The 288,358-nt window shown below is 37.6% G+C and overlaps 6 protein-coding genes across 15 annotated transcripts in view; 3 read left to right on the top strand and 3 right to left on the bottom strand.

Annotated features, from left to right (window-relative positions):
* Positions 1-28,611, bottom strand: part of STOX1 (storkhead box 1) — a 39,780-nt gene extending 11,169 nt beyond the window's left edge. Inside the window, exon 1 of the mRNA XM_081074242.1 lies at positions 28,199-28,611. Coding sequence (XP_080930368.1) covers positions 28,199-28,508 — 310 coding nt within the window. The 5' untranslated portion in view covers positions 28,509-28,611. The remainder of the gene's footprint in view (positions 1-28,198) is intronic.
* A 30,389-nt stretch (positions 28,612-59,000) lies between these two features.
* CCAR1 (cell division cycle and apoptosis regulator 1) lies at positions 59,001-107,762 on the bottom strand. 3 transcript variants are annotated; one of them, XM_081074239.1, is made up of 25 exons: positions 107,536-107,762; positions 106,364-106,488; positions 96,117-96,289; positions 95,609-95,653; positions 93,359-93,391; positions 90,275-90,468; positions 89,287-89,401; positions 88,982-89,174; positions 85,496-85,625; positions 85,100-85,261; positions 82,283-82,508; positions 81,563-81,676; positions 80,853-81,019; positions 79,917-80,127; positions 79,019-79,102; positions 77,095-77,280; positions 71,102-71,293; positions 68,400-68,639; positions 67,900-68,011; positions 65,018-65,100; positions 64,171-64,317; positions 63,318-63,438; positions 63,038-63,223; positions 62,145-62,350; positions 59,001-61,449 (listed from the first exon to the last, which is right to left on the bottom strand). In XM_081074239.1, exons 2-25 carry the CDS (start codon positions 106,434-106,436, stop codon positions 61,390-61,392), a joined length of 3,453 nt encoding a protein of 1,150 aa, XP_080930365.1. In that variant the 5' UTR covers positions 106,437-106,488; positions 107,536-107,762; the 3' UTR covers positions 59,001-61,389. The 3 variants fall into 3 exon arrangements, with proteins under 3 accessions (XP_080930365.1, XP_080930366.1, XP_080930367.1); XM_081074240.1 differs by having other exon boundaries at positions 107,564-107,762; XM_081074241.1 differs by having other exon boundaries at positions 107,079-107,756.
* An 11,041-nt stretch (positions 107,763-118,803) lies between these two features.
* On the bottom strand, positions 118,804-224,526 carry TET1 (tet methylcytosine dioxygenase 1). 7 transcript variants are annotated; one of them, XM_081075389.1, is made up of 12 exons: positions 222,523-224,526; positions 196,090-196,143; positions 163,273-165,601; positions 159,056-159,146; positions 158,427-158,520; positions 148,100-148,311; positions 143,869-144,019; positions 143,442-143,528; positions 139,852-139,941; positions 137,978-138,115; positions 132,491-132,839; positions 118,804-128,062 (listed from the first exon to the last, which is right to left on the bottom strand). In XM_081075389.1, exons 1-12 carry the CDS (start codon positions 224,401-224,403, stop codon positions 127,050-127,052), a joined length of 6,489 nt encoding a protein of 2,162 aa, XP_080931515.1. In that variant the 5' UTR covers positions 224,404-224,526; the 3' UTR covers positions 118,804-127,049. The 7 variants fall into 7 exon arrangements, with proteins under 7 accessions (XP_080931515.1, XP_080931516.1, XP_080931518.1 ...); XM_081075390.1 differs by having other exon boundaries at positions 132,518-132,839; XM_081075392.1 differs by lacking the exon at positions 222,523-224,526 and adding an exon at positions 196,373-196,675.
* On the top strand, positions 192,937-193,353 carry LOC308508523 (large ribosomal subunit protein eL31-like; the record flags this gene model as incomplete). Its single annotated transcript, XM_081075396.1, has 1 exon — positions 192,937-193,353. The coding sequence occupies exon 1, from the start codon at positions 192,976-192,978 to the stop codon at positions 193,351-193,353; it is 378 nt and encodes a 125-aa protein (XP_080931522.1). The 5' UTR covers positions 192,937-192,975.
* A 20,322-nt stretch (positions 224,527-244,848) lies between the features above and the next one.
* On the top strand, positions 244,849-274,597 carry SLC25A16 (solute carrier family 25 member 16). 2 transcript variants are annotated; one of them, XM_081074195.1, is made up of 9 exons: positions 244,849-245,302; positions 248,846-248,938; positions 253,474-253,607; positions 254,514-254,577; positions 264,120-264,241; positions 264,479-264,545; positions 268,503-268,665; positions 271,640-271,708; positions 272,947-274,597. In XM_081074195.1, exons 1-9 carry the CDS (start codon positions 245,179-245,181, stop codon positions 273,101-273,103), a joined length of 993 nt encoding a protein of 330 aa, XP_080930321.1. In that variant the 5' UTR covers positions 244,849-245,178; the 3' UTR covers positions 273,104-274,597. The 2 variants fall into 2 exon arrangements, with proteins under 2 accessions (XP_080930321.1, XP_080930322.1); XM_081074196.1 differs by lacking the exon at positions 272,947-274,597 and adding an exon at positions 272,238-272,563 and having other exon boundaries at positions 245,082-245,302.
* A 7,888-nt stretch (positions 274,598-282,485) lies between these two features.
* The window catches only part of DNA2 (DNA replication helicase/nuclease 2), a gene marked incomplete at both ends in the record, with an annotated part of 37,494 nt that continues 31,621 nt past the window's right edge, over positions 282,486-288,358 (top strand). The window contains 5 exons of the mRNA XM_081075427.1: positions 282,486-282,520; positions 283,551-283,750; positions 284,269-284,416; positions 285,839-286,018; positions 287,038-287,221. Coding sequence (XP_080931553.1) covers positions 282,486-282,520; positions 283,551-283,750; positions 284,269-284,416; positions 285,839-286,018; positions 287,038-287,221 — 747 coding nt within the window. The remainder of the gene's footprint in view (positions 282,521-283,550; positions 283,751-284,268; positions 284,417-285,838; positions 286,019-287,037; positions 287,222-288,358) is intronic.

Below are 288,358 nucleotides of genomic sequence, written 5' to 3'. Positions count from 1 at the left end.
TGGTGAGAGATGGTGCTTTGAAACTGTCCAAGTGGGACATTAATTGACCTAAAACTCAAAATCCTCATAGAAACTCCTTGAGCTAAGTTAGGTAAAAAGCCTCTCTCCTTATTTTCATTCCCTCTTTGGCTTTCTTTTTTCCCTCTGCATCTGAGATTTAATATTTCTTCTCTTTCATCTCCCTCTTCAACTAGACAAAACAGAATTAAAGAACAATTTTTTTATGTAGTGAAAAAGCAGTTTATTAGAAGAAAAAGTACACTTCAAAGAGCTAAAAGTGGGCCCGAGCAGAAAACAGTGGCTCAAAGCCATTATTAGAACAGAAAACACACTCCATAGGGTTTGGAGCGCCCCCCCACCCCCACCCCAGCAAAGTCAAGGCTCTCAAAAAGGCCTAAAGAACAATTTCTAATATATGTATGCTTCTTTAACAATTCTCTGTGCTTATTTAAAATAAATGACTTCAAACTTTTATATACCTTTCTTCTTCATCTGTCAAAATGTTGTGACTTTTGTCCTCATATGTGATCTTAAATTGATTACCAGCCCCCACTTCCTGTGGACTATTAGTCCTTAATTCAAAGAAGATGGAGGAAAGGTCTCCTCAACCAGAAAGAAAAGGGCTAGAGTATTGGAGTAGAGGGCAAAACCTAAGAAGTCCTTCTTGCTCAACCACACGATACACATTGGAGCCTCACCTCATCCCTACCTAAACCAAGTCTCTTTGACCTTGGAGATGGGGAGAAAGGGGAATACTTTAAAAGTAGAGTTGAGTGAATAGGCTGTCAGCGCGCGTCTGGTGCCCCGGCTGCGCCCCCTGCCGGTAGCCTCCCATTTCTGTGCAAATGAAACAAGGAAGCTGTTCCTGGGGTCCAATATTGGGGTCTCCACTGTGCTTTTGGGCTAGACCTGAAGAAGCCCATTTTCTACTTCAATCCTTACGCTCGTTTCCTATTTTCATAGGGAAACAGTCAAATAGATTTTTCATGGGGTGCATGGGATGTTCCTGTACATTTATTTCTCTGCAACCTCCTGTATAATTATTGCAAACTAAAAGTTAAAAAATAGGTTTCTCAAAAAGCACTACTTTCAGTTGACAAGCACAAACGTATGAAAAACTTTTGACAAGCAGAAATGTAAGAAGTTTTTTTTCTTACATTTTTAAAATTGGAAACAACTTTTTAAAAAGAATCCTAACACTGCTGGTCAAATCCAAAGACACTCTTAGAAACTGTATTCATCATTCCTACCATGGTGTGGGAAATGTGTATTTTATTATTTAAATTTTATTTATTTTAAGTTATAGTTGACATACAGTATATTAGTTTCAGGTTTACAACATAGGGATTCAACATCTATATACCTTATGAAGTGATCACCTCAAAGGGATGTGTATTTTAAAAGAGTAAACAAATCTACTACCAATTAGGAAGACAAATTACCTTTTTTTCCTCCTTAAAATTAATACAACTATATGTCAGCTGCCTTTTAGAGAACATGTTATATTGCATTTAACCTCTGCTTTGGGACTCCCTTCTAGACAAAGCCTAGAAGTTTCTCAGTACATTTCCTTCACAGCCGTTGCTAAGCTACATCTCCAGGTGCATAAATCATCAAGAGTTTTTTATTCAAGTAAGCAGAGTGAACCCTGCCTGACATGGAAACATCTGTGATGGATGCAGGAATCACTTTTTCAAGCTATAACCACAGTTGGTTACTTCTGCATTTCTTGGGGTTTTGGAATATAATAACTAAATTACAAAACTTAACTTTCTGTGTAGAAGATCCCACTTACAGCTTTCACAATAAGACAAGGCCCGCCCTTTGGCTTTATCCTCAACTACTGTGGGTAATTGAAGAGAACCATTAAGTCCAGGCCTGCTGTGGACCCCTGACCCCTGAGAAGGAGCAAGGATCAGAAGACTAGGAGAGGCTGTGGGGCAGAGTAAACAAATCACAACAATGCTCTCTTTGTTTACATAGTCTTGTACTCTTGGGTGCTGCAGAAATGGGAAAAGTGTTTATGCTGAAAGACTGGTTTCACAAAACATGGCAACAAAGCAGAATCATATAGATTTGTGCCTGCTACATTTAATGCCACCTTTTCTGCAAAGGACATTTTTGTTAATTTATTGATTCTCTTCTGTACTTCCAAAGGATTTAGTTGGTATATAAAAATTTTTTAAATGTCCAAGTTAGGATAAGGCAAGTTATGAGTTTTAAAACAATTATTTTTTTTTAGAAGTCTATGGGGGGGGGGGGAATAGTGCACAGCAGATTCAATGTATGTAGCATGTAGATGCCCAATCAGCAAATGAAAATATAGAACTCTTAACTATCAAAACTGATGACATCCAGAGAAATCCAGGGCAGGCCCAGGCCTCTTATAGCTTGGGATCCTCAAACTGTGACTAGAATCACCCTCCTGTGATGGACATAAATTCATATACCCCTAGGCAACCCATCCCTGCCCCCTGGTGCCTAATGACAGTGGCCTAGAGAGCCCCTGCCAATAGGAGCAGAACCCTGGAAAAGCGTGGTTGCTCCTGGAGTTGGTGACAATCACTCGACAATAATCCAATGCAATCAAAGACATGATCAGAGATCTGAAGAAAGGGGGGCGGTTTCTTTATGTCAAGACACAAAGGCGTCCTCCACAGGCCCCGAGAAAAGAATACCCTATCCTGGCTATTTCCTAACAGCAAAGAAAAGTGGCTGAAAGAGCCATTTCCGGGCCAGTTCATGAGGTGTGAATACACATGCTTAAATATAAAACAGCAAGAGGTACATTCATGATAAATATGGACACAGCAAGACTGTCTTTCACCAGACCCAGAGAGGGCAGCTGGAGTGGCAAACCCTCCCCAAGCTGTGGTACTGGAGAAATCTTCAACCAGGGACACTGGACTCCCATCTTCCAGTTACAAATCAACAACTGGAAGCTTTAGTAAAGCAAACTTAAACTTTTCCTTCTCATAAATGGGAGCGCTGGTACCAGCAGAGTGGCTTGTCCAGCAAGGCTCTTTTCCCCAGGGTTGGTGGGTCCAGGGGGCACAAGCCAATAGAAATGTGACAGTGATCAGTCCCAGCACGGTGTGAGGTCTGATACAGGGGAAACAATACTGGGCTTCAAACAATATCTTTACTCCAGGTCATGAAGGTGATTATCAATTAGTTGAAGGCGAAGTTTGGAATCATGACCACTTTAGAGGAAACTGCCAGATACAAAGAAGACATGGGACCTCGGGCCTCCAAGTGAGAAAGGCAGAAGCAAAATCAAGTTACAGTCTGCCTTGGCCCAATCCTGGTTTTGCATTGTCCACTGAAAAAACCCTTCAAGTAAAAGCATCTTTATCAAAATTGAGTGTGTTTATTTTGATATCTGAATGCTCTAGTTAAATTTCAGGGACAAAATTAAAGTTTTATGTAAGAACTTTCCCTTTAGGGGAAAAAATTACTATTACCACGTAACATTTAACTTATATTTTAAGGCATCTAAACAATTCTAAGAGGGCCTCTTCATGGAATCTATTTAACTTATATTTTAAGGCATCTAAACAATTCTAAGAGGGCCTCTTCATGGAATCTATTTAACTTATATTTTAAGGCATCTAAACAATTCTAAGAGGGCCTCTTCATGGAATCTAAATATAGACATTTTAATTTTATTTTTTTATTGGGGAATATTGGGGAACAGTGTTTTTCTCCAGGGACGATCAGTTCCAAGTCGTTGTCCTTCAATCTAGTGGAGGGTGCAGCTCAGCTCCAGGTCCAGCCGCCGTTTTCAGTCTTATTTGCAGGGGGCTCAGCCCACCATCCCATGCGGGAATTGAACCGGCAAGCTTGTTGTTAAGAGCTCATGCTCTAACCAACTGGCCATCAGGCTGCCCTAAATATACACATTTTAATTTGGAGCGCTTGCATTTGATTTAAGGTCCATAAGAGACTGTGCTACCAAATATGCAAAACAAAAGAAAGAGTTCTTTGGAAATTTGGAAAGCATTCACATCAGAACTTTTTTGTATCATACTAAAACGTGAACTTGCCATAAAACTAAATTCCAGGCAAAACTAATCCTAACATTACTTATTTCATATTCAACACAAATTTTCTTTAAGTATAAAAATGTTTAGTCCCCATACAAGTGTGTTTATGAACTGTGTGCTTGGCAGTCTGCCAGAAATTCATGCATTATTGACCTTCAAACGGTTAAACTGAGCCGCTCAAACTCCACTAATTACCCAGACACATGAAATCCGAGACCATCTTTTTGGGCGCCTGTATTGAATCACACTGTGGGAAAGATATCTTCTACGTGCATTAGAGATGACAATAGAGCATGAATAAAACAGCCTGCAGATACACTCAAGTGTAATAAAAAAGGATGTTTTGTTCTAAGAAATCTAAGAAGCTTCCCTGATTTTAAACTGTCCTTTTATCCAATACAGAATTTCCAAATTTCTTTAACATTAAAATTAATCCTGACCTTGTAAAAATGAAAGTATTTTGTAACAACGTGCATCCCATCATAGATAAGATGCTATACAAAAATTTCTATGGCTTTAAATAATTAAATCAATTGTGTTGTAACTTTAAATAGGTTCAGAAAATCAAACAAAATGGGAACAAAAAGAAGAAAGGTTTCAGGCCAGTAGAACCAAGCCCCTCTCCGAGTCTCCCTTTTATTTTCGTAAAATAAAAGAATGCAAACGCTTTCCTCCACATTTAGAAACAAAAAGAGTACCAAAACTCAGAAAATGGGTAGTCGGTTTATCTACCATAGAAGCTGAAATTCTTTCTCAAGCGCGGTGATGTTGATTTTGGACTCCTAGACAAATGGTTTCCCTTCTGGGAAATGCCCTCTGTTGAAAAGCTAAAGGCTTCCCTCAGAAAGCTGGGCTATTCACAGGCAGCAGTCTTCAGAGCTATCTTTTTTAATAACCACATTTCAACCTGTCAGGATTAGTAAATCAGCAGCCACTTTCAAGTGATACATCCATTAATAGCAACTATCAGTTGAGTTGCAGAGGCCTTGGACCATTTATGATGGAGACCCCACGATTTGGTTGTCAGGACAGCACATGAATATGGTAAAAAGACACAGAAGCGGCCCTACTTCAGGGAGCTCTTTGAACCGCTAGCGTCTTTACCCAGGACCACCCCCCTCACTTTGGGTAGAGATACAGGAATGCCTGACTCAGGAGAAGGAGGTGAATGACTCAAACCAGCTGATTTCCAAAAACACTAAGCCTCATTCCCCCTCAGCCCCAAAGCCCAGTCAGGCCTTGTGGTGCTCTATCCTAACCTCTCTGCCCTTCAAGGCTTCCGCTTTGGACGTCTTAATGACTTCACCCAAGTGTGTTGGTTTTCTAAGGCTGTCAAAATAAATTACCATAAACTCAGTGGCTTAAAACAACACAAATTTATTATCTCAAGTCCAGTGGGCTCCACTGGTTCCTCAGCTCTGAGGAAGACTCTCCTTCCATGCTCGTTCAGATTTGGGGCAGAATTCAATTCTTTGTGGTCATAAGGACTAAGGACTGACGTCCCTATTCCCCTGATGATTGCCAGAGGGGAGCCTCTTCTCAGCAACTTAAAGCCACCTGCATTTCTCCTCATGTTGCCCCCTTCGTCTTCAAAGATGGCATCATATTATCTTCACACTCAGATTAACTCTTCCATCCACGGCTTCACTTCTGCTTTTAGCCAGAGAAAGTTCTCTGATTTTAATGGCTCATGTGATTAGATTGGGCCTATCCAGATAACCGGGGCTAACCTCTCGAGTTTATAACCTAATCACATCTGCAAAGTCCTCTTGCCATGTAAGGTAACATATTCACAGGTTCCGGGGATTCAGATGTGGACATCTTGGGAGGGCCATTCTGCCCACCACAGCAGGTGTGAGGGTTGGGGACAACAAGGACAGCTGAGGAGAGAGGCACAAATTGTGCATTGCAGCAGTCCCGGTATCTACCTAAAAATGGCTGTTCAGGAGAACGTCCTTTCTCTGACGCCAGTCAAAGCTGGGACTGATGTAAGATGAACCTTCTTCCCAAGATTCTGGAGGCTGCACAGGCAACGGCAGCTCATCTCTGCTCAGAGTCATGGTGATGAATATAAAATACCACTATACAAAACGGGGCAGGCGGGGGGAGCTTTAGCACCAAGGTTGTGGTTTGAATAATAGCTGAAGTCCCCTGTGAAGAAGAAGCTGTCCTTTATACACACGTCATCTTCACATCACAAATAGCTAATTACACTGGGGGTCACGTGATTTGATAGGGCTTCCATTCCAGGATCTGCTATGTGGTTCTGAGTAAGTCACCTCTCTGGGTTTCCTTGTCTATAAATGTGGGGCTGGGCTAGACCAGCGTTTCCCAAAAGGTGTTCTGTGGAAAACTGATTCCATGAAATGCTCTGCAGGAAAAGGGTCCCAAGGCCGAATGCTTGAGAAATGCCGTTTGGAGTCACACCAGCATTGTTAAAGGCTCTCTGAAAACCAGAATGGACAACCAGTGTATTTAGCCCAGGTCTTCCCAGTCATATCCGGCAATCACCCCTTTTCTCCAATACCTATTATTATCCTTCGGCTGTGCCTTTTCTCCACTCGAACTGGCCTCTCCCTGAATACTGTGTACGTTCTCATCTTGGCAACTTTGTCCCTATTTCCTCCACCTAAAGCACTCTTTCCCAAACCTCAGTGTTCCAAAATCCTGTCCTAAAGCCTGGCTCACATGCTGACTGGCTCTCCCATGAACTGTTGTTGTCTGGTCACATCAGAGGGAGAGATACTCTCCTTCCTACATGGACCAGTTCAGAAACATTTAGCGAGTGGCTACCATGGCATAGCATTAGGCACTCATAAAACACTGATAGTATAATAGCACAGTCCTTTATTCATTTCTTATCCAGCAAATATTTACTGAGTACCCACTATATACCAGCTACTGGGGATACAATACTGAACAGGACACAGTCCTTGCCCTCGAGGGACTCCAATTCTAGTGGAAGAGCAGTGGCTGGAGGCAATCATAACCCAACACGAGGGCTGTAATTGGTAGGATTAGGACCGCCTTCCTGGGTCCCCCTCCTGAGTACCATTCTCCTAAGTCTGTGGATGCCTGGGCAGGACCGTCATAAGGAAGAAGACCCAGACTTGTCCCTATGGGGCTTTGGGGTACCTATGGCAGCGTGGGATAGTACGGGGAGTCCTGGAATTGGTCAGGCAGACCTGGACTCAAGTCCTCCACTTCCACTTACGGTGTGTCCTCTTTGAGTAGTCATTAGTGGCCATAACTTTCAATATAATTCACAGTATCTGACTCAAAGATTATTGTGGGAAAACATCCAAAGCACCTGAAATAAGATTTGATACACATCATTTCTATCAATATTAGCACTCTTTAACTTTTCTTCCCAGATTAGGAATATTAAACTATTTTTTAATTTTAATTTTTCAATTACAGTTAACGTTCAATATTATATTAGTTTTAGATGTACAGAGTAGTGATTAAACATTTATAGGGATATTGAACTTGGTCATCCCTCATTCCATGTCATTATTAGTACTTCGAGTTTTGCTCCTAGGGCACTGGTTCTGTGCATGGACGGATTTCTTAGCCAATCCTGATTTTTCCCGACTCCCATAGCCTAACTGACCAGACACCAGTCCTGGCCATGACCTGGAGAAAAACTGGGAAAAATCAATTTATGTTGGTAAAGCTGACTGCTAGCCCTGCTTTGTTCGACTTGGTAATATTTTACTGTGACCTTTTGTGGCAGGTATTACAGGTAGGCTCACTCAACACACATTCCCAGTCACCTTTTTCCTTGCCTTCCTCTAGTGTGGAGGCAGGAAAGCATGAGACTCAGTTTCCCGGCCTCACTTTAAGCTAGTGGACATGTGCCATTCTCGTGGTCAATGAGATAAAGGCAGCTGGCTGCCACTGCCAGGGGAAGAGACCTCTTAAGGAAAGGACCCTTCCTTCATCTTCTACCGTTTCATTCTTGACTCCTTTCTCCAGCTGGATCTTGTAGAGGATGTAGCCACCTTGTGAACATGAGGTGACCAGTATGATGTCAAAAAAAACACCCAATAAAGGAGACAAAGCAGAGAGAGCCAAGGTATCTGGCCCCGGGCTGATGACCTCCAAACTTCTTGTTATGAGACAAATCTACCCCTGGTTTGCTCATGCAGCATCTGGCACGGAGTATGTCTTCAATTCCTGTTTGTTGAAAGATGAAGGAAAGAGGCTTGGATGGGATGACTGAATTGTCCTGGCTTAGAAAAAAAATACAAACAAACAAAACAACAAAACCCACCTCCAACCAAAGTACTTAGTCAAAGACGTTTGACATTTATTTCCTCCTCATAGTTTCTGCTATGGGCAAAATGCTTGTCTCGGTGAGGGCTTGATTAAAAAGCTTCTGAATTTTATGCCAGCCGATGCTTTTATTTCAGCACCTTAACTGCTGAGAAGCTAGCATGCCACACTGATGGGTATTTACAGAAAAGGTGTCAGGGCCCCTGCTGCTTTACCCATATCATGTCAAGTCTGGGACGTGCCATGAGAAGAATGTATTGCTAATGTTTAAGTCTGGGGAAATCTGTACTAAAAGGTTTACAATAAGTACTCTCCTCTTGATGAGGATTTCCTTATTGAATGTAGAAATCACAGAGGGGAAGATAAGAACAGTCACAGCTGTACAGCCCACTCTCAAAATGGGTATCTACAGTTACAGCCCTGAGAACGGGATGCCTTTCAATCTCCCCTGAAAAGAAGTCTTGTGAAACGGAGCCAAAAGTCACCATCACCGGTAACATCAATGTAAGATTAACTCAGGATTTGAAGAGGCAAATAATGAAGAATCCCACTTGTATTTCAGGGGTGGGGATCCCTGCCATTTGTTGAAGTGGCTTTTGGTCCTGAAAGAGCCTGGATCCACCCAGGCCCCAGATCTCTGTGGTTGGGGCTGTATGATGGAGGACTGAGCCCAGCAGGGGCCTCCTGCTCAAAAGAGCACTGGGTTCTGCGGTGACGGTAGCTGGGAGAGGGCTCTCCTTTATTACATCCTGAGATCAACACAATAAACGCTGCCTTTTACTCCGGACTACACACATACACACAAACATACTTTACCAAAAGCATCACAAAAATTGCAGCCTCGCCTGTTCCTCTCCTACCGATGGAGGTGGGGATGGGTGACGAAGAATGAACAGGATCTTCCCCAGACTCCATACCCACAGGCGGCCCATCAGCAGGGCCGCTCCCAGTCAGCAACCCTCACTCCCAGCCCTGAACTGCTCTTGCCCCAATCTGGAAAGCATCACTGAGTTTCTGCATCAATGGTCCCTTTCACTTCTCCCAGACTGTCTGCTATGCTCCAGCTGCTTTCAAGTTGATTACAGACTCGCTAGACTCCCAAAATATTAACTTTTAAAAGATAAAAGCCACTCCGGGAATACAATTCACATAAATATAGTTTTACTTAGAAGCACTTCTAGGCTGTTAGAAACTTTAAAGACAAAAACTTTTCAATTTTAAGATTGTGAATTCTCTTAGCACAGAAGGCTTCGTATTACATCTGGGCAGATGTGACTACCTCAGTAGGACTTGAGCATATTTTCACAAGGTCGATGCCTTAGAAATGAAATGTAAAATTCACCACCCTGAGGAATCTTAAGAGAGGCTGGCATAGATCTTGTTTAGTATCAGTGGCTCCAATCTCTACCTGTGAGGGTCATCTGATCACTGCTTTTAGGAACCAACTACCTACTTCACACTAAGCCATATATTACTACACCTCTGACCGGAGGCAGCCAGATGTTTTCTCAGATTCTCTCTACATTCTGGTAGAAAGGGTGTGGATTTGTGCCATGATGTTGTGTGTCCAAGCAGAAACCAGTAGGGTCCATCTGCAGAGGTCATCTGACCTCCTTTTGCCTTCCACACAGATTTGGCTCCCCAACCCCACTCAAAACAAACACACACACTCTCTTCCTCACTCTCTTGGGTTTCAGCCCAGAGAAGGGGTTCCAACATATCTTTTAAATCCACTCGCTTCCTGGCTTACTGCTTCTCTAGCCCCCTCTTTTTCCTTTTGGAGTCGTAAGACTGCCATTCTCCATTTTCTCATGAAATATCCCCTCTCCCAAGTGCTGCACAGACAGTACTCCCTGCTACCAATACGCGGAAGGTTTTCAACTCCTGCTCACTTCACCTATCTTCTTGTCCAAGCCACCTCTTTCCCTTCCCACTGCCACTTCAGATGTTAGCCTGGCAGCCCAATGCACGGTGTCTCAATTCAGATGGAGGAAAGCTAAGCCAATTCTTGTGGAACCACCTCAAGCAACACAGACTGCTGGGTCATGGGAATTATGCATCCGTCCTGCTTCTGACATGGCCCAATGGAGAGAACTGTTAGCAAGAGAAGCAGAATCTTGAAGAGCTGGGGTTTTCTGATAAATGTTGCTGAAATCTTGGGATCCTCAGCTAAGTTAATTTACAACTATACAGTGCAAAAAATAATATAAATGTAGCTACTTTAAAATGGAGTCAAAGCTGCCATCCCTGAGGAACTGCCTGGCACGTCTTATACCTCAAACCTTCGGAATGTCCAAACAGGGCAAAATAACCTTTGCACTGGCTTTAAAGCAACCTTGTGTCCCAAAGAATTGTTTGTAAAGAGAACAGGAAAGCAGATATTTCGAATACCTGATAATGACCAAGAACTGAAAATTTAAAAGTGTTTAGAATTAACATCACTATGTTAGCTTATTCTGCACCCACAGAAACGCCTTCCTTCGATTAATGTAGTAATTGTTCCCCTTCCCTTTCTCACAAATACCCTTTGTCCTTGTCTCTAAATTGGCACAAAATTTGGGCTTCTGCCTGAATCAGTGCTTCCCAAATGGCTATTCTGTTTTTAATCTCCAATAAATGCTGCTGCCTCCCATTTTGGCCTTTTATTTTTAACAACAGTGAGAAACCTCGAAAGAGATGGACCTAACTGAAGGTGTGTGTATATTTCAAGGGAAAATGAGGCTCCAAGACCTTGGAGACAGCTCTAGGTCATCAAACTTGGAGCCACCGGGGTTACTTTGGCTCCCGCAGAGATGTATTTATATTCTAAAACGTTAGAGGAAGGACCCCGGGTCCTTTCCATCCTGTCTCCAAGCAACAAAGGTTTTACTCCTTCCTTCTGAAAGAGAAGGATTAGACTCTTTCTCCTGTCTATTAGCAAAGAAAATTCATTTTTCTCCATCCCTCACCTATGAAGTATCTGACCACCCATGATGGAGACTTTTTCCATCTGGCTTTCATCACATCGCCCCAGGGGTACGCACGGAGCAAGAAAGGGATACTGATGCAGTTATAATTATTTACATAATTTTTATTATTTTGTAAATAACTAATCTGTCTCTGACCTACAATACCCCGTGTGCATTCTGAATAAAATTAATACAGGTGAATATTAAAAGCCCAACAGTTATGGCAGCAAGGATGATGGGATCCTGTTTGTCACATCCTTTGCTGAAGGAGACAGATGAGAGCTCTGAGGCTGGTTAGCAGGATTTGAAGAATATCCACAGGAACCGCAGCAGATCTATTGGAAGGATGGGGAAGTTTGATAACCAGGTATCAGGAGACAGACTTGGAAAATGCAGCCCGAATGACACTTCTGGATTTTGCTCTCTCCTTTAGTTGGACCCATACATTCTTAAGGTGGGCTTTCGGTGGGACAAGAGAAGCTTATGTTGCTCTCTCCTTCAGGTAAGAAGAGAGTAAATGAGTTCCCACAACCAGAGCCAAGTCTAGGAGGATCGCAAAGCCAAGCTTAATGCCGCAGGGCAGTGTCTGGATGACTATTTTGGAGATACTTCTCGGCTCCCCTCTGATCCTTAGTTCCCTTTTCCACCCTGCTGCTCTTCCTGTTTCAGGAGACACTACACTAGTCCCTTCACACAGGTGGAAAGGGGAGTGGGTGGGAGATTTTGAATGATTGCTCTGCTGGATACTAGAGAGTGGACCTGGGATAGATGGAGATCCTGAGGAAGGTAGAGTGAGACCTGTGAGCAAACAGACAGCCCTGGAGCCTTCTCAGAGGCCAAACGGTGGGCAAAAAGGAGAGGGATGGTCCAAAATGCCACCCAGCTGCCTGCATTTTGCCTCTTCACTCCCCAAGGGAAGGAAACAGCTTCTCCCTTCAGCTGTGATTTTTATCCCGATAAATGCTTATTTTAACGGCTGAGTTGGTGCAAAACTTTGCAGTGGGGAAAAAAAGAGCTTAAAAATGGCTCTGTATTGTTTTCAGTGCTATTGCGTCAGAACGTATGGCAGAAATTGATTTGGATGTTATATATTTATATGCTTGTCACAAGTGCTGGAGAGGGTTGTCCTAATCAGGAAAAGGCGCAAAGAAAAGTGTTCACAGGACTCCCTTGCTTTTTGCCACCTGTGGGTGAAGTGAATGCCTCTTAATCCTGAGGTTCTGGCAATGAGGAGAAAACTGTTGGCTTCTTACCACCAAACTGGAGGCCTGAAACCTTACTTGACTCTAGGTGTGCGAGACAGCACAAGTCCCTGTGTGGGATTCCTGCTAGGATGTCTGCCTTAGGAAAGGCAGTATGCCGAGACAGCATTTTCAGGGAGGCAGTTTCCAGATTGAGGTACAATTTAGGAGTTTTTGACATGGTTACTAGATACATACCTTTTGGAAAAGCACGTTTTTTAATGAGCTCTTGTGGGAATCAGATGTGACCATGTGTGGAATGGGTCAACTCAACTCGATGACAGGTACAAATTAATTTGGAAAGGAGCTTTAAAAAAAAAAATCCTTGCAAAAAAGGAAGGCCCTGCTAGCCAGGCAACAGTTTACGTTTGCATGAGAAAGGGGCAGCCATCCCCATCTGCAGCCCCAAGCAGTGAAAAGCTGCTGGCTTTTGGGGGACATGAGAGGGAGTCCTAGATTCACAAGGCTTCCCTCAACTGCCTGGCTCACCCATATCTGTTGTGGTTTTCAGCTCTGCTCAGCTGAAAACAGGTGTGGTAGCCCAGCTCTGTGGGCAGAATTCAGACTCTGAGACTGTTGAAAGACACCCCTCTGTTAGGGTCGTGAGCTGTGGAAACAAATCAAGAATGCTGGTGAATCTGTGTGGATCACAAAGAGAAGCCCACGGAAAGGGGTTTTCTCCGATGAGGCCACCGCCGAGCCTGACTTCCTAGCAGGACTCCTAGGAAAGCTGCAAACCAGAAGGTCATATCACAAAAAGTGTGTCACCTCCACTCACTCAAGTTGACTGAATCAGATAGGGCTTTGGGCCCTCTCTTGGGGAGCTCTCGTTGCTGTTGGTTTTTTGTGTTTGGCCTTTCTGAGTCACAATTGGGCAATCTGTGCCTTTTCTGGTTCTAGCAGAGGTTATTCAACAATCAGCCTGCTCTGGTACGCACACCTTGATTTTCACTGCAGCTGTCACCAGGGAGGGCTGATCCTCTTCCTCCGCTTTTCTGTGGGTCATGGTCAGAACCGTAAGGGCAGGGGCAGTATAGGTCTATCTCAAAAAATTATTCAGAATTCTGCCCTGACCATTCTCCTGAACATAATGTATCTTTCTCTGTCCCCTAACAATAATCCCAGATTGGCTTGCCTGAAAAGGGGTTTAGGAGGTTTCAATTTAAGTCTGTTTGAATTGTGTGGAAATGTTCTGTAAAGAGGCTTTTTGTCTTTCTTATACCCAGCCCTTCTGGAAGAAAGATCTGGGTAAGAGGAGAGAGGATGAGGTTAAAAACAAAGCAAAACTGTTAACATTATAGTAATAAGACACACTGATTTTGTTACAGTGGAAGGAAAGCAAAAAGCAAGGCCCCAGAGAAGGGAAAACTTTAGACCTGGGGAGACTGGGGGAGGGAGAGGGGAATTAATGATTCCCCCCACCCCGAATCTGCTCCTGGAGCCTTTCTCCCAAAGGCAGAACTAACCCTCCTATGCTGCTCCTGGACCTGCCTTCCTGGCTGCGGTTAGCACTTGGAATAGAAACTGACTGGGGTACTGATGCAGTTATAATTATTTACGTAATTTTTATGAGCGAGCTGTGCTGCTTGACAGCTGACCACAGACAGGAGGGGACGGCCCGCTCCTGTATTCTCCATGCAGAACACCTCCAGGTGTGGTCTACACTTCAGGAACAGATGAACTGGTATCATGAGCAAAGCAGGACTGCTTAAAACTGCCTGTCTGCAAGCAGGCCCTCTGAAACCAAGAACTGAACTGACCTGAATTATTTGGGCTGAAGGGGAAGCCCCAAAACTTATTAACTAGTGGGAGATGGGTGGTCATATTAGGGATTCTGCACACTTGTGCTGCCTAACTGATGTACAGTCCCACTTGGGGGGCCCTCTAACAATTATAAACTTTGTTCCCGGTGGGAGGGCACCATGTGTGGCTTTGGGGGCTGTGTGTATGAAAGGCAGGTATTAACTTATCTCTGGCGAAAACACTAACTTACACCTAGAGGTATTATCAGAAACTTTCAAGTGTTTAAGGAAACAACCCAGGTAGACCTAGTAGCCCTCTGACATGAGGAGTCTAGCTCTAGAGCCCATGCTCTTGACCACTAATGTTTATTGGGCAATATGCCCTGAGATCCCTCTTCCCGCTTCTGAAATATCAGCCCTAACCAGCAGCACCGGAGGCCCCTGAACAGCTCAGGTGAAGGCCGGGTGAAAGAAGGCCTTGCAGGGGCGGCCGGTCAGCTCCGTTGGTTACAGCGCAGTGCTCTTAACAAGGTTGCTCTTGGTTGCCAGTTCGATCCCCACATGGGCCACTGTGAGCTGCGCCCTCCACAACTAGATTGAAACAACTACTTGACTTGGATCTGATGGGTCCTGGAAAAACACACTTAAATAAATCAAATGTTTAAAAAAAAAGACAAGAAAGGACTTGCAGACCACCTGGGCTTAGGTGGAAGGAAGTCAGCCAGTGAAGCTGGGTTTGGCCTGACCTGGCAGAGGTCTGGCCGGAATTAGCACCTTTCAGTTATAGTCAATTATCAGAGACTAGAGGCAGGTTCCTTGCCTCTGTCCTGACAGAGCTAAGAGAAGAAACATGACATGCATGACATGTTTTCCAGTGCAGGAAATACCCCTCAGCCTATCCCCCTGGGGTTGGGGATCCAGCACCCCTCACTGCCCTGTCTGGCCTAGCATAGCTCTTGGTCAACAACTAAAGGAAAGGCCATGATCAATTCCAGGCAGGGTGCAGGCAGGCAGAACATAAACCTTGAAAATACTCTAATCCCCAAGCCTACCCCCAACCCTATAAAACAAACTCCCCAACAACCCAAGCCACCACAATAAACATGTATCTGCTGATGCTCTTAAAACTTAAACCAGGGTCATCTTTTGTTGCCTTTCAAAATATTTTTCCCCTCAGTGGATATGCATTTTCTAATTCTTCCCAAGGGATTTGTTCCTTTTTGATCCTCTGTGTCCCTATGCCTCTTGAGAATTTAAATGGATCTTCTGGGGGTTCCCTTTTCTCTGCTTCTTCACACACCTGCATTGCTTACTCCTTGGTATCTGGAAGGCATTTGGTTTCCCAGAAGAGTTTCAAAGACTCCAGAAGTCAAAGGTCAAAATTTACATTTGTAACACACTGTCAGAAACAAAGAAGATTTAATAGATGTATTGTGTGCCTACATCAGAAGACTCAATACTGTTAAGATGTGAAGTCTCCTGAAAAATCCTAGCAGGATTTTTTCTTTGTAGAAATTGACAAACTGATTCTAACCTTATATGGAAAAGCAAAGGACACATAACGGCCAAAACAAAAAGAAACAAAGTTAGAAGTCTTACAATACCTGACTTCAAGATTTACTATATAGCTACAGTAATTAAGACACCGTAGTATTGGTGAAAGGATAGGTATATAGATCAAAGGACCAGAATAGAATCCAGAAATAGACCAACACATATGTAGTCAATTGATATTCGACAAAGGGCCAAGATTATTCAATGAAGAAAGCACAGTCTTTTCAACAAATGATTCCCATAACTCACACCATATACAAAAATTTACATGAAATCCATCATAGAAATATAAACCTAAAAGTATAAAAATTTTTGAAGAAAACAGGATAAAAATCTTTGTGATCTTGGTAAGGCAAAGAATTCTTACAACACAACAAACACACAAACAATAAAGAAAAAAACTGATAAATTTGAATTTACCAAAATTAAAAACTTCTCTTCTTTGCAAGGCACTGGTAATAATAATAATGACAAGCTATAGACTGGGAGAAAACATTTGTGAAACACATGTCTGATAAAGGACTTGTACCTAAAATATATTAAGAACTCCTACAATTCAGTAAGAGAAAAAACATTTTTAAAAAATGGGCAAAAGATTTCAACACATATTTCACCAAAGAAGTTACAAGTAGTAAATAAGCACATGAAAAGATGCTCAACTGACTAGGAATTAGGGAAACGCAAATTAAAACCACAATGAAATACCACTATCTACCTATCAGAACAGCCAAAAATAATCAAATAAAATACAATACACTATCAAATGCTTAACTGGAATACTCATACACTGCTGGTGGGAATGTGAAATGGTCTAGTTACTTTGGAAAACAGACCTCTCATCCCACACCTAGGTATTTACCCAAGATAAATAAAAACATATCCACACCAAGACCTGTTAATAAATGTTTATTGCAGCTTTATTCATAATCCCTAAAATCAGTAAGCAACCTAAATGTCCATGAACTGGGTGAATGAATGAACATATTGTGGAACGTCTTCATCATGAGCTACCATTCAGCAAGAAAAAGGAATGAATTACTTATACACACACTGATGAATCTCAAAAGCATTATCTAAAGTGAAAGACATGAGACACAGAAGGTGACATACTATATGATTAATTTACGACATTCCAGAAAAGGCAAAACTATAGGGACAGAAATCAGATCAATGGTAGCCAGAGGTCGGGGGTGGAAGGATGGGATTGATTACAAAGGGTGACTAGGGAATTTTGGGGGGGTGATGGAAATATTCTATACCTTAATCATGCTGCTGGTAGTGAGACAACTGTTTACATTTGTCAAAATTCAAACCGGTATATCTAAAAAGGATAAAATTTTCTGCATGAAAATGAAAAAGAAGCCAAATATTTCATTTTAAAAATATAATTTTTAAGTAATTGTATTTATGTAAGAATAATCAGCATGGAAAACTCTGTGTGGCCAGACCCTTCCATCAAATGAATACAGTTACAAGTGATGGTTTCAGATTTGGGGGGACAACACCTGTTTTGATTTAAAAAGAATTTTACAAGGGACTTCCTAATCCTTAATTAACTGCTAAAGAAATGGTACAGAGCCTTGCATCAACAAGAAGGGGATCCATTTGCACATTTTTTCCCCAACAGATAAAAATTTTTGAAGTCAATTATCATGTAATAACCTTAATATTGCAAATGATCTCAGGTAAGCAATTTCTGTTTCTTCATCTGTAGTTAGTTGGTCTAAAGAGTTCTCTGCATTGTGAAAGCTTAACACAGTGTAGCTGAACCCCCAGGGGGCCTCTGAAAGCTCTCAGATCTATGAAACCTAAGAACTGAAAGAAAGTTGAACTCTACCCCTTCCTGACACCTCCATTGAGTGTGCATGTACCCCTGCGTGTGTTAGAGCAGGGCAAACATGGTAACTGTCATTTAGAAGAGGAGGACAGCAGGATCACAGTCCTGGGAAAAGTCTGCCCCAGATCACTTGATTAATACTCTTCAAACAGACCAGACTCTGCTGTTCTCCATCCTGCAACACTCTTACCTCCCTGAGGAAGGAGCACTTGGGCAGTTTTGACTTTGTGTCTGTCCAACCCACCATCAGAGCTGCTCTGAGACAGTGACCTGCTGTAAGACAGGCCTCTGGACCTGCTCTACGAGCTGATCAGCTCCTTCCACAAGATGCCTCATAGGAACCCATAGTTTCCGAGAATGCCTCAAGCATCTCCTCCCAGAAGGACTTAGGCAAAAGGGGTTTCCAGGGTAGAATAAGCTTAGAACACTAGATTCTTCTCCTGCCTCCTGGATGTAGACAATCAGCGTACCAAGATCTCCCAGAACTCTTCGCAGTATAGAAACCTGTTTAAACTCAGTTAGGAAACTCTCTTTCATGTAATACCTATTTTTATGCCACGGAGCTGTTTCTGCACACACTTAGATCAATGCTATTAACTTCCTTGCATTTGTACTTTCCCTGTTTTTAATGACCTTTTTAGAAATCTTTGTTTCCAAAAAAATGAAAAAGATACATGAAATATGCAAACACTTAACGTAAAAATGGGGGAGAATATATCTACACATATTGCTTGTAGATGTGTAAACTATCTCTGGAAGGATTAGGGAACTGGTCACTGAAGCTGTTTCAGGGGAGAAGGGAAATGAGTGGCTGGGGGTAGGGAAAAGAGACATTTTACTGTGAACATGTTACCTAAGCAACTCATTAAATTAAAATAATAGGTACTAAAAAAAAGTAGTACTTTATCCCCACCAGGAATCAAACACAATTTATTTTAGAACTAAACAGGGCAGAATGAACAAAAAAAGTTGTATCCTAAACTTTCCCGACAGACATCTTCTTCCCAGGCTCCACGTTATCAATTTTAAGAGTCCCATCAAGTGGCCTTCATGACATTCACAAAGGATGGACTAATTGTGCATTTGGTTGAGGACTCAAGTTTCAAAATAACAACCTTTCCATTCTTTGTGCTTTAGAACAATTCTCATACTGCCAGCTCATCACTGGTCAATTAAATTTTTCTTCTGAAAACAACTTAGAGCAAGAGGATCATTTACTTTACACATATTCAAAACCAGAACTCATCCATTTCTCCAGTGTCCCATGGAGGGGGAAAAACTGGTCTGACCACACAGATGTAAGAAAAAGTATGTTTCCTATTTTGGCTTCTTTGTTTTAATGACCAGAGAAAAACCCTTGTTGTTTTCATCTTGATTTCAATGTAATAGTGCCACTATCCTTTTCTTCCTCTGAATCTTCTGCTGCTCCCTATGACTCTGTGTCACTTACTCGTCCATCTGACCCCCTAGCTCCTTGCTGTCAGTGCGTGAGCTTTTTGCCCCTCTGTACTGACCAGTGCAGGGGCAGGCACACAGGAAGTGCTCAGTGCACACCTAGCAAACGACTGTGTGAGCAAGAGAGGCCCAACACGGTGTGGTTGCACCAACACACCGTGATACTTCAGATGCTTCTCAAAGAGAGAACAGCATTAGAGAATCAAGAGGTCTGGGCAAGACTAAAGGGAAGGTCCAACTCTCCTGTTCGTGGAAAATATCTTAAGCAACTCCAGTGCGAGCTTTTGTCTGTCTTTCCCTGGGCCTCATGACAGGTGACTAAGGAGCTGACCCAGCCACAGAATAGTGCCAAGCCAGAAGTTGGGAAGCCTCAGCCAGTCAACAGAGCCAAAGTGAGCAGTAAACTATTCACCGCTGAAGACCCAGAGGTCCAGAGAAGTAAGCTGACTGACTTGAACGTTCCCAGCAACTTAGCAGCAGGGTTAGTACCACATTCAGGCACTGGAATCCCAGTTCAGGGCTCTAACAGGACCAGGCACGCTTTGGGATCTGGGCTAAGGCACTGGATAACAAAGGGCTGTGGACCTGCCCAGCACTAAGGAGTCTGGGATATAACAGAAGGACAGGACAAAAGGACAGAGAGAGATATTGAATACACCGTTTCCCCGAAAATAAGACCTAGCTGGACCATCAGCTCTAATGCGTCTTTTGGGGCAAAAATTAATATAAGACCCAGTCTTATATAAGACCAGGTATTTATTATATTATACTATATTATATTACATTACATTATATTATACCCCGTCTTATATAAGACAGGGTCTTATAGCAAAATAAGATGGGGTATTACATTAATTTTTGCTCCAAAAGACGCATTAGAGCTGATTGTCTGGCTAGGTCTTATTTTCAGGGAAACGCGGTAAACATATGCCAGGCTAACAACAGTTAACACAAGTCCCAGTGGAGATGGACTGTCTAAAGCACAAGGTCCAGAGACACACTTTCTATTCCCTCCATGCTTGAGATGCCATGCATTTGTTACTATCCTGACTTGGACTCTGGACAAGGCACGGGCTGAGTGTTCTCAGATCCCTTATCTTCACAACAACCTGTAGAGTAGCTATGCTCCTTTGCACCATGAAGACAACAGAGCTGAGAGGGGTTAAGTAACTAGCTCAAGGTCACATAGCTCATAAGTGGCAGGACAGGAATTTGAACCTGAGTTTTCTCCACTAACCAGAGTGGTTCTGGGTGATCTGGAAACTTTAAACTACAGCTTTTAGTGACTCTTCAAGTCTCAGTTTTGCTGTCTGCAACTGAAAACAATTTTGTGTTGGTGTTCTTCAGTAGTAATGCAAGTGAGCTTCCCAAGGATATTTAAAAGGCTCAGTGCATGGTACAATTAGAGAAGGAAAACGACGGTGTTTAAAAATAAACAGCCTGGAGCTGACCAACAAACTTGCTGGGCACTGACCTCTCAGTCAGGAGCAGAGGGAAGAATAAAAGTGTCTAAAACTCAAGGATGACTCAGTAATTTGCTTTACCTTGAAGAGCATCAGGCATGTAAGGAAGTATACCAGTGATGGGAGACTCTACTAATGGCGAGCATGGGGGAAACCAAAGAACACCCATCTGAGGCACCCAACAGGGGACAGCATGCAAACATAGCCTATGTGAGAACCCAGCTTGTTCAGAGGACAGCACCCAGCACCCAAGTCTGGCCGAAGGAGAGAGTGGTAGTCAGTCTTACATGTCAGCCTGGATAAGCTACAGTGTTTTTCAATAAAACACTAACCCAGGCATTGCTATGAAGCTATTTTATAGACATGGTTGAAGTCTATAATCACTAGACTTTAAGTAAGGGAGATTACCCTACATAATCTAGGTTTCAATCAATTGAAAGGCCTTCCGAACAGAACTGAAGAAATCCCACATATGCATAGCAGCTTTGGCTTGTGCCTGAGATTTCCAGCCTGCCCTTCATGATAGCAGATTTCATACTTGCCTTGCCAGCCCCCTCCATTACGCACGCAGAGCCAATTCCTTGTAATGTCTCATCCTGTGTATTTCTCTGATTGAACCCTGACTGATACAGAAAGGAAGGTACCTTTCAGGAGGTGAGGAAAAAGAGGAGGCTTAAGCTGGGGTTGGATTCGAGAGCTCTGAAGTACATGTTAAAGGCCCTGGACTTTTCCTGAAAAGCTAAAGGGAGCAGCAAAAGGGGTCTGAGCAGACAAAGAGCAGAATTATATATGTTGAGTCTGTCCGCCTGCAGGTATGGAGGAGAATGAACCGAGTGTACAGGGCCACACAGGAGGCAGCACCACAAAAGGGGAGGATGCTGGAGCCACAATTCCCTCAGGAAATAGTGAGATCTTGGGTGGACAAAGGTCTAGCAGCGGAAATGGAGAGAAAGAGACGGGTTTGAGAAACCCTGAGAAGTTAAGACTTGTGGAACTTGGTGACCTACTGGCTTGGGGCATGAGGGAGAGGGCAATGGAATCCAAGCTGATTTTCAGGTTAATGGCTCTTTCCATTCCACTGGACCTCAACACTACATGGCAGCAACCAGGTGTCGTCTCTGACCCACAGTTGTTATGTCAAAGTATGGAGCCAGGGACACTCATCAACTACCCAGATGCCACATATAGATCATCCAGCTTGATAACAACAATGTGTCTATAAGACACCCTGTTGTGAGCCCTTCGGCTCTTTCAGACTGAACCCTTCATCTGCCCCTGCACAGAATAAGGTAAAAGGCAACAGCTGGCAGAACAAAGCCAGAAAAACATAGCTGGAAAGATCCTGGGTGGGAAGGAGAGAGGTTAGAGCAGGGGCATGGTCGAGCAGCTGTTTCTGCCATTTTCTGGGCCTTGAAGTAGACCAAAGGCCTGGTGGCAATCTGATAGCCTCTTGGGGAGTGTGAGCACCAGGGCACTGGCTGGTGAAAAATACCAGGGCCTTTACGGGAACCTTGGGAGGACTGGTGGTGAACAGAGACGAAGGCAAGAAATCCAAGCAACACCAGCCACAACACAGCCTTCATTCTGTTTCCTGTCTACAAAATGGGCAGAATTATTCCAGCTCACCCCCTAACAGAACAAAAGGGATAATCAAGCTAGAAAAGGCAGAGGAGATACCAAGATCTGTCTGGGAGAAGGAAGAGATGGAAGAGGCATTTGTTTAGGGTGACTGTCTAAATGCCCTTGTCATGACCATTAGTTTCCCTTTGGCTGGACATTTCTCATCAATAGAATGGCATTTTAGAAAAGGAGAAAAGATAGGAATTCAAAACACTCATTCATGGGGTTTTGCTTCCAGTAATGGTGAACCAGATCCTATTAGACCAAACCTCTTGCAAATTAACAACTATAACTGGACAAAATATAAAAACCTTTACCTGAAGGTACTGAAAAGCAACCAAAAAGGAAAGAAAAAAAACAGGTAGAAACGGGAGGGGAGGTCCTCATAGAAGGAAATGGCATTAGACAAATTTCCCATTTTTTTACAGCTCTTCACCTAAAGACAGGATCTATAGGAGCCAGGCCAAGAGGCTAAAACTTTGGTAGAAACCCACAGTCTTACTGACTTAAAGAATCTATGGATACAATTTGGAGTGGTTACAAGCTTTGAGGAAGAACCAAAATTGGAAGACTCAGAACATGTAATTTCAAGTCTTGGTAGAAAGTACAATAAGACATCATGGTATTGGTGAAAGGACAGATTCAAGATCAATGGAAATAGACCCTCACATATAGTCAAATGATTTTCAACAAACTTGCAAATGAGAAAGACTCGTCTTTTCAACACATTGTGTTTGAACAATTGGATACCCACATGAAAAAAAAAGAACCTCAACCTATGCCTCATACCATTCACAAAAATTAACTCAAAATGGATCATAGACCTAAATGTAAAACTATAAAACTTCTAGAAAACACAGGAGAAAATCACTGGGTTAGGCACGATTTTTTTTTTTATAGAGTGAGCAAAAAGTATAATCAATAAAGGAGAAAAATTGATAAATTAGACTTAATCATAATTGAAAACTTCTCTCAAAAAGATGCCACTAAAAAACTGAATAGGTAAGCCACAGGCTAGACTGTAGTCACAAAGCATATCTCTAATAAATAACTGATATATAGGATATGTAAAGAACTACAACTCAACAATAAAACAAATAAGTGATAATAAAGAGACAATCCAATTTTTTTTTAAAAAGTGAAAGATTTGGACAGACACTTCACAATGCAAACTGATAAGCACATGAAAAAGTGTTCAGGGGACCAGCCCGATGGCTCAGGCAGTTGGAGTTCTGTGCTCCTAACTCCGAAGGCTGCCGGTTCGATTCCCATATGGACCAGTGGGCTCTCAACCACAAGGTTGTCCGTTGGACTCCTGACTCCTTGAGTCCCTCAAGGGATGTTGGGCTGCACCCCCTGCAACTAAGATTGAACACAGCACCTTGAGCTGAGCTGCCACTGAGATCCCGGAGGGCTCAGTTGGTTGGAGCGCGTCCTCTCAACCACAAAGTTGCCGGTTCAACTCCCACCAAAGGATGGTGGGCTGTGCCGCCTGCAACTAACAACGGCAACTGGACCTGGAACTGAACTGCACCCTCCACAACTAAGATTGAAAGGACAACAACTTGACTTGGAAAAAAAGTCCTGGAAGAACACACTGTTCCCCAATAAAGTCCTGTTCCCCTTCCCCAATAAAATATTTTTTTAAAAAAGTGTTCAATATCATTAGTCATTAGTGGAATGCAAATTAAAACTACAAGATAGTACTATTAATAGATACCACCAGAATAAATACAATTAGAAAGACTGACAACATCCAATGTTGGCGAAGATGCGTAGCAACCAGAACTGTCTCACTTTGTTGGTAGGAATGTAAAATGGCACAATCACTTTGAGAAAAGTTTCCATAAAACTAAACATAAGCAACTCAAGTGAGTCAACAATTCCTCTCCTAGATAATGACCCAAGAGAAAAAGAAGCATAAAAAAAAGCCCTGTACATAAATATTCTTAGAAGCTTTATTCATAAAAGTCATAAACTGGAAACATCCCAGGTGTCTAAGGGAAAATGGGTAAACTGTAGTATATTCATAAAATGGAATTCTACTCAGCAATAAAAAGGAACAAACTTGTAAGACAAGAGAGATGAAACTCAGGAACATTGGGCTGAGTGAAAGAATCCTCACACACAGGAGTACATACTAATGATTCCATTTACATTAAGTTCTTGAACAGCCAAAATTAATTTATGGTTAAAAAAATGAGAAGAATGGTTACTTCTGAAGGTGGGGGGCAGAGCTCACGGGGAAGGGGCAAGAAGGGACGTTCTGGGGTAACGGTAAATCCTGTTGGGAATTTGGGTTACACGCATTTATATATGTGAAAAATACACTAAATGCTACACTTATGACTTGTGTGTTTCACTAAATGTAAATTTCACCTTCAAAACTCCATTGGCTACTAAAACCTACAAGATGCCCTACTGCCCTTCAGGGCAGGACCTCAGAAACAAGGCAGAATAGGACTTGGAATACTCCCGCCCCTCACCATCTCTACCCACTCTCCTATGTCATTCCCTAAATCACAGGGTAAGTCAGAACAACATTTCAGATGTTTGCCCAAGTCAGTAGGCAGCGGTACCCTAGATTCTGAATTCAGTCATTTATACCTAGCATGAATGAGTGACTGGCCTCTACTCTTCTGTGGCACTTCTATGGCATCGCAATTTTGCCTTGATATCTCTTTGGGCTGAGATGTTTCGGGGAGCAGGTAAGAGGGACGTGAGGAGAGGTGGGAAGATGTTCGCATTACCTCCCCTTCACCAGCCTGGCCTGCCTGATCCGCAGTACCCACTCCTCAAAGCACACACCAGGGAACACTTGCCCAACTAAATCAGAGGCAGAAACTACAGTGCACCCCCACCCCCTCATGTCACCATGGGAGAAGACTGTGAACCAGCAGTTTCCAGAACATAGCCTCCCACCCGGTTATCCCTCTCGAACTGAATGTGGAGGAAACAAGAGGACTCCATTTTCTCCTTGAGCACATGCAACTCTGAATGATGTATTAAAACACAAACACACCTAGAACAGTACCTGGCATATGATTGAGTTAACGAAGCAAAGATTTAAAAAGAACTACAGACATCTTAAGCAATGAGAAAAGATGGAAGGCTATGTTGGGAGTGAAAGAGTAGGGACACTTCAGCTATAACTTTCAGAAGAAGGGAACAATTTGTTTGGCCAAGTGGCCTTCCCTCCCTTACCCCAGGAAGCCATCATTAATCTTTCACCTTCCCAGTAGGTGTGATTCCAGAGTAACAGCTGATTCTCCCAAACAAATACTGGTGTTCTCCACCCCTACCACCTGCAGTGGCTCAGCTAGGTAAACAGAGGTCTCCCTCTAGCTTCCAGAGCTCACCCCTTTCATCTGTTAATGTCATTTACTAATTTAAAAAAAAAATACTCAGGACTGGAGCACAAAAGAAGAGTTAACTCACTGGTTATCATGCTAAAGATCATACGTCCCTCTTTATAGGGAAATGCTCTCAGCATGGAAATTGCTTTCCTCACCAGGGGGAAGCTAAGGTAGGGAGAGTGAAGAGGGAAAGAAAAGGGCACAAAGCATGGAGAAAACAAACTCCTGCTTGCTGGCCTTAAGTTCAGGTCAGCACCTGGGGCTCAGGTCTGCCTGGCCAGGGCACTTCATCCCCACGTCTCATGAGGCCCCATGAGCCCCAGGTCCAGAAGCATCATCCCTCTTTCCCTCCCAGCATTCTGTCCAAGCTGGCTGGCAATATTCCCTATGCTCAAATACCTTTGGTAAGTGAGCCTCAAAAAAAAAAAAAAAATACACACAAAAAAACAAAAACAGCAAAGAAACCACATTGGTCTGATCAAATCAATCCTCTGTGTCTTTTTCTAGCATTTTCATCATTCCCATAAAGTAACTGCAAGAATGCAGAACGGAGCGAGGACCTGCGACAGTGCACAGCTGCTCTTGCCTTTCCTCCCTGGATGCCCATTTTAGCTTCTGGAAACCAATGCTGCCAGATTCCGGAAAGCAAGCAGACTGAAACTTCCAATTCCTTTGGGGGAAAGAAGCTCCTCCCGCTTTTACCACCTTCTGGGACTCTGAGGTGGCCCAAGAGCTGCCTTGATGCCTCTGTCACTTGACCTGACCCAAGGACTCCAAGTTAGACCAGTAATTAGCCCCCCTCCTCATGTGCACGCACTGACTGGCATCAAATAAGATCTCTCCCCATTTTGCTCCTCAAAATAGCCTAATAAATGGTTTTGTACAAATTCCACCTAAATGTAAAAATTCTCATCAGGGCTCTGTTAAAAAACGCGAAATCATTTCTGCCAAGAGACCCAAGTTAAGGGTGATGACCTAGCATAAAGATCTGCACACGCCACAGAATACAGCGTCCACTGCATCCTCAGTTGTGCAATGAGGCAGAGTGCATTACCTAGTGGGTGGAGAAGTGGAGCATCTGGTGACGTGTTCACCATCTTTCAGATGGCAGCAAACAGGGCCAACCCCGGAACCAGCATTCACCACTGCTAGCTGGACCCCAGGTAGTGGCATCATGGCTCCCGCCGACTTAGCACAAGCCCTCTCTATTTCACCCTCAGACCTAGACCCCAGCTCCATCCACCCTGTCTGCAATATACTATATGCTCACCCTTTGAAAGGGGGTGGGGGAACCAGAGAATGCAACTGCTAATTCAAACCAGAGAAACCCAGGACACAGAACTGAAAAGAGTTTTTCATCCAGCCTGTCTGAAAGACCCCTTCCCCTGTGAGAATTTTGGCTTCCAGAGCCAAAAACCTATTTTCTTCACTCACTCCAGCAAGTAAAAGGAGATGAAAAGTGTTTATGTGGCTTTGCAAATGAGCTTTTTTTTCTCTCTCTAAAGGGAAGAAAATGGAGGGGGCGGGGTTCCAGACAGAATGGGAATGCACGGAGGTGAGAAGCCAAGGTTTAACCTCACTGGCCTGGGGTGTGGAGACATCATCTCCGAGCAGATGACACACAACATCAAGCTCCTCTTGCTCCCCTGCTCCCTTCCCCTTAGGACTAAAACAAATGTTTTTGTATTTGCTGTTCGGAGGAGGAAGAGGAGAAGGGGTGGGGGGAGGGACTTATGGACTGAGACAGAGAGGGCAGGAGTCAAAATTCAGAGCTGGAACAACTGGTGACTTGTCAACAGCACACCGTCAAATCGTCACCACACTACACAAATGCAGGCAGAACCAGGCTGTTACAGGGAGCTGATAGCCCCTGAGTTTAGTGGCCGGTGCCAGAGACCTCTCACTCAGCGGTGCTGTGATTTCGGTTCTCCAATGAGAAGCTGTTTGACGCAAGCAAAAAGCTGCTGTCTATCTTCAAACAAACGGGCTCTCTGAAAACGTTGGGAAGGAGGAATTCTATTTAGTTGATGGGATGTGTCCAGAGCGCCCGCCATTTGTCATTTCTTTTTCCCCAACAGTTAACGACCCCAAACCTTCCGCTAGGCCCCGATCCAAGACCACCACACCACCCAGAACAGCGGGACATGAAAACCAAAGACTTTTGTTTGCTTCAAGTCTGTAAAACAAAAGAAAACAAAACAAAACAAAAAAAACAACAGCCAGTTCAGGATCGGTAGACTCTGGCCAACCCCTGGTGCACCCCCTCCTAAGCGCTCCCATGGGGCAGACACAGAGGTCTCCCGGCTGCAGCGCGGGCTCCCTCTGCACCTTTCTCACCCAAGCACCACTTTTCTAATTAGAAAGTTCCTTCGGCCAGGAACCTATGCGCTGCCCAGGATAAAGAGTGGAGGAATGGGAGTATCCTGGAGTTGGCCCAGGGCAGCGGCTAGGCCGGGGCGTCCGTGCGCCAGCAGGAGGGAATGTCGGGTGGACAGCTCTCCTCGAGCCACACGGCCCGCCCTCCCAACCCCTCATCCCCTCAATCCTCCCAGTTCCCGCTCCCTCAGAGTTGAGCCGAGGATTGCACGCGCCCCGATGACCAGGGCTCGATCCCCGCAGCTCGCGCGGGACGCGCTCCCCTCCGGGCCCCGCACTCACCCACCGCCCTGATGCGGAAGCCGCGGGGCGGGCGGAGCGCCCGGCGACACCAGGCGTCGCGCAGCACCTGCAGGCTGGCGGGAGGTGCGTGCACCAGCAGCACCCCGCGCCGCAGCCATCCCTGGAAGGCCAGCCGCGAGGCGGCGCGCGCCAGCCGCGAGTTCCAGAAGCAGCGCGCGTTGGCGCGGCGGAAGGCGCGGAACACCGCGCGCCCGCCGGGCTCCTCCGCGCCTCTCGCCGCTCCTGGCGCCTCCAGCCTGCTTAGCACCAGCGCCAGGGAGCCCGGCGCCAGCTGCACGGGTCGGGCCATGCCGTGCCGGCGGCCGGGACCCGCAGCCACGCAGCACGGGCGGCCGGGGCGCCGCACGCCCGACGGGAGGGATCGGCTTACTGCGCGCCGCGCCGGCTGCCCGGGGAACAGGGCTTCAGGGGGCGGGGTCGGCTGTGGTCGGCGGGGCAGGGGGTGGGGCGGGAAGCGCGGCCTGGGGCGGCCGCTGCTCTCGCCCGCGAGGCGCCCACTAGGGGTTTCCTCGCGCTGAGTTACAGGTTACCCTCCACACCCCAGCCCCGGCCGTGCCCTCTCCGCCCCGCCCCGGGCGACTCCCTTCATTTCTCAGCTCCCTGGCAGCCCGGATCTCCCCTGGCCCCCATGGGCCCGCACGGGGGCGTTTCCAAGTCCTAGGAGTGTCCCCGCAGCCCCCGAAGAGCCGAGCCGCCGGCCGCGGCGCCAGCGGCACGGCCCGGGGTCCCCAAAGCCGGGAGGACCAGGGTGGCCGCCGTCCCAGGGAGAGAGGCCACTGGGGACCGCCGAAGGGTATCATGGACGTCTCTTGGGCCGGGAGTCCCGGAGTTGAGTCTGGGTCTGCTCCTAATCTGTTTACGAAATTTACTTCCCGTCTCTCTGAGCCTAAATTTACCGTCTGTAAAATGAGGAGCTGTGACGCTATTCCAAGGATCTTTCATGCAAGGCTTTCTGAGGTCCTAGGATCTGGTCCCGCCCCTGAGACACTTCAGTGGTAAGAGACATAAAGTTTTCATTCCAGAGCTGCCAAACTTATCGGGAAGGCGCCCCGATGAAACCCCTAGGATGCAGCCCTCGGTTGGATCTGTGAATCTGAAAAGACTGAGACACCAGCTTGCCACAGGAGTGAAGGGCGAGGTGCTCGTGATGTGACACATCGCTGTGGCCAGTGCTCAGCACTGAGGAACAGACAGTTCAGATACTGCGGGACAGAGAGGACAGACCCCGGTTGGGATGTTGCCGCCGAGGACTTCTCAAGGAGGGAGGAATGTCGGAAAGGAGAAGGGCCTTACTACCACTACTAGAAACTGGTGGTGTAAGAGGGAACTTGCCAAGGTGCTTGGCAAGACCTGGGGGTCATTCTGGACTTCGCACTCCCTCACCTCACCCATCATCAATAACAACTACAATGATCTGAGATAATCTCTACCTTGCCCCTAGTAAGACGCTAACACAATAAATGATAGCCGATGCTATTAAATAACAATAGCTAACATCTATTGAGCACTGTATACCCGCAGCACTAATTCCACAACCCTGCATTAACTACTGTTAGCATCTACATTTTTTAAGATGAGGACACTAGCTAGGTTGAATAAAGAGTGTTTTCCCAGTTACAGAGATAGTAAGAAATGGAGTCACACAACCGCCAAGTCAGGGTTCCCTACGACAAGTCTGACACCATTTTCAGTTCAAATAAGTGTGCAAGCTGGAGACAACCCTCTCACATCTGAATTATGACACTGAGATGGATGAATGGATAAATACAGCAGAAAGCCCAAATGAATTAAACTCCTCTGTCTGTATAATCTCCACAGGGAGGCAAAGTTCCCCTTCTGAGTTCTGTCATGGCACTCATCTTGTGGGATCAAGAATGCCTTTGGTGGGGTGGCCAGTTTCTCAGTTGGTTAGAGCGTGGTGCTAATAACACCAAGGTTGCCGGTGCGATCCCCGCATGGGCCACTGTGAGCTGTGCCCTCCTTAAAAACAAACAAACAAACAAACAAACAAACAATGCCTTTACTGTGTTCCCCATAGATCTAGCAGCCCTCAGTGTCCTTTCCACGATCATAAGGATGATGATTCCTGTTTACTCTCAGCTCACTCTGTGCCTAGTACTGTACTAAGGGTTTTACATGTGTGGTCTACTTTTATCCTCAAAATTAACCCCCTGAAAGAGGTGATATTATTAAGGTAAATTATTATTATCTCCCACAAGAAAGGCAAAAGCTTAGAGAGTTGAGGCAGCTTGTCCATCAGGGCAAAGTCAATAGGTGGCAAGGTAGAGATCCCAATGCCAACTTGCCCACATACCTGGCTAGAGGGGGAGGCCTGGAGATCATCACCCTGATTCACTGCACCTGTGTCGTGTGAAAAGTCCTGAGCTTGATTCTGTCTCCCAAGAATTTGAACTGGAAATACACAGACAATCAGGCCGTTATTATCAGGGCTTGTAGCTACAATAATGGCGCAATGTAGACCCAGCTATGAAGTTTTATGGCCTGAAATTATGAAATAGAACTGTCTTAAACTGTGGAAACATTCGTTCAGATGTGCAAAATTTCCCTTATCGGTGCCGGCCCAGTGGCTCAGGCAGTTAGAGCTCCGTGCTCCTAACTCTGAAGGCTGCCGGTTCGATTCCCACATGGGCCAGTGGGCTCTCAACCACAAGGTTGCCAGTTCAATTCCTTGAGCCCCGCAGGGGATGGTGGGCTCTGGACCCTGCAACTAAGATTGAACATGGCACCTTGAGCTGAGCTGCCGCTGAGCTCCCAGATGGCTCAGTTGGTTGGAGCACATCCTCTCAACCACAAGGTTGCCAGTTCGACTCCTGCAAGGGATGGTGGGCTGCGCCCCCTGCAACTAGCAATGGCAACTGGACCTGGAGCTGAGCTGCGCCCTCCACAACTAAGACTGAAAGTACAACAACTTGACCTGGAAAAAAAGTCCTGGAAGTACACACTGTTCCCCAATAAAGTCCTGTACCCATACCCCAATGAAAAAAATCTTAAAAAAAAAAAAATTTCCCTTATTTTACTTAAGCGAGTCCAGTTAACAAAGAAGGAGGAAAGAATGTAAGGAGAAAACTTTAAACTGTACAGCCAAATATGTATCCTCTTGTTTTCCGAAAGGATCAGCTACCCCTCCCCACGTTTTTCCAAACACCTACAAAATTGAATGTGTCTTAAAAGTTAAATGGAAAACTGTAGGCCTCCCACCTGAATGACCTGTGTTACATGGCAAAACTAGACAAACAGAACTTCTCAAGTGTCTTCCATTTTTGTGGTCTCTGCAGACCAGACACAGAAACATTTTAGAAGACAGATTTGGTACCATTCTGCACTTAAAGAGGCACAGAGTAGTCAAACTAAAAACTAAACTAAAATATCTCAAGATAGAGGGATTTTTAAAAATTTTACATTTCAGTGGACTCTATGCCTGAGAAAAGACAAAGTAATTCTAACACTATAAACAAATCCAAATGGTGTGCTGTGCTGTCATTAAAAAGATTGACAGAACTTTAAGTACTGATAGAAAACAATATCCTAGATATATTTTTAATTAAAAAGAAAAGTAAATAGAATAATAAGCCTAGTAGGCTACATCAATTACTTGTGTTAAAAAAAAAAAAATAAGGGCACATATAGTCTCATGTGTAGCTGGGAAATCTCTAGAAGGGTACCTTAAAAGCTAGTGATAACAATAGTTACTTCTAGAGAGAGGAACGGGGAGACAGGGTAAAGGAGAAGCTTATTTTCCACTGTGTATTAATTACCATATGAAAATACTTGCTCAGAAATACTTTGAGAAATGTATATCAGGACAATAAGAGATTACTTCTGGGGGTGGCCAGTTAGCTCAGCTGGTTAGAGCGTGGTACTGGGAGCACCAAGGTTGCCAGGACTGAATCCCTGCATGGGCCACTGTGAGCTGCGCCCTTCCTAAAGAGAGAGAGAGAGAGAGAGAGAGAGAGAGAGAGAGAGAGAGAGAGAGAGAGAGAGAGAGAGAGAGAGAGAGAGAGATCATCTCTGGTCCTTTTGACAAATAGAAGTTTTTCTTTCTTTGTTTTTTAAGGAGGGCCCCACTCACTTGGCCTACGTGGGGATCAATTTGGGTGTTATTAGTAGCACCATGCTCTAAACAACTGAGCAACTGGCCACCCCGACAAATAGAAATTTTAACAACTGTCCAATTTATTTCCTCTGGAGTAAATAATTGCTAACAATTTACTTCACTTTTCTCCTTTCCTATTTCCAGATGATCCTTCTCTTGCCCACCTTACCAGGCCTGACATTCCTGCCCTGATAAATCCCACCTTAGGAAAGACCAAGTCTCCAAAGTCACATTGCCTAAATAAATTTATTAGATTTATTTAGCTCATCCAATTGTTGGGTTAAAAAATATAGTGTCCTTTCATGGGACAGGACACGGATCTGTAAAGGGCTTTTGGGCTTCAGGACCACTGAGGAAGATTAAGATGGCTTGTCTTAGAGAGGAGGGAATGGAAAGCTAGTGCCTTTAATTGAAGAGAGGGAGCGGCACTACTGGGAAATACCTTTCCCAAGAGTAGCCCATATGGAAAGATACTTGTCGATACTTGTGGAGACTAGAACCCAAGGGGTCAGCCTTTAGAATGATAGTGAAAATGTCTCTGAGCCAATATAGGTAGGACCATCACGGGTTCCTCTCTGAGCCAACAAAGAGCTTGGAGCTCAGTAGTAAATGGAGGGGGGGAGCAGCCCTTGACAGCAGTACTGTGTGGCAGCAGGTGCCAATGTAACTATAATGAGCACCCCAGGAAAAGACTTTCCCCCATCTTCTGCATACCATGTAAACCCCTAAGTTTTTATGACAGCTTCAAGGAGTAGATTCCCCAAAATGTGGCCAAGATTCAATCTTTGGCCAACTCTTACAAATGGAAGTTGGAGTTTGATTTTATTTAGAAAATCAGTTTTAGAAAACTGGAACTGAAAGGGAACTAATTTATAGTTGCTACATTATAATTGCTATAAAAGGTACACTGGATCATTTGATGTTCACATATGCCTGGTGTCTGTCCTAAGTAGAGCATTCAATGCTCCTCACACACTGACTCCAGCCTGTCTTTCTAGCCTCATCTCCATTTCCATCCTTGCTCTCCTCCATCCACACCAAATATCTTGTGCTCCCGCAACCCCAAAGTATACCTTCCCAAGCAGATGCTCCCACATCTTTGCTCACACTGTTCCCTCTGCCTAGAAAGAATTTTTTTCCCCTTTCTACCAGGTAGCATCCTACAAAGCCCAACTCATCACACCCATGACATGTCCAGGAAGATTTCATCTGTTCTTGGAGTACTTGTTAACCCTTTTGTAACACATGTGTTAAGGGCTATAATAGTTAGTTACCTGTCTCATCAAGTAACTTGAGATTCCTTGAGGGCCATGCTCCTGTCTGATTCATCTCTGTGACCCAGCATATAGCCCAGTGTCTGGGCCAGGGATTCATTCCACCTAAATTAAATCTAATTTAACTTGTGCTTGATCCAGGATAACCACTCTCTTGCTGCTTTCTCACTAGCCTGGTGTCACTAGACATAAAAACATTTCTGGTTTGAGGGTGAATCACAGGAAGACCTGGTTGTTCAAATGCCTAGGGCAAAGCCCCAAGGAACAGGCAGGCACACCCAGGGATCACTCATCCAGACATCTGCATTTCAGTGACTTACCTGGAGTTTGTGTACAACACACATGTTATACGGAGGGTGATGTTTGGCTTAACCACCTCAAAAATTTTTCCACATCAAAATTCATCAGGATGGGGCCGGCCCGGTGGCTCAGGTAGTTAGAGCTCCACGCTCCTAACTCCGAAGGCTGCCATTCGATTCCCACATGGGCCAGTGGGCTCTCAACCAACAAGGTTGCCAGTTCAATTCTTCGAGTCCCACAAGGGATGGTGGGCTCTGGCCCCTGCAACTAAGATTGAACATGGCACCTTGAGCTGAGCTGCCACTGAGCTCCTGGATGGCTCAGTTGGTTGGAGTACATCCCCTCAACCACAAGGTTGCCGGTTCCACTCCCACAAGAGATGGTGGGCTGCGCCCCCTGCAACTAACAACTGGCAACTGGACCTGGAGCTGAGCTGCGCCCTCCACAACTGACCGAAAGGACACCTTGAAGCTGAACGGCACCCTCCACAACTAAGATTGAAAGGACAACAACTTGACTTGGAAAAAAGGCCTGGAAATACACACTGTTCCCTAATAAAGTCCTGTTCCCCTTCCCCAATAAAATAAAATTTTAAAAAATTCATCAGGATGAAGTTTCTGCTCCTTAACTCAGAAAATCAAGCCTTCACACTTAAGGCTGATTTAGAAAGTATTTCCTATCTGGATTCTCTTTATTACGACCATTTTTACTTCCACAGCACCTTTCTTCCCTTTACCAGGGGGAAAAAACCTCTGGAGACTGTTTCTATTTCTCAAAGAAAAACGTGAGGTTTTGCTAAGTGACTGTTTTGACTCAAAGGGTAGAAAAAAGGAGGTGGAGGCAAAAAAAGGACATTTAATGCTGTTCTTTTTTAAACAGAACTATTACCTTCTTTATTTTAGCTGCTTAATTTAGATAAGACTCTGGACCACAGTAGCTTTCTCTGTAAAATGGGAGTAAAAATACATAGGCAACCTGAAGGATCTCTTAGGGTCCCTTCCAGCTTCATGATTCTACAACTCCACTTTCACACCCAAAGATAGAGACCTAATTACTTTAAATAATCACTGAGTCCAATGAAATACTAAGAGATACAAAATCAGGGTCTGAGGGCTAGATATTCCCAAAGCTGATTCTGATTTGCCTTGAAACAATTCACGTCTTTTGCCTTCCGATAGCAAGAGGCCAATAAAGAAAGAAATTTTGGAGAGGAAAAAGTTCTTAATTTGGAACAGGAAAAGGCTAAAAAATACTAGGAACCCCATGATTCTGATATGAGACCTGTTTAAAAAAAAAATTATTCTGACATTCATTAAAATGGTAAAAAAAAAAAAAAAAAAAAAAGATTTTATTTAAGACTATTGCGAAGTCTAGATAGCAGACAGTTGTAAAGCAAAGACAGCAAAAGAAGCTGGGGTTTTTGCCAAAGAGGAGAGTGAGGGAGTCGGTGGATAGAAAATTACTAATAGGAGACTTCAGGGGTCGGGAAATTCTTGCTAAACTGACCGAAAAGGAATGTTGCTAATGGCACATCATAGGTGGGGGGTGAAGAACTTGATCAGATATCAAGGATGGGGGTTTGCACTAACCTGACTTGGCAGGACTCTTGCTAAGGTGGGGCTGGCAGAAGACAGGCTGAGTCCAGAACAGGGCTCCGGGGAGCCTGTCCACAGCTTGGTCAAGAATAATCTTTGTCTGGAGCCGGTACACACTTCTGATCCCTCTGCCCTTCCTCATTTCATTAAAGAAACGAATACCAATAAAACATTTAAAACATCCCATAATCCCATTTTCACCTGGGGAATAGAGACCTGGAATAATTAGGATTATGTTAACAGAAATTATTTGTAAGTGATGGGTTACAAGCAATTTTTATTTTTATTTTTAGATTTTCCATACTTTCCAAAAATTCTACAATGAAAAAGGCCCCACTAACTTCTGGTTTAAAAGAAGTTAAGGCAGCTGGCTCTCTTCACTGGGACCGTCTTGGCTTTCCAGAAAGCCCATAATCTTTCTAACCAAAATGAAGAGACTCCATTACTCCACCTTTCCATTAAACTCAGGGTCAGAGGGCAGATCTCAAAGCTGGAAAAAAAACTACTTCCAGATAGAAAGCTGGGGCACTAACTTGTCAAGAAGGCGTGCAACTAAGTGCCCTGGAGCCAGAGCAAGTCAGCAAAATTCTTATTATTTGAAACATGGAAAATCAAATTAACTCTTTCCTGATCCTCCCCCACCCCCCAAAAAAAGAATTAAGTATGTGCAATGAACATTGGAGCACAAAAAAAAAAAAAAAAAAAAAAAAAAAAAGAATTAAGTATGGAGGTCTGAGGCAAGATGCCAAAACCAGTTTCCAGATTTTTAAAGAGAAACCTCTTCAATTTTATTATGGCAGAGTGTATAAAGTTGGGCCTCATATCCCATTATTTACATGCAAATCCGATAAGAAATGAGTTGGCCCTATTCCAGGTACCCAGATCTCAAAGGAACTCTGTTTCCAGTGAGGCCCCTGCCTTCCAGCTACAAGTCTCTCTCCTCTGCTTTCTTATGGAGGGAGGAAAAGATGCCCAGGAATCTCCCTCACACTGAAATTCTCCCGGATTAGGAAACAAACTGCTGCTTTCCCTTTCTCACAATCTACTGTAACCAGTTGTTTAAGCTTCTTTACAGCAGGAATCCAGGATTACCTCTTCTTCATCAAAATATGTGCTCTAGAATGCCCCACCCCCAGCAACGCTCAAAACCAAGAAAATGGCTCCCTGAACAAGATGGTAAAGAACAAAAGTGTGATAGAAGAGGATTTGGCATTTAAACTGGTACCAGCCAACCCTGGTTTAGGACTAAAGAGATGTAGTTCACCTGGTTTAGGACTAAAGAGATGTAGTTCACTCAGCATTTTACCAAATAAAATATGAGACTTTATAGAAGTAACTGTAATACAACAATAGTAAATACTTATTGAGCCTGCTAAAGTCCAGGTACTGCTTTGGGTTATAATAAAGAGGAAGACACAAAGATAAAGGAAGTGTCACGCAGGGGACCCTGCTCGCTGCGCCATTTGTCGTGCGGGATGGCCGGTGGGGTCTCTGCTCCCGCTCCCCGCCCAAGAACGCAGGACACAGTAAGGCCAAAAAGGAACACCCACGGAGCCATAAGTAGGGGAGTAAAACCAATATATTCTCGCTGGCGGCTGGGCTGGAGACACAGGAAGCAGGATCTACATAATCTGCCTAACAGCAGTCCGCGCTTGCCAGCCACCATCTTCTTGCTAGCCCCCATTCCTTTCCTGCTAGCGTAGCCACAGCCGTTATATTAGTGGCCAATGGCCTACGGGTTACAGCTGACGGCCAACTAGCCACAGCTGCTGGCATCTGATCACAGTTGATGGCCATTTACTACCCGAGCCAGCACCTTTCTAAGTGAGGCCGAGAGCCTGGAAACTGTTTTTTGGGGTTTTGTCCCCACACTCCACCCCTACAGGGTCTCGCCTCACAATCTACGCGACAAGCGTCTTCCGCGAGGGGCCCTGTGCAAGGAGCCTGGAGGTGAATGCACTATCCTGAACACAGCCAGGCTCTCTGGGCACAGCCAGGGTTTCTCAGGGCACCACCACAGTACTTCTGGGCACAGCCAGACATCCTGGGCTTCTTAGGGTACCACCTGTCTCCCCGGGCACAGCCAGGTTTTCTCAGGGGACCACCACAGTACTTCTGGTCACAGCCAGACTTCCTGGGCTTCTTAGGGTACCACCTGTCTCCCCGGGCACAGCCAGAGTTTCTCAGGGCACTGCCACTCTCTCTGGACACAGCCAGACTTCCTGGACTCAGCCAGGGCCTCAGGGCACTGCCACTCTCTCTGGGCACAGCCAGACTTCCTGGACACAGCCAGGGCCTCTCAGGGCACTGCCACTCTCTGGACACAGCCAGACTTCCTGGACACAGCCAGGGCCTCAGGGCACTGCCACTCTTTCTGGACACAGCCAGATTTCCTGGACACAGCCAGGGCTCTCAGGGCACTGCCACTCTCTCTCTGTGCCTCTCGGGGTACCATGCTGGAACAACAGCGGCTCACATCAAGGTGCTTACATATTATCAATGGCGGCCAGTCAAGACACAAAAGCAAACATCAACCAGTCCCACTACATGATGGTATGTTCCCAAACAGTCAAGCGTCCATTAAATTAGGGATAGAAGGCAATTCCCCATAGTCCACAGTCATTCGCCAGGGCTGTCCTGGGGGTGAGGGATGACCTTGACCTCACCGTCATGTCCCACGGAGGACTCAGAAAGCGTTTCCTCCTGGGACAAGTCCCGCATCCAGGCTGCGTCAGCAAGCAGTTCCCAGCCCACAGGGCGGCAACAACCTTCGCTTTCTCCGCTTTCTCCGGCCTCTGCTGGTTGGGGAACCGTCCACATCTTTCCACCCCTCCATGGGAATCGAGCTCTCCGGCAGCTGCTCCTCCTGGTCTTCCTCAGACTGAGCTTTCTTACGCACAAACTGCTCCACTGCCCTTCGGAAAGCTTTGGCCAGCACCGCATCCTGCCGACTACGCCAAGTGTCACGCAGGGGACCCTGCTCGCTGCGCCATTTGTCGTGCGGGATGGCCGGTGGGGTCTCTGCTCCCGCTCCCCGCCCAAGAACGCAGGACACAGTAAGGCCAAAAAGGAACACCCACGGAGCCATAAGTAGGGGAGTAAAACCAATATATTCTCGCTGGCGGCTGGGCTGGAGACACAGGAAGCAGGATCTACATAATCTGCCTAACAGCAGTCCGCGCTTGCCAGCCACCATCTTCTTGCTAGCCCCCATTCCTTTCCTGCTAGCGTAGCCACAGCCGTTATATTAGTGGCCAATGGCCTACGGGTTACAGCTGACGGCCAACTAGCCACAGCTGCTGGCATCTGATCACAGTTGATGGCCATTTACTACCCGAGCCAGCACCTTTCTATGTGAGGCCGAGAGCCTGGAAACTGTTTTTTGGGGTTTTGTCCCCACAGGAAGTTTTTCCATTAGTTCAAATAGCTTACAAGCTAGTGTTTTTCAAAGCATCAAAGCCTTCATAACAAATTCATGACAAGTAAAACAAAGCGGGGCAGGAGAGAACATAATTTAAAAGGGACTGAGAAGCATGTCAGCCAATGCAATAGAAAGTGTGGACCTCATTGGGATCCTAATTTGAACAAAGCAAATGTAAAATAATTCATTAGTAATTTGAACACTGACTGGATATTTGATATAAAGAACAAAAGAAAAAATGAAGGAATATATGAAATATGACTTATGAAGAAATGAATATGCTCCTAAAATACTTTCACTTTTTAAAAAATATGTTAGTGCGTTGGATAAGTTGTTTGGTGATCTGTTTTTTTTTTTTTGCTCTTGAGTAAAAATGATTACTAACCCTTGTCATCACCTCTTTCAATAAGGTACATCTGGGTAGCAGAGTGCTTATAAAATATACTCAGCAATAAGACACAAAAACATTAACATTTTAAAATAACATTTTGAAGGAGAAAAATGTCTGTTTTTCAATAAATTCTGGCATCATACTCTCCTCACACACCAAAAACAAACAAACAACTCAAGAAAGGAAAATAGCAGCACTGGAAAAACAGAAAGAAGTAGTATGAGCCTTCAAATAGAATTAGGAGGCTACAAATTTTGGTGGCTACCAGAGTTGTGACATTGTTTCTCATATTAGGACAAAGATCTACGTTGAGAATATTAAGATTTATTTCCTTTAAGTAAACTAATTTCCATTTCACATATATGCTTATAACACTGCTTGGGTTGACTTCTGCTCCTTTAACGGAATCAAGAAATCTAATATTATAGCTTAAGAAAACTTTGTTCCATCTGTTCCTCTTCCTCCCATACTGTCAAAGCATACCTGATAAAGAAACTGAGGCCCACAGAAGTTAAGTAAGCCCAGAGTCCCACTGCTAGTTAGTGGTTGGGCAAGGAGTGGAAGTTCATCTCCAACTGTTTGTCTAAAGCAGTAAACGGCAAACTATGGGTAGTAGGCCAAACCTGACCCACTGCCTGTTTTAGTAAGGCCTGCAAGCTAAGAATGATCTTTACATTTTTAAATGGTTGGAAAAAAATCAAAAGAAGAAGAATATTTCTTGACATGTGAAAATTATATGAAATTCAAATTGCGGTGTCCGTAAAGTTTTATTGGAACTTTAAGTTTTATTGGAACCAGCACGCTCATTCATGGATGTATTCTCTATGGCTGCCATTGTCAGCAGAGTTGCGTGGTTGCAACAGAGACTGTATGGTCTGCAAAGCCTAACTTATTTCCTCTCTGACCCTTTACAGAAAAAGTTTGCAGAATCCTGGTCTAGAGCCCTATCAGTGTCAAGACTGCTTTATAGAACGGGGGCAAACACACGGAAAGCATTGTTAGTGCACAAATGGTAGGCCTTCTGCGCCTCCTGGTCCAACCCAGTTGCTTTATATGTTGGATGGTGCTGGAAGAGGAGAGAACTGGTAGCTGCCCTCTGTATTCTCCAGCCAAGGTGCTGAGCTGAGGTGGGGTAATTTAGCTTCTGTTCTCACTGCCCATTCAATCATGAGCCTCTCAGCTAAGCCTGTCAACAGGGAGACCAATTAGTGCCAATTTTGATGTGAAAAGCGCTTCCTTAGGCAGGACTGAAATCACCACCTCATTTCACACAAACAATTTAAGGGCACAAGGTTAACCATGGTTAGATTCAAACCAGGGCTTAAAAAGTGAAAGGTATCCCTCTTACCAATCCCTAGAGCGCTCCAGACTCCTTAGGAAAAAAGTGTCAAAGAACTCACCTCATTTACCAGAAGGGGACCTAACACTTCAGGGGTACACAGCCAACAGGCCCTGCAAATTAAATATCCTCTACAAGATTGCCCTCAGATTTCCCACAGATGTTTATGGCAAAACGTTATTAGAGCCATATGCAATAAATCAGTTTCCTTGGAATTCAATTGGAGAGTGCCAGTCAGCAGGCCCTCCACTTCAGAATTCTGAATATTTTAGGAAATCAGAGACCCATCTCCAAGGGTCAGTGAGTCCTCAAAACACATTTCTTACAAGTGAAAATATTCTTTTACAAGAGGTGAAAGATGCATTTACAGGCAACCTTATTTTTTACTAGAGTGCCTAAAAATTTGCTGTAAATAAAGTTTTTTGGTGTATATTGGAAAATTTAAGATGAGCAAAGTTTACTACTTAAACGCTTTGGTGGATCATTTCATAATGAATAAAACTCTCTTTTTTGACAGCACATAATTTGTTTTTCAAAAGAATCCCATATTTATTATAATTGAAGTGCCATTCACATAATATAAATTGCTTATTTATTTATTTATTTATTTATTTATTTATTCATTCATTTACTTACTTACTTACTTACTTATTTATTTATTTGGATTTTACTATTCCAGGAAAGCCTAATCTCAGTTTCTTTAAGGCTTTATCTTACCTTAAGATTTAAAAAAAACTTTTATTGGGGAATATTGGAAAATAATGTGTTTCTCCAGGGCCCATCAGCTCCAAGTCATTGTCCCTCAATCTAGTTGTGGAGGGCGCAGCTCCAAGTCTAGTTGCTGTTTTCAATATTTAGTTGCGGGGGGCACAGCCCACCATCCCATGCAGGAATTGAACCAGCAACCTTGTTGTTAAGAGCTCACATTCCAACCAACTGAGCCAATTAGCTGCCCTGCTTATTCTAAATAAATCAAAATTGTTCATTCTAAAGTGGACAATTCAAAGGCATTCTGTACAATCACAATGTAGTGATGTTTTTATGTCAATGTAGTCTTTCGCCTAAAATTTCATTTATGTTTTGAATATTGAGAGCGCACATCCACCCACAGTGTCCCTGTTCTTCAAATGAATTTGAAAAACTGTTTTTTAAACCAATACATTGTCCTTCTTGGACATTCAAATTGCCAAATGATGATGAGAGGTAAATCACACTGGTGGACAAGAGGAAAAGAGAATTCTTTTATACCGATCATGATAACTCAGAAAGCAAGATTTACCGGGTTTTTCAGGGCATAGACTTTTCTTTGGGGGCATGGAATATCTCTCAACCTTCCTCCAAACCACACACTTAAAAAAATTGTTTTTGAAAAAATGATACATCTCATGATTAAAAATGTAAACATACAAAAAGAAAAAAATTCACTTGAAATTTTTCCACCGCCCAGAAATGAGTTTTTAGCCAGTAAACAAATAAACACCCTCCCTACTCACCTGGTCTGGCCCCCAATGAATTCTTTCTTTACCCGAAGATAAAGAAAATATTGAAAGGAAGACATATTGATGACATTCAGGACATCAAGGGTAATATGACGACAGCTCTGATGGTCATTCCAGAAAAAGAGTTCCAAAACTGCTTTGCAGGGTGGACTAGGTGCTGGTGATGGTGCATAGCTTCCCAAGGGGAGTGCTTTGAAGGTGACCATAGTGATATTCAACAATGAGGTATGTAGCACTTTTCCTAGAATGTTTGCAAACTTAATTGTCAGACCTTGTATATTAATGGAAATAAAAAACTCAATGGATGACCCAGCAATCCCAATCCTAGGTATATACCCAAGATAAATCAAAATATGTTCACAGAAAAACTTGTTACATGAATGTTCATAGCAGTATTTTTCATTATAGCCAAAAAGTAGAAACAATCTAAATGTCCCTCAACTGATGAATGGATAAACAAAATAATGTTTATCTATCTATACACTGAAATATTATTCAGCCATAAAAAGAAATGAAGTACTAATGTATGCTACAACATGGATGGACCTTGATAACATTATTCTAAGTGTTAAAGAAATCATACATGAAAGGCTACACATATGATTCCAATTTACATGAAATGTTCACAAATAGGCATATCCATGGAGACAGAATGTAGATTAGTGGTTGCCAGGAGAAGGGGGGAGAGAAGAATGGGAAATGACTAACTGCTAATGGGTAGAGTTTTCTTTTTAGAGTGATGAAAACGTTTTGGAATTTGATAGTGATGATGGTTGCACAACCTTGAGTATACGAAAATCTACTGAATCTACATTTTAAAAGAATTACTATTATGTTATGTGAATTTTCTTTCAATTTAAAAAATTGCAAACAAACAACAAAAAAAATCCTCCTCACATTTTGGAGTGCCAAGCAATGAAGTCCTGCAATGCCCTGCTTGAAATGACTCATGGGTTGCCAGGGTTGCCAGTTGGACAGGGATCTGGTAACCCTGGGGACTCCCCAACAACCTCACCCTGTGAGAGAAGCATCAATGGCTACCTTGGCTTAAAGTGCAAGATGGGACCCAACATGCTTTCTCTTCCCCCCAGTTTTTATGGAAAAAAAAAAAAGAACTTCGTATCACACTGTGCCAATGTCATATTCCTGGTTTTGATATTATACTATAACAATGTAAGATGTAACTACTGGGAGAAATCAGGGAAGGGGTATAATGGAACCTTTCTATACTATTTTTGCAACTTCCCGTAAATCTGTAATTATTCCCAAATACAAAGTTTTTGAAAAAGTATTAGACTCAATTTTACTTTAGGTAAAGTAAAAATGAATTATTGAACTTCAGATTTTTCTTACCACTGGAGTTATTTTTTTAAATTTATTTTTCAATTATAGTTGACACACAATATTATATTAGTTTCAAAAATATGGAATGCTTCATAAATTTACGTGTCAACCATGTACAGGAGCCAGGCTAATCTTCTCTGTATCGTTCCAATTTTTGGTATACATGCTGCCAAAGCAAGCATTAGAGTTATTTGCAAAAGAATTATCTAGACTGAGTTAAAAGACTATAAGACACATAGATGCTAGTACGTTTCAACTTTAGAGCAATATCTAATATTCACTTATTATGAAAGACAGGAAATTAGGACAATTTTAGTTTTCATTATATTATTTCTACATTACTAAGGGTTTTTAAAATTGACATTGTAAATCAAATTTTTACAGTTGTATTGGCTGGTATTTTTTTTTAAGGTGGTTCATAAGTGTGTTATTCTTTAAGTTCACCTATGCTTGAGAATATCCATAATTTTGTCTTTATTATTTTTTTTAAATTTTTATTGGGAAATATTGGGGAACAATGTGTTTTTCCGGGACCCATTAGCTCCAAGTCAAGTCGCTGTTTTTTCAATCTAGTAGTGGAGGGCTCAGCTCACTGGCCCATGTGGAAATCAAACCAGAGACCTTGGTGTTATGAGCACTGCCTGCTCTCTAACCAACTGAGCCACTGGGCTGCCCCTTTGTCTTTATTCTTAAAGGATAACTTGGCCAGATACAAAATTCTCTGGGGTTGCTTTCTCTTTATCAGCAATTTCATATGGAAAATAAAATGGAAAAGATGCGTTAGGTTGAACCATGAAAAAAAAAAAAACCCCTTTTTTGTAGATCAATTGGACATTACAATTTCATATGGTTCAACTTAACATGCTATCTTTCATTTTATTGTGTGTAATTTCCTCAAGCCTGTTGGGTCTCTGGTTTTCACTTTGTTACTCCATTTTTAAATGATTTTAAGGTGACTTTTTCTGTACAGTTTTAATATTTGACTTCTATTCCTTTCATGAGCTCTGCCAGTTTACTTTTTCTTGTTTTGTTTCTACTTTTATGAAATTCTGTAATTCTTCAACCTTTTAAAAAAGGAACATTCTTTAAAAATATGAGAAAAGTATTTGTCTGAGCCCACTGTTTGGGGGCAATTTCTTTTGTGAATTCATGTTTTTTTATCTACCTTTTGTTTATGCTCCTTTGAGGAGCGGACTGTTTTGTTTTATACTTAGGTCCTGTGTTCCTGGGGGAAACTCCCCTTGTATTATCTCAAATGCTCTTTCACCAGATCTGTTACTTCCTTAGCTTTCTCTAGGAAGACATCTCCCTCAGTGGATGAAAATAAATGGATGGAATGGCTTGGTTTATCCCTAGCTCTACCTCCCAGACAGAAACTGGTTCTCTGCAAAAAGTCTGTGCCTCTCTAGGATTGGTCCTTAATGTTGTACCGGATTGCTCTAACCAAGAATATATCCTTAAAGATGCCGGCACTTGTGGGAAAAATAAATACTGTTCAAGGTCTAGGAGGGAAAGTGTCTGCTCTGAACGTGCACCCACACTTCACGGCAGTTATGGCTGTTCTTTCACTGGAGGTGGGAGTTTCCCCTCTAGTTCATTATTTTTGTATGTGTCATGGGTTTGAATAGAGGATAATGTGCAAAAATAACTTTATTTCACCATTTTTAACTCAATATGCCATCCCCAACCTAAATGTTTGGCACAGCTCCTTGCCAGGCATCCAGAATGAAGATACCTGCCCTCTTAGCTCTCATTCATCCACTCTTCACTCTCAAACATTTTAAATACGTTTGATTCCTTTTCATTATGGTTGAGAACATCTTCATTCTTAAACCCCTAAGCTCAACATTTGCAAAGGAAAAGGATTTTTATGTATGCAAGTGCCTAACTCAAATTGCCTAACTGCAATGTAGTTGTCCCCGAAAGAAGTCTGTGATAGGAAGCGTGTCAGACCCCGAGGACCCACTGTGAGCGAGGAGAGGATTGCTGGTGACTGCTGAAGCAGCATGTCAGTTTCTGATCAATTCAGTACAGCTACATCATTCTTAAACTACATCTATCATAAACAGTTTTCCCAAAAATAGTATAGCTTCTCAAAGAAAAATTTTTAGTAAATTACCTTGAATGTCAGTTCATTATGAAAATAACCGGAGACATTTTGTTTTTGGTTCGTTATCTATTATGAGAACTAAGAAAAGCAATCCAAATGTTTCACTTCTTTATGAAACTGGGGAGGGACTTCAGCTAGTATTACAGGGTTTGGCAGGTAAACATTTCCTGTAAGCATATGTGTGATGTGAGGTCAATCCCCAGTTCTGGTTCATTGCCTCATTGTTCTCAACTGCAAAGTGGGAGAACGAGGAAAAGCCTTATCACATGACGTTAAAAGGTGATTGAATGAAGCATGATTTAGGGTAATTAGCCTAGAAGAGGGGTGAGATAATACTGATAAATGAGAGTATACAATATGCTGTGAAACCTAGATTTTACAAATTAAGAATTTCTTACAGCCATCTTGTAAACTTTGTCTATCTTGTTTACACAGAATTCCAGAGTTATATTGTATTTTCTTATCCTAACCATATTTGTTCTTATTTATATTTCCTCTATCATTCTCTCACTTAAAATTTGGATGTAAAACCATTCTCATCTGAGTGTTGTTTTGAAGGTATTTAGAGAGGGATGAGAATCTTTGTCGTGATCTGAAATAATGTGGTTATCTATGGGATTACATCATTTCAGGATAATACACATTTGTTCAAAGGAATTTAAATTAAAAGCTAATATTGTATAGTCAGTCCTTTTACAAATAGGAAGAATTTTCAGCTGGACAAGATGGCACTTAAGTAGTTACTGCTAGGAACAGTAAAAGACAGGAATGGTTCTGACCCTGCCGCTTAGACTTCGACTGCTATTTTAAGAAGTTTAATGAGCACTGTTAATATAAGTACCATTAAACCATGGCTGGCCTGAATCAGCATTTTTTTTTCTTTTTCGTGTAGAATAAATCTGGAGATTGGATTCTTAAATTTTTTTTTATTGCAGTAAAATTCGTTTTAGTGTGCTAGGTCAATCAATCCTTTCCTGTTTGCACTGACTAAACCCCATGCATCATACCTTCATTAGGTTCCTATCTCTTATACTTACACCATGACCTGTCAACCTTCTACTTTTTCTGGTGGTCATTTTGGATATAGGGTTATTACGAATAACTGGCAATTCTTTCAAAACTCCTAACAGAAGTGTATGTGTGGACTTCATAATCTTGGGCAATGGAATCAAATGAAGTGATGCCTTTCCCAGAAACCTTTTGTCCTGTTCAAGCAGATGAAGGTTGGTTCCCAGGAAGCAGAAACTGGGCTGCTGTTTCTTAAAGGAGACTGTTTATAACATACCTTCAATCATTTAAAACAAGAGGACTGCTGAAGCAATGTTAAAGCTTGTGCACCACAGCCTTTATCTCGGCTTCAGGCTTGGGTTTCATATGGTAACCTGCAGACTGCTGGAGGTCCCAGGCCACCAAGAGTTAAACGTGACCAAGACTTAAAACAGAAACAAATTAACTGTGGAGCTACAGAATTCGCTTTAGCATGGTCCAATTCTCACTTTATTCCAAATTCTAGTTTTTGTGGCAATGGCCGGTTGGCTGGTTTTTTTCTGAAAACAGTAGCTCAGATGTTAAACATTTCATCTCCTAGAAACATTTCCAACAGCCAGGTGAATGCCTCCTGAGTTTGCAAAACTGGTAAAAAGCCTGGGATAAAGAACAGATGGCTTAGGAAAATGGCACACGTGTAGCCCAAGGCTAGCATACTTGTATGCCTTAAGAAAAGCTGGGTCAAGTAGGTTTTAATTAAATATTTATGTTATAGTTAGAAACAGCTAGCAGTCTTTGTGTGGCTAGGGACTGGCTTTCAACAGGTCTATCTATCTAAGAAAGAAAATGAATGGATATTAAATATTTATGCTTTATATGTTAGAAGTCGATTCTGCTCTCTCCTTGCCTGAAGGAAAATAAAAAGGTTAGCGATAACCAGTGAGCTGTATTTGGAAATAAAATCTTATTAAAAAACTGGGAGGTCAGATTCAACTAAGAAGTAAATCTGAGGTTTTATTGAGGCCAGATGATGTGAACCGTTTGCCATTTATCTGGGGACACAAAGGAATAACTTTTGATTTTTGGTTGCATTTATTCACCCTTAGAATGGGGAAAATAGCATGACCAATCAATTTCTTTTGCTGAAGCATAGACTGCTAACCACTATGTCAGTTTTCCAAACTCTTATCTGATCCTTGCAAAGGAGATTTGTCATAGCAAACGAATCCCAAAACTGAATTTGTTTTTGGTTTATCTGGAATCTGAACAGTTTAGAATGATCATGAACCAGAGCATGCAAATTTCTCATATTTTGTTTCTTTAGATGGGAGAAAGTTTTTCAAGTTTGAACTCTAAGATCAGTGTTGTAATAACCTCTATGGAATAGCTTTCTGAAGATCACACTGACAGTGCTTTATGAAGTTTCATCTGCCTGAACTGCTAAAACAACAGTACATCATTTATTGTTGACCACAGGCGTATGTAACTGTCGTGCAGGGTCTCAGCTCCCACTCCCCGCCCAAGAACGCAGGACACGGTAAGGCCAAACAGGAACACCCATGGAGCCATAAGTAGGGGAGTCAAACCAATATATTCTCGCTGGCGGCTGGGCTGGAGACACAGGAAGCAGGATCTACATAATCTGCCTAACAGCAGTCCATGCTTGCCAGCCACCATCTTCTTGCTAGCCCCCATTCCCTCTCTGCTAGCGTAGCCACAGCCGTTATATTAGTGGCCAATGGCCTACGGGTTACAGCTGACGGCCAACTAGCCACAGCTGCTGGCATCTGATCACAGTTGATGGCCATTTACTACCCGAGCCAGCACCTTTCTATGTGAGGCCGAGAGCCTGGAAACTGTTTTTTGGGGTTTTGTCCACACACTCCACCCCTACAGGGTCTCGCCTCACAACCTACGCAACAAGCGTCTTCTGCGAGGGGCCCTGTGCAAGGAGCCTGGAGGTGAATGCACTATCCTGAACACAGCCAGGCTCTCTGAGCACAGCCAGGGTTTCTCAGGGCACCACCACAGTACTTCTGGGCACAGCCAGACATCCTGGGCTTCTTAGGGTACCACTGGTCTCCCCGGGCACAGCCAGGGTTTCTCAGGGGACCACCACAGTACTTCTGGGCACAGCCAGACATCCTGGGCTTCTTAGGGTACCACCTGTCTCCCCGGGCACAGCCAGGTTTTCTCAGGGGACCACCACAGTACTTCTGGTCACAGCCAGACTTCCTGGGCTTCTTAGGGTACCACCTGTCTCCCCGGGCACAGCCAGAGTTTCTCAGGGCACTGCCACTCTCTCTGGACACAGCCAGACTTCCTGGACACAGCCAGGGCCTCAGGGCACTGCCACTCTCTCTGGGCACAGCCAGACTTCCTGGACACAGCCAGGGCCTCTCAGGACACTGCCACTCTCTGGACACAGCCAGACTTCCTGGACACAGCCAGGGCTCTCAGGGCACTGCCACTCTCTCTCTGGGCTTCTCGGGGTACTGTGCTGGAACAACAGCGGCTCACATCAAGGTGCTTACATATTATCAATGGCGGCCAGTCAAGACACAAAAGCAAACATCAAACCAGTCCCACTACATGGTGGTATGTTCCCAAACAGTCAAGCGTCCATTAAATTAGGGATAGAAGGCAATTCCTCATAGTCCATAGTCATTCGCCAGGGCTGTCCTGTGGGTGAGGGATGACCTTGACCTCACCCTCATCTCCCACGGAGGACTCAGCAAGCGTTTCCTCCTGGGACAAGTCCTGCATCCGGGCAGCCTCAGCAAGCAGTTCCCAGCCCACAGGGCGGCAACAACCTTCGCTTTCTCCGGCCTCTGCTGGTTGGGGAACCATCCACATCTTCCCACCCCTCCACGGGAATGGAGCTCTCCGGCAGCTGCTCCTCCTGGTCTTCCTCAGACTGAGCTTTCATAGGCACAAACTGCTCCACTGCCCTTCGGAAAGCTTTGGCCAGCACCGTATCCTGCCGACTACGCCATGTGTCACGCAGGGAACCCTGCTCGCTGCGCCATTTGTCGTGCAGGGTCTCAGCTCCCACTCCCCGCCCAAGAACGCAGGACACGGTAAGGCCAAACAGGAACACCCATGGAGCCATAAGTAGGGGAGTCAAACCAATATATTCTCGCTGGCGGCTGGGCTGGAGACACAGGAAGCAGGATCTACATAATCTGCCTAACAGCAGTCCATGCTTGCCAGCCACCATCTTCTTGCTAGCCCCCATTCCCTCTCTGCTAGCGTAGCCACAGCCGTTATATTAGTGGCCAATGGCCTACGGGTTACAGCTGACGGCCAACTAGCCACAGCTGCTGGCATCTGATCACAGTTGATGGCCATTTACTACCCGAGCCAGCACCTTTCTATGTGAGGCCGAGAGCCTGGAAACTGTTTTTTGGGGTTTTGTCCACACAGTAACCAAAGCTGAAATTTGTACCTGATTTAGTAGCTCAGAGAATTTTTAGGGCAAAGGCCATGAAAATGCAAATAAATGCTAAATTAAAGTGTTTGGGAAAAGTTCAATTCTGAAATTAAATTAATCCCCAAATTTGAGAACCTAAAACAAACTTCATACAAAGAGGTGCTCTCTTAACCACACGTTAATGATAATAAAATTGCAGTAGTGCAATAAAGGAGAACAATTAAAGTGAGTATATGGCATTCTCTGATGTTTAATGCAGGGTACATGGGGTTCTAAAACTGGTGAATTGGAAAACCATCTGCTCTCAAGACACTGTAAAACAATTCCAAGATCCAAATATCTAAAAGCTGATTGAGATATCTAGACCTAGATTTCAAAATATTTTTAAAGTTTAAATACCCTAGTAAGGAATACGTGTTTTAAAATATCCACTTAGAAAATGAGGAGGGAGGGAATCCAGTAAGAGACAAGCCAAAAACTAGTTACCACAGCGATGCCACAAGATTTTTGTTACTGTTACAAAGAAGGTCTCCTGACACATTCATGCCCTTTACATGAACAAAATCTCTCTTTTTTAAATTATTAGTTTCAGGTGTACGAAGCAATGTAATCGTTAGACATTTATACCCCTCACAGAGCGACAACCTCCCTCCCCCATCTACTACTCCTCTGAGTATATAGCTGTTACAGTTCCACTGACTCTACTCCCTATGCTGTACTCCACTTCTTGTGACTACATATATATTAAATTATAGTTGACATTCAGTATTATTCAGCTTCGGCTTCAGGTGTATGCTGCAGTGATCAGGCATCTACACCATCAATGAAGTGTTCTCCTTAATAAGACCCTGCTACCCTACAAAATCTTTACATTATTGATTCTATTCCCCAAACTGTCTTTTGTATCCCCGTGGCAATCTTGTGGTTATCGACTGTGCTTTCTAATCCCCTTACCTTCTCCTTCACCGCCCCCCCCCAATCTAGCAACCCTGTTTTTCCTCTATATCTCTATATCTCTGAGACTGTTTCTGATTAACCTGTTCATTTACCCTAGTCTTAGGTTCCATATATAAGTGAGATCATGTAGTATTTGTCTTTCTCCATCTAACTTATTTCACTCAGCACAATGTTCTCTACGTACGTCCATGTCATTCCAAATGATAAGATTTCATTCTTCTTTATGGCTGAGTGTAATGCAGTCTCAGCTCCCGCTCCCGGCAGGGGAATGCAGGATATGGTGAGGCTGAAAAGGAACAACAACAGAGCCACAGATGGGGGTTTATACCACTATGTTCTTGCTGGCAGCCAGGCGAGACACAGGAAGTAGAATCCACACGATCCACACCATCCACAATCCGTGTTTGCTAACTGCAATCCGCAATCTGCACTATTGGCACTTGCTAGTTAGTCACCACAGTTACATACAAAACAATAATGGCTAATGGCCAACTGGTTACAGCTGATGGCCAACTAATAACCGAGCCAGCACCTTTCCACGTGAGGCGGGGAGCCTGGAAACTGCTCTCCTGGCCCTGTCCCTACACCGAATAATATTCTATTGTATAAATGTACCACAGTTTCTTAATCCAGTCATCTATCGAAGGGCATTTCTGTTGTTTCCATGTCTTGGCTATTGTGTATAGTGCTGCAATAAACATAGGGGTGCATAAAGTTTTTCGAATTAGTGTTTTGGATTTCTCTGGATAGATACCTAACAGTGGAATCGCTGGGTCATCCAGTTTTTTGAGATACCTCTATACTGATTTCCAGAGTGGCTGCACCAATCTGCAATCCCATCAGCAGTGCACGAGGGATCCCTTTTCTCCACTTCCTTGCCAGCACTTGTTTGTTGATTTATTGATGATAGCCATTCTGACTGGAGTGAGGTGATATCTCATTTTGGTTCTTATTTGCATTTCTCTAATGATTAGTGAGGTTGAACAGTTTTCATATGTCTGCCATCTGTATGTCCTCTTTAGAAAAATGTCTCTTCATGTAGTCTGCCCATTTTTAAACTGGGTTGTTTTTTTGGTGTTGTTTTTTATAAATTTTGGAAATTAACCCCTTATCAGATGTATCATTGACAAATATCTTCTCCCATTCAGTAAGATGCCTTTTGTTTTTATTGATGGTTTTCTTTGCTGTGAAAAATCTTTTTAGTTTGACGTAATCCCATATGTTTATTTTTTTTCTTATTTCCCTTGCCCAACGGGATATATCAATAAAAATATTACTCTGGGTAATGTCTGTAAACTTTATTCCTATATTTTCTTCTAGGAGTTTTATGGTTTCAGATCTTACATTTAAGTCTTTAATCCATTTTGAATTTATTCTTGTATATGGTTGTGGGGACAGAATCCCAGAGAGCAGTTTGGTTTGGGTAGTAGATGGCCATCAGCTGTAACCAGCTAGCCATTGGCCACTGATATAGCTGCCGTGGCTGTACTAGCAGGGGTGGATTGTAGTTAGCAAGGGGTTGGTTGGTTGGTTGGCAGAGAAGCAGATGGTAGATTGCAGCTAGCAAGTGCAGTTAGCAAGTGGATTACATTGCGCATCGTGTGGAGCCTGCTTCCTGTGTCTTCAACCCAGCTGCCAGCAAGACTATAGTGGTGTGAACCCCCATCCATGGCTCTGTTGGTGTTCCTTTTTGGCCTCACCGTATCCTGCATTCTTGTGTAGGGAGTGGGACCAGAGACCCTGCATTACAATGGTATAAGAATGGGGTCCAGCTTCATTTTTTTGCATGTGTCTGTCCAGGTTTCCCAGCACCATTTATTGAATAGACTGTCTTTACCCCAATGTAAATTCTTGTTTCCATTGTCGTAGATTACATGACCATATAGGCATGGATTTATTTCTGGGCTCTCTATTCTGTTCCATTGATCTGTGTGTCTGTATTTATGCCAGTACCATGCTGTTTTGATTACTATAGACTTGTAGTATGATTTGATGTGAAGTATTGTGATACCTCCCACTTTGTTCTTATTTCTCAAGATTGCCGTGGCTACCTGGGGTTTTTATGGTTCCATATAAATAAAACAAAATGTCTTAACACACAGATTCACAACAGCTTAGGATCTCCTATGGAAAACACAAGGACTCTTTAAAAGCATTGGTTTTGCCAGCTGGTCTTGTTTCCCTATAAGCAAGAGTACAGGGAGAGCAACGCTGAACACCTGGGAAAGCCAGCTTGTGGGCGATCACAAATAGCATGTACCTCTGGGCTTCAGTTTCCTAAAGTGATCTTTATTTGCAAACTTCTGGAGGACCCAGGCAACCAAGAGCTAACCATGACGAAGTTCTAAAACAGAAAAATTAACTGTGGAGCTGAAGGCTTACTTAGCTTTCAAATGGTGGGGTTCTGATTTTATTCCCAATCCAGATCTGGGTTTTATTTCACTCAATTTGAAATTAGGCTAGCTCACACTAACATTCTGAATATATTATAATGCTTAGATATTTTTGACTAATAAATATCTGAAAAACCAGCTGAGGTTAAACCTACATTTCAGCCCTGCCTAGCTATAAGTATCAGGTATCCCTAAACTGTACATTTAGGCTCACCAGGTTTCTGAGCCAATTCAAACTCCTGACGTTTCAAAAAGTGTTCATCACACTAATGACCAGGATGTATTCCTTTCATTGTCCTAAATGTGGTATGAACCCAAATGTCACCACCCTCACTGGGCTCCAGTCTTCAATCAAAATCGGTGTAGATGAGCCTCTATCTTGGTTCCTGGTCTCTGCCTAAGTTGTTTGCAGCACTTGGGGCGCCAGCTCTGAATCCTGCCTCTACCTTTGGGGTCCTGACAGTCTACCAAATCCTCTCTTTAGGGGCTGGCCCTACTACTGGCCGAGGTTTAATTTGAACAGATCAACTTCCCCGGAATTAAGACCATAATCTGCCTGATTTTCAGTAATACTGACACAACCTAGAGGACTACCTACCATCTCCTCACCCCGTTTACTCCCTCCACCTACCAGATTTGACCTTTGGACAGTGAAATCAACCTGTACATGGGAGTCTGGACTAGTAGCTCCCCCTGGGGAGGGCCTGGGGGAGCAACACAGTGTGACCCCCTCCATGTCATCAGTCCCACTAATTACCAACATACTCTAGTTCCTTACTTAATGGAGTAATTTTAGAAACTTAAAACTAAGCCCAATTAAGTCTCTCTCACCATTGCCTTGCCCATTCAAAACAATTTCTCTATGAGGGCCTAACTAGTCACGGAAGCTCCCTTTTTGCCTCAAGGAGAGAACACAGCCTCTTTGGTTAAGGCCTCAAAGGATGAAATCACTGCCATTTAAGATTCAGGGCACATGACTAACCCCTGGCTGGAGACACAGTCAGAACCTGGAATTAAAATGATAGCCTCTGCTCACAACTCACATCTTTAAGGCACCCTCCCTTATTGCTTTTGTTATCTGCCTAATCCTTGCCTTGTTATTTTCTTGACCTCTCTATTGGCAAAAAGGCTTTGTTGCTTATTGTTTACCTCTCCCCCTGCTGACCATCTTAATTCTTTCCTCAGCCCAGCAATCTACTCTACTGCTCTTGCCCAAGCCAGCTGACAGGCCCCCTCACCACCAAGGCACTTAACCGCCTTCACAATCTGTTATCCTACTTGTCACCCACCCAACAGACAGTAGAGACCCACAAACACTCCCCATTAGTTATATTCTGTTCAAAATTTGATACCTCACAAAGGAACGACATAGCTGTGGCCGCTTGAGGGTGAGAAGTGAAAACAAAACAAAAAAACTATAAAGCACAAATTACTCAGTAGCATCTCCAAGACAACTGCTGCTTTTTTTTTTTTTTTTTAAATCACATGTTACGTAGAGACTTACCTGCTCTGTGTGTATACCGCAGTTCAGAGGTTCTCTAAGCATGTTAACCAAGAACAGCAGCAGCAGTACCTGAACCTTGTTAGAAGTGGAAATTTGGGGACTCTATTCCAAATCTTCTCAGTCAGAAATTCTGGGGATGGGGCCCAGCAATGGTTTCACAAACCTCCCAGATGATTCTGATGCATGCTAGTTTAAGAAGCACTGCCTTAGTTAGGTATAACGACCAGATTCAGATTCCATCATTAATGGGGCTGAAATAAGGAGCTGACTCATGACTTAAGTAGTACCCTATCTGACTATCTGACATAATATGCCCTCTTTACACGTAAGAAAAACTAAGTATATAATTTATGGTTAAAAGTACTTTGGCACCTAATCTTCATTTGTGTACAAACCTGAGGCTTGTTTTCAAACTAGTGAACACCAAAAGCAGGTCATATTACCCACAAAGTGAACGATAAGTAGGCAATAATAATCAGGTTGTCTTAGACAGTCCTGGTTTACACCTGGTGTCTTGATATATTCTTGGCACCTTTCTCTTCTCACAAAAGGTTCCCAGTATAGGCAATAAATTATGGTCTAAATACTATCGCCCAATTAATAAAAAAGGCAGTGAAATGTGTTAATAGATTCCTGAAAATTTTTCCAAGCTTCATTTAACAGAAATAACTATATTCTTAGATATTAATTTTTTTAAAAGATTTTATTGGGGAAGGGAACAGGACTTAATTGGGGAACAGTGTGTACTTCCAGGACTTTTTCCAAGTCAAGTTGTTGTCCTTTCAGTCTTACTTGTGGAGGGCGCGGCTCAGCTCCAGGTCCAGTCGCCATTGCTAGCTGCAGGGGGCGGAGCCCACCATCCCTTGCGGGACTCCAGGAGTTGAATCAGCAACCTTGTGGTTGAGAGCCCACTGGCCCATGTGGGAATCGAAACGGCAGCCTTCGGAGTTAGGAGCACGGAGCTCTAACCACCTGAACCACCTGGACGGCCCCTTAAATATTAATTTTAATTAACTTCAAAACAATCTGAATACAAAATTATAGTGGAACAAATTTTTTTCCTGGAACCCATAGATATGGCAATTGTACTGCAGTCAAACCAGGAAATGCGTTGCCCACTACTTGTCCCGTACAGGAGCCTTTAATGGTTCCTCTGCTCACCTCAGCCCTCTGCCTAAAATCAGAACACGCTTTTGGTACCTACTTTGACTTCACATCACTAGGGGCAAATCTACTTGGCTTCTGACGTGTAGCCACCTCAGGTTATCTCCGATCCATAGATTCAACCCACCTCAAGAGTTAATTAACCTGTGGGCTTGCAAACTGTCTGATGAGATAGAGTATTCTGGGCCACACTGAAGGAAGCTCGGAAGGTGTGTTCCTTCTACACTATGTATTAGGTGGGTGCAAAAGTTGGTTTAAAAGGTTAAAAATAAAGGCTAACACTGCCCTAACTTTTGCACCAACCTAATATATGACTGTCAAGAGTGCTATGAAAGCCCGTTAGTATAACATCAAACCCTAAAAAAAACCCCCAAATCTACGGTCTCCACTGTAGTATTTTTGCTTAATTCTAGTCAGTATTTAAAGATCTAAGTAGCTAAGGGAATTCAGGTTCTGAGTAGCCTCTCGAGTCAGTTATAACCTGGATCAGAAAAAAAACCCAACAAAGATTGCCCTGGACCCAGCCACCTACTGAAGATACCATTCCTTTCCTGTGGAATTGTCAACAATCCTATGGAGGTACCTAGAGTAGCCTTATTGTTTGCTATATACAAGTAACCTTACCTATTTCCACCAAGTCCTTTAATGCCTTGTGGGCATGGATATCCATGGGCAGACTCCCTAATACATTTATGTTTTGTCCGTGTTTTAATAAGCCAACTCATCCATGTTTAGTATATTCCAAATTCCTTTCTTTAGCAGAAAATTGTTTCTACACTTTTTTTGCTTTCTACATAATTACTCTTCTTACCAGAAAGAAACGACCATACCTGTATTAAGGCACAACACAATTATGTTGTCACTGCTTGTTCCCTTCATCTCAGAGAGGACTGACCTACAGGTCTAAGGCACTTGAGATTTTCCCTCAGCTGAAGGATAGGGAAGGTGCTTGAGAGCTGAAATTCTTGGGATGGTCATGGTCTTTGACCCTGTGTCCAAGTTCAGATGACTCCACTGGTGCTGAAAATGGACATTAAGATTTGTCAAAAATGTGAAAGCATCTTCAAGTGTCATTCCTCCTTTTTTCATCTTTGGCAAGTCTCCAAAGCTCTGGCCACTCTTACGGTTTAGAGAGAGAATGGTTCAGGGGTATGCAACTGACTGAGTGTCCTCTGCCTTGCACTTGTCGGGGGAGTTCTATGGTAACATATGCAGTGTTACTATGAGCTCTCAGGGTGCCGAGAAGGCAGGCGAAAAGGGCATCAGCTAATCTGTCCCACCTACTCCACACCATCCATTTCAGGGTATTTATGTTTGTTTTTCACTCAGTGTTTTCCAAAAAATTACTATTGACAACTGAATTATTTGGATTTCGCTCTACTAAAACACATAAAAGGTGAGGTGGAAAAGAATGCTTGGTTAGCTCTTCTTAGCTTTGCCACTGTGATTTTGGAATTCCTTGGGACACGTTTGGTTCAAATTGTTAATATACATTAAGGTTAATTGTATAAAATATTCTAAAAACCTACAAAATGGTGTCACCCAAAATGAGATGTTATTAAATAGCAAAATCACCTCAGATTTTAAGTCTATTAAGTGATTTGATGTCAGTAAGTGGTTAATTCTGACTCTATGCTGAACATCGATCATTTCTAGATTATTTATGGAATGTATTCCAAATATTCTGAAATATCCTGTAACATTCATTCTTTGGATTGTATTTGAAATTTTTACTTAATAGTTTTGCCTTGCTATTTTCAGAGGATTAAGCCTAATCTTTGCTGCTCCAAAATATGCTGGGGTTATTTCTGGTAACCCAACCAGTTCCTTTGTCCTTTGTGATGATTCATTATCAGTTTCACACAAAAATAGGAGCAGGAAGTCCTCTCTTCTGTTAGGACAATGAATACCAAGGAACCAGCACTCTTGCCACTTCAGAGGATGCCTTGAATATTATAATGGAACTAAGATTCTTCTTTTCTGCATCAGTAAAACCATCCATTCAGGGCCTGCCCAGTGGCTCAGGTAGTTGGAGCACCGTGCTCCTAACACCAAGGTCGCAGGTGCGATTCCAACATGGGCCAGTGAGCTGCGCCCTCTACAGCTAAGATTGTGAACAACAGTTGCTGCCGAGAGCAGCGGGAGGTTGGCATGGGATGCTGTGTGTGGCTGTGTGCTGCATGGGCTACCGTGTGCTACCAGGAGAGGCCAGCAACCATCATGAGCTGCCAAGAGTCCACCAGAGATGATGGACAGCGACCAACGACCTCAGCCTGGGGTTGCGCAAGGCTCAGAATACCAGCATGAGCCAGGCAGCTGTGTCCTACACAACTAGACTGAGAAACAACAGCTTGAACTGGAGTGTGTGTGTGGGGAAAGGCGGAAGAAGGGGAAAAAACCCCATCCATTCATTCAAGCTACAAGACTTTATGAATTAAGGTTTTAGGATTGTGGGCACTTCAAATCATCTAAAGGAGTACCACAAACTTAAAGATGGAGAAGAATCCTATAGGCTCTGAGTAAACTGATTCATAGCCAATATTAGTCATCTCTAATTCCAAGTAGTATCAGCTTGCGATTAGGGGATCAGACCCGGTAAAACAACCAAAAAGCATGTGTTGGATATTCCTGAAAATTTTGAGAAGAGTGAAAAGTACACATAAATAAAATCTAAATGTCACTATAATTCTCTTAGAAGGATTTTTTGTGTCGTTACATTTTTGAAGAGTAATTTTCTAGGACTTAGGCAAAATTCAGAAATACTAAATTCTTAAAATTTCAATTGTCTTATACGTGACCGAACCAAGTATTCGTAATGCAAAAACAAGCGTCCAGAACATAAAAAGGATGGAAAAATAAAATTAAATATTACCATAGACCAGGGGTGTCCAAACTTTTTTCAACATTTTTCACCAAGGGCCATATGCGGTAAAATACACAAACAGCCAGGCCACTCACTCGAGGTGAAGTACGTATCGCCTCACCTTGTTTATTTAAGTAAACTAAATATATTTTTGAAATTTGCTGTGGGCCAATTAACAATGGATTGCGAACCGCAGTTGGCCCACGGGCCGCAGTTTTGACACCCCTGCCATAGACCTTTGTTATCCGATTAAATTTTTTGACTTGGTTAATGTCAGATGAGAATAAAAGAATAGACTGCATTTTACTTCTGAATATTCAAAACAGTTTAGAAAAACAAAAATAGGTCTTCTTTACCTCATTTTCTAAAACCAATTTTTCTATATGTAACTGCTTTTTTTCCTAGATTAATCATTTCACTTTCCACTTCCAATAAAATTATTTTGCAAGAAATTTACCTCTAAGAAATAATACAATGGAAAGATTTATGCTTTTCCTCCATTCTCCCAATATTATTCTAATTTAAGTATTTCTGGGAAAAATAAGTCTGACAGGTGGATATTATGATTTTTTTCTCATTTAAAAACATCCCTTATTAAAGAGCTACATTCTTTACCGTCTTTTTTTAGTTTAAAGTTCATTTCCAAGATTTTCCTTTGAGGAAAAACTTTCCAACTACCCTCAAAGATGGAGAAACCTTCATACAATAATTTTATAAGTATGGATCAATCAGTAATCTGACTTTAGAGAAGTTCAACAAACTATAAGACCAGAAACAGCAACTTAAGTCAAAAATTGGTTTGAAAGAGTTTCAGGTATTTTCATCTATTTTTTCAAAAAGAGCCATGTGGATTCCATTTAGCGTAAGAAAGATGGAACATGGCACTTACATTCTCACATTAACCTATTTGGAACACTTAGCCATTACTCTGGCAAAATAAAATAAGGCAAGGCAAAATGGAATAAAATAAACCCTAATAGAGAACCCACATACAGAGGGTGCCAAAAAAAATGTATACACATTTTAAGGAAAAAACTGTATTAAAATTGTTATTATACTGATAACAAAAGACGTAAGTCACATTTGACTCCTGCAATTACAAGAGGTGCTCAAAGTGGTTACCATCAACGTAATTTTAATATTTTTTTCCTTTCTTAAAATGTGTGTACATTTTTTTGATACCCCAGTATTTCTATGTCAGTGAAACAGTCCAGGAAAAGGTTATTTAAATAAATACAAAAACCTAATCATCTGGTAAAGATGGATTCAGTTTTCACCAGTGTTATACTACTTTAAATCAGTTTCTCAACCTGGGTACTATAGACATTTTGGGCTGCATGTAATTTTTTGCTGTGGAGGGCTTGCCTATGCAATATAGGAGGTTTAGCAACTTCCTTGGCCTCTACCAACTAGATGCCAATAGCACTGACCCAGCTGTGACAAGTAGAAATGGCTCCAGACATTGCTAAATGTCCAGGAAGGGAGGGGTGGGCAAGGGTGTGTTGTGTGTGTGTGTGTGTGTGTGTGTGTGTGGTGGGCAAGGGTGTGTGTGTGTGTGTGTGTCAAATTCACCACCCACTGAGAACAACTGTGTATCAGTGTATCAAATTTTCTACCTTTTTCACTCAACAGCTAATCAACTCTTACGTATTCACTAAAATTCTGAAGGAAGTATACAGACTAATAAAAAATACTATTTTTAATGAAAGAAGGCTTAACTTAAGGCATCAGACTGACATCTACTGGCTTAGTACTAAACTGTACACTTGACATACACTGCAAAAAACCCCTCAAAATTAAAAGTAATTAGGTACTATTCTGAGAAAGCGGAACAATTCATTGAAAACATTAACATCAGAACTATTAGTTCAATGTAAAATCTAACATATGTAATAACAATGGTAATTATCTACTGTTTCCTTAGTTTCTGATGTAGTGTCTTTTGGATGAACAAACTTTTTAATGAATGAGTTTAGAGACTGATAATTAGAGGGGATTTTTTTTTTATGACAAGTAAAAAAAGTGTCTGGGTCAAAAACCTTGCAAAGCTTTAGCAGCATGCTATTTTATGATTTATACTGAAAATTTAAGACTAAACAAATTTTTAAAAACCCTAATAATGCTATTGCCATAAATAAAATTACTACAATTTTCTAGGTATTTTAATAAAAGACATGGTAATTAAATACTACTGTCAATTAAATTGATGAACTTTATTGGGGTTAAAACTATAACAAAGTTCATCCTAAAATATTTTGCAATGCAAAATTATTTCTCTCAAGGAGTGTTTAATAATTTGAATGCCAGGAATTACAAGCAATTTTGAAAAGCAGACTCTCACATTCATAAAACTTTATACATCATTTGAACTAACAGATATTTATACTACTTAAATCAAACATGCATCACTTTCAAACATTCTTGTATCATGATTTTTTTATATTACATTATTTAACACCATTCTTCCTCACTACATGTGTTATCATACACTTGCGCCATTCTCCTTGGATTTCTGATCTTTATCCTCATTCTTCACATTATCCTATAAAATAATAAAGAAAAAGTAATTTTATTAGATTCTCTAAAATGTTACTTGAAAAACTAATAAACATTAGTAAACAGCTACTTCAGGTAGCCCATTTTACCAACTATGCCAGAATGGAAAAAATCTTTCTCAATTCTATGCAGGATGGCTTCTATTACGGTATTTGAGAAAGCCATCTGAGTCCTAAAAATTAGAGGTAAATTAGGCAAATAGTATATTCCTTGCACTGCAGATTTTGTTACGTCTTATTCTCTAAGTGAGAAAAGATTGTGGAATATCTCTCAATTATTGAAGTTAGTTTACATGGCACTGAGTTACTAGATAATTTTTTTTTTTAGTAAGAATACTAATAAATTAATTTTGAAAGTGCCAAAGAGTTTCTCAACTCTGCCCAACAATAAATGGATTTTAAAAAGAAGTGAATGTTTTTCAAACTCACTCTCTGGTTCTAAGGAATAAAAATAAAATTTGCTTTAGGAAGTCTGCACACATAACCCATGTTGACATCCCAATTAAGTTCTAAAGAAATACAATCTTTCGGGGATTGCTTCTGAATAATCTGGTGGAGGGCAGAATGCTACAATTATTTGCTTCTAGAAAAAGCTTAACTAAGAGCTTAATAACATTATAATTGCCAGAGATTTAAAAATTGAAATAAACTATGAAAACATCAAAAGTACAGAACTGCTAACCTTCTTGAGAACAGTGTGGATTTCATCCATTACTGTGGATAAGTTTCTGATTGTTTTATTCAGTTGGTTTTCAAATTGCAAATTCATGTTTTCAGAAACCTTCAAGTTTTCTTGTAACTGGCTAAGGTCCTTTTTAACTTCTCTGAGTTCACCAGAGAGGCTTTTGTTGGAATTCTCCAAGTTTAATATGGTTTTTTCATCTTCATCTGTTAAAAAAAAAAATCCAAAAATTTACCCCTGAACACCTTAAAATTTCCAATTTAATTTTGAGGTTAAAAATATTTAAGCTAGGAAAATAAAATGCAGATATAATTCCTTAAAATGGCCACAAGTGTCAAATTTCAGTAGTTATAAAGCACATTTGCAACACTCATTTCATTTAAAATAAGCTTTATCTAAGTATTACTTCTAAATCCAGGTTCCATTATTCGATGATTGTATTGACTCGAGAAAATAGCAGAAACTGGTGAAAACCAAGAGGATTAAGAGGATGCAAGAGAACAACAAACAAACCTGAGAATGCACACGAAGATCTGACATTCTTACAAAGCCAAGCAATTTCTAATCTTCAACAGAAATGATCAAAAGTAAAGTTACATTATGAGGCCCAGACTAAAAGACATAGTAGGATATGCATATATGTGCAGTCATGTATAAGTGTGTACACATATATAGATCCCAATAGGGTGCTAAAAGTACTGACATATCCAAATATATGGTGATGGAAGGAGAACTGACTCTGGGTGGTGAACACACAATGGGATTTATAGACGATGTAATACAGAATTGTACACCTGAAATCTATGTAAATTTACTAACAATTGTCACCCCAATAAAATTAATTTAAAAAAAAAAAAAAAAAAAGTACTGACATATCCAATTCTGTTCCTTACCTGTTTTTTCTTCTAGTAACTGTAGCTTCTGTTCTACTTCAGCTCTTACTTTTTCACTCTTTTCCAATTTTTGTAAGAGGCTTCCTACATCTACCATTGCACCATTATACACAATAAGGCCAACATTTTCTTCCATATCCTTTGATTCCTGTTTTACTGTTGGTGTTGGAAGTAACAACCTGTTTCCTATAACATAAAAGATACCATATTTTATTAAGCTATTTTTTTCTTTAATCACTGAGTTATATAATGGCACAATCTTAAAATAATATACTCAAACCTAGCATATCTTCCTGCAATGCTTCAGACTCTTCATGGTTTTCTTCATCCTTTGAGGTGTCTGTTAACTTTCGGTAAAAGCAAGATTCACGAAGTACTACTTTATTAAGAAGCTTCTTTACCTGTTATACAAGTAAACAAATTAAAAATATGAAAATAAGTTTTTGACTCTCCTTGAACAACAACTGTGTTCTAATTTTCACTTATGATGAACATCAATGGCATCTGTTTTTTTCTGGTATTCACTCCCACTCAATTACAGCACTTATTCTTTGAAATATCTTCTCTACAAACCTAAAGTCCAAAGTATCATTTGAAAAAACTTTTGTTAAAAAAAATTTAACACTGATAGAAACACTAATAAATATATTGAAGTATATGTACAAAGACAATTACAGCATAGTTTGTAATTGTAAAAAATGAAAACCTCTCAGTAACTGGGACTAGCAGCTAAGACAATTATGGTACATCTATACCATGGAATACTATGCAGTCATAAGAAGAATGAAGTGGCTCTCTATTTTCACGGTAGAATGCTCATGATTGATTGTTAAATTTAAAACGTTGTCTATTGATATGTGCAGAATGATTTTATATGTTGTTTATAAAACTGGAAATATAATGAGTTGCTTATAAAAAGATGCTAGAGAAAGGGAACTAGAGGGAGAGGGTACTTTTAATCTGACTTTTTACATTTCAGAACTGCTTGACTACTACTATTATATTTAATACATATATACTGTACTAGACAGTACATATATACTGTATTGCTTTCACATTTCAAAAAGTCAGATTAAAAAGATAAAAGTTACTTTAAAATGTTTTTCATTTTAAATATTCACAAGATAGATTACCTGAGCCCGAGAAAGGTGTAGTCCAAGAGTGTAAAGTATTTCTTCCAAATCCTTTTCAAGAAGGTAACCACAATGGCTTTGATCAAAATAAACAAATGCCATTAACAGATCCCTGTTAATTGTGATCATCTGAGTCTTTTCTTTTTCCTAAAGAAAACGTAGAAGATATAGTATACAATATTTACCCTTGAAACGCGACAAACTGAGACTCTATCCATAAAGTAGCAAAAATCTGAAAAGATCTTTGTCTCATTTTAGCTCAAATAAGTTGATCTGGTTTATGTGTATGGAAGATAGGAATAAGACATACTGGTTATCTGACATAACCGCAAATATCGAAATACAACTGATTGAATTTTGCTCTGAGTGAATATATAGATATACAAGGACCAATAAACTTCACGACTATGTTATATTTAATATTAAGTCTGGATTATGTAAGAAATGGAAATTATCGGGGCGGCCGAACGGCTCAGTTGGTTCAAATGAGAGCTCTGAACAACAGGGTTGCGGGTTCGATTCCCACATGGGCCAGTGATCTGCACCCTCCACAACTAGACTGAAGACAATGAGCTGCCACTGAGCTTCTGGAGGGTTGGCTGGATGGCCCAGTTGGTTAGAGAGCGAACTTTCAACAAGGTTTCCAGTTCAATTACCACATAGGATGGTGGGCTGTGCCCCCTGCAACTAAAGGTTGAAAACGGCGACGACTTGGAGCTGAGCTGTGCCCTCCACAACTAGACTGAAGGACAACAACTTGGAGCTGATGGGCCCTGGAGAAACACACTGTTCCCCAATAAAAAAAGGAAATTATCACATTATAAAGAACACAGTATTTAATAAATACCTTATCTTTAGAGGGCCTCTCCTTGCAGTACCTGTTGATATCTCTTTTGTCATCTCGTTTGTTTACTTCTTCCTCATCCCGATCTATAAAATAAATACAATAGCAACAAAAAAACTCCTTAATACAGATTTTCAACTACCAAAAAATACTTTTCTATTACTGATCAGTTTTCAAAAGACACATTAGCAAAGAAATATCATATGAATACATATGAATAAAAATAGTTTGGATTTGATAAGAAAATTATAAAGAATGAGAAGAGGAAGAAATTTATAGAATACAGAAAAAAACTGACTTTACTGAATTAAAGGACTTAATCTGGAAGACAGTTCAAAAAAACGAATGAAATTTGTACATAAAATGGAAAATTACAACTTAAATTTAAACAAGACACAACAAAGTATATTTTCTAAAAGCTAAAAGGAAAAACGGCCAACATTATAAAATTGAGTACAGATAATTGCAAAATAACATTACATATAAGAAATGTTAAGATAATTGAGAAGGCCTAATAGTGTTAATATCCAGATGTCCCAGATGCGCTAGCACTAACGTTTCCCGTGATAAAAAATGAGAACTTAGATAAATTATTCTTAAAAAAAAAAAAATACTAGTAAAGTTAAGGTAAATCCGTAACTGTGGAAAATGACTTGAGAGATCCATACTATAGTAAGTTGTCTTAATCAAATTCAAATATCAAAAAGAACACTTGAGTAATTTATGTCATGACATTAATTTTATTTTCTAGATTAGAATACTATATTTTGCTATTAATTTTTTTGAAAATGTAATACAACTTGTGCAAAACTCGAAATACACGGAAAGCAACTGGCAAAAAGTAAACTTCTTTCTCTTACCTATCCCTAGGCTACCCAGTTTTTCAAGTCCCCTCAGCTATCATCCTCAAGTCAACCACCATTAGCAGCATGTTACAGGAGTAATATTAACGAATTAATCTGTTAAGGGTTGAATTAGATCCCCTAACATTCCTATGATGAAGTCCTTCCCCACCCTCCAGCATCACAGAATGTTACCTTATTTAGAGAAATGGTTTATACAGAGGTAAACAAGTTAAAAGGAAGGAGTTCATTAGAATGAGTTCTAATCCAATGACTGGAATCCCCGTACAAAGGGGCAATTTGGACACAGACATGCACAGATAGAAGATGATGTGAAGATACAGAGTGAATATGGCCATCTACAAGCCAAGGAGAGCTTCCTGGAACAGATATGTTCCTCAGAGTCCTCAGAAGGAACGAATCCCACCAGTCAACTCCTTGAGCTTAGACTTTTAGTCTCCGGAACTGAGAAACAATCAATTTCTATTGTTTAAGCCACCCAGTCTGAGGTACTTTTTACAGTAGCCCTGGTAAACTAATACGTCATCCTTTCATGAATTATATGCAAATATTAAAGAGTGTTTTCCAGTTAGTTAATGTGTTTGTTGAAAATTTAAGAGAGAAATTTTGGTTCTACAGCCTTCTTGGCTCTCTCAACTGGATCTCCATGAAAAAGCCCAGAGTAACAAATGGTTCATTGGTAAAATACATTATGAAGTATACTAAACACAAGAAGTTAAACGGTCCTTGAGATACTACAAAGCATATATACTCATAAATATTTCATACTATATTCTTGGACATCCACAACATACATAAGCAGCTAAGAAATTCTGTGCTAAAACATGCAGAACTTTGCTTAACCCAGGCTTCCCAAATTTATTTGGTTCTAGTACACTTTATTAAGCTTAATACCTGTTAGTATCTTGGGACACTCTGGGAAAGACTGCTTGCTTTAGGTAAGAAGCTGTACTTGAACAATGTAAAGAAAACTTTAAAGAGAATATATATGCTAAAACATGCATGAACCCTGATAACATGCTAAATGAACAGACAGTCACAAAAGACCAAATATGGTATGATTCCATTTACATGAAATATCCAGAATATCTACAGAGACAGAAAGCTACTCGTTGCCTAGGACTGAAGAAGTTGTGGGGAAATGGGAGTGAATGATAATGAGTATGGGGGGGTTTCTTTTTGAGATAATGAAGATGTTCTAAAATTGATTATGATGATGGTTGTACAACTCTGAATATTAAAAACCACTGAGTTGTGTACTTTTACATGGGTGTAATTGTATAGCATGTGAATTATATCTCAAACTTTTTTTAAAATAAAGGAAACAGGAAAATATTCTAAAGCTGGATTGTGGTGATTGTTTCACAATTCTACAGTTACTAAGAATTATTAAATTGTATAGTTAAAATGGGTGAGTTTTGTGGTATGTATTGGCAACCTCAGTAAACTATTTTAAAAAACCCAGAAATCTGACAAGTACCCAGTGAAATTTTACAGGTACTTTATGGCTGGCGTCTACGACTTGTTAGGTCATGTATTGTAGGGTAATTTGGGTATCATTCCTGTTAGTAAAAGTTTGTTATTTAAAATTTGGGTGTTAGGTATAGGGGTGTTTATTATTGGTCTTAACTCTACCTATATGTTATATGCACGCATTTGCATATGTGATAGTCTTCATAATTTAAAAAAATGCTAAAATCAGGTTTCTAAGAATATATTCTACAAAACAACAGAATCTATTATACCTTTTATTATAACACAGTTTAAGCACCATGTTCAGGAAAATTTCTTTCCTCAAGTTGAACAAGTATTAGATATACAACATATGATTAATTAAAAATAAACGTGTCTTAATTCTCTCACCTAAAAATAAAACAATATAAACAGACTTTCACTAGAAAAAAATTTACTGTTTCAATTCTAAAAAATATAAAATACCAAAATTATAGATTTCAGTGATACAAAGTCACTAAACAAAAAAATGTATTTTTTATTCTAAGAAGAAATAAATTTGAATCATACCATCTTCTTCATCTTCAGCTTCTTCTGCTTCCATTGGATCATATTCATCCTGATTATTATCTTCTTCAGTTTCATCATCATCTTTAGAATCATCTTTTCTTTTATCATCTTTCTGTAATTTAAAATGCCTCAAAATTAAGATCTCACCAAACATTAAATGACAAAACCCAAAAAACATTAAATCCACTAGAAATAGAATGACATTATACATTTCTTATGACAATAATATACTTGAAGAATAAACTGCCATTCACAATATATGTAAATCAAAACATCATGCTGTGTGGCTGAAGCTAAAAAAGAAAATACATGACCATAAAACTAGTTATAGATATTTATATAGGCTTAATTCACAGTCTTAAATTTCTAATACACTAAAACCTTTGAGTTTGGCCTTTATGTTTCATTACTCTGATGGAATTCATCATAATTTGTTACATTGTAGAAGGCTAATTGAAAACATTTAAATCAGGTTTCTCGTCATGGAAATAAATACAGACCTTCCTTTCATCTCTATCTTCTTTTTTATCTTTATCATCGCCTGATTTTCTCCGTTTAGGTTTTGGCTCATCAATTTCATCATCTCTTTCTTCTTTTTTGTCTTTTCTCTCATCTTTTTTACTTTTCTTTTCCTTTTCTTTTTTGTCCTCTTTCTCAGGAAGAGATAATAATGATTTGTATATTCTGACACCAAAATCTCTTTGAAGCATTTCATTGAAAAGTTCTGCAAACAATGAAACCTATAAAAAGATACCAATAGTAATGCAGACAACTTTAATAGAAATATTGAAATAAATCCAGCAGTCAGTAATTTATCAAATAACTTGCAATACCTAACAATTAATGTGCACTAACAAAAGACTTATAGTAATTGATGTCAATAATGTTGAGAAGCTTCAAATATCCTCACTCTTCTGAAGATGTAAACTGTTTAATATACATGTGCTCAAATATTATAAAAAATAAAAACTGTACTACAGAAAATTTGAAAATGAGTAGAAAAAAAGGATTTCTACTTCCTTACACAATCTTCATGGTAAATGTACTTTATTAATTTACTTTCCAAGTTTTTATGAAATGCCTACTATGTACCAGGGACTGTTCTAGGCATTAGGCATACAGCAATGAAAAAAGCAGATAAAAATCCTGACTCTCATGAATCGGGATTTCCCAACTAACAATATAGTGGGGAAAAGTTCGGTATAACCAAATCAACATCAAATTATAAGAAAACAAACAGGATGAGAGTAATGAGAGTATAATCAGAGAAGGCCTCCTTGAGCAGATGACATTTGAAAAGTGACCAACACATGGCGGTGTGGGGGGGGGAATGCCATATATAGATACTAGAACATGCCAGGGGCAGGGGAAACCAATTAAAAATTCTGAGTAGGAAGCAAGCATTTATTACCATGCAAGGATCCATAAATAATAACTTTTAACATACTCATGAACCTAAAATCATATACTAAATATTGTATGTTAATATTTCTAAGGTTAATTGCTTTCAACATGTAATCTTTAGCAATCTGTTCAGTATATTTGGTAAAACACTTTAATCAGACTATTTTCCTGATCATAAAGGATAATACAACGTACTCAAATTATAAGTGATCTTGTAATCTATTTTTAATCCATGCTCAGTCTTTACACATTTTAAATAAAATCTATTATTAGTAAAATGCAATTAAAGATGTTAGAAATTCCACTTTCTCTTAACCATTAATGTAAACTAACAAAACCTCCATTTGTGTAAGCAAATAGCAAGAGGCATATCTTTTCTTTAGAGTTTTTTATTACCTAGAGATAAAAAGCAATAATTAAAATGCATTATATTGGAAGCAGCCTAGGACATTAACTAGAAGAACAGAATTAATTCTGCCTATCTTTTCATCTATAAATATTGAAAAACAGACATACATCTAGCGTTAATATTAAATCAAAGACTTAATTTTAATGATATATGATTTTTCTTCATTACAGAGTAATTTCTTTTAAATTCATGAATCAAAATGACTTCTGCATTCTAATGATAAGTTAAAAGGAAACTAAGGGGATATGTTAGGTGGGGAGGGAAAAAAAAGGACCATTTTGTTAGCAAAGGGCTGTTTTCAAATTGTTTTGTTTCCACCAGAGTAGCATTAATTTGAGATCCTCTTACAGAATCTGTTAGATGTACAGCATATACTTTATAAGCAGTAAGTAATACCGAAGACTATTTCTTTTCATTTACTTATTTCTTGAATGACTACTACATGGTAGACACACTAAGAGTTAAATTATGGCAACTCCTAATAAACATAAAATCGTGTTGTAAACAATGTTTAAGGATACTGGCTTACTGGAATTATTAAATATCAACATATATGCATGCATTTCTTCTTTTCTAACTGCCAGTAATCCTATGTGTATAAATGCCTCTAAGTACTTTACTTCATTTTCATCTTATCATTTGGTGGACAATGACCTCTTGGGTCAAGCATAACTTATTTTTCCAATATAATTTATAAACTAAAACAACATGAGATATGTTGATAAAATACAGTAAGTGAACACAATTATAATTTTGTACAGGCTATTAAAAAATTAGTCTTTTGGTATATTTTACATTGTTTTGTTTAAAGAATGAAGCAATCATTTATTTAGGGATAAAAATCTTCAATTGTTTTGAAAAAAATGACACAAGTTATATGTTATAAAGCTCCTCCAAAGTGATGGTACAAAGAAACAGATGCATGTTGGAAAGATAAACATCAATTATTATATCTTACACCTCAATCACAAGTTAAATTTTCAATCCCATTAATTGAAGTAAGCTTTTCCTCATTTCCAAAAAGGCAATTAAATATTACGTATCATATATCTCCTGATATCCTGATAAAAGAACATACCACTAACTATGAAGTAGTCTTAGGAAAAAATATAACTGAACGTGAACCTGATTAAGACTTTAGATCCAATTATCATTTTACAGGAAATAACAAGGCTAAAGTAACATTTAAACTATACTATAGGAACGCAATCAGTAAAGGTGAGTCTCTTGGAAAAATCATCTAAGTGTTTTTCCCAAAAAAACAAGTTGCAAGGAAAAAAACAAAACACAAAAAACAGAAACACTGACAAGGCAAAGAAATTTAAGACACATGTTACCCAATCAAAATGTGGCCCTTATTTGGATGCCAATTCAAACTTAAGACATTACCTCAAATGAATGTTCTTTATTATCTTCTAATCTGTAGTCCAAAAGTACACTCAAAGACATGATGCTACAATCAAACTTGCCACTTTTTGCAGCCCAATTTGGATGTACGATAATGGCAGGTTCATCAGGCAAAATATATCTTCTTTCCCGACGCTGGCGTTCCATTTCCTCTTGGCGTTTTCTTTCTTCTTCCTACATATTTGAAATTTTAAGTAAAGGTTAACTCTATGTACAAAACATATATACACCTGACCCTTGAATAATATTGGTTTGAACTACACAGGTCCACTTAAAAGCAGATTTTTTTCAATAAATATCTGTAATGTTTTTGATCTGTGGCTGGGATGTGGAGGGCTGTGTGCATTGATCTAAGCTATTTTATATAGGAGACACAAGCACCCACGGATTTTGGTATCCTCAGTCCTGGAACCAATCCCCCTCAGACACCGAGGGTACTTAAATTTTGGGGAAGTCAAAAGTTGTAAACAGATTTTCTATTGAGCAGGGTTAGGTACCCCTAGGCCCAGAGTTGTTCAAGGGTCAACTGTAACCAATTGTATACCATGTAAAGAAAAAATTCCCATGACCCCTTGTGGTTATTATACCAACCATAAGGGCTGATAAGAGAGTAGAGTCAAATTACTAAAGTGGCTATCTGTGTTTATGGCTCCTAATTCTTTCTTTGGATTTCTCAGCATACGAAACTGGAAGAAGAAAGAAGAAGAAGAGGAAGAGGAGGAAGAGGCAGAGAAAGAGGAGGAGGAGAAAGAAGAAGGAGGAAGAGGAAGAAGAAGACTCTTATAATTATATGTTATATAACTATCAGGGAATTCTGGAAAAACAGTGGTGGAAGCATAGTTTTTGGATATTCCTGAATCCCCACATTAAAGAGACAGAATAACCTAGACAACAAAACTAAAATCCATGTACATTCACAACAAAACAAGGTGACAAGGTATCTCTGTAAACCCCAATATAAAAGTGGATGGGGAAAAGCCACGAGAACCAAAAGATCTATGTATTTACTGGTGTCTCTGTGTGGGGAAAGCAGAAGGAAGCAATGGGGTGGTCTGATGGGTCTAAGAAAAGGAAAACCACAAAATATTCAACGGGTAAGAAAAACAACAGTCAATAAGCATTCACTGGAAAGGGCAGCAGGTCAATTTAAGAACAGTAGCTGAAACTGAACAAAGTTTTACCTCCAACAACAGTGAGTGAGTACAAGGGGTCCGTATTAAGATCTGAAAGGGCCTAGAACATTCTAGCCCTAGGGACTTGCAAAGCTGATTTGCCAGGGCATCCTTTCAGCCCAGGGCACCACACTGAGAAGAAACTTCTGAGAGTAGAATCAATAGTGAGCAGGACAGGGATAACAGAGACATGGGAGAGAAGGTCCAGATACAAGTGACAGAGGCAGTAGAGATAGAAATCTCAGAAAGCAAGCCACCGTATTTTTTGACAAGACAAGAAAACAGAACCTAGAGCTCTGTGAAGTTAGACAAGCTGTCTGAAGCAACCTCCTTCCAATAACATTTTAGGCAAATTAAATTCACGTAAAAATAAGGAATAGAAAAAGTATTGAGGTCAAATGCCATACAAAGTTACTACTTAAAAAAAATGAGAACAAGGGGAAGTACATCCCTATAAGCAATGGAAGTGGGTTACAACGACATGGCCACAAAACAGATAAAAATTTTACTATTTTAAAGTGTGCTAAAAGACATTAAGAAACATGAAAGAACAATATAAGTAAAAAAAATGAGGCGATAACATTCAGGAAACAATTAGAAAAAATGACAGTTTCTAATGACATTTTTACAAATAAATTTTTTATGAAATTTAAGAATAAAACTGGAAGGAATACAAAAACAAACTCAGGAGGTAAGGTCTCAAGAAAACAGAAATGGCAAAAATTTAAAAATCAAACAAACAGGATTCAAGAAAAAGTGACTAGTATTGAAAAAGCAAAAAGGTTCAATCTAAGATAACAAGATTCCTTATAAAAAACAAAAGCGAGAACAGAATACAAAAAACTATTGTGCTCGCTTTGGCAACACATATACTAAAAAAACCTATTATTTAAAAACTTGCTTGTTCATAGCAATATTGTTTACAACAGCTGAGAGGTAAAAACAATCCAAGTGTCCATCACCAGGTTTGAGTGGATAAACAAAATGTGGTATATACATACCATGGAACATGACTGAGCCTTAAAAAGAAATAAAGTTCTGATACATGCTACAACATGTCTGGCCTTGAAAACATTGTGCTAAGTGAGAGAAGCCAGACCCCAAAGGACAAATATTGTTTGAGTCCACTTACATGAGGTATCTAATACAGGCAAATTCAGAGATGGAAAATAGAATAGAGGTTACCAGTGATGGGGAGAGGAGTTTGGTGAGTTATTGTTTAATAGGTAGAGTTACTATTTGGGATAACAATAAAGTTCTGGAAATGCAGAGTAGTGATGGTTGCACAACACAGTGAATGTACTCAATGCCACTGAACTATACACTAAAGATGGTATAATGGTAATTTTTATTTATGTATATTTTACCACAAAAAGAGAAGTTTAAGAAACTTTCCTGAAAAAAATCTGAAATTTTGTACTGAAAGAATACACCATGTATCTGAAGATATTAACCCAGAAAGACCAATATCAAAACACATTTCTAATAAAATTAGGAATCTGTCCATCCAGGCAAAATAGCAAGTGATTGCATCAGAAAGCAAATTGCATTATTACTTTTTGACAGCAAAACTTTGTAGAGGGCAAAGAGAGTAACATTTAAGACATTCAAGGAAAATAAATGTGAACCAAAGATTTTATATTCAGCAAAACGGACTCAAGCATAAAGGGTATATAGTGAAAATGTCATTAGCATACAAGAACTTAAATACTGCTACTATGAACTCTGAAGGCTCTACTAAAAATGAGCTTCAGAGACAGTGACAAAAGGACTAGTGGTGAGCATTATATATTTACCTGTAGAACCAAGAGGAAATGAGGATTATATGAGAATTCAGTATGCAATGCTACATGCTGGAATGATGTATTTATTGTACAACATGAAAACAATCGGGAGAAAATAGGAATAGGAAATGCAAAAATATTTTTAAACGGATTTCAGCAGTAATATTGATGGTGGTATTATTAGTATTGTGTGTCTGCAAATATATTGCCACCCACTGGCAAAGAAAAGCACAATTTGTGCTTCAATAAACATAAGAAATGCAAAGAACTGAAACCCATTCAAATGACTAAATCCATAAATTCATAATGATATTTAAGAACAAACACACAAATGTAACTATATGAAGATCTTAAGGAACCTATTCATTATCTTGAAAACTGGATAAACAAAAAGAAAATAACGCTTGCTTCAGCAGCACCTGTACTAAAATTAGAATGATACAGAAGATAAGCAGGGCCCCTATCCAAGGATGATGTAAATTTGTAAAGTGTTCTGTATAAAAAAAAAAGAAAAAGGGAAAAGAATCAAATACCGATTCCACCTTCAACAGCAGGCCCTTTGTGTCCATGGCTTTTTGCATCCATGGATTTGTATCCCCAGACTCAACCAACTGTGGATCAAAAATATTCGAGAGGGAAAAAAAAAATCCCAGAAACTTTCAAAAGGAAAAATTTTAATTTGGCATGTGCCAAGCACTAAGCTAAATTCACTAGAATAAAGTGATGTGTGGGCATACCATGCTGTCACCTATTTGCAAACATAGGTTATATAAATACTACGCCATTTTATATAAGGGACTTAAGCACCCGTGGATTTTGGAATCCATAGGGATCCTGGAACCAATCTCCCACGGATACTGACAGACGACTGTACATGAATTAATACATTGTACCACAGGGTAACCAAAAAGCAGATGAGGGAAATATGTGAAAACAAAATGATAAGAACTATAATAACATCACCATTTTTCAACCCAAATGAATGAATGGATCTAGGATTTGAGCACCAATGGCTGCTAACATCAAAAACTGAAAATCACTCTTTGCCTTCTTTCTAATCTTCCTGTCCTGAACAATTTGGTTCTGAAGCAGGTGACTATACAAGGGACAGAGGCTGGCAGGGAGGGAGAGCTACAACGGCCCAGGGCAGATAAGCTGTCCAGTTCCCAGGTTATAAAACCCAAATGAAGCCAGAAGAGCATCCATACAAACACTGTAGGGGGTCAGACCAAAGGAGTGTAAAGCATATGTAAATGGGGAAGGGAGTGCACTGGACAATTGAGCAAGTAAGCAAATGTATTAAGTATAAAGGAAGCTACATTTCTCATTCTTGAAGAAAGCAGATATATGGAAAGGGAGAAAACGAGAATGAACTCTGTGATGCTCAAGTATTACTTGGAGCTATTAGTATAAACTCATGACTATCAACATACGTAAGATACTGTAATAAATATAGATGTAAATATCTATCTATATTCCATAGCTCTGTTCACTGAGAGGGGGTGGAAGAAGCACAACAATAACAATGAATACACTTTGGCTCCTACCTACCAGTCATTCTTCCCTAAAAGGCATAGGGCTTCCTGGGGGGAAAGGGCTGATTCCAGAGCAAGGGCAGGGAGAATACACGGCGAGATGGAAACACTGTACTGCGCTGCACAGTAAGAAGTTCTCAGATATTGATAAACATATGTCAGAGGCCAACTTGAAAGGGCTCCCACTGGCCAACTGAGCAATTTCACTATCAAAATAAATACTTGTAACTTACTGAATAAAATAAGTAATCATGAGTCCATGCATCTCTTAAGAACAAGGTATTTCTCCTACATGATCACAAAACCATTATCACATCCAAGAAATTTAACTGCTTCATTATCTAATAGCACACCCTTATCCATAATCAAATTTCTCTAATTATCCTAAAAAATCCTATTTTATGGTCCCCCCCCCCATACACTAAGTTTAACTCAGTGTATTCAGTTGTCATGTCTCCCTGATCTCCTTTAAGTCATTTTTCTTGTCTTTCATCACATGGACATTTTATAAAAAGTTCAGACAAACTGCTTTGTAGAATTTTTCACATTCTAAATTTATCTGACTGTTTCTCACAATTAGATTAAAAAGTGAACATTTTTGGCATGAATACCATATAAGTAATGATCTATATTTCATGATGCATCACATTAGGAAACATACAATGTTTGTTTGTTCATTTACTGGTGTTATGCTTCTGATATCCCTATATTTCAAATTCAGAAAACAAATGACAGATTTATACATTGAGGAGTTATTTTATTGGGCATTAAGACTGACACATAAAACAGTGTCTGAGTCTTAAGAATTCAGATGCAATCAAACACAGCTTTAGAAGCAACAAAATTCTGGGACAAGCACTTCACTAGAACTCAATGCCTGAATTTAAAGGCTCTGTCTATCCACCAAATTTTCTCATTTTCTATATCTAAAACATATGAATAATTTGTCATTCATTTTTAAAAGGGAGGATTAAAATTACATGACTTAGAAGTAACTCAAATGTCTCTGGAGAATGAACAAACAAAACAAACCATGATACATTCATACTATGGGATATTATTTAGCAACAAAAAGGAACACATTAGTGACATACACAACAAAATGGGGAGGGGGGAGAAAGGGGGAAAGGAAAAAAACATCAGTGTTAACAAAAAAAAAGGTTATGATCCCATTTACATGATATACCGAAAAAGGCAAAACTATGGGAAAACAGATCAGTAACTCTCAGAGGTTGGGTGGTGGGGGTAAAGAAAATGCTTAGAGTGGCACAAGGGATTTTTTAGGAGGTGACAGACCTGTTTTACACCTTGACTGTCGTGGGGGTTACATGACTAAACGCATTTGTCAAAACTTGCAGAACTGTTCATTAAAGATTCGATTTTACTATTATATAAATTATACCTTAATGAAAGTATACACACATACTTCGAGATCTCCCTATAAACCAATATTAAATAACACATTTAAATGATTTAGTATATACCTCTTTATCATCTTCAGATTTCCTATCATCCTCCTCTTCATCTTCTTTTTCAGATTTCTCTAATTCCTTTTGTTCTTCTTTTTGCTCTTCCAATTTAAGCTGTTTTGTCAATCGGGCTATTAACTGCGATTTTAACCCTTTGGAACTAAGGGCTCGACTTTCTAATTCTTTTCGGAGATCATTTACCTAAATATACAGAGCATAACACAGGAAAAGAAAATGAGATATTAAAATAGGGAACAAATTGTAATTATCTTTTGTCTGATTTTTAAAAATTTTGGTGAAAAGGATATTTATATAACTCATAAAATGTTTCTAAAAATGTAAACTATGAGAACATTTTTTCAAAATAATTTACGTATTTTCAGATGTAAATATAGAGGGTGCCAAAAAAACACATACACATTTAAAGAAAGAAAAAACTGTACTAAAATTACGCTGATGGTAACTACTTTGAGCATCTCTTGTAATTGCATAAGTCAAAAGAGACTTGTATTCATCTTTGGTTATAAATATATATTGAGTATTACAATTTAATACACTTTTCCTTTCTTGAAATGTGTATACTCTTTTTTGGCTCCCTCTGTAGTTAATACTCTGTGACCCAGTAGTTCTAATCTCTGGGAATTTACCCTAAAGAAATGTCCTAAACAGGAAGAAAAAAGTCCTTTACACATTCCTTGACTAGTCCCTCCAAAAAAGTAAAAAAATCTAAATATCCAATAAAAGAGTAATATCTACAAAAAACAAACAAAAAAAGCAACAACAGTACATCAACTACATGGAATAGTATAGAACATTTAAAAATAATTACATGGATACCACTAGTATTAACTGAAAAGGATGAGACAGAAACTTTTATACAACATAATTAGAACTAACCAATTACAAGCTTGTACCCAGAAAAAATAATGGAAGAAAATAAATCGAAATTTTAAGAGTGGTTGTGTTTCAATGATGGGCTTAAGTAATTTTTTCTTCTGTTTTAATGTATGTATCAATTTTTAAAATAAGCACACATTACATTTATAATCATAAGAAATGCAGGTTTTAAAATAAGAAACGTAATAGCAAAACCATTCATTTGACAAAAAGTCCTGGGATGCAGACTTAATCTATTTGCCCAAAGTTTTTGAATCTATAGGACTCTATGAAACCTGATGCTGACAACGTGAAGTAGTGCAAGAATAACAAACATTCTTCTGATATCTATTCTCTACTTATTAAAAAAGCAATGTTGATTAAAAAGCTACAGTTTCATAAAAAAGAAGAAAAACCGTTTTTTTTTCCTGAGAACAAAAATTAATCAAAAGGTCAGCTTTTATGTGTTAAATAACAAGCTGCAAAAACAAAGAATGATCAACCTCTGATATTCTGAACATTGCAGAATGTAGATATATATGTTCCAAGGATCTACATTCACATTACAGGCCCAGAGATGCAAAACTGCAGAAAGATAATAGGTCCAGAGACCTTGGGAGCCAAAAAATCCCAGTACAGGTTAACCAAAGATTTTTTTTTAAAGGCTCTTAAATTATATCCTTTCCAGCTCAGATATGTATCAATCCACCATTTACTTTTAAATTTACTTTTTTCCCTATGTTTCTTCCATTCTTAAACTGAAGTTACTGAAATGCAGAAATTCTGCCTTCTTGGTCAGTTTCCAAATTAGAAAACAATGTTGCTCACAGCACAGGCAATTATAAATTGCATTCAACTGACATTGGCTGAAGTGATTTATCGAAAGTTGCCTTTTACTTAATTTTTATGCACACAAACATAAATACAATACAGAATACATAAAATCAGTAAACTTCATTTTTAATGGCTTTTAACTGAGAAAAACAAAAACAAAGAAATACTGTCCCCATTCTCTATTCCTTTTCAGAGAGATCAAATTAAATACTATCGCTTTCAAAGTTACCTTCATTGTCTTTGGATCAAGTTTAGACCAATGGGTAGGAGTGGAAATTTCTTTCGCTTCACCATCATCCTTCTCTTCTTCATCCTGATATACAAAGTTAAGAACATAATTACCATTCTGAAACCTTAAAGTAAAGGTAATTTATTTTTAAAAGTCTGTTGCTGATCTGTGCAAGGTCACAAATGTTTCAGATTGTCTTCTCCTAAAGTTATTATTTAGGCAAGTCCACGTACATACATTCTACCACTTTTAATTGATCACAAAGACATTCACCAGCCAATCAAAGCCAGATCTGTGAAACACAAAAGGGTGATAAATGACAACACAGAGGATCTCAGGGATGCACAAACACTGCCGGTCTCCACTAACCACACAGTGTGTGATCTTGCCCCGATTTTCAAGCCACCCAAAGGTAAGACTGATTTATTCAGACCTTTCAAATGTACCACAGACGATGCCACATAGCCTGAAATTTCAAATCTCTCAGACTTGTGGTTGTCCAATTTCAAATATCCATGACTAGAACTGATGACCGTGAAAGAGAAAATTTTTTAAATTTTAGAAAATGGCAAAATGTTTAAAATGGCTTAATACTGAATCTTGCTCAACAACTGGTCCCAGATTCCAGCAACTAGACCTATGATAAAAACAAAATTCTGTGCAATTTAAGCACAACTTATTTTCTTTTGAGGTCTCAGCACTCTTACAATTAGAACAGACAGATTTTTTTTCAAGAGAAAAGAACATACAACTATACTGCTGAAAGCTGGATTACCAGTCGCTGTTACCAGTTATGTTCCTCCATGTGTGTTTGTTATGTAGTGTGTGGTGTGCATTTGTGCCTGTGTTCCTGTGCCTGTGAGAAGCGGAAATAGAAAAAGGGATTAGCGTTCAGTGCCTGTTCTCCATCAGCCTCCTTGCGTTCACCCTGAAGCTTCTCGACCAGCTGCTGCTTGTATCCTCGGGAGAGGGTTTCCCACTCTGAGCGGGTGGGAAGGCAATGCCAAACATCCGGGAAAAATAAAACCACTGTCTCCACATGAGCTGGAACTGTACGCCCCTTGTGGGTCTCCTCAGGGCGATGGTAGCGAATCTCTGCAAAACGGTACCTGTTGCAAGGGAAGAAGCATGTTGGAAAAAAAATTCTAAAATACATTTAAAAGACCCTAGTTCACTTGTAGCACATCAAGTAAAGAAATTTTGCTGCAAGAACTTGAGGTTGGTCTAAAGAAAAAAAAATTATAGAAGCCATAGTTCCTCTTTTGGTACATCTGTATATTTACAGTTAAAAGAATATGTTCCCCAAGGCATTTTCAAGTTTGTTTACAGAGCTACCCATATTTTAGAGAATACCTGAAGAAGCTGGATAGCTGTTCAGATTTCATGTGCTAAAAAAAAAAATTCTCAATTAAGTCACAAGAAATATACTAATACACAGGACGAATAAGCCTCAAGAGAAAATATGGCTCAACAAAAATAATCAGCAACTACGTCATTTTATAACAAAGGAATTATAATGAAATGAAGTTCTCTCTTGACGATCTTCTCCAGCTATGCGTGAAATGAAAAATATTTTCAACATACATCCAACTTCCGAAGTACAGCATAACAAAACACTTAAATTTCCAGTATGTTTTCATTAGTTCTTAATCCTTTTTCCTCCCAAACATTTTTGGCACCAAATAAACTTTTGCTACAAATGGGGATTTTTTTTCCTTTGAGATTTACCTGCATGATCAACGTTGCTAAAATAAGGGGGGGAGGCTGACAGACAAGATCATCTACATAAACTATTAGAAAAACATTTCTAATCAAGAAATGAATTAGTACTTACCATTGTGTGCATACACTTAGATCAATGCCTGTCAGAGCCTTACAACAACGAATAGCAGTCTTAATCAACACAGAAGGGTCTTTTTCTGGGTCTGGTCCATCCAACGAAGGAGACCAGTGGCCTCCAATGGCCATGGCTTCATCCTTGCCTTTCATGCCCACTAAAAACTAATTCAAAACAAAGAATCATTTACATATATTATGCAACTTTTCAAATTACAAATAAAATACTTGAAAAGGAAAGGTACAAACCTTTCCAATATCATTTTTACTACCTCTGGTATCTGTCAGTCAAGGAAGAGTTCAGTTCATCATGTTCCACACTGCATTTCAGCAATGGAATAGGATTTACACATCATAACTCATCCTTCTAAAATATTTTTTCAGATAAAGAGCTCTTCTAAAGAAACAAGCTATAATTTACACTTTAACAACATCCAAAGATACACTAAATCCATTATCACTAAGATTTTTCTATACTACAAATATAAAACAAAATGACAGTTGAACTAGTGACATACGAGTTAGACGTAGCCATTATCTGCAATGAGAAAAACATCTACATCATTAAGTTCTGAGTGCCTTAATACTAAAATTAGTTATTAAACTAATGAAAAAGATTAAAAGGGTAGTGTTTTTTATTTTATATATACAGTTGGAACCAAGCAAAGCAAACACACACCTAAAGTTAAAGTAAATGTTTCATTTTACCTTAACAAGTCTAGCAGGATGTTGAAATCCATCTCGAAGTTCTTGTGGGTCTTCAGCAAGAGCACATGACTTATGATACAAATCTTCCATACCAGGGCTAGCCATCAGCATTACCTATTATAGTCAAATAATTCAATCCTGTCAAAAGTCTAATGTAAAAAAATGAGAAGCACTACTAATTATCCTTACATATTAGATATCTGAAATTTTTATAAAAATGGAAAATAAAATGCGATAGCAGAAATGGTTTTAAGAGACCTTATAATTATATAGTTTTAACTTTAACGTTTCAAGAGATGGTTTTTGATCAATGTTTTAAAATAGCAGAAAACTACTGACCATAGCAGTACACTGAATGTCACCCTGCAGACTAATTTAGTACAAGGTTACCCTGTACCCTGATATAGTACAGTCACCCACCATTATGTTTTATCTGGCCCTATCCCAAGTCAAAGAACATTCCTAAAAGCTCATTACATCAACTTCATCTTCACATTTTTACAAGTTTTAAAATGTTAAAACAATAACTATAATGTTACAGTTTAAGAGGTAAGGCAAAGAGAGATTAAATTACTTAAATAAAACAAAATCAGGCAGACAAGAAGAAAACAGGTATTCAGATCTTAAACCTAATAACCACTTTCTGAAGATTAACTCCACAAATACTCTTAATATGAATAACTGCTCACAAATTGTAGCTGTGTATCACAGAATACAAACCTTTGCACTGTATAAGTGGTCAGCATCCGGTGGATCAAGAATGGCCATATTTTTTTCTAAGGACTCTACTTCTCTGTGCATTACATAGAAATTGCAGTAATTTCCCAGCTGAAATGGTCTTGACAAAGGGAAAGCATCCACCCATGTAAACTGAGCATCAAAAAAGTCACTAGGTATGTATAAATTCTGATAACGGCGCCTTAGTTCCATCATGTCACAACTAGGACTGAAAAACAGACAAAAATAGTGAATAAATAGCCCTAATAACAAAGATTACGCAAACATTCACTTAATTCTGAAGTTAAACATGTAACCTGACATGATTAAAAGCAGCTGCAAATGGACAATTATCAATGATGTTCATAGAGGCATATGCAAATCTCATTTTCAAATTGTTTACTTACAGCTCTGAATAAATAACTGGTTATCTAAATGTTACATTTCTTTACTTTTTGTGTGTAGCTTAAAATTCATTACAGAAGACCCTTTCAAATAACTTCAAATTCAGCTGCAGAAAAGATCTGAACAAAAGCAGTTCTTCCTCAGTTGAAACTGTGTACTCTTGAGAAAATTATGGTTCGTATAGAATGGATACAAAGAAGGGATAAGAGTGGTACCAAATTAGCATGAATGCTCCTCAATCAGCTTTATACATTGTAGAAAAAACTACAACCTTTATTCTATAGTAAGACGCTACCTAGGTCAAGAATATTCACATTCAAAATTAAATACAAAAATTCACATGAAAGCAAAATCCAAATGTTTTTTGGATTATCCACACCACCATACCTCTCTATGTTAATGATTAAGATCCATACCTGATTGTTTATTATGTAAAGAGAGGATAAGTTTCTTGCCTTTTAAATCTGGCATATTGATTTTTTTAAAGGATGATTTCCTTTTTCCTAAGAAGCAAAGCTTTTAAAGGAGAGACACTCAAAGGTAAATCAATCTGGTAAAAAGCCAAGAGATTTCCGTTAAAAGCATAATGAAAAGTGGAAAACACCAACAATTTGGAGTATGACAATATAACATTGTCCTTTTTAAAGATAACTAAAAACAAGGGTATAAAATGTGAACTAAAACATTTATTATAGGGATGTCTTTTCATTTGAAACCTAAAAAGAAATATGGAATGACAAACTCATCAGTTATGAATACTGATATAATTATACTTTATTTGGATAAAATCCTGCTATAAAAGTAATGAAAATGTGAAAAAGAGGTATTTGAGTTTTGTTTCTGTTGTTCAAAGAAGTGCTGAAAACAAAAAGCTGTGCAATAGTTTCCTAGTTTTCCATCGCCAGAATTTTTGAAGTTGCATCTTACCCCATAGGAGTAAAATCTATAAAAACAAGGTAAGAAATACAAGTAAATCATTTCTTGGCATGTAGTCTCTTATCATATTACTGTAAGAAAATCTTTATTTCTACAACCATGAGAAAAGGTATGGAAACTTTAAAATCATTTTTATTTGTAATGGGTTCGTTTGATGTTCTGGGAATTTACTTCAAAGGGGTGAAGTGAAACTGTGAAGGTCTAACTTGAAAGGAGATAGAGTGCTGTTCAATTTATATCCTAGGCATCACTCTTCCCAGAGTAACATTCTAGACTGGGAACAGATGAGTTTAAAAGCAGAGTTGCTAATTTTAATATCTTTGTGGCTGAAGAAGTGGTTTTGGTTCCAAAACGATTTTTTTCAAAAAATATGTGACTAGATGTTTTTAAGTACACAAACAGGGATAACAAGAAAACTAGTATAAACTAAGAGTAGTTGCTGATTTGACCACAAGCCAAGAGTAAATAAACACCAACTATGTAACAATTTAGCAAGCCACCAACTAAGATTTTTTTGGCATTCAAATACACTGGTTTGCTCAATCTAGAACTGAATATATAATTTTAATTTTTGATAGGCCAGGCCAGTATTATGAATATTAATTATCACACATTGTAGAAATGTAGCAATACCCTCAGGACACTGAAATGTATAGCTATTTGTTCCTATGCGAAATAGCTTTAAATGCTGCTTTAAATGATTCAATTTTCTTATTTTACTGTCAATTTGTTTTTTCCATGTGTTAATTTATCTATCTTACACACAATTGCCAGTTCCAGGGCCTTTAGATGATTCTTCCTTTCCCTTAGAGCAAATCAGTCATTTACCAATTTGCCTATTTATGAATTACAAATTTGCAGTTATTACTGAGTATCTACAAATGCCACACACTGTTGCTTTAGATACATGAACTCAATCTCACAATAATTCTGCTGGTTGATATAACTTCCATTTTGCAGGTGAAGCTCAGAAATTCTTGCTAACTTGCCCATTACTTCCGATTCTAAAAGCTGAAAAATGGATTTATGTACATACACATACACACACACGTGTGTATGTATATGTCTGTGAGTGTACTTGAAGGTCTATGTTTCTTACACTACATTGCCACAGCTAACCTGAAATACTTGATCCACCGTTGCATTACTTCATCATATACAATGGACTATGCATGAACTTGTTATTGATAAATCTGGATCTTAAATGATTCTATCTTTGAGGAATAACTTCATCACATAGGGGCTGCCTTTTTCAATAGCTGATATAGTTAATGAATATATTATGAAAATAATGTAACATTTGCAAAGAACTAAATTGCTACTTCAAATTGCATTTCTGATCTTATATAAACTAAGAGTACTAAATGTCAGGAAATGAAAGTTCCAAGAAAAATATCTGTGTATGTAACACATTCTACCAAACTATACAAAATTATAAAACTAGCTATTGAATAAAACAAAGTGGGGAAAATAACTTACCAATCTAAAGAAAACTTAGAAAACTGAACTGTATAACGTGGAACAACACGGCGAACTCTCCGAGGTGATCGTTCTCTCTCTCTTCGAGGAGATCTCTCCCGGGAACGTTTTCTCTGAGGAGATCTTTCTCTGGATCTACGTCTTTCTCTCTCTCTTTCACGACTTAAAGAAAAATTTTCTAAAATTACTAATATTTCTGGCATTATCCAAGAGTTCGTTCATGAAATAATAGGTAATATAAAGAAGACTCCACAGTATACATTTTAAAGTAATTTTTTAAATTGTGGTAAAATGCACATAACAAACTTAACTATTTTAACCATTTTTAAGTGGCATTAAGTGCATTCATATTGTGCAACCATCACCACCATCAAAAGTATACTTTTAAAAACATACCTTCGGTCATCTTTTCTGTTAGGCACTTGATCCCCTCTGTCATTCCTTCCTGAAAATCTGGATGGTGGATCTAACCTTCGTGCTGGTTGTGGCTGTGAAACTATACGGACAGGAGGCTGCAATAAACCAGCTTTAAAAGATACAGAAAAAAATATTTTAACTTATTTAAAGAAAGCTCAAAAGCATTACCGGATTAAATTTTATAGATAGAAAACGTTGGCTAATATTTTACGAATGATAGAGACCATTTTGTGTCCCACAAATGTTAGAGACCATTTTGTGTCCCACAAATGTTAGAGACCATTCTGTACATTTGCGTATGGTTTTACAACCTTTAAAAATGCAAAAACCATTTTTGGTTCAGGGACCATACAAAACGAAGCTATGTCAAATATATGGTGATGGAAAAAGAACTGACTCATAATGTGACATAGAGATGATATATAACTTTAGTAACAACTGTCACCTCGATAAACTTTAATTAAAAAAAAAAGACAAGCCATGGACCAAATCCAAAGGATGTGGTAAGATAAACCGTAAATTACAGACATTAAACCAAAGATTGCTATACAAGACTGTTGACAGAAGAAATGTCCAAAAACAAAATCTCAACAGAGAAAATGCTCCAAAAAAATCGAAGTTTTGCGGCTTACTTTATACATTAGAATCAAAGGAGAAGACATAACGAGAGTTAATGAAATCCACTGGTGGCAGGTTAAGGGGGTGGGAGAAAACAAAGGGGGGAGAATCTCTGGGATTGCATAAAAAGTAAAATGGAGAGACAAGTACTTCTTTTACAATGGTGGGTACAGGATAGTTAATAATTAACATTTACAGGATATAGAGATAGTATTCAAGGGATAAGATAACAAGGGGTTCTGTGGTCTTAAGCTCTGGTGGGAGGTTGTACCCTGAGGGTTCTGGAAAAAGGAGATTACTCCTACATTCCAGGAGTCTGTTATCTTGGAGACAAAAAGACAACTGGACAGGCTTACTTAAGATAAAGATTGACCTTTGTCAAGAAAACTACAAGCCCAGGAAGTGACTACTTACCATGACCCGCTTTTAGTTAGGAATTTTTACGTTCAGACCATTTGATGTGGTTACTTTTGGTCTCTCAGTTTGTAAGGCCCACCACGGAGTCCTCCCCTGAGCTTATTAGGTTTAGTATGTGGCTCCTTTTTCGTCCACAAGATATTCACAGGGTGCCAAAGTATCATCCAGAGATTACTTACACACAGAAAAAGAACCTCTTATATAGAAATACAGTAGAAAGACTTATGGCCACCACTTTGACCAAGTAATCAAATTTAGCATCAGTAATAGTGGAAGAATCCGACAACATGTCCTTCCTAGTATGATTCAATATGAATTACAAAATATCACCTGTAATGTATTCTTGCTAAAAGCCTAGACTTAATCTAGAGTTTATAGGTTATATGGCAGATGGAGGAACAAGGTAAAAACCATCACAAGGAATCATGACAAATCCAGAATACGACATTCCAAAAGAATTGACAAGTGTAACTAGCCCAATTTCTTCAAATAATCAAGGTAATAAGAAAATGGGTAGCTACTCTAGAATTAAAAAAGACTGAAGAAACATAAGCAAAAACAATGCATGAAAGTTGGCTTTCTGTTTAGGAAACAAAAAACAACCTTAAAAGACATTTGGGAGCTAAATGGAGAGATTTAAATATAAATAGGCTATATTTAAATAATTTTTCTTAGATGTGATAATAGATTGTGGTAATACAGGAAAACAGCCACTTTTAGGAAAGACACGATTAAGTATATAGGGGTGAAAAGTCATAATGTCTGGTCATTACTTCAAAAGTTGAAGCCAATAGTGTGTATATTTGTTAATATATGCAGGCAAAACACATTGGTAAAATATTAACTGTTCAAGGTTGTAATTATACAAGAGATCGTTATGCTGTCCTTTCAATGTTTTTATATACTTGACAATTTTCATGAAAAGAATTTGGGAATTACAACTTACGAATATTTCTTATGTTAAAGTAATCCTATACCAGCTAAAGAATAATGGCCTGGTGGTATTGCTGAAGGAATCCCAGATGCCAATGCCGATTTCCCTCCCCTTCTGCCAAATGAACCTTACCACACCCCCAACTCCACTGATCTCTCATTCTACCACACCTCTCTTGTATTTTTTCTGCCCTACTCTCATTGTTCCTGTCCATCATCTACCAAGCTCATGGGACACATCACCACCAGAAGAAAAACTGCTTCCTTGAGCCCTCCCCAGAGGGCTCATCTCTCTTCTTGAGACAGTGGAAGGGGGAAAAATGGTATTCAAGTCCCTATTCACAACTGGAAAACAAAACTTCTTAGGAAAAAGATGAGAAAGAACAAACACCAAAAGGTCAGATATGTGGAAGAACCAACTAGCCTGGAAACACTCTGCCATCACCTGGTATGGTTAAGTTACACAAACCTTCACTCTGCAATTCCACCAGAAGATGGAAAATTGCACCAGAAGATGCCCCTGAGAAACCTGTACACACTGCCCTAGACACATACACAAGAACATTCACAGCAGCATTTTCAGAAACCAAAAACTAGAAACGATCCAAATGTTTACCAAAGAACAGAGGAACTGTACAATAGCCATACAATGGAATATTATGCAATAATGAAAATGAAGAAACTAGGGCCACATGGAATATAAATAGTATGAAAACCTTTAAAACATAATGTTGAACAAAAGAAGTCTTACACAAAGGATTATATAAATGAAATCACACATTATGTAAATTTCAAAAAAAAAAAAAGCAAAGCTAAATTACATTATGAGGATACATATTTAGAGAGCAAAACTTTTTAAAAATAAGAACTGTCTAGCAATATTGTAGATTTTTCCCCAGTAGTGATTACACAGGTGTTCATTAATAATTTGTTATACTGTGTAATCTGTTTTATCACTTTGCTCTGTGTCATAATTTATAATAAAAGAGAAAGTGCCACAATTACATTTTTAAAAAATACCAATTAAGTAGGCTCCAGTTTTAACATTGTTTCAGTAAGAAAACGTCCAGCTTCAAATAATTTGCAAAGGAAAATTTAAATCAAAGCTTATCTATGTGATGCACTATGATTCAATGAGTAATTTAAAGTGTTACCACCAGGCTCTACATATATAGAAAATGTTATATGTATAAGACGTAGGTCTTAAAAACATTTTCTTCTATTACAGGTAAGACACCAGTAGGGGGACAGGCGATTAGTAGTTTTGATGTTTAATTTCACAAAGAACATGTCTTTAAATAAAAGCAATAAAATAAAAATATTTCCAATTAGCTATAGAAGTAGAAGTGGTCTACACAAAATATTTAACCTTCCTTTTAAGTATGCTGGAAGTCCCTGCCTTTTTTATAATTAAAAGCATACTCTCACTATTTTAACAACTAAACAGTTACGTATTAGTCTGAAATATAACAAGCAAAGATATATTGCACGTCATACCTTTCTGCTGTGGCTGCTGCAATAAAGGCTGTGGCTGAGTCTGCAACAGTGGTGTAATAGAAGCTGCTGAAATCTGTGCCTGCAGCAGGGACTGGGGCTGAGGCTGAGCTTGAACACCAAATGTTGTCTGTGGTGCAATTGGCTGAAGTACAGCAGGAGGAGTCTTCAGTAAAGGTTGGGTTTGGGACTGATTCTTAACAAAAATAAAAAAAATAAAATAAAATTTAAAACAAAGAAAGAAAAATCTTTGTAAACTGGAGGACTCAGTTACAAAGTTTCTATACCTAACTCAGTATTTGATATACCTGATTTGGTAGCGTTTGAATTCTTTGTGCATTCCATTTAAAAGGCATATTGGGATTATATGTAGCTTCAACCAATACTCTGTCACCCACTTGGGGGGTTTTCCCTTTGACAGCACTGGAAAAAAAATTAAGTTAAATATAAACAAAATCAAGAGATTCTTCCAAAAAACATTTACATACTTGGTATTTTAAAGTAAACTATAGCTGATTTGGAAGCCTAAAGAACTCTTTTAAAAAGTAGATCTACCATTTAGACTTATTTTATTTTAGAACTGTTTCATCCTCTCTATATAAACACAGGGTTTGAAGTGGAAGAAATAATTTTCCACCCCATTTTCCTCCTAATATTGTGTCCCTTCCTCTAAAATACTTTCTAACTGTTATAAACCAAGAATAAGATTTACTTTGGCTTGGGAAAATGAGAGAAATGTAGATAAAATGGAAAATAGGAGACCTACTTCCAGAAAAATCTTAATCCAGTCATTAAATTTAATTTCCCAAATAAAGTACTTCTAAAGAAGTTCATTAGAAATGTATTTGAAATATCTAAGGACATTCCTATTTCCTGCAACCACAACACTAACAGAATACTATTTTGAATATGTTAATTGATCAATTACTCAATTATATTTATTAATATCTAAATTAAAAATTTTTTATATGGAAATTAGATGTCAAACAGAAGATTAAATTTTAAAAGCCATGTGACTATTTCAATCCCTAATCTCATTGTATTTCTGTCCATGAAAAGTTAGAAATAACTCACTCCTATAAAACATTAATACAGAATTCACAATAGCCAGTTTGTACAATAATCAAATATCTTCAGTCATATTCTCCCTCGAAAAAGGTCACAGAAACACAAATATAACAAGCTGAATGATTAAAATAAAATTATAGCTAAACCACAGTCCTATGCCACAAATAATCAGGTGCCTTATCAATATACTTAAATATAAGGCATCTGCCAACACCTAATGAAGCTTACCTAAGTTGAAAGAATACATCTTCATCCACAAATCCAAAAGTATCGTGTAGCTTTGTAACAACCCCTGTAAAAACACGCTGTTTCTGAGGTTGGGTTTGCTGCTGACTAGACCTTGGTGTTGGATATGATACAGTTATCTGTGCTGCAGGCTGAGGAGTAGACAGGCTAAGGCTTGTAGGCAGGGCAACAGCTGGCTATAAAACAAAATCAACCTCAAATTAAGGTAATGTTTTGAAATAGTCTAGAAATGAAAAATAACTACGTAAACTCAAAATGCTAAAAACAATTTATTTGAAGTTAGAAAATACACATACAAACCTTGAAGATAAGAATCAAGTCTAAAAAAGTAATGCTATTTTTTATCTATTTCATCAAGTCCCCTCATGTGAATGTTTTCACAAGTTGTTCCCAGAAAAAGATACTATAGTGCAATGAGCGACAACACGGGCGTATTTTAGCTCCCTCTTAGAAATTCAAACTCCATAGTGGCACAATAAAGACTCAGAACTAAAAGAAACAGAACAGAATAGTGGCTGCCAGAGGAGGAAAGTAGTGGTTGTGGGGAATGGGTGAAGGTGGTCAAAAAGCAAACACTTCCAGTTTTAAGGTAAGTTCTGGGGATGTTAATATACAGCATGATGACTACAGTGAATACTGTATCATATATTTGAAAGTTGCTAAGGGAGATGTTAAGTTCTTATCAGAAGAAAAAATCTGTTAATTATGTGAGGTGATGTATGTTAAATAAACTTACTATGGTAATAATCATTTTATAACATACATATATCAAATCCTTATGTTGTACCCTTAAACTAATGAAATGTTATATGTCAATTATGTCTCAATAAAATTGGGAAAAAATAAAAATGCTAACACTTTTATTGGTCTTTTCTGGTACACTCAAGCATGGATAACAACATATTATTTGACTAAAACTCTGTATATAAACAGAAATAAAATCATTTAAAAGAAATAAATAATAATCTGATTCTTTAAGTCAAAACCATGAAATTTGTTTTACACCTGCCAAATAAAGCAAGTCTTCAAGTTCTGTAATTGAAAAAAAAAAGAAAAGTCCTATATATAGTAAAGAAACTCAGCATTTCTTAAACTATGAGGTGTGATAAAACAATATGGTGAATGTCTAAATTAAAAAAAATTTATTGCAGTGAAAGACACGTTGTCATTAATCCCCCTCAAAATAATCCCCCTCGCTTCAAACACACTTATCCCATCGTTCTTGCCACTTTCTGAAGTAGTTCTGGAGTCCTCTTTCGTAAGTGTCTTTAGTTGTGCTATCATGGCTGCCTCCATGTCCTAATTATTCTGACTTTGGGAAAGAGCCATTAGTCGCACGGTGCCAGATCCGGTGAATAAGTGAATGAGGACACACTGTAATATTTTTATTTGACAGAAATTGCTGTGTAGCAGAAGCGATGTGTGACACGGAGCATTGTCATGATGGAGGATGACTTACGACACACTTTAGAAGACACCTTTTCTCAACTGTAGCTCACATTTGACTGCCTGCACCCAACAAGTTGAAACTTGTCACACACTGCAACTAAGGTTCCACACACATCGCTTCCCATACTGAAGATCCCTGCCTTAGATGGCACTTGGCAGCAGCATTCTCGGTATTTTGTGATCACAATGGAAAGGCTCCATGTCACACATCGCTTCTGGTATACGGCAGTTTCTGTCAAATAAAAACATCACAGTGTGTCCTCATGCACCTTATTCACCAGATCTGGCACTGTGCGACCTCTGGCTCTTCCCCCAAGTAAAAATGACCATGAGGGGTAAATGTTTTAAATAAATTCAGGACATCAAGGCAGCCAGGACAGGGAAACTAAAGACGCTCATGAAAGGGGACTTCCAGAACTGCTTCAGAAAAACAGCAAGAATGATGGGATAAGTGTGTTCAAAGCAAGGGGGAATATTTTGAGGGGGATTAATGGCAATGTGTCTTTTACTGTAATAAAATTTTTTATTTAAACATTCACAGTATTTTTCGATCATACCTCATACAACCACAGAATTATTTTCTTATGAAATTTCTCTAACGTAACACACTGATGACTTATGGTTAAACTTTGGGAAATGCTATTATAAGAAAAGATAAACTTTTACATCTTCCTGCTTAATTTAGAAATTCTACTTTTGGAGATTGAAAATATGAGACAGTTGCTAGTCAAATTTTAGTTTTTTAATAAAAATAGAAGGTGAGAATGATTTCTCATTTGAAATGTACTTTAATTTTAAAAATAACCAACAGCTTTAAGACTAAAACAGTATGGAAGATTATACAGTAGAAAGCTTCTCTCTTACTCCTGTTCCTCTGCTACCCATGGGGCAATCACTGTCATCAGTTATTATTAAGAGATTCTGTTTTCTTTTTAACAGTTGCATAGTATTTCACTCTAAGTACATACTACGAGGAGCAATGGTGAGCCATGACCCATGAGCCAAAATCAGGCCACAGTTTATATTTGTGCAGCACATAAGCCAAGGATGATTTTTACACTTTTAAAGGATTGTAACATATATGTATATACACATATATATATATTGTGTGTATATATATACATATATACACACAATATATATGTGTATATATGTGCATGAATATTTATATACATGTACAATAAAGACTATAAGTGGTCCACAAAGCTGAAAAGTAGACTGTATCAAAAATTCAAAACCTTTTTAATGTTGCTAAAAAATTAATGTGATGATATAACACAACAACTTCATCTACTAAGGTCATGCTAAAAAATATGTATCGTGTACAAGAAATTTCCTAAAAGTACTAGTACAAAGAAAATGTAAAAGCCAAAATCAGTATTGCGTTTAAAATAAAACCTCGTATTTATTCAAACTAGATCACAGCTGGATCTACAATCAAACCTAAAGAGAAAAAAAAACAAAATGCTTTCAATCTATATTTAACATTATATTGCTAAATGATTATGTGAATCCAACAAATATGCATCTTTAAACCCTAAAAGAAAAACTAAAATAGAAATAAAACTTTGGTCTACTTTTCATTAAGATATCCAAAAGAGATAATGTCAAACTAACCTGTGTTAAAAGGGTCTGCTGAGGTTGCTGTAACTGAAAATAAAAAAAAAATAATAAAAATAAAAACAGGAAAGAAAAAAGGATCAATCAGAATTGTTTCATAGATGCTTTCTTTCTATAAGGAAAAATTCCTATTAAATGGGTACTTTATTTCTAATTAAGAAATGTGTGGGACCAGCCTGGTGGCTCAGGTGGTGGGAGCACCGTGCTCCAAACGCAGAGGTCACCAGTTCGATTCCCACATGGGCCAGTAGCTGCGCCCTCTACAGTTAAGAGTATAAACAACAGCTCTCCCTAGAGCAGAGCTGCCAGTGGGCTGCTGTGTGCTGCCGTGGGCTACCGTGTGCCACCATGAGCGGCCAGTGACCAGCGTGAATGGCCATCAGCCAGTGTGAGTGGCCGGCAGCCACCGTGAGCAGCTGGCAGCTGGCGAGAGCTGCCGTGAGCGGCCTACCGACGACTAGCGACTGACCGCCTCAGCCGAGGGAGTGCAAGTCTCATAATACCAGCATGGGCCAGAGAGCTGTGTCCTACACAACTAGACTGAGAAACAACGGCTTGAATTGGAGTGGGGCGAGGGAAGAAGGGGGAAAAATATGTGAAAAGCAACAGATCATTCATTAGATTTAAGGTTTCCTACAACTATTTCTAACAACTACAGACCTGATTTATAACTAACACATTCAATAATAAAGAAATTGATCTTTTTTCGTTATTTCACAGGAAAAAAAATCCACACAAAAAACCCTTAAGTGCTTAGAGGGTAAGATTTCTAGTTCTGCCATGTGTTAATTACCATGCTACAAAAATGATTCAGAATCAATATGTTACTTATATAAAAAATATCACTGGTTAAGATGAGAGAGGGGCTGGGGGAAAGCATGAAAAGGGTGAAGGGATCAAGAAGCACAGATTAGTTAGAAAATAGTCATGGGGATGTATAGTACAACATAGGGATAGTCTAATTTAACAAGGCATGGGGATGATAAAGGACCACACACTGACATAGCTTTTCTAACAATAGGAGGGTATAGCGCTCTTCAGGGAAAATGCAATGCTTCTGAATGAAGCCCCAAAGGACTTTAGTCAAGGATGAAACTGTGACATGGATCTAGGATGAGTGTTTATGGGTTGAGAAGCCTCTCGTGTTTCTCCATAGCGTCTTCAGATCCAAGTTTTAGGTCCCACTCTCTTGTTATTCCCTTTTCATCTCCTGACTGCTTTACTTACCTGAAGCTTCTTAAATGCACTGAGAAGGAATGAAGACTACCTCTAAACCCTGGAATAGCCTAGAATGGGCTAGAACCTATCTAGATTTCAGCAGGGAAAACTCTTTCCCTTGACAGGCTTCTCCTTGAGTTTTTTTCTTACCTCTTCCTACTATCACCAATGTTAAGACCTTGAGGAACATGATTATGAGCCCAGGGAAAAGGGGTCAAAGAAACTTACTTTTAGTCTAAGCCAGGAGTTTCCAAATTGTTCAAATGTGCCTTGGGAGCAGGGGTGAGAACTACAAAGGGAGACTTCCTCCCATTTTCAACAGCTCTATTTTAGTATGTTGCCATATACAATTTCATCAGGACAAAAGGGAGAGGTGGCTTTGCTTTAAAAAGATAAAGGCTGAAAACCAGTAGTCTATCTAGGGTTTAGGTTTCTTTTTATTTCCTTTTTTTTTTTTTTAACTTTTATTTATTTAGGTGTGTTTTTCCAGGATCCATCAGCTCCAAGTCAAGTGTTTTTTCAATCTAGTTGTGGAGGGCGCAGCTCACAGTGGCCCACGTGGAGACTGAACCAGGAACCTTGTTAAGAGTGTCAAACTCTAACAAACTGAGCTAACCAGCTGCCCCAGGTCTAGGTTTCAAATTGGAAAAAGAAGCTTTTCATTTTCACACGTGGTCTAGTACAGCACAGTAGGGCTAAAGGTTCCAATATTCCTATCTGGAACCTTTAGCCCTATTGTGCTGTACTGCGTCAAAGACTCAGAAACAGAGCAATTCTTTCCAGATTATCTCCTACATGCTTTTTTAGAAACATGTGACAAACACTGGCTGCTAGTAGATTTTGGTTTTCTGGACCTGTCTCCTCTATCTTCCTCTCCTTTGGAGACTTTTCCTTTTTACCAAACTCATTGGTAAAAGAATTCAAAATCACATGTTAAGGTAGCTGACAGGAAATAAAATCTATATAAATTGAATTTGAAACAAATGGCTCTTTTATAATCAGTTTTTAACATGGAAGATATAAACTAACCTGTTGTTGCACACTGTACAAGGCCTGCTGAGGTTGTGAATATTGCTAGAAAAAGAATTTTTTTCAAAGAAAAATATGGATATTAGTAGTTTTATTTATTCTCAAAAAGCAATACACATACAAATACATAACTAGAATCAAACTAGAAAGAAATTTTATGGAACAGCTCAATGTCATCTAAAAATAAACAAAATGGTTATTATTTATAATCTGGGACCCATTAATAACTGAATTTTGTTCAAATAACTAAATTATAAGAACTGCTCAATTTAAGAATTTTGACAATGCAACTATACTTCACTATATGCCCTGCATATTATATAATTTTATCACCAGAAAAAAAACTATAAGCATGATAAAAACCCACAATTATTTCTTCTTTAAAAAGTGAAAATTATTCATTCTTTTGAAAGTGAAAGGGCCCACTCTGGCTACTTATATTCGATAGTTTCCTATGTCACATATCAAAACCTACTAAAAATTCACCTGTTGAAAATTAAAAACTCACCTGTTGCAATGCAGCTGCTGCAGCTGCGGCTTGTTGCTGCAATGCTGCAGTTTGAGTTAACTGATAGTTTGCTGGGGTTTGTGTGGTAAGGCCGGCTGCTGCCAGGGCAGTTTGCTGTGTATAAATGGTAGGAGATGCTCCAAGGAGTGATGGCTGCTGAACACCCAATGCAGCTAAAATGAGATTTAAAGGGGGAGAGAAAGATTTCAAGATTATTTGGATCTTTTCCAAGAATATTTCGTAAGTGCTTAGTGATGCACTATGGTCTGCCAGGGTATAGCGAATACCTAGCGAAAATTTTCAGTAATACTTGTCGAATTTAACCAATTCATGACTCATGCCAGATCCTTTACATAAGACACCATTAATCTACAAAAGTGAGCTACACAATTAAGCTAATCAACTGTAACTAATCCATGAGCCTAGGGTACCCTCAAAACTATTTTTAGGAAGTAGAGCAGAAAATAAATTATCTTATTTTAGTATAAAATTTACTGTTTTAGGTTCAAGCAGATAAGTCATATATTAAGGACAATATTGCTGGAAGTGATCCACCCTTAAAACTTTCTACTGAAATTTTCATGTACTTCTACTTTGCATTAGAAAACTGTAAAACTAGGAAAACAGGGCCGGCCCGGAAAACAGACCGGTTAGGTGGCTCCATGCACCTAACTCCGAAGGCTGCCGGTTCGATTCCCACATGGGCCAGTGGGCTATCAACCACAGGGTTGCCAGTTCAACTCCTTGAGTCCCACAAGGCATGGCGGGCAGCGCCCCCTGCAACTAAGATTGAACACGGCACCTTGAGCTGAGCTTCCTCCCTGATGGCTCAGTTGGTTGGAGCGCATCCTCTCAACCACAAGGTTGCCGGTTCGACTCCCTTAAGGGATGGTGGGCTGTGCCCCCTGCAACTAGAAAATGGCAACTGGACCTGAAGCTGAGCTGTGCCCTCCACAACTAAGACTGAAAGGACAACAACTTGACTTGAAAAAAAGGCCTGGAAGTACACACTGTTCCCCAATAAAGTCCTGTCCCCCTTCCCCAATAAAATGAAAAAACAAACAAAAAAAACTAGGATACAGACAAAAGCAACACTTTAAAAGCACAGAAAGTTTTTAATTCTAGTGCACTTCTGTACTGAGCAATGAGATAAAATTAACCACAGTGACTTAAAATGACCATCTGCATAAGCCAAATAATTGGGGAGGGATTCAGAATGACAGGTTTAGGTACTTGATGTTTAACATATGCTTAGGGCTCAAAGCTGGAGAGAACACAAGAAAGATTTTACTCGGTGTTTTTATGTAATTCCCTTAAATAAATGCAAAAAAGCAATCAATTAAAAATTGGGGTCTAGGGAACAGCTGGTTATCTCAGTTGGTTAGAGTACAATGCTCATAACACCAGGGTTGCCAGTTAGATCCCCACATGGTGTGAGCTACGCCCTCAACAACTAGATTGGAACAACTACTTAACTTGGAGCTGATGGATCCTAGAAAAACACACTTAAAATAAAATAAAAATTTTTTAAAAAGAACGAAAATTGCGGTCTAACGCTGCGCAAGCAAAACTGTATCTCCTGGAACAATGATTAGCTCCCCAGGTCATTAAGATTTGAAAAGTCTAAGGTTTAAAAAGTTCAAAAAACAGTAAATTAAGCACATATTTTTACTGAAGGATCTCTCAGAACCTTTAACATGCCGCTATGCATTATGTATCTCAAAGAGGTTGCCATAAAAATCAGTATTTGCTCATGGAACACTTCCTTTTCCAAAGCACCTTGCTTATATACAAGTATAACTTGAAAAGAATGCTGCTCTAGGGGTGGCCGGATGGTTCAGTTGGCTGAAGTGCAAGCTCTCAAGAATAAGGTTGCCGGTTCAATTCCTGTATGGGATGGCGGGCTGCGCCCCCTACAACCAAAGATTGAAAACGGCGACTGGACTTGGAGCTGAGCCGCACCCTCCACAACTAGACTGAAGGAGTTGATGGGCCCTGGAGAAACACTCAGTTCCCCAATATTCCCCAACAAAAAATTAAAAAAAAAAAAAAAAAAAAAAAAAGCTGGTGGGGGGAGCATGTGCACACAACATCTGATGTGGATTTCAATAGTTCGCAATCCCACCCATTAAACGCAGCTTAAGAACAGGAAAAAAAAGAAAAACAAAGCTGCTCTATAGGTATTAGTTAATAACCACATAGAAAGAACAATATTACGCTTTATAGAAACAGAACAGAGAGCATTAATGAACTAACTAAACCACCTTGTCTAAAATATCCCAGAAAATCTTTAGAAATGTGAGGCTCAACATCAATCATACATTAATTTTACTTAAAAATAAAACAAACCAATAATAATGTAAGGCAAAAACAAATCCCAGAAATCATGTTCAGGATTCTTGTAAATTACAAAGAATTCCCTGCAAAAACACTGATCGTTAAATATTTAAAAAGGAGGAAAAAGAAAAAATGGGAGGCGAAACTAAGGTGGGAAAAAACCTTCTAAATGTCTTAAATACATAATGCTAAATCCTTACCACATTAATTTCTTCTCTTTTGTTTTTAAGGTAAGTCAGATGTCACAGATGGGCAGAAAGGAGAAATCAGGACTAAGTAAAAGAATTTAAATAGAAGTGGGGAATATCTTAACACCAATATAAGTTCAAAATGAGGTTAAGTGTAATGAGAATAGAGAAAAAGGTACTGAAATCTAGGGCGTAGATTCTAACCAGTGAGTCCTGTTAACCTTCTGAAATGGTTTGCAAAATTGCAGACCAGAAAGTCCAAACTTGCATCAGATTTTCAAAAGGATTACAGACCCAAAAGAGGTTAAGAACCACTGTTCTAGGATAACAGAAGCAAAATTCTCATGTCAACACAAGACAGAGAAAGACCCTAGGAAAATTAGTATTTTAAATTCTAAGATCGGCATGTTCTGCATTTGAAAAAAGTGACATCTGTGATTCAGATATACTCAATCTCCTTCACCCACCTGAGTTCTGACCTCAGATCTGCTGTGTTTCATTCTTCTGGTACCAATTTCTAGAACTTTGGAAAATACTGATAGTTGCCACAGCAGAAGGGCTCAGAGCCAGTAGCTCAGAAAGTCTATTTCTTCTCTTAATTGGGGCGACATTAGTAAGTAAAATTACATAGGTTTCAAGTGCACATTTCTATAATATATCACCTATATATCACAATGTGTACTCACCACCCAGAGTCAGTTCTCCTTTCATCACCATATATTTGACCTACTTTACCCTCTTCTACCATCCCCCCACATACCTCCCCACCCGCTAGTTTTTCTGTATTTTGGTCCCTGGTAGTATACAGCAGCCCAGCATTAAGTAGGTGGGATGATAGCCAATACCCACATTTTCTGTTGTTGACAGCCAATGTGATGAATTAGAAACTATAAAACAGAGTAACTGACAATGAAGGATTCAATTGATAGGGGAAATTTATGGGAAGGAAATTTACATTCTAGCCATTGCTTCCCAAAACTAGTTAATTTAAATTTGTGAAATCACTGTGCATGTGGTTGTGGCTTTTGTATGTATGTAATACACCTCTTTCAAAAACCATTTACATTTGAGATTTTAATCTCAATAAAGTATTTTTCACTAATATTTATTAATGCTCCCTTTCGTGGATATCTGAGAAGCTATCCTTGAATATGTGTTTATAGCATTCTACACTCTTCTTGAATTATTATAATAAAATTCTGCAAGATAATTCTGTAACTTGCAAAGTACAGTTATTAACCTCTGATTTAATCTTTCTCTCTACATAAGCAATCAAACAGTGGTCAGATAATCGGAGATCTTTTCCAATTATCCACACTGGAACAGTCTATTCATTCAATCTGATTCATTTATCTTTTCATTTATCTGATCTCATGATCCATACGAAACATACGCTCATCTATGTATCAGTACTTCCACAAATAAACCTTTGAAATGAGCCCTAAATGACCACAAGCTACCAAGTAAACAACCAAATTTAAGGGCTAAGTTTTCTTAAACCTTCGAGGACAAATATAAAATACATTATTTTCTAAAATGCAAAATTAATTTCATATGACTGAAACATTCATATTATACTAGTAATTATGCACGAAATACCAGTCAACACACCATTCAAATACAAAAGAGGTCAAATATATGGTGATGGAAGGAGAACTGACTCCGGGTGGTGAACACACAATGGGACTTATAGATAATATAATACAGAATTGTACACCTGAAATCTATGTAATTTTACTAACAACTGTCACCCCAATAAATTAAAAAAAATACAAAAGAACTTGTCCCTTGTCTGTTGTCCCTTGATTTTATCAAACTATTACATTTAAAAATCCCATTAACTAATTCCTCGGAGTTCTATCTTTACGAAGATGAGTCATCCTTCTGAAATAATGAATAAAATTCAAAACCTCAAATTACCTCAGAAAATTCATTTTTTTCACCTGTAGTAAAATTATTTAAAATCAAGTAAGTCTTCCAAATGTCATCTTCTACTCAATATTCTTCCTAGGAAGTGATCGTTAAAAAGTTAGATTTCTCACAAATACAAAAACTTTGATGCCTTCATGAACACATAACTTCCTTACAATAAGACAACTCATTGGTCAATCCATTGCCCTGGCTTTTGAGATTCTATTCTAAGTCCATAATGTACTCAATTAATGGAAATATTCATTACCTCTTAAGAATAAGAAACTAAGAGGTCAAAGGTATAAACTTCCAGTTATAAAATAAATAAGTCATGAAGATGTTTAAAAAAAGAAATTAAAGCACAAAATATTTTAAATATAATATATTCCAAGTGTTGTAATCTTCTATAACTGCATTGTTTGACACACCAGCCACCAGCCTTATGTGGCTATTTCAATTTAAATTATGGACAATTAAATAAAATTAGAAATTCAGTTCTTCAGTCACAGTAACTACATTTTAAGTGCTCAATAGCCAATGTGGCTAGCTACCATATTAGACAATGAAGATATAGAATATATCTATCATTACAGGAAGTTCTTAGTGAACAGTGCTTCTATAAGGAGGAGGCAAAGTGTTAACTAAATCAGTTATATTGGGTTCTTAAAGTCTCTATAAAGATTAAAGACAATAGTTCTTCCATACTCTTGAAGTTGCACTGAAATGGTAACTAATGATTCTAGCCATAGTCTCTTCTAGCTACTATTCAAATAATTGTTGGTCAACCCTCCCAGGAAGTTGAAGATGCCATCCGTAATGTCATATGATGTCTTAATTATCTTTAACTGCCTCTGATATTTACCTAGTTTTTGACCCCATTTCTTTCAAGGAGTCTCGTAGCACCCAAAGTTATTATTCACACTTTCAATGTTATTTCCAATACGTTTTCATCTATAACACATCAAAATTATTTCCCAGATCATAATAAGCATAGTGCAAGAGAAACTACAACTTACATAAACATGAGTGTACCCTCAATTCAGGATAGAGAGATGGGGGCACTCACTGGTTTGTAGGTTGGTATGTTAATACGGCTCTCTCTGGATTAGAGCACACGTAAGACACACTCAGAGATGAGGAAGAAATGTATTAACAATGAGTCTCATTAAATTTTATGTGCATTATTTTACTCTTAAAAAATGTTCGAAACAATTTGCTATTACATAGCAGTACTACTGTTTAAACAGCATTAGACCCACACCAGTAGCAATCTTCCTTTTCAACCAAATGAGTTGGAAACACCCAACTCTATGAAGGGATAACTAATGTAAAAGTAAAGTATACATGGTACATTGGCTATTATTTCTTTGAAAAGACCATAAATCTTGGAATTCAAGAATTTGAACTGTTGACTCAAGAGATTGGAGTTTTAAAAGATGACCATCAGTCCAGAACAAAGAGATATCAAAAATAGTCATATTCAGAGATACAGAGGAAAAACTAATGGTTGCTAGATGGGAGAAGGGCTGGGGAATAGGGGAGAAGGTGAAGGGATCAGGAAGTACAAACTGGTAGTCACAAAATAGTTACAGGGATGTGAAATACAGCATGGGGAATATAATCAATAATATTGTACAGATTATGTAGGCCTCAGACGGGTATTGGGCGTATCAGAGGGATCACTTCATAGTCTATATAGATGCCTGACCACTGCACTGTGGTCAGGTGTACTTTATTTGAAGTACACCTGAAGCTGAAGTAGAATAATATTGAATGCCAACTATAATTATATATGGGTGTGTGTGTGTGTGTGTTTGCGTGTATATATATATACACACACACACACACACATATATACATATATACATGATCATGGGATGTAAAATATAGAACATAGTCAATGGTACTGTAACAGTGTAGACTGCGGGAGGTTATCACTTTGTGAGGGGTGTAAATGTCTAACCATTATGTTATTTTGTACACCTGAAACTAATATAATAAGTACAATAAAATAAATGGAGTCCTATTTAAAACACTTGTACTGGCAACAGCTTCAGTCTCCTGTATTAAAAGAACCACATTACCACTAGTTTTAACTCCTGAACTAGTTCATTTTTCTCTATAGCTAGAATGCAGTCATCTTACAAATGGTCAAAAGAAATGGGTGAGAAAATAGGTCTGAATCTGCTAAATCCATAGCAACACTTCAATATTGTTGCAATTACATGCCTATACACATGCGAATATTTTGAGTCAAGTATATAGAAGGTATCCCTAGTCAATATAATTAAGTCTAAAGGCTACTCAATGATTTAATCAGTGATTCACTGGGTATCTCTTTCAATGTCTCTACAAAACAGGAAACTTAAACTTTCAAACCTAAAAGCTCTGGTCCCAAGAATACATACCACAGCACTTCAGCTAGGAGATAGAAATATAGGACAAATATTAAGAACAAGTATTTCAGGGTGAGAAATAGAGCTGGAAAGACCATCCCATCTCAGTCTTTGAAGATATTTTTGCAAATGGATAAGAGAATAGAGCAATGGAAGATACAATGAACCACGTTTCTGAGGTCCTAACATTGACTCGCCTGTGACCTTCTGTAAGACCTAAACAAATTTCTTCATCTTTCCTCATCTGTAGAGAAAGGAGTTGAGACAGAATCTATAGCTCAGACCCCATTCAGCTTTGAAAAATTCTGTGATTTAGATAGAAATTATGCTTTAAGAATATCACAACTGATAAAATACGTCGGAGCTGAGGGAGAAATAAGTAGCATATCCAGTAAGTAAGAGAGGAAAGCAAATAAAAGCAGTTAGAACTAAATAAAGAATAGAGAGCATCACCGCCAAGTGAAAGATGGAGAAAGGAGCTTCTTGACTTAAGAGAAGGATCTTCTAGTAAGCACTATGGATGAGGATACAAAGGTTTGGGAAAGGTATGGAAGGGCCTGAAAGTTAGGAGAGCTAAGCAAGAGAAAACTGCTACTGATGCAGTTACCCAAATGTGAAGTGCACCGGGTCTAAATGTAAAATGGAGAAGTATATTTAAGGCATTTTCAAAGGGGGCAAAAGCAAGGTTTGATATGATTGAATATGGCGGGTACAGAAAAAGAAAATTAAAGATGACAGATGATGACACATAGGAATAACTCTCATTAACTGAATTGGCTCAGTATTAAAATGAATCAGAAACAATTCAAATACTCATCTTCAATTTTACAACAGATTTCAGCAATAAACAGCTAGTATGTGTGTGCGCCTTTACTTAAGTTTTTAATTATTTAAATATGTCATCTGTGTGAATGCACTGAAATTTTCACATCACCGTTAACTGAGAATTTTATAGTACAAATGCAAAATAATCTTGCTAGAAAATGGAACAGAAAAGCCATTAATTGAGCAAAACCATGTTATGTGATATACAAAAAGGAAACAGTGATCATTTTTATATTACTTTCAAAAGAAAATGAGTCAGAAATATCGGCACAAAGATCAAAATATTTCATTGGGGTTGAATTACTGTTAACCTTTTTCTGTTATATGATTATTTGATTTATGACAGTGGCTTCTGATACTAATATATCTAACATATTTCAATGGGTGCATTTTTTTTTAATAAAGTTAACCTGGCACTTACACATTTCCCTAATTAAGTCCTTTTAACATCCTTTGTTGAAATATTTTCTCAAATTGTATTGAAGCTGCCAGGAAAAAAACTTAAGGTGTTTATACTTTGAAATGTTCCCTTAAGAATGAGGTGTAAATAAAACATTTTAATTGCCTCAGAATTGAAACAAATTTTAACTTTGACAGAAATTTGCTTGGCCCTGAGAATCAACTCTAATAAGATAATAATTAGTCATAAATGCTTTAAAATGAAGGCAAGAAAATATCAAGCTTTCAGGAAGTAGCCTAAAATATAGCACCTAGAAATTAAATATTATAATAAAAGCAATGAGTAATGTCACCAGAGAGAGCCATTTAGAACCTACATCAGGGTTTTTATAAGAAAGCTAAGTGTACATGCTAACAAAACACTTGCCTACTTACTGAAGTTATGATGTGTCAAAAAAAATTTTATATTTTGAAAAACTCTGGTTAACTACATAGTTCCAAGAAAATCCACAAGTAACTTCCTACAGCACAAATACAACAAGCCATTTACACAAATCCTGTTATTTACATTTAGACTCTACTGCCAAGTATAAAAAGTGAGACCTATATTTACTACTGATTTTGACAAGTTTTATAAACCTTTGATGGCTCTTTGCTCAGTCTTAAAAATAATGAGTATAACATACATTTAAGTAATTATAATACAAATGTTAAGAGCTAGACAATAGAACTCCACCATGACAGTTATGTACTGGAACAATACAGATGAATTTACAAGTAAAACTATATGTAGAAAAAGCAAGGTAAAACATGCTCAGTTTACCAAAATACCAGTACTTGCTTCTGGACAGAGAATAGTTGCTAATTTTATTTCATCAAAACTAAGTCAATACCAGATTTCCCATTATTTAACACAAAGGAGAGATATTTGGATCTGAATTAAATATAATGTATAACTATTATTTCATATTATTTTTTGTTGCCTGCAGAAATAACTGTGAATCATTTAATCCCCCCAAATCAAGAGTAATTAAAATAAAAACCCTACAGTATCCAATTCTTTAAAGAGAAAGGTCATCTATATAACTAGGTAAGTCACATCCATCAAATGTTAGAACACCCAAGTTAGAAGATCACAGTATCTCTGCAACTAACCTCAAATTACAAAATAAATATTTCAAGTAAAACACAGCAAAGAACTAGCATTAGATAAGTCATAAGTAAAAATACAAAATAACAGAGTAAGCAGCAACTTTTCTGGATACTCAATTTCAAATTTTCATTCTGTAGAATCCCTGGGAAACTTGTAAGTCAAAAAATAGCAAAATATTCTTCCTAAGACCAATGGGAAGAAATTTATTAAAACAAACATTTTTCAGTGACTTTTTTTGTTGACTTTATTTTGAAAATGTAAATCTTCATTTGCTCCTTTTATCTTTTTCTTTTACTGATAAGTTCTTTAGAGTTGGTTTTTCTACTTTAAATTTAAACAACTGAAAACCAGTCATGTATAATTTTTCAAAGTATGAATTTTTAATACATTTATTTTTAAATACAGTTGAGCCTTGAACATGGGTTTAAAGTATGTAGGCAACCTTACATGCAGATTTTTTTCAACAAATATGTACAGTACTGTAAATGTTTTCTCTTATGATTTTCTAAATATTTCTTCTCTCCAGCTTACTTTATTGTAAAACTGCAATATATAATACATATACCATACAAAATGTGTTAATCAACTGTTACCAGTAAGGCTTCCACAGTAGGCTATTAGTAGTGAAGTTCAAGTTTTGGAGGAGTCAAAATTAGTACAGGGATTTTCCACTGGTGGGGAAGGGGCTCCATACCCCTAACCCACCCCATTGTTCAAGGATCGACTGTAACTTCTGAATACTGACACCTTCATATGCCAAATGAAGTAATCTCTATTTAATGAATGAGTGGCTGCTAACTTCTAACAATTAAATCATTAAAAGTTAAACAATTTCATGTTTGAAAAACTATAAAACCGTCGAAAGCTGCTGTGTAAAAGTGACTTTTTGCTAATTGAACCATGAATTTTTAAAACGAGCTTCACAGACAAAAGCAGGATACATCACTTACAAACATTTTACAGTATTATTCACAGCCCAACTCACAGGGTTATAACATGCCCCCGCCCCTTACAGTGCAATGTGTTCAGCAGTCTGACCTGGCTGAGATACCGCAGTGGCTGTAAACTGAGTAGCCCATGGCGGATTCTTCTGTCCTCCAAACTGAGCCATGATCAAAGGGGGGGAAAAAAGCCTTCGCTTGTTTGTCTTCTACAGCGGCGATCTATTAAGAAAGGATCCACATTATAAGTTCAACCAAACTATAAATACCACAAAAGAAATATCTAATTTGTCAAGGGCATGTTCACAGATCTAAGTATAAATAACATGGGGCATATGGATGTCCTGATGTGCAGCCAAAAAATGTACATCAGGTAATTCATCAAAAGTATCCAACTTCAATATATGACATGAGGGGTAGACTTAACAAAAAAAACGCACTTCTTTCTGCGACTACAAACTGTCACATTTAAACACAAGCCCATCTGCTGTTAGATACCCAATTCTTAACAGTAAGAAGAACACAGCTTTCAGTTCAAAGGAAATACAGCCTGCGTGTTTCTTTTGGCAATGAGTTGGGGACTGAAACGTGATGAGCCCAATCACAGAACTTAGGAGACACTGAATAAAGGTATTTAAGAATATCATTTAAATAACGAACATCTCCATACTATCTCAAGCAGGGAAGACACGGGGGCTTTCTTTTCTCTCCCCTCCCTCGACGGGAAAGGCAGTTGAAATAACGGATGCCCTGCCCTGTAGAGAAGCATAGCGAAGACCCCTCCCCCAAAACAAGCCCGAAAAGGCGAGGACCTTAGCCCGCGGACCCCCTCCTTTCCCCGCGACTCGGAGGGGCCAGAGCTCTGCCATCCGTCTTCCTCCAGCCCCAGGTCCTCACGGGCCGCAGACCAGTGAAGGCGGAATCCTCCGTCCCACGAGACTGAGCGAAGGGCCAAGGGGAGGATACTTAGAACCCTGGAACCCTTAACCCCCGGGACGGACGGAGGAAGCCTCCATCTCCCGAAACCCACGCCGCCGCGAGCCTTCCCGGGCCGGAGGCCAGGGGACTAAACCCACAGCGGCCGGGGAGCAAGGGGAGGCGGACAGCAACCCAGCCGGGGCCGCCAGCCGAGGCGGAGGGGCGCAGGGCCCAACCGAGGGGCCGCTGGAAAAAAGCCAGCGGTGGGGGAGGGGCCGGTCGCGCGGGGCCTGCTCCGACCCGCACAAAAGGGACCGCGTCCCTCCCGCCCCAGTCCCACGAGAACCCCACCGTCGCCGGCCTACGGACGCCGTGCTACCAAAACGGTCGCTCCTGGCCCTTATGCGGATCCGACAGGACGTTAACAACCCCAGCTCCGCTGCCGCCGCTCCAACCACGAGGACCAGACCTTCACCTGAATCGGGTCGCAACTACCACTGAAGCCATTTCAAACCCGTCAGCCTTAGGCGCATGCGCCAATTTCCCCTCTTCCTCCACGCCTCTCCCCTCCCAATCCCTCCGAGGAGCGGCGCGGACGGGTAAACGTTCTACGTGCGCGCTCCCCAGCGTGCCTTCAGGACGCCCAGCCCTTTCACTACGCGGCTAGAACTAGAGCGCGCCTAAGAAGGGTTACCTTGGCTTCGCATAACAATGAGCCGGGCTGTATCCCTGCGCAAGCTCTGCGGGAAAGGTCCGCCGAAGGGAGGGGAGGAAAGAATCGGCGGTCACGTGACCCAATGAGCCCGGCCGCCATTTTGTGGTTTTTCTCTCTCACTTTTTTCCTACTGCAAGCACTTGGAAAAATGGATATACCAGTTATCTTCCCAACGTTGTTTTAAAGATTGAAATTATCAAATATATGGTGATGGAAGGAGAACTGACTCTGGGTGGTGAACACACAATGGGATTTATAGACGATGTAATACAGAATTGTACACCTGAAATCTATGTAAATTTACTAACAATTGTCACCCCAATAAATTTAATAAAAAAAAATTGAAATTAAATTCACTTATCAAGTGAATAATTAACTTTTAAATAATTTATATTGTACAGTTGAGTGGCTTTTAGTATATTCATCAGGTCATACAATCTGTATCATGTCCACTCCTAAAAGAAACCTGTATCTGTTATGGTGTCACTCCTTTATCCATACCCCTTCCAATCTCTGGCAACCACTAATCGGCTTTCTATGTCTAAGGATTTGCCTGTCCTAGACATTTCACAGTAATAGTATCATATATGACCTCTTGTGTCTTGCTTCTATAACTTACCATATCATTTTCAAGATTTATGTCGTAGTAAGTATCAGTACTTCATCCCATGTATCGGTACTTCATTCCATCCTATAGCTAAAACAATTCCTTTAAATGGGAACTACCACCTTTTAACCATTTGTCATTTATTCATTGATCATTTGGGTTGTCTGTAATTTGGGTCTATTATGAATAATGATACTATGAACAGTCAAATACAAATTTTTATTTCAACTCTTCAATTCTCCTAGGTGTTTACATAGAAGTGCAGTTCTGGGTCACGTGGTCATTCTCAACTTTTTGAGGAACTCCCAACCTGTTTTCACAGTGTTTACACCAGTTTACATTTTGACAAGCAATGTACCACATCCTCCTCAACTCTTGTTATTTTCCTTTTAAAGAATTATATTTAGCCTAGCGGGTATCACGTGGTTTTGATTTGTATTTCCCTAATGACTAATAATGTTGAAACTCTTTTTGGCTGTTTGTATATCTTCCTTGGAGAAATGTCTACTCAAGTTCTTTGATTCCTCCTCTTCTTCTTTTTTGGCAATTTTTTTTTGGTAAAATATAACATAAAATTGATCGTTTTAACCATTTTTGAAGTATACAATTCTGTGACATTAACTACATTCACAGTGTTGTGCAACCATCACCTTTGCCCAATTTTAAATTTGGTTGTCTTTTTGTTGTTGAGTTCTGAGAGTTCTAGATCTGCATAATAGATTCTTATCAGAGATATGATTTGCAAATATTTTCTCTCATTCTGTGGTTTGTCTTTTAACTTTCTTAAATGTCTTTTTTTTAATTACAGTTGATATTCAATATTATTTTATATTAGTTTCTGGTGTACAGCATAGTGGTTAGACATTTATATAATTTACGAAGTGATACCCTCCACCTGGAACTATACATAGTTATAACAGTATTATTGACTATATTCCCTATGTTGTACTTCTTAAGTGTCTTTTCATGCACAAAACTTGCTGACTTTTCTCGAAGTTAAACTTATCTTTTCTCATCTGTTGCTTCTTCTTTTAGTGTCATACCTAAGAACCTACTGCCAAATCCAAGGTCATAAAAATCACGATACTTGATATTAAATTATAGTATAAGGCTATAGTAATAAAAACAGCATGGTACTGGCATAAAAATAAACACATAGATCAATGGAACAGAATAGAGAGCCCAGAAATAAACCCATGCATATATGGTCATTTAATCTAGGACCATGGAAGCAAGAATTTACATTGGGGTAAAGACAGCCTAGTCAATAAATGGTGCTGGGAAAACTGGACAGACAGATGCAAAAAAATGAAGCTGGACCTCCTCCCTACATCACATACAAGAATAAATTAAAAATGGATTAAATACTTAAATGTAAGATCTGAAACCATAAAAATATAGGAAACAAGAAAATATAGGAAGAAAGTTTACAAACATTACCCAGAGTAATATTTTTCCTGATATATCCCTTTGGGCAAGGGAAGTAAGAGAAAAAATAAACATATGGGATTATGTCAAACTAAAAAGATTTTTCACAGCTAAGGAAACTATCAATAAAACAAAAAGGGAGCCTACTGAATAGGAGATTATAGTTGCCAATGATATATCTGATAAGGGGTTAATATCCAAAATTTATTAAAAAACTCATTCAACTCAACACCAAAAAACACAAATAATCCAATTAAAAAATGGGCAGAGGACATGAAGAGACATTTTTCAAAAGAGGACATACAGATGACAAACAGACATGAGAAAATGCTCAACATCACTAATCATTAGAGAAATGCAAATAAAAACCACAATGAGATACCATGTCACTCCAGTCATAAGGGCTATCATCAATAAATTAATAAAAAACAAGTCCTGGCAAGGATGTGGAGAAAAGGGAATCCTCGTGCACTGTTGGTGGGGTTGCATATTGGTGCAGCCACTATGGAAAACAGTATGGAGGTATCTCAAAAAATTGAAAATGGAACTACCTTATGACCCAAGCAATTCCACTCTTGGGTATCTATCCAGGGAATTCCAAAATGCTAATTTGAAAAAAATCTGTGCACTTGTATGTTTATTGCAGCACTATTCACAGTAGCCAAGACATGGAAACAACTGAAATCCCCATCGGTAGACTACTGGATTAAGAAACTGTGGTACAAGCGTACCACAGTTTATACAATGGAGTATTACACAGTTTATACAATGGAGTATTACACAGTTTATACAATGGAGTATTACACAGTTTATACAATGGAGTATTACACAGTTTATACAATGGAGTATTACACTGCCAAAAAGAAGAAAAAAAATCTTTCCATTTGCAATGATATGCATGGACCCAGAGAACATTATGCTGAGTGAACTAAGTCAGACGGAGAAAGACAAATACCATATGATCTCACTTATATGCGGAATTTAAAGAAAAGAATAAGTGAATGAACTAATCAGAAACAGTTTTGGAGACAAAGAGGAAAAACTGAGGGTTGCTAGATGGGCGGGGAAGTTGGGATAAGGGGGAAGGTGAGGGGATTAGAAAACAGTCGGTAACCACAAGATGGCCATGGGGTTTTGAAAATTAATTTGGGGAACGTAATCAATAATGTTGTAAAGATTTTGTAGGGTATCTGATGGACATGTGTCCCATTTGGAAGACCACCTCAGGGATAATGTAGATGCCTGATCACTGCATTGTACACCTGAAGCTGAACAATAATGAATGCCAACTATAATTTTATATGTATATGTGTGCATGTATATACTTACAAGAAGCAGAGTACAGCATTAGGAATAGAGACAGTAGAAATGTAATGGCTCGGTGTGATGTCAGAGGGATAGTGGATGAGGGAAGGGGGGTCCACACAGTGTGAGGGATATAAATGATAAACGTCTAAGTATTACTTTGTCTTGTGCACCTGAAACTAATAAAAAACACAAAAACAAACAAACAAACAAACAAAAAACACTGAGGGTTGCTAGATGGAAGCAGGGTGAGGATGAGAGAGAAGGTGAGGGGATTGAAAGTATAATCGATAATGACAAGATTGCCACGGGGATACAAGTCAATTTGGGAAATATAATCAATAATGTTGTAAAGATTTTGTAGGGTATCTGATGGACACTTGAAGCGGAAGACCGCTTCAGGGATGGTGTAGATGCCTGAACACTGCACTGTAGAACTGAAACTGAAGCGGAATAATAATGATTGTCAACTATAATTTTACATATATATATTTTACATATATATGTATATATATATATACATATATATATATATATATATATATGTATGTATCCACAAGAAATGGAGTACAGCATAAGGAATAGAGAGTGGAAATGTAACGGCTATATGTGATGTCAGAGGGGTAGTAGTTTGGGGGAGGGGGATTATCACTTTGTGAGGGGTATAAACGATAAATGTAACTATTACTTGTTTTGTACACGTGAAATTAATTTAAAAATGCTTTCACATGATTTAAAGAAATTGAAGTTCATAAAGATTAACACCTATGTTTTCTTCTGAGAATTTTATAATTTTGCTTTATATTTAGGTCATTGATTCATTTTAAATTAATTTTTGTATGTGGTGTGAGTAGAGTCCAATTCATTCTTTTGCATGTGGATATCCGGTTGTCACAGAAACATTTGTTAAAAAGTCTATGTTTTTCTCCATTGAGTGATCTCAGCATCTTTGTCAAAAATCAGTTGGCCGTATATGAATGGGTTTATTTCTGAACTCTAAATTCTATTTTATTGATGTCTATCCTTATGCCAGTACCACACTCTATAATTTCTGTCATCTTGTAGAAAGTTTTGAGAAGTGTGAGCCTTCTAACTTTGTTCTTCTTTTTCAAGATTGTTTTTGTTTTTCAGGGTCTCTTGCAATTCCATATGAATTTTAGTATTACATTGTCCAGTTCTGCAAAAATGTCCATTGGGATTTTAATAGGGATTGTATTGAATCTGGAAGGAGATTATGTAAATAATCATTTTACAAAATGGCTGTGATTAGAAGGAGAGAGAAATGGTGGTGCTGAAAGTTGTGTGTTGAAGGGCAGTTTTTTGTTTGTTTTATGATGCCAGAAACTAGAATATACTTAAATACTCATAGGGATGCTTAGTATTGAGATTGAAGTTACAGGAGAAAGAAGAAATAATTTTTTCCTGAAGATGTGAAGCCCCTCAGAAGGCTAGATGGGACAGAAACCACTAGAGAGATTAGCCTTTGATTGGAGGAAGGACATTTCCTTCATTGTAATGGGAAGCAGAACAGGTACATGCAGAGGTAGATTTATAAACTATACGGAGGAAAAGGAGAGAATTTTCTTTTTTTTTCTTTCTTTCTTTTTCTTTCTTTCTTTCTCTTTTTTTTAAAGGTGGGCGCAGCTCACAGTTGCCCATGAGGTGATCAAATTGGCACCACGCTCTCACCAATTGAGAGAACCGGCCACCCCAAAAAGGAGAGGATTTTCAGTCTGTGGATTCTACTTTTTTTGTGAGGAAAAATGCAGTCAACATTTGTGAACAAATAGGGTTCAAAGGTATACACAGACTGATTGGATTAGAGAAACAGTATTGCAGGTCTGTAGATACTGATAATTGGGACTATGTGACTATGAGGGTTGGGATTCTGCCAGCATGCCAGGTGACCTCTAAATAATCCAACCTCAGTAGATAGAAAGTCTTCTTGGCCATATGCCATGTGATTGTGGTTTCTTCACCTATGAACATATGGATTCAATAAGTTATATCTAGGTGAGCAAGGTCTGGGCTGTTTCATTTTCATGAAATAATTTATCTGGAATAACCAAGGAAAGAGAAGAAAAACATAACGTTTTCCTCAGACTTTATACTCTGTACTGCATCATGAAAATTTTGGCATGCTCACTATTTTGTGTTACTCTGTAAAAGAAGAGAGACTTGCACCACTTGGTTGTCCAAATAAGAAAGGAAAGTTGCATATCATTCTCAGTCCTGGGCATACAAGAGGGAGGCATCACAGTGTGGAGAGGTAGCGACCAAATCAACTCCCAGAGTAGCTCCTTTCCTCTGCATTACTTGAGATGAGGCAGGGATGGGTAGAGGGAAGTAGAGGTTAAGAGCATGAACTGTAAAGCTAGACTGCCTAGGTTCAAATCCCAACTCCTCTTTTTAATAGCTGTGCTAGTGCTGGGCATGCTGCTTAACTTCTCTGTGCCTATTTCCTGATTGAGGATTACATGACTATTAAACAAGTAGAGGTTTATAGGGAAGCACTTAGAATGGTGTTGACATAGAGTGAGCTATTATAATCTTTATTCCACCTCTGCTCAGATACATGAAACAGGTCAAGGAAAGCAACCTCATCACTGAAGGGCTGGGAAACTAGTATGGACAACATCTCGTTATTATTCAAGGTTACCTTTAGTAGAAAAATAAAAAGTCTTATTTTGGTTGACTCTCAAAAGTATCATGCTAAATGAAATAAGCTAGCCATTCTATTTTCATAATATTATGAGAAAGGCAAAAAAACTAAATGAAAGAAAATCAGATTAGTCATTGCCACGGGCAACCATGTGGGGAGGCAATTGACTAAATAGGGTACCAGGGAACTTTTGTTGAATGATGTACATATGCTGTCATCTGAGCCATCCTATACAGTAGGCATTAACCACATGTGGCTATTGAGCTCCTGAAACGTGACTAATGTAACCAAGAAATTAATTTTAGTTAGTCAAAATTTAAACTTAAAAACTAATAATTGATTCAGTTTTGGAAAACTTTTAAGTATGTTTGGAATAACTTGGGTATGTGTATCTACTTTTGCAAGTCTAAATTTGATGAAACAGATGAAGTACTTCATATGGAAATTTAACATCTGAATTGAGATGCACTGTAAATATAAAATACACACCAAGTTTCAAAGACTTAGTACAAAAAAAGAAAAAATATCAATTCATTTCATATTAAAATAATACTATTTTGGGGGCCGGTCTGGTGGCTCAGGCGGTTGGAACTCCATGCTCCTAACTCCGAAGGCTGCAGGTTCGATTCCCACATGGACCAGTGGGCTCTCAACCACAAGGTTGCCAGTTCAATTCCTCGAACACGGCACCTTGAGTTGAGCTGCCGCTGAGCTCCCAGATGGCTCAGTTGGTTGGAGCGCTTCCTCTCAACCATAAGGTTGCCAGTTCAATTCCTCGACTCCCACAAGGGATTGTGGACTATGCCCCCTGCAACTAGAAAACAGCAACTAACTAGAAAACGGCAACTGGACCTGGAGCTGAGCTGTGCCCTCCACAACTAAGACTGAAAGGACAGCAACTTGAAGCTGAATGGCACCCTCCACAACTAAAATTGAAAGGACAACAACTTGACTTGGAAAAAAATGCCTGGAAGTACACACTGTTCCCCAATAAAGTCCTGTTTCCCTTCCCCAATAAAATCTTAAAATAATAATAATAATAATAATAATAATAATAATAATACTATTTTGGATATATTGAGGTAAATAAAATATACTATTAAAATTAATTTCACCTGTTTCTTTTTTACTTTTTTAAATGCAGCTATACTACAAATCTTAAATTACAAATGTAACTCTCATTAGATTTCTATCAGACGGTGCTATTCTACATCTTCATTGTCATGGTGGTTATATGACTATATACGTTTGTCAAAACTCATAGACTCATTTAAAGGATAAATTTTAATGTATGTAAATTATGCCCCCAGAAACATAACTTTAAAAAAATGTTTTAAAGACAGTAAAGGTCTTCATTACAAAATGCTTCTGCATAATGTCTGTTTCTTAAAGTTCTGAACTTTTCAATCACAGCCTTATAAAATAGTCTAGTAATAAATTTGGTATCTGGCAAGGAAAGGGGGTTTTCACTGATCTTTGGTCAAATATTTTTCCTTAAACAGAGGGTTGAATAGAAAAGTCGTAGCAAGAGAATGATTGAAATCACGAAATAAGCCAGATAGAGAGGGAAAGTTTGCATAGGAAGAAAGGAGAAGGATCACTGGAGATACCAATGAGGTAGAAAAAGTATGGAAACAGCTGACAGGACAAACAGGACACATAGGAATTGAGGTCATGATGTGTTTGTTTTGCCTTTCTTTTTTTGTTAAGAGCCCTCTGGCCCATGTGGGAATCAAACTGGCAGCCTTCGGAGTTAGGAGCATGGAGCTCCAACCGCCTGAGCCACCAGGCCGGCCCAAGGTCATGATGTGTTTGAATTAATGATTTTAAAGTGATGATATGCTCCATTCTGTGACTATGGGAGTAGGAGGCTCTGTGGAAGTGGAGAAAGGTGAGGTAACCAGATAAGATCAAGGAATTGAGATGTGAATTTGTGGGATGAGGTGCTTACTTGTTCAATAAACAGCAAGAATTAGGGTAGGGAAGAATGACATGTGCCGAGGGCAAAGTCATCAGTGAATGAGGGGAGAGTTTAGGAAGGTGATAAAGGAAGGGAGGCATGGTAGAGCGAGCTGTTGTGAATTCTAAAGGGAGAACTTGGGAACAAGGAGAACATTCCCCACCTTCACCCCCATCCAGAGGTTGGTGCAGTGTGAGAGATAAGCTCCCCCACTTGTGAGGTTCCGAAGTATAAAACGTCAAATCACTATATTGCATACCTGAAACCAATATAGCTAACGTAATATTGTGTACTAACTATACTTTTTTTTTTGTACTAACTATACTTAAACAAAAAAATAAAAAATAAGAATTCTATATTTATGCAGTTGTATATGTACTGATCAGGACTCTAGATTTAAAAAAGAAAAATAAATGTTTACAATGTTTGCATATACATATTTCTGGGAGGATACACAAGAAACAGCTAACTAAGGTGGCCTCTGGGAAGAGAAACTGTGAGGCCTGGCCTGACAGACCAATTGGTTACTTACCCAATTGCCTTTCTATTCCCCTTCTTCCTTTGCTGACAGAACCCACGTTTTGTTCAGATGTGACTTTAGGAGAAGCCAATCTTTTTAGCCCCAGGAGGTAAATATTGATTGGTGTAAGCGAATTATGGTAATTAATTTTCCTTTCTAATGTTTGGTTTAGGCATGGTTATGTGAAAAAATCGTGTCTAATGAAGTGTAAGAAGTATATTGGGGACTTCTTGTTTTTGTCCCTGATTTGAAAGAGACTGAAGGAGAAACTGCTCTTAGGACTTTTAGGTAAGTAAATTTGGGAAAGATCATGATTCTTTGAGTTGTGGCAGCCATCTTGAGATCATGAGGGAAACCTGACAAAATTGAAGAGAAACAGAACTGGAACTCAAATATCATTGAATTGCTGAATTTATTAACCCAGAATCATTTACCTCTGGATCTTTTGTTACATCAGCAAGTGTATTCTTTAAGCTATTTTAGTTGTAGCCAAGAGTATCCTGAGTATAAACACTGGGCAACAGAGGTAGAAAAGTCATTATTTTTTTTTCCCTCTAATGCCTTTGTACTTTTTGAATTTTGTACAATGATATGTCTTAATTATTATTATTTTTTAAAAAAATTAAGGTTCATTCCCTTTAATTACTTGGCCGTAAAAAAGAATGAAATTTTACCATTTGCAACAACATGGATGGATGGACAACATGGACCTGGAGGATTTTATACTAAAGGAAATAAGACAGAAAAAGATAAATACCATGTGGTTTAAGTTATATGTGGAATTTAAAGAACAAACTAAATAAACAAACAAAACAGAAACAGATTCATAGATACAGAGAACAAACTGATGATTGCCAGATGGGAGGGAAGTTGGGGGCCTGGGTGAAAAAGGTGAAGGAATAAAGAAACACAAATTGGTAGTTACAAAGTAGCCATGGGGATGTAAAGTGCAGCATAGGGAACATAGTCAACAATATTGTAGTAACAATGAATGGTGCTAGATGGGTACAAAACTATTGAGGTGGGAGGAATCACTTTGTAAAAAAATAATTATATATATATATATATACACATACATATATAAGTATATATATATATATATACACATACATATATAAGTATATATATACATATATATATACATACATATATAAGTATATATATACATATATATATAAAGTTAAGGTTCATTCCCTTTAACCTAGCATTTTAGTGTTTATCATAGTAAAAAATTGGAAACAATCAAAATGTTCAATAATAAGGAGTGATAACATTATAGGACATTAATATACTTGAACACTGTATTGAAAATGATGTGATACTTGAGCGGATACAGGAACTACGGGAAGGAGCAAGACATATGAGGATATGAAGGTAGAAGCAAGCAGCAGGTAAAAGGCTTTGAGCCAGAGAAGAGTTTGGCCTGTTCAAGGAGCTACAGAAGCTCAGAATGGCTGGAGCCTGGTAAATGAGAGCAGGTAGGTTGAGAGGAGCAAGGTCACCCAGTACTTTACAGACTAAGGAGTTTGGTTTCATGCTAAGTACAGCCACTGGAGTGTTTTAAGCAGGGGAATGTCATATTCTGAGATCTGTTTTTTAAACATGATTCAGGTTGTTGTCTAAAGAGCGTTAAGATAAAGGATCTAGAAACCATGTCACTGGAAGTACATTGAAGGAACTGTGTATTTGGCCTGGAGATTACAAAAACAAGATAGTTTCTTATGAAATGGATATTTAGTTAGGATATTGACTGAGCTATTTAACAGAGCAAAATGATAGAAAATACTTATTTTTTTCTCATGTAACAGACCAAGTGGATAGGTGGGTCATCCGGGGACCCGAGTTCCTTCTATTTTCCTTCTATTTTTGCTTCTGCCATGCCCTGGCATGTTGCCCAGGTGTCCATGGTCAGCCTAACTTACATGTCTCCCTTATAACCAGTCAGGAAGGAGGTGGAACATGCAGTATCTAGTTGCCCACTTAAACCCGGGGAGTTGCTGGGGCAGGGGGATATAGTTGTTCTTGTTACTAGAAGGAAGAAAATTACAGGATCATACAATAGGAGAGATTTCAAATTAGATGGATTTAAAGTAACTTATTAGTCTGTGATATTTGCTGTCATTTCACTAAAAGTTTACTGTCAATATACTTTTTCCCTTCAGGTTTTAATGACTACTTTAAGACGTCAACTTTAAAATACTGTGAGCGTAATGTGTTCAGGATTAAGATGATTAAAATAATGCTAAACCCAAGGGAGGGCATGAGTCAGTCTAGACTCAAGTTGACGAATGGCTCTGCCCCATTACTAGGGGTGTGAACATTACTTCAAGCTTCAGAATTGAGCTGTAAAATGGGATTGATAAGAGTCCTTACTTAATATTATTTTGTAGAGGAAATAAAAATTAGACTACCAGGTGCAAAATAGAAGTATAAAATTTATTTAAAACCACCCACAAAGTTCTGTGTAACCAGGAATGATACAATTTGCAATAGTTTTTTTCTTTTAAAAACTCATGACAAAGATTTAAAATATAATTTCAATTACAGTATTCATTTAGCCTTATTCAGTTAGAACAATTAAAAAGAAACTTTATGCTCTAAATAAATGAGACACAAGGAAAATATAATAGACAATTTCCACAACTATCTTTACATGTATGTTTCAATACTAGTACATTTCAATGCATTTTGCTACATAAACATGAAATCATGTACAACTGCTGTGCACCAAAATTTAGCTTAATTCGATCTTTCAAGTAACATGCAATTTCAACTCACGAGTCTTCAAGTACTGCTAGTAAGTGTTCCCTTGTACATAGAGCACTACCTTGATCCTGAATTGAAATGATAATTATCTTTTTCCCTTCTACATGGTGAAGTGCTTTTTCTTTAAACTGTTTTCCCCATGTTAAGAACCAAGAAAGGATACTTGTGGAGTTTTAAAATCTTTTCCTTACTAACATTTCACTGTATGGGATTTCTAATACAGTAGGACGACAGTAAGTAAAAGTCCCCCAAAGCAAAAAATTTAAGGTACAAAATAAATACATGCCAAAGAGAGAAAAAAGTCAACTAGAGACAGGAATATTAACTTGTGAAATTGATCTTTCTCCATGGGGAATTCAGTACTACTCTAGTTCACCATGGGGAAGGATTTGTGAATATTTTACTCCCACTAGTGATAAACACTCGGTCTTCTCCTGGGAACCAAGTTATTGATATGCACAAGAATCTACTGGTAAGTGACCATATAAAATGAAAAAAACTAGAAATTAATGCTTTTCTTTCTGTTAAGTAGTTTTACAAGTTTCTCTTTAGGGAACACTTCATTTCTTAGTAAACCAAAGATGACCATCCACCCATATGTCGTCACAATGCAAAAGCTGCCTTTTTTTTTTTTTTTACTATAAAACCATTTCTGGAAAAATATTTCTCTTAAAGCACCTATCACAATGTTATCTCATAAAAATTAAAAAAAAAGTATGACCATACATAGCGATAAAAAATATTTCTTTTAAGAGCTGTCTCTGTAAAATCCTATGTTGTCAGCCATTTTGTAATATCACAAACAGGCGTTAGTGGGGATAGGCAGTTACTGAACTGAGTCACCAAAAGTGAAATTTGACAATTTGGGGCAGTTTGACCTGCGTTTTTCATTAGTAACCCATAATGTACTGATGGACTAGCCCAAATATCTTACCTCTTTATATTTATAAAGAGCTTACTAAAAATTTTACAAATATACGTCTCATTTTTCTTAACTCTCCTGGTAAAGGTATATTCAACCTCTGACCCAGAGGTTGTATGTGGTTGGAAACAAAGTAGAAAACAAAATAAAACAAATACAAATAAGTGGGAGACAATACTGTCTCTTAGAGATGCTGATAATTTTACATTTTTACCATGACTTCCTGGGAATTAAAAGTCAGTTTACCCAGCACATTCCAAGAGACCTGCATTTCTTTTTTTTTACCTGCATTTCAATATAACAAATACATTTAACTTTATGAATTGCTGACTTTAGTCTTCAAGAGTATTTTAAACACAATTACTATTTAGGAGGTTTCCTTGTTTTAGTAGTACAGGGTCATTCTTTATTAAAAAGTGTTTTTACAGGGAAAATAAAACTTCATTAATCTAAACCCCAATGCAGAAGTTTTGGGAATTTGGGGAGACCTCAAGTATGCATAAGAGCTGGCTAAATCAATAGTGGAAACAAAATACTTCAGAAGCAGGTTTTGCATACAAGAAGTAGGTTTTATATTATTCTTAGATCAGGGCTGACAGTTTCTAATCACTAAACTCTCTAAGTTATAGTTTATGATGCAGAAATGCATATAGCAGTCTGCAGATGTTTTAATCACAGATGGGTTGACTTGCTGTGAGACTTGAAACAAGCCCTATGGTATTCTTGCCAATCTGCAGTTTCCTCATCAATAAGATGGGAATATTCTATCCAATCCTCACTGTTGGAGAGAAAAAAAAAAGTAGCAGTTAGGCAGTTCGATAACGTAAAACATTATGAAGTACACAGGTTAATTATAATTTGCCTTATCATGTTTCTTTTTTTTCTTTCAGATAAAACTGGTATTGAGTGGGAAGAAGAAACATTAAAAGTATTTCTTGGTGTTGAGGGGAAGAGTGAACCTGCAGTTCGCTGATAGGAACAGTTCTCCCTCATTTCTGTCCCTTGCGCTTCTCCCCATTGCGCTTGAAAAAGCTTCTGATGACTTACTTATCCCATCATTAAGAACTCTTTCCATTACTTACAGTTCACTTTCTAACCTTTCTCACTCAAATTATAGATAGTTCCTATTACTGCCAACAACCAACTTCCAAAGGGGTAAATGTACAGTTGACGATAGATACCATCCACAAAATTGGACTGGGAAGTAAGGAGAAAAAGGTGCAAAAAAAAAAAATCCAAAAAAAAATCCCTGTCTTTTCTATAGATCAGACCCATTACTATGAAAGTCAGTGAGTGGTCAATTTATAATTAGTGTGTGCATTACACAGAACTAGCAAAGTCATATAGAAGTAGTGATAGAATACTTCTTATATGACTTTTTGTAAAATACTGAAACACTAATAAATGAGTCAAGAGTCAAACATTGTTGGGATTGGGAAAGACAGCACTCGACACTAACCTGTGGCCTTATGATCACATCCATTTCTAAAAACTGAATTTGCCTCTAAATGAAAAGGGCTGAATAAAAGCTCGATTGCTTTCGGTATTATTCCAAAAAGGATTTGAGAAATACAATTTTGAAAGACAAATGACCAAGATCATTGTTACCCTTAAAATGAACCATGTGTTTTTGTGTAGGAAACCTGAGGAATGGAGAATAGAGACGGGAAGCAATAGCGTTTTTAAAAAAAAATCAGAGGAAAGGATAAAAACTGTAAAAAGAATGAAGGTACACTTAGTGACATTGTACCTTTAGTAAAAGGAGAAAAGAAAAATAATAACAAGCAGAGTTTCTGGTTTTATACATAGCCAAATAGAGAAGAAACCAAATTACTTTCCAGTATTGTTTCTCCAAAAATGCAAATGTTTCTGACAGCTGCAAGATTTTATTCTGATGAACAAGACAAGAATACTCTTCATAATAGCAGCTAATGACAAAATTTCTATTTTTAGGAAAACAGGGTTTATATTGTTAACCAAGGGTTTTCTAAGTTGCACTTAAACATGGATGGGTTAAATCGGCTAATATGTTTAACATCTAATAATAACATTCCTACCTTAGACTAAAGCTTTGTTGTAATTTGGAGGACATCTATGGCTAAATGAACCAGAAGAAAACTTGTGACCCAGGCAGGATCATGGATATAAGTTAGGATGGGAAAGGAGTACAGACAACAAACATTAGACTTTTAAAGATAGAAATATTAAAAATTGTATACTACCAAAAGAGAAATACATTGTGGGACCCTTAAAGGAAAATTAGGAGTGGCAAAATAAAAATAAAAAACCTTTGAATTACTTGAACAAGTAAAATAAATGCCTTTTAAAGCAAACAATAGTATTTGATTGGGTGCCCATAAGAAATGGATAGAAAAAAATTCATCCAAATACTGGAATGTAGAGAATTAAAGTTTGTAGAGGTCAATGTGGACAAAAGAGTGGTGTCCTGGATACAAGCCAGTTTCACCATCTTCAATATTAACAGAGGAACTTGGTCTCTATTTTATAACTAAGAGGGGAAAAAAGGCCAATGAATCTAAGAAAACACAAATTGAACTTCTGATAAAGGACATACTGATTCTTTCTGAATTGCATTCCAAAGTCATGTATGGCATCAATTCCTAAACCTGTTAGAAAAAAACTCAACATGGAGCATAATTTGATTTGCATGAATCCACGCTTTCAGGAATCAGGGCACTGATTATATCACTTGGTAAAGTGTGCTATACTACTGATGTCAAAGTTACAAGTTCAATACACTTAAGGGCAAGTTTAGTAGCTGTGCACAATGAAACAGTATTCTAATACATGTCGACAGCCTCATCAAAATAAACTATGCTGGGACTTGTGAGGTCAACTAGGCAAGACATGTGAATAGACTGTACAACCATGGGTAGGTAGTATATACAATAGAAATATACTTTCCCCAATCATTTCACTCAACTTCTTTCTTTGAACCTCAGAAAAAAACCCAAAGCCACTTTATTTTTGACTTGTACCAAAATAAGATTATTTCGCAGTGATAAAATACCTCTTGGGTGATCACGTTTGTTTTCCTACAGTTCTAACCACAAAGTTCCCTTCACTTGACTCTTTAAATTCTAATTACAAAAATAATTACACACTGACATTAAAATCTGCTCTTTGAGCCCCAGTGATTGAACCATATGACTTCTAGGGTGTCTTTCAGTAATGGGGGAGGCCACTACCATATTACCTTATTTCACAATTCTTGTCATAAATTTCTACAAAAGATTAAAACTCACATTTGTACTAAATCTAGCCCGAAAAAAAGATCTCCATGCATTAAAAAGTTGTGAAATAGAAGGTAGCTATGTATTAAAGGTCACACACAGCTATGGATTTACATGGCACATTTGAAGGAATGCTGTGCCCATTATCCGTGGAAATTGTCATGCAATGTCAAAATTTATCCCAGATAAAAGATCTCAATATAATTTGTTTTTCAAAGGCTAAACTTAAATGGTTTGGGGTTATTTTCATACATGCTATTATGAAATAAATGATAATCAGAAGTCCATGGAAGTAATGACATTAGAAAGTAGGTTACTCCACATGAATTAAGTCAGTATCTCATTTACACAAGGGTATGCATTCAATTAAGCATGTATTAGGGTTATGTCTTAAGTAAATTGCTTATGAATCTAATCTAGTTAAAATTCTATATTTAACAAATGAAATTATTTCATCCACATGCAGACTGCATAAAGATGTTGGTAGGTTATTTAAGATGAAAACATTTTGCTAATATGTTGCAAAAATTTAGCTACAGCTACATTTTCAGCTAGGTTCACTTTCCAATAGTAATATATTTCAGTTAGGTTGATGACATATTTGGTATTTTGTGGATGAGTTGGAAAGACGCAGGTGAAAAATGGTTTGGGAGCCATTAGAAATGGGATTTTGAAGAGCAGCGTGATATTTTGTAGGCTTCTACAATAGGCAGGAGTTATTCTCTAATCATAGTTAAGTTTGTAACATATCATGAATAGGTTGGCCTAACTTAAGAGTTATGTATCAATGAATTCAATTACACCATGAACAAAGGCAAAAGAGTGAAAACCCAATTTCAGGGCTACAAAGGAGGTGATCATTACAGGAAAACATAATAGAGGTGTAGAAATAATGTTAGATGACCAGTTTTCTGAGTGACAATGTCATTTCAAACAATTTATTTCCTTGCTTCATGAGAAAGAGCATTCTAACAGCAGTGTAGCCAGAATACAATCACAGTGCTGCAGAACATTAAATAAGCATGAGCTTTGAAAAAATTACAGGGCAGACCATGGGATGGTAAATTGTTAAACTTATGAAATAGAGTCCAACAAAGCAAGAATCATGTGGTACCCCCCATGGGGTTATCAGTTGAGCAGGCCATTCATGGCGTTGATTTTAATAATTGAACGGAAACATTTTAGTTGACACTGGATATTTTCATGTACTTGTTTTGGTAAACCGCAACTAACTTTTATGCATCCCAATATTCCCCTCAGTCAACCTTGGTGCTTCAAGTTTAGATTGTTAAGAAACTTTTTTAAAGGTAGTGACACTGATTTTAATTGCTGAAGACACAGTAGATTGTTTTGAAGGAAATTTGCTATTTCTTCAAAAACTATGTGTAAGAGTACTTTCTAGGATTTTAATTCTTCAAGTTTACTATGTCATAGTTGGCGATTCAAAGAAAAACAAATGCTAATACTTAAATTTTGCAGACATTCAATAGGTGTTGAATGGAAGAATGGATAGATGGGTGGATGGATAAAGGGTCTTAAAGCTTTATCCATTCAATCTGGTGAGGAAATTATTTGTAGTGGGAGCTGAGGCCTAAAATCTAAAACAAAATATCACAAGGTTGTATTCCTGATAGTCTAATACTAGTAAATATCTTATTTAAGCAGCTGAAATGATAAACAATCACTTATTTATATACTTATATGTATAAGAAACCTTAGGCTCACAAAAATATACATGTTTTAAAACAAATCTAAGGCACACAAAATACTAAAACAAGTCAATGAATTCTCCTATTTTACATATTCAAAAGCAGAAATCTACTTGTACAAGATGATGGTCTATCAACGGACATTGTTATTTACAGTCCCTTCATATTCCTTTACTTGGATTAGTCAAAAGCTTGAAACTGATACTTTGCACCATATATTATTTCAATATAAGTTATATAATGAGTTTTTCTTTAGAGCTTGCTGGAACTGTTTGCTTTTGCACCAAAATTTTGAGAAGTAGCGGTTGTGGGCTTCCTATGGCATTTCCAAGGGAGAAGCACCACTAGGTTTTCTACACTCCCAAGGAATCTGATACTTTGAATGTTATAGCACCTCTGCATTTTAACAGAATCAAGTATTTCATTGAAATTTCTTCTTGTTCTAAACGTTTGGTTTGGGCAATCCCTTCTATTTTGCTTTGTTTTGTTTTTTTTTTTTGTTTTTTGTTGAGAGCCCACTGGCCCATGTGGGAATCGAACCCGCAGCCTTCAGAGTTAGGAGCACGGAGCTCTAACCGCCTGCGCCACCGGGCCGGCCCCCCTTCTATTTTGCTATGAATCAAAAAAGTAACAGGAAAAAATAACGAGAGGACAAAATAAATAGAATCCCTATTTTCCCATTACTTAGAACATAGGAAATTACCAGAGATGAATTATTATTTTCACAAAACAACTAGCCTTCCACTACTTTGGATTAGCTCTTAATGGACAGAATCTTACTCATAACACTATTCCTACTATTTGTTTGGGAGGTTGTGGGGATGTGATGATGATAGGGAATTTGTTTTCAAAACACTTTTACAGGAATTTTATTCTAATTCTGTACCGGAACGACTTTCAGAATAAGGCAACTGGGGATGGGTAGGGTTTTTACTACTTAATTTTTGAGTTTTATCACCTTAAAACTTTAAAAGCATTTGACTCTTCTGAATCCTATTATGTCCCATCTTCTTTTGGAAACACCTTTCATGGAGTATACTGAGAAAGCTAGGGTGAATGTAAATTGTTGCCACTGTTGCTCAATAAATCAGAAGAGACCACTCTTACTTAGTTCCAAAGAAAAGGTTAATCAATATTGATGATATGCTTCCAAATTCCAATTTTAGAGATAACTAACATTTTTTGCATGAGCTATTTTATATAAGTAGCTAATATTTGAATGAGAAAGGACACATTAAGAAAAACAAACCATACACATGATTAGAATACATATTGCAGTTAACAAGATGGAACTCTACACAGCAAGAATAAATGATTTCTCTTGTATGCAAATATGCACAAACAATAGACAATAGGAATCTTCTACTATACTATTTCAAGTTACTTTTAAAAATAGAAAGTGCTTTTAAAATATATATTTACAATCTATGGACAACCTCCAACCATTACTAACAATAATGAATTATGTTATACCGGAGAGATATTTTAAGAGAGAAAACATTTCATTGGTTTGTTTCAAAGGAATATGTCAAATTTCTAGCAATGATTGGAAGATGTTGGAACAATGGCACCATGAAATAATAATTCAGCTTATTTTTAACTGTGTCAATGGGGGTAAGCACCAGGAGCTGTGTAGAGTTAACACTGTGTATCTTGATTTTTACATCGTAGCACATGACCTGTTAAAATCCTCTAAAAATGACTCTTGTTTCATAGTAAACAGACTTAATTTAAAGCACCAAACTGAGTGATTCTATCAAGGTTAACACCTAACCAAAACATTTCTTTATATATTTAAAACTATAAAACTTTTATTTTTGCTTAAAATGTGCACCTTCTACCAATTGTCAAAATATAGTCACAGTTAAGAAATAACCCACCCTATTTTTTCATTTTGAACCTCAGCCTTCAAATGGGTGAGATGAAAATATAGTAAACGACAACATGACTTTCTTTTAACAGCACCTTGAAAAAATACACTACACTAGCAAAGGCATTAAGAAGGGGAGAAAAGCTTTCAGACCCAATGATTATAGGGCCCTGCGACATGGGTGAGAGCATAAGGGGACACGGTGACAACATTGTCATGGGTTAATGTTAATGCTTTATGAGAAGGAATTTGGTTCAATTCATTAACTTCAGGGGACAGTTCAGTACCCTCATTAGCTGCCTGATCTTTCTGCTCTGAGGCCTTGGTTTTCTTATTCTTAGCTTCTTTAGCCTCAAACTTAATCTTGTTTAGTTCAAAACCATGTTGGGGCTTATTCAGGTTTTTGTGCTGGTAGAAGACAAGAGAGAGGCGTGTAGGATGATTCCGGTTTGGGTGTTCGACAGGAGTCGTAGCATGAAGCTCTCGCCGGGCACACTCAATCAAAACGGAGCCATGAGCGGGCGCTATCGCCACCCCACCGATATTGGCATCCAAGAAGATGTGCTCACTGTCTGACCAATATTCATCAATGTGGGGCAATTTCTCCTCAGCAGAAGACAGGGGGTCGTCTGACAGAGGATCATCTGACAGCGGCTCATCTGCTTCAGAATGCTGCTCATCTTCTTCCATCAGACAGGAAGCAAGGTCAGGAGGAGAGGTGATGAATGGGGCCTGCTGGGTTGGCTGATTGGAAGTTAGCTGCTCAGATGGACAAGTGGGAGTCTCAGGATAAATGAGGGAATCTGACAAGGGAGTAGACAAGGTGGGAAGACGACCCACGTCACCAGGCGGTGCGATTCCAGTGCATTCCCCAGCGGCAGCATTAGCACCGCTGTGTCTTGCAGAAGGCATTGTGCAGTGGGGATTGCTACTTCTTTCTGAAAACCCGTACAAAACTGATGCATCATTCTTAAAAGGAGATGTTGTGGTCGAAGCAGTCTTAGGGGACCAGGAAAAGCCTGGAGATAAGTTTCCCTCTTTCACTGGGTGAGGAATGGATGGGGTCAGTGAGTAGGTTTTAGTGTTGTCCGAACCTTTGAAGATAAAACTGGGTTCAGATTCACTTTTTATTTCAGGTTGCAAGGTTTCAGTTTTATTCCCTAAACAGAAAAAAGGACACCAGATGTGAAGATAAGTACAAACTGCTTTTGGTAGTTGTTGTCTTTAAAAACTAGCTTTGAAGAAAAGTACAAAGAATAATATAACAAAACATTGATGAGGGCAACGCTAGCCAGTTTTGTTCTATTTAAGTCAAACACACATGCGTACATTAATAATTGGATGTAGTTCAGTAAGCTTTTTCATCCAATGATTTTTCCTTAAAGAATTCTTCCCTTTCAAAACAATCATAAATAAGTGCACAGATTTAGCCAAAAAGATGTCCACTGTCCAAAACAGTAAGATATTAGAAATGACTTAATTGGCTATGAAGTAAATATTAAACCATACAGGGGAATATAATGCAGGTGATATTATGATGACAAAGAGTAAGCAATATTTAACTACACAAAGAGATGTTTAGATAGATTTTATGTACAACATGATCTCCGCTTTGAAAAAACGTAAAAATAAGTAATAATTTATAAATTATTTCTGGATAATGAAAGCATTATAACTGGCAAAATTATTAGGCAAAAGGAAGTCACATAAAAAAATGTTAGTTGGAAAAAAGCTTTCTGTAACCTCAAAAACACATGCATTTAAGATTGTTTCTTTCTGAATAAGGTAGATCATGAACACACTGGCCAGGTTGGGTTAACTGTTCTGACACATCCACAAAAACAGCACATCAAGTGGAAATTTTTTGAGTATATTTTCCCTGTTTTGAAGTTCTAAAAAAATTTTGGAAGTGCAAAAGCAGTGAATTTAAGACCAAGAAACAGAAAAGGTAACGTGGCCATATTATAAAATAACAATATAATTGTAAACATTCAATTCAGAAGATCTGCAATTTTTCCCTCAGATACTACAACCTGGAGACATGACAGTTTTCATTTTTAAAGGATACTTCTATATCGGACCCAAGGAGTAGTATATCAAGAAACCCATGCCACTATCTGTGGCTGCATCTGTTATTATAGAGGTTAAGTTGTTAACAAATATAAAACATGAGAAGGAAAGATTAAAATAGTGATGAGTTTTTCATTGAGTTGAATAAAACTATACAATAAAAAATTCTTATGGGTAAGATTACAAAAGGATTAGAGGTTATGGGCCAAATATTATCCATATGGCTACTACAAGTGCATATATTATTTTTGAAATAGCATATAAAGATGCTGTCTATCAGGGAATGAATTTTAAAACAAACCTAAATTAAATATATGTTCAATGGGGCTACAAGTAAAAAGAATGATAATTTCTCTGCCTTCCGTCTTCATTTTCTCTTTAATGAATCTTCCCCAGCATTACATAAATGCCTGCACTGTAGTTTCCCTTATCTTAAAATAACAAATAATCAGTCTCTCCTACAAATATGAAAATCAAGAAAGTTAAGTATTACTCTCTAATTCTAAATTTAAATACCACTATAAATTCATGGTGTGTGTTTTTCTTTAGGCTCCTTGGAGAAATGGCTGATTTTAGATATGGGGCAGGATTATATAAGATGAGCCTGGAACATCTTGTCAGAACAGAAGCTAAGGAAGCCATCAAAGACAATCAGGGTCATGAGAAAAAAATTCAGATGCCATCTCGATGGGTTTCTACTGACTAAAGATGAGACAATTTGAGGACTGTTTTTAAAAAGCATTTTCAAATTTAGTTGAAAAACACCTACTTAATATGCACTGAAAAATAAACTGTGTTAAAAAACTATGAGATCAAAATGACACTAAATTTAAAAAAAATTGACCAGACTAGAAGATGCTTGGGAACTAACTTTATTCTGAAAACTGGTGAATCAAGGCAAATAGCTAAGCATTCATTCTGATTTCCCAACATGAACCATACCTCAGAATCAACAAGTTATTGATAAGGACAGCATTTCATTTTAAAAGAATATCAACTAACAAATGGAAAAGGAAAAATCACTTTCTTCTAATGAAAAAAGAATAAAGAGTAGGATCATAAATGATTCTAAAACCATTAGGTAAAAAGCTGATAGGAAACATCATCAGTGAATCAGGTTGACAACACCTGACACCTGTGTCAGTCTCAACTTCACAGAAATAGAAGTGTACAAATCACAGACAGTGTTCTTGCCATAATAAGTTTTTTTTTTTTTCATTTGAAGCTGAATTAGTCAGGACAATGGTTTCTGCTATAAGGAAAAAAGAAAAGAAAAACAAAAAAGAAAAAGAAGAAAAATTTAAGTTTCAAATCAAAAAAAGGAATAGGACACATATCAACTAAACACAATGTGTTACTTTGTTTGGATAGTTATTTAAACTAACCAAACAAACATAAAAAACAAAAAAAATCAATTAGGAGACATGAAGCAATTTGAACATTGATTGGTATTAAGGCATTATTTGATTTTTTGGTTTAGTTTTAGGTACTGTGGTTATAAAAAAATATCATTTAGTGACACATTCTGATAAATCAATGGATATGATTTTTGCAATTTATTTAAAAAATCTAAGGAGGGGGAGTCCTGGGTAAGGGTATAGATGAAATAAGAATGGCTATATATTGACGTTTTTAAAAATTGGGAGCATAGGAGGGATGTGGGATTCATTATATAATCCACTCACTTTGTACATTTTTAAAATTTCCATTTGAGAACCTCAACCCTATAACCTTCATTGCATTCAATTCATCCCCTTTATAGCAGCCTTCAAATCTAATGGTGAAATCTCAATCTGCATCTCACCTGACACAGACCAGCCTCTGACATAGTTGATCATTCCCTCCTTGAAACACCACACTCTGATGGTTTCACTTCTACCTCCCCAGACATACCAAGTCACTCTTGTTAGTCTATCCTCATCTCCGAAGCCTCTACAAATTGAGACTTCTCAGGACTTCTCCTTGATCAAATTTCTTTTCTATCTTCAGTTTTTCTGTGATTTTATTCATTCTCATGGCTTAGATACTATCTCTATGCAGTTGACCACCTAAATTATATCTCCAGCCTGAACCTCTGTCTTCTCTGAACTACACTCTTATTCAACTGCTTACCTAACATCTAGACTTGAATGTCGGACAGGTATCTTGAACTTGACATGTCGAAAATTGAGCTTCCCATCTCCCTCTACATCTTTCCAAATCTGTTCTTGTCTCCCCATTCCTCATGATATGTTGGTAAATTTCTCCATCTTCCAGTTTCTTCAGGTCAATAATGTCAGGGTGAACCATGACACTTCTTTTTGTCCACACTCCAGCTTTAATCTATCTGAAGTCCTGTTGACTCTACCTTCAAAACACATCCAGCATCAGACATTTCTGATGTTCCCCTCATTAACCACTCTGGTCCAAGTTTCATCATCTCTCTCCTGAGTGTTTAGGATACCCTCTACATGATCACACTACTTTTCTATTCTCTGCCAGAGTTCACTCTAGTTCTAATCCAATAACCAGAATGTCAGGTTTGAGTCACATCATACCCCTACTCTATTCTGAAATCTCCAGTAACTTACTCATTCACAGTAAAGGCCAAAGTCTTTACAGCACTTTACAAAGCTTGAGATTTCTCAAACCCACTCTTAACTTGCTGATCTCAATTCCTACTATTCTCCCCATTTCAAACTTCACTTCAGCTACACTGGCCCCCTTGCTTACATCAAGTATTCAGGTAAATTCCTGCCTCCTGACTTTTGCACTTCTCATTTTCTCTGCTTGGAATGCTTTCTCCAAATAAAAATACTGCTGATTCTTATTTCCTTTAGAACTTTTCTCAAATGTATCCTTCTCACAACCCTATTTAACAGAATTCTTTTACAGGACTATCTTCCCTCTTTTTTTTTTTTTTTATAGTTTTATTTTATTTTATTTTATTTTTACATCCCTCACACCGTGAATCTTCCCTCTTTTTCACAGCTGTATTTCCAATACTTAGAACACTTTACAGTGGTGTTCAGTAATATTTGTTGACGAGATTACTTAAATTGATGGTAAAGGCGATTAAGGAAGACTTCAAGGAAGTGCTGTCATTTCAGGAGGAGTAGGGCTTCAAAACTGAGGGGGAACAATAAATAAGAACATGTTTGTTTTTAAAGCATAGGTAGAAAAAAATACTAAAAAATACAGATGGGTCACTTTTTTGTTGACTTTTGATTTGGGTAAGTATGTAGAAATATGTTCAGTGTCATGGTTTGACAACTAAGCAAGCTAAATTAAAAACAAATGAGCTATAAAAAAAATGAAGAATACATACAAAAGAAAAACAAAAGACAAACAGATGAGCTTTAAGAACAATTAGCTAACCTAATTAATTGCTATCTAACCAAAAATTTTTCTTTTCATAATGTTTCGTTCCTAAGACAGTAGTAAACAGAAAAGAAAGGAAGAATAAGGTACAAAGGTAACCTCAAACTTCCAACAATGAAAATTGAGCGCAGTACATTAGCTGGGTCCATAGGCCTCACCTAAAGGCAGTAGCAATGAAGCCTTACTGTTGTTTGTCGTCGAGTTATTCTTCCGCTTGATTCGAGGAATGAATTTCTTCTCCACAGCCCTGATCTTATGAGCGAGAACCTCTGTCATCATCGCTGCTCTCTTCTTCCCAGAACGAGGAACTGGCTGAGTAAAACATGTTCTTTTCTTGCGGCGGGGTGTGAGGACTTCAATGGCTCCAGATCTGACCTTGGCTTCTATTCCTTCCCTTGAGCCAAACTCATCTGTGTCTGAAAGTTTATAAAGCGGTAGCACATGCAGCTGCTCATCTTGTGGAATAACACCCAACAAGCGGTTATCTTCTCGTGTTAAAGTACAGACCTGATAGGAAAAAAGCATGAAATGAACACATTCATCATAACTATTACTATCTTCTTATTGTTGCCATAGTGAAAGGGATCTGTATTCCCATTTTATTTTCAATTGGTTATTGCTGGTACATTAACTTTGGACAAATGTCTTATATATCAAGCCACCCAACACTATTTAATTCTAGTAACTTATCAATTCTAAGCAGACCAGTGTAATTCTGAGTTGATTTTTAAGTAAATGATATTGTACATGTTTATGTATTTTATAATACGTGTGTTTTAAATATTAAGCTTTCTTTATGTTACACTCCACCTTATTTAACTAACGGTTGCTGAATTGCTTACTGCCTTCATATTAAATATGAACTGTTAAGAAGATATTACTTTAGCCTATTTCTTAATATTTACATAATGTCACATTCCTCGAGTGGAAGGTTAAATTATGATGCATTTTCTAAATTGCTATGTTTTCTTCTAGGATTTTTTGACTTCTATCTATAAGTGGAATTTATCTATACATATTTTTTCTGCCCTTCTTGTAAGGATGATTTCCTTTTCTAGAAGGACTTATATTCTAATAGCTAAAAAAATTAACTAAAATATTTACCTTGGTAAATTCTTCTTTTCTTTTTCTTTTTTTAACATTTATTTTAAGTATGTATTTCCAGGACCCATCAGCTCCACATCAAGTAGTTGTTTCAATCTAGTTGTGGAGGGCGCAGCTCACAGTGGCCCATGTGGGGATCGAACCAGCAATCTTGTTGTTAAGAGCACCACGCTCTAACCAACTGAGCTAACTGGCTGCCCTTACCTTGATAAATTCTATCTTGCTGCTCCATTTTGCTTGTATACTAGGTAGGAACATATCAATAAGTTTGCCTATCATTCTTTGAATGTGAAATGGGACATCTTAAGAAAATTCTATCTTGATGAGGGTATTTATATAAACACAAAATGCTACTTTGAGGGGACATGTGTACTCATATGGTCACTGCAGCATTATTTACAATAGCCAAGATGTGGGGGCAGCCTGGGTATCTGTCCTTGGATGAATGGATAAAGTGGAGGTGGTACATGTATACAATGGAATATTGCTCAGCTAGGGAAGGCAATAGGTCCTTGCCATTTGTGACAGCATGGATGGACCTGGAGGGAATTGTGCTGTGTGGAGGATGTGAGACAGAGAAAGACAGATGCAATGTGATTTTGCTTGTATGTGGAACCTAAAGAACAAAGTAAACAAAGCAGAAACAAACTTATAAAAAAAGAAAAAGAAAATAAAAAAGAAATGTAATAGGAAAAGAGCAGAAAAAAGAAAAATGACACGGTGAAGCAGAGAAACTAATGAGCTAAATAAGTATAAAATAAGGACCAGGCAAGTGAATGGAAGGAACCCGGCAACTATCGCCTATTCCCAGGCAGGTATCCTATAAGCATGGCTGGCTTCAGTTAGGGGAGCAACAGACTTGCAAAGCATTCTGCACTCAGGAGTCCTGGTGTTTAATGGATTCTCTGTGGCGGCTGTCTTGAAGTTATTAGTAATTTTATATTTGGACATGTGCTTTGTAAGTGAAGTTTCAGGACAACTGATCGTCAGCCACGGGCTAAGAGCCCCAGCATAGATGCTATCCTTCCTCTTGCCTTCCACCATATCCATCCCACTCCAGAATGCGCTCTTGGCTGGCAGCTCTCCCACTCTTGGGCACAGGCATGATAAGAATTAGGGCACAAGAACCACAGGGACCGTGTCACAGGGCTGGCCCGAGGCCTCAGTGAGGCACTATGCTCACCCTGATTGTATCCCCATGCTTGAGAAATATGACATTAAATGAGAAATAAAAAAACTCCATGACAATTTAAGAGAGACTGCAGTAGAAAATGACTTTTCCTCCCTTTCGAACATCAAGTCCCACAGTTTTATTTTATACAGGGCCCTGAAAATTATGTATCTTGTCCTCGGTACCTGAGTACTTTATTGCCGCAGAACTACTTTCCCTTGTACCCACAAACCTCTTCTCCTCTGCCTAAAACTTGCAATATCAAACTAAAAAGTCCAGGAAAACCTGAGAATTTAAAAAAGTTTAGTGAAGAGAAATGGGAGGCGAGTTCTTTTAGAATCAGGTATTACTCTATGTCCCATATCTGAAAAGTGGGGAAAGCAACTGCTTGTAAAATAGCTGTCAGGTTTTTTATTTTTAACACGCCATCTTGCTCACTTTAGTTTCCTCACACATACAGTGTGTGTAAGACTGAGAGCTGTGATGTCCTCTGCCAAACCTTATTCAAATTCCAATTCTGCCACTTGCTAAGTGGGTGACCTTGGTCAACTTACCTAACCTTTCATAGTGAATTTCACTCTTCTATAAAATGATTATAATAATGAATTTGCAGTGTTGTTCCGATGGAATGGTTTATCATGAAACAGACACAGAGTATAATGCTTAGCATGGAGTACAGACATACCTTTATAAAAAAAACAACATATATAATTTAAAGAGTATTTTATATTTTTAATATTTCAATGAATATGGTAAACTCATTTGTGTCAAATACGAAGAACCCATAATTTTAGTTGAAATGATCAAAAGTTATTATAGTGTTTCAAAGACACTATAATAACTGAATCTCGATGGGCCCATCAACTCTCATTATGTACAATATTTGAAATGGCAAAGAGTGTTTTTCAGTGGCAAGCCTAAAGTTGATTTAAAGGCTTTGGTACCCCTGAGCCCCGAGCAATGTTTAGTCTTTTGCATGCCCTCATTTTCTTTTTCTTAGATATTGAGAATTTTCTTGATTGCTTTGATATGTGAGAGTGTAGCTGTATAATAGAATGACTGTAGTGACTAATGTGTATGATAATCCACAATTAGCAAAAGCATGAATCCGGGTTTATCTTTTTCATTTCTATTATGCAGTAAACAGTATTTGTTAAATTACAATAGTTTAAAATATAATAAAATTAAATTCCAAATAAGTCATAATTTTTTTTTAAGTGTGTTTTTCCAGGACCCGTCAGCTCGAAGTCAAGTACAGTAGTTGTTTCAATCTAGTGGTGGAGGGTGCAGCTCAAAGTGGCCTATGTGGGTATCGAATCGGCAACTTTGGTATTGTAAGCACCTCACTCTAACCCACGGAGCTACCCAGCAGGCTCAAGTCATAATTTCTTAAGAAAAACAAATTACGGGCGCTGGTTAGCTTAGTTGATTGAGCGTGGTGATCTTAATAACAAGATTGCCGATTTAATCTCAGCATGGGCCACTGTGAGCTGTGGCCTCCACAACTAGATTGAAACAGCTACTTGACTTGGAGCTGGTGGTTCCTGGAAAAACACTCTTAAATACATTTAAATAGTTTTAAAAAAAAAAGAAGAAAAAAAAATTGTCTTGAATATAACCTGTTTCAGCCCTTTTCCCTACTTTACTTTTATACATTGTAGAGAAGTGAAAATATACAGAACTATATACAGAAAATTCCTGACCGTTGACAGCTAATGTTAATACTTTTCTACATAAACTAATATTTTAATAATAATTAATTTTCAAATGTCATTAAAGACCCATTAAAAATATATCCAATGGTTTCATTATTATTCAATAAAAACATTTTCCTAGAACTAAGAGCTCTTTCTAAGACAGCAGAGGTGTTTTAAGACTCGAAATAAATGAAATTGCCCGATTTGATTTTCAAGGTTGATAGAACTGGATGGATACAGATGGTAAAGTAAGGTAAACTAAAATTTTTTAAAAGTCACACTATTTTCTCAATATCTATGATCTCATTTACCTGCAAGGCTTAAAATACAGAACTCTCTTGAGTGCAATTTGTTGAAAATTTAAAAATAATTGTTAAAAATTTGAATATTCTACCAGTAAATGTTCAATCACTTTATTTGTCCATAGGGAGATGAAGAAGGGGACAAAAGCTAGACATGAGGAACCTAATTAGAAAGACCGAGGAAACAGACAGGGTGGAAGATTTGATAGTAGAATTTCAAGAGTTCAGGTTTTTGAAGATGGGGAAATCTGGAATTATGCCACCTTCTAGATAAGAGCCTTCTTACAAGAGTAATGAGAGCAACAGTGAAGAAAAGCACTGAATAACATGACAGAAGTCCAAGAAGAGGAACAAAATTTAGTTTGACTCTGAGCCCAATCCAGCCTGATCATAGATATTCTATTACTGTAACAAGGCAATTCAGGTAAAACGTACTAGGAAGCAATGATGGTGAACCACTTTCTGGCTAAAATTCATCTGGACAGATTTATAAAATTTCAATATCTAGAAATAGCATTGGTTTCAAAGACTACAGTCATAATCAGTGGAGAGGACTGATATGCAAAAAAGTGATTTCAGCTCCTTCAGCTATTACTGACAGGCTTTACTGACAGTGATGAGTCAGGCTGTGCACTTCCAATCACACCGTAAGAACCTGTAGCTGTCTCTTATACAGGACCAATCAAAGAAACAGGTGTAGTGCAAAACAGAGGTGATCACTATTAATCTGTTTTACTAGGTAAAAGGAAAATAATTACTTGAAAAAAAGCTCAAACGAACTCTTTTCCCTTACAAAAGGGTTGTTGCATGATTTTCCCCAGGTCTGCTACCTAATTAATTAAGTATCTCTTGATTGACTTCACACTAAGGTCATGTGATTCTTTTCATGTCTATAAACATAGTATGCACACCTAAATGCAAATATTTCTGACAGTTTTGGAATATTAATGTAACTTTATACACACTGCAACTAAAAAGTAGTATGCATGAAACTGATGATAAATTTGGCACAGTTCCCTCACAAAAACTACGTATGAAATACAAATGGGAAAAAAGAAACATTCAGTTCCTCAACTTTCTACCAACCAGTTTGATAACATAGACTCGTTGCTTTGAATAATCAGGTACTCTTATCTGTCAGCAAACATACCACAATGAAGTATCTAATTGAAGACTTTCAACAAAATAATTTAAGGCTAGTTCTGTACCTTTTTGGAAGGATGTAGATAATCAGTTAAATTAATGCTATCGATATATACACCAGGTGGAACAAACAAAAAACAGGATGTTAAGACAATCATATTTAAGGACTTCAACCTAAGAATATATAGCAATGGAGCTTTTAGAATCAAAAGCCACCCAGGTACATACCACAGTGCTTCCATTATTCATGTTGTGAATGTCTCTGTGGGGGTGGGCACAGAAGTCTAGGCAAGCAGTGACCCCAGAGAAAGGACGACCTTCTTTGCTGCCAAGCCGACATTCTCGGGCAACGTGTTCATATTCCACCTAAAAATAATGTATGACACGCCATTTAAGAGACAGAATCACATCCAGCAAAGACTAAAACTCATTTCCCGACAAAGTTCTTAAATCAATTACATTTTATAATTTCTGAGATTTCTGAGACTACAGTGTATGACTGCATTGACTGTGTAGTTTAGCATCATTATGGTAGAGTTTGAGAATCCATGGGTAAAATGAAAATCACCGACTGCAGGTAGGGTGAGGACCCTAATACCTGCTGGTGGTGGATAAACACGGAGAGTAGCCTATGTCATTGCACCAGGAAGAAAGACTAATCATTAATCATGTATGTGGACTTTTTAGTATGTATAAAAAGTAGATACACATACATATTCACAAACAAGTAATAAAGTGAATTTATGAAAATTTTACATAAAAAGCTAAATTTAACAGAGAGCATGTTATTCATAATACAATTAAAGATTTAAAAAATATGGACCTCTGGTTATGTTTAAAATTAAAAAAATATTTACACTTACTTTCTACTTTTTCTGATATGTGATTTGCAAATATTCTCTCCCATTCTGTGGTTCTCTCTTATTTTAATTTGTGCCCCCCCAGCTTAATTTAGCTACTACTGACATATAATATATGTAAGATTAAGGTATACAATGTGATGATTAGATATATGAATGTATTGCAAAATGATTACCACAATAATGTTAGTTAACATCTCAATCCCTTCACATAATTACAATTATTTTGTGTGTAGTGATACCATTTAAGATCGCTTACAAACTTTTAAGTATATAATACAGTATTATTAATTCACGTGTGCAATAGATCCCCAAATTTTATTTATCTTATAGCTGGGAGTTTGTACACAGGGACCAACATCCGCCCTCCATTTATTTTCTTGATGATATCCTTTTGAAGCACAAAATGTTTAGATTTTGATGACCTAGTTTTTCTTAAATTCACTTTTAGATTTGTCTATTGCTAGTGTATAGAAATAGTGATTTTTGCATATTGGTCTTATATCCAGAAACCTTGCTAAACTCTTTAGTTCTAATAGTGTGTGTGTGTGTGTGTGTGTGTGTGTGTGTATGTGTGTGTGTGTGTGTCTGTCTGTCTCAGTATTTTCTACATACAGGATCATACCATTGGCAAGTAGAGATGCTTTTATCTCTTCTTTTTTAGTATGGATTTCATTTACTTGTCTAATTACCCTGACTAGAATCTCTAGTATGTTTAATAGAAGTGGCAAGAGTAGACATTGTTATTTTGTTCTAGATATTAGGCAAAAAGCTTTTAGTCTTTTATAATTAATTATGATGTTAGTGCTGAGGTTTTCATAGATATCCTTTGTTAGGCTGAAGCAATTCCCTTCTGTTATTAGTTTGTTGAGTGTTTTTATGATGAAAGTTAGTTGGATTACTCACTGCCTTTTCTGCACCTATAGAGGTATGTGCTTTTCTCCGTTGTTCTATTAATATGGTATATTACATTGATTAATTTTCATGTGTTGAACAAATCACCTATTCCTGCTTTTATAAGTTTTATTTCCAGAAATAATCATAATTCTTTCAGTCTGGAGTTTTAATTAAAGTACCACAATAACAAGATTTCTAAAAAGTACTAGATAATTTTCAAGTTGTCCAATAAAAATAAATATACATCAAAGTACCAATTAGAAAGGTTTTCTATTAACAATTGATTTTGTTTATACAGAAATTTCAACCATGTTTAAGAGTACCATATAAGGTTCTAAAACATACCTGGTTCTGGTAAGCAACTGGAGCATACTGCTTATAAACTGGAGCTAATTGTGTAGCCAAATTCTGTAAATTATCTTCCAGATTTTTTTCCTATAGGAAAAGACAGTCCATAAAAGTTGCTTCCCAATGACATGTAAGATGAGTTTAAGGTGTGACAATGGATCATAAATCACTGCTGATGTGTGCTTGACAGACAATTCATACTTACCCTGATAAAAGAGGCACCATAGCAAACGACAGATTGTTTTTTCAAATTTATACCATTAGTGACTGTTATGCTTTAATTCAGACTTTTGAAATTAAAATTCTATGTTATAAGCAAATTAGAAATCTAAATGGTGTTAGAGGTAATTTGTAAAACTGCCCATGTTGCTAAAAACGAGAACTATATTTTATATTTGTTCAATGGTACTGGGCACTGGAATTAAATCAAAATAACGTTGCTGCCGGTAAAGGGAGATGTGGAAGCAAAGAATTCTGACACAGTGCAACAACTTTCTATAACTGGGATGGGAGAGTGATACACTTAAGGCACATGCCATGTATCAGATCCTGTGCTAAGAGCTTCAAGTGTTATAAGTGGGCAAATGGTTGTCTAAAACCAGTTTTCTACACCATAAAGGCTACAAATTGAGGAAGATTCAGTAGGACTGTGAGGAAGGTAAACACCATTATCAAGACTCTGAAGTACCACCGAGTAGAAACACATAAGACTTTTTCAAAAGAAAAGTGTGATGAGAAGAGTCTCTATTAAAAATGTCACTGATGACAGAATGAGGTATGAAGCACAGAAGGAAGACTTTGGAAACAATAGTTGAAAGATGACTATGATAGTTTTTCAGAAAGGATTATAATCCTAAAGCAAGCCAGAGACTTGTAAAAATGATCAGTCACATCTAAGGAAGACAATTGAAGGGGGGAACTGCGAACGAGGATGAAGGAGGAACTAAAGAAGGTTTAAGACTTCTGCCTCATTTGAAATTTGGTGGATGCCAAGAACACAGAAAGAAGACTTTCATATGGATCAGTTCACCTCTGGTATGTATCAGATTATTATAAAAGCCAAAGTCACACAGCAATGCGGACATGGGAAGTTAATTCATGAGTGCTTTGAAACAAGCCTCAATCTTGGCAACTTGTAAAGCATCAGTGATAACCCTTTTGGTTTCCTACTGATTTATGTTGGTGTGTTTATTGAAAAAGAAATTCATGCACATAAGGTTTATATCTAGATTACTCTGCTCCATTTATCTGTCTACTTAGTTATCTTTTACTTAATGTAACTTAACCTAGGCAGAAAGGTCAGGATTCTACTTTAAAAACAACCTGGCTATACTCTGACATTAATTATTCCATTTATTTGGGGAAAACTTTAGAATTATGATTTAATATCTATGGAAAATATGTTGATTATGTGTTCTAAACTTAAAATACTGTGGGGTATGGGTTAATTGTGTTTTACTGGTAGTAGAGTATTATGAACCATCCACTGTCGCAAGTCGGGCTGCATAATTTGTCATCTTACAAAAAAACCTCATTTATTGGGTGGAAATGTTGAAACAAGTGGGCAAAGAGAAACAAATCAGATAAAGCTTGTATTGCTGACTGCTGGTATCATTTTACAAATAGAAGACTCGTTCATATTTTAAAAATCCTGACTTTCTAATTGTTTCATTAGAATAAATGTGTGTGTGTCACATAAAAAGTTTTCTTCTTATCAGATCATTACTGGTTGGGGCTCAAACCAGTATCTTTCTACTCTACCCTATACCTGATCTCTAGGACCATCAAATCCACATGCATGGCCACAATTACCACAGATCACCACCACCCCTTAAGCTTCAGATTTTTATTATTGAACTGACATCCCACTTGGAATACCCTTGGGGAATCTCGAACGCATTGTGTCCAAAATGAATTTACTATCAACTCTCCTCTACAAACCTGGTACTATTTTAGCATACCCTTTGTCAAGAAAAAGCACCACCGTCTATTTTTAAAAATATTTCTAGACCAACCACTGCTCACTATTTCCTGTCACAACCATAATCCAAGCAACTATTATCCCTTCCCTGGACGATTCTCATAGCTAGCTTATTTTGCTAAACCCACTCTTGCCCAACTCCCATCCATATTCAAAGCAGGCAGAGAGAGTTCTGTAAAAGAGAAGTGTAATTATATCACTCTCCTCCTTAAAACCTTTCAATGATCTTCCAAAATCTTGGGATGGCTTACAAGGATGTTGCATGCACCTCACTTTCCCTTGCCTGCTGTGCTTCATAGGGGCCTTCTGTCAGTTCCTGGAATGAGCAAAGCTTCTTCCTGTATTATAAGCACTATATATATGTTATTCATTATCAATAATAACCATTAAGAAAACTGATCTCACATTCATTAATTGTATAATAGTATTACTATTATAGAATAAAAATTTAACAGTCACGTCAATATTACTAATATATTTACATACTAACAGACAATTCATCACATAATATTTGGAAAGAAAACTTAACCAGTTAATTTTAAAGGAGAACTGACATCACATTATCAAATGTTCTGATCTTTGAACAAGGTATCTTTCCATTATCAGGTATTTTATATACCCCTTACTGAATTTTTATACTTTTCCCCTTAAAGGTCTAATGCCTTCTTGTTAGACTTCTACAGTACTGTAAATGATAGTTCTCCCTCTCTCTTTTGCTCTCTCTCTCTCCTTTTCCTTGTTTTATTGCAGTAGAATGGAACTCTAGAAAATGCTAAATCATTTTAATTACCTCTTAAAGGGATCACTTATTAAAATCCTGAGCATTTTTGAAAAATGTTATATTCATTGTATTACAGATATAGTTGGATTAATTCCTTCTGTTTCGTTTTCTGTTTTCTATTTTTCCTATGTCCAAATGATTATGTATACTCCCTTTGCTGATTTATAGATGGATTGTTTTCTTTTTAAAGATTTTCCCACAATTAGTTCAACCCTATAAATTCTATTTCTACTCATCTAAAAAATTTTCAAACATGCACTTTTTCAAATATGTTTTTCTGACATCTAGAGCAGTGTTTTTCAAGCTGTGGGTCATGACTCATTAGTGGGCCATGAAGTCAGTTTAGTAGGTCACAACTAGCATTTTAAAAAAAAGTATAATTTTATAAAAAATATTACACTGCATCATACTAACTCTTAACAGTAACTATATTACATATTAACTTTTAATTGTTAAAATATTCTCTTTGTTGCATATAATACGGCTAAGTCTCCTTTCCCGAATGTTTTAATTATTTACTTGTATGTACCTTATGTATAGTGTTTTGTAATATAAAATGTTTTTTATACTTTTGGTCACAGCTCAAAGTTTGAAAAACACTGATCTTAGATTTAATAAGTATCTAAATCCACCCCACTCCAAACAAAGTAGAAAACATTACCATACTTAGTTCTTATAGGTGCCCCACCCCTCTCCCATTGCCTACCCACCCCTGAGTTGTTAAGAATATGGAATTATACTTATAGGTTGATATTTTTAATTTAAAAGTGTAAGTACTCAACTTATTTAAACTTAACAGTAAGGTTGACTAATTTCTTTGCTCACCATGGCCTCGTGTCCCGGACAGATTGCTTCCGGTTTCATATATCTTCTTTCTGGATTACGTCCTTTAGTAATTCTTTCATAGTAGCTCTGTGGGTAGTAAACTTTCTGAGTCTTTGAAATGTTGGCAAATGGTTTTATTTATTTTTCCTACTTTGGTTGGGTATAAAATTCTAGATTCTTTTAATAATGATTCTCTCTGGGGTTAGGGGAGAAGGAACAGGGAGCCAAGGACAATTGGAATTTGGGTTGACAGCTGAAGGCTTTACCTAATTAGAATTTTAAACTATTTACATATACATATTTACTGTTTTGTCATTACTTTTTAATATTTAGGGTTTTTATTTGTTTTCTTTTACTATTTAAAAACAGTTTAAAGGAATGTACTTATATCATCATTGTTGAATTCAAAAGTAAAAAGGACACTTACATGTAAGGGAGAGCTTGGATCAATTCTAAATCTTCTAGGGCTTGGGCTTCTACCAAATTTGCAGCCATTGAAATACATACTCCATGAACAGCCAAAAGAGAATGAAGCTCCGCAAGTCTCTGGATCAATTCCTTGACATGTACAGGTACGACTGTAAGATGGTAATTGCAAGGGAATAAACTGATAAACCAGGACAATACCTCAGACAAAAAATTTCAGGTTCATGTAACTTTAGGACTGTAGATGGCTAATGAACTGATTTAACACATCTCTTATTAATTATTTTATCTGTTATGTTAACAAAACAAAGCTAACTATATTTTTAACTAAAATGTTTGTTCAAGATTGTAAATCCAAATAAATGGTCAAACACTATACAGATCTAAAATATCCACACCCTTGTTAGACTGGGGGATATCTGAGGAGCGGCTTGCATTTTACATCCTAGATCTATTCCCTATCAGAAATGAAAACTAGAGCATCTCATAACCTCCTTGGACTTTAGCTCCACCATAAGTAAAATGACATTGATATAATCCTTTGAGGACTGATAAAGGATAATCTATACTGCATATGAAATCACTGTCAATTTTAAAGAAAGCCTTTATGAATGTCACGAGATAAAAAACTGAGCAGAAAGCCAATTTCAGCAACTTGGTAATTTTATCATTTGGGGGCATTTCTAAAGCTCTAAACTGGACTCTATCATAAGGATGACAATGATTAGAAAACACATCCAAAGATATGAAACCAAAGAAGTAACATACACTCTTTGGATCCTATTTGCATGATGCTTGAAACTACGAATATTATATATGTAGTCCCTCCGTAATGACTTAAAAATACAAACAATATGGAAACTAGTCTTAGATGGTGATGAGCATTCAATAGAGTATAGATACTAAATTATTTTGTTGTACACCTGAAATTTGTATATTATTAGCCAGTATTACCTCAATAAAAATAACAAAAATAAAAAACAGTAAAAAGCCATATTTCAAAAATAACACTAAATGAAAAGAATATAGAAATTTACAGATCAAAACTATTAGGATTTTTTTGGGAAACTGAGGAGAAAGCCAGATATGGAAGATAACATTGAATACAAAAAAGAATACATAAAGGATCATTCAAGATTTCACAAAAGAAAGGAAAGAAGTAGTTCAAATATTCTAACTCCCTTTAAATCTTGCAAAGATGGAAGATAATGCTTTAAAGGGGCAAAATATTATAATAACTTGATAAGGAAGTGGCATACAAATGGGATCAAAGAAGTTAAACTTAAATTGCAGAGGAAATCGAAGTTGCCAAACAAAATAGAAAAATCAGTAACTTGCTTATGTCACTGAAATAATACACGGGAAAGAGAGAAAAATGGAGTTTAACTATTGACAGTTATTTAAAAATTGAAAACATCGGAAATGTGAAAGATTGTGAGAGCTACAAGAGCTTCCGCAGAATATCCTAAACAGTCAATGTCACTGATAATGGGACAAATTGATTTAAATAGGTCCTAATATTACGAACTGAGTATAGTATTCCTGCCAATAATTCCTAAACATAATTGAATCAGGAAGAAATAATTGGACAAACCAAAACTGAGCTACAGTCTACAAAATTAGCCCATTCCCCTGAAGAATGTCAATGCCCTGAAAGACGACGAAGGACTGAAAGAAAAGGATAGGAGACCAAAAGATAAAACAACTTAATCGAACAATCTTGGATGGGGAAAATTACTATACAGGATATTATTAGGAAATAGATGATATTTGAATCTGAACTGTAGATTAGATAATCTACATTTTTATCAAGCATTTTTTTTTTTTTTTTAGGAGGACACAGCTCACAGAGGCCCATTCTGGGATCGAACAGGCAACCTTGGTGTTATTAGCACAATGCTCTAACCAACTGAGCTAACCGGCCATCCCAATCTAGCATTTTTATCAGTTCAATTTCCTGATTTTGATCATTGTACTGGGGTTATGTAAGAGAATATCTTCATTCTTAGGAAATACCCTCTAAAGTATTATTTAGGGGAAAAAGGTATAAAGTGAACTGGTTCACAAATAATCCAGAAAGAAAAAAGAAAAAAATCAATAATATGTTTGTATGTGTGGCTTTGCGTATAAGTGCAAAGTTAACATACTTAATTGTGGAATCCAGGTAGGGATATATAAGAGTTCAATGAAGTATTCCTATATCTTTTCAGTAAATATAAACCTTTTTTAAAAAAACAGGCTAGACCTACATTGGGTGAAATAGAATAAAACTTATGTTATTCGATTCTTGGGAAGATTAATTAAGACAATATATGTGTATACTTTAGAGCAGTGCCTTCATACAAAACATTATTGTTGTGCATTCACATAATAAAATAATTAGCAAACATTAAAAATTATATACTTGTAGCACTGGAAAGATAAGAAAAATACAACAAAATGATATAAGCATAAAGGAACGCTCTGGAAGTTACACAAATTAACCTTGTGTGTGAATGAGAGAGGGGACAATATATATTTTTGTTATGCTTTGTATAATGACATTTCTTTAAAAAAAAAAAAAGAGACCCTTCAAATATATGGTGATGGAAGGAGAACTGACTCTCAGTGGTGAACACACAATGTGATATATAGATGATGTATTACAGAATTGTACACTGAATCCTATGTAACTTTACTAACAATTGTCACCCCAATCAACTTTACTTTAAAAAAAAACAAGAGCGAGACCTATCTACATGAGGAAAGCTACATAAAACACACTTGAAGGATACACAAGTAAACTTGTACACATGGAAAGAAAAACCATGTTATGGGATAGGAAGATTCAATATCATAAAGATGTCAGTTTATTATAAATTAATGCAATCCCATGGAAATATCATTAGGTTTATCTTAAAGCTACACAATTGATTATGAAGTTTATTTGGAAGCACAAAGAAAAAAAGAATGACAAAGCCTTGAAAAAGAACAAGATTGGCAAGCTAGTCCCATCGAATATGAAAATGTATTATAAAACTTCTGTAATTTAAAAAAATGTGGTACTAACTACCTGAAAAGCCAGGACAATGATACAGAATTCAATTACAAGAGAGGAGTCCATTACATATAAAATATTTGTGTACAGTTAAGTAGCATTTCAAATCAAGGAAAAAAGAAGTACTCTTTAGAAAGTAGTGTGGGATAAATGGGGATAAACGGAAAAAAGGACAGAAAGGGAACTCCTCTTCCCACTACTGACCGACATAAATTTTAAATACATCAGAGATTTATATATATATATATTTTTTTTTTTTTTTAATTTTATTTTTTATTTATTTATTTATTTATTTTTTTGGTTGTTGAGAGCCCACTGGCCCATGTGGGAATCGAACCGGCAGCCTTCGGAGTTAGGAGCATGGAGCTCTAACCGCCTGCGCCACCGGGCCGGCCCGAGATTTATATTTTTAAATATTCATGATTTCAACAAGTACTATAAGAAAACGTAGGTGAATTATTCTTCAACTTGTGAAAAAAATAAGGTCCTAAAATACCACTCAAAATTGAAATACAAATAAGGGAAAAATAGTTTCAAAAAAGAAAACTTTTGCAAAAGATGACATAGGAAAAGTAAAAAGACAAATGTTAAACTGGCAAAACCATTCAGAAATTATATCACAATGGGTTTATTTTCCCAATATGTAAAAGTTATTTCTACTACAATGAACAATTCTTTAGAAATATGGGGTGGAATAATTAACAGATGATTGACCAAAAACAAACAAAAAGAATGGCAAATAGCTTTTATCCATATGAAAAAATATTCACAACATGAAAAATGCAAATCAAAAGTAAACTGACAACTATTTATCACCTATTAAATGGGCAAAAATGTAAGTTTTTGGCAAAACTGTACGAAAAGAGATAGTCGCTTACATTGCTAGAGGAAATGTAAAATGGTAATTCGCTGTAGAAGAGCCTTTCTTTCCTTTATGGAAATTCCCTCTGCTCCAGGCTCTTGGGGTGAGTGGTATCAGGTATCAAAGAAAGAAGCAATAAAAGAATATACTAACAGAGAATGGTCATAACTCACTATGAAACCAAGTCTCTCTAAAAAAAGAAATGTTCATATATTTTTTTAGTTGCAGAATATCTAAAATCCTGTTCTTCCATATATGTATTTGCTAATTAACAATTTAACCTTATATAGTAACAGTCTGAATGTCAAAACAGTACAAAACAGATTTGATTACTTTTCATTGAGAGTGCATCTGCGGTCTGTGGGATGACCATTGTATGACTTTAGATTTTCGGTAAGCTCCATGTACAATTTGTCTGCCATCGGAAGAGGGATGCCGTCCCATACCATGATGAGCACCACCATCACAGCTGTTGGACAGTGGTGGCCTGTACGCTGCCGAACCAAACAAAGAACTTTTTCTTCATCACTGCTTCTTCTTAAAACCTGCAAACGCAGAATGCATTCATTTACAGAACACAAGAACTGTAAAGTCAAATACAATGCATGTTGCTTTTAAAAGCTCTATATTACTGCATTTTGTTATGTTTGTTAAATTACTATTTCTCAAAGGGTTGAGGCCTAAAAGACCTTCAGTTGTCAAACTAGCTTCCCTCCTATACAACTCATCACAGAGCATCCCAGGTAATACTTGACTAACAAACAGGTAGAACAGAAATCTGTGCTATGTGGTTGTTATTTGTGAAAGTAGACCAAAGCAGTCTGTGTTTATTTTACTGCTGATAACAATTCTGCAAAAAAGACAACAGAGGATCCTGTGGAAAAGAACCTAACTACCTGCTCTACTCGCCTATAAATGTCATAACAGGACAAATCCAGCTAGATGAAAATAACCAATATTGAAAATAAACTTGAGCAACGAAATTTAGCATCTGAGGAAAGTTATGGATCTTTTCCTTGAGTGAATGCTTTTATTAAAAAGATTAATCAATATATAAAGCAACGTTCCTGCAATTCCTGTGATTTTTCTCCACGCCATCACCAGGATTTATGATACCCATTATATCATAAGATTAAAGTGGTCGAGCTGACATGGTGAATGCAAAACACAACAATTAATTTTGAATATTTATCCATTTAGCTTACACTACATCACTCCCGTGGGGTGCTACAAAGACTTCAAAAGTATTTAAAATACTGCCCAATGTTCCTACTGTTAATCAAAAAAAAATTACATAAAAATGTTGACACAATATGAAATCATCCAACTGTGTTTAAAATCCCCTCCTTATACTACAAATTTACAGAGCAGAGACTGACCACATTAATCAGTACATATCAGTAACTGATAAAACTACCCACCCCTGCTACCAAAATGGAGCAACCAATAGCATAATATTCCATTTTTGTTGTCGTAATAATATTATATAAACTTGAGATGAAACTTCTTAAGATGTTAGTTACCCAATATCACTTTCTTCTGTCACTCCAGATGGTTAACAATCATTGCTACCAAGGCATCCCTTGAGTAGAGTTGGTTTTAGGACCTTCCCCCTAAACACAATTATTTACATTAAAATTTTTTTCTATATTTATATGTCCTTTTACAGCCAAATAAGAATACATTTGCTTTCAAATAAGCTTAAATACAAAATGAGATATATTGTATAAAAAATATTATACCAGATATTTTTCACGTTGTCAAACCAACAAAATATTGATCCACTGTTTGTATGAAAAATGCTATTTATCCATGGTATTTGTGCTTTTTCCAGATTTTTCCAAATTTTCTTCAGCGAACAATAGGAAATTAAGCATGATGAGTCTCTAAATTCAGATTTAGGTTCAACAAATTTCTTAAGTATTGTTATGATATGGACATTTATGTCTACTCAAAATTCATATATTAAAACCTAAACCCCTATGTGATGTTACTAGGAGGTAGAACCTTTGGGAGGTGATTAGGTCATAGGTGGGAAGCACTGATGAGTGGGATTAGTGTTCTTATAATAAAAGAGATTCAACAGAACTCCGCAGCTGCTTCAACCATGTGAAGACAAGACAAGAAGAAAGAGAGCCCTCACCAGACCATGCTGCCACCCTCATCTCAGACTCCTAAACCTCACAACTGTGAGAAACACTTTTCTGTTGTTTTTAAGCCACCCAGTCTAGTGGTTTTTCATAGCAGTCTTAACCAAGTAAGACAAGTATTAAAACTGTGCAAGACACTGAAAAACTGTAAATGAATTATTGAAAGAAATTAAAGGAGACCTAAATACATGGAGAGAGACATCATGTTCATACAGTAGTCATCATTGTAACGTCAATTTTCCCTAAATTGCTTTCCAGATTTCATGTAATCCTAATCAAATGCTATTAGTTTATTTTGAGTGAAAATTGGCAAACTTGTTTATATGAAAATGCAAAAGACGAAAGAGCCAAGAAAAGGAACAAAGATGAAGAAAATGATTAACAAGATATCAACATCTATTGTAAAGCTATTGTAAGTAAGATAGTTTATTATCGGTGTGGTGTTAGACAAAGAGATTAATGGACTAGAGAATTCAGGAGATCCATATAAATATGATCACCTGACACAATCAAGATGACACTGAAGTACAATGCAAAAAGTAGTCCTTTCCATATGGTACTGTATATATCCATATGGGGGGGAATCAATCTTGACCCCTACTGTACATGAGTAACTTGAGTTATACTGTAGATCTAAAAGTGAAAGGTAAAGGGGCCGGCCTGGTGGCTCAGGTGGTTGTAGCTCCGTGCTCCTAACTCTGAAGGCTGCTGGTTTGATTCCCACATGGGCCAGTGGGCTCTCAACCACAAGGTTCAACTCCTCAAGTTCCGCAAGGGATGGTGGGCTCAGGCCCCTACAACTGAGATTGAACACGGCACCTTGAGCTGAGCTGCCTCCAGGATGGCTCAGTTGGTTGGAGCGCATCCTCTCAACCACAAGGTTGCCAGTTCGATTTCCTCGACTCCCGCAAGGGATGGTGGGCAGTGCCCCCTGCAACTAAGATTGAACACGGCACCTTGAGCTGAGCTGCCGCTGAGCTCCCTAATGGCTCAGTTGGCTGGAGTGTGTCCTCTCAACCACAAGGTTGCCGGTTCGACTCCCGCAAGGGATGGTGGGCTGTGCACCCTGCAATTAGAAAACGGCAACTGGACCTGGAGCTGAGCTGCAGCCTCCACAACTAAGACTGAAAGGACAACAACTTGAAGCTGAATGGCACCCTCCACAAGTAAGATTGAAAGGACAACAACTTAACTTGGAAAAAAGGCCTGGAAGTACACACTGTTCTCCAAAGTCCTGTTCCCCTTCCCCAATAAAATCTTAAAAAAAAAAAAAAAAAAAAAGGAACATTATTAAAGAAAAAAAATGAACTTAAGCCCTTGTGGGCAATAATAACTGGATGCATGGGGGGTGTTCTGGAATGGTGGTAATGATTTATTTCTTGATCTGGGTGGTGGTTACATGGGTGTGTTCACTTTGTAAAACTTCACTGGGATGGGTTGTACATTTATGACATGTGTACTTTGTGTATATTATAGTTGAAGAAAGTTTCCTTCAAAAATGAACTCTATAAGCAAGTAAGCTAACATAAAAGTAGTTCTAATGGTATGTTAGTAGACAATAGACTTAAGTGAAGAAAAATATATTTTACAACCAAAAAAGGCAGTGAAAAATATGTCAGTTTAACATCAACTTCTTGGCCGATGCCTAATTATCATCACTGAAGCATAAAACGGTTTTCTCACATTAGCAAGATACCACAGGTACCGAATACATAAGCCAGAACTCGAGCTACTCCCTTTATTACGTGACATGGTAATATACAAAGAGGATCTGATATGGGCACAGAGATAAGTAGCACCATGGTACAGCCCAAAGACAACTGAGGAAGACAATTGGCAGAACCTTGGAACAGAGGGACCAAAAAAAGGAGTCTCTGAAGATTATATTATTGTATAAATCCAGGCAAGATGGTTTCAATACTTTTGGATACTTCGGCTTGGTTTATACCTCATCCCAAAATCTCTGGTAAACATCAGACCAGTGTATGCAATAAAATATTCACTTGTATATATTCTTTGCCACACCTGTTCTACTGTAATAAACAATCCTACAGAGGCGACTCACCAACTGGTGTCTGGTATGAATTGCTCTGACACAGGAGCCGACTGGGCAGCCTGTTTGAATTCTTCTCTCTACTCCTGCCATCACCCCCAAGACTCACTGGGGAGAGGAGAGGAGTAGTATAGGGAGTTAATAGAGCCTAGTGTATCCAAGAAACTACATCACCCTTTCCACCAAAATCTACTGAATACAACATAAATAGTCCTCGGCAAGATTTAAAGTGACAGTAGATAGAAGAGTATAAAACATCCGCAAAAGGCGAACAATTAATGACTACCTGGCAAAGAAACATTTCAAGAACAGAATAAAACAGTGTTAAGGTGAGAATGGTTCAGAAAGGTTTGCTGCCCAGTTAGAATTTGCTGTCAGGTGTGTGACCATGAAAAAGAAGCAACAAACCTCTCCTTCAAGTGAAGGAGGTAAGTGCAGCACAATAAAAATAGAAAAGAATTCAACCACTATTAACAAACATAAGTCTGCACACAGAGATGAATAAAATGTACATATAAAAATCATACAATGTTTGATTTGAGTTAGTTTAATTTAATATTAAATATGGGACAAATGTACACTATGCAACATGAAACATAAATTTGGAGCAATGCAATCCACTAGTTGAATGTTTATCAGATTCCTTAGTTTAAAATAATTGATGTTCATTTCCTCTCCTTTTATTTCATTCCTGCATATAGCATCCATATGTAAGACTCATTGCCTTAGTGCTGTGCAAAATAATCTGCTTGTAAAGTCCTAAAAACTATGTAGATTATTGAGAGACCGAATTCTTTCTATTTTTCATTTAACTTCTATCAAAAGTTCAAGTTTGGGGTGGACAACTTCAGCAGACTATTAGTTCTAATACTCAAAAGTTACGCATGCCTCAGAAGAGCTAATAATGAATGCCACAGCCATACTATTTTAAGATACAAATTCAAATTCAAAATATTCAATACTCTAAAATTGTCTTATTTAAGCCCCACATGCATTAACTCAACAAAAATTTGTGTTGAGTGTTGACTACGAGCTGGGCATTGCTCCAGGCCCTAACCATGAACAATAGGAGTATTTTAGATAAGATAATCTGGCAAGTTTGCAAAAAGTTTGATTACCGTCATGATTTTTCTAACATACATAAACATTTATGAGACCTATTTCTTTCTCACAGATATACAGACTCAATTCTTGGTTTTGCTATCAAGATTAATACTTTTGAATTGTCCGAGGTAGATGTCAAAATTTTCAGTAAGTTGCTTAGCAACCATGCTTTATTTCATTCTTTATCTCTGGATTGTTTTGTATTTGTGAAATGTGCCAGATATTTATCAGTATATATGAAAATGTTCTATTTATTCTCAAATAAATATTGCCAAGAGGAAAATAGGAAAGCAGTTTTCCTACAGCTGCTTCATGGAAAATGCTAAATACTCTTCTGTGTGTCTAAGAACGCTTCAAGAAGAGTTAAACCAATAAGAGTACTTTAACAGAAAGATGCTACCAAAATCTTTAAGCTAGACTTCATACTTATTTTCATAAATAAATATATACCAAAATTCTATCAGCGTAACTATTATCAGTGTAATTATTATTATTACATTAGAGAAGGTTTGAAAGGCAGGAAGGAAGAATCATCCAAAATCCCACCAATTTAACCCAGCTACCCTGCTCTTTTGGAGCACTTCCTCTAGGGAAAGCCAGCTGCCACGTCCTTTTGGCTTTTGTTACTTCATAGGCAAATAAGTAAATAATTCAGAAATAATTAACAGATATAGATTAATGAACCTATGTTAACTATCAGTGCCAAATACTGGGAACCAATCCCTGCCATTTATTTTAGCAAATGTGAAGGGGCTGTGTGGGGTGAATATACAAAAGAACAAAGTAAAATGATACTGTTGAGAAATACTTAAGTGGGGGCAAAGCATGAAAACTATTAACACAAAAGTCAGGATGGGAAGTTCTTGGGGCTTCTGGGAATCTAAGAATGATCTATTTTTGACCTGGGTAGTTGTTTCATGAATGGTCATTTTATAATTATAGGTAAACTGTACATTTATGTTTCATGAACCTACTGATATATTCTACAGTGAAAAATGTTAATGCTTAATAACATTATTTTGTGAATGAAGATTCACAAATTAAAGGATTTCACCTTTAGAGAAAATAGAGCTAAGGTGGAGAGATTAGATGTGTTATTAACAGATGTTAGATATATTGGATAGAGCTAAGATAGACATATTTTTACTAAGCCAATGTAGTGTCCTAAACATGTTATTTTTAGTGAAGAAGAGATACATGGTAGCCAGTCTCCAAAATGTCCCGAATGATCACCACCACCTAGTATTAGTGCCCTTGCATATTGCCCCCCTACACTGAATAGGGTTCACTTGCATAGCAACTTCCAAGGCCAATGTCACAAAAGACATTGTGGCTTCCTCCATGTTATTTTTTAATTGACTCACTCTGGGGGAAACCAAGCTGCCATGACATGAGAAAGCACTTTAAGAAGTCTTAGTATAAGGAAGCGAGGCCTCTAGCAAACAACCATCAAGGAACTAAAGGCTCCTGCAAATGACAGGAGAAGTAGGCCCTCCAGCCCCACCCCACACTCCCCAGCAGTTTTCAGACTCATGAGACACCCTCTTCCAGAAGCACCCTGCTAAGCTATACTCAGATTACTGACCCACTAAAACTCTATGAGATAATAAATGTTTGTTAACAGAAGTAACTAAATTTGGGGGCAATTTGTTAAGCAACGACAGATAACTGATACAGATTTTATCAATTAATTCCTTAGAATTCTCTTTATAAAACAAAAATCAGACAAATAATACATTCCTAATTAAAATACATCAAAGCCTTCATGTTGTTCATGGACTAAAAACCCAAACTCCTCACTATGGCCTACGAAACCATTCATGCTCTGGTTTCTACCTACCTTTTTACCCTCACCTGGGTTCCATTCTCTACCTCCTCAATTTCACTGGATTTCTCTTAGATTATTAAAGAATGTACTCTCTTCCTTGACCTTTGCACTTGTTTTCTTTGCTTAGGAATGCTCTTCCCTGCATTCTTGGGGGGTAATTCTTTGCATACTCAGCTCCTTTTTGTCACTCAGATCTCAGCTTAAGTGTTCCCTCCCCAGATAGGCCTTCCCTGATGATCCATCCACAATGAGAAGACCCTGGAAGGTTCCCACTAAAGAAGAACAAGATAAGGAGGCCATATTTAAAGCAATACAAAATTGGAGTTAGTCTGGTAGACTAACTGTATTAAATGAAAAAAATTAAAAGTATAAAATTTGAAAAGGAGAATAGATTACATGATTGTACATCTCGGATACACAATAGAAATAAATTGTTAAACAAGAAATATGTAAAGTCTATGGAAACAAAACTTTAAAATACCCCTGAAGGACAAAAGAAGGCATTAACAAACAGAAAGGCATAATATGGAGGATAGGGAGACTAAACATCATAAAGATGTAAATTTTCCAAATTTTCTGTGTTATATGATTCCAAAAAAACATACCAGTAGCACTTTATTCTTGAGGTTAGATAAGGCGATTATAAGCTCAAATGGAAAAGTAAGCAAGGCAATAGTCAACAAACTTCTGAAAAATTAAAAGAATCAGCTCTATCAGATGCTGAAACATCTTATAAAACCTAAATAATTAGAGCAATTTAATGCTAATGCAGGACAGACATAACATTGATGTAACAGAACAGAAAAATCTTCTAATACAAACAAATGCAAATCAGTACGGAAAAGATAGACAAGATAGCTGAGTAGTCATCTAGAAAAATATAAGTTGTTACTAACATTCTATACACAAAAAAATGGATAAAATAGTTAAATGTAGAAAAAAATAAAATCATTAAAATACAACAAAAAGAAAATGGGAGAATTATTTAAAAGCTAGAAGTCGTAAAGTCGTAATTAAGATACAATATACTGAAGCCATAAAAGAAAAGATGAAAAAAGTTTTTCATCTTTTAGTATATGTGCTGCCGAAGCGAGCACGTTTTTCATCTTTTAAATTGAAAACATTTTTAAAATTTCATTTTAAAACTATGAATGTTAATGATAAATTGAGGAAATACATTTGTAACTTTGATCACAAACGGTCAATTTTTTAAAGAAGTTCATGTAAAATCAATAGAAAACTAATAATACAATAGAAAAATGGGCAGTCTTGTATGACTTCCAACTTTAAAGTATTTTCAATCAACTACGTTACTGTTTAAAAAAAAGTGAATAAAATAAAATAAAAATGAAGATCACCCTAGCTAGTTTTTGGATATTTCTTCATCGAAACTCTTACATATGGAGATTGATTTATATGAGTGAGTGTTTTGTGGCAATTGAGAAAAGTATTTATCTTCCACAGCTGAGCTGATACAGTGAAAATCAATGCATAGCAGTATAAGAAGTCGATCCATGAAGTGAGAAAATAATAGTTCACAACCACCAACCCCCACTCTCACCCCAACCATTCACATGATAGAAATTTTAGGTAACGTTTTAGACTTCTAGGGGCGCATTTTGGGAAATTGTATTTAGTTCTTGAGAGGCAAAGTGATTCTGGCAAACATTTGTGTTACTAGAGGATAAAAGTGAATTTTATTCAGTAAGCCTAGTTTCAAAATTTGTTTGTGATGGGGCTGTGACTCTGGGCCAGTTTCTACCAGTATACAAAATGAAATGAGAGGCAGAACTTAATTCATGTTTGTATCCCCTGTATCTAATTGAGGGTCTAGCTGTAGAAAGTATTTATTAATAATAAATTCCTGCATTTACTTCATTCTCAAATTGCGTTTTTTTTTTCCTTCCAAAATTCACCCACATAGTAACAAATTGAAGGCAAGTATCTTAACTGGGACTTGATTCAAAAACTGCAAAATAACAAATTTTAAACAAATAAAAAAAATTATCTCATGTTAAAGAAATCCAGATTTCAGAAGGCCTGGAGTTGGTGTTGCAGCTGCACTGGTATCATCAGAGATTCAGGTTCCTACCTGTCTTCTCACCATCCTAGTACAAATCTTCCACTATGGAGTCAATTTGTGGTTCTAGATGGCTGTTGGAGCTCCAGCCATTAACTCCATGTTCTATAAATGTTGAGTAAAAGGAGACAGACACACAAGAGTACATAATTGATTCTAGTTATATGGAGTTAATAAAAAAAGACCTCTATGGTGATGAATGTCAAAATAGTGGTTATCTTTATGTGAAGTTACTGACTGGGAGGGGCTGCAAGGGAGCCTTCTGGAGTGCTAGAATGATTTATATCATTATCCTGGTAGTGTTATAGATATGAAGAATTCCTTGATATGTACACTTAAGATCTGTGCACTTTACCAAATGTAAGATAACTAACTAAAGTAAATCCCAGTTCTTTAAACGTATCTGAATTTTCACAAGACTAAGCGCTCCAAACCGACTGAAGAAACAAAGTATTCTAAAGCATTTGTGTTCAGTGTCCAGATCGCATGCTTCTCATTGCTGTCACCGTTCAAAGGTTGAAAAGTAACCAAGACACAGTCTACTACAGTCGTTAAGGGTGTGGCAATTGTCTGACTTTAGGAATGCCTGGGTTCAAACCCTATCTCCATTTTGCATTTAATGTTTTTCTCTGAAAGGGGTATAAAAATGATGGCTTTTGCTTTTTCCAAAATCATTATAATAGAGTCCCTCTACGAGGATTTATGAGGCAACATATCATGTTCTTAACATAGTGCCTGATATGTAATAAAAGGTAGTAGTTATTTTTATTATTTTATCATTATTAAAATCATCATTATTAACAAATGACAGCACAGAGATCTCAAATGATTCTATGGTCAAAACTGGTTAATATCCCTGTGAATGTGAATATCCTTCTGAAAACTTGCATTTGGTCATGTACCTGTTTTTCAGTTGAGAATTTACTAAAGAAGTTGAAATCAGTTCTTACTTCTTATAGTTCTGCATTTTCACAAAACTTAAAGTAGTCACAGGAACAATTTTGGAATATGTTGTAAAATATTTAGTTTGCTTTCAATATTGTATGAGCCTCATTAAGGTAACTCTATGAATATTGAATTGAAAGGAATTTCAACATATAGTAACTGATTAAAATAAGATATAAAGCAGTATGTATAGGTTAGTTGCATTTATTTATGTTGTCTAATTATAAATGCATTCACTGCTGTGTAAAAGTACATAAGAAACGGTTCAAAGCAGTGACTTTGGGGAGACGAAAAACATCATTGGGTAATAAGTGGGAAGGGCTATCCCCTTTTGTTCATTTAATATAAAAAGCCCAAGCTAAGACAGATAGCTTCCTCATTATTTCCCTGAGAATAATGGGAGTGGGTATTTTCCTAGTCCACATTTTCATAGGGAAAAAAAATTATTTTATATGTGGAACAAATCCACTTTGAGAAATGTATAAATACAAAACACTTACCCACTTGGCGATTGGACATCCTTGAGAGCTTTTGCCTTCTTTCCCCGTATACACTACTATTTCTATCCGTACTGCGTTTCCTTTTTGCCCATACCTGAGTAAAAAACACAGTGAAGAGAAAATAATTGCAACATACACTTTTAACATCTTAATGTGCATAAGATACATATTTACAGAAGTACAAAAATCAATCACTCCTCATAATCTACTTTTGTTAAAAATTTACTTTTATGTAGCAGATATTTTGTTATTCAGGTGTTTACTTATCCTTAAAGATCACTCTTTTTAAAAATGGCCTGGCTCCAAGACAGACAAAAAGAATGTGAATGCAGTGTTGATAGAGGTAATCTGAACTACTATTATTATACAATAATATAAAAAGAAATGTTTCTGAATTTAACAAAGACAGCCTTGCTTTGTGAGTGTCTTGTTGAGTGCCCATGGCTCATGTGATGAGTGACTCAGCAGGAAAGCCAGGAAATTATTCTTTTCCTGGGCCCTAAGATATATCCAACTCATCCTCCTGAACGCTTTCCATTCACCTCATGTTTGTCCCCAGAGATAATTTAGCTGCATTGAGTCTGGTCCACAGTCATGAATGATTTTAACAGGGAAGCATATTTCCTCACCTATTCTCCATGATTTCCCTGACGGCAGCAACACTTGGTCCTGCCCCAAGGTGTGTGTAATATGGGCCTTTGTCTTTTTGTATAACTCGATCTGTGGAAGGAATAAGATTATTAGACCCAAAGTTTTACAGAATGGCATAGGGGCAAGGAGGAGCTATGTTTACTAATTCTTTTTCTTCCTGTTTTCCTTCCTTCTTTCCTTCCTTTTCAATTCAGAACAATGAATTTTGACAAAGTTTTGATAAGCTTTAATAATTGAAAGTCTAGGGCAATAGTCCCTGGAATTTAACATGTTCTTTTCTAGCTTTTCCTAACTAATTCATTCTCCTTCTAAGAGGAAGAAAAACATTTTATGATGTGGGTTATATTTATTTTTCTATCTTCTGCCTTAAAAAATTCAAAAATCTATAATAATTGAGGTGCAAAATTTAACAATTATCCAAGAGCAACACATTTTAAAACATGGCCTCAGAATCCTATTAAAATGAGCCTAATTGCACTAAGAATTTATGCAAATGTACACAAAAATGTTCCTAGTTACAATTATTTGTAAGATCAGAAAAAAGAGAAACATTCTAAGTAATAGTTTAAATGGATCAGGAGATATTTGTTTATATAGAGTAATACTATATTAAAAGCTATTAAAACAATATTTATAAACATTGAAAAAAATCTAAGACTTTGTTAATGTTAAAAAAGCAAATTGCAAAAATATTATTATTATTATTAATTTTTATTTTTTTATTTTTTTTGAGGGCAAAGCTCACAGTGGCCCATGCAGGGATCGAACAGACAACCTTTGGGGCTACCAGCACCATGCTCTAACCAGGTGAGCTAACTGGCCACATATATTAAAACAAAATATTATGTTTAAAACACCTAAATTTTGTAAAATTTGAACAAAAATTAAAATCAGTAATGTCAATTCATATAGAAAAACTGTAAGAGGTTTTCTCTTTAGAGAATGGGACTTAAGAAGATGTTTGCATCACATTTCTGTACCATTTGAATTTTTCTGAGTGTGAATTACATGTTTCTTAGAATAGAAAAGAGTATTTTTAACCTAAGTCTCTTAGAATCATGTCTCACTATAAACATGACAGAATGCATTTCTGGCCAAGGTATACGTCCACCAAAATGTCATTATTGAACCATTTTCATTGGATATCAAATATAATCTGGATTACTTCCGTGGCTTCTTAAGCATGCTCCATTGAATAGATTTTAACTTATTATTTGTAATCTAAAACAAAGCTTCTTAACCAGGGGTGATTTTTCCAGAGGGGACATTTAGCAATATTTTCGGTTGTGACAACTGGGCAGATGTGTGTGTGTATGTGTGTGTGGGGGAACATGTGTACATGCGCTCGTGCATTTCTGTGTGTATTACTGGTATCTAGTGGATAGAGGCCAGGGATACCACTGAACAGCCTATAATGCATAAGACAGGCCCCTTACAACAAAGAATTATTCCATCTAAACTACCAATAGAAGTAAATTTGCAGAACCTTGCTATAGATGTCAGTTACTCTTATTTTGCTAGAACAGTATACCTCTATGGAAATCCTTTATGCTTAATATTATGGCCCCAACTTGGGATGATTTCTGAGTGAGTCTGTTTCATGTTTCTCTTCTTTAAGTTTCCATTTCTACACAATGGGCACAATAACCTCACATGTAATGATTATAGGAAAACACATTAAGTGATAGTATATAAAACAGTTCCAGGTCCACAGCAGATAATAAACTTTGAATTCCTGGCTATCTCAACTCCTATATGCTGTGACTAGTTACTATGTGTAAGTTGCAAAATTAAATTATCCAAGGAAATGTATAAGGAAATGGTTTTGAAACTAGACAATCATTCTATTGAAATTATGCATGCGGTACAATTAGCCTAGCTGAGGTATAGATATTTGAATGGCATTTTAAATTACAGATCTTTCTTCCATTCGTAGTGATATTCAGAAAAAAACAAAAAAACTGTCCCTTTCTTACTTCAGATTTTTGAAGCAACAGAGGATGGAGGTTACAAACATAGGCTCTGGAGTTGGCACTGCATGTCTCTGAATTCCAGCTTAGTCATTTACTAGCTGTGAACTTCTCTATGACTCAGGTTCCTCATTGGTAAAGTGGGGATAATAAGCCTATCCTTTGTAAGGTTGTTGTGAATATAATAAGTCAAGGGCGTGGCACAGCATCAGACTTGCAATAAAAGACCTGGAATAGGAGCCATTATCGTTATTTCACTCTTCTATCCTTGGTCCAAGAAAAACTCTCATTCTCCCAATTCAACCCCATTCAGACATCATTGTCACCCTTTCCAGATTATGAATTCCTTGTCATGTGCCTGGCACAGGATAGGCTGTCAAAATTGTAGGTTGAATGATATGCAGAGAAATGGAAGAATTCATTTCAGATATCAAATGTACTTTGGATAATCAAGAACTAAAAGTTATTGCTATACTTTATATTTTTTTCTACTGTGGTTAAAAACAAAATGAGAATGATATTCTTTATCCTTCCAAACAATCCTTTAACTATCGATTCTGGAATGTACTAGTGAACCATCTGATTCTAATAAAAAGATTGCCATTATTCAAGGCAAATCTTGAGTCTTTGTTATTTGGGGCAACATTTTAAGTAAAACTTTAATAATTATACTTACTTGGGTTCAAAATAGGGTATATTTTACAAATTCTGTTTTATCATAAGTTGTATAAAAATTGAAATAATGGGGCTTCAAGTAGCTGAACAAACTTTAATGACACAATCCATTTACTCTCCCTATCTTACAGCTTTATTTGAGTAAACAAGTTTCTTCTTCTATTTGAGCACTGACATGAAATTTGACCATAGACAGTGACTAATCAGTAACAGGACTCAAATTAAGCTTTCATATGTTTCAAATATTGAGCAAATTTCTCATAGGGCCTCCCTGAGAACCTTTACTCCAACAAGATTTTTTTCTCAGGGTTTTTAAGACACGATATAACTTCTAATTGTTAGTTTCTAATACTCTGTTTCAGTAACTCCTAAGGCACAAAATATACAAATGCATTAGTTAGAAAATGGTGCATGACTAGGCTATTTACACAAATGTATTTGTTGTTGTTACTGTTTTTGGAAATAGGAAATCACAATTTATTGAACAATTTAATATTTTAAAACAACAAAAGGTTTGCAAATTCATCAAATGGCCAAGATTATGTAATTTTTCCATACATAGGTATACCCTTCATATCGCAGAGCATAAAAGCACTATGTACTGGGGGTAAGCCTGGGCAGTGAGAGCTCCATGCTCCTAACTCCGAAGGCTGCCGGTTCGATTCCCACATGGGCCAGTGGGCTCTCAACCACAAGGTTGCGGGTTCCAATCCTCGAATCCCGCAAGGGATGATGGGCTCCGCCCCTGCAACTAAGATTGAACATGGCACCTTGAGAAGCAATGCCTCCAGATGGCTCAGTTGGTTGGAACGCGGGATCTCAACCACAAGGTTGCTAGTTCAATTCCTTGAGTCCTGCAAGGGATGGTGGGTTGCACCCCCTGCACTAGCAAAGGCAACTGGACGAGCTGAGCTGCACCCTCTACAAAGGACAACAACTTGACTTGGAAAAAAGTCCTGGAAGTACACACTGTTCCCCCAATAAAGTCCTGTTCCCCTTCCCCAATAAAAAAAAAAAAAAAAAAAAAAAAAAAGCCACTAGGTACTGAAAAAAAAATAAACCAGTTCCAGTTCTTAACCGGGATAGCAATTATACAGATACTTTTTATGGCTATTTGTTAAGTTGTACATATATTTTCTGGATGCATGTTATATCTCACACAAAAATACATTTTTGAAGCAAAAAGCTTACAAGTTGAAATTCTTTTGAACACAATAAGAATAAACTGAAATAAAGTATTAAGGGAATTCATTCTTATGGAAGCACAATAAGCAACCTGAGAGACACTTAGCTTTGAGAAAAATCAGCAAACTTTCCACTTGAGAAAATTTCAAATTATGAGTTGAATTTCCAATTTACCTGAGCACAATCAATAAAGGTCCCACAAAAAAATGGGTATAGAATTATTTAATCCATCTTAGCTAGAATATGAATGGGGCAAACTGCCATATACTATAAAACGTAACCCAAAACTTGATTCAGACACCACTTGAGGCAATTAAGCAGGTAAACGAAGAAGAAACACACACACACCATACACAGGAACTTACCAAGACAGTTGCAGGTCGGCAATTCAGAATCTTTTGTTGTGGACACCAGGTTTTTTGTAGGATTAGTAAAGAAGTTCATGGCATAATCATTAAAACTTTTGTGTGCATTGTCTACTGGGGAAAATTCTGATGCTCCAACATTAGATAAACAGCTGTCCTCTTCACTTTTGGTAGAAACCACTGTAATTCCACCTGAACATACAACATCTACATTCCTAAGAATTTGTGCTGGGTCCGGTAAGGGGGTCTCAGGAGAGATCCCAGGCAATGTTGGCAGTCGCTGATGCATAAGTTGGTCTTTAACATCCTGCTGGAACTGTGTTTGGTCATCGTCAGCCATCACATTAGCACACTGGTTAGTTGGAGAGGAGGGATGGAGCAAAGCATGAGCTTTCTGATTGACATTCACTGTTGGCTGTACCTGAGAATGATCAACTTTTCCTGTAAACGCCTGCCCATTGGATTCTGTTTTTAACTGCGATATGGGGAGAGAATCCAACGGATCAATCTTCATCACTTTTTCCTGTGCTAATTCAGGATAATATCGCTCAAATTTTATCTGAGTGAGTGGAGGAAATAGTTTCTTATGTTCTAATGCTGAACTTGTTTGAATCAGTGGTTTCCATACTTTGGTTATAGGAGGAATTTTCCCCAACAGAATAGGAAAATCATGGGGACCAAATTGACCAAATCTTTGAAATTTAGATGCTATCCAAATGTCATGTAACTTACTATATTCATATGACAACTGTTCCTGCTTTTTCTGGTCATTTTCTTGACAACTTATGACTGCAGGCTTCTTTTTCCGCCGATCTCTTGATGGGGTAGATTTTGTTTTCTTCTGGGTTGCGTTCTTTTGCTTTGTTAATGATGAGCCATGATTATTTTGTACACTGCAAGGGGGTTTCTGTTGTATTGTGCCCTTCTCCTGACTGTACTTTTGCTGCATGTTCTGTGTAACAAAGTTTGTTGGTATACTTTCAGTGTTTTTTTCATCTGGTTTCATATAATTGAATTTAATTATTGATGCAAGTTGTGTTAACTGTGTTGCAACATCTTCCTCTATTTTACTGTGCACTGTCTCTTGACATGATAGATCATCCTTAGACTCCAACTTTTTACTGCTGCCCAGTGACTGCTTACAATACCCCAATTTATTATTTATTGGTGGCAACTGCTGCAAATTCTTGGAACAGTCAAGAGTAATTTTGCCTTGAACAACATTTTTATTGGTGTCAATTTTAGATGAACTTGAATTTGATGTAAAAACAGATATTGAATTTTTGACTTTGGAATATTCCTGTGACTTGGGGGATTCTTGGTTAGTAGCTGAGCTGTCGTGTGATTTGGAAATGATATTTTGGCCATTGAACACCACGGAGTTGCATGAACTTTGCTTTTCCAAAGATGGACAGTGATGAAGGCTTTGTGGCTCTCCTTGTAAATTTGGTTCTTGGAGGTCTTTTCTTACAGAATAGAGTATAGCTTTACAGCTATTAAGTAAACAAGCTGTTCTCTGCTCTGTGTCTTCATCCTTCTCTGACTTTGATGGTGAGGAATTTTCTGAAGGGGCTTCCGAAAGCTGAGTCAAAGCTTCTATAGCTACCACTTGCTCCAGTGTTAATCTCCTGTCTCTCATTAAAGATAGAAGAGTTGGTTGAACTAGAGATCCATCTTTTGGTTCTTTACTTGGTATGTTTTCTAGAGATTTTGGTTGATCACTTTCATTGGGTGTACTAGTTTGACTATTTAAGTTTAAGTTGGCAGGATCTGGAAAAGACTTGCAGTTAAAGCCAGGCTTCTGGAAGACTAAAACATTACTTTTCCCCTTAAGATGGTCAGAGCTTGCACTAGTAGCAATGGAGCTCATGGCATTGTTATGGTTTGCAGTGTCTTTCAGGAGTTTATACGAATTGTTTCCAAACGCCTTGCCAAATTCTTCAATGTTGAATTTTTTAAAAGACACATTTGTTTCAGTTGGTAAATAGTGTACATTTTTAATGCCGTTTCTTACAGTTGGTGCAAACAATTTTTGAGGTTCAAGGATTTCAGTAAGTAGGACTTTTTTCCTGTCATCTTCAGCATTTATCAACTTTTCAGCTTCTGTCACAATTGCCTTGACCTCTCCTTTGACATGATCAGTTAAATCAGATTTCTTGTTTTGCGTCCACTTCTCCACTTCAATTCCTGTCATACTTTCTTCATTTCTAGCTACATTTTCAAGAGGTTGTGGGTTCAATTCCGATCTTTCTTCTTCCCCATGACCACATCTACTGTATTCCATGGATTCTGACTTGGGGCCATTTACTGTTTTTTTGTCAAAATCTGCCTGTAAAATAAACATAGTGAATATCTTCAGCTTTAGGAGATAGGGCAAATAATTTTCTAATATGGTTATCAATATACACTCCCAAGGGCGATTATGAGAGCTCCAATCATTCTACATTTTTATTAACAATTAGTATTTTTTCTCTTTTCCCTTTAGTCTTTCTGGTTATATCATTACCAGAATGTAATGATATAATCCCTTTCAAAAATTTTTTTTGAGATGAAACTTCCATAGAATAAAATTCAATGTTATCATTTAAAATTATACAGTTCAGTGGTTTTTAGTATATTCACAAGGTTGTGCAAAAATCACCTATGTCTACCAGAACATTTTCATCATTCTAAGAGAAACCTTGTACCCATCAAGCGATCACTATCTACTCCCTGCTCTTACCCTATTTTTAAAAAACTTCAAACAGCTCATCCAAAACGATACCATAGGAATTGGGACAGTAAGGGCATTTCCATTGATGTCAGGAGCAAATAGGAACATAACCTCTATATTATTAATATAAACATAAAAAATGAGGAGACTTCTGGTTGAATGAAGATGATACAACTGACTCCAAAGAAAAGAAAAATTAGGCATATTTACTTAAAAAATTAATCAGAGGTCAGAAGGGCGATAATTACATTCAGAATATAAAATATGTAAGCATTACTAAATTATATAATCAAATATTAAACAATATAAGTAGAAACAAACGAATTTCTTAATCAGGGTGCAGGTTACATAAGTTATGTTGAGATTGTCAAAATTCATCAAAATATACAATTATGACACATAGATTTTCTGTATGTCTATTACATTTCATGTTGTTACTTAAAAAAAATAAATCTCAAATGGCCAATTTTTAAAAATATTCAACAACGGTATAAAAATATTTTTATTATTAAAAAGGAATAATATGTTAAATAATTTATTATTAAAATGCTGGCATTTCTCAGCAGTGGAGAAAGTCTAAATGTCTTAATAGTGACACAAGAAGGAAATTTGATCCCTAGCTCATAACATGTAACAAAAATTCTTACAATATAATGCTTTTCAAATTGCTGATCACAATCCATGAGTCCCAATACCAATTTAATGCTTTGTAACAAGTGTTTTTTTAAGGAATAGTAAAGAAAAATATAAGTACACTACTTTAATACAAGCAATTAGCATGTAAATCTTTCATGTGTTTAGTTGTGTGTGTGCACTGAATCATGATGTAAAATGTATTCCCTGATATATACAGGTGTCAAAAAACGTAGGAGAAATAATTGCCATAAAAAATTCAAAAGTCAATTGATACACTGGGAAAATATTCACAATACACTGGGAAAATATTCACAATACATGTAAAGAGTTACTAATATACATATATATACATATATATGAAATTTAAGTCAGGTTTATTAGATTATAATTTATATATAATGAAATCATCCCTTTTGGGATAACAGATCTATAATTTTTAACAAATACAACCACTAGCAAAATCAAGATAGTGAAAATTTGCACCACCCTAAAAGGTTCTCACATGCTCCTTCATAGTCAGTTTAAGTTATTATTCTTAATGTTAAAAAGCTCCCAACAAATTAATAAGGGAAGGAAAATGACTCAATAGAATAGTGAGTAAAGAATGGGAATATGCAATTCACTTAAGTGAAAATCCAAAATATCAAACACATTTGACTTTACTAGAAGACAAGCAAATGAAACTAAATGTAACTTTCTCATCCATTCAAATGGCAAAAATAAAAAAGCGTATTACAATGCAACATAGCATTTATACTGGAGAAAGTATGCACAAACTTTTCATATATTCATATTGTGAAATAATGTGCAGCCATTACTCTACGCATCAATGTACTAATTGCACGGCAAGATATCCATAATATATCAGCCTGAATAAACAAGCCACAGATGTGGTGTTATCATCCCTTTTCATTTAAAACACAAAAACATTTGTATAGCACAGACAAAAAGCTGGTAGAATAAACATAAATGTTAACCACAGCACTAGGAAAGAGAAGTGAGGAAATGTAGAAGTTTCTTTTTGTTTCTTACTTGATGCATTTAACTTTATAAATATGACTATCCAAGTACACTAGGACTTCAGTGTATACATTCCTCTACAGAGAATATATTGAGGTCCTTTTAAGATTTATGACCCAACACTCCTTGGCTGCAGACTATACTACAAAGTGACAATACTCAAAACAGCATAGTACTGGCAGAAAAGCAGACACACACAACAATGGAAAAGAACTGAGAGCCCAGAAACAAATCCACACAAATATGGGCAACTAATTTTCAACGAAGAGCCAAAAACATACAATGCAGAAAAGAAAGCTTCTTCAACAAATGGTGCTGGGAAAATTGGAAAGCCACATGCAAAAGAATGGAACTAGACTGCTATTTTGTTACCATGTACCGATTAACTCAAAATAGATCAAAGACTTAAATATAAGACCTGAAACAATAAAATACATAGAAGAAAACATAGGAACATAGGTACTAAACTTATGGACTTTGGTCTCAAAGAGGATTTTATGAGTTGGACCCCAATGGCAGGAGAAAAGCAAAAATTAGTGAATGGGACTATATCAAACTAAAAAGCTTCTGAACAGCAAAAGAAACCATCAACAAAACAAAGAGGCAACCAACTGAATGGCAGAAGATATTTGCAAACACCTCCCATAACAGGTTAATATCCAAAATACATAAAGAAAGTTATTCAACTCAATAACAAAAAAACCCACACCAAATAATCCAATTAAAAGATGGGCAGAATAAACACTTTTCCCAGACATAAAAATGGTCAACGCGTACATGAAAGTATGCTCAACTTCACTAGCTATAAAGGAAATGCAAATCAAAACCACAATGATACAACCTCACACCTATTAGAATGGCTGTGATCAATAAGACAAGAAATAATAAGTGTTGGAGAGGATGTGGAGAAAAAGGAAGGCTCATGCACTGCTGGTAGCAATGTAAATTGGTAGTCAATATAGAAAACAGTATGGAATTTCATCAAAAAATTAAGAATAGAGCTACCCTATAACCCAGCAATCCTTCTTCTGGGTTTATACCCCCAAAAATGAAAACATTTATCCATAAAGATATATGTACCCCTATGTTAATTACATGGTAGCCAAGATACGGAAACCACCCAATTGTCCTTTGATGAATGATTAGATAAAAATGTGGTACATATACACAATGGAATATTACTCAACCATAGGTAAAGATGAAATACTGTGATTTGCAACAACATGGATGGATCTTGAGAGCATCATGCTAAGCGAAGTAAGTCATACAGAAAAGGACAAGAATTTATTGATTTCACTCATGTGTGAGGCTATAAAATGGAAAGCAACAGAAGAACAAACAAAGCAAACCCAATAAAATTATTGACACAGACAAAAATATGGTGGTTACCAGAGAGGAAAAGAGGGTAAGGCGAGGTTGAAGTTAGGTAAAGTGGGTCAAATATGTGGTGACAGAAGGAGACTAAAGTTTGGGTGATGAGCACATAATGCAATATACAGGTGATATAGTATTACACACTTGAAACTTATGTAATCTTATTAACCAATGTCACCCCAATAAATTTAATAAAAAGATTTATGTGCCCAAAAGCACAAGATATTCTCATTAATTATTGAGCTTAATTAAAAGTAACTGACCTTTATTATTTAGTTACATCTGATAGGACTTTTTAAAAACACTGGTATCACAAGTCCATAATTACACAAAAATGTGTTCTATACACTGCCAACTACTAAACCTAGAATTTAAGAACAATTTAACAGATCACATTTCAGTGTAGGATAATAAGATTTTCTGTTTTGTATCCTCAGAAATCACCCCTGAACTCTTACAAAAACATTCTATTAAATGTAATAGTGTGTGTGTGTGTGTGTGTGCACGCGCGCACACACACATCCTAAGGAAATGGTTATTCTTATTCTTGCTGCTCATAGTGAAACTGAGTGTTTCATAGTGAAACTTGCTATTCATAGTGAAACTGAGTGGCCAGAACAAACAGATTTGCTACCTACTGGAGAGAAAAACAAAAATCCAGTTCAGGCCACATTAAAAGTGAATCAACAACACAAATGATTTGTATGGTATGTGAAGTGTATCTAATAAAGACGTTACAAAAAAAAAAGAGTCAATCAGCATGGATGAGTGAAAAAGCAATTTTAAAAACATCTAACATCATCTTATTTAAAAACACACCTACAGGGGATGGATGGTTAGTTCAGTTGGTTAGAGCGTGGTGCTAGTAACACCAAGGTTGCCGGTTCAATCCCCACATGGGCCACTGTGAGCTGTGCCGTCCTTAAAAAATTAACAAACAAAAAAACACGTTTATACATTATGTAGATTTTTAAAACATTTACACTTGCATCATGCAGGAATGTTTTTTTGTTTGTTATTTGTTTTTAAGTAGAAGTGTTGAAAAAAACAATCTAACTGCTGTTACTGGTTAATCTTGAACTTAAAATGGGGAATGGAAGAGAGCAATCCTGAAGAATTATGTCCCCTAGGAGATGCTACACAGAACTTTTGTTTCCTTCCTACAATGGTCCATTAAAGATTGTGAAGGGTAACATGAGATAGCATGATTAAAGTCGTTAGCCCAGTGAATTGGTGATCACTAAGAGAGCACTAATAATTCAATGAATGTTAGCTGTATTATAATACACTCATTTCACCCTCACTACAACCCCGAGGCAAACACTGTCAAAACCTGCTCAACTTTAAGAGATAAATTAAAATGAAACTAAGATCATAGTTTTCACTTATCAGAATACCAAGCATCAAGTTTAACCACAAAGGCCCTTAGGGAAGCTGTGGGGGTTACAGTCTAATATAATGCTGGTTGCAGTGAAAAATGGTGCAACCCCTATGGAGGGCAATCTGGCAATAATTATTAAAATTATAAATGTAACATCCTTTGATATAGCAATTTCACTTGTGGGAATTTATCCTAGTTATAACTATATACAAGTACCTATGTTTTGACAGCTTTGTATGTTTTAATAAACAACTGAAAATATTCAAATGTCCATCTGTAGCAGACTAATTCAGTTGTAGTACAGCTATGTAATACCTTGCAGGTGTAAGAAAGAATGGGCAAAACAATGCCATTGCTAATGTCCAGGATATACTGTTTTAAAAAAAGGATAAGGAGCCTGTATATGGACTGTTTCCTTTTGTATAAAAAGTATAGGGAAGTAATATATACATTCATATTTGTATAAATGAGTATATTCATATTTATATTAAAAACATATATTCATATTTGTATAAATGAACTTTAGGAGCAATACTTAACCATGAGAAAAACAGAAGGCACTATTTGACCACATCTGATTAAATGTTATATTTATTTTTAACATATTTCATTTGAAATGAAACCAAAATTGACAAATCTCTCTAGAAATGGAAAATTTCTAGGGTATATTAAGTGAAAAAAACTAAATGCAGAATAGTTTGTGTAGTATCAAATTACAAATTAGAACATAAGAAAAAGGGGTGCAGAGTATATACACATTTGCTACTAATTATTTAAAATATTTAAGGAAGGCTATGCACACCTTTCAACATTTGTCTTATAGATACTGTACTCAGTGGCATGCCGGTAAATGTATAAAATCAACTTGGAAAGTTGCGGGGAGGAAGCCCTATTTTGTAGTGTTGGCCAATTTTTGTGGTATAAATACGCCCACCTAGGTGCGTTGCAATCTATCAACGTGATCACCCAAGCAAGAGTTGGGAAGAAATGTGCAAGGTTGGCGAGCCTGAGTGAGCTGACTCCATCACTCTGATGAGTGCACTAATCCAAACTACTACTGAAAATAGGCTCCACTAGCTACATTATGATTTTTCTTAAATGAAAACTTTCTTGGCCTTTAATCTGTTTAGATAGAGTGTAGTCCAAAACCTCCATCTTGAATCTCAAAATATTTAACACCCAGTATCTCTAAAAAGAAACTAATTTTGTGAAGGAAGTGAAATGTTTTGACTTGAAATGGTGGCTATTTTACCCCAAGTTTCACGTGTGCTCTGGGAACACCAAACTCATACCACCTGCCCCCGTGTCTCTTTTCCTCTTCCTCTGTACCCCCACCATCTCCATCTTTTTCCCACACCCATTCTCTACTAGCCCAAAAGAGCCCAAGGATACAGTTTAAAAGACAGTAAGTAATTCCAGTTTGCCTCGTTCTCTGCCTTTCCCTCTATACCCATCCCAAGACTTCTAAGTTGTTCTTACCCCTTCCTACTCACTCCAAACCAACAGGAATGTTAAACTCCTCGGATCATATCTGGGTCCAATAGTTCCCAAGCCCCCCTCCATTTTCTCATTTCTCTACATTCTTATCATTGTGATACTCTTAGGCCCACGCTTGAAGGAGCTGCAATGTCATCGAGCAAAGAGGTATTTCATTCTAAAATAACTTGGCCCTTTGGACAGAATCTGATTGTAGCCCCTCCCAACACACCCTCACATTCTATACATGCAGTATTTCCTGTATCAAGAAACAGGTGCTCAGATCTCATGTTCAGAGACATTGTCCAACAAGACTATGACCTTTCCTACAGATAGACAGACCAGTGTTTCTCAACCTGCTTTCTTTCCCCCACCCCCACTTCCCACCCCAGAAGTCTTTTAAAACATTTTTTTATCCCTAATAGCTCTCCTCAAGAAATTTTAATACCACAGATATAGTATCTGTGGTATTATAGTATCTGTGGTATACTATACAGATATAGGATCAGTATAGTATCTGTTTGTGTACTGTGCTCCATTGTAATATCTAAGATTTTTTTACACACCCCCCAGAACCAATTTTCACCCACTTTGAGGATAATGCAATTTCAAAAACTATCCCGCAGAGCAAAGGGAACAGCCCACAGCGTATTTATGCCTAACCAGAGTGACAGACACCCTAAGGATCTATGTTCTCAACCTGAAAATTGAATGTCTAGGGAAAAAACTCAGGGAGAATCTCTGGTGCCTCCATTAATGTTGGCTTTGAGATGACACAATCATGCCCAATACTCTATGTAACAACTCAATTCGTTATTAAGAAGCACAGAAGGAAAGCTCTGCTTTGCAACCAACCTCTATATAATGTGCATCACCACAACTACTTGCTAACAAAACCAAATTTAAATCAAAAGGAAAGATGAACCAGCTCTCACCAAAAATTCAAAGAGATTCGAACATTTAACACACATACACACACAAAATTCTACCCTCAAAGGGGACCTACAAAACAGCTACCTAGAGCAGTGAAATTGTCTACTCCAGAATTCCAGCCATTAAGTTCTCTTCTTTCCTTTTTTAGGCTTAAAAGACACCTACCCTACCATTCTTTGAGCTTTGCCTATCATCTCTGTTTCTTCAGTTTTTTTACAGTCAACTGGTAAGGGGTGCAAAGGCCACAGAAAGGCAGGACTGGTTTGGCCTGAAAGGAAGGAGTGGCTGTCTAAGGGACTGGGTCACTACTCACTGCCACCTTCCCTACCTTGGTGCCATAAGGCCTCATGGCTTCGTCATGCTGGATAAGAGCCATAGCAGAGATTTCAGAAGTTTCCCACTTCTCCGCACCAGATACAGACTTCTAAGTTTTAAACTTCCATCCTGAGCAAAAACTCCACCCTCATTTGGCCACAGGGCCAGATTCTAAAGTAAATCCATTAATTTAGGGAAGGGGCAAAGACAAAGAGGACACAAGTTACTAGAGGGAGGGACCACTTCTAATTCACCACAAAACGGGTCAATTGAAGATTGGCTCCAAATCCATAGAAAATATGACTGACCTAAGAGTAACGCCTCTTTAGCCACAGATGTCCTTGAGTCTGGATCTCTTCCTCTGAAGTTATGAACCAGTACAAAGTATTCCCAGTCAAAAAAATAAAAACCTTCCAGAGCCCGAATCTGCCTCAAGCTATCTTCCTATCAAATTCCCCCCTTACTCAAATATTTTAAATGGCTCCTAGCAAGGTTATAAGTGAGTTCTCAATTGCCAAATCCAATCATGCCTTAAACACTAGCTACTTAACCTGCTCTTTTATAGACCCTCAAGGTTTTCAACTGAGTTTTTATAATCTACCACTCCCCTGGAACTTTATTCTCCCGTGTCATCATCTCTCTCCCTTGACTGTAGGTGTGTCCCCAAGCCTATTCCTTAGAAGATTCTAAAGTGAAACCCACAGCTTTTTCATGGACTATCCTGTCCATGCTTAAAGTTAATAACCAAATCTAGTGTTCAGTGTATAATTCTATTTTTTGTATACCTTAATTGTTTCACGTTGTTTTTTAAAGTGTGGAACCAGACAAACTGGCTACTCTCCTAGCTCCATCACTTTCCAACCATATGGCCTAGAACAAGTCCTTCCTCTACGAAGTCACTGAGTCAGTTTCCTTAAGATAAATCAGGACTAGTAATAGCACTCATTAACAGGTTTACAGGGAGGATTAAATGAAACCATGGATTACATATATTGTTGGACTTTAATTTGTGTGGAAATTAATCAACTATTTAAGGGGAAAATACATATTGGGTAGCTCTTCCTTTTCTACATGTCTTTCAACATGTAACAAAAATTTAATAATTCCAGGCTTAAATCCACAATTAAAAGAACATTTACTAATAGCTATTATTTATGTATTGAGCGTTTACTACTTACCAGGCATCATTATGACCATTTTATAGGAAGTACCTCATTTGCTTTTCTTACTGAGATTATTTGTATTGATATCTCCATTTTTTGATAAGGTTTTAGAAAGGTTAAGTAACTAGTCAAGGTCAAATCAATACTCTCAGAGCTAGGACTTAAACCAAAGGTCTAAAACAAGATTGGGGGGCGGGGGGTTGGGGATAAGGGGAAAGGTGAAGGGATTAGGAAGCAGCTGGTAACCACAAGATGGCCTCAGGGTTTTCTGAAAATTAATTTGGGGAACTTATTCAATAATGTCGTAAAGATTTTGTTGGGTATCCGATGGACATGTGTCCTATTTGGGAGACCACCTCAGAGATACTGTGGATGCCTGATCATGGCATTGTACACCAGAAGCTAAACATTAATGAATGCCAACTATAATTTTATATATATAATGTGATGTCTCGGTGCAAGGTCGGAGGGATAATGGATGGGGGGAGGGGGGTTTACAGTGTGAGGGATATAAATGATGAACGTCTAAGTATTACCTTGTCTTGTACACCTGAAACTAATAAAAATAAATAAATAAATAAATAAATAAATAAAAATAAAACAAGATTGTATAATAGTGTTTAACTCTAAGGCACTGTTCTACAAGTAATAATTTCTGCAGCTAGTACTAACATTTACAACAAAGTCCATTAGTTACTAATATTTACTAATATTTATGGAACTAAGATTATCACAGGTGTGTAAAACTTAAAAGAACAACACAATTCCTATAGTAGTTTCTTTCCTCAGATTGTGAGAATTGTCTTTGTGAACCCACTCGCCTGCTTTCACTGATCTGTCTGTGAGTCGTAGCTGCACAGTGTTGCTATTGAAAATGTTTTTTACCTCCAAATTCAGTATATGTGATACAGGCCAAAGAAAAGAGCTTCTCACTATAGAAATTAAGTTTTCTTTTCCCTAGTGTTTTGGCTCTGTAGCCCCTGGTTATGATCATTTTTCAAATCAGTTTCATAATCATAAATAATAGAGTGTTTTTAACCTGAATCATAGAAATCTCATACCCCCTGCTTTAGATAATTATCCTAAAGCTTGTGATTAATGTCTGTTGACTATAGTCATTTTATCACAGTGATTCTTTCCAGGCCTACCTCCCGGGTGAACAATAACTGAATGACCAATTAAACCAGAAGAAAGGCCACAGGCTCCATGAAGCTAAACAAATTTTTCATTACGTAGTCACCCTGTGTCAATGGCTTGGAAACCTGCTTCTTGGGCCAACAGTTTTAATTCTATTAACTAAAATCTATCTCTCCTCATTTAGGGGCCATTGGGATACAAGTGATGCCCCACCAGGATTTCCAGTACTTCCTGACCAAAGAAGCCAACCTGGTCCTCCAGGCAGATCTCAAGACCCTTTCCCCTCATCTAACATCAGACAGGGGAGAGTCTCGTGAATCCCCAATAGGTATGGATAATGGCCACATTCAGCAGGAAGCAGATACATAAGAGATCTCCTGTCCCTCAACTTCCCACAGAGACTTATGGGGATCACATCTCTCAAGGGGGACATAACACAGGCAGTTAGAGACAGGAATTGGGTCTCCAAGACACCTGGATACATCAGGTAACATTCCTGCACGTCCAACATAGTCTATGGGAAATGACCCCACAAAAGACCTCCCCTCTCTGCTCAAACTTGCCCATATTTACCATAACCAATAGCCACGATCAATCACAGGTATCAATCAAGCAGCTCCACAATTATAGAGGAGTAGCCCATTCTAGGAAAGGAAATAAAAACTCCAAGCTCACCAGCCAGTGCCTTTTGAGCCACTCTTTTGTGCTTGGATCCCCTCCTATCTCTTTGGAGTATATTTTGCTTCTAATAAACTGCTCTTTCACCACTATATTTCTGTGTCTCACTCAATTCTTTGCTTGAGATCCAAAGAACCTGGACACCGAGCCAAGGGCCTGCTCTCCGGTAACATATCCATCCTGGGTCCACACAGTTATGAAGTACTGGGTGAACTTAGAACCCAACTTAGAATCCAGCTCTTGAGGACATGCTCAGAGGTCACTGTCTATTTCACCTCTAAATATCCCTTGGACTAAAAACGCTCCTCATTTCTGGATTACCATAATATGTTTTACCTTTTACCTAACTTTTTTTTTCCTTAAAATTTTCACTTTCATAGAATTAGGGGTCTAAGATTCAGTGAAAACGTATTGGTATTAAATAATACCCCAATAAGACTTGCCACATTAATACAAAAAAGAACAAATTGCAGCTTATCTAATTCAATCAGAGAAGATTCAATCACACTAGTTTTACAAATGCGGTTGATATGCACTCATACTATCAAGACTCATAATAGAGGGCAGGCTCCAAATACATCTTTTTTTTTTAATGTCACTTAAATACTCCTCAAGATTATGAAGTCATCCTGCCTGGAATGCTCCCTCATCATGATCAAAGATAATATTCAGGGACCTTGCCTCACCTAACTCCATTTAGAAGGTCATAGATAACTAGATAATTCATGATCTTCCAAACGTTTGGACTTTCAGTTCTTTCCATATTGCCCATGTGGCCTAGGGTCTCTAGTCTTTCTCCAATGTTCCACCTTGAAGAGAAAAAAAAAATGTCTATTTCTGCTTAGGCTTTCTAAGAACATAACCTCCAAAAGTACTGCGTGTTCATTTATTTATTTATTTATTCAGCACTTAACTGGTGGTGATATGCACGAAAGTATTTATACATTCCTAACAGAAAAAAAAACAGAGCATTCTGAAGACATTTCAAGATCTGTAAATCTTCCCCTTCTAGGCCTTCCCCACAGGCCATTAACAAACTTGAGTCTTTTCTAACTTAACAAAACAGAACCCTCCAGAAATATGCATTTAGCTGCCACCCTATCTCCTGCTCCATTTTACAAAGAATGTCCTCCAAGTGATTGTCTGCAATCACTGTCTAACGTGCACTCCTATACTCATTATGAGGTTTTTACTCCCATCACCTCACTGAAACGGTCCAAGATTCACTGTTGTGTTCCCAATTGCCAAGTATCTTTGATACTATCAATCACTTCTTTAAGATCCTCTCTTCAATTCTTCACCCATCATTACAGTCTCTCTTGCTGGCTTCTCTGCCCACTTATAAATGATGCTGGTATCCTCTGCCTTCTCTCCAAATTCCTCATTTATCTACATACAGGCCTTCAGTCTACACCTATTTGCTGATGGCTCCCACAGCAAGAAGAGATCTTTCTCATGAAGTTCAAACTCTATTATCCAACAACTGGACATCTTCACCAGGCAATTAAAACTCAACCACATCTAAAATGTAACTAGTTACCACTTCCCTAAGCGTCCTTTAAGCCACAAATCCACCTAACAACCCATGAGTCTTGTTAGGAGCCTCCTACATTCAAGACCCAAATTCAGCCTCCAACTTCAGCAATCTTACTTAAAACCTCTTCCGTTCATCCCGTGTTCTCCATTCCTACTGCTTCTCCCTCAGTGCATTCATCTTACAGGTACTTTATATAGTGCCACAACATGGTCTAGGCTTGGTTACCAGGAGAAAAGATATCCGCTCTTAAAGAGATCACATTCTAATGGTTGAGATAAGTAAAAAGAAATAGGTGAAATAAAATTTTAATATATTTATTTTCTTTTTTTTAAATAAATTATTATTATTATTTTTTTAAACATGTAGAGAAGAGTATATTTATTTATTTATTTATTTTTGTTGCTGAGAGCCCACTGGCCCATGTGGGAATCGAACTGGCAGCCTTCGGAGTTAGGAGCATGGAGCTCTAACCACCTGTGCCACCGGGCCGGCCCCGAATTTTAATATATTTCTGTTTAAGCCACTACATCAAAAATATTATTTCAACATGCAATTAATAAAAAATTGTCAGAGATATTTTAAAATACGAATCTATAAATTCAATGCATACTTTACACATAATGCATCTCAATTCAAGCTAAATTTTCAACAGTAAAGTGAAATGCAGTGGTACCAAAACCAGGTTGTATTTAATTGAAAATATTTTGCTATAACTCAGTTTCAAATTTTAAATTAATTAAAACACAGTAAAATTATAGCCACTTTCTTATACCCCAATTTCAAGTATTAGATAATGCAGTTATTTCAAGAATTCATTTTAAATGCAAATCTCATTGCTTTAGGCCATGTTCCACACTGCACCTGGATAAACAACAAAGTCACCCAAAGGGTTTTAGAAAGCCAGATTCTAAACTAAACCCTGCAAGATTCCCATAGGTCTATAAAGATTCAAATGATACAAAGAGCAGTTTGGTGAGGGACTCTGGGAACCATTAATCCCCAGAGCAAAATTCACATTTTTCAGTCCACCAAGCAGGGCCTCCAGTTCCCAGCCTAGGCCCCATTTTCAGAATGTTTTGCAACAATGGTATCCCCACACCAGCTGCACCCCCATCCCTGCTTCCCCTAGGCTATTTTAAGCAGCCAGTCTAGTCTCCAGTAGCAATGTCAACATAGAATGCCTTGTGGTCATTCTACCATACCCCATCCAATATGCCCCCAAAACACCTAGAACAAGAAGAAAGAGATCTGTAGAATCAGTATTTCTTAACAATCCCAAAGGTGGTAGAATCAAACATTTTTTTAACCCCACAGCCTTCCTCAGATAAAACTGAACACTCCTTTCTTTACTATCTCTGTACAGATATTTACCATATCAACTGATTGTACTTTGTTTGCAATGCTGTCTCCTCATCCTGGACTTTAGTCTTGGTGGTTGTCCATTAGAAGAGATAGCGATGGTTTTCCTCTAGACTCAAAATGTGTTTTATTTTGGGGACAAATCAAGAAATCTAAGTATAGCCTAGATATTGCATAATATTAGGGAACTCTAATAATGGTATGATTGTGTACAATGCTCTTATTAAAAGATTTAACTTAGGGCGGCCTGGCGGTTCAGGTGGTTGGAGCGCCCTGCTCCAACGCTGAGGTCACGGGTTCGATTCCCACATGGGTCAGTGAGCTACGCCCTCTACAGCTAAGGTTGTGAACAACAGCTCTCCCTGGAGCTGGGCTGCCAGTGAGCAGCGGAAGTCGGCGTGGGCTACTGTGGGCTGCTGACTGGCGACTGACTGCCTAAGCCGGGGGAGTACAAGGCTCATAATACCAGCATGGGCCAGGGAGCTGTGTCCTACACGACTAAACTGAGAAACAATGGCTCGAACTGGAGTGTGGGCAGACAGAATAAAAGTGGGGAGAAGAAAGAAACAAACAAGAGACCATTAAGAAAACAAAATAAATTTGCTAAAAATTATATTGCCCCACTGGAAATATTTCAGAAATCATGGAAATACAGACAAGTATACTGTGTTTTCCCGAAAATAAGACCTAGCTGGACAATCAGCTCTAATGCATCTTTTGGAGCAAACATTAATATAAGACCCAGTAACATAATATAATATGATATATGATATAATATAACACCGGGTCTTAATATTATTAATTTTTGCTCCAAAAGACGATTTAGAGCTGATGGTCCGGCTAGGTCTTATTTTGGGGGAAACACGGCAGAATTCATTTAAAAAATGGAAATGTCTGGAGGTAAATAAATCAAGGCGAAATTCTAAGGAAAATGTGCTGAAAATGGATTTGAAGTGGCGGTAGGCAACAAATCATACAGCAACGTACTTGGTACTAGAAAACACAATTATACCAGAAAATGCAATAATCTCCTTTGTACATTCCAAGAAAAAAGTCACCTTGAGCTAAACTTACATATCATTATGTTTAGTTCTAAGATGTGAGAACCCAGCTACAAGAAAGTGGTGGAATTTGTCAGGTCTGGGATTTTTAGACTATCTGCATTTAAATTCCATATACCTTACCCTTGGTCTGGGGTGCGGGCTGGGTCTTACTCATCATGTGACAGGTACACCAGAGGCTAAACATGCTCTGATATAAAACCCTTACTACACAAGCTTAGTAGTTAAGTAAGTGATGAAGTGGCCAACTGTGTTTTCTGCTTAAGCTGCCGAGAGGATCTCAAGGTTACAAGAGATCTTCAAGGTCATGAAGTCCAACTACTGCTGCCAGGTATGAACTATCTCTGCATTCCCTCAGTTAAAAGTGATTTATCAACCTTAGCTTAAGTACTCAGAGCAACAAGAAACTACCTCCAAACAGTCCAGTGTGCTGTACCTACCTGCCTGCCCTTCATCCATCAGTCCGACTTTTATCCTTAGAACCTAACATGGCAAGTCCTCATCAACCCTTCAATTATCGATCAGTGATATAGATCAGAGCCCACAGAATAAACAGCTGAGTCCATACTGACATAATAAATAATCGAATGAGTGGGAGAAGAAGGACAGTGCCTCCTTACATTAGAATTCCCATTAATAGATGGAGAGGAATGGTATATACATAGAAAATGACCATTTGGTAAGCACCACATTAATAATTGTTAGAAGCAAGAATTATCTACGAATGCTAAAATTAGTGGGTAAAAACAGGATGGAAAACAGGACATTTGCATATAGTGTCTAAGTATGTCCACATCGTACTTGTTAATTACCAAAGGAAAACAATAATTTTACAAAGAAGAATCCTGTAAACACCTAAGCCAAGTAATCAAAGTTAACTCAGATATGAGACTGATATGCTTCACTGAGAAATGATATGCTTCTGTGGATTCTTGTCCAAAAAGCATATCCTAAATTTTATCATGAGGGAATATAAAAAAACCCAAACTTGAGGGACATTCGACAAAATAACTGAACAGGATTCTTCAAAAGTACCAAAGTCGGGCTGGCAGATGGCTCAGTTGGTTAGGGCGCCAGCTCTCAACAACAAGGTTGCTGGTTCAATTCCCTCAAGGGATGGTGACCTTTGATCCCTGCAACTAAAGATTGAAAATGGCAAATGGACTTGGAGCTGAGCTGTGCCCTCCACAAGTAGATTGAAAGACTATGACTTGGAGCTGATGGGCCTTGAAGAAACATACTGTTCTCCAATGTTCCCCCAATAAAATTAAAAAAATAAATAAGAGGGGAGACAATACTCTTTGAATAAAACTTCTAAAAAAAAAAAGTGCCAGTCATGAAAGACTTCGAAATACTAAGGAACTGTTGGAATCTGGAAACTAGGGAGGCATGACAACTAAATGTTTTAAGGGATCCTGAATTGAATCCTGCACAGAAAAAAAAGGACAGAGAAAATAGGCCAAATCTGAATTTGGTCTTTAGAATAATAAACAGTACTGTGTCAGTGTTCATGTTCTAATTTTGATATTGGGTACAGCGTGTAAGAAAATTCTTTGTACTCGTTTTGTAATATTTTCTTAAATTAGAAATGATATCCAAATAAAACGTCAAAAAACGTATACCTATCACAGCCTTTCCCTAAGACTTACCTATCCACTTTCCCTAAGACTCTTTTCCTCCTCAAGGCTTACCTGGAGCTTTCCCACAGAGGGAATGGTTTTCACAGTATTGGTTCAGAGTCCTGCTCACTCTGTTCTTTAATCATGTTTGGGTTGGCAATTTTTATTTCTATTAGAAATTTCTTTGATTTTTATTATATTCACATTACAGGAAAAAAACAACACACCAGCAGGTATAGATAAGGAAAACCAGAGGAAAAAACCCCAAATCTACTCAGGGAAAGCTAGTATGTAGTCTGCCAGATCCCTCTTTATGTATATAAATATATTTGGTGCATCGTATTTTTAAAACATAAGTGAGATTTACACTGTATGTCATTTTGTAACCCATTTCTTTCACTTAAAAATAATTGTTAAATCTTTCTTCCTTTCTTCAATCTGAAGTAGGCATGCATACTTTCCAAACTGCTTTCCAAATGGTACCAAATTATTTTCTCAAAGTGCCAAGACTGTCCCATTTTAACTCAAATTTCCCATTATTTACGAACTTTGTCCTTTTACCTTTCCAAATTCATATGACAAAAAAATATTTATTGAATACTTGTATTTCCTTTTTGTGTGAAGTTGACCACTATGTAATTTCTTTCCTTTATCTTAAACTTCCCAGGTACCTCTTTCAATTTCCATGACATTATAAATATCACTGATGATATTTAAGTGCTCTTATTTCCAAGTACTGTCAGCATTATGGGACGTCATCTATCTTAATTACAAATATGAATTTTTTTCATACCAATTATGAGCTTTTTTATGAGATATTTTATTCTCATACCAATTATGAGATATTTTTATTAAATATCCTGAAATTCGGTACCTAGTCTCTATGTTCTATCTCTCCGTTAATCCAAAGATTAAAAGGGAAATGGCAAAACTGCAAGATAGGTCCTGTTTCCTCTATACTAGTACTAAAATTCACCACCAACCCTTAGAATAATAAAAAACAAACAAGCCCTCATCTCACCACTTTTAACTGTATTCTTTTTCATAGTTCTTACATACTCAATATAATATTACATGTCCATAGATTATATAACATCTTTAAAAATCTGTGTTCAGTCAAATGTGTTTAATAATAATTATAACGATGAAAAACTAGGAGCCAATTAATTCTCCTGGATAATAGTGGTTTTCCAAAAATCTTACTGTAATTTAATGATGCTATTATTTTTTGGTAATAAATAGAATATTATCCAAAAAAGAAATGAAAGCAGTTATTGTACAGCCATATGATGGGTAATAATTACTTAGAACATAGCTATCACTAAATGAAAAAAATGAAAAAAATTGCCAACCCAAATTTCAGTTTGGGAAGTATATAACATGTTACTTCACTTGAGAAAATTGTTTTTGTAAGATTAATAAAATATTAAACACACATAGTCTATGCCTCAGCAATTTATTTATCCAAGAGAAATGAAAACATATGTCCATTAAAAAAAAAACACCCTTGTGTAAGAATGTTCATAGCAGCTTTATTCATTAATAGCCCCAAACTAGAAACAATCATACACACATCAATGAGAGACTGGATTAACAAAGTGTGACATATTTTTTTATAATGGACTACTACTCAGCAATAAAAAGCAACAAATAACTGATATAAATATGCAGCAACATGAATTAAACTAAAGAATGTGATGGGTTCTATGACAATTCAATGGGAAAGGAATAATCCTTTCAACAAATGGTGTTGGGACACCTGAATATCCACATGCGAAAGAATGAAGTTGGGATTACGTCATTAAAATGGCAAAGTGAGGGATGCAGAGGGCATTATAGTAGTTCACAAAGCACTGATGCTATTCCCTGCTGCATAAGACTTCTCTGGAAAATAAGTCACTTTGTTAGGTGATGGAATTTAAGGAATGCTGGGAAGAATCCTATTTCTGACTAAATAAATCCCCTATGCATGATCCACTGCCTTGCATTCTACAGTGTTACATATTATTTTTGGATCAAGTGTAAACATTCACTAAAGATTTTTTTTTTTTAAGCTATAATGTACTAACATGTTAGCCAGCATTAGTTAACAGCTTGCTGAGAACAAGGGCACTGCACCTTCAGAAATAAAGGGTACGATGGATAATGAAGGATGAACCTGAATGTTACAATGACCAACCCCTGTTCTGGGCCCCTTTTCATTCCATTACAATAAAGGAATAAAAGGAAGATGTGGGTTGGAGTTACATAGGATATATGCCCAATATAGCTTAGTGTTAATCTTATGAAAACACATTTTCCATACCGCCGCCTCCTGCTTCTTAAGCATATTATGATGGTTAAGTAAGGTAAATTAATCTTCAAAATTATTTAGTAAAATATGACACTTAATGACAAAAAAAAGAATCAAGTTGGACCCTACATCACAGCATATATAAAAATTGACTCAAAATGAATCTAAGACCCAAAAGTAAAAGCTAAACCACGAATCTCTTTCAAGAAAACATAGGTGTACATCTTTATAAACTTGGAGTAGGCAAAGGTTTCTTAGATATGACAGAGTACAATCAAAGAAAAAATAGATAAACTGGTCATCAAAATTAAGAACTTTTTTGCTTCAAAGGACACATCAAGAAAGTATGAAGAGAACCTCACAGAAAATATTTGCAATACAACTGATAAAGAACTTGTATCTAGAACACGAAAAACACTATTACGGGTCAATAATAAAATGTCAAATAACCCAAAGAGAAAATGAATAGAGAGCTCTCCAAAGAAAATATACAAAGGGACAATAGGTATATTAAGACATGCTTACCATCGTTAACCACCTGAGATAGTACTTCACCTGTCTAAAATAAAAAGACAGACCATAACAAGTGTTGGCCAGAATGCAGAGAAATTGGATCTCTCATATGTTGCTAGTGAGAATGTTAAATGGTGCAGCTGCTTTAGAAAAGTTTGGGAATTCCTATAAAAGTTAAACATAGAGTTTATATATGGCCCAGCAATTTCACTCCTTGGTATGTACCCAAGAAAAATGAAAACACAAAAACTTGTGTAGGAATGATCATGGCAGTTATATTTATAATAGCCAAAAAATGGAAACAACCCAAATGGCCATTAAATGGTGACTGAATTTTAAAAAGGGAGGGGGGTTCTCTCTCGCTCTACATATATATAATTTTCTAAAGTGAATGTAACATTTTACACTTGCAAAACATTATGTAGATAGAGAACAAAATATCTATATATCTATATTTGTTTCTTGAAGGGTATTTATTGTGATTTGTTTCCAATCTGGTTCATAAACAAATCTTTTCTTTTCTTCAAAGCTACTTGGTCCTAAATTGAGAGAGTACGTTGTTACTGATTAATTGATTATCTTCTATTTTACTTTGTCTCCATTGAGTTTCTCTGAGTTGGGCTTCTTTCTTTTGTATTAAGTTCTTGATAAGAGAGGATTGTGTGGAAAATAAGAGCCAGAAAGGGCAAGATAAAAAAAGAAATGAAGTCTGTCACATTCCCTTGGAATTCTATGCCTAGTTTTAGCTTCACCATCCTATTAATAATTGTCTCTTTGTTTTCAACATCCCACACACTATACACACATTTTATCATATAGTAACCTGAGTCCAGCTTTCTCAACCAAAATTAACCATCTGACTACATTGTGTACTAGGACATTAAATAGAGCCATAAGCATTTTTCATTATTCAAGTTTTATTCATTTAATATCTAAAATTTAAGATACGTGCCATTTCATGCCCAAAAGAAAATCAACGTGCCTTACAGATAACAAATTATAAAACTGAAGGTTTAGGCTAAAATGGACTCCATCATACTTCATTCAGAAAAGAATCATGAATAGATACTGAAAATCAGTGAGAAGTAACAGAACTTATATAAAGCATCTCCAGAAAAGATACTTAATTACAAAAGGAAAAAGAGTAACTTGGCACTTGAGAAACCTGGCAGATACCACCTTAACCAAGTGATGATCACTGTTAAAATCATATTATTGGAAGAAATTGACATGATGTACCTGTAGATATGATTTATTGAGAAGATCACAAACTCGTTTCTGTGGCATTCTTGTTAAAAATGCATAAGCAAATACTGAATACACCCACATTAAGGGACAATCTACAAAAATAACTGACTTGAATTCTTTGAAAACATCAGATTGACAAAACTAAAGGCAATGAACAACTGAATGCAATGCATCATCTGAGACTGTCTTTTGACATACACTACATTATTGACAACTGGTAGAATCTGATCAGATTAGATCACAATAATATTGTCAATGTCCATTTACTGATTTTGATCTTTGTACTCTATTATACAAGAAGAAGGTCCTTGTTTGTAATGAATACATATTTTAGCATTTTAAGGGGTAAAGAGACATCACGTCTGAAAGTTACTCTCAAGTAATTCAGGAGGGAAAAATCCATATATGTGGAGAGGCAGCTTAAGTAAACAAGATAAAATGTTAAAGTTTGGGAAAACTGGATGAGAAGTGTAGGAGAATACTTTGTAGTATCCTTAGCTTTTCTGTTTGCAATTATGTCAAAAACATATATATTTTTTAATTTTAATGAAGTCACCAAGAAAGCAGTGGGAAAATAAGATATTTCCTCATTTCAGAGTGAAGCATATTACACGGCTTGAGCAATAAATTTGGCTAAATTTTCTGACTGAAAAGTAAAAAATAGGAAAACATGTTGTTTACGTTGTCTTTTTTTGTCTGACCATGGGCAGCACATAAATTAATCTTCACAGGTAACTTTTCACTGTACATTATATTCAGCAGAATTTAGCCTGTCAGGCTTTTATCACTATATCGTTATGCATAGTACCTCAGGAATCGAGGCCCAGGTAACTTAGCTTTCTAATGGATCTGATTTGTTTTAGTGAAGTGATCAAATATCACAGGCTTTAAATAAAACCTGGAAAACTGGATTAAATTTCTGATGAAACGTTCTAACCTGCAATGCACCTATTTTACACTGCCCATCAAGTGAGGGCATAAACTTCATTTCATGAGTGGAGTGACAAAAATTAACTTTTTGGAATAGCTTCTAATCATTTTAATCTGAAAATAATCTTCAGAAGTTTACAATGTTCATCAAAATCCTTACTTCAAGGCAATACTACTTTTCTGTGTTTTCCCATGACTCTATAAATACCACTACTTCATTTTTTTCATTTATTTCAGTCAGCCAATAATTAAGGCATCCCGTTCTCTTCCATTCCCTGCTACCAACCGGTATAGATGCAGCAGATTGATTTAATCTGAGTTCACTCAACGACATTGATTTTTTTTTTCAATCTGCTAGTCTCCCGATTCCAAATTTAGGATCCAATCTAGGTAGCAATGGACAGTCTCCAACAAAGACCACAAGGCTAAATGTGCATTGGACAATCTACCTGAAACCTGAAATTTTACTGTTACCCAGATTTCTTGATCTTCAAATGACAAGGTTTTATAAAAATGTAATAAAAGACAAATAGTGAGGTGGGGGGTTGGGAGGTGAGGGTAAGGGGCATCAAATATATGGTGATGGAAGGAGAATTGACTCTAGGTGGTCAACACAGAATGGGATTTCTAGATGATGTAATACACAATTGTACACCTGAAATCTATGTAATTTTACTAACAATTGTCACCCCGATAAATTAAAAAAATACATATATATATATTTTAAAAAAAGACAAATAGTGTTCAAACTATCAGTCAAGAAAGACACACACACACACACGCACACACACACACTAAATGGTGGGAAGACCAGACAAAAGGAGACCACAAGACATGACAACCAAATGCAAGACATGAATCTAAGACTGAATGCTAGATCAGGAGGAAAACAGCTGGAAGAGGTATTTTTGGGAGGAGGAAACAATTGCAAAGATTTTTAAATGGACAGTGTCCTATGTTAGACCAGACTGAATCGATATAAGATTTCTTCAGTGTGATAATTGCACTGTGCTTATGTAGAAGAATATTTTTTTTCTTAGGAGAGGCATGCTGTAGTATTTACAGGTAAAATGTCACATCGTCCAGCAAAAAAAAAGTATACAAAAAAGAATATATTAATAGATGTGTAATACATATTCTTTCAACGTTTCTATAGGTTTGCTTTTACAAGTACATTGAGAAATTAATCAAATTAAATTAAATGTATTAGATGTGTGTCCTGATTTCCATAGCAATTCATTACAGAGCCTATTCAAGGCTGGCCTGATGATTTCAGAATGTGTAGTTTCCCTCATATATCCAAATGTCATTATAGTAATTTCTATAGTTCAGACCTGACTAAAGTTGGGCCATGATATGCATTAATTCAATCATTCATTAAACTGACATTTATTGAGTAGTAGACACTATTCAATAATTATGAATATTAATTAGTATTATTAATACATTTAAACACTACCCATAAGACAAGTTGAATGCCGTTCTAAACTGAAAAGGTTTACCATCTAAAGAATAATGAAAAGAACTCAAAACCTAAACATATTAATATTCTATACAGGATGTTATTTTAGATTAACAGTCATAACAAAAACAATGATGTTAGCTATCATTTATTAAACATCTATTATACATGGGATAAATTCAGTAAATTAAAAATTATGTAATCTATCAAACAACCCTGTGGATCACTTATTGCTCCTCTTACAGATAATGAACATAGGTCTCAGAGAATTCAGTTAAATCTCCGTAGGTCACACGGTTAGTAAATAGAAGAAGCAGGAGCGTGTGGCATTAAAGGTCATGCACTTTCCTTTGAGTATCGTTGATACCGCAAGAAATAAACAGTTAAAATTTTAAAAAATGGAAAGTCATCAAAAGCATTAAATACTTATATCAAAATTTAAATGCTCAGAAATTTTCATATATATTTTTTCCTATGTTTTTCTAGAGGGAAGTATATCTAAAATAAGTTTAAACTTATGTCAAGCATTGGAATACTCAGTTATTAGATGAATTATTTTCCTTTTCTAAATTAGAATGAATAGACAAGATATTAAGTGAAAACATTTCTAAGATAGAAAAATATACATTCAGATATTTCAGATAAAATTTTTGATAATTTAGTGGAACTTTTCTTAAAATTTTTTTCTTAGTTTCAGGTATTTATGTGGTTCTTATCTGAAAGAAATCATGCTTAAGGTACATAACCTGCAAACATCACTGTAACAGGTACCCTGTTTCAAATGTGTTCATCCCAGTCTACCTTTATCTTTGTAACTGAGTTCTATCATGCAAACTAACCATCAACTGTGAGTTTCTCATATTGATGATATCCTAGTCTTTATGAATATACTGCTAAGAAAATGCATTTTTTGAAAGGTTCACTTAATATCTTAATAACATATATTACACCTTTAGCTGTAAAAATACCACGAATTGAGAAATTGCTACAGGCCAAGCTGTCCTAAGCACTTTACATGTATTAAGTTCATTTAACTCTACCATCGTCCTATGATCTTATGTGGGTGTGTATATGTCTATACTATATTTAAAATTAAACACAAACACAACGTCATACTTAAAATAAATAATTTTGTTATTTAAAATAACTAAGTTCCTAAGATTAAGTTTATTGTTTAACATCTGGTTCCTTACAACCATGAAAAGAACCTATGCTTTTTTAATCAAATTCATATGACATTATGAAATTTTAAACAGAGATGATAAAACTGCAGCATCTGTTCCATTAAAATTTGTCATGTGCAGAAAGTCCTGTTTTTAGTTCAAAAAACACAAAAGGAGTATTTAAAACTATAAAGCACCAGAACAGGTTTTAAAAAAATACTGTAATCATCATTCTCTTGCATAGGCCACTATGGTAGGTAAATCTTGCCATCAAATCTTTAAAAACATTATTTTTATTACATATTTTGGACATTGAAAGGCATTCTGTTATTAACTTAATTATAACTTGAAAATAAGTTAAGATACTAGTAAGGTTTTAAAATTTAACAGTTCTTTTTACCTGACTTGAGAATATACTCTAGCCAGTATATGGAGAGTTATACAGTAAGGAAAGTAGACCTCAGAAAACCGTCAGTATGAATCAAGCAGTATCAAAACACACAGTATCAGATGAGCGTAAGTATTCAAGATGCAAGGCATATGTTTTTTCGGCACTAGGAAGAATTCAACAAAAATTTTCTTGTGGCCTTAATGAAATTTTCCTCAAGCACATTCACCCCACTTGGCTTTTATTCACTCTGATTCTCTGTTTGGGATCATTCCTAGAAATTACAGAGAGGAGTCTTGAAAAACTGGAAATGTACATGATCCAATGAATGATTAGACTCTGTGTGAGCTGTATTAATGACAACCAGCCCTAAAATCAGTGTGATCATCTCTGGGCAAAACGCTCCATTACAATCTCTGTGTATGCAAACCAGAAGCCCCATGTGTGTCTTTAGTGATTGTGTGAATAAACACTGGTGGATGAATGCACGTCTTTGACAATTTTTGCCAGCTTATGACATAATGAGGAAAATAAGGACCATGTGTTGAATCATCAGTCTAAATTATTAAATTTATATGAGCATCTTGTATTCTGAGATTATCTTCTTCTAATTTGTTTCCAGGTTTTGCTTTGTTGTTTTGTTTTGCTTTACACTGGTATCCCTTCGTGGATACTCTCACCACGCACTCTGGATTTTATTGAGACTTTTGGTATTCATTGCCTAAGACTGTGAAGAACTCTATAAAAATGGCATGTTTTATTTCCTGAATAATGGTCAAGCTCAGTATTTGACCTATCACTTCAACTTGCAACATGTTGCTATGAGTCATTGAATGTTGTATTATAACCAGAGTTAAGAAAAGTTTATCATTTTACCAATGATTTCCTTTACTAACTGAAACAAAGTTGTAGGTAAGTGTGCAAAGGAAAATCTTTAATACCTCTGTTATATTCCATTTCCTGTAGCTTTAAATGGGTTTTATAAATAAAGAAGGTAACTTATTTGTATCTAATTTGGTACTTTTTAAATCAGCACTAGTATGTATAACAATTTAAAAATAAAGGGGCTGTGGACCCGCCCAGTGGCTCAGGCGGTTGGAGCTCCATGCTCCTAACTCCGAAGGCTGCCAGTTCGATTCCCACATGGGCCAGTGGGCTCTCAACCAGCAGAGTCCCACAAGGGATGGTGGGTAGGGCCCCCTGCAACTAAGATTGAAAACGGCACCTTGAGCTGAACTACCGCTGAGCTCCTGGATGCTTCAGTTGGTTGGAGCGCATCCTCTCAACCACAAGGTTGCCGGTTCGACTCCCACAGGGATGGTGGGCTGCGCCCCCTGCAACTAGAAACGGGACCTGGAGCTGAGCTGCACCCTCCACAACTAAGACTGAAAGGACAACAACTTGATTTGGAAAAAAGGCCTAGAAGTACACACTGTTCCCCAATAAAGTCATGTTCCCCTTAAAATAAATAAATAAATAAAAATAAAGGGGCTGGTTCTCAAAGATACCAAGTAAATTTCCCTAGATGGTGTTTTCCCTATCTCAGTACTTTGTTTCTTTTAAGAATATACATTCCATAACTTGTAATTTATTCATTTGTATTAAAATTTTTTTTGCCTGCCTTGCCTCAGCAACATTTAGTCTCCTTGAAGGCAGAAATCATTGTAGCTTCAGCATTTAGTAAGTTCTAAAAATATACAAGGATTTAATGAATGTCAAAATGTTGTTCAGGAAAGAACATTTATTGAGCATTTACTATGTGCCGGGCTATGATGGTAGTACTAAATATTTTGAATGGTCACTATGTTGTGCAAATCAGGACCATGTATGAATGTAATTTATGTATGACTTGATTCTCCTCTTAAAACATATTTTAAAAAGACATGAGTATGCCAGTGTCTGTCTTCTTTTAGTGAGATGTGTCTTACACGGGCCCCCCCTACTACCCCACCACCTCTATCAGCATCATCAAGGAAGGAAGGAAACAGTGAAGAGCAGAGCTGCCAGTGTATACAGAAGCTAGCAGGAAGATCACTTAGTTTTCATTTTTTCTTTTCTAAATCATCTGTAGACAGGCAGCTTCCTGGTTTAATACCCACTGACATTTCTTTATATTTGTTCACTCAGTCTTTCAAATACTACTTTGATGACATTTTATAACGAAATAGCTAGAAAAATGGCCCTTAGCAGTCTAGAAAAGGTATCTAATTACAGGATGTATAAATGGGGTCCCTCTTAGGGATACCTACACTTTTGATTTTGAAATGATTTTAGATTTACAGATAAGTTGCAGAAATCATATAGAGTTCTTACATACGCATACACTTCACTCAGCCTTGCCTAATGTTACCTTCTTACATAATCACAGTTGTAGTACCATTTTTAACTCTACCATACCACGCCTGTGGTCACTACTGATGCTGAGTATGTTCTGTTTGGCCCTCCACATCCACTCCACCTTCCACACTCTCTTGCATGCTACAGGAGGCTGACCAGGATATATTCCATCAGTGGGCTTCCTTTCTTTTTTGCTCGTGATTGGGATTAACCAATGAAAGCATCAGGAAACTGGAGGGCAGGGTATTTATTTCCATACCCTCCTATCCATGACTTTCTCTTTGTAGAAATACCCCTTTACCAAAGAGCCACAACAAAACCTCCTGCTCCCTCTATTCAGCTAAAGCTATTCTACCTGGGTTACTGCTCCCACTACCTTGCCCCTTTTCAGGCCTAGGAGTGGCAATAGCTCTCTGTTGTCCTTAGCCTCAGGATGCTCTGCCATCCCTACTTTTTCCCACAACCCTTTCAAACAATCCCTTTCTTAAATTGTCCTCAATTCCCCCAAATGACTGTGCAATCTGATTTTCTCCAGAGACAATGACTGACAACATAACCAAAGTGATACTACCTTAAAATTGACTTTCTCTAAGAGAATATGTCCTCCTACCCCAACACATAAAGTGAAGATTATTTAGATATTTCTATCAAGAGGAGGTAGAAATATCTAGATATTTCTATCAAGATATATCAAGATATTTCTATCAAGATATATCAAAATATTTCTATCAATATCACATATCATAGATATTTCTATCAAGAGGAGTTCCAAACCATGCCACTCACAAGTGCAATTTCATGAATCAGGCCTGAAACTATTTCACGCCTTTACCTTACTCAAGAGGCAAGGAAATAATTGTAGCACAGCCAACAAGCTGCTATATATGAAAATAGATTATCATGGAGAGGCTGCTTTCCCTCTCCCACAATACCTCACGCTCTTTCTTTCCAACTTGGGCCCGGCAGGATGGCTCCCGCAAAGAAGGGTGGCGAGAAAAAGAAGGGCCGTTCTGCCATCAAGGAGGTAGTGACCAGAGAGTACACCATCAACATTCACAAGCTCATCCATGGAGTGGGTTTCAAGAAGCGTGCCCCTCGGGCACTCAAAGAGATCCAGAAATTTGCCATAAAGGACATGGGAACCCCAGATGTGCGCATTGACACCAGACTCAACAAAGCTGTCTGGGCCAAAGGAATAAGGAATGTCCCGTACCGCATCTGGGTGCGGTTGTCCAGAAAACGTAATGAGGATGAAGATTCACCAAATAAGCTCTGTACATTGGTTACCTACGTACCTGTCACCACTTTCAAAAATCAACAGACAGTTAATGTGGATAAGAACTAACTGCTGATCGTCAAATAAAGTTACAAAACTTAAAAAAAAAAAAAAAAAAAGGAAAAGAAAAGAAAATAGATATCACTACTAGGGCTTGAGCAGGAACCTGGTCCTCTAGCACCAGTGGGGGCAGGTGTTTATGCTGACCCCCTCTCCCAATCATTCAATTCCCTTTCAAGCCATTAGAGTGCTTTGGACAGAAACTGTCATTTCAGCTAGAGGAAAAGGCTCTCTCTAGTCAGGAATTTAAGATCACTATTTATAGTTTTAAATTTTGAATTAAAATAGAACGAGTATAGTTTATCAATATAGATAATACATTGTTTGAAGATGAGAGGTGTGAGACACACCAGGCAATTTCAGCCCCACAACTGGATTCAGTATTTGTTAGCAGGTTCTGAGTAAGATAGGACACACTTCAATTCTACACCCAATTTCCTTAATCAGACTCTTTATCTATCCAACTACTCCCTAATAGATGAAGATGAAAATTAGTCAGGATACCTATAGTGTCTACCCTGACAACGAGTAAGAAACCCAGGAAATTTGAAGATCTAAGACACCAGAGTCAAGGAAAGTTCTCTGGCACAATGCCAGAAGCAAAGAGAGAATTATGAAAGGAAACTAAGTTGTAACTTGTAACTTCTCATCACTGATACCGTTAACTCCTCATCCAAAAAACCTCAAACAGCAGGTTGTACTCTTCCCCTACACTTCCTCCCCAAACGTTTAGTTTTCTTAACTTAATATCTCCTTCAGGGTTATATAATATTCTATCTTTGTTCTAACTGCATTTTACACATACCAAACTAAAATCTCAAAGTACTTCAGCATTTCTACTAAGGAGCAGAGAAAGAAAGGCTTTTCTGGAGAAAAACAAAAAATATTATGCCCAACAGAAAATTAAAGAACACATGTAAAAAATGACAAAATCAGAAATTTTTTCCCCCTTTAGACTATTTCCCTACTCTTGTACAACAATAGACAGCTATAGAGGAAAGTGAGCAATAATTGGGTTCTGCTTTGTGGCACATGAAATTCAACTACCACAGGCACTTATTTTTTAAAAAGTCGGAGTCCACAGCCATGATTCAAAAAAGCAACACACAGTATATTTACTTCTGAAACTTATTTCAGGTGACAGGACACCCACAGACTAACAAAATAAACATAGAATTAAATAGTACTCCCAAAGCCTAATTCTACTTCCTAGCAAAGCCAGGTGATGATTTACTTACCAAGCTTAGTCTATATTAGTTTGTCCATGCAGTCTATTCCTTTGTCTTATGACCCCCATCCCTGCCTCCCACAAATTTGAGAGCCATTTATGACAGCAGGACTAAAACCATTTTTCCCTTAAAATTTTAAGACAAAACTCCTAAGTAAGGTTCCTAATAATATACTTCTATAGTTGGGTTGGGGGTAGGGTAGGTGGATCAATATGTAGAAAACAAAAACAAAACAAATCAAAACAAAAAAGAAGAGGTTTTAATTTACCTTGAAAATAACCAGTATTCTATTTGTTCAGGCCAAGTGAGAATTCGCGCCAAGCAATTTCATTCATTTTACAGTGCCTAGCTAGCACACTAATGTCTATGTAGATATAAATATTAAATAAATACTTGTTGGGTGATGCAAAATGTACATGTCAATACTATGTACACACATGAAACAGAAACTCAAGGTGGTCAGACAAATTAGAAAGCAATGCAAGGTGTGGTTCTCCATGTCAATAACATTTTCAAGGTATACACTGAGGAAACAAATGAGATAAAAATGTGCCACATCCATAGTTCAACATGTTTTTCTTCCCCTTTGAGTGCTAAACTTTATTTTCAAAAGAAAAGCTATGATTAGGTTAAAATATTTTAAATTATATGTGCACAATATAATTTTAAAGACCATAGTTTTATTGCTTAATATGTCTTCTTGAATTAAAAACCTTGTTCAGGGTGCTTACTTTTATAATAGTAGGTATACCACCTGAAACCTTGAACATATAAGCCCCTATTTGCTTGACTAATGGTAGTCTCAAACTTTTAGTAATGCCATATGCTTTTAAATTAACCATTTAAAATACTGCACAAAGCTCATCACACAGATTGCTAGCTTATAACCAAATCAGGTTACTACTAAATACTCATAAGGCAAACTATTGAAAATAAAGGAAACAGGCATATTCCTACAGCTCCATGAATGCCAAAATTAAAGATGATATAATGAGACTTTGGGATTAAGCAATTATAATTTAGCTGTAAGAGCTCAATGACTTACACACTTCAAGTTGAACTAAAACCTCTAAAGACCTTTTCCTTTGGAAAGAAAAGTCACCCATTTCAAAACTGTGTCTAATGGAAGGTCTATTAAAATCACAATGGATCATAGCTGTCAACTTCAAACAGTGTCTCTCCTTAAGAGCTTAAGTTTACACAGTGGTGCAACACCACAAATGTGGCTGCTACAAAGGGAGCTACAAAGAAAAATAAATTTAATTCACACCACTTTGCATATAAACTTTTCTTTCTGCAGATGTGTGGAGTTGAAAATAAAGGAAGCTAATATGCACATTATGCAGCACATCAAAAAAAACCCCACCACTTTACTTGAGTGAAAATTCATGTATCTATTGAAAATCCAGGAGAATTCACATCTACTGCACTCCAAATTTACCCCTAAGTGACAGAAAAATACTGTATGAAATGGAAAAAATAAAAAAATCAAATGATTTAGTCAATAGCTGATTACCTTTAAAACTTTGGGCTTCTTTTCCCTCTGGGGCCTCTTGTTTTCCTTTATAACCTAAAAATAAAAAATAAAAAAAAGGCAAATTGCAAAAGGTGCCTCCGTTTGAGAAAAATTAGCTCCCACCCCCCCCTAAAAAATTTTTGGCTATTTCTGTATAAAACTACTGATACCATTTAAAATCATCAACATGTTTGCTAGGCAGAACCTAAAGAGCTTATGTAAAATGTATACTTTAAAAGTCACTGAAAAAAAAGCCTTGCATAAAGATGAAGTAGGGAAATACCCTTTTTCCCCTTAAAGTCTGTCTTAATTAGCCTCTGCATTCTTCACAGCGAAGCCCACGAGGTAGCCATCTTGCTTGCTTCTGCAGAGGAAGCCTCTACAGTGGAACAGTTCTGCAAACTGCTTTTTGGTATTATTATCATGGTGTTTAAAGGCAGCCCTGGCCTGCCAGCACTGTAGACGTGCTGGGCATGCCTTTTGCAAAAACAGCCCCACAAAGAGTGCAGCCAATGGCAATGCAGAGCTTAGCAACTCCAAAGTGATCTTCTCTGCCTAGCCTTCCTAGACAAAGGATCTCCTGTGTGGCTCCGCTCTCACCACAGGACACAGGCAGCCACAAGCTGCGACATGGAGTTCGCTGCAGAGGATCTGGTCGCGCCGAATTCACAGGAGGCTTCAGCAAAAACAATGCACACAAATCCCCCAGGTCCCCGCCATCGATCCGACGGCAGAGACTCCCTGATTAGTAACCTTTTGGTGGCTCAGAGAGCAGGTCTGCGCGGGGGAGGGGTGCGCGGCCCTGCCTCCAACGTACAGGAGATATAACTGAGCCGGCGGGGGCATTTGGGCTTGCTGAAACTCTGGAAGGTATTGTGCATTTTTACTTTATAAGGCAAGGCTAAATATTGGCGATATTTAAGGCAGGGAGGTTATGTGAGGACAGCGTAGGCTCAGCTGTTGGGCTGCGTGTCTCATTCCTCGGGAACCACACCTCTTTGCAGCAGGCGCTTTGCCCAGAAACACAGCAATTTGATTTCTGTCAATAAATGTCCAATGACAAAGGCGGTTTAAAAATAATAATAAAGCCACTTAAAAGGAAAAGGACAGGATGAGGACAAAGTAGAAGGGGGAGGAGTTTTCAAAATATACTTGCCACTCTGAATGGCTGGAGGGAAAAGATTTCTCTCTCTTGCTCTGGACATTTCTGGTGACCTTCATTTCCCAAAGAAATCCCTTTCTTCCAGAAGGTGGACACATACCTTTGGGACAAAGGAGCACCTTAGGCTCCTGTGTCCCAAGATCATCAACTATCATTGAGCATCTCTCTGCAGAGCTGCCTTGGTCCCCACGTGGAGTCTGTCTACACCCCAGGCTGATGGTCAGACAGAGCTCCCCACTTCTCAGGGATTGAGACCTGAGCCAGAGGTGGAACAAGCAGCCTCCCACACTCACACCTTGACTGCCCCCATGTCCAGTACGTACTAGGCTCTGGGAGAGGTGGGCCCCAAGAGTGGGAACTTGCCAGATGCTGGGAATTTCAGAGCCAGAGGAGTTTGGCTCCCTCCCGTTAGCCCCCTGGCCAGGCAACAGTGGCAGTAGAGCAAGAACCAGTAAGTGAGCTGGCAGGTCTCAAGGTCACTGCCAAAATACAGTGCAGAGGGCGGTCACAGTCCCATCACAGCCACCTTGACAGCTGCACAGATCTTGGAAAGACAGCCTCGGCTCCATCCTTACAGGGCCAAAGTTTCAGCAGTACATTTGGGGGATTGGCAGGAGGGCCTCCCTGGCTACTCAGCCAAAAATAGGTTTTCCACTTGCAGTTGGATTCAGAACAGATTCCCACAATCAGAAATCGGGAACAGAGTGAGGGCTGGAAGGCCTGTATTTCATCACCCTCAGATTCCTAGTCTTTTGGTTTGCCACAAAAGCACACTTTCCATGTTGAAATGGGAAGTCCAACAGGCATTGTTTTCCCATTTTAAACTACCTCTTCCTCACCTACCCACCCTCAAAGTTTTTAACATAAGAAGCAAGCCTACTTATAGAAAAACTAGTGGATTCTGATGTAACCACATCCACCAGGGCAACATCAAGCACACTGAGTCCACACTAAGCTCTCTCTGGGGAAAGAAGCAACTATGAAATAGGTACAAAAGCAGGATCAAACACAAGAAGATTTGAAAATGGGTGCAAGACCTTTTCTTAAAAATAGGTGCAAACACTACATTTCTTTTTTTTTTTTCAATTACAGTTGACATTCAATATTAGTTTCAGGTGTACAGTACAGCATAGTGGTTAGACATTGATAACTTACAAAGTAATTCCCCGAATAAGTCTTGTGACCCCTCGACACCATAAGGTTATTACAATATTATGGACTATAATCCCTAGGTACATTTCTTTTTCTTTGAAGAGTTTTTTTTTGTGTGTGGTAAAATATACGTTAACATAAAATTTGCCATTTTAACCATTTTTAAGTGCGCAATTTAGTGGCATAAAGTACATTCACAATGTCGTGCAGTCATCACCATTCTCTATTTCCAGAAACTTTTTTCATCATCCCAAACAGACATTCTGCACCCATTAAACAGTAATTCCTCATTTGTCTTCTCCCAGCCTTTAGTAACTTCTACTTCCTTCTGGTCTCTATAAATCTGCCTATTCTAGGTACCTCGTATAAATGGTATCACAATATTTGTCCTTCTGTGTCTGGCTTACTTCACTTGGCATAATGTTTTTAAGACTCATGATTGTTGTAAGATGTATCAGAATTTCATTCCTTTCTAAGACTGAATAATATTTCATTATGTGTATATACCACACTTTATTTATCTACTCTTCTGTTGATGTACATTTGGGTTGTCGCCACCTTTGGCTATTGTAAATAATACTGCTGTGAAAATTGGTGTACACGTATCGATTTGAGTCCCTGCTTTCAATTCTTTTGAGTGTATACCTGGGAATGAAATTGCTAGATCATATGATAATTCTGTTTAATTTTTTGCAAACTGCCAAACCATTTTCTAAAGTAGCTATATCATTTTACATTCCCATCAGGAACGCACACAAGAGTAGTCCTGCATTTCTTAAAGTGCCTTGCATTTCAATCACAAATTATGCGCCCCCCAATACTTAAAATATAATTTTAAAAAAAAATCAATGTTTTCTCAGGTTGACTGCTCAATATTTGGTAGAGTGGTGATGATATATTAAGATATAATTGTATTTTTGAATCAATCTATATCACCTATGTGATCAACATGTTTGCCTCATGAAATAAAATAAGGCTCAGCGTGTTAGCTGAACTGAATATCCACTTTGGTGAGAAGTCCATTTTTTAAAGCCCCATGGACAAGCATTTTCACTGCATGGGATAGTCATGAAGCCATACAACACTGCACTTCACAACCTAAGCAAACATTGCAGGTCTGTGTGCAGTGTTCTGTAAAATGAGTGAATAAAGTCAAAGCTCATCCCAGCTAAATATGGGAGTTAATGCAAGTGACCAGAGCTAACATTAACTCCAAGTATCCAACTATAACTACACCATGAAGTTCTGCACTTGTTTGAACACAGAATAGAGATTGGTAACCTCTATTCGTTGTGACATCTGTTCTAAATCCTGTACTTAAACAGATTTGACAGTCTCAGTTCAGGGCATAGGTGACGGAGAGAATAAGCAGAAATTACTAGCAGAAAAATTGGAGGTCAAGAGAACCAATCTCTTATTATTTAAGGCAAAGTGCATACAACTAGATCCTATTGAAAGAACAACAGATCTGAAACTAAGAAACCTTGTGTTACAGTCCTACTTATTCAGTTATTTTTGTCACTTAATTTGTTTTTCCCACAGGGAATCACGATTGCATGAGTTGATATTTAATCTTGTCATAACACAGGTGTATTAGGTTCTTTCAAATATTATAAAATGAGATCTCTTATCTCTTAAAAATCACATGATTATAAACTAAAAAGAGAACAGCAGAAAAAAATTTACCCTAACTACGATTTTATTTCATAAAGTGAGACCCAAAGAGGTAAAATTACTTAGCTCAGGTTACACAGCAAGTTAGAACTCGACATGAGCCTAGTTTTAACCACCTATGCTGTTCTCTCTATAACTCCTCTTCATTTTCAATACCCAAGAACAGACATATATAAATATCCCAAAATAACCTTAAGAGAAATGTCTTCAAACTCACATTTTTCATTTTTAGGATTGATAAAGAGCAGCTCAGATTTCTAGAAGATTGGTATTTTAAATCAACAGTACATTATGTGTACTTTTGGAAAAATATATTTTTGTACTCTTGGAAATAAATTTATGGGTAATTTCAAAAATCTACGTCTCTTTCTAAGCAAAGTAATTCTGCAGCCACAAGAAACTAGACATGCAAACACTGCCTAGGAGAAGTCTTCTAAATTAATCTCAGGAGTAATTAATTCACTCTTTCTCAAAATTGACAGCTTAGCAACACTCTCCTCTCCTATGAAATCCTCCCATATTTCCCTTCTGCACTGTTGGAGGGAGAGGGGTCATAGCTTTCGCAGTGATAAATGCATAAAGATATTCCAAGTACCATGTTTTGTAAACTTCCAATCAATAAGAGTAAGGAAAAGATGGCTCATACTTTTCACAATTCTAACCACAACACAGGAGTACGTGAGGACTTGGGGGCATTGCAGCTATTGAAAGTTACACTCCAGTATGGCTAATGAAGGGGCTCTGGGGATAAAAGCACAGAAATAAATATGCTACCTACCACTTAGGTAATAAGGCTGGCTCATTGAGCATGCATATAAAGAGATGTTATCAGTCTTTACTTCTCAATCATTTCAGATTGAAATGTCACTTTTCTGTTCCATCATTCAATTTTCCATAATTGAAAGTCCTTTCAAAAGCCAACAATGATGCTCCTGTTAATTAAGCTGATCATCACAGATATCAGGTATCTTTTCAAAGGAAGAACTACGAAGAGGTGATTGGTTTGTCCTAGATCTCAAAATCCTTGTTTTCAAGCTAGAAAACACCCTTGTATAACTAAATCTCCTAATCAGAAAACAAGCATTACTGTATTTTGAGAATGAGTGTCTGTAAAATGTTTTTGTTGAGATGACAATTATTCAGGAAGGATTAATTCCTCTAGTTTTTGAATTCATTGACTAGAGTCTCACACAATCTATAGAGAAGCAAGATTTGTCTGCCTAGAAATAAGTTACTCTCTCAGCCGGGTAACTGTTCTGGTTAAATGCTTCTGATGTTTGGAATAAGGGATGCCCTTCCTTTGTTCATTCCAGAAGAATAGAGAGCACCAACTATATTAGAGACATTGCTTAACACCTGTGGGATCTCTGACTTAATGAATAACTCTTTTCCAGGGAATTTAATTCAGGTAGAAAGAAGAAATTATAGTTTTTTCGGGGGACCAAACAAATAAACAAAAAATTTGCCATTGAGCCCATTAATATTTATAATAGAAAGTCTACAATTAAATTTTCTCCAAAGTCTGTTTGTTTTTCCTGTTATCCAAATACAAGGTTATTCAATGGGCACATTAGCTCTTCTTTAAAATAAGTAAATGGTCCTCGATGTTCTTACTAGAAGCATTTCTTCTAACTTACTACCATATCTGTGACTGAAGCTTTCAAATGTAAAGCCCTTTAAGAGTGAGTACCTTTGTGGGGTCAGGAAATAGACTTGCTGTAACAAGACAAAAAGGTTATTTTTACCAGAATGCACTTTAAAATCAATAGTTAAGGAGTTCAAGCTTATAGTTGTGTAAACTGTGCAGATTTAAATGAAAAACTTGCCTATCTTTATTAGGAATGTTTTAGCATAAACAATTATAATGGCTTCTCTGTAGATACTCTAAATGACTGGTGAAGAAAATGCAATTTTGCCCAAAATCTGTTTGATTTACTTGACTTCCAAATATTTATTCAATGGGCACATTAGATCTTTTATTATTGTTGTTATTATTATTATTATTATTATCATCAGTTAACAATTAGACATTTACACCCCTCACAAAGTGACAACCCCAACAAGTCCACTACCCATCTGACGCCATACGTAGCTATTACAATACCACTGATTATATTCCCTATATGCTTTACTTTACATCCCGTGACTATATATATATAATTATAGGTGACATTCAACATGTTAGCTCTTAATGTTTAAAGTGAAATAAGTGGTCCTTGCTATTTTTACTAGATATTTATAAACTATGAATTGATATTTTCCTTATCCCTAACATCAGTTCTTTCAAGTACATAAGTCAAACTGCATTCACTAATGCTGTGATTAAAATTTTAACTTTATGAATATGTACCCATATTTTTGCAGGGCTACATTTGCTAATCATCATCATAAATGAAGTGTTAGCGGGTTTTGGGAAGAAGAAGGATCACAATGCCCCAAAATTATCTTAATCAATAATTATGCATGTGATAAAAGGAAATTGCTTTAGATGTTTGGAAAAGAAAGTATCATTTCCTCCTGGCCTGTCCACCTTAAAATATTACATTATACAATATCAAAATATTATCTTACACAAGATCAGTATGCCCTGTTACTATGGGACCTGGAAGAAGTCCACCACCTGTAGTCTCAGTGGTTGACTGAGATATTAGGATTTAATGCTAGCATGGCTATGAAAAGCAGGTGGTACGCCATCTGACTTCCAGGTGGTTCTATTGCAGCAATGGAGAATCATGGCTGTCACTAAAGAAAACTGTATAAATAAACATATAAATAAACAACGTAATGAACACTTAAAACTCATTTAGTATAAAAATTGCAGCTATTCAAACACAATATTTTGGGACATTGGAACCTCTCCCAGATAAATATAGTATTAACAAGATTTCTGCTAGAGTTGGGCCATGCTAATTCCACCATACCATCATAACGTAATCTTACATTTATTAGTTAAAAAGAATATGAAACTTTCACCTCCAGTGATAAAAGTGGGAATAATTTAGAACAACTCTCCTGCCGAAGACAATCAGAAAAGCTACGCAAAATATAAAAACATCTGCGTGAAGGCAAAAAGAGTGAAAAATTACCATGATAGTGTGGAATTACCAGTCCAGGATTCAGAGGGGAATGAGGTTCAGGGAAGGTAAAGATATTTTAAATAAAAATGAAAAATGAAGAGAAGTTGAAAAGGTGGTTAAAGAGAAATGTAATCTTGAAATTAAACTATAGAAGCAGTGGAATTGGGAAAATCAAAGAGTTTAAATATTTGATTCATGTCAAAAAATTGTATTTTTTTGCAACATGACCCTATAGAATTCTTACACATCTTTCAAGTTTCACAAGTCTGAAAGATAGCAGTTATCACCGTAGCATGACTATTCTCAGTCTCCTTCTTGGTCCATTCTCCAGGGTCTTCATATTTTGCTGGTTGCCCCCAATTCAGAGACATATCATCCAAGCCAAGGGCTCCAATCCCAGGTCAACTGTGTGGTCTTAGACAAATTACATGGCTTCTCTATCTCTAAGCCTCAGTATCTTACTTTGTACATTGAGGAAAGAATGTGTATTTCATAGTATTGTTTTGAGGATTAAATGAGACAGTGAGCATGTAAGTGCTTAACACAGTACTAGGGGCTTAGTAAGTACTAGACACGTGATAATTATTATGTCCTTCAGATATCAATGTTTACTATATACCAGTTCTACGTCTCTGATCAGTAGTATTCAATCCAACCAACATTTGTTTGGTGTCTACCAAATGCCAGGTACTATATAGGGAGGGAGATGAAAGGCAAGAAAAAAATTCTAGCTTCCTCAGGCAACCCAGTAAAGTTTCTACATGGTAAAAAGTAAAGTTCAAAAAAAAAAAAAAAAAAAGTAAAGTTCACTCATAACTTTGAATGACAAAATAAAAAGAAAAGATTAAGCACAGTAACCAAAGGGAAAATAATCGATAAAATAAAGTTCATCAAAATGGAAAACTTTTTGGGGTGGCTGCTTAGCTCAGTTGGTTAGAGAGCAATGCTCTTAACAAGGCTGCTGGTTCAATTCCTATATGGGCCACTGTGAGCTGCGCCCTCCACAATGAGATTGAAACAACTTCTTGACTTGGAGCTGATGGGCCCTGGAAAAACACACTTAAATAAGTAAAAGTTAAAAAAATTTTTTGAAAACTTTTTTGTTTCAAAGGACATATCACAAGAATGAAAAGATAACTCTTAGAGAGAAAACATTTGTGAATCATACGTCTGATATGGGTCTAGTATCCAGAACACATTAAAGAACATTAGCAACTCAACAAAAAGACAACCTAATTTTAAAATGGGCAAACCTACTTTGCTATGGTCTGAGTGTGTGTCCCCAGCCCTCCAATTCATATGCTAAAATCCTAAGACCCAATGTGATACTATTAGAAGATGGGGCAATAACCAAGAATGGGATTAGTGCCTTATAAAAGAAGCTGCAGAGAGATTCCAAGCCTCTTCCACAAGGTGAGGACAGGGTGAAAAAGAGCAAGCTATGAACCAACCAAAGAGTGTTCAGGAGTCACGCTGGTGACTTGACCTTGGACTTCTCAGCCTCCGAAACTATGAGAAATAAACTGCTGTTGTTTCCAAGCTACCCAGTCTGTAATATTTTCTTATAGCAGTTGGAAGAGACTAAGACAGATTTGAACAGACTCTTCTCCAAAGAAGATATACGAATGACTAATAAGCGCAGGAAAAGATGCTTGACATCATTAGTCATTAGGGAATTGCAAATCAAAACCAGCTACCCACTAGGATAGCAATAATAAACAAGTTAGATAATAACAAGCATTGGTGAGGATACAGAGAAATTATAACCCCGATATATTATGGTTGGAATGTAAAATGGTATAACTGCTTTTGAAAGGTTTGGCAATTCCATCAACAAAGTTACCATATGACCCAGCAATTCCATTCCTACAATTCTCTATCACATATCCTAGGAATATACACAAAATAACTGAAAACACGTCCCCACAAAAACCAGTACACAAATATTCCTAACAGCATTCTTCATAATAGCCAAAAACTAGAAACAACCCAAAAGTCTATACACTGACGAATGTGTATACAAAAATGTGGTTTTTTCATATAATAAAATGTTATTCAGCCTTAAAAGGGAATGAAGTACTGATACATGTTACAGCACGGATGAAAACATTACACTAAGTGACACAAAAGACAAAAATATTGCATGAGTCCATTTACATGAAATGTCAAAGACCAAAAAAAGGCAAATCCATAAAGACAAAAGCAGATTAGCGGTTGCCAGGAGCAAAGGGAGGGGAGAATGGAGAGTGACCACCTAATTATACTGGGTTTATTTGCAGGGTAATGAAAATGTTTTAGAATTAGATAGTGGTGATGGTTGCACAACCTTGTAAATATACTAAAGACCACTGAACTACACACTTTAAAAGGAGTGGATTTTATGTGAATTATATCTCAATTTAAAAAGATTGTTTAATTCTCCTTTATCATAGTGGAATGTGTAACTCTACTACTTACTTGCTAGCTACGGGGAATTAAATACATTTTATTAAGTGGGCTTCTGTAATATTTCTTAGTCGGCAAAATGAGAGTCCTAATACTTCATGGGTCACTGTCAGGATTGAATATGGTAATATTAGGCCTCTTAGCACAATGTCTGTCTGGCCAACAGCAGACCCTCCATAAATGTTAATTTCTTTATATTTCTTTCCTTTGCCAGCTTCCTGTGCTTAAAGTCAAAGAATTTTAAATTTTGTCAAAATCTTATGTACCTAATTAGCAATGATCATAGTTCCCTGGTTGTTCGTGCTTTAAAAAGAAAAGTTAAACACTATTTCATTTTGTTTTGTTTTATTGATTGTTTTTTAATCTCTTAGTTAAAAGAAGGGTCTCTAGAAAATAGAATTAGGTGAATAAAGAAAGTAATTTAAGGGCTGGCCTGGTGGCTCAGGCGGTTGAAGCTCCGTGCTCCTAACTCCGAAGGCTGCTGGTTTGATTCCCACATGGGCCAGTGGGCTCTCAACCACAAGGTTCAACTCCTCAAGTTCCGCAAGGGATGGTGTGCTCAGCCCCCTACAACTGAGATTGAACACGGCACCTTGAGCTGAGCTGCCGCTGAGCTCCCTGATGCTCAGTTGGCTGGAGCGCATCCTCTCAACCACAAGGTTGCCGGTTCGACTCCCGCAAGGGATGGTGGGCTGTGCACCCTGCAACTAGAAAATGGCAACTGGACCTGGAGCTGAGCTGCGCCCTCCACAACTAAGACTGAAAGGACAACAACTTGAAGCTGAATTGGCACCCTGCACAACTAAGATTGAAAAGGACAACAACTTGACTTGGAAAAAAAAAGTCCTGGAAATACACTGTTCCCCAATAAAGTCCTTTTCCCCTTCCCCAATAAAATCTACTTTTTTTTAAAAAAAAGAAGGTAGTTTAACTTCTATGTTGTGTAGTAGTCAAATCTCCCTGCAATTCTGTATTAACTGCTTAACAAGTTACTTATTCCTGAAAGTGTAGAAGAAACACACTTTTCTCTCCATATTTAAACTATATCAACTCCATCCAAAATTCCATGGCTTGAATCAACTGTGGGCTTCCACTGCCTTGTTCTCCCACTTCTTCCTGCCTTGATCTTACTTTTGCTCTTTAACAGAAAACTCACCACAAAATGGTGTTGCATATAAAAATATGACATAAATAAGCTGTAGAGTGTAAATGTGTAGAATATAGCAGAAACACCAAAACCCTCTCATTATACAAGGACAAGAAAATAACTGTGGCATTGTGTCTCATGGGAAACCACAACTATAGTTCTCTACGACTTGGAAACAGTGAAAGCTATTCATTCATAATGCATCTTAATTCTCCATCCGGAAAAATGTTTTTGCATTTTGAAATGGTGTGTACTGGCCACTAAGGAGGACTTCAGTTACTTTCTTCGAAATAACATGAATCAAGTGACAAGAGAAAAGAGGTAAAAGTAACGAAATGAATATGCAAATTTATTCAAGGATATTACAATAACTACCACATTTAAGCATCTATTACTTGTATGTAGCAGGAGCTCTGCCTGACCCTTTATAGACATCTCTTCTGCTCATGACAGCCCTGCTTCACAGGTCTGACTATCACAGTGTTAAAAATAGATCCAATCTCACTGATGACCACCAACGGGAGTATCGAAAACTCTTAGTATAATTGTTTCTTAACCATAAGACCAGCGGTCAGTTTCATTCCTTCAAAGTCGTAAAAAAGTGTGATTCTTTTACTTGTTCTGTATTTGGGAAGTAGAAGACATGACTTCATTTTTATGAAATCTAATAAAAGCTATGGACCATCTCTCCAGAAAAATGCATATAAAAATATATTGCATATAATTTTGAGGAGATGGGATAAGCCATGGTCCATCTTTCCAGAAAAATGCCTATAAAAACAATATGTTGCATATAATTTTGAGGGGAAGAACTCAACAGAGCACTAAAGCATATCCAGATTAAAAACCTCTGATGTAAAAGTTCTATTTTTGTGATTTCTGAAATATTATTTGAAAGACGAGTGTTTGGATCATTTAAAGCAGGATCAAATTAGTCTTAGGAATTTTTGTCTAGTAACCAAAAAAATATGTGGAAAGTTTAGGGAGACTAAAGCACTAATATAATAACAGTAATTTTAAAATTCTGGTTTTTTCCACAGTAGCTAAAAATAAACCAAGTACCTAATCTGAGCTGGCTAGTATCCAATCATTAGTTAGGAAATATGCTGAAATGCCAGCTCAGTCCCCATCTTTGAGAGGGCATTAAGATGTGTTTACCAAAAAGAATGTAATAGAAACTTTTCTGATTTGGGAAGAAAGAAACGGACTTGACTTTCCAAAAAAATGTACCTGTATTACAAACTTTAGGTTTCCAAAGTAAAGATTTAGCAATCATTAGGCAATAACTCATTAGCAAAATGCTAAATATTTTGGTTATATTAACATTTTTAGTTTGAAATAAAAGACTATTGATTCCAATGTCAAGGAAATAATCTGAAATGGGAAACAAAATTTATACAAAAAATGTTTACTACAATATGAAAAATTTAAAGAAACTGAAGCATCCAGAAACAAAAAAATAATTTAGCAGATTATGTCTATTTCCCTAGAGGAATATTATGCACATTTTTTTTTAAATGTTAACACATTTTTAATCACAAGGGGAAATGCTGATGACATACTGAGTGAAAAAAGGAAAAAATGTACCCATTTGACTTTGACTTATTTTTTTAATGCAGAAAAAATACTGAGAGCAAATATGCCAATATATTCATGGTGCTTGCCTCTAGGTAGTAGGATTTTTTTTCCTGCTTCTAAACTTTCTAAATGCAAATTACTTTGATTTAGCATGTTTTATTACTTTTTGAAGTAATACAAGCTCATTATGTAAAAATTCAAACCACAGACGAATATTTAAGCAAAAAATTAAAGTCACATACTTTCTAATACACCCCTCCTCCATCCAAAAAATTTAATCCTCAGAGGTAAACACTTCAACAGTTTGTTTTGGCAGGTATCCTTCTAGAATTGTTTTTCTAAATTCCATTTACAATTAGAAAAATACATGATTTTGAGCCTTTCATGCTCTTTTCCCCTCAGAATTTTGAGTGGTTAAAACTTTGCATCTTGGTATAACTGAATCACAATTGCATACGGCAGGAATTTTAAACACAGGCATCAGCTTTTTAACACATTTTAAAAGTGTTCTGTACCTTCCTAAAAACTGTTCTCTCAAGTCTTCTATTTGAATTTCTGTTACAGAGATCGATGATCCTAATATCTTTGGTATTTGAAAATGACGTGTATAGAATAAACCCCAAAATGTTTTGGAGTACTAGCTGCTAAGATATGTGAACTACATATGGAATACAATAAATGGTTATGGTGTACTTTTTAAAATGGGATATTGGTATCCAAAAAATGGACAATCTTACAATTTAAACAGCTCACTTCTAATTACTGCTCTCTCTGCAGGAGAACACCATGCCCTTCTTTTAAAAACAGTGACTCAGTATTAATGGGACGTAACTGAATCAGAAAAGAGCAAGATTTCTCTTTTGTTGCTTTCATAACAGACGTGAAGAGCTGATGATCATTAGCCACACTTTCTGGATACTCAGGACTTGAGTATCATTATCAAGGTGACCCAAATTGCTTACATTACTTTGATTTATTTCTATTTGTATCTTATTTTAGCATGATAATAATGCAAAAAGGTAAGATCCCATCTTCTCTCCTTCCTGGTAACAATTGTGCTACATTATACTGCCACAAAGCCTGGCTACTTTATAAGGAGAATGACATTCTTTTCTTTCTTCATTTTTATTAAATTTATTGGGGTGACATTGGTTAGTAAAATTATATAGGTTTCAATGTACAGTATTATAATACATCATCCATATACTTCATTGTGTGTTGGAGAATGACTGTTACAGCTTTGAAACTATCAACTCTTAAAAAAAAAAAAAGGGTGGCCAGTTAGCTCAGTTGAAACTATCAACTCTTGAAATACTACTAGGGAATGAAAAACCAAGAGGTTGAAGAACAAAAAGATGTGGAGTCAAGATCCATAGCAAAATAAAAAACATGTACCATACTGCGGTGCTCACTATCAAGGATAGTATAACTTGGGTTACACTGACACTACATAAAGGTGTTAGACAGTTTCCCACATTTATTTCCTGGATAAGATGATATACACAAAATGGCAAGGTAAGATTTGAACCATAGTGACAAGATTCTAGAAATTAATACCCGCAGGTCAGAATCAATCAAGATCAGCATGGTTTTGATGACATACTTGGGATTTACACATGCCAGTATCCTAGACCCCAAAGGCTTTTCTTTCCTATGGTCAGCTCTGTGGTTAGGTATGCTACTGAAGTCTCAGTAGTGATCCAAAGAGATTCCTTAAAGGCATATTTAAGGACATATAACATCTGCCCTCAATTGAAGGAGTTGGTAGCAAAAATTTGTTCCATATGCCATATACAACATATGCCAAAATGAGATCCAGCTGTTTGAAAACACGAAGAAAAGAGGTGGCCAGGAGAGGTCAGTCCCATCTCCCCCGCCCCACTAAAATGGATAAAATAAAACAAGAATGTCGACCAATTCTGAAATCACACCTGGAACTAGACTGCGATCACACTATTCCTAAGATAGTGAACAGTTGATGGTTCAATTTGTATCACATATTATTTAACTTTTGGCTTTCCAAGTACAACCTAAGTAGGTATTTTCCAGGTGGAATTTGCATTAGCTAAGAAGATAGCACAATAATAAACAGCACACTTTACAGTGTTACCTAGTACACTAATACTTAATCTAACCAAACATATAATAGTAACCCATTAATATTTGGGGGGGGGGAATCAACATCAACTAGAGTAAATATGAGAGATTATTTCACTTAGGCAACCAATTCATAAATTGCTCATTTAGTCATTCAATTAATGATTAAATGCTATAATATACCAAAACATCATGCTAGAGATAATGCAATACCCAACCCTCAGCAGCATATCTACAAACAACAGTGTTTGGTTTCCTTTTGGTATTACATACACTAAAAATTATTTTTGAATGTGTAACCTGACCAAAACACCTACTCTGTCTTTAAAAAACTCCCACCCACCATTTTTTACTTCTATCACTATTCAATAATTAGGGTAATGCGTATGTCTCAAAATGCTAAGTTACAAATACACATGAGGAATATATAGCCAAGAGCAAATTCCTAGATGACTATGAGTTATAATGTTAGTGGTTTTAATTATCTGTATTTCTGAACATGGAGAACACTGAACTAAGCTTGGCAGAAAAATAACATTTTATCTCTTGGCCAAAAAATATCTCTGGGAAGACTATCTAATCACCCTATTGTACAATTAAAAGAAATTCTATTTTATTATCAGAGACAAAAATGTAATCTAGGACCAAAATAAGTAAGTCAAAAATTGTTTTTATAATACTTCTCCCAGAGATTAGTAGTTAACATTTTGAGAAACGGCATATGCCTTCAGGGGCTAAATATATTTTAGAGAAACAAAAATTCTAAGAGTTCTGTTTTAGATAAGCACTAACAAAAAACTACGAAATATTAACATTTTTAAAACTACAAATTTATTTTCTTTTTCTCACTCCAACTCTCAGTAAGTAAAATAATTCTAATGTGAGGATCAAATGTCAATATTCTTAGGTATCAAAATAAATGGCCTTAATCACTGATAATAGCATCAAATATAACAAAAAAATTTTGACGTCAAGAAAAAAAATCAAATAATAAAATACATAAGAATAAAATTAATGAAATGACTCCATATTGAAAACTGCAACACATCATTGAAAGAAATAAGTTACATAAATAAAAATACACCATAATTTGTATATCAATGATACTTTAATTTAAAATAAGTAATCAATTAAATTTTAAACATTACACACACACACATACACACACACACACACCCTATGGTCATGAACTTGTAGATTCAATATTGTAAAAATGTCAGTCTCGGGGTGGCCGATGGCTCAGTTGCTTACAGCGTGAGCTCTGAACAATAGGGTGGCCAGATCAATTCCCACATGGGCCAGTGAGCTGCACCCTCCACAAATAGACTGAAGACAACGAGCTACCACTCAGTTTCCAGAGGGGTGGCTGGATGGCTCAGTTGGTTAGAGCGCAAGCTCTTAACAACAGGGTTGCCAGTTTGATTCCTGCATGGGATGGTGGACTGTGCCCCCTGCAACTAAAGACTGAAAACTAGCAACTGGACTTGCAGCTGCACTGCGCCCTCCACAAGAAGATTGAAGGACAACGACTTGGAGCTGATGGGCCCTGGAGAAACACACTGTTCCCCAATATTCCCCAATAAAATCTATTTAAAGAAGTCAGTCTCTCCAAATTACATTTAGATTCAATATAACACAATAAAAATCTGAGGAGTGTTTTGGTGGAAATTTATAAGCTGTTTCAAAATTTTTAATGAAAATGCAAAGAACAATAACAGTACTAATAATAATAATAATAATGATAATAATAATAATCCAAATCAATATTGAACAAAGAAGAAAAATTTGCTAACTACCAGTTAGCAAGACCGGTTATAAAGCTGAGTATGACAGTTTAGACACAAGAACAGACAAAAAAAGCCAATAAAGCACAATCTGGTAACAGAGCCAGAATTAATCAATCACCTGATTTATGATAAAGTTGACACTATAGTACTGGGGAAAGAATGGTGATTGTAGTAATGGTGCACCTGAAAAAGAACAAATCTCGACTCCTATCTCACACCATAAATAAAGTAAATTCCAGAAATATTGTGTATCTAAATGTGAAATCTTTTAAAAAGTAACTTTTTAAGAAAGCAAGAGAACATTTTCATGACCTTGGAATTGGCAAAAAACAGACCAATTTTCTTAAACAAGACATAAAAAGAGACCAAAAAGGAGAGGACCAGTAAATTGGACTACATTAAAGAATTTCTGTTCATTAAAAAAGCATAATTGAGTGAAAAGTTAAGTCACAGAATAGGTAAAAGTATCTATAATGATATATTCAACAAAAGATTTATATCAATAAAACATAATGAACTTTGGGATGGTCAGTTAGCTCAGTTGGTTAGAGCGTGGTGCTAAGAACACTAAGGTTGCCAGCTCAATCCCCACATGGGCCAGTGTGAGCAGCGCCCTCCTTAAAATAAATAAATAAATAAACAAATAAATAAGTTAGCACTATTTGGTAAGATTGTTATTACAACAATTCTAAATACCAATGAAAAACATAATGAACTCATAAATCAAAAATGAAAAGGCAGAAGAACCAATTTAAAAATGGACAGAAGACCTACGCACTTCAAAGATGATACCAGAATGGATAACAAACATATACGAAAAATAGCTTAATTTCATTAGAAATCAAGGAAATGCAATGTAGTGATGTTACTACACACCCAACAAAATTATCAAAATAAAACACAACAGAGGGCCGGCCCGGTGGCTCAGGCGGTTGGAGCTCCATGCTCCTAACTCCGAAGGCTGCCGGTTTGATTCCCACTTGGGCCAGTGGGCTCTCAACCACAGGGTTGCCAGTTCAACTCCTCAAGTCCCTCAAGTCCCTGCAACTAAAATTGAACACGGCACCTTGAGCTGAGCTGCTGCGGAGCTCCCTGATGGCTCAGTTGGTTGGAGCGCGTCCTCTCAACCACAAGGTTGCTGGTTCGACTCCCGCAAGAGATGGTGAGCTGTGCCCCTGCGACTCGCAACGGCAACTGGACCTGGAGCTGAGCTGCGCCCCCCACAACTAAGACTGAAAGGACAACAACTTGACTTGGAAGGGGTACTGGAAGTACACACCGTTCCCCAATAAAGTCCTGTTCCCTTCCCCAATAAAATCTTTAAAAATAATAATAATAATAACAGAAAATAACAAGAGTTGGCAAGGATGTGGAGGAAGAGGAACTCTCAAACACCTCTGATCATAGTCTTAAAGAACAACCACAACTCTTTGGTAATAGAAGGTTGGTGCAAAAGTAATTGTGGTTTTTGTAATTATTTTTAACCCTTTAAACTGCAATTACTTTTGTAACAACCTAATACCTATGAAAGCTAAACATATGCATATTCCATGACCCAGAAATTCCACTCCTAGGAATATACTCAACATAATGCATACAATATTCACCAAAGACATCTGTGATCATGTTAATAGCAGCACTACTATTCATTCACAGGATAAATAAATATATTGTGGTCTATACGTATAATGGAATACTACAATTCAATGACAAGAAATATCTGTAACTATAAGCAACACTATGGATGAATCTCAGAAACATAACATTAAGCAAAAAAAAAAGTGTAAAACAACTGTTCCTTTTTCTCTCAGAATGCAATTCTCTCAGATGGCCTGTGTTCTCCTCTGCCTCTCCATGCACTGTTGGATGGGTAGGTCCATTTACTGTCAGAGTTCAGTAAAAGGACAACAAAATACATTCTCCAGAATCAGCTTAGTCAGTGATAAAGGCAATATTTTGGGGCAGGGGAAAGTAAGAGAGAGTGAGAAAACATGAACATCATAAAGTATAGAGGATATTTAGAGGATATTATTTTCTGAAATAGAAAATAAACAGAAATAAAGTAATCAAAACTATATTTGAAAAGAAGAACATAACCACATTGAAGGGTGAGGATGAGTGTACCTGAGACAGACGAAAACTGAGTGAGTCAGAGAGATCAGAGACGGAGAAAGAACTAATTTAACTAACTTTAGAACACAGCCCTGATGCAGTAACCATGAGCACATCTATCAAGATCCTGCTTTCTAAGTATTGTTCTCCACTAAAAGGAACCAAGTTTTCTTGCATAAAAAGCTGACTTCAAATCTGGGGCAGAACAGAAAGTAGAAAAGCCTAGAACACTTACACCAGAAAATAAAGATTTACTCAAAGAATGGTTGAAGGAGCTCCCTGGCCAACTTCAAAATTAAAACTCAACTGAAAAACAAACAAAAAAAAAATTAAAACTCAACCACAAAAGACCATCATTGATAATCTCCTGAAATCTAGCTGAACCAAAACTCTATAACTAAAGACATACAGAAGAAACCACGTTGAGCATGGTAGGAGGGGCAGAAATGCAGAAGACGTTGGTGCCACATCCACATGTGACCATTGAAAATTGGCTGCGGAGGTATCCCAGGAAGGAGCAAGGGGTCCCAGCACCATGTCAGGCTCCCCAGCCCAGGGTTCCAGTGCCAGGGACAGAAGTCCCCATATTACCTGATTGTGAAAACAAGTGGAGAATGTGGTTGTGTTAGACAGAGGACAGCTGAACTCCCAGGCACTTTCCTTCAAGGGACAGAGCACCAACTTACCCCCAGAGGGAATCACTGGCTCTGAGTTGCAACGCTGGGTCAGCAGCTAAAGAGGTTACAGGGACATAGGGGAGGTGGGGCACTGTGGGGGTGAACTGAGTTTTCTGGCTTCAGAAAAAGGGCTGGAGGGGCAGCTTTCTCCTAGACAGAGAAGCAGGAGGAAGCCACTGTTTCTTCGTTGAGCCCTCCTCCTTCCCCGCGTGCTGATGCAGGGCCGCCATATCTGAGTCTTCATCAAGCTGGCTGACACCAATGGTTCACCATGCCCTGCTGATTCTGAGACAAGGCCCCACCCAACATTCAGGCACAACCAAGCCAAACCCAGTGGCTTTTTCATACAAACTGCCTGTCTTGGTTCATGCTGCAGACTTCTGTTGGGTCTCAAAGGTTCAAAGAACCCAGACAAGCAGCATCTGGCATGAGCTTGTCCAGTACCTCTGGATGAGCTTCTCTAAGCCTAGCATTAGTGGCAGCCAGCCTTGGTTCGTGATGTGATCTCTTGAATCCCTTCAAAGCAAGGCACAAGCAAAGGCCGTCTGAGGATTACTTTGTGGCTCCTGCGAGTTGGCCCTGAGTAGAGCACCAACTGTGGCTGAACTTAAATTGCACTGTTTCCCCTCCCAGGTGACCCTGAGGCTGTCGGCAACTTCGAAATAAGCTGGAGCATCACCCAGCTGCCTCCAAGGACGACACACCCAAGGGGCAGATGAAGCAGGTACGAGAACTCTGCTGAGGCAGATCCTGCTCTGTAGGGTCAACTCCTGCACCACAACTCTTCCACTGCATTCAGGAACAGTCCTCACAACCAATGAGCCCAAGGGTCAATCCCTACTATTGATGTGCAAATAGCAACGAAGGCTCAACTACAACAGTAGGACACACACAACCCACACAAGGGACATGCCTGGACTGCATGGCTCAGGTGACCAGGAAACTGCACCACTGAGCCCCACAGCACACCTACCACATGTGGCCACTCTACTAAGACATAGCAGCCCCACCTAATACATAAAACAAAGACAGGGAGATAGCCAAAATGGGGAGACAAAGAAATATGTCCCAAATGAAAGAACAGAACAAAGCCTCAGAAAAAGAACTTTAAATAATAATAATTTTTAAAAAAATTAAGGTAAGCAATCTATCAGACACAGAGTTCCAAACACTGGTTATAAGGTTGTTCAATGATCTCAAAGAGAACTTCAACAAAGAGATGGGAAATATGAAAATGGAGATAGAACACATAAAAAAGAACCAGTCAGAAATAAAAAATTTAACAACAGAAATGAAAAATACATTCCAGGGAATCAAAAGTAGGTTAGATACAGCAGAGGATCAAATCATCAATTTAAAAGATAAGGTAGCACAAAACACCCAAGAACAATATAAAGAAAAAAGAATCCAAAAAAATGAGGAGAGTTTAAGCAGCCTCTGGGACAACATCAAGAGTACCAACATTCCCATTATAGGGGTATCAGAAGGAGAGAGAGCACAAGGAATTGAAAACCTATTTGAAGAAATGATGAAAAACTTCCCTAACCTAGTGATGGAAATAGACATTCAAGCCCAGGAAGCACAGAGAGTCCCAAACAAGATGAACCCAAGGAGGTCCACACCAAGACACATCATAATTAAAATGCCAAAGGTTAAAGACAAAGAGAGAATCTTAAAAGTAGCAAGAGAAAAGCAGTTAGTTACCTACAAGCGAGCTCCCATAAGACTATCAGCTGATTTCTCAAAAGAAACTCTGAAGGCCAGAAGGGATTGACAGGAAATATTCCAAGTGATGAAAAGCAAGGACCTACAACTAAGATTACCTAACAAAGCTATCATTTAGAATCGAAACAGATAAAGGCTTCCCAGACGAGAAAAAGCTAAAGGAATTCCTCACCACCAAACCGGTACTACAAGGAATCTTAGACTTCTTTAAGATGAAAACAATAACAAATAAATTAAAAATGTGAGTAATAAAATGGCAACAACTACATGCCTATCAATAATTACTTTTAATGTAAGTGGATTAAATGCTCCAATCAAAAGACAGGGAGCTGAATAGACAAGCAAATAAAATCTTTAAATATGCTGCCTACAAGAGACTCACTGGCAATGGAAAGACACAGACTGAAAGCAAAGGAATGGAAAAAGATATTTCATGAAAATGGAAAGAAACGAACAAAACGCTGGGTAGCAATACTTGTACAAGACAAAATAGACTTTAAAACAAAGACTATAACAAGAGATAAAGAAGCTAGTAATCCCACTACTTGGTATTTAGCTGAAAAAAAACAAAATGCTACTTTGAAGGGACCTGTGCACCCATAAGTTCATTGCAGCATTGTTTACAATAGCCAAAATACGAAGGGAGCCTCGGTGTCCCTGAACGGATGAATGGATGATGAGGTGCCACGTATATATAATGGAAAATTACTCGGCCATAGAAAATGAAATCTTGCCATCTGCAACTACATGGATAGACATAGAGGTATTGTGCTTAGTGTAGTGAGTCAGGCAGTGAAAGACAAATGTCATATGATTTCACTTGTAAGTGGAATCTAAAGAACAAAATAAACAAATGAAATAGAAACAAACTCATAAAGAACATTTTGACGGTTGCCAGATGGGAGGGGGATTGGAGGTGAGTGAAAAAGGGAAAGGGATTAACAAATACAAATTGGTTGTTACAAAGTAGTTATGGGGATGTAGGGTAGAGCATAAGGAATATAGTCAATAATACTGTAACAACTATGGATGGTGTCAGATGGGCACTAGATCTATCTGGGTGATGAATCGGAGGGCATTGGGGGCAGGGTGAAAAAGGTGAAGGGATTAAGAAATACAAATTCGTAGTTATAAAATAGCTATGGGGAAAAAATAGTCATGGGGATAAGTAAAGCATAGCAAATGTAGTCAATAATATGGTAATAACTATGTATAGTGGTGCCAGGCAGGGACTAGTCAGGGGGATCACTTCGTAAATTATATAAATGTCTAACCACTGTACTCTACACCTGAAATTAATATAAAATAATATTGAATCTCAACTGTAATTGAAAAATTAAAAAGAGGGGGGATAAAGGGGAATAAGAAGTCCAAATTTCCACGTATAATACAAATAAGTTGGGGTGGTCGAGTGGCTCAGTTGGTTAGAGCACAAGCTCTGGGCAACAGAGCTGCTAGCTTGATCCCCACATGGGCCAGCGAGCTGCGCCCTCTGCAAATAGAATGAATTCAATGAGCTGCTGCTGAGTTGCCGGATGGCTCAGTTGGTTGGAGTGCAGGATCCCAACCACAGGGCTGCAGGTTTGACTCCCGCAAGGGATGGTGGGCTGTGCCCCCTGCAACTAACAATGGACTCTGCCCCTGCAACTAACTGGACCTGGAGCTGAGCTGCGCCCTCCACAACTAAGACTGAAAGGACAACAACTTGAAGCTGAATGGCACCCTCCACAACTAAGATTGAAAGAACAACAACTTGACTTGGAAAAAAGGCCTGGAAGTACACACTGTTCCCCAACAAAGTCCTGTTCCCCTTCCCCAATAAAATCTTTAAAAAAAAAGTCAGTGGGTTAGATAATAATAATAATGGTTCAATGTTAATTTCCTAATTTTGGCAAGAGATTATCCTAGTTTTTAGGAAATACACTGTCTAATACGTAGGGATAAAGGAATTTATCTGTGGCTTACTCTCAATTGGTTCAGAAACAAATACAGAACTGAGACAGAGAAGGAGAGATATAGAAATAAATTAATATGTTTGTCGTGCGGGGCGGCCTGCAAGGTCTCTGCTCCCGCTCCCCTCATAAGAACGCAGAACATGGTGAAGCCAAAAAGGAACACCCACGGAGCCATAGGTAAGGGAGTCATACTACTATATTCTCGCTGGCGGCTGGGCTGGAGACACAGGAAGCAGGATCTACATAATCTGCCTAACAGCAGTCCGCACTTACCAGCCACCATCTTCTTGCTAGCCCCCATTCTTTTCTGCTAGCGTAGCCACAGCAGTTATATTAGTGGCCAATAGTTTACGAGTTACAGCTGACGGCCAACTAGCCACAGCTGATGGCCATCTGATCACAGTTGATGGCCATTTACTACCCGAGCCAGCACCTTTCTATGTGAGGCCGAGAGCCTGGAAACTGCTTTTCGGGGCTTTATCCCCACAATGTTAAAATGTTATCATTTACCTGAAAGGTATACCAAATTCTCTATACTACTCTTGTAACTTTTCTATAAATCTGAACTAAGTCAAAATGAAAGGTTTATTTCTTTGTTTTTTATTGTTATTAAAGTATGTGGTGCTTGGGAGATTATGAGCAACAGCCAAACACACTCACCCAATTAACAAATAGCATTTTCCCCACATTGACAGAACTTGACAACAATGCCTACATTTGCTTGCCAGAGCAAGCTTACGTATATAAGCCACACACCAACATCTAACTTTATAAACTAGATTATTTGAGTTACAAAGATATTTTCTTTTCATTTAACAAGTATTATATTGAGTACTTCTCACTGTACCAGCCTAGACAGGCACTAGAAAAACCAAGAGCCCTGGTATGAAACCTGGTGTGAAAACCAAGTGCCCTGATATGAAACCATATATATATGGTTGTGGCACAGAGAGGGGTGAGTGAATTGGTGGAGTCTTGTCAGATAGGGAAACAAAGAATTACCAGAGCATGGACAGTGAGGTGGGAAGATGCATGGGGAGCTTGTGAAAACATAAGTAGCCAGGTCCTGCTGAAACTTGAAGTACAATGTGAAGGGGATTGGGGGATGGGAGATGAGGGTAAGGGGGATCAAATATATGGTGACGGAAGGAGAACTGACTCTGGGTGGTGAACACACAATGGGATTTATAGATGATGTAATACAGAATTGTACACCTGAAATCTATGTAATTTCACTAACAATTGTCACCCCGATAAATTTTTTTAAAAAGTACAATGTGAGAAGTGACAGCAAATAAAACAGGTGAGGTCAGTTGGGCCAAGATTTTGAAGGTCTTGTGTTCCATGCTAATGAATCGAGGCTTCACCTCTAATTGTAAGACACTGAAAATTTTGCTCTATTTTCTTTTGTTTTTTAATGAGATATAGCACATATACAGAAAAGCACTAAATGTATTTAAGTAGGAGAATCAGGGCTTCAGAAAAGAAAACTTGAACTGCACTAAGGAGAGCTTGTTCACCATCCTGACTTTGCTGCTAGCTGGTCCGCTCACAACTCTATCCCCCCAGTGTGCAGCCCAGCCCAAAGTATAAGTGCAATCAATGCCTGCTGATAATAAAGAGAATACTAAATAATCCCAATAAGAGATAAAGGCCTTGGGCAGACGGGTGGCTCAGTTGGTTAGAGCGTGAGCTCTGGGCAGCGGGGCTGCCAGTTGAATTTCCACATGGGCCATTGAGCTGCGCACTCCGCAACTAGAATGAGTGGCTGCTGAGCTCCCGGGTGGCCAGATGGTTCAGTTGGTTGGAGCGTGTCCTCTCAACCATAAGGTTGCCGGTTTGACTTCTGCTGTGCCCCCTGCAACTAACAACGACTACTGGACCTGGAGCTGAGCTGCGCTCTCCACAACTAAGATTGAAAGGACAACTTGACTTGGATAGAGCTGATGAGTCCTGGGGAAAAATCACCCAACTCTTCCCCAATAAAAAGTCCTGGAAATACACTGTTCCCCAATAAAGTCCTTTTCCCCTTCCCCAATAAAATCTGAGAGAGAGAGAGAGAGTGAGAGAGAGACCACAACTATAGCAGTGGCGAAGAAAATAAAGAGGTAGAGGTGCTCAGATCTTGTAGAACAAGAGAATCTAGAAAAGATTAGAAGAAGGTATCAAAGACGACTGAATTTTCCATTTTGAATGACCATGTAGATTACAGATAAGCCATTCTACTAAGTATGTAATGCAAGAGGAGGAGCAAGTTTAGAAAAAAAGAGAACAAATTTGTTTACACCTACCTATTGGAGACAGAGTATCTTTAGCAAGATGTCACTTGGCAACATTACAAAACAGGAGCTTACCAGGGAGGTCTCTCTCCTAAAGACATTGCTACTAAGTGTTTTGGAAGTATGTTTGTAAACCATTAAGTGACTGGCAACATTGTGATCAATTAATATTGTGAAGTGAGGAGTAAAAGATGATTCATTGCAGTAAGGTTTGAAATAAAACATTTTAGAAACACCTTAAATGCCCATCAATACGTTTGGTTAAATGACTGATCTTTTGTTTTCAATGGCTTGGTCAAAAAGAAAATCAGCATTTTTGCACAGATTATTTAAGTCAAGAATGAAATAGAAAAGGTTGACTGAATTTAAGTTGACAATACTTTTCATCTATTCTACCATACCTGTACTCATAATAGAGACAAAATAAATATTAACTTCAAGTAACTGAGCTAAAAATCATAAAACACCAAAGTTGACAGATTTTTTTAAAGGTCTGAAAGACACGTTTGAGTATTAGCCAAGTTCCATAAAATCCTTCAAATAAAGTCTAAGTCAATCAATACCTATACTACCTTAGGTTCATAAACTGTAATAATGAGAACTACTGTTTATATATCACTTTGGAGATTACAAAGCATTTTCAATTTCCTTCTTATTCAACGTTTATTATTTGTTTAGGAGATACGGGGAATATTAGGAGACACAGGATTCCCTATATCAGGGAGGGACAAAGGAGACGGAATCTTTCTATTGATGTTGCCCAGGCCCGAGTACAGTGGCTCTTCACAGGCACGATCCTACTACTGATCAGCACCAGAGTTTTGACCTGCTCGTTCCTGCCCTGGACCAATTCATCCCTCCTTTTGCAACCTGGGAGTCCCTCGCTCCTGGGAAATCACCATATTGATGGTGAAGTTAGTGTGGGCACTAACTCCTGGGTTCATGCACTCCTCCTGCCTCAGCCTGCCGAGTAGCTGGGATTACAGGCACGCCTCGCGCCTCGATTTCTAATTACCACTTAATCCCAACCACCCTGTGAGATCTGGAGAGTACGTAGAAAATACCTGCCCAGAATTGCGAGGAAAGCTGAATTATTGTTATACTTCCAAGGCCAAGTTTCAAAATGAAGAATGCAGAGTTAATTGTTTCAAAAGAAGTTTAATTCTTCTGGTTTCTCAGGATGAAGAGGTGGTCAATGAATTTGTTCCCCTCTTAATTTTTAGATCTGTAACTTCCAAAAAAGACACACACCTAGGATAGTGGAAATGAAGCATGGTGGAAATATTTGCAAAACCACATTTCATACAATGTCACTGTGGCTCTGTCAAATCCTGTAACGGAAAAACGGTATGTTCCAGTTTTCTGAGACAAATTCAACAAATAAGATCATGTATCACTACTACACAAGACGTATTGCAGGTAGACCCACACATTCTTATCGATGACTTAAAAGTGGCACTGTACACCCCAGGAAAATGGTGTAACATGGGAGCAAACTGTCTCTGGACCAATCACTCCACCTCATCTCACAGGAGGTGTCTCCCAACCCCTTAGGTACTGACTTACCTCCAAACGCACCAGGGCAGATGGTCTTTTTTTCAGTTCCTCACATTTCCTCTTCTTACAAATCTGGTGGCTGTTCTTTCGGTTCTTGCAGTAAGTGCATTCACCACAATTGGTCTTCTGCTGGCAAGGCTCACAGACCCCACATCGCTTTCGCTTCTTCTTTTCCAAAGCAGGCAGCAAAGTTGTGTAGGAAGGAGAGGAGCTACCGGCAAGTGACACTGGCCTAGACACCACTGTGGTGTTGATCTGAGAGCTCCTTCCTTCCGACCTGTTGGGACCAGCCTGGGAGAGCTCAGTAATGCCCTGTGAATCGTGGCAGGGGCCTCTCTTGGGGGTTAATGTGACCCCCTGAGTGTTATCTGGTGAAAAGCTTATATGAACCTGTTTCTCATTTTCTACATTGCTTATAACCATTACTGGAGGTACCGAACTTATCTCTGAGTTTGATGATGGTTGAGGAGTATAACCTGAGCCCAAAGGCAAAATCTGCATAGCGCCCTGGGCCTCAAGCCCATATGAAACAGTGCTCTGGGGATCAGGCCATTGTGGGAGAGCATTACAGGTAGCAAGTGGGTTTAGAGGAGCAGGAAGGAAGACAGATGGGTCTGAGGCAGTACTACCACCCATACCAAGGACCTGTTGATCTAGAATAGCACCAAAGACCTCTCCTTGGTCTGAAATAGCACCAGGAAACTCTGGTGGGCCTGGGGTCGCACCCAGAGACTCTGCGTGAACTGGGTTAGCACCAGGAACTGTCCATTTATGTGGGACAGCACTAAAATGCTGTCCAAGGACAGGGGTGGTGTCAGGAACCTCCTGTTGACATGGAGTAGCTTTGAGTACCTCTGGATGATCTGGTTTAGCACCAAGGGTTTCCTGTTCTGAGCCTGCCAAGAGGAGTTTTATTAATGAGGTAGGATATATTGAATCACCAATAGACAAATAGTTCCTAAAGTCCAATTCAGGTATAACCTTATTAAAGCTGGAAGTGGGGCAGCGATCATGTTCACTTTTAACGGGCTCGAGGTAAGAATCAGATAGCTTAAGAGATTCTACTCGTGAACCCAAATCTTCTAACTGAATGCTGGTGTTTCCTTCAGCGGCAACCTTGAGGGCTGCTCTTTGGAGCAAAGGAGCACACAGAGTGTCCTGAGCAAACATTCTAGGGGAATTACTGATATCATTTAATGTCTCTTTAGAGAATAGTCCTTCACCACCACGAGTCCCTTCCAATGACCCAGAAAGGTTCTCCGCTGCAGGGCCACTGTGAGTGGGAATATTTATTTTGGAATCCTCTACCCTTTGGGACCAAGACTGGGTTGTCCTTTGGCTCTCACCTTGAATTAAAGATGCATTTTGTATGCCAATTAGATTCTCTATATCAGGAGGGATTAGGGGGTCTTGCATTGAGACAGGATCATTGTCTGAGGGCTTTACTCCCATGTTAGTAAGTACCTTATAATTATACTCGTGTTGCTTTTCTAAATTCTTAGGAGGTGGGACTTTCTTGGGTTTGGCTATGACCACTGGGGGTTGGGAGAGTCTCCTGCTAAGAGAGGTGCTTCGGAGAGCCATTGTAAACCCATTGCAAGTTAAGGATTCCGGGTTCTGAAAAAGAACCTCAGTCCTCTCCAAATTCATTCGTGCTGCTCTAGCTCTTGTCAGAAGGCTTCTGACTGGCATAGGTGGTTTGGGTTCGGTTTTTTTCTTAACATCTCTTTCTTGAATTAATTGCTTTAATTTTCCAGGGCTCATTGTCTTGACTGAGGCCACATTTTTGTTCGCTGGCTTGGATGTCTTTTTCAAGTGACTGTTTTTCGTTTTGTTCAGATCTTCCCTCCTGACTAATCTGGAAGGCCTCGCATGGCGGGATCGAGACATAGCTATGGAGTAGGAAAAAATGAAAGGGCACAGGGAACAGAGTCATTGGTCCTTTGGAAAGTCTCACTTTTGAGGAGAATCTGGATGCACCATGGTTCAGCTCACTTGCACAAGGTTTCGGTCTGAAATAACAAAAAAAAAAAATTGGAAATGAGCCTTTTTCCTGTGTACTCTCCCATTCGAAATAGAATATTTACCAGCAATTATTATTTAAAATTAGGAAACTGAGAATTTTTACTGCAAAAGAAAAACATAATATAATATATTTTTTAAAAAATTCAAGTATCCTTTAAATCCCAGATTCACAATAAAGTTCCTTTAATCACTGTGACAACTGATTAAGTTGATGAAGTTCTTCAAATAAGGTAAGCAAGGAAGTTTCTTTATATTAGAAACCACAACTATTGTTACATGGAGTTTAAAGCTCAAAGCTCAATGTTCACAAACTTGGATACTTAAAGAATTATTTCTTAATCTCTTTCCTCAACACATCACCATACAGGCAGAGAGGTATCATCTGTTTGACAGCAATGCCAGAAGAAGAGGCTTATTATATAATCTAAGAAACTCTACTCCTTGGAGATCCAATGATAATAACACCACATACCAATTTACAATCCATAGATTTTGAACTTTTCATATGCACACACAAAAAAACATCATAAAATCTTGGGAATTAATATTAACAGATTAGATTATAAATAAGACTTGCTGGTCCAACAAATATCTGCTGAGTACCTACTATGTATAAGGCAGGCATTGTGGTAGGTACTGCCCACACCCAGAAATGACGTGCCTCTTTGCTCTTTTACCCGACTTAATCCAAAGACTGCTGATTCTAAAATCCCTTCTACCAAGAGTCCCAGAAGTCTCATGGTAAATGCCCAGGGAAGGAAATTGGAAATAAAAAGAAAATGAGATAATTAGAACAGCAAAGGCTAATAGACAAGCAAGATAAGCAAGAAAAGAAAATGAAAAGCTGACCGAGAACCATCGTCAATTGCCTTTTCATCACTTCAGATTGCCTACCCTGACCCAAAGTAAGACCAAGCTATGAACAAAAATGAAGTATAAAACTTTTCATAAAGTTGAACTGATTCATTTTAAACAACTCTCCCTTATTCTGAAATTATGCCTTTCTGTTTTGTCTCATTAAAATGTCCTTTAAAAAAATGTAATAAAAGTCCTTTCTTTTGTAAAAAGGTGGGGGATTGGCTTTTGTCTTTGTTTACTATTACTTGGCAAAGTAAAAATCTGACAGCCCTTTTATCATTCTCAAAATTTGCTTTTGTTTTTTCTGTACTGATCTAATCCAGGTAATCCTGGTTGATTTAGAGGCTAGAGAAGGTGTCACATCAGAAAGTACTGAGTATGAACCTGTGATAGGTAGGTCCTTCAGCAAACTACTTAACTTGAGTCAAGGTTTCTGCATCTGAAATGAGATTGTTTTGAGGTATCAATGGGCTCCTACAGGGAAAGCCCAGTGACACTGGTTTCATCCTTGTGAGATGAGGTTGGGGGAAAAGGAGGGAACAGGGAAGTCTGAGTTAGAAGACTTTGGAATATGCAGACTGGGTTCAGTTTCCAGCTCAGAAACATTACTAGCCATGTGATTCTGACAAATTCCTTGGTCTCTCTATACCTCAATTTCCTTCTGTGTAATAGAACAGGAAGTATAATAGTACCAGCCTCATTGGGTTACCATGAGAATAAGATGATATGTTTGAAGGCTTAGCACAGAGGTGGCATATATTAGGTGTTTAATAAATGGGATTTTTTTTTAAAAGGCTGTGTATAACTCCAAAATACAAAAAGTCATAATAAGAGAAAATAGGCTAAATGGTAGTTATCATTATTATAGAACCAGTTTAACTCAGTCTGCCATGTCCTGCAAAGCAAGATCTAGTTCTTTCATTTCACTTCCTGCCTAACAACACATTGTAGGCCATACACTATAATATAAGATATGCCAGAGCACGACATTCAAAGCCTTTTGCCTTTAAAAAAAGAACTTTTAAAATAGACGTTAGTGATAACATTAACCACAAGAAAATAACATTTTGATAAATCTGTGCTAAATACAAACACCAGGCCAGAGAATTACTTCACTTGAATTCTTGGCAGCTAAGTTTTCCCCTTTTTCTTAGAAAAAAACAAAACAAAAAACACAAGTTATGGTTTGCACTAACTCTTTGGCTGTGAAAACCTATTTTCTCCAAAGACCATTGCATTTCGTACCAGCATTTTTAGAAAACAAAAGACATTCCAATTACAATCTCCAGAAAGTCAGCAATTTTTATAAGAATGATTTTTTTAGATAATGAAAAGCAATCCATTCTCTACAAATTCAACAATATCAGTATAGTATGCTTTATCTCGTCTATAAAATTACATTGCTAAAAAAATATTAGAAGCATATAATCTAAGTATTACAATCAGCCTTGAAAATTAAAATTCGTATATGTAGGCAAGTAATCGGGATATGTCAGAGGGTGTCATGGGATCCCCTTTTGAAAGTAGTTTATAAATCGATCTGTCTCTTATATATTCTTTTATATTTTTAAATTAAAATGCTTTAGAAATTCAGACCTGTAATTAAGATAATGTTTACCATTCAAGCCTTATCTCCTGAAAAAGAGCCTGCCAAGGCAATGGAAAAGGTATGAGCAACATGGATTGGGAAGATGTGGCCTCTTTAAATGGTAACAGCCTTTTTATGAGATCCTGAAAAAGGCCAATGACCCCTGAAAAACCCAACTGCAGCGGAGAAACCACTCGGTACCACCCAGCCAAAGAAACAGAGAATCAGAAACAAAATAAAGGCTGCCACGAAATTCTAATTTTATCACCCTTGTCTCCACTGATGAAATGTAACCTTCTTTAGTGATAAACCAAGTTATCTCTAGAGCTGAACTGTGGGAGTAGAGGCAGCAAGCTTTTCTTGCAATTTGTAGAAAAAAAATAATGTATTTTTTCATTCTATTAAATAGGTGCATATTTAAATATAGAATTATTCCCTACGGATCTCCTTAAATTTATTTTCCTCAATATTTTGTAAACATTATTAAATGCTCTATTTTTTTGTTGGTGTGTTTATTTATTATGGAGTATTTATGTCATATAAAAAGCTACATTTACAATTGAACACTAATTTCACTTCCATTTTTCATTTCTGATGAAAACTGACATATCAATTATTTCTCAAAATCAGTTTTATTCTACCCTAGAATATAATCAAGTCTTACAGAGATGGCTACAGGATAACATGAGTGAAGCAGAAAATAAGAGAATGATGTCCCTGTTACTAAGCATAAATAATAGGCCCATGAGGGGGAACCATATGCAATTAATTGACATAACCTCTAAGTTCTTGTTTTTCTGGAAAACAAAATGAAGCAAAAATACTCTAACAATTGCAGGATGCGAAACCTTATTTGCTTAACAAATCTTTTCACCAGAGGGCACCAAGACCCCTAATCCACAATGTAAAAAATTTTTTTCCTAAAATGTCTTTGGGACTGGAGTGTATGACATTCAAACATTAGAGGCCAGAGATAAGAGGTCAACTCATAATTTGAAACATGAAGACATACAATACTAGCCCAAATTAGAGAATATAAGGTTAAGGACTGGAGAAGTGGTAAGAATAGGCCCCAGGGTGAATATGATAAACAGGGCCTGTAAAAAGATCTGCTAATTATTCACACATAATTTAAACTTACCTAACTAAACTGGTCAACAAATAGGATCAGATTTTTGCATCAACACTATTTGAGCATACTAAATTATCAGGTTTTCCCTAAGGAGAGCCTTTACAAAAAAAAAAAAAAAAATTATTGAAGTAATCACCTTGCCTAGAAAATGAAAGCTGACTTCCTAAACTGTATCAGTTGTCTGTAAAGGACAATATTGACAGCACCATGTTAAAAAAGTCCTCCCCCACCTATATCCCTCCTCCTTCAGCAAAGTCCCCTGGGCAGGAAGTGGCTGAACTGATGTAACCATCGAGCCCGCATGTCAATTTAAAATTATATTGCAATCCTTCCCACTACCAGCAGTGGCCAAAAAAGTGGTAAGTATTTGCATACATAGAGCTAGTTGCAATAGTAATGCTGATTTCATAGTCTCTCCATTCAGCTCCTCGGAATTTAAAGGCTATTTACTATACCGCACTTGACTGAGAAATATAAGACTTAAAACATTTCTTTTTAAAAGGCACCACCTGGCTTAGTTTCCTCCAGCAACTAAGTTCCACATCTAAAGGAAGAGGAGGTGGGAGGGTTGCTTGCAGTTCCTAGATAGTTTGCTACCACAGGAAGTGTGAGAGCCCTCGGCACACGGAAAGGCTGTTCAGGAAAACTCACTAGAATGCTAGCAGATTTAGTCAAAGGCTCCTTCCATATGTAAAACAACCCTGCTGCCCTGCAGAGCAAGAAAAAAAATAAAAAAGGCCAAAAAGGGCCGCAGAAAAGGGAAAGGAGAAGTTAAAATGGAGATAGAACGACCCTTCTAAAAAACAAGCATTAAATGCATTGGGAAGAAGAGGAAAAAGCATAAGAAGGAAGAAAATGTCTTAAAAAGAAAAAAAAGGTTACAAGACAGAGGAAGGGAAAGAAATGTATAATGAAGCTAGAATATTAAAAAGACAACTGGGATCAAAACACTAAAGAATAAAGGTAGGAAAATGGAGGGAGTAAAAGATAAATTTAAGTGTGCAGGGAAAAAAAGATAAAGACGCAAAGAGGAGAGTGGGGGAGGGGAGAGACAAACCAGATAAAGGAGATGGGAAGAGGAAGAGAAAAGGAACAAAGGGCAGGGACCGTGGTGATCCAAACCTCCGACCCATCTCACTTCTGGTAGACCAGAGCTGAGAGCAATAGTTAACTCATTAAAATGGTAAGTGGTGGTCCCAGAGTTGCAAGTCTGACCTAGGAATCTTTGCAAAGAAAAAAGGTCACCGTCTGCTAACTCCCATATATCTTGATTCTGAAGTTGAATTGAAATCATAAAATGACTTTAAACACTGTTAAAGGTTGACAGCCGACCTTTATTAAGATCCCTTAATTGAGGAGGGAAGGGACTTTTGGTTTTTATCGGTATTTGTAGCCAATACCGATAAAATCAGGAAATACACCCAAATGCTACCTTTGGTCTTTAGTTCTAGGAAATAATACAGACTAATCTCCAAATACCTCATTTACTTACCTATCTGTTCGGAAGGCGTCCCCCTCCTTATTTAGCTAGTCATAAATTCCTAATATGTCCCGAATAACTCTTGCCCCAACTGGTTAACAAGCGCCCTTTCCCGGTTCTTTTTGACATCTTGAGGCCTAAGGCAGCCAACAATTTTACTTCACTTTATATTGTCGGGAGGGGGAGGGGGACAGGATGAGCACATTTTGGTTCAGGGCTGACCTGAGGTGGCCGCCCTAGAGCGCCGCCCCTCAAACCATCGGGTGCAGCGGGCAGCGCACCCCGGGGACACTGGGTTGTGCACCTAATCTTCTCCTCGCGCAAGGTCTTCAAGCAGTTTTTAAACATTTCTTCATAAACGGATCATTACTGTGGTGGGTTCTGCAACTCATTTTGTGCCGGAGAGGGGAACCCGGGAGGAGAAAGAGAGGCATAAGAGTGACCTAGGCGGGATGGTAGTAAATTCGGGAGGAGGACGAGTTGGGGGCGGAAGACTCCTAGTTCAAGCAGTACCTGTTCTCTAGGTGATACGTTAATTTTCACTGGGTCAGAAATGCCCAATTTGGGTTCCTCATTCACGTGGAAGGGTTACTGGGGCCCGCCGACAATTTTCTGACCTCTTTTTGTAAAAATGTGTGGAGCGAACACAACCCCTCCAGAGCTCAATTGATGGGGAGGGTGGGTGAGGGACGCAAGGGAGGGGAGCAAGAGAGGAAAGGGGGAGAAGAGGGGAGAGGAGAAAGGGGGAGAGTCCTTTCTAGTCCTGTCGCTTCCCCGACCGACGCGATGAGTGGCGGTGACTCACGCCACCCCCGCCGTCGGGAACCAGCCCCTCAGTCACCGCACCGCTGGTCGCGGCACCCAGCTCTCCACACCTCCCACCCACGAGCCCGCTAGGGATAACGCCGGCGTGGGACGGAAGAGACGGCAACGCCAGTGAGTTCGGCGACCAGGTGGTAGTCATAAGTTTTTAAAAAGCCATTTTGACAGAACACTAATTCTGTCCCGCATTCCCTTCTCCCGCGATCCAGGTCAAGCTCCGGCCGGACTCCCCTACTGCCTGCACTCCTAAGTGTCGTCCCTGAAGCCCCTTCCCCGAAACGCAGAGGGAGGCAAGCGCCAGAATGCTTACCCAACGAACCCACCCCCTGCATCAGCATGGGGGAGGGAGCAAACTTACCTGGGGGTACGCCTAAGAACCGGACGGCCGGACTCACCACCCGCGACTTACCCTAACTCTGCCCTCTCCTTCCGCAGAGGCACCGGGACCTCCGACTCTCCCACCAGGCGCCTCCATCGCCTGCACGTTCAGGGGTCCCACCAGGCCACATTTGCCCTCCGCTCTCCCAGCCCGGTTTCCAGCGCCGCCCGGGGTCCGAGCCCGCATCCCCCACCCTGCCCCGCAACCGGGCCTCGGGGCAGGCGACCGCGTCCTCTGGCCGGGGGCATTGTTTCCCACCCGCAACAAAAGCGCCCCCAGCGGTCTGGGGTAGGGGGTCGCGGCGGGGAGCGGGCCCATCCCTGCGGCCCGAGAGGACCCGCGGGCGCCGAGCCCCGGCCCACATCCAGCAGGAGCAGAGCATCGTCCCTCGCACCCCTTTCCGGCCTCCAAGTGAGGGTTCCAGCGCCCCTGCCCTCTCCCGCGGCCCCAACTTACCACCGGCCCGCTCAAGTTCAGAGGGCAGCGTGCGTTCCCCCAGTTCCAAGGTTGCACCAGCCCTCGGGCAAACTTTCCAAGTCGCACTGATCCCCGCAACTTCAGAGCCCAGTGCCCCGGCGGGTGCGAGGGTAGCGGGAGGGCCCTGGGCAGACACCTACGGGCTCCTGGCACGGTCAGGGCCCGAGCCCCCGGGGCGAGCGGCTACTTTCCAAAGGTCCACAGTGGAGGAGCAGGTAGAGTTGCATGACTGAGGCGGGGCAGGGTGGCGTCCCGGGGGGCAGACCCGGGAGCGGAGAGGCCAGCGGCTGCGCGCACAAAGCGGCGCGGGAGCGGACTGCGCTGCCACTCCCCGCCAGGTCAGCCCCCCGGAGCAGCAGTGTCTCCCCAGGACAGACCTCAGGGAGTGAAGCTGGGGCTCTGCCTTCGCTGGACCCTGCACCACTGAGCAAGAAGTAAAACGCGAGCTGGATTTCCACAAAATGGAGCTGGACTCCCCTCTCGACCCTTCCCCCTCCCCTTTGCCCTCCCCCTCTCTCCCAACATTTTTTTTTTTTTTTTTGAGGTCTAAGGAAAGCACTAGAGAGACAGAGAGAGACAGAGAGAGGTGTCAAGATTTACTTGTCACCTTTTTTTCCGAGGGGCTCTCCGAAGGAAAAGTTTTAGGGTCTCTAAAATGAATGTTTATAGATACCTAATGGGGTGCCAGGTCAGAGATGACAAGATTGAGCAATGGAAAACTGCCCTCAACACCAAAGACAGACGCCAGAAGACTCAGGGCTTAATGTCTGCAAAGGTCATCATAACATTTTTGTTAGTTATTTGGCCCTGTACCTTGGCGGTGGTCTTACTTTATGGATGAAGAAATTAAGGCACGGGAAGAAGTAAGTTTTCAGCAGTAAGAGGAATTGCCAGTGCATTATTCCAGTACAGATGTCCCAATTAAGACTGGGGCATCTGAATTTCTCCTAAAATGGGTGTTTGACGGCTGTTGCTTTTCCAGCCGTCAGTCATTATACAGACAGGGGAATCCAGATTTTTAATGGGGTCACCATGGTGCGGAAAATTCTGTTCATGGAACTGTTATTCCTGTGAGGTCAAACTTCAACTGAAGAGAAAGACATTCTATCATATCATTGCCTTCCACACCATTCTACTCCCATTCCACACATAATTATTCTTTGTCCTACTTGCTTTAATAAGCATAACCAGATTGGTCTTTTGAGAAACATCCTAAATTTTCAAACTTTCTTACTGACTGATTCAAATTTATTCTTGAGCTAGGAACCAGGCATACAGCGTTGAACAAAATTTGCCTTCTACCCAGGAGGAATACACATTCATCAGAGGTTTGCAAGCAGAAACTAAAGACTGCAAGTACTGTGTTTTCAGTGCTACAGTCAGATAAATACCTTGGTTGAAAAAAGTCAGGACTGTTGCATTTGGAATAACTCTTATCTGCAAAAATGGACTCTTCTCAGTCAATGTTTCCAAAAGCTTAATTGTGAATATCTTGTTAGAAACAATCTCCTTGGACCTAGATGAAAAGAATATTGGGAGAGTTGGAGTCAAAACTTGATTTTCATAAAGAACAAAAGGAAAAAGACTATCATGAAATAGCAATATCCTGGCTTTTGTCAATTAATTGAAATGATTAAAAAGTATTGAAATGGGAAAATCAAAAGATGCAGAAACCTGTCCGAGGTAACACTCATTCTCTTCATTCCATAAATGTTAGTTGAGTCCTTGCGTTGTGCAAGGCACTGTTCTAAACTCTGGAGAAACAGCAGTGAGCAAAGTGAAACCTCTGCACTTGTGGAGCTTGCATTTGACCATGGAGTAGGGGTGAGGGGGCAGAAAATAAAGAAGGCAAATAAGCAGAATATATATAGTGCGTTAGATGGTGGTCGTCAGAGGGAGGGAGAAAAAGTAGGAAAGGGAACAGGGAATGCTGGGGAAGGTTGCAATTTTAAATATAGCAATCAGATCATTAAATTGATCTGATAAGGGAGAAAGCTGGGGAGATTTTGAGCATCGGAAAGAGTGAGGGAAAAGGTGCTGAAGACGGAACAGTGCTATTGCCAACAGAAATATTTCACTGTGCTTCACAGCAGTAAAAAAATTGGAAGCTGTCTAAATGCCCATAAAAAAAAAAAAAAGTATGGATTGCTCCCACTGGCCAATTCTATGACAATTTTGAGTTTGGAAAAGAGGTTTGACTTGGAAAAACAAATTTGGCAGTTATCAGCCTGGCGATAATATTTAAAGCCACCTTGGTATCTGACTCTTAAACATAGCGCTTAGCAACACCAGGTCCATCTGAACCTGTCAGAAAAGAGGTCTGTCTGATATTTATAATAGAAAGAAAAAGGTTGAACGAGTCACAGGAAACTAAACAATAACCTGAGTTGTCTATCTAAGGAGAAAAAAAGAAAGTGTAATTCTTTCCAGACTTCAATATCAAAAAAAATTAATGTTTAAGCAATTTTCCACTATCCTTACAACTACCTTAACCCCATTCTTCCTTAACAACAAAGCAAGAATCACTCTTATGTCCAATCGCCTTTGTAGAAAAGAGATATGAAAATGCACATAATATAGGTATTTGAACTGTACTTTCTAACTTCCTAAGGATATAACTCTAATTTCATCTTAGCTGCCCTGTTTATTAACTACCTTAACAAGCTGGGCAGTGAGTGCCCTAGGAAAAAATATATATATGTATTCTCCTCAAACACACACACACACACACACACACAAACACACACACACACAAACACACACACACACACAGAGTGTCTCTCCTAAAGAACATAATCTCCATTGGCAAGCATTTAAAAATTTTACAATACTAAGTGTTGGTGAGAAACTCATACATTCTGGCAATATAAATGGTACAACAACTAAGGAAGACAGACTTATCTAAGGAAGAAGACTCAAACTCATATAAGGAGATCAGAGATGGATGGATGGATAGATACATGTAGGTAGATAGATAGATGATACATTAGTAGGTAGGAAAGAGTTCCTTCTCCCTTGATGATCTGGGATAGCAAAATTTCCATAGTCCAGGGAGGTAACAGGGGAAGCTGGGCAAGACAAATCTGCAGTAATAGTTTTTAGCACAGGAAAAGATCTAAAGCTGTCAATTCTGCTAGTCAATTCTGGAGTCCAGGAAAACAAGGAAAACTTAAGAGTAAAAAAGACGCAAGAGGATTACCAGAGAATTTGCACTGAGCAGGAATCAGCATTTACTGGTCAATTTACTGATGGACATAGATGTAAAGCCTTTTTCTCACTCAAGTTTCTAAATTGACTCCGAAGATTAAATACACAGAGTACATATAACACATGGTAGGTACAACCCAAAAGACACCTCAGTGGAGGTGAAAGAAAGAGGAAGTAAATTGATATTTTGAAGGAGAAAAAAATTGGGATTGCCAGAATTGGCTTTGGAAGAAAGTGGAAAAATTACCATGTCTTCACAGTGACTGTAGAGCATGAAGATATATTCTAGTAATGATGAAACAAGATGTTTTATATTATTATAGTCAGCTCCCCAAAGGAGCAGATCCCAAATCAAGAACTATCTGGGTGTGGTCAAATGAGTCTGTTTAAATGCAAACTCCCTCCCTACTTCCTATGACAAGATGATGCCATTTTCTCCATTTATGCCTTGTCTAGCAATTTCAATGGTAACCTTTCCCACCTACTAATTCAATGGTCCTCTTCACCACTCCCAAAATCAACTTGGAAGCACCCCCACTTGACCTCTAAATCTGCATCATCCGTTTTTTTAATTGCTTGCAAGCAGCAGGACTCTTTTGGAGCCTTGGTTGGCTTCAAAATCTTAAGAGCTGAATCTGCCTAAGGTCTTGATGTTTGGTTTTTTGTTTTTGTTTTTGATTTATTTTTGCCTGAGGTCTTCACTGCTCCTCAACAAACCCTCCTTTGGGAGCTTTTAGCCTTTTCCTGCCTTGGTATCTGTCCTAAGTCTTCATTTTGCTTACCTCAAAAGCTGCCCATAGCCCAGGCTATCAAGAGAGACCCTCAAGCAATGGATTTCTTATTTACCTTTCCCTCCCTTCCTCAGCAGTACTATTTATTCTTTACCTGAAGTTTCTTCCCTATTATATGCCTACCCATTAACTTGTGTTCTTGAGCCCATAATCTCCGTGCTACTTTATTTGAGCAGTTTTTGCTTCATTATTGAGCTTTTCTTTCTAGCATCTTCAGTCTCTTCTTTAACTCCTACTTCTCTGCTGTCTAGAGGTCTTTTATGTTTATCATGCCCAGGTCACCCCTTTGTTTGACCTTGCTCTCCCATCTAAATTTAGCCCTATTTCTTTCATTGACAAATTCTACGTCTTGGTATTTCTTGTTCCTGTATCTATTTATTCCTGAGTCCACTTGACCCCCTGTCCTGAGATTACATTCACAACATAGCTTCATTCTCCTTTTCCCCCCCTTCATCTTGAAATGGCTCCTCCTGGGAATCCTGTGATACCTAGAAGCCATTCTGGTTCTCCCCTTATATGTCCAATCAAAATGCTTCCACTACCTTCTCTCTCTGGCTGCTCCCTTCTTCAGAGCCCTCCTGAAACTGCAAGCATTTTAGGCCTCCTGGTCCAGCAGAAGGCTTCCATGGCTGACCATCCAGCCCTGAAGGCTTTGCTCTGTAACTCCAGCCATTATCTCTAACCTCTGAAGCCATGTGCTGTGTTCCTGATCTGTTTTCCTTTCATTTTCACCTGAGACATGCTGGGACCTGCTCCACTCTGATGCTTCTTTTTAGGTCATATGCGGTAACCTCCACACAGTAGGCACTTTAAAAACAACTGACTGAATTCTTTATGGACATTTTCTTCCTCTCCACTAAGAATTAATTTAAAGCTATTTAAATTACCTGGTGAGTCTCTCTTAACAAACATCTTTTTTCCTGCTTTATGAACAGAAGGCATGGAAAGTTTGAGACAGATACACTTCTGACTGGGATGTCCTTTTCCCTCTGTTCTGTCCTCTCTTTCCTCCTGTTATTCTTATTCTTGTCAACCTAGCAAACTTATCCTCATCCCTCAAAACCCAGCTCACAGAGCTCTTGTCTGTGAAATCTCACATAATTACACAGGCAGAATTAGGAGCTTTATAGCTCTCTTGGCACTGCTTCTGCAGCATTCCTATGTCTCTGTCATAGCATTTCTCACACACTCTACTCCAGTTACCAAACGGTATGCCCCTCAAAGGACTTATTTTTCATTTTTATATTCCCAGTGCTTAGCTCAGAACTTTGCATGTAGCAGACACCCAGTAACTCAAGAAATTTTTGTTTAATGCCTCTCTGAGGTGCTATCTAAACTCTGTAACTGCAATTATGCAATTCTATATGTTTGCATAAACGAGGCTAATTTCTTGGTAAACGTCACAGTATCACAATATTTTAAACAAGACAGCAGATGTAAAGCACCTACGATAGGCCCACATAGGGGCTCTGTGGGTCCCTTTCAAATCCTCTCCCCTTGTATTTAAAAAGAATTTCAAAAATATTTGTCATTACTGGGTGGCCAGTTAACTCAGTTGGTTAGAGTGTGGTGCTGATAACACCAAGATTGCCAGCTTGATTCCCCACATGGGCCACTGTGAGCTGCTCCCTCTTTAAAAAAAAAAAAAAAAAAAAAAAAAAAAAAAAAAAAAAAATATATATATATATATATATGCACTTGTCATTGCCTTAAAGATTTCTAAGGCCTTTGCTATCTCTAGAATTCTGTTATTTAAAATCCACTGACAACTCAATTCCTCTAGGAAATTGTTCTTAAAAAATCCCACCAAACACAAAAAACCTCTCCTCAGTACTCATGGATAATAGTGTTGAACTTTATTAATTTGTACACACTGATATTTAATTTTGACACTGTTCATCAGTATTACATATGTCAACATTTTATTTCCCCGACTACCTGAAAACTTCAGGGTAAGACTCATATCTTTTACTTCTTTTCTATTAGGTTGGTGCAAAAGTAATTGAGGTCTAAAAAGGTAAGAAAAAAAAATGCAAAAACTGCAATTACTTTTGCACCAACCTAATATCTTCTTTCTATAGGACCTCATACTGCAATACCCTCAATAAATATTGCCGACAGGCCAAATATTGACTGAAAGAAGCAATTGAATAATATCTCCGAAGTGCTATCTTCTGGGGGGAAAAACACTAAGTAAATCCATTAGGGTTATTATGGTTTAAGTATATGAATAATAATTACTACTTTTGATTGAGAACCATCTTTACACATTATAGTCTATTCATTACATAAACATGACTTAAGTTGGAACTTAAATGCAACTTTCCGGGCGACTAATTAGCTCAGTTAGTTAGAGCACGAGGCTCCTGGCACTGGGGTTGCCGTTTGATCTGGAGCATGGGCCATGTGAGCTGTGCCCTCCACAACTGGATTGGAACAGCTGCTTGACTTGAGGCTGATGGGTCCTGGAAAAACACACTTAAAAAATAAATAAAAGTTAAAAAAAAAACAAACATTAAATGCAACTTCCAAGTTTACCTCTCTAGCCTAAGTCCATTTTTGAGTTCCAGATGATTTCAATTTAGATCCTTCATAGACCTTTGAAATGCAACACATCCGATACCACATTATTCTTAAGACACTCGTTTCATTGGCTTCTTTAACTTTTGTGTTCCCCCCACATCTCTAGCTATTCCTTCTCCTCTCCTTTGCCAGCTCATCATTCTCTAACTAGCTATTTAGTGTTGCAATTTCTCAAGGCAGAGTTCTAGATTCTTTCTTTCTCCTTGGCCTTGACTTACTAATGTTATACAGCGTCTTCAGCCCAGGCTGCTCCTTATATATTCAGTACTTTAATATCTCCTCTTGGATATCTCCAAGACTCAACATATTTCAAACAAGCAACTCATCCTCTCCCCTGTCCTTCCATCTCACCCTAAAACAACAACAAACTGATCCTCTTCCAGAGATCCCTGCCTCAATTAATCCACCCAGGTATGTTAACCAAGAACCTAGGGATTATCCTTGACATCTCTTTCCGCAGTCCCCTTATTGAATCCATCACCAAGTCTCATCCATTTTTCTCACTTCAGTGTGTCTCCAATCCATCCACTTCCCTCTATTCCCACAGCTTTTACTCCAGACTGAGTGCCACATCTTACAACAGTCTACTCATGTCCACTTTTGCCCCTGTTCCATTATCCAAGCCATGGACAGAATGACCTTTTTAAAACATACACCTGACTATGTCAACCATAGCTTAACACTGGCTTCATGTTGCTTTTAGGAAAATGACAAGACTCCCACAGTGGCTACCAGTGGCTGTAACACTTGACTGTTTCTCTATTTCATCTTATATCACAAATCTCCTAGTTCTTCCCACTCGAGCCACAATCCTTTCTTCTGAACTTACAAACAAATAATTCTGCTCTTGTAAACCCGTAAATTTCATTTGCAGACAGGTTTCATTTGAGGCAGGCAAGGACTTCTACAGCTTTGCAGTCTAGTAGCTCCTTCTACCATCTTACACATTTGTCAATGTGGGTGACCTGTCTGATCTCTGGAAGGCATCTGAATTCTCGAGCCTTGGAGAACCGAGTGTCATAATGCATTACAAGGCTGTGATCATACCCTTGAAGACACTGAGCTCTCACACTGTAGGCTCTGTTTCCTTTTCCTGGAATGCTTTTTCTATCTCCTTTTCTCAGTTAAGCCCTACTCATCCTTCACCTCTGGCTTCAAGCACCACTTCCTTAAGGAAACTGTCCCTAACCTTCTTGTTTTGGTCAACTTCTTCTCTTAAGGTGCAGTTCTTCTTCTGAAACATTCTTTCTCCCATAACTGCCTGGAAATCTCTTACTCATATTTTAAGTCTCAGCTCAAGTCCCAAGCTTTCCCTAATCTCCCCACCCTTCCCACAGAACTGGTTTTTCCCCTGTTTGTACCTTACAGTAATCCATGCACACCCCTAATTTAGGATGGATAATTGACAAACTGTATTTACTTTTTTATAGCTGCTTGCTCTCTTGTGAAAGTTTTTTTTTTTAAAGATTTTTTTTTATTATTGGGGAAGGGGAACAGGACTTTATTGGGGAACAGTGTGTACTTCTAGGACTTTTTTTTTTTCGAAGTCAAGTTGTTGTCCTTTCAGTCTTAGTTGTGGAAGGTGCCATTCAGCTTCAAGTTGTTGTCCTTTCAGTCTTAGTTGTGGAAGGCGCAGCTCAGCTCCAGGTCCAGTTGCCGTTACTAGTTGCAGGGGGCACAGCCCACCATTCCTTGCGGGAAGGAACTGGAATTGAACTGACAACCTTGTGGTTGAGAGCCCACTGGCCCATGTGGGAATCAAACCAGCAGCCTTCGGAGTTAGGAGCACGGAGCTCCAACCGCCTGAGCCACCACGCCGGCCCCTCTTGTGAAAGTTTTAAAAGAAATTTTATTTCATTCATTTTTATATCTTGATCATCTAACATAATGCTTGGCACATAGTAGGTAGATAGTAAATGTTTATGGACTGAATAAATAATAATCTGCTCTTCAGATATAGGGGTGCACATACTAAGGAAGTGAGAGGAAAATGACACCTACTATGTGCTGAGAACAGTGGTAGGTACTATGCCTAAATGATCTTATTTGATATTCATGTCATATCTGGGGTGGGGGGAGGAATCACGCATATTTTACAGATAAGAAACTGAAGATCAAAAACTAAAAATAGGGCTACCATATGACCCAGCAATCCCATTTCGGGGTGTTTATCCAAAGAAATCCAAAACACTAATTCAAAGAGATACATGCATTCCTATGTTCATTGCAACACTATTTACAATAGGCAAGACATGGAAGCAATCTAGATGTCCATTGATAGATGATGGGATAAAGAAGATGTGGTACATATATCCAATGGAATATTACTTGGCCATAAAAAAGAATGAAATCTTACCATTTGTGACAACATGGATGGACCTAGAGGGTATTATGCTAAGTGAAATAAGAAAGACAGAGAAAGACAAATGTCATATGATTTCACTTATAGATGGAGTCTAAAGAATAAAACAAACCAACAAACTGATGGTTGCCAGATGAAAGGGGGTTTGGTGCTGGGTGAAAAAGGGGAAGGGATTAAGAAGTACAAATTGGTAGTTACAAAATAGTCATGGGGATATAAAGTACAGCATAGGGAATATAGTCAATAATATTATAACAGCTACATATGGTGTAAGAGAGATCACTTTGTAAGTTATATTAATGTCTAACCACTGTGCTGTAAACCTGAAACTAATATAATATTGAATATTGAATGCCAACTGTAATTGAAAACTTTAAAAAATTAAATAAATAAAAACGTAAAATAAATAAAGTAAATAATATAGGGGATTCCACATTCCCAAAAAACACTGAAGATCAGATATTTAGTAAGTTCTTATGATCACTATCTACCAAGTCGAGAAGCAGACATACAATGTTTCTGTTCTTTCTCACTATGCTCTGTTGTTAGAAAATTAATGTACAGATTTTTTTCACGTCAGATGGGTAATGTGTCGATGTCATAAAAAGGTTTGTGGGAAGCACATCTCGCGCAAAAGCATGAACACCCAATCATCATACTTATGAACTACAAAAGGATCCTTAATGTACAGATTTGATGGACTGTGAAAAATAACTTGATGAGAAAATGTCAGTTTTTATTTTTTTAAATACTAGATTACTAAAGCTAAAATAAAAAAGAAACAGGAAGCAATTTTCTAAAATCCTTGTTTTCCTGAGTAACTTTATCTCATCTTCAGAAACATCCCATGACACACTAGCCATGGAAATCTGATGTCACAACTTAGGAATATCTAATATTATTTCTAGATTCAAAACTAGTAAAAATTATGTTTACTTATGCAATTCATTAAGATTTAATTACCTACAGTCAAAAATATAACCTAAGTATGCTTTTAAAAAATACAACTATATAAAGGGACTATTCTATGCTATATATGGGATAAATTATAGATAACTACAGAGTTATTGAAATTAGCAAAGCATTTGTGATATATGATGCTTATTTCTGATAAACATAAGTAAATCAAAGTTAATAATCTGTGGTCTAAAAAGAGACTACCTAATAGAAGACTAGAAGACTTGAAGATAGTTAAGGGCCATGACAATGTTTATTAAAATGGCACACCAATTCCTCCATGTTTCATGAAATGTGGGGGTATGCGTGGGGAAGAGGGGGAAGCTTTCAAAGAAAGTTTATGATCTATATGGTATTCATGTTTTTTCTATCTATATATCTAAAAATATTTTATTGGGGAACAGTGTGTTTTTTCAGGACCCATCAGTCACCGTCCTTCAATCTAGTTGTGGAGGGCGCAGCTCAGCTCCAAATCCAGTCACTGTTTTCAATCTTAGTTGCAAGGGGCGCAGCCCACCACCTCATGCAGGAATTGAACTGGCATCCTTGTTGTTGAGAGCTCACACTCTAAGCAACTGAGCCATCCAGCCGCCCAATATATTACCTATATTTAAAATAACCTTTGCCAAACCTTTGTCCTTACGTGCTTTTATATGTTATCATCTGTACAGTTTGTGCCAACATCCCTAACCCCTTTCTGTACCTTAAACCTGTTTCTCTTTCTGTTTTATCTATCCTGTTAATGCTACTATCATCAAGACTCTTAAGCATCTTAGTAAAAATGTTTGCAACAACGTAGACATTTCCTATGCCTTGCTCTTCACATCTTAGCAAGCCCAGCAGGTGCTGTCTCCTCCATTTCTCTTCTAATCACTGTGTTTTCAGGTTTGCACCAGCCTTCTTGCCAGGATTGTTGCAAAAAGCTTTAAAACTGCTTCCTTGCTGTCAGATCCATCATTGTCTGCCTTCCCAATCATCCTATTCATCTCTCCCAGATTAATTTTTCTAAAACATAGCTGTCACCAGTTTCTTATCATCCACTGAATTAAATCTAAACTCTTTAGCCCAAGATTAAAACTGTTCATGATATAACCTTGCCCTACTTCTCTAACATTATTGGTCAGTGGTCTGCCATACAAGTGTTGGCGAGTCATGAAGAGGGGCTAAGGATCTTAAGACAGATAAACTGGACTATTCTTTGTTCTTTGAACATGTTGAATTTCTGTGTGTGTGTGTGTGTGTGTGTGTGTGTGTGTGTGTGTGTTTTCCTTGGCCCATGCTTAGCCATGTCAAAGGACAGATCAGTTACCTCTTACCCTGATGACCACTGACAAATATGATCTGCCTTTCCTCTGAATCCCCACTTTTTACTTGTGCAATATATTTATTTTTACTATTAGGTTCATATTCATCCCATGAAATAGTACATTCTTTGAGAGGGGATTGTTTTTTCTCTACTTCTTTAGCTTTTAGCTAGTAGTTGCTATCCTAAAAATGAAAGACAGAGATAAAAAGGATTGATCTTCAAGTAGATTCACCATAATTTATTATCTATTCAGTGCCAAATGACGTACCCAATGAACAAACAGATAACTCTTGCCTTCATGAAACTTACATTCTGGGGGTGGGGAGGGACTGGTAATAAAAATATTTTCTATATAAATCATGTGTATGTGAGTGTGTGTGTGTGTGTGTGTGTGTGTGTGTGTGTAATTCTGAAAGTGCTGTGGAAAAAATTAAAATTAAAGCACAGAAACAAGATAGTGAGTTTTTGTAGGGATGAGGTTGGAATGGGTGGTGACAGCCAAGGAAGGCCTCCCTGAAAAGATGATGTTTGTATAAATACTTAAAGGAGGGGGGAAGAAGGAAATTACATGGAATATCTAGGGGAAAAGCAGTAGGAGCAGAAAAAATAGCATGAGCAAAGGCCCTGAGGGAAGCATTCCTGGTATTTATGAGAAACAAAGAAGCCACTGTGACTGAAGGGATTCCTAGGAGTTGAGGTCAGAGATATAAAAGGAAACCAGTAAACCATTGTAAGAACTTCTCTAAGTGACATGTAAAGCCATTGAAGGGTTTTGGGATAAAAAATGGCAAGATTTATTTCAGGTTTTAAAGGTTTGCTTTGGCTGCTATGTTGAGAATAGACAGTAGGGAGCATGAGGAAGCAGGGAGACTAATCAGGAAATTAATTGAGGTTTATAGACTGAGGATGAAGTTGCTAGTTAATAAATGAGGGAAGGCTGCAGGAGTAACATATTTGCAAAGAAAGATGAGAAAATTATTTCTGGATAGGATAAATAGATACCAATTATAATAGATATACAGGTGGAGATTTTGGAAATACGAACCAGTGGAGTTAGGGTAGGGGTAGGAAGGGCTGGAGACTGGGAGTCAGAAGCATATAGATAGTATGAAGTTGGGTGAGATGTCCAAGAGTAAGTGTAATTATAGAAGAGACCCGCAGGTGAAACCCTGGGACACTATATCATTTGTAGGTTGGGCAGGTTAGTAGTAACCAGCTGAGTAGATAGAGAAGAAATACTTGGATATTATCATCTATATTAACTTTTCATCCTTGATCTGGATTGAGTTACAGAGGTGGGGCCCTTAAGTGATAAATTAAACCTGTAAACTGCATCGTGTTGGGAATGGAGGTGGATGAGAAGAGGTGTAGCAGTACAGCCTGTAAGATAGGAGAAAAATACATATTAGCACTAGGAACTGGGACATTTCTATATTGTTGTAACATGAAAAACTGTAGGGAGCTTTTTCTTTGTATTTTCTATTGTGATAAAATATACTTCATATATAATTTACCATTTAAACCATTTTTAAGTGTACAATTCAGTAGCATTAATTACATTCATAATGTTGTGCAACCATCCCCATTTCTGGGTGCCATTGATTCTTCACATTAGACATATAAAATAGAAATAATGATATATGGGTCTATATTTTCTGGTAGAAATTGAAAATTGGGAACATGGGGAAAAATAAACTTGAACTCTGGACTCATCATTAGTGATGAAATGTAGCTAGAAATACCTTGCAGAGACATATTCATAGAAAGAAAAAGAGACCAGTGTCAATAACAGGTTTGTGTAAGAATTGTGGGTAATTATAATAATCTTTGAAAGAGAGGATAAAAATTCAGAACAATTTTGGCTACAAAGGTTAGGAATGGATTTTGCGCAGGCTGCAAGGGATGTAGGGCTTCCAGTAAGAAAATAGTGTCCCTGAAGGGTGGTTAAGAAGTAAAGTCTTGGAATACAATGGGACAGGAAGAAGAAACTGGGAGTTTCTAAGAGTTTAGGGCAGAGACTTGAGATTGGTGGGAAATAGAGCTAAGCAGAAGGCATACATTCAGAAAGTTCTGACGAGGCAGAAGTATCTTAGGGCTCCGAAGAAAGAAGAAATCTGCTTTAGCAATATTTCTTTGGCAGAGGTGGTGGGGTGGAGTGAAAGCTTAGGTGTACGGGATTAGGGAGGGCAGAAATTGAGGTTCAATGAGAAACTCTGAGAAGACTGAGTTGGTGGGAGATGGTGCCATTTCAGAGGTTCCCGGAAAGAGTGAGGAACCAAAGTTTGGTTCTGCAAAGGGTTCATTTTAGGGAAGTCAGAAGACACCCCTATGGGCAGTTACAGGTCAACTGTCCAAACACGATAACGAAACGGGAAGAGCTTTCTGAGTTGGTGGGTTTTGCAGGAACCTTCCCGCTGGACCTTCGCTTCTCGTCTGTGAACAGAAGGGGCCTGAAAGCGAAGCCTGGAGTAGGCACGTGGGGTGACGCTGGCTGGGGGACCATGAGGCCGAGCGCCTCGGGCCCGGGGCCTTAGCCCCGCCCCGCCCTGATTACGCCATCAGCCGGCGCCGCGCCGCCGCGGGTGACTCCGCCCCGCCCGCGCGGCGGTGGGTGCCCTGTCACAGCCTGCCAGGGCCGCAGCTCCGGCCCGTGGTTTGCAAATTGGCAACTAAAGCTCCCGACGCGGCTCTGGTCCTGATGGCGGCGGCGGCGGCGGCCCTGGCAGCCGCCGACCCCCCTCCCGCGATGCCGCAGGCGGCCGGAGCCGGAGGATCCGCTACCCGCCGAGACTTCTATTGGCTGCGCTCCTTCCTGGCCGGAGGTGGGTGTCGGCGGAGAGTCCCCGGTCGCGCTCGGGGTGGCGGCGCAGGTCCTGGGGCAGGTCGGTTGCCTGCGGCCGGATGACAGTCTTGGACAATGGCTGCTTCAGTGCTCAGCCAGATGATGTTTACCTTGACCTACCGTCACCTTTCTCTAATTCATAATCACTTGGCTGGCGATAGCAGGATCCTGGAGAGAAAGGGCCTCGAACTGTCGTGGGGCGGCTGGGGAGGTGGGAGGGCTGAACCGGGCACCCATTCTTCAGGGTTGCATGGCAGAGAAACGGGGGGAGTCTCTTACAAAGACCCCAGGGCTTCAGTGAAACATTCTGGGCACCCCTTTCCTTTATAAAGACCATTGGTGACCGATTGTAGAATCGGATCGCGCTGTTTACTTAAAAGAAAGCAAACATTGGAATTTAACTTTTTAAACATGACTGGGAAATTATTCAAAACTGTCTACAACTAAAACTGGTTCCAGTAATTCTAGTAAACTCGGCCACAGCTTCTTGACAGATAGCTGGTGTGACTACTACTGGTGTGACTGTAGGGCCAGAAGGTTAGGATTCTCTTAGAAATTCTCTCTGCCTTCCCATAAAGAGGTGTTTCACTCCCTACCCTTTCTCAATTGATTGTCTGGGTTGTCATCACTTAATCATTTGTTGGCTGGGAATTTAAAAAAATTCCATATATGAGGACTTGTAGAAAGATAGTCTCTGTATGCTGAGGTAGTATTAAAGAACTTAATTATTTGGTTCTGATAAAAAGGACATTCATTCATTTACACCAGGAACATTTGAATGCCTGCTACATGCTCCATGTACATCAGGGAACAAAACAAAGATCCCGGAGTTTACATTGGTTGGGGAGTTGTGGGGAGAGAGACAATAAACAAAATGAAAAAGTCAGTTATATAATATGTTAGAGGGTGATGAATGCAATTGGAAGAAGTGAAAAGGAGAATGGGGCAAGGAAATGGAGAGGCTAATTAGCACATATAAAATAAAATAGTCATAATAAACCTCCCTGAAAGGATGACACTTGATCAGACTTGAAGAAGTGAGGGAGTTTAGCAAGTTGATGTCTAAGGAGAAGCATTTGAGGCGGAGAGAAAAGCTAAAGCGAAGGCTTCAAAGTAGGAGAGGACCTAGTCTGTTCAAAGAATAGCAGTGAGACCTGTGTGACTGGAGCCAAGTGTGCTTGATAAGGAAAGGAGGTTGGAGAAGTAAAGAGGGGCAGAAAATGAAGGGCCTTGCATACCATTGTAAAGAGTCTGACTTTCACTTGGAGTGAAGTAGGGAGCCATTACAGGTGTTGAGCAAAGAAGTGATGTGATATAACGTATTTCGAAAAGATCACTTTGGCTTCTTGTGAGAGTTAGTGTAGGAGGGTAAATATGGAAGCAAGGAGACCAATTTGGAGGTTGTTGAAATGATTCAGATGGTGGATGGTAGGTTGGATCAGGTCAGTAACAGGAGAGTTGAAAAACTGTTATTATCTGGTACAGATAGAACTAACAGGATTTTCTCACAGATAAGAGATGGGGTAAGGAAGAGAGGTGAAGGGTGGCTATTTGGTCCAAGCAGCTGAAAGGATGAAGCGCTCATTGACTGAAATGGGAAGGCTGTAGTTGGAGCAATTTTCATCATGGTGGTGGGGGAGAGGAGATGAGTTTTGGACATGCTACATTTTGTGATGTTGACTAGTCATTGAAATAGAGTCATGGTACTTGTAGGCAAGGATAGCAACCAGGACTCTCCTATGCTGCTAATAGTAATGCCCATTGGAACAACCACTTTGGAGAACTGGTTAAGCACTTGTCTATGAAGCCGAATGTTTGTATGCCTTATGTTCCAGCAGTTCCACTCCTAGGTATATACCAACATATATACTTCTGTTCATGACTGCAATATTCATGGTAGCCCCAAACCAGAAGCAACTTAAATGCCCATCAATGCTAGACTATATAACCAAAATATGATATAATATGGTACAATGAAATACTATGCAGCACTGAAAATTAATAAATTGCTGTCACAGCAACAATGTGGATGAATCTCACAAGCATAATATTGAACAGAAGAAACCAGACACAAGACAAGCCATACTGTGTGATTTTATTTGCATAAAGTTCAAAAAGAGTCAAAACTAAGTCCATGTTGTTAGAAGTCAGAAGGCTGATTGGTTGTCTTTAAGAAGGAAGGGCAAATAGTGATTTTGGAGCACAAGAAGGACTTCTGGGAGGCTGGTAATGTTCCATTTCTTGATTTGGTCCTTACGTGGTTGTATTCACCTTGCAGTAATTCATTAAGTGGCATATTTATGATTTGTGCATGTTTTCCTGTGTATCTTACAGTTAGTTACTACATGAAATCATTAAAAATAGGAAAAGAATTGGAGACACCAAGTATCGGAAATTGCAAAGGAATCTTGATTAAGCTGTGTATTTTTTAGAAGCTTGCATAATGTTTTCTTTACATAGTGTTTTGTTTTAAACTCAGCTTCATTAAGGTATCATTTATTTATTACGGTATCATTTAGGTATCATTTATTATCAAAATTCACCCTTAATTTAAATACTTTTTCAACTTACAATAGTTTCAATTTATGATGGGTTTATCGGGATGTAACTCCATCATAAGTCAAGGAACATTTCTACATGTAAGGTACTGTACAAAAGTGCCTTAGCTCATTTGGGCTACTATAATAAAAATACCATAATCTGGGTGGCTTATAAACAATGAACAGTTACTTTTCATAGTTCTGGAACCTGGGATGTTGAAGATCATGGCACCAGCAGATTTAGTGTCTGATGAGGTCTTGCTTCCTCACAGACAGCACCTTCTTGCTGTGTTTTCACAAGGTGGAAGGGAACAGGGGTCTCTCTGGAGCCTCATTTATAAGAGCCCTAATACCCCCCCATGAGGTCTCTGCCCTCATGACCCAATCACCTCCTAAAATCCCTACCTCTAAATATCATCACATTGGGAATTAGTTTTCAACATAAGAATTTTGCGGGGGACACAAACAACATAGCAAAAAGCCTGTATATATTATCACCTTATAAGTATGCCAAGCTAATAGGGCTGGCCTGTATGTATGCACTTTACTGTCATCCACGTGTCTGCACAATGGCAAATAGTAGGGACCAAATACCTAATTGCTGAATGTATGAATGAATGAATGACTGAATTTTTGGGTAAAAGTTGGTTGTTTCAATGCAAAAGTTATGCAGAAGAGGAGGTTACTTCAAACAGAGACTTACAGTTGACTAAATACCTTCAAATGTCTGTCTCCATAAACACATCTAACAAGATTCCCAGTGTTCATCGGGTATTAGGAGGCAGATTTACATTCAAGTATGACATGTTGAAGGATTAAGTTACAGGGAATGAGGGCCAATCATCTGCATATCCCTTCTACGGGGTGGTTCTACCCGTTTAGACCAAATTAGACATCACAGAGTGTGTTGGCTGAACAAATAATGATTTCCATTGGAAAGAAATGGTATGCGATATCTTCCTGATCTCTTAAAATTTTTTTAGGTATTGCTGGATGCTGTGCTAAAACAACAGTTGCTCCTTTGGATCGAGTAAAGGTTTTATTACAAGCTCACAATCATCACTATAAACATTTAGGTGAGTTAATAGATGCTAAAGCTATAAATGAATGAAAATGTTATCCATCTTGGTTTCCAGTTTTGAATTATAATAGAAAGAGGACATAAAAAAGATTCAAGTTTGGGGTCAGGTTTGCAAGGGATGTATCTCTTATGCATTTTAATATTTCCTTTGAACTGGTGGTTATACATTGTCATTTTCGGGTACCGATATCCTCTAAAGCAAAATCTTCAAATCATTGAAGTATGTACTCTTTGTTTATTGGAATTAATGTGTCACATCCTTGACAGACACACATTAACAGCTCGCCTGATTTTTAAAAACAATCTAATCAGTGAGGGAGATAAAGTTTATTCTTTTAAACATTTAGTTAAACATGCATTCTAGAAATATTAGTGCAAGCAGAATCCAATGCAATTAGTATATATGGGTCAACTTACACTGTTAAAAAAAATCAAGCCCTTAGTTCCTTACAAACATAAAAGTCAGCCATTTAATTAACATGGACATTAATAATAGATCATTGGTGGGAGTAAGAATTTTTTATAGCCCTTTTGGAGAGCATTTTGGTAATATGCATCAAAAAGATACATACTCTTTGGCCTTGCACTATAGTTTTAGGAATGTATTTTTGAGGAATTAATCAGAAACATGCTCAAAGATATATATATATATATATATATATATATATATATATATATATATATATATATATATATATAGAAGAATCAAAGTATTATTAATGTTACTGAAAAACACCAAAACATTTAATAATAGGGAATTGGCTAAGTTAAATAATAAGTATTATTTACATAAATAAATAAGTCCATATTATAGACTATTTTGCAATCACAGAAAATTATAAAAATATTAACTAGGAACAATGTTCATAATGTATAATGTATTAGTTAAGTGAAAAAATATTATAAAATGGTTGAATCATATAGTATTTTATAGAAGTAAACATGTATTTACACAGACATGAGTGGTTAATTTTCAGTGGTGAGATTAGAGGAAATTTTTTACTCTAAACTGATTTGTAATATGTGTGGAGCATATATTACTTTTTCAATTAGAGTGAAAAAGATTTAAAATAAAAAAGTTAATATGGACAGAGACCAAGAAAAAAATTAGGTTGAGACAACTAACGCATAGCACACACTCCATTGCTTTACAGTTTCATGCTTCGATAGATATGAATGATGTGTGCTCTGCATGATCCATGTAGCATCACTGTATGAGAAAGATGGTTAACAGAGTGAATAAGAATCAATTGTTTTTTTAATTGGATTTTTAAATGTGATTTTTCTCAAAAAATGGAATGGATATTTATGTTATATATTAATTGTATCTCATTTTCTTCTCAATATTTTTAGTACTAAGTCTATACTTAAAATTGAAAGAAAAAATTGCTACCATCTCTGTGTCCAGCAATGAATTGTGTATCTTCACAGTGTACTGCTCATGTATAGAAAGAATCAGACCTTTGAACTTATTGAGGGATTATGTAAAACTAGAAAGGAAGGAAATGATTTTCTTTTGTTATCTCAATTGAGGGTGAAAAGGAGATGAATTATATTACCCAATATCTTGGGGTGCTTTACAATAGCTCAACATATGAATGTCTGAACAGGATTGTTTTATTACTTTAACCTCCTCCCCATGCTGATGTATGTTGTTTTGTTTCCTGATTTGTAATCATTAGATGACATATTCACATATAGACTTCACGCTCTACAGGGCTGCATGCCATGGGTTACAGTGTACCCTACAAGGCACGCAAAATTTGAAATGGAATTCCTGGAGGGCAACAATGAACTATTGGTGCAGTACTGGAGTTTCACGTATCTTTAAAATATATAAGCCAAAAACAAAAAAGAATGCATTGTTGGCTTTTTACTTTAAAAATGTTTTTGGACATTTTATTCTAGGTACCTCACTTTTTATATGTATGCATAAGATAGTTTTAAAAATTTTACTTTTATAAGCGTGAATTTTCACAGTCAAATTAAAGATGAAGATGTACTATTGAATAAAACCTCTGCTTTAGCTTCTTTTAAAAAAAAGTGTGACATTACTTCCAAAGGCATCAAAAACTGCTTTTTTTGTTTTTTAATTTATTTTTTACTTATCATATACAGTTGACATTCAATATTATGTAATATCAATTTCAGACAAAACTACTTTTTAGTTTGAATCAAATTATTGTGGCCGAATGAAAAGGAAGGAGTATGGTAATTAGAATTTCTCCTTCCCCCAATTTACAATGTTAGAGTGTAGAATTTTTTCCTGTAATATGTTATAAATCTTTTACCTCCATTTAGCTTTATAGAATCAAATGTAATATTTTTGGTAGATAAATCATAATACGATTCTTAAAAGTCTTTACTTTTAACTTTGTTGCTTTTACATTTTATTTATTTATTTTTATTTTTTCAATATATAGTATTTTCACAAGCTCATAATTCTATAATTACAAAAACGAATGTCTCCCTCATTTATTCCCCTCTTTGGAATCAAACATTTTTACAAGTTTCTTCCACTTTCTTTTAGAGTTAATGTATACATACACAAGTGTATGCTTATATTTTACCAGATGTTAGTTCCTTCTAATCCTAGTTTGATTAAGTAAAGATACAGAGAAAAATTTAAATAACACATAAACTTGATATAAGAGATACACAGGGGACTTTGCACCCTACAGAGAATACATAGTCTTTCCTAACATTTTTGTAACATTTGCAAAAATTGGTCCAGTGTTATGTCAGAAAGAAAACCTCTAATAACTATGTATGGTGTTAGATGGGTATTAGATATATCAGGGCGATCACTGTATAAGTTATATAAATATCTAATCATTATGTTGTACACCTGAAAGTAATATTTGTATGTCAATTGTAATTGAAAAAAAATATTAAAACAAAATTTCAATTCATTTCCAAAAGTAAAAATAGTGCAGACTGTAGGTTGAAGGAAAAAAAAATACAGTTGTCTCAGTGGATCTTTAAAGACCATTTGAAAACATTCAACATCCATTTTTCATCTGTCTTTCTCTTTATTTTGTTTCAGGTGAGATTTTTGTAAAAAAGCATATGGTTAAATATGACCTCTTAACAGAATATGACCTCTTAACAGAATCTTGGCTTTTAATAGAGGGATTTGTCATTTAGATTTTTTGCAATCATTGAGTTACTTACATTCTTATTTCAAGTTTTTTTGTTTATTGTGATTTTCTTGTCCTCTCATGCCGCACCCCTTCCTTTGTTTCCTGGATTTCCTCTTTTGAAAGTACTGTATCTATTTCAGTTGTCTTAATGGTTTATCGTAAAATGTTTGTGATTATCAGAGTTTCAAAGAATGATAATAAATAATAAAAATAATAGACATGTGGACCCACACAGAGATTCAGAAATAAACATCAGCACATTGAAACCTCCTCTGTAGGTCCCTGCCATAGGCCTTTTTGTCCCTACTAGGTAGCTATTGTTCTCAATTAGATTACCCTTAGATCATTCTAAACACATTTGAGTCAAATTAAACAGGGCTTAACCTTGCCCCCTCTTCCAGCAAGTGGACATCTTAAATAGAATTTTTTGTGAGGGGGAACTTAGTTTTATTATTCATGTATTTTGGGAGAATTTTATATATTATTCACATAGCTGTATGTATACATAATAGAATTCTCTATTAGACTGTTAGTCCATTTAGATACCTACTTATTAAAAATGTTTTGAGGATGTATGTTTTCTTGGACGTTAATAAGTACCTACAATTTTAATTTCTGGGGAGGGATCAAAGGTTACTTGCATTCTAAAATTCAGAATGAGCCTAGCAATTTACTTTCATATTTGATTAAATTTTTGTTTGAAAAATTTGGAAAGGAATCTGAATTTAAATAGTTTAATAATGGAAGTATGTAGTGACATGTTTATGGGAAGTCTGTACTGCAAATAGGGTTAGTGGTTAGCATTAACAGAATAATAAACATGTTAATACATAGGATCAGAACTCCCGCCTTTGTTTATCAGTATTCCTAATAAAAGTATCCAAATAATGAAAATTTGCCCCCAAATTTAAATAGTTTTAATAGGTAGTTTTTTTGTTTCCTTAGCAGTATACTTATGTAAACAAACCGCACATGTATGTAGGTCAGTCTGGGCAGCATTCCTTCATCCTTCCAGATAAAGTTGATCATCTGCAGTGTAATATCTGGACTTTGAATATGTTCTGTTGTTAATATTTTTTAGATTGCTATAGTTTAATATAGTTTGTGATAAGTATAAATGTAGTTTACTATAATTTGCAGCTGTTCTTGCTATAATATTCTTTATATTTTTACATGCAATATGTTTATATAATTTGAACATGTCACATATTTTAAGTAAGTTTAGCTGTTATATAGAAATTACTGTTCATGTAATTCCTCAAGCAAAATATTATGAATGATGGCATAATAATCTTTACCTGTGATTGTTATGAAAATTTTTTTTGTGATGAAAATCTGAATTTAGATAGCTTTCTCTGTTTTAATAGCATTTTTCTTCCAAAAATAGGAGTATTTTCTACCTTGCGTGCTGTTCCGCAAAAGGAGGGGTACCTCGGATTGTATAAAGGGAATGGTGCAATGATGATTCGAATCTTTCCCTATGGTGCAATCCAGTTTATGGCGTTTGAGCATTATAAAATGGTGAACTTTCATTTTCTTTCTTCTTTTGTGTCTTGAATATCACATCTAGTTGACAAGGAATTTGCTTTGGCCTTTAAAGTTACTTTGGATGAATAGATAAAGTAATGCGGTTTTGAAGGAATTAGTCTTGTGGTAGTTTAAAATTTTAAAAATAACTTGGTTGTGGTGTTATCCCAAAATTGTCAGTCATTTTTGAGTAAGTTGTTTATGTTCACAGTTATGAAGAAGAGACAAAGTATCCTTCAAGTAGATAATAATGAAACCATAAACGATTAATACTTTGATGTGCTTTTTGTTTCTCACTTGTAGGAGAGGAACATTATGGCTGTGGATTTTCTTATAAACAAAATAGTGAAACCTTATTGTGAAAGTCTGTTCTTAAATAATAATCTAAGTTAACAGCATTTCCCATCTTGCTCATTGATTAAGTTTCTTTTCTCTAGCTGACTGAAAGTTTATCCTCTCAAACATCTTAACACAGAAAGGGGTTAAGTATGTTAAATTTCCTAAGGTATCTTAAAATGACAGTGTTCTATTCTAGTCATCAGAATTGGTGCCGTCAATATATCAAGACTTTATTGTGTATAGAAACATTTTATTCCTACTATTCCCATTCGCAGTTTAAATATTTATAGTCATCAATATGTAGTATAGTGTATTTGGCAATTGTAAGCTAGATTGTTTCTGTAAATGTACAAAATTACAGCAGAGGCTACAGAGGAAATACCTGACCTCCTTATGATATAACATAACACTGCCCAGTTCATATAATTGTACTCATTTCACTCAGATTTATTGAATACCGATTTTACTAGTTCTGTAACTTTTGAAATAAATCTTCATTATTAAACGGAAATGAGTAGGATTTAAAAATATCTCATTTAATTTGTTATTTTTGTTTTTTAGTTCATTACTACAAAGCTGGGAATTTCTGGTCATGTGCACAGATTAATGGCTGGATCCATGGCAGGTAAGAGGAGTTAGGTATATTTGATTTCTGATAAATTTATTTTCTATTAAAATACTTAATTTGGCTTAGGTGATATGTATGACACTGATTAAGTAGCATAAATTTGTTATTTTTCTATACTCAGTTATATAAGAAATCAATTTCGGGGTGGCTGGTTAGCTCAGTTGGTTAGAGCGCGGTGCTCTTAACCACACGGTTGCCGGTTGGATCCCCACGTGGGCCACTGTGAGCTGCGCCCTCCACAACTAGATTGAAACAACTACTTCACTTGGAGCTTATGGGTCCTGGAAAAACACACTTAAAACAAAAAAAGAAAAGAAAGAAATCAATATCACAACTCAAAAGAGTATTTTACAGTAGGAGATGGTAAGAAATAGTCTAAACTTAAAACTATGTGAAAAACATACGTTCCCTTTAACAATTCTACTTCTGGAAATGTTTATTTTTTCCCCCCAACAATTCTAAAAATTACGACTATAGTAATACATAATCCTATGCAATGAAAATAGTTCCGCTACCTAGAAGCAATCACTATTAGCAATTTCTTATATATCCTTTTTTCTAATACTACTGTATAGGATTAGAATTTTTTTACTGTTGTCTTAAGATTTTTCTATATCTGTACATAGATGTTTCTTTTTTTTTTTTGTAATTTTATTGGGGAATATTGGGGAACAGTGTGTTTCTCCAGGGCCCATCAACTCCAAGTCGTTGTCTTTCAATCTAGTGGAGGGCGCAGCTCACTAGCCCACGTGGGAATCGAACCGGCGACCCTGCTATTCATTTTTTATTTATTTTTTTGTTTTTTGTTGAGAGCCCACTGGCCCATGTGGGAATCGAACCCGCAGCCTTCGAGTTAGGAGCACGGAGCTCTAACCGCCTGCGCCACCGGGTTGGCCCCGACCCTGCTATTCAGAACTCCTACTCTAACCAACTGAGCCATCTGGCCACCCTCACATTTTTAGTACTTGGCAATTAATTATTATTAAGATTAATCAGCCTTTCATACTATTATTTACCATTTATATGTCTCTGCTTTGAGTTGTTTCTATTCTTTAAATATTCATTTTTATGCGTTTGGGAATTAGACCATTAGTGGGGTTTTTTTGGTCAAACATTGCTAATATATTATTTCCCAGTTTTAGATTTGTCTTTTAAGCTTACTTGTAATTTTTTAGAAACATCATCTAAAAGTTGTTTCCCTCCCATATGGAAGTTTTACATAGCCATATGGGTCAGTCTTTTACTCTGTAGCTTTAAAACTTTGTGTTGTGTTTTAAATGCCTTCCCCATTCTAAGGTAAAAACATTTAATCATGTTTTCTACTAAAACTTTTTTATATTGATTTTGTATGTTTATCTTTTTAATATTTATTTTTATATAAAGAGTGATATAGGGATTGAATAAAATTTTTCTCTGACTAGTCAGTTGTGCCAACATTATTTACTCAATAATTTTCCTTTTCCCTGATTTTAAGCACCACTTCTATCATATAATACTAAGTTCAGTGAACTTATTTAAGATGTAAGGATGTATGTAGTGATATTTAGCAACAAAGGTGTTCATTGTAGTTTTGGTTATCATACAAATGATCTTTATCAAAATATAATTTAAATATGTAGCAATAGAAGAGTGGTTAAAAAATCCATATATCAGAATTCTACACATTTATTAATATATTTTCTTGTAGTTTGTATTTATTGACAAAGAAAGGTGTTTACATAAGTAGAAAGCAAATTACAAAAATGAATTGTTGGTTTTCAATATGTTGGTTTTTAAAAAGTAAATACATATATAAACATTCATAGAAAAAAATCTGCAAGGTTATAAACCAACGGATTGACAATTTTTATTTCTGGTAATGGAGGTAAGACCATTGGAAAGTGATGTATCAAAGTCTTGATTGTAGTGGTTATCATAGGATTTCCAGGATTTTAGATAACTTTTTTTGGCTATTACTTTAGTTATGGTATGCCATACCCTATGGTGATGCCAAGTTTCTGTAATGAATATTCTGTACCATCCCTTGGTGGTTATTAGCAGTAGCAAAGAGAGAGGTATGGGTGGCTAGAGTTTCTAGATTGTTTGTCTTTTGAGTGAATAGGCCCCTGCTATTTAGTGTGCAGTTAAGCATTCTAGTAGTTCTAAAGCCCTTGAGGTCTCCACATATGGTATGGGGAGAGGAATTTGGTCAGATGTTGAGCAAGTATGCTCCAAAGATAACAAAAACCTGTGGATAGAGGTTGGAGACACTATGGCCATAGATAATCATCTTACTGGTTGTTGAGATAATAGGATTTGTCATAGATGACTGGTCTTAGGAACTTTCCAGATGATACCTTAAACTCTGAAACCAATGTTTCTTCAGCCTGATATTTTTCTATCTAGATTTATGGTGTCCAACCTGATCTACCTTATCCATGGTTTTTCCTTATCAGTGCTTATTTATGTTTTCTTGACTTCTGGCTGGCTGCCCCATTTTAACTTGATAGAGTCTCCTTGCACCCTGGAAGGTGAAGATGTTCTGCTCTTTTTGTATTGAATTATAGTTGTAAAATGGGGGAAGAGGAAAACTCTTGCCACTATCTGTGGTAAGAGTTTCTGATTTCCTTTATTTGTTCTTGGAGGGCTAATTTTGGCTTTCCTGTAAAGCAGTACTGGTAGAATAGTAAGGAGGAGATGTGTGATAGAAAAAGGGTTTAAATGGGAGACTAGCTTTATGAATTGAAAAATCCCAGTCACCTCCTGGGTGATATATTTGTAATTCTGATTATTAGTAGCAAACTGAGTTCCTACTCTTACATATTCCTCTTCAATAATCCTGACTGGGCCTCTCTTTTATTTGAATTCTTGAGCACTGATGAGCATGAAAAGAGATTGGGTGTGGAGGAATTTAGTAAAAACAGGAGACAAATGATTTAGTTCTCAAAGGAATTGGTTAAAAAATGAATAGCTTCAAAAAGAATAGACTGGAAGAATAACAATTGCTAACACTTATATATAATATTTGCTATGTGTCAACGATTATTCTAAGCATTTACATACATGAACTCAATCTTCTTAAAATCCTAATTTAGGTAACTACTTATTATGATGTCCATTTTATAGATAATGAGACTGAACCCAGGTGAAGTAACTTGCTCAGGGTCACACAGCTACTTAGTGATAGAGTCTGATTTGAACTCAAGCAGGCTCACTCTAGAGTCCATTCTCTTAACTCCTTTTGACCATTTGACCAATTTTGACTGTACATCAAAAGTAGTTTAAAAATAAAAATAAATTAGCTGAAATGAGAAAAGCTACCAAACCAAAAAAATAATGCTAGTACTGGATTACTAGAAAGATAGGCTATGCATGTGCTTAGGTCCCCAGCAAAGCAGGGAAATTTGATATTTTTAAAAAACATTGAACTTAGTCATTGTGAGGAAAATCAAACTTGGTTGGATATCCTCAAACTTACTTTACAATGTCGTATTGTTTTTAGTTTAAAAAATGCAAGATGTTATAATCTTCCCCGTGTTTAGTGCTTCTAAAAGTCTAAAACCAGCCCTATAGAGGGCTTCATAATTTTATACTTAGAGTGAAGGGTAAAATGTGATTATTAGAAGAATATTTCTCACCTCCCCCTCATTCTAAATATAAACATTTAAAATCATTAAATAGTTTTCAGGATTTATCGGAGTGCAAATTTATTAGGAAGCATCTCCCTACATTCTAAGATTTAAAATGATATTTCAATCATTGAATTGCTTTTAGGAATATTGAACAGCAACCTAGGAGAGAGAAAAAACAACTTGGTAATTTTTACATCCTTGTTAAAAGGTTTTGTTTTTCTTTAGGAAGATTTGATTGATAGCTCAAAATTAAATTAAGTGTAACATAAAAAAACATGGTGAAATAAACTGGCTGCAAGTTACAGAACTAGATCATGAGTTTAGCAGTTCAGTAATCATTGGCATTATTTTTACCATTCTCTGATGTCCAATTAGGTTATGCCAATTATTCAGCCTGACTCATGGTCCTGCAATTTTTAATGTAATGCCTCCTTTACCTCTACAGATTTCTGAATGTACTCATTTTCAACCAATTTTTCATTTTGACCATTTAGTTAATTCCTAGTTATTTCATGTTAAGCTACTTGAAGACAGTAAGACAACATGAAAGCTTGGAGCATGTGAGAAGGAAAAAAGAAATAAATGTTGTCAGAGAGAACAAATAAATGGAAGAGCCAAGAAAGACAAAAGTGATCCAGATTAGGGAATAGAGAAAAAAAGGGAGTTGTACAAGTACAGAAGTTGTAAAAATGAGATGGATAGTGATGATTTGGGATAATCCTAGCAAAATCTGATGTTTAACCAAAATAGTGTCAGCATCATCAAGCCTTAAAATGGTCAGCCTTTCATTCTCTTCTGTTTTTGTTAAACTTCCTCAATATGAATCATTTCAACAAAGATGAAAGTAGTTTATAGATAATCTCTCTTTGTGTTTTTAAAATTTCTTTGTAAAATCTTCAGCACAAGCTGCAAAAAATTAAGCCAAACTGCAAAATATGATGTTTTATAAATATCTGCATAATGTATTTGCTGTGCCTTAAATGTAATGTTAGTGCCAAACCTTGTCTCAGGAACACTACGTGTGTACTGTATTAGTTTAGATTTGGCTTAAAAGAGGCCGTTTGGAAATGTCACTATCTTGACTGTCTGGTTTTTATACCAATAGGTTTATATACCAAGATATGGCTGGTTTATATACCAATAGGTAGAAAACAAGTATGTTAAATAGTTTGAAAACGAATAGTTTGAAAACAAATAGCTCAGATGAAGAGTTCACAATCAAATTGGCTGAAATGGGGAACTGACACTTCTAATCACTGGACTAATGGAATTTCTGAATTAAAATTTTAAGTTTAGTAAGTTTAGAAAGGAAATGTTTAACAAAAAATAAAATTATAAGGAAGGCAACATATATGAGCCAGAAAACAGTTTCAAATCCTACTGTGTGATACAGAAACTACTATGTGAATTTGGTCAAGTTGGTTAACTATTTTGTAAAAATAAGAATAATAATGTCCACCTTGTATGATATTTGGTGGTATTTGTGAAGATTAGAAGTGATATTTGTAAGGTACTTGGTATGGTGTGTGAAACCCAGCCAGTCAAAAGAGCCAGTGCCCACCCCTGTGTGCAGTGAGTCAGTGAGAACTGATGCCTGGGGTTTACAGTGGAGAAAGATTGGCTTTTTTATTATGAATGGCGCCACCCAGGAGATCGGGAAAGCTAAGGCTGCTCAAAAGCCCTAACTCCTGATGGTTTACAGATAAGAGGATTTATAGAACAAAAATCTTGAGCAAGGGGTTTAGGGCGACATCACCTTGTGGGATTTGTGGAAATGGTAGGGTGGGGAGATGATGGGATGGTCATGGGTGGGTGGTCGTTTACTTGGAGGGGTGAAAACTATCTGAACAATGCCAGTCAGTAGGTTATCTTGGTGTGCAGAGGTGGAAGCTATTCACAAACAATGAGTAAGAATCTATTGTATGCTATTATTTCTGTTGTCTCTGTTATTTATCTACTCCCTCCGCACATCCTGCAAACTAACAGGCCCTAGGCTAAGTAATTTCCGTGATAGTTAACAGGGTGCTTCGGGACTTCCTTATGGCTGTGAGTCCAAACTAGCTCACAAACATTTTGTATTGAATATATTTTTCTGGGGTTATTAATTATCTGGCTTCATGTGCTTGGCACGCAGTAGACAGTTTATTGCTATGCGCAAACTGAAAATGAAGGTTTAAAATATCACAGCTAAGCCATAGATAAGCTAATCATAAATCAGCCTTTCTTAACATGAGTTTAACCTATTCTGACCACCATTAGGCTAATCTTGATCCAAAGTATTGCTTATATTAACATTTAAAATTAAATTGCATTACTTAACATGTTATTTAAACTAACTTTCTGCTCATTGTCTAAAGGAATTGAGTTTTTGTCATTCTCAAGAGAGAACTAAAAGTTGGTTGCATGTGTTTGCATTAAGTATTACCTGTATATTAGCTGGATTTAGGATTTTAGCTCAGAGAAAGGGTTATAGTCACCCAGATAAAGATACCATGAAAGGTACCTAAATAATAACATCAAAAATATTCTCTTCCAATTCATATATAGAGGAATGGCAACCTGATTTAGACTTTGGGAAAGCTGCAGAAGGAATCGCTGAAAGTCAGTATATTGTTAGGTCTGGGCTGATAAAAATTGATGCAAAATTACAGTAGCATTTGCTAAGTAATTGGGGTAAGATTTGTCAGGTCAACCTAATAAAATTAAATACTAAATAAAAATTTTAAACTGAAAAAGTTAAATTAGGTCAAGAATATGGAAATCACCAAAAGAAAAAAAAAGAATATGGATATCACTTTAAATTGCCACTTTTATTTATGGTATTTTGCCAATTTGTGAGGGAATAATAAGGATGTGCATTATACATGGGTAGTACTAATTCCATATCTATATAAATAATTTTAATTCTTTTATTCATGCTTATGAATTAAAAATGTAACTCTAGAAATCAATAACGATATCCATAAGCAAAATAATATCCTGGACTACAATAATCCGTTTTGTTGAATTTATGGTGAACTTGCAATGACAGAGTTCTAGGCCTGGTATGATGTGTAAATATCATACATTTTTTACTGGTACATAAAATTTCTTGTACCTTGCACCTGTTCTTGTATTTTGTAATTATTTGTTACATAAAATTTCTTGTGCCATAATATGTTAAAAAATAAATGCTAAAATTCCTTTATAATATAAAAAAAAACAACCAAGTACCTAAATGCAAACAAATAAAATTTTGAATTGAAAAATTAAAACAAAAAAGTTTTTCCCCTGAAAGTTTGGGTAAAAAACGTGGGTGCGCATTATACATGGCAAAATACAATAACTGGTTTGAATCAAAGTTATGGCAAAAAATTATATTTTCATTTGGTAAGACTAATAAAAGATGAAATTATCATGTTAAAAATACAGTCCTAAAAGTATACATAGGGAAAAAAAAGTCATGACAATCCCTCATGCTCCTTTCCAACATGGGCTCAGCAGAATAGCTCTTGCAAAGAAGGGCCGTTCTGCCAGCCATGAGGTAGTGAACAGAGAATACAGAATTGACATTCACAAGTGCATCTATGATGTGGGCTTCAAGAAATGTGCCCTTGGTTGCTCAAAGAGTCCAGAAATTTGCCATGAGGGAGATTGGAAACTCCAGATGTGCGCATTGACACCAGGCTCAACAAAACTATCTGAGCCAAAGAAATAAAGAATGTCTCCTTGTGCACACGTGTATGTGTGCATTTGTCCAGAAAACATAATGAGGATGAAGAAACAAGCAATATACGTTGGTTACCTATCTACCAATAGGTAACCACATTCAAAAATCTGTCACCACTGGTACGTCCGGATGGCTCAGTTGGTTAGAATGTGAAATCTCAGCAACAAGTTTGCCAGTTCAATTCCCACATGGGATGGTGAGCTGTGACCCCTGCAACTAAAGATTGAAAACAGCAACTGTACTTGGAGCTGAGCTGCGCCCTTCACAACTAGATTGAAGGACGACTTGGAGCTGATGGGCCCTGGAGAAACACACTGTTCCCCAATATTCCCCAATAAAAAAACCAAAAATCTATCGCCACTTTCAAAAATCTACTGTCATTGTGGAGAGAACTGACCGCTGATTGTCAAATAAAGTTATACAACCACTTTTTCTTTTTTGAAAAATAAAAAGACAGTCACATGAGGAACAAGCCAAAGTAACACAGCAAGAATGTTTTTTGCCCATCAAATGCTCGGACAATTATCAAGTATTCTAATTGTCTAATAATTATGTAATACTTCCAGGAAGTCAGAGTAATGAGGTTTTTATTCTAATGGATGACATAAGTTGGCACAATCATTCTGGAGAGCAATTTCTATTAAAAGCCTTGACCTTTGACCTAATAATTCTATCTTATGAATTTATCCATAATGGAAATGATGCAAAGATAGTTGTAAGGACATTCACCAAAGCATTGTTTGCTATTACAATATCATGTAGCAAGTAACGGAGATAACCCAAATGTCTAACAAAATTATTTTAATAAACTACGGTATCTCTGAGTAATGTTTTCCTCACATGGAAAGATATTCACAATATAAAGTAGAAAAAATTGACTACAAAATAGAATTATGTTACTATAATTTTTAAGTGTGTGTGTGCTTGTGTGTATTTGTTTATATGTATGTAAATGCACATGCATAAAAGGTTTGGAATATATATTTATGTGAAAATAGAGGATGAGTATATGTTTAATTTTTTGTCTGTATGTTTTCTAGTTTTTTTACATTGAACATACATTTCTTTGATACCTTATGAAAATAGATTTTTTTGGGGGCTGGCCCGGTGGCTCAGGCGGTTGGAGCTCCATGCTCCTAACTCTGAAGGCTGTCGGTTCGATTCCCACATGGGCCAGTGGGCTCTCAACCACAAGGTTGCCAGTTCAATTCCTTGAGTCCCGCAAGGGATGGTGGACAGCGCCCCCTGCAACTAAAATTGAACACGGCACCTTGAGCTGAGCTGCAGCTGAGCTCCCAGATGGCTCAGTTGGTTGGAGCGTGTCCTCTCAACCACAAGGTTGCCGGTTTAGACTCCTGCGAGGGATGGTGGGCTGCACCCCCTGCAACTAGCAATGGCCACTGGATCTGGAGCTGAGCTGCGCCCTCCATGACTAAGACTGAAAGGACAACAACTTGAAGCTGTATGGCACCATCCACAACTAAGATTAAAAGGACAACAACTTGACTTGGAAAAAAGTCCTGGAAGTACACACTGTTCCCCAATAAAGTCCTGTTTCCCTTCCCCAATAAAAACAATAGATTTTTTTAATTTAAAAAATAGCTGGTCAGTTTATGGAATTTGAAATAATATATTGATGAAAATGTAGAATTTTATATTAAATTTACTTACCAGGAGATTTTTATCACTAAGACAATTGTTTTTATAAGATTTTAAGATTAGAGAAAAATAAGTAAAATGTCAGATATCTGGCCTAGTGTTATGAAGATAATTTTTCCTTCTGATATCTTACCTTGAAATATACCTACAAGTAACAGAATAAAAGAAATACTGATGATCCACTTACTCTGTACTCTTTTGGTGCTAACAATATAATTTCACAATGAGAAGCACTTGAAAAGATTTTACAAACTGATCCTTTACTTACAAGGTTATTTTCAGCAGATGATATTATGATATTATTGTATCAGTAACATCAGCTTTGATTTCATTGGGTTTTCATCATTTCTATAATTTGAGAGCACAATTAATGCTAGGAAAGCTGTATATATATATATATATATATATATATATATACATACACACACAGACACATATATGTAGACATATTAGTATACCTCTTTCATATAATGATATATATAATGTTATATAATGATAGGAAAGAGGTATATATGAGTCAAAAAATTTTCTTATATATTTGAATTTTTACTGTTTTTCAGGTATGACAGCAGTTATCTGTACTTACCCTCTTGACATGGTTAGAGTTCGCCTAGCGTTCCAGGTGAAAGGGGAACACACTTATACAGGAATTATTCATGCATTCAAAACAATTTATGCAAAGGTACATATTTACTTCTCTCATCTATATCATGTTCTTTTTTACTTAGGAAAATATGTTGAATGTTATCTAAATAGTTATTTTTTAATTTATAGTTAATTGATATTAATAATAATTATGAAAACACATCTGTGTTTTAAGGTGGACCCCAGAATAATATTTTCATTATAATGTATGCTTCTGTTCTTTGATGTTTATCATAATGAACACAATGTAATCTACTTTTTCTTCACTCAAAAGGAAGGTGGTTTCCTCGGGTTTTATAGAGGCCTGATGCCTACTATATTAGGAATGGCTCCATATGCAGGTATGTTTCAAATTTGGTAGAATCTTTGTTTTTAATTTTTTTCTAAGAATGATTTTTAAAGTTCAACATTTTATGAGTACATTTAAGCCCCTAATCCGTCGGAATTCTTTTCTTCCATAAGGGTAACCATTTGACCCAGCACTATTTATTAAGTAGTCCATTCTTTCCCCAATGATCTTCAGTGCTACTTCTTAAAAAACTAATAGAGTACAGTTTTATAATAAGTCTTTATATGTGGTAGGACAAGTCCCTTGACCTTATCCTTCTTTTTTTCAGGAATGGAAGGACCATAGATATTTTGCTGTTTCACACATTAGAATCAGTTTTTGATGTTGCACAAGAATCCTTGTTAGGATTTTGAGTGAAATGTCACACAGTTCTTAGATATTTTTGCTAAATATAGTAGTAGACACCTTATAAGCTTTGTTGTATCTTTTAGAAAATGACTTTCAGTTTATTGCTTGATATAATTTTTATATGATCTTATAACTAGCTGTTATTCTACTTGTTGATATTATACCAACCACCATGTTACTGTAGATTTTTTGGGCTTTCTGTGTGGGCAAATCAGATCTTGTGCAAGTAATATTATTTTTCTTATAGTTTTAAAATTTGTTTATCTTACTGTACTCGCTAAGGACCTATAGTAGAGCAGTGAATAGAAGTGATGATCCTGGGCATTTTGGCTCATTACTGATTTTAACGGGAATGTTTCTAGTATTTCTTCATTTAGCATAATGTTTATGGTAGTATGTATCAGTCATCAGGTTGAGGAAGTTTTGATAAGAATGGTTATCTGAACTGGTGTTGAATTTTACCAGATACCCTTTTTTGCATTTACTGAGGTGATCATATAGTTCTCTCCTTTAATCTGTTAATATAATGAATGACATTAATAGATGTTCTAATGAGAACCCAAATTGGTTTTGATATAATTATCTTTTTATATTCTGTTTTTAGAAGTTTTATATCTACATGCATAAGTGAGATTAGCTTGTAATTTTCTTGTAATATCCTTGTAGGTTTGAGAACCTTCGTTTCATAGAATGAATTTGAGGGTTTTTCTTCATTTTCCATCCTCAGGAAGAATCTGCATAGATTGATTAGAATTAGCTGTTTCTTGCAAGTTTTCATTGTGGGATGATTTTTAAATGTTGGTTGAATTTCTTGAATGATTGTGGGATCATTCACATTTCCATGAATCATTTTTGGTAATTCATACCTTTCTTTACCATTTTGAACTTGACAATTTTGTGTTAGTTTTCAATTTTTTGGCAAACGGTCTTCCTTATTTCTTCATATTTTATCACATCTGTTCTATCTATAGTCATGTTCCCTTTTTCATTTCTATTTATCAGTTATTAGATTTTGCGAAGAATAAGTTTTGGCTTTTTTCTCTTCTCTACCTTTTTTTTTCCATTTCATTGATTTTTGTTCATACCTTTATAATCTCCCTCCTTCTCTGGGTTTATTCTTCAGTTGGATGCTTACCTTATTAATTGTCAACCTTTGTTTTTTTTTTTCTAATGTAAGCTTTTTGTTTTGTCTAAATACTGCTTTAGCTACATCCCATGAATTTGTTATTTTGCTTAGTCGTTTTTAATGAAAATTTGGAAATTTTCAAACATTGCAAAGTAGACGATAGTGTAATGAACCACCATGCTTCAACAGTGATCAACTCATGACCAATTAATCTTGTTTTATCTAACCCCTAATTACTCCCTCCTCCCTCATTCCAAATTGTTTTAAAGCATATCCGTTATTTCATATACAATATATCTGTATTCAGCTCTCTATGCTTTTTTAAAAGAATGACGACATACCATCTGAAACTTTTAAAAAAATTCTGAGTATCATCTAATCATTGTTCAAATCCACCTCCCCCACATCTCATACTTATTTTTTGGCCAGATCCAAGTTGATATTTGCCTGGTATATCTTTTTTTATCTTCCATTTTACTACTTTTTCATGTCTTTATGTTTAAGGTATTTCTTTTGTAATAATCATATAGGATTTTCTTTTTAACCCAGTCTGTAAAATATTTAATTGTCAATTAGTCCACTTCATGATTATTGTGATTGATATATTTGGACTTGTTTCTATACCATACTATTTGATTTCTATTTTTTGCTTTTTATGTTTCTTTTTATTCCTTTCTTATCTTGTTTGCTTATTGTGCTGAATCCTTACCCCTTACTCTTTGTAAATAAATATACATTTTTTGACTCCTCCTATGCTTAGTAGTCTTTAATTATGAGCTCATTACTTGACCTTAATCTTTGAGGTTGACACCCAGTGATTCCTTCTTCATAGGCCTAATGACACAGGATCCATCTCAATGGCTCTGCTGCTACTGGCATCAATATGTAGAGACATTCCCCCTTTCTCATAGGCCCATAACTCACACGTGGGCCCCAGCTTATATTTTTGGTAGGTGGTGGTGCTTTGGATTCTTGGAGACTTTCTCATTCTTTTTGCAAGTCCAGTAATGGATATACCGTGTATCCCCGAAAATAAGACCTAGCTGGACCATCCTCTCTAATGAGTCTTTTGGAACAAAAATTAATATAAGATCCAGTCTTATTTTACTATAACATAAGACCGGGTATAATATAATATAATATAATAAATATAATATAATATATAAAATAAAATATAATATATAAAAATATAATATAATATATAATTAATATAATATAATACTGGGTGTTATATTAATTTTTGCTCTAAAAGATGCATTAGAGCTGATTGTCCGGTTAGGTCTTATTTTCGGGGACACACGGTAGTCATTCTGCAATGACGAAGTCTCTTAGAATACCACTACTGCCATTATGCTAGAAGCAGAATTCTTTACTATTTTGCTATATTTTCTTCTCTTTCTTTTTTTGTTTTTGTAATTAGTTTTCAGTGAAAAAAACTTTTAACATAGTAATAGTATGTTTGTATAATTATTTTCTTTCCCCCCATTTTCCAAATATTTTAAAAATATTTTTGAATACTTTTCACAAACATCATTTTTATTGATTGTGTCATCATATTTCATTAAATACAATTCCACATCATTTAGGTAATTCTGATTTTTTTCTACTTATGTTAATTTGCTATGAATTCCTTGTCATTAGCTTTTTTTTGTATTCATATGAAGTCCTTAGAATAGATTTCCCATATATAAAAGTGCATTAGTAGTCCAAAAGTATACATCGTGATTTCACAATACTCTTAGCTTATAAGAATTTTGTATAAAGAATAAATGCATATATTGAGGTATTATCCTAGTCTGAATTTTTGTTAGTGCTTATTTGCTTATTTGTCGTTATGCATCAAGTCTCTTTTTAAATATGTTTTTAAATTTTAGTAGAAATCAAAATATCTTGAGTAATGCTTAGGTGATAGGAATGCTTGAATTCTATTTTTGATTTTATTAATGTACAACTTTAATGGGTCTGTTATAAAATCATGTAAATGTTGAACAAGTACTAACTGCATATTACCAGTATTACCAATATGTGCATCGTGAGCCAATATGAACATTTCTCTCAAGGAAGAGTCACTTTGATGATAACGATCTTTATCATCATTATTATTGTAAATAGAAGTTGTCATATTTACTTGTAATTTTAATCATGAATTTAATTTTTATTCATGTGAACTTCGGAAAACTGTTTAATTCTATTCATATATAAGGTGGTTATATACTCATTACTACCTCTGTTCAGGGAACTGAACTATATGTTAGTGTGTAAAAACCAATGCTGTAAATTTTATAGGTGGTAATTTTGTCGTTGGGTTAGTGATAAACATTAATTAAATCTTTTAATTTTAGATTAGGCCAAACGTCAGGAAACAGGAAATGCATCAGTAGTTCCTTGAGTTAATTGGTTATTATGTAAGAATGGTGTCTTTTCACAGCTCATGTTCTATTAAGCATCGTGGTGAATTTATATTTTGTTTTTCAGGTGTTTCATTTTTTACTTTTGGTACCTTAAAGAGTGTTGGGCTTTCCCATGCTCCTACCCTTCTTGGCAGACCTTCATCAGACAATCCTAATGTCTTAGTTTTGAAAACTCACATAAACTTACTTTGTGGTGGTGTTGCTGGAGCAATAGCACAGACAATATCGTAAGTCTCTTCATCAACTTAATTCAGTCAAATTAAAGTTGCCCAATCCTGATTTTCAGCATTGGTTAATCATTTTATTTTTTCTAATAGATTATTAAAACACAGGATCCTTTGCTAAATATAAGCATTAATTTAATACAGTTTTTTTTCAGATGTGCCTATGCTTTTAGCATATTGTAAATAATTATGGGTCAAATTGACTAAATTAGTTTGAACCCACCCAATTTCCTGTGGATTCATTTAAAAGAAAGAGAAAAGACAGAAAGCTAGAAAGAAACACTAAATATATTCTTCATCCATAATTTCTCATGAATTTGCCTCTGTGAAGTTTCTGAAATTTGAGCCATTTAATTGTTTGTAAGAAGGCACAACTTCTCTTGCACTAAAATCTTGATGGCCTGCTTTGTGTCAGACAGTGTACTAAGTATTGAGAAGTTCACCGAAGGAAAAACAAAGTTACTGCCTCAAGAAGCCTATAATCTTAATAAGACAGTAGCAATAAAATGGAGTTATATATTAATTTAAGTGCCAGTGGAGACAGATAAAGGTATTACTATATTGTAGTTGGAAAGGTGCTTCAAAGCATTTCTCTAGACCAAGAGAGATTGAGTAGATGAGATAAAAAGAGGCTGGAATAATTAGAAGCAGGAACTTTTCAGAAATAGAAAGAAGAAACACTTTCTGTGACTGAGGAGCATTCTGTAAAACAGGAAGACGACAGGAAGTAGTTGTGTCATAACTCAAAAAGTAGTAGTGTCAGACTCAAAGCAGAGTATCTAATGAAAAAAGAAAAGTCAAAGTAAGATCAGTACTGAAAAGTAAGGTGTTCATTGGATTTGACAATTAAGGATTGTTCACCTTTGTGAAAGCAGATTCGGTTTACTTGTGTGTGGGAGCAGGTCATACTTGATTGAAGGTAAAGAAGAAAGTATGTGTGTGGTTTACTTTTGGAAACCTAGCTGTGGAACCTTGTTTATTTGCAAGAGACACGATCACCTCTGGCTATTCTGATTCGCTTTGCTTTTACTGCCCCTTTTCTTTGTTAGTTCCAACTTAGATCCTTAAAAATCTGCCTCTTTCCTACTTTTTTTCTTAAACTATATTCTATAGTTTAAACTATATTCTTAAACTATTCTTAAACTATATTCTACACCCATTGACTCTTGACAGAGCCAATGCCTCCTTCTCAGATCTTTTACCCTCCTTCCAATTGCTCTAGTTCCTTGATTTTTGTAACAGTGCCCTCTCTTGGTGATCATGGTCCCCAACCTTACCTTTTTAGGTACCTTGCTGATTCATGTCCTCCTTTTCCTACCTTCTATGTGTGCCATTTTTTTAAGGCCCTGCCAGACTTTAGTCCTCAGCTCTTCCCTTAAATATCTAGAGTAACTCATCTAACTTTATAGTCTCAACGGTCACCTCGGTACAGATAACCAGTTCTATTTTTAAATCTCTGTTATTGACTCACCATTACATCTCTAGCAGGCTCTTGGTTGTTTCTACTTGGACTTCTGCCATCAGTGCAAACTCTATAATTCAGATACTACTTTCTTGTCTTCCTTTTCGTGACAATCCTCAGGTCCCAACTTTCTTATCTGTTATTGATAACCATTAATCTTCTAGTCCTGATAATACCTTGAAATCATTTTTCACATTTTACATATCTAGTCACTGTCTTATCATTTTTTACTTCAGAACATTGCCTACAATGCTATTTTCTTTCTTCCTCATTGTGATTTCCCTAGTTCTGATCCTGTACCTTGTCTTCTTACATTCTCTCCTTCCTACTGATTAATTCCTTCTACCCACATAGACCTGTTCCTGCTTGGAAGCTAAATCTTTCAGGTTGAGGTTTTGGTCTATTTATCTCCACGAAGTTTTCTCCTCTTCCCACTCCCCATTAAGAAATAAATCCTGAAGATGCTATTGAGGTACACAGGGAGCTTCAACTATTGGTAATGTTATTTCTTGAGCTATTTGGTTGGTACATGGGTTTTTTTTTTTATTATAACTATTTCATAGTACATTTAAATGTATATAAAGTATATATTTATGTCATATATCACTTATGTATATATTGAAGAGCTTTGAATAGGAAAGTAGAAAGCAGCTTTGTGACACTGGAGAATGTCTCAAAGACTCAATTTTCTTATCTTAATGTTGGGATAACAGTACCTACATACTTCGTGCAATTGTTTTGAAGATGGAATGAGATAATGTGTATAAATTGTTTATACAAGACCTAACAGAAGTAGTCAGTATTAGCAAAATAAAAGTAATTTTAAAAAGTCACCTGAGATCCCACTCCTAAAAGAGATTACTTTTGTATACTTCATTTCAGGCAATCTTTACGTAGAATCTCCTCTGCCCTCTAAATGCAGTTATCTGTATTATTAATTTTTGCCCACAAGGAAAAAATTTTTGTTGGTCTACTGGACAGAGAGGGACGTGGTGAATACTCTGATGGTAGTGGTTCTCAACTGGGGGTGATTTTGTTCCAGTGGACATTTATTAATGTCTAGAGACATTTTTGGTTGTCACCACTGGGGGTGCACTACTGGCATCTAGTGGGTGGATGCCAAGAATGCACCTAAACATCCTGCAATGCCCAGGACAGCCCCCCACAACTGAAGTATCTAACCCAAATTTGAGAAACCCTATTTTAGGGTTACAACCATGAGACGCACCCAGTTTGTTTCTTTGGGGAATGGCACTTAATTTAAGTCACAGAGCTTGATATTGTGGTGATAGGAAAGAAGAAGCATCTAGTGTAAGAGAACCACATAAGCAAAGGCCTGGAGACCTCTGTATTGTATTTAATTTTATTCATGTGCCTATACCCTACTCCCACATTAGACAAAACAATAGGAGAATAAGAACACATTATTTCTTAGCTTATATATAGGGCTTTGTATGCAATAATTGTTGCGTAGAAAACTAATCATTTTTGAGTCCTGCCTTTTTCTTTTTTTAGCTACCCATTTGATGTAACTCGCCGGCGAATGCAATTAGGAACTGTTCTTCCAGAATTTGAAAAGTGCCTGTAAGTTCTCCCCCTTTGTCATTGTTCATTTAGTTAGGGAATGTAATGTTTAAAGTAAGCAAGGAGATAGGACTGTGATCTCACTGGTAGACTAAAGCTTCCATTTTATCTCCTATAGTTTAATTTGGTAACTTTATAAGGTTTTAATCAGGTCCCAATCATCCCATTAAAAAAAATTGGACTTTAGAGCAGCTCTGTTAAATAGGAATGTAATGTGAGTCATGTATATAATTTAAAATTTTCTGGTAGCAACATGAAAAAAAATATGTAAAAAAGAAACATGAAATTAAAAAAAAAATTATTTAACCTAATATATCTAAAATATTATTACTTCATCATTTCAATATTTTACTTCCTTTTTTTATACTAAGCATTTGAAACCCAGGGTATATTTTATATTCACAGCACATCTCAATATGGACTTGCCATAGTTCAAGTGCTCGTGAGCCACGCTCTAGAGTTTTCTATAATCTATAGAGATTTAGAATAATTTTGTTTGGTTAGCGATGTGTTTGTCTCTCGGGGTAAGAGAAGAATGTTTGTTCAGGAACTTGAATTTCCTGTTGTCCAAAAGATTTTTTGAAGATTTCAGTCCAGATTGCCTATTGAAAAGGAAAGGCAAACCCCAGAATGTTGGTTTGAAAAGAAAGAAAACACCATTCGAAACAAGAAATTGTTTGGTCCTGAAATCTGATAGTCCTTTAAGCTTTAATTCTGTAATCATCTGCTAGTTATATAGTATAGAACCTGAGCTGAAATGAAAGCTTAAAGGACAACTGCTCATCCATCCTTTAAAAAGACTACATGAAAGGGTGGCAGATTAGCTCAGTTGGTTTGAGCGTGGTTCTAATAACACCAAGGTTGCCGGTTTGATCCCTGCTGTGGGCCACTGTGAGCTGCGCCCTCCTAAAAAAAAAAAAAAAAAAGAAAGAAAGAAGAAAAAAGACTACGTCAATATGTCAGATACTATTATGAAATAGTGTTGCCAGTAAATGTCACAGACATGGTACAAACAAAATATGTTGTATTAATGAGCTCCACAGTTCTACGCATAATGCTTGTACAAGTTTGGAATGAATTGCTGTTTTATTATGAATTTTTAACTTGTTTTAGCACTTGCCTTCCAAAAGCTATTCAAGGTGGTATTTTAGCTTCTTTTAAAAATGCTATTATGGATCCTGAAATTGTCTCTTTATGAGTGGGCATAAAAGTGTCATCATTTAACCACTGTCTTTCAGTACCATGCGGGAGACTCTGAAGTATGTCTATGGACACCATGGAATTCGAAAAGGATTATATCGCGGTTTATCTCTGAATTACATTCGCTGCATTCCCTCTCAAGCAGTGGCTTTTACAACGTATGAACTTATGAAGCAGTTTTTTCACCTCAACTGAAAAAAAAAATTGTGATTTCCTTAATAAATTCTCAGAGGGAGAAATAAAATATTACTTTAATTTTGGGGAGCACGTTACTTGAATGGGGATATTTACTCTGTCACAGAAACCACTGGTATTTTAGTACTTGATTTTTTTATTCATCACAAGTCAAAAGTGCTTACTATACTTTTTGATGCCTAAAGTTATACCGTAGAACACTGAAAAGAAATTCCTAAACTGATGCTGGCTAATCAGTTAGGTTATTTGAAACCATTTTAAAGTGTCATTTGGAAGGAGAACTAACTTAAATGGAATTCAGGAGGTTGCCATTAGCTTTATCATTGCTGGTCCAAGCTTTTAATTGTAATCATGATTTCCAAAGACTCTAATATTGGTTATTATTGTTATTATTATAAACAGGCTTGGTTGTACTGCAGCAGAATGATGAGAAGTGAATTTTTAAGTTGTATAAACTATAGCTCAGAAGCCAGCATGGAGTTATTCTTATTATTTTCTCTTCTCATAATTCTGCTCCACTGGATAAAAGGACAAACATGTTTTCTCTTCATTTTTTTAGAAATAAATGTTGTATTTAAAAAGTAGTCATGTAGAGACTCAACCATAAATGAAGAATTTTCAGATATTCCTCAAATGTTGTTACCAAGTACTACAACTGATTTAAATATTTTAAAAAGTCAATGTATTTTCCAAAGGCAGTGATAATAAATACTATCTTTGCTCCCAAAACAGATGAGCATTTTAGATTTTGGTTTTTTTAAATGATTTGGTGTATACTAGAAAATTTATTATGTGGACTGTGAAATATCTATTAATATAGATGTGAATGTCAAAGAATGTTTCTAAGGTCATGATACATCAACTAGTTCTTCCATGTAAAATAATTTTAGTGCAATATAAACTTAAGTAGAAATGTAAAAATGATTTGAATTGCTATTCTTTATATTAAAATGGTCTAAAGTGTAAGAATTCGACTTGTGTTTAGAGTACTTTTTATGTTTTATTATAAGCATGACAGAAATGGGAGGGGAACAGTTAGTTTTGTCCTCAGAAATAGCAATTTGTAGATTTGATGTGATTTTTAAGACATAAAACCAAGTTGAAAGTGTTTTTTTCTGCTTCAATTTTTATTTTTTTTTTGCCTAAAAGATCTCTCATCATACCTTGGTAAAACATTAGATGAACTGGTTTCATTTTCAAAGTCTTTATTTTATAATAAATATGTATCTTTGTATGATTTATAAGTGTACTTGCAGGTAGAAATACAGCACATGTGTTCCTAAAACTATTTTGTATATTTTTCATTTTCCGATTACACTGTAACTAAATGTTGTTATCAAATCTCAAGATAATTTAACTGTGTAAAATAAGTATCTCACTTATGTTATCAATAAAAAGGACTGCGAATATTTTTTTAAACAAAAATTTGCATTCTATGTCTTTTATAGAATACATAGGACATTAAAAATAAATATTATTCATATTTTAACAATATTTCTCTCTTTTAACTAGTTACATTATTGAAGCACAAACATTAAACATAAGCAATCAGAATGGAAGAATCTTTAAGATAATGACTATTTATATCTGATTTATGTCAGATTGATGACCCAAGTGCATCTTTCAGGTTATCTTCCATTTGAAGATTGACTGTTTCTGTTTTGATCCCCATTATTATCTTTTTCTTCCTTTAGGTGGTTACAGTCCTCAGATTAGAATGGGACAGTCATCTGGTCTAGGGATTGATAAGGGAGATACCACTCCTACTCTGAACGGTTGTCTGCATGGAGGTGGAAAGGTTAGTGGGTATGTATAATATTTTACCCTATCCTCCCCAAGGGTATTCGTTATCTATTTATTCAGCACCCATTGTGTGCCAGGCATAATGTCAGCATTATGGGGGCCTTACCGTGGGAGGTCTGTTAGCTGACCTACTATCTGATTTGGATGCTCAATAACAGCTAACACTGGGTTTTCTCTAATAGAGCATGTACCACACTTTGGGGTGACTGCCTGTTTACCTATGTCCCTTCAATTGGTGCTCTCAAGGGTAGAGCCATGCCTTCATCCCCGCCAAGGATCATGGTTGTGGGGGGCATGATAATTGGTACTCAGTGATAAACTGATGGGAAGAAGGAAGGCTTGGTCCCTGTTTTTGGAGACCTTTATTCTAGTAGAGAGAAATGAGGCATAAATAGTTTATGGAAAGAGCAATTTGGAAGGAAAATGATTTGGTTTGTTTCACAGAAATGTCTTGTCGCTAATTTCAGTCAGGAAGAATGGCAAATAATAAAACTTATGAGTAATGCATTGTCTGGCAGAGTTGGGCCAATGATATATGAGATACTTGTTTTAAGCACTTTTGATGCCTTAACTTCATCTCTACAACAATACTATAAGATAGGTACTATTTAATATTCCTTTAATACAGATGGGATAATCAAGGCCCAGGGAGATCAAGTAACTTGTCCAAGATCACACAGTAAACCGTGGATCTAGGATTCAAATTCAGCCAGTCTGAATGTACAGCCTAGTCTACTAGCTATGACGCTATACTTTAACACAGTACTGCACAGTAGTATCTTGCTCAAATAAAACTCTAATGTCAATAAATTTGAACATGTTCAATGAACATAAACCAATCAATAATATGACTACAGTTTGTGCAAATGCTTATTAAAGAAGTAAATAGATTACATGATAGAAAATAACGTGGGATGTAAAAAGCAGAGTTACTTTAGAATGGTTGAGAAAAAAAGCTTTTTGATATGCAGAACTTTTTAACTGAAATATGGAGGATAAAAAGGAAACAGCCATACAAAGAGTCGTGGGGGAAGGATGGTGTAGGTAAAGAGAATAGCACATACAAAAACCCTGAAATAGGAAAAAGTTTGGCTTGACAAAGGAAATATGAGAAGGCCAGTGTGAATGAAACATTGTGTGTGAAGGAGTAGCAACAAATGGGATTGGAGAAGTACACAAAGGCCAAATCGTGTAGGGTTCTAAAAGATATGGTAATTATTTTGTCTTTTATACTAAATGCAATGGAAGCCCTTGAGATTTTCAGCAGGGGGATAAAATTGTCTGATTATATTTTTTACAAGAAGCACTTTGCCAACAACGGTTTGCAGTTAAAATAGAAATGAACAACAACAAAAAAGACAATAGAGAAAATAACCCCCAAAATTGGTTCTTTGAAAAGATCAACAAAATTGATAAGCCCTAGCTAGACTGATAACTGAAAAAGAAAGAATATAAATAACCATTATCAAGAATGAAAAAGAAGGGGGGGCTGGTTAGCTCAGTTAGTTAGAGCGTGGTGCTCTTAACAAGGTTGCCAGTTTGATCCCCACAGGGGCCACTGTGAGCTGCACCCTCCACAACTAGATTGAAACAACTACTTGACTTGGAGCTGATGGGTCCTGGAAAAACACACTTAAATTGAAATAAATAAAAGTAAAAAAAAAAAAGAATGAAAAAGAAGATATCACTGTGGATCCTATGGGTATTAAAAAGAAAAGGGATTTCTAAATAACTCTTTGCCAAGGAATTTGACAACTTAGTATGAGATGGACAGATGTCTTGAAACTCACAACCAAAGCTGACATACGGTAGATGAAACAAAATCTGCATAGGCAATTAAAGAAACTGAATTTATCAAAATCCTTCTGCAAAGGAAACGCCAGGCTCACATGGTGAATTCTATTGAACATCTAAGTAAGAAATAATCTTATACAAACTTTTAGAAATTAGAAGACAGCATTTCCCAACTCATTTTATGATACCAGCATAACCTTGATACCCAAACCTGAGAAACTTTTTTTTGGTTACAAAAAAAGAAAACTACAGATCAGTATCCTCCCAGAACAAAGATGGAAAAATCCTTAACATAATAGCAAATCAAATCCAGCAATATATAAAAAACTTTATATCATGACGAAGTTGGGTTTATCCAAGGAATGCCAACTTGTTTAACGATCTAAATTCAATAGTGTAATTTTCCATGATAACAGAATAAAAAAGTAAAAATCGTACCCTTCAATAAATGCACAAAAAGCACTTGGTAAAATTCAACATCAATTCATTATAAAAACTAATCACATTAGAATATACCTTCCTCAATCTGATAAAGGGTATTTTGTCAGATTATATTTTCCAGTACTACTTCCTACTCACATGCTTTTCTGATGTGTCATCGACACTCACCCCAAGAGGTAGAGACTGTGTTCCCTCCCCTTGAATCTGGCTGAGTGGGCCTATGATTACAGTGGAAGGGATGCTAAGTGACTTCTGAAGTTATAACTTTGAAACAGCTTCCATCTGGTCTTTTGGAATCCCGCCACCATGCTGTGAGGAAGCCAAGCAGCCCCTATAGAGGAACGGACAGCCAGCATGAACTTGCTGGCCATTTCAGTAAGCTATCTTCAAAGTGGATCCTCCACCTTTCAGCTGGTGCTTTCCCCAGATTGAAAATTCATAAGCTAAAAAAGGATTGTTTTAAGCCACTAAAGTTTGGAGGTTTGTTTTTGTTTTACACATACCATTAGATAACCATAACAGGTATCTAAGAAAAACCTACAGCTAGCATCATACTTAATGGTGAAATATTCAATGCTTTCCCACTAAGATCAGGTAGAATGTAAGGATGCCCTGTGTCACAATTGTTGCTTAATCAGTGAACTTAGGTAAGAAAATGAAATTTAAAAAGTAAGGATCAAAAAAAAAAAGTAAAGATCAGAAAGGAAGAAGTAAAACTGCCTCTATTCACAGATGATGCAATTATTTATGTAGAAAGTTTTAATGAGTCTACAAAACAACTACTAGAAATTATAAGTGAATTTAGCAAGGTCTCAGGATATAAGGTAAATATAAAAAAGTACATTTTTATGTACTAGCAGGAAGCAATTGGAAAATAAAAACAATTTTATAATAGCATCAGAAAATATTAAATACTTAAATTTAACCAAAAATGTATAAGAGCTCTACACTGGCAATTACAACATGTTGCTTAGATACATTAAAGATCTATATAAGTGGAGAAATAAACCATGGATTAGAATATCCAAGATGGCGGAGTAAACACCGTTCCTGCTTCCTTCTGTGAACGTATTAACATTACCACTAAATTAGAACAAATGACCTTGAGAACCATTGGAAGTCTGGCTGAACAGAAGTTTTATAACTAAGGATATAAAGAAGTCACGTTGAGACTGGTAGGAGGGGTGGAGACGCAAAATGGGCTGGTCCCAAATCTCCATGTGATGGTTGAAAATAGGGGGGGATATGTTGGCTGTGGAGGTTCTTCCCAAAGAAGTGAAGGACCCCAGCCCCATTCCAGGCTCCCCAGCCCAGAGTACTGGTGCCAGGAAGAGGAGTCCCCCTAACATCCGGCTGTGAAAAATAGTGAGGATCCCAACCATCCCTGTGGACAGAAGGCTGTGGGAAACCCAGATGTCCTCTTAAACAGCCTGCATACAGATTCACTCACTCACAGGCACTCACCTTGGGCTCCAGCAGAGCGACAGTGACTTGGGCGGGTGTTAGAGGCATATGGCATGCACACTGAGGTGTGTGGCTTTAAGGCCAGGGCTGGAGGACATTTCCCATGTGGGGTCCTCCTCCCATACAGCAAGGTAGGTGGCTGCCATCTTTAATATATTGAGCCCGCCCCCTATGCTTATGGACAAATCTGAATCTGATTGGTTCAGTGAACTTTGGCACTCTGCCCTGCTGACTCACTGGGACCTTGCCATACTCAACTCCCCCAATGCTACAGGCACTTTCTTGGTGAGCAGCCAGCTCCTTCTGCATTGCAAAACAGAGTCGATGGGCCCCAGGTGGGTGACAACTGTCCTCAGTGTGCTCTGAGACTTTTCCTGAATAGTTCCAGGCTCAGCACTGCCACCAAAGCAGAATCTACATTAACCTGGTAAATAAAACTCTTCCTATGCTAGTGACTCCGTGAGACCCTGCCTCACTCAACTCACACACTGCACAAGGCTTTATTAGTGGCTGAACTTTAAGGGAACTGGCAGGTGGCAGCGGGCCTTGAGGTGTCCTGGCTTTTTGCAGAGCTATCCCAGGCCCAGTACCAGTGGCAGACATCCTTGGTTCACAGTGTGGCCTCTCCCACATGTCTCCAGGTTTAGCAGAGGCAGCAAAAAACCCTGAATTGCTTTGTAGCTCCTACCAAGTGGTCCCTGGCTGGCCACAGGCAGTGGGTGACCTAGGCCTGCACTGGAGCCCCTCCCAAGAGGCCCCAGAATCAACATACCTGGAAGTTGGCTTCAGACCACAGCAGAATATCGCTCAATTACCCCACAAAGGGCAGTCACAACAGGCACCAGAGCCCACTGGGGTGAATCCCACTCACTGGGGTAAGCCCCCTCAACAGTAGCCTATAAGCTGTGGACATGCCAATCCCCACAACCCATCAGCTTGAGGGTCAATCCCACCCACTGATGTGCCAAAATCAATCAAGTCTCAACTATAACAGTAGGGCTCACACAACCCACACAGGGGACACTCCTGGAGCAGGTGACCAGGGAGACTGTGCCAGGGACCCAGAGGGCAACTACTACATAAGGCCACCTGGACAAGACTGGGAGTCATAGCAGATCTAATGTGTACATAGAAACAAACATAGGGAGGCAGCAAAATGAGGAAACAAAGAAATACATCCTAAATAAAAGAACAGGAGAAAACTCCAGAAAAAAAAACTGAACAAAATGGAGGCAAGCAACCTAACAGAGACAGAGTTCAAAATAATTATTATAAGGATGCTCAAGGAACTCAGAACTTCAACAAAAAGATAACAAGCATACAAAGGGACATAGAAACCATAAAAATAACCGCTCAGAAGTGAAGAATACAATAACTGAAATGAAGAATGTATTAGATGAATCAGAGGACTAAATTAGTGATTTGGAAGACAAGGTATCAGAAAACACCCAATCGGAGCAGCAAAAAGAAAAAAGAATAAAAAAAAAAAAAGGATTATTTAAGAGACCTCTGGGACAACATCAAGCATAACAACATTTGCATCATAGGGGTACCAGAAGGAGAAGGGAGAAAGCAAGGGACTAAAGAAATAATGACTGAAAGCTTTTGCAACCTGGCAAAGGAAATAGACCTACAAGCCCAGGAAGCACAAAAAATCCTAAACAAGATGAACCCAAACAGGCCCACACCAAGACACATTATAATTAAAATGGCAAAGGTTAAAGACAGAGATACTACAAGCAGCAAGAGAAAGGCAACTAGTAACATATAAAGGAGCCCCCATAAGATTGTCAGCTGATTTCTCAACAGTAACTTTGGAGGCCAGAAGGGGTTGGGAGGAAATATTCAAAGTAAGAACCTACAACCAAGACTACTCTTCCAAGCACGGCTATCATTTAAAATCGAAGTACAGATAAAGAGCTTCCCAGACAAGAAGAAGCTAAAGATTCCTTTACCACCAAACCAGTATTACAAGGTGGGTTAGAGGGACTTCCTTAAGATGGGGGAAAAAGAGATCAAAATAATGAGCAATAAAATGGCAGTAGATACATATTAATCAACAAATTACATTCAATGTAAATGGATTAAATGCTCAAATCAAAAGAGATAGGAGGGGGCTGGCCCAGTGGCTCAGGCGGATGGAGCTCCATGCTCCTAACTCCGAAGGCTGCTGGTTCGATTCCCACATGGGCCAGTGGGCTCTCAACCACAAGGTTGCCGGTTGGATTCCTTGAGTCTGACAAGGTATGGTGGGCAGCGCCCCCTGCAACTAAGATTGAACACGGCACCTTTAGCTGAGCTGCCGCTGAGCTCCCGGATGGCTCAGTCGGTTGGAGCGCGTCCTCTCAACCACAAGGTTGCCGGTTCAACTCCCACAAGGGGTGGTGGGCTGCGCCCCCTGCAACTAGCAGCTTTACATATGCTGCTTGCAGGAGAATCAGTTCAGATTGAAAGACACAAACACAGATGGAAAGTAAAGAGATTGAAAAAGATATTTCATGAAAATGAAAACAAACAAAAACTGAAACATCCATACTTATGCCAGACAAAATAGACTTTAAAACAAAGGGGCTATAACAGAGACAAAGAAGGACCTGTAATCCCACTTCTGGGTATTTATGCGAAGAAACCCAAAACACTACTTGGAGGGGACGTGTGCATCCATATGTTCATTGCAGCGTTGTTTACAGTGGCCAAGATGTGGAGGCAGCCTGGGTGTCTGTTGATGGGTGAATAGATAAAGAGGAGGTGGTACATATATACAATGGAGTATTGCTGTGCCATGGAAGGGACTGGGTTCTTGCCATTTGTGGTGGCACGGATGCACCTGAAGGGTATTGTGCTGAGTGGAGTGTCAGACAGAGAAAGACAGACGCGGTGTGATTTATATGTGGAATCTAAAGAACAAAATAAACAAACAACAAATCAGAAACAAACTCTTGATACAGAGAATATTTTGATGGTTGCCAGATGGGTGGGGGTTTGGTTGAAAAATGGGAAGATATTAAGAGGTACAAATTGGTTGTTAAAAGTAGTCATGGGGATGTAAAGTGTAACATAGGGAATATAGTCAATAATATGGTATTAGCTATGTATAGTTCCAGGTGGGTAATAGACTAGTTAGGGGGATAACTTCTTAAATTATATAAATGTGTAACCACTATGCTGAAATTGATATTACTTGGAATCCTAAGAACCCCTTGGAATCACTAGGAATAAACTACTGATTTATGTAAAATGGGTGAATCTCAAAAACATTATACTGAATGAAAGAAGCTAGACACAAAATAGTACATGCCATATGATTCCATAATGTGAAATTTTAGAGTAGACACATCTAACCTCCAGTGAAAAAATATCAGATTGGTGGTTGTCTTTGCAGTAGGGATGGATGTGGGAATTGTCTGGGAAAGGGCATGGAAGAACTTTCTGGGGTTAACGATAACATTCTGTATCTTATCAGGGGTTTGGGTTAAAATTCATTTGTCAAGGGATGGCTGGTTACCTCAGTTGGTTAGAGTGTGGTACTTTTAATAATAAGGCTGCGAGTTTGATCCCCACATGGGCCATTGTGAGCTGGCCTTTCCACAACTAGGTTGAAAGAACTGCTTTACTTGGAGCTGATGGGTCCTGGAAAAAACACAAATAAATAAAAAATTTAAAGAAAAACCACAAATTTGTCAAAATTCATTCAATGTGCACATAAGATTGTGCATTTCATTGTATGTAAATTTAAAAAATTACATATAAGTACATTAAAAATTTAAATTATCATAAACAAACATTGAGCTCTAGCTAATGATTTGTTAACTTTTATGTACATTTGAAAATTGTCATGATAAAATATTGGGGAAAAGGACTGAATTGCAAGGAGACAAGAATGGGAAGCACGTGTAAACATCTGCAGTTTTCCAGGTGAGAGATCATAATCATCAGGTAGTGACAGTGGAAATGGAAAAGTGTGGAGAGATTTAAGATAGTTTTAGAGGGAGACTCTATGGGCCGGCGTGTAGATTAGATGTGAGTAGTACAGAATGGAATCAAGGATAATTTCTGTGTTTCTGACCTTATCCTGTGGGTGAATAGTGCAATTACTGAGAAGAAGATTTGTGGGGAAAATAAAAAGTTCCATTTTGACCATGTTATAATTGAGAACTCCCCCCTCCTGGATAATAATATTTCTAAGTATAGATGTCAAGTAGGCAGTTCGATCTTGAATTCAGAGGAAAAGTCTTGCCTATAAATATAAATTTGAGAGTTGGCAGGAGAGAGGTGGCATTTAAAAGCCATGGGAATGGATGAAATAAACCAGAAAGCCAGTGGATAGATAAATTTGTTGAGAACTGAACTCTGAGGACATTCAACATTTAGAGATTGGGAGAGAATGAGGAGATAGTAAAGGAGATTGAGGAGGGCCTGCGGTTGCAGGAAAACCAGTTTAGCTGGTGTCATGGGTGCAAAATCTGTATCTATTACAGGCAAGCCTTTTCCAATGTTTTTCCCAAGACGTTGATCACAATTTTTAAATGAATAAAAATGATTGTCAAATATATAGTGATGGAAGGAGAACTGACTCTGGGTGGTGAACACACAATGGGATTTATAGACGATGTAATTCAGAATTGTACACCTGAAATCTATGTAAATTTACTAACAATTGTCACCCCAATAAATTTAATTAAAAAATAAATAAATGAAAATAAAAATGATTGTGAGAGACAACTCTTGATAAAGGTTATTTTTAAGTTAGTTGACAGGCTTATGAGGTGATCATTTTATTTTTTACTGCTTTTTATATACTTTAAATAATCTATAGTATATTATTTTTCAAGGTGGTTTTTAATATTCTGTATATGTAAAAATAGATTTTTAATTAAAAAAATTAAAAACAAAAGGAAAGTGAATAGTTGGAATTCGAGATAGCCTTGAAAAAAATTCTTTAAAGGTTTGCTCCGGAGGGTGGCTGTGAGGATGGAGTAAGTTCCTTCACGGTACCATGTTTTAAAGATGGGAGATACTGGGCTCTATCACAAGCCTGGGAGCGATCTAATAGTGAGGGACAGATTGATGATACAGAGAATGAGGGAATAAGTGGAGAAGCAAAGCCCTTGAGAATATTAAGAGACCTTGAGATCTTGAGTACAAGTAGAGGATTTGCTCCTTGATAGGAGTATCGCTTTGTCCACTGTTGAAAGGTGGAAAAAGGTTATAAGACAGGTGTGGATATTTGTAGATTTATTCGTAGCATGACAGGAAGTTCCTGACAGCTTCTATTTTCTCAGTGAGTTTTCAGGAAAAACAAAAAGGAGGAAGAGAGGTTGTTTTCCAGAGAATGCAAAATTCCGAAGGCTGAAAAGGGACGCCTGGGTTTGGGCAACTGCAAAAGGTTCTGCTCAAACGAAGAGCATGCATTTGGCATGGGTTGGCATCTCTAAAGACAGGGCAGGAGCATTTAGCCTGGGTCAGATTATGAAGACTCCCTGTTTTCCAAAACCGAAGGCAAGGGAGCAAAGCTGCCTTCAGGGCCTGGGTTTCCCAGGTGCTGTGCTCCACGTGGAACAAGTTCCCTGCGGGAGGGGCGGCTCGCGCAGGTCACTAGAGAACTCGGCGAGTCGGCGCATGCGCACGGCGTCTTGAAAGCCCGCGCTCCTTTCCCTTTACAGTGTTGCTCCCGGGCTCGGATTTTACCTGGCGACCGTTTGCGGTCTCCGCAGTCGGGATGGAGCAGCTGGGTGATCTGGAGCAGCTGGGTGATCTGGAGCTGCTGATGGAGAAAAGTTTCCGGGAGGAGGCTGAGCCGCCCGCGGAGCAGTGAGCGGAGCTGGGGGTGGGGTGGGGTGGGGAGGGCTTGGGAGCAAAGCGGGAGATTTGAAAGAAAGGAGCGGGAGAGGCCGCACCCACGCCTCCGCGGACAGGGACTGGGGACAGAGTGACCCGACCCGGTTCAGGTCTCGGGGCACCAGACGAGCCTCCGGAGTTGGGGTCTGCTTCGCAGGGTCCTCTTTGAGGCCACACTCGGACCAGAGCCTGGAGACTCTCTTGCCCAGCACTTCATTCTTTCCCTTGATTTCACATCTTTCCCGAATTTGGAGAGTCCCAGCCACTTTCAATGTCTTCATAAAAGGAAATTGCAACTGTGAGATGCTTTTCTCGATGTGTAGTTGGAAAACTTATTCCAGGGAGAACGCTGCACCCTCATCTCAGTGTAAATGGTCGGGGAAACTTCACCCACAATCGTGGTGTGGAATTGTTTTCCATAGCAAACACAATGGTCCTACTTATTGTTGACGGATCTTTGCGTTCTGGGTTTTGATCAGCAATTCTTTCTGAGAGGTCCTTAAGGCGTCTCAGCTGATCTTGGGAAATTCATGGCCTGGAGCTACGTAGGGTAGATGGATGAGGAGGTTACAAAATAATAGAACCTAGGGTGGGTGACAAAGATAATTTTAGAGTTATATGAAAGGCATTTGGTGTTATAATTGGAGAGAGATAATGACTTTGGACTCAGTTGGAGTCTTACTGCAATCAGACTGGAAAGACTCGAGAAATTTAATGTTTTCTAGAAGAGATAATTTTTCGGTTTTCAGGAGGATCAAAGGAGTGATGTTGACTTGCCCATAATGAAAGAAATTCCTGAGTTTATGAAGGAATGATCTGATATGTCAAGCTTGCTTTCTCTACAATGCAGGGGCAGGTTGATCTTCAATGAGATTTTATAGAGGAATTTCCTGTATTAAATAATAGATTGGACTAGATAATTTCTAAATATGTTCCGAATTTAAAGATTAATATAATTCTGTGGCTCACAGTAGGCCTTCCAGCGAACCACCCCACCCTACTCTTTTCTGTAACAAACGTGTTTTATTTACAAACAGCGTAGTGTCCAAAACATTTCCTTTTATTTGTGCTTTGAGAAGATTTCCACTAGTGGTAGGAATGTGTTGCTTAATGTTGTCCAGTTTCTCCTTAATCTTCATAATCGTGGTGCTCACATTTGGAAAAGTCCATATCATAAGCATGTTTTAAATGGCGTTGCTTCTGGTAAGTTTTTATGATAGGAATTCTGCTATGTCCTTGCCCTTAATTTTTACCTGTTTTAGCTAACAGTCATTGTGGTAAGCTTTCTAGAAGAAACAAGCCTAAAAACTAGAAGGTTGGTTTGTAGATGAAGGAGATTGGATGGCTTCTTATTTCATGCTTGTGCTACAGTAGTTTTGTATATGTATGCTTTAGATTTCAGAAGGTGGAAGCTTCCTTTTCTAAAACAGTCCTGAGCAGAGGAATGGATAACCGGTACCTGGTATTAGCAGTCAATATTGTACAGAATGAAGAAGGAAACCATGAAAAGCACCTAATCATCACTGCTTCTAAGTCGCTAGACTATAAAGAATTGTGCATCCTTAGGAATGACTGGTAATTTTTGTGTGACTTTGAGCACTGATCTGGCAGATTCTTTTTCTTTTTCTTTTTACGGATGGTGTAGCTCACAGTGGCCCATGCGGGGATGGAACCGGCAACCTTGGTGTTATTAGCATCACGCTCTAACCAACTGAGCTAACCAGCCACATGGCAGATTCTTAAGGGTACCATCTTAAAACCCATCACATGGGCTTGTATGAATGTCACTATAATTTAATTATTAATAAAGGAAGTCGATTTTAACTTGAATTAATTCTACATGAAAACTTTGCCTTTAACTCCAGTATCTCAAATCTCTTATTCCAAAACTTGATTTTCATTGTCATTTGAAAATCAAGTATAAAAGGACTTATTAAATGACTACTTCCTATTTTGCAGTACTTTCTATTTTAAGATTGCAGCTTAAAACTCATATTCTCACTAAGAGCAAAATTAATTATAGCATAAGAACATTCTTTGATCCTCGGTTTTTCTACTCAAGCAAAGTGTGGTATTTGAGGGGTGAAGGGGAGTTGCAGAGAAGGTGGAGGTCTGAATTTGTCTAGGCTTTTTGTCTAGGCTTCATGTTGGATGGTTTGAACTAGAGCAATAGGATTTTATTCCTGCATTGGGTTTGGCTTTAAGACTTACAGAATCTGTAGATATGCTGTAAATCTTAAGAATGAGAGAATTAATTATTAAAACAACATCATCCATAGTTGGAGTTTTAGATTATACCATTCAAGATTGGATAGCTTTTTCAGCAGATGATGCTAAAGAAAGCAGTTTTCCTTTTTGGTATTTAAGGAAAACCCATGAGTATTCTCGGGTGTGTTTCAGAGGTGGAAGCGGGTAGAATGATTAGGAGTTGAATCACAAACCTGCATCCTGGTACTCAATTTTTGTAAAAGATGCAGAAGTTTAGAGATACTTATTTCTTTAGATTAAATGTTTACTTTTGGAAGCCTCCTTATTAAGATTAAATGTAGGAACCTAAACTGTGTATTCAGACTTTAACTTTGCTTTATTTTTAGGTGCTCTGTATCAGTAGAGCCAGGGGATATCATTCATTTGGAGGGACACTGCAAATCTGACACTTGGACGATAGATGAAGATTCTGGATATTTGATTCTGTATCCAGACATGCTAATTTCTGGCACAAGCATAGCCAGTAGTATTCGATGCATGAGAAGAGCTGTCCTGAGTGAAACTTTTAGGGTAAATGATATTAACAGTTAAAGTTTCTACGGTGTGTTCGAGTTTAGAGAGCACTTTCACACTTTCATTTTACTTAATCCTTTCAACAATCCTTTCCTGTGAGGTAGATGGTAGTAATCAGCTGTATTTTACAGATGAGGAAAATCAGGCGTAGAGAGGTTGACTTGCCCAAAGTCACACAGCTAGTAAGTGGCAATGCTGAGGCTCAAAGTCAGATTCCTGAATCCTTTGAATCTTGTTCAATACCAATAGAATAATTCATTCTAATGAGACGAAAATTAATTTAGTGATAAATTTTCAATTTAATGCATCTAGACATTTTCAAACTTGGCTTCCTGTGATTCCCAATAAACTGAAAATAAATGTGACAGTTTCCTTTAAAAAAATTATTATGGAAAAATTTAAATATATATGTAAATGATTATAATAACCCCCCCAAGTACCCATTCTGCTTTTCCAAAACATTATAATATATGTATATTTTTAAATTTTTTTTTAAGTGTGTTTTTCCAGGACCCATCAGCTCTAAGTCAAGTAGTTTCAATCTTGTTGTGGAGGGCACAGCTCACGCTGGCCCATGTGGGGATCGAACCGGCAACCCTGGTGTTACAGCATCGTCCTCTAACCAACTGAGCTAACTGGCCGCCCCCCAAACATTATAATATTTTGAAAATAAATGAAAGCTGAGATTTTAAAAATATATATAAATACAATATTTTTATCACATACAGTAACACTAATAGTAATTTCTTAATCTAATGCTTGGTTTGTCTCTAATGTCTTTTATCAAAATTATCTTTTTATTCAGTTGGTTGTTAGAATAAGTACCAAACAAGATCTTTGTAATAGGTTTGGTTGATGTTTGTTAAGACTCTTTTGATCTGTATTAGTTCTGCCTTCCACTCAACCCCCTTTGCTTCAATGCCATTTATTTGTTGACGAACCTGGGTTTAAACCCAGGTTAAAAGTTTCCTCTTCTAGAGTATTGTTTTAATTACACAGTTAATCTCTATATATGTAGAAAACCAAAATTACAGCTGAGCAAGAAGAGAAAAAGGCAAAATATCTAAATAGATTTTTTAATAGGGTTAGTTGTCACTTATAGTTTATTGTATCCACCTTTTTCCTTCAGTTGTG

This window comes from Rhinolophus hipposideros (genome assembly GCF_964194185.1).
Source record: "Rhinolophus hipposideros genome assembly, chromosome: 15".
Lineage (NCBI taxonomy): Eukaryota > Metazoa > Chordata > Mammalia > Chiroptera > Rhinolophidae > Rhinolophus > Rhinolophus hipposideros.
Note: the sequence above shows the minus strand (reverse complement) of the source record. Positions and strands in the feature narration are given on the sequence as shown.

Coding starts and splice junctions, on each gene's coding strand:
- CCAR1 (XM_081074239.1), bottom strand. CDS start 106,436: ATGGCTCAGTTTGGAGGACAGAAGAATCCGCCATGGGCTACTCAGTTT. Junction 95,654..96,116: donor CAGCAGCTGCATTGCAACAG/GTGAGTTTTTAA, acceptor TTCTTTTTCTAG/CAATATTCACAACCTCAGCA. Junction 64,318..65,017: donor AGAGGCCCTCTAAAGATAAG/GTATTTATTAAA, acceptor CGTTTTCTTTAG/GAAAAAGAAAAGACTCAGAT.
- TET1 (XM_081075389.1), bottom strand. CDS start 224,403: ATGTCTCGATCCCGCCATGCGAGGCCTTCCAGATTAGTCAGGAGGGAA. Junction 159,147..163,272: donor GCCGACCTGCAACTGTCTTG/GTAAGTTCCTGT, acceptor TTCCTTCCACAG/ATCGAGTTATACAAAAAGAC. Junction 138,116..139,851: donor CAGTTGCTTACCAGAACCAG/GTATGTTTTAGA, acceptor CATTATTTTTAG/GTGGAATATGAACACGTTGC.
- SLC25A16 (XM_081074196.1), top strand. CDS start 245,179: ATGGCGGCGGCGGCGGCGGCCCTGGCAGCCGCCGACCCCCCTCCCGCG. Junction 245,303..248,845: donor GCGCTCCTTCCTGGCCGGAG/GTGGGTGTCGGC, acceptor AAATTTTTTTAG/GTATTGCTGGATGCTGTGCT. Junction 253,608..254,513: donor CGTTTGAGCATTATAAAATG/GTGAACTTTCAT, acceptor TTTGTTTTTTAG/TTCATTACTACAAAGCTGGG.